Genomic DNA, 288,358 nt, shown 5'->3' on the forward strand with positions numbered 1-288,358 from the left:
TTCCCACTTGCATATCTTACTCTTATCTTCCACACATATGTGGTACTAAAATTTTCCAGGTGAACATCTGATTTCATGCAAGATACTTCATTCTTATGTGATCAGAAATTTAACCCAACAACTTCAAAAATAAGATTACAGTGGAAGGATATGTCAGAAACATCTTGATTCAGAGTTTTGACAGCTTCAGAAAGCTTCATATGATGGTCAACTATAGTCAAACCCCTGGACTCTCCCTTCAGGTCAACATGGGAGCGTCTTTAGCCAAATGGACACTATCCAAGATTTAGCATGTGAGTGTCCAGGGACAAGATCTCCCAGATCTATGACTGCGTCTAGAGCAGAAACCCTAATTTTTGTACGGGCTTTATATCTGAGACTCTATTGCAGATCAATAATGTCAAATGCACATAAATCATATTTCAACATTACATAATTCAAATAGTGGTATGAGAAGAGATTCTCCCTCTGATCGGGGATCTACTTCATTCATCTTCATTCATGTCATTAACTTGCCTCTACTAGAGTCATGTAACAACATATATGTTAGATCATAAACATATATCTATCATGGCTATTAGCATCATGAAATCAATATTTCATCAAAGGTTAGACTCCAAGAAGCATATAGACGCAACATCATATCTCAAATATTACAATAACACAATCTATTGGGTCACTCTATCAAGTTAGGGCATCCAGTTTAACCATATGCCATCAAGACAAGTCCACACGTAGTAAGAGATATAGAATATCAATCTCATATTTATACCTCTAACATCAAGGTTACCATGCTTATCATGATCAATAAGATCAAGTAAGGTCATTCAATAAAAAATTATCAAAACAGTGAGAGTGACAATCTCTCTTTCCATATGCTTTCATCATTCTTATCACAAGCATTTTCAGCAGACTCATGTATAGGAGTCAATGAGCTATCCTCCTATATGAAATCCATCATGATAAGAATCAAGAGCATCATTTACTAGAGTCAAGGTGCTATCCTTATCTATAGGATCAAGATGTCCAACATATGGATGTTAGCCAATCATCAAGTGTATCAATGAATCAACATTAAATAGCCTCATAGAATTCAAGAAGATCAAAAATTCAACACCAGGTGCATCATTTCATCATAGGAAACATAGATCCAAGTCACTTTCATATGCATGTATAGCCATCAAAGAAAGAGACATTCTCATCATGTCTTAGGGTTTACCTAACCATCAATGTTATAGCTGAAATACAACATACTATGCATACCTTGTGGTATTCAAATACCTGTGCACCTTCTCATTAGACATAGTTTGCTTGAAGCAATTTGTCATATTTTTATCAAGTTCCTCTTTATCTCTTTCCATATATGCATCTCAAAGTGATCCTCAAGAAGAATCTACTCATCACATCTCATCAAAGAGGTTAGAAACTCAAATAGATATGCCAGAAGTATAATCAATAAACATAATCATCAGATCCATAGGACTAAACAAAAAGTAAGAAGCATCATAAGTCAAGAAATACTTATCTTTAATGAGAGGTGATCCTCTCTCTCTTGAACCAATATTCAAGAGTCATCAATGTCCATGGTCCATATAGCAATGTTGCCTTCAATTATCCAACCAGGTATGCTCGGGATTATCCAATCTAGGGCTTAATCAAATATTTTTTGAGTGCTTGAGCATCTTCACATTGACTAGCTAGGTTCCATATCTCATACTGTTTCCATAAACCAGGGTTTTCTCTCCAACCCTAACCTTACAGAATCCATCAAACCATAGTAATCAAGTTTCCTAGGGTTTTATTCAAACCCTAGAATTCTTTTAGGTCTCCACCATCCTCTTCTTGCTTCCATTAAAGGTGTCATCATCGGGGTGATCTCCATGGATTTTCTTCAAACTGGCTCCGATACCAAGTTAATTTTTCATAGGGCTACATTGTTCTTCGCTTTGATAATTGCATTTAATAACTAATAAATTAAGTTCACCCCATATCATCATTACACTATTCAGATCTACACCATTATCCATCAACTTGTGCAATTATATAGAAAGAACAACATCATCATCATCAATGTTGCGGAAAATAAATGAACAATAGAAGAAAAGCATGCACACACATAGAGACACTAGGATTGGTCTGAGACCAGGGAAAAACCCACTACAGGGAAAACCATTGGAAATATTCTTCTTCTTAGATTGTCATCAAATGATTCAAAAAAAGAGAGTATAATAGTTTGTAACTTTATCTATGCAATAAAATAACTATGATATCCATGAAATAGATCTAATCATGCTTATAATAAAAACCCTAATTCTGATGGTTGTAATGTGTTGTCACAACCTAACGTCAATTACTGGATATTGTTATCATAGATATGAACACTCTTGAACACTGTTTTCATTGAGTGGAATCTTTAGAATACCGAAATCTCATCTATGAGTCTCAAACGTAGAGAGAGGAGCTGTGCGAGCATTTATCACATATCTAGATGCTCTCTGCATAACTGGATGACTGCGTCTGGAACATATCTGGATGCTTTTAGGTGAAATGGATGAGGTCGTCCAAGGTCAAAAATACCTATATTTGCCTCAATCCCTGGACGCTCTCATAAGGCTACTGTGCGAGTGTCTATGGTAGCCTAGACCCTCTCAGGACCACTCTGTGAGAGCGTTTGGGGACTAATACAACCAGATATATCTCTGGAGCCTTGGACGCTCCCATAAGACACTGTGCTAGCATCCAAGGCTCCCTGGACACTGTCAGGACCAGTGTGTGCCAGGGTGGAGGGACTAAAATGTCCAATTCTATGCCAACATCCGAGATGTAGAAAACCCTAGATTAGTGCGAGTTTCGACCCAGAGATTGTGGACCCTTGTGCGAACTTTCCTTCGACAGACCTATGCGAATGAAGACAATAAGAGAAGAGAAGATGGCTTGATCAATGTGTCCAAATGAGTTTGAGATATATTCTATTTATAGTCTTTCCTGAGGGCCCGCTTGGGGTTGAGGCCGACCTAAGCAGTTACACATGTGGTTAGGGCCGACCCATTCCATAATACATGTATGAATAAAATAATTCAAAACTCAACTTTCGCTTGTCCAAATAACATGATATTTAGGTCGATTTTGGTCCTCTCAAAAAAAGGAATATAATGAAATCATCATCTCGGTCATCTGATCTTTCCAAAGTATAATTTTACCGCAGTTGCAAAAATTAACAAAAAATGCCTTCAAATACTAGGACTCCCAACCACCATAGTTATAATATTTATAGCTTCTTCACTTATCATGTTACTATGATGTTCTCTACCAAAGACTGCAACAACCATAAGACCCCCCCTGCACATGACACACCATGCATCTTCCATCCTTTCCCATTTGACCTCAATGCCAACATTATGCTCAACAACTCCAACAATTGTCGCAACCTTTTCTTCACCTCATGTGCTTCTATTATAGATTGCCTGCACAACCTAATGTTCGGAAACAAAGAGTCTAGAAACAATTGGATCTTCTGCTCCACTTCCCTCTTAGGTGGTGTCCCTTTAGGGTCTAGGAACACTCCCTTGTATGACTCTATCAACTCTTCCTTATTGCACCCCTCTAGGGACACCCTTACTCTTATTGTCTCTTCTACATACTGTGTTTCTCTTAAAAACAATAAAATATACTTCTTGCTAAAATTGATCAATTTCTCGGTTTGGTTGGCACTTACGAACAAAATTTCAGACTTTCCCTTATGCACATTTATGGTGAAATATTTTCTATCCTTGATGAGGTAGTACTAGTTGGCTATTTTCATGAAAATTGCATCACACATGTACATATAGGGAATCCTAAACATCACTCCACATACATAAGTGGAACTACATCCAAATCTACTTCATTAATAAAAATCAACACTAATAGCAAATTTGATTTCACACTATTTTTTTATCTTGACTTTTACATCCATATTTACCCATCCCAATGGATATGGGCTAGGATGATATAAACCTCCAATCCCAATTTGTTGACTAGCTATACTTTAATGAGATTTATTTGTGATCCTAAGTCGAACAAAGCATCAATTTTTCTTCTTCTTAACTTGTATCTTTATATGGAAGATTTTGGTCATCTCTTTCTCATCCTATTGCAGCTGAAGTCTACTTAAATTCACCCCCTTCTACATTGATGTGCAAACAATATTCTCATCCCAATATGAGTTGATTTCCATCTGATTAATCGAATGTGTGTCTATTATATTTTTCTCTTCCCATCCTTCTTCTAGTTCTTTGGGTTGAGTTTTGGATGTAGTTTCTATTACTTCTACTCTGTGTGACCATCAATGTTATAGTGGTTGCAGTGGTAGTTGGGATATTTGAATTGGTGTGTTGTGGCCATTGTATTTTTTTTCACCCCTTCCATTTCTTCTTCCCTTCTTTGAAATCTTCTTGGCGTTCCTTCTTCTTTGAACCACTTGACTACCCTTTCTTCTAGCTTTTAGGGTATTACACCTATACACAAGCCTCATTCGTTGTGCTGGATTTGAAAAACATCACTTGCTTTCTTAGGTAGATTTTTAAACCTTAGAGATACTTAAGGAGCATGTATGGGTTCTTGGGAGAGACTCCCAACATTATTTCCATCTTCCTAAATACCGTGGGATACTCCTATACATTCTATCTTTGTCTCATCCTGAAATAATGCCACCAGATCCACTAGTCGTCTACATACTTGATATGATAGAATTGGAACTTTATGAGAGTTTTGAAATCCTCCCACTTAGTTATTAGGGGATCCCCCTCTAGTCTCAGGGTTTTATTATGGATTTCCCACCAAGTCATGGGATGGCCCTCTAGTTTCAAATAGGAAAAATAATTTTTCTATTCTTCCTCTATATGAGGAAAACTAAAATAAACCTCTAATTGCTACAACTAGTGATCTAATGTCAAAACGTCAATATCACCTTGATATGGATTGATGTATACCTTCACTTCCATCTTGAATAAGGACTATGAATGGTTCATGACACTAGAATTGGGTTTTTCTTTTTCAAGTTCTTTGTTAGACTCCTTCACTACTTCTTCTTGATACCTTATTTTTTCCTCTGATCTAGCCTCTAAGTTGGAACCTTTGTCTTCTCCAATTCCGATCTTATTTGATAGAGCCTCCATAAGAAGATTTATATTATGGATGATATATGCAACCTACTCTTCTAGTCTTGCGAATCTATCCTTTTCCATATCTCGATGGTTGTTAAAACTAGGTTCGATAGCCATGACTGGGGTTTTATGAATTATTTCTTAAACTTATCTAGTCCCTTGCAACTCCCCAAAATTTAACCAAAGAAACCTGCTCTCATATCAAAATGATCCTTAAATTCCATGTATATTCCACTGGATAGTTTGTCACAATAGATATGATAAACATATATTGAAATATGAAGTCTATACTATGAGAGTTAACATCCTTAGATTTTTGGATTTATGAAACTATTGTTTTCTACTTATATATGAATATATAAAATTTGGAAAATAGAGAATAGATAAAACAATTACTCACAAACCACAATAAAACCAAGACATGACTTGGGAAACCCTTTCGGGAGAAAACTTAGTTGGAAGGTGAGACTTCTTTTCTCTCTCTTTCTTTGAATGGAAATGGTGCATTTATAAATGAGTGAGATATGTGGCCTATGGGTTGCTACATAACACAACAAATCTATGTTTCTCCCTCTATTTATCCACTCTCATATACTCTTATCTATTATGGAACAAAATGCGCTAGAATAGAATTGAACCCCTTTTCCTCTTAGTGGCATGTTTCTAACACAACTCAGTGGCCAACTAAGGGTTAAATTTGATCTATTCAACCCTAAATATGAGTTACAAATCAACCCTTCTAGAGTGTTCTTCATAGTTTGCACATGGATAGACCATTTTTCATGAGTAAAGGGGGTTGAAATGGCATCCTCTTGAATTATGGTGGTCAATCATGATAGATTAACTTCCGCGAGGCATAAATTTTGCGTCTCAAATTTGATTGATGTGATTCTCTCATTGATGAAAATGTCTCAAAGTATAGAATAGATCCCAAGGGTGCTACACTTACACAACAAAGTTTTACCCCCAAAACATCATTTAAGGCCTGGAACTAGCCCCGCAAGGTTTCTAACCTGAATTCTCCAAATTGGGTTCCACTACTAAAATTGCTCATATAAGTTGATTGCTATGATTTTTACACCCAGAAAGGATCAAGATGAATGAAAAAACTATATAATGATTCAATCCATATTAATAAATAATTATGAGGAATTTATTCAAAGTTTTTTGGATATTGAATATTACTAGGAGAAGGCTCAATTATTGTCCTTTCAAAGTAAAAGGAAAAATTATGTTTCCGAGGAAGAGAAAAAAATAATGGGATTTGATAGTAGTTTGGATGAAAAATATACAAGTGAATCATAGGGTAAAGATGACACTATTGAAGATGTACAAAAGGATAGTCAAAGTAGAGAAAATCCAACTGAAGGAACATAGAATGTTGAACAAGAGAAATATTAACCAACCCAGACAATACAAGAAAAACAAATCATACAAGATGTATAAGGGGATGAGAAAGATATAGAAAAACTATGCAACCTAGATGTAAACCCTTCTGAAAAGGAAAGTAACATAAAGTTGAAGATCTTAGAGTTAAAATAAGTGATCATCACTGCAAAAAGTCCTCTTTAGACTCTAATAAAATATTTTCAAATTAATATTACAAAAACACTAATTCCAACTGCACCAGTAACAACTCTTGGTGAGGTAATGACGACTATAGTGCTTGTCTTAGATCATTTAGATATTGTAGAGGAAACTATATTCCCTTTGGGTGATTATTTCTTTAGTAGTTCTAAGAAAGGGATAGTCAAAGGAAGGCATAATAATAGAAAAACAAGAGTGCTAGAAGATGCTATTCCAAACATTTTTTAATTTAGAATGACGATAGACAAGAGCCACATAAAGATGCTCAAAAATAGCTTTGGCACTAGGAGAATTTATAAATGCAATGGATGGACTATAAATGAACTAGAAATGAGTTAGAAAAGCAAAAAACTCAGGTTTTTTTCTTGAAGAAAGATTGAAAAATTAAAGGTTCACCATAGAATAGGAGCAACAACAACAAGTCAATAAACTCAAAGATTAGCATGGAATATTGCTTACATTCATACATAATCAACACCAATAAGAGCTAGAAAAATTGAATCAATAAGATAAAAGAAATGGCATCCATAAAGGGAAAAAAGGAAATTGGAATTAAAGGAATTTCTCATTAGCATCAAGAACATGTCAGCCTATTGGAGATATAAGATGAAAAGTTAACAAGTGCATAGAATTATTGTGAAAATTTCAAAGAAGAAGCCATCTCAATAAATACCAAGTTGAAGGATATATTAGAAGATTTTATAAGAAATTGAGAAAAATGCAACATCATATTGTTTTCTCAAATTTTTTGATAGAATATAAATTCAGCTGGAAGGACAAAAGAATGCATAGAATGCATTTGATCATATCAAACTATGGGAAGGAAAAAGAAAAATTGTTTTTGATAGCATCACAAGGAGTAGTAAAAAGGAAACGTTTTAATGCCAAATATCATTAGATACATGGACCAACACTTGTACAAATATCAATGAGTCGATTGAAGAAGCAAGTCATCAATGCAAAAAACTTTAGGATGTTGCAGTGGATATACTTGAAGATTTCAACATGCCACATATTGAATATCAAGGACAAGCATCTCCAAGTTAGTTATGCATCATTGATTTAGAGCAACAAAGAGATGCTAGCAAAGAAAACATAGCTCAAATCACATCTTGGGACAATAATATGATCAATGTTTTCATAACAATATCTATAGAATGTTTGAATCCTATTTCAATTTTCTTTTCAAGGTTCAACAAAAGGAATATAGAAATTATTAGAAGAATTTATTTGCAAAGTTGAGTCTAGATAATCTAAATCCACCATTTGTTTAAAAAATGATGGATATCCAAATTCAATGGGAAATATATTTTAAGAAACAAGAAGAGTTGAAAAAAATAAAGTCTTCCTCCCGTATAACATAATAGAAATAAAATTCTTTCCTTGAGAAAATTAAGAGAAAAAAGAAGATTGAAGAAAATTTATAAGGAAAGGGGTTTAAAAGGGGAAATCTTCCAAGGAGGAAGGGGTTGTAAAACTTTGTATTGAAATCTATACACTAATATGAGTTTTAATAGAGATTGAAGGCTTTTAGCATTTTGAAGTAATCTATTAATTTGAATGTGTTGAATTGTATTTTTGCATTATTGTGAGCACTTGGTCTAACTAAATAGATGAAATGGATGGAATGGTCCTTTTGCGAGCACATTTTTTGGTCAATTTTGCCCAAAATCTAGTTGAGGTATTTAAGAATCATAAGCTTAAGTTGTTTAATTTGCAAAGTTTGATTGCTTCATGGTTTTTTAGGGTGCTAAATCCATTTATGTATTCAAAAGTGCATTTTAAACAAGAAGAAATCAAAATCTTGATCAAAATTGTATTGTTGATTCTGACGAAAAAAGTCATTCCATCTATTAGTTAGACTTATCATTATTGTGTGTTTATATGTGTGTAATTTGATATTCATATGTTTCATGTGAAATTATTTTTCATGATAAATTTAATATTCCATTTAATTTTAATACTAGAGTGTGTATTATATTTATTTATTTATTTGAAAAATAAGAATGTGTTTATATTTAATGTTTATTGCATGAATGAAATAGTTCTTGATCATTTAATCTTTTATTTGATTTATTTAATTTTTATTTGAGTTGAAATATAATTTATATATTTTAGTTAGATTGGTTTTAAATAGATTAGACTTAAATTATTTAAAATAAATTAATTCATTTTATCAATTTTAATTTATTTTCAAAACTCTTAAGTGATAACTTCACCCATGTACCCATGGAAATTACCATACTAAATGGGAGTACATCTAATTATGATTTGCTATGGGAAAATTTTATTTTTTATTTTTTATTGTTGATGGAAGAATTTCTTCAATCATCAAGTTCTTTACTTGAAATCACAAGTGTAGGATCATTAGTCACAAATGTCCACATAAGTGATTCAATTACCTACATAAGTTGGGTTAAATATGTGCACAAAAAACTTGAAATCACAAGTGTAGGATCATCAGTCACAAATGTCCACATAAGTTATTCAATTCACCTACATAAGTTGGGCTACATATGTCCAAATTGTGGACCAATCAGCTCTAATGGTACTTCTTTAATTAATCTCTTTCTTTGATCTACTCAAATGAATTTTCTTTCCTAATTTGACAATCCACTAATTTCAACAAATTAAATTTACCAACAACACAAAACTCTCCTTTTAAATACAATTTGAAAAATCAAATCAAATTACTTGAATATCACTATATAAATTCAATCAAATTACTTAAATATCACTATATAAATTCAATTAAATTACTTAAATATCACTATATAAATTCAATTCAATTAAATTACTTAAATATCACTATATAAATTCAATTGAATAAGCACTAATACAAAATAAAATAATTAGCATTTTCCAACAATAACTTCATTCAAACAAAATATTATAAAACCCATTAAGAAAAACCATAAAACATTCTTCTCTTAAAAAAAACAATTTCAACAATCTTTTTAAAAAATAATAAGATTTACATACCATAATTAGATGAAAATAATCTTAAAACTTAAACTCTCGAAACATCTTCCACTCATAATTTCCTATACATTAACTTATTCCCATAAAAACAACACCTAATAAGTTGATATGATGTCACCAAAACCATTTTTCCTTTTGACATAAACACTTTGAGGCTAATGCGAATCTTGTCAATCACGATTAAAATGTTAATATTGGTTCATATAAATCCTGTAAGTCATTATTAAAATGTATACACCATGTTACAATTAAAATGTAAACATATTGGTGGATGTAAATCTTGTTAAGTCATTATTAAAATATACACACCCAGTCACTTGAGAACTATGTTTAAACTTGGTATTAAAATGTACATAAGAGTCATTATTAAAATGTACACACAGTTGAGAATTATATTTAACCTTTGAATTTTTCCACATTCAACTATAAATAAAATAATCTTGAAATATGAATAAAATATTTGAAAATAAGGTTAATAACAAGCATGGTAAAAATTACCTTGCAGAGGAAGGAGTCGTATGTTCATGCAAACTAGAGACACTGTATTGCATGAAATCAATTAATGCCCAAAACCGACCGTACACAGTTAAATGAATAATTGGATTAAATATTGAAATTTTGTAAAACTTGTTGAGGAAACCATGTTGGTCAAAGAAAAATTCTATAAAATACATATTAGAAAGAATGCTGGATCAGTAATAAAAACAAATTCATTATACATTGTTAAGGATGTGACACATGAAGGTAGATACTGATGAACATGAAGGTATACAGTAATAAATTCTAATTTATTGATAATCAATAAATATTGATGCAAAATAAGCTTTTACAGAAGAGAAATAATGATGGCATCAGTATATAGCCAAATTCCATGCTGTTAAAGCAGCAGCAAAAGTTTGCCCAACAATTTTGTAATACTCTCTTCCACTAAATTAAACCCAACAGCAATAACCCAATAGCAATATAATATTAAATGGCAACTGGATTGAAGTTTCTCCAGTCTGATGAATCAAATTGTCCAACTAATCAAATTGTCCAACAGGAATCCATCCTGCTCTTACGCTCTTTCATAACTTTATATATAAAAATATGCATATTTAGAATATACTATCAAGCAGACAAACTGAACAGATTACATTCTGGCCCGGGCAACCACACCATGGTTAGTCAGATCTAGTGTTCTTCCATCACTACTCCATGCATCTACCTTGAATTGATCTTCAGTTACTCCTGCAAGGACAAAAACACAAGCATGGAGTTACATTCAAGACTCATGGAATTTCTGTTCTATAATGCGTTGTCATGCCTATAACATCAACAGATGCAATTCGTTTCTGTTCTATAATGCATTGTCATGCCTATAACATCAACAAATGCAATTCAACTCCGCAGTTAAAGATTGTTGCATAACAATGTAATCTCAAAACAGGGTGTGAAGAGCTTTTGGTTATTTGTTATCTACCATGCAAACTTCCCATATTCATAAACTATTCTATTCATGTTCTGTAAGTGTAATGTACAATCTTTTATCCTAAATTAAAAAATTTCAGGTAATAACCCCATTCAAATTTGAACTTCTTTTCTATTCTGCTTCTCTTAGTATTCTATGCTAATTTCAGTCATTTGTTGGAAAAATCACTGCTTTGAATGTGGTGGTCAAGGATCTACATGTAAACACACAAGCTATTAAGATCAAATACCTGGGGACTGAGTTTTCAAAATAAAAACTAATACAAACAAAATCACTTTCAAATGTTAAAAGAACAGGGAACTTGGAAACTGATATTGATAACAGGAATGCAATTTTACCTTTACCCATTGCAGCAGTGGCAGAGATCCCACCCTGCACAGTCTTGAGAAGAGTATCATAGTAATTAGCACCAGACCACTTCTGGTGGGCGAGAGTGTCAACCCCATTAGCCCTTTCTTGTCTTTGAATCTGCTGGACGTAAGCCAGCATGCCCTTCTTGGCATAGTCCCTTGCAAAGGTGTCGATGACTAATGCATCGGCATGGAATCCAGCCAGAGTGATGAACTGCCAGCAAAAGCCCAACTGTGCTATCTGAGGAATGAAGTTCATCATCTGTTCATCGCTCATGCGAGAAGCATCCCAATTGAAAGAAGGTGACAGATTGTAGGCCAACATCAGGTCTGGATGCTTTGATTTCACCCCTTCTGCAAACTCCTTACATTCTACCATGTCGGGGCTTGATGTCTCCATCCAAATTAGGTCTGCATGGGGGCCAAAAGCCCAACCCCTGAGAATAGCAGCCTTGGTGGAACCTTGGAACCTATAAAACCCTTCTCTGGTTCTAGGAAGATCCCAATCCCAAAACACATCAGAAACCCCCAATTTCTCGGCCAGTTCCCGGGCTTCAAAGTGGGGGAGCTGATCAATCTTGTTGAACCAGAGATTGATCCTATTAGCCTTCTCTTGCTGTGGGATAGCCAGGCTCCTAATAGCATCCCCTACAACGTCAGAAAACAACCTCAAATTGGCCATACCCATCCATTTATCCTCTACATCTTGCAACTCTGTGCCAGTTTTGCCATTAGCCATGGCTTCTGCCAGCACAGTAGCCAAAGGCCTTCCCTTAAGCTTGGGGTTGGTGACCCCAAGAATAAAAGGATGGTCTCTCCCATCAATATTGGTCTGAATCAAAGTTGCTGCCACTGCATCCGTTCTAGCTATGAGAACAGTCTCTACTCCCATGATATCAAATTGCAACCGGGCAGCCACAAGCCTATTGATATGTTCTGCAGTAGAAACCAAGACTTTGCCAGCCATGTGACCACACTTTTTTGTCACAGAGGCCTGATCCTCAATGTGCACCCCTGCTGCACCCCTTTCTACAAAGAGCTTACAGAGCTTAACTGTTGCAGTTGTCCCACCAAAACCAGTGTCTCCATCTGCGATGATGGGCCTGAGGTAGTCAATATGAGGTGTCCTAGCCCTCTCTTCTCTGCTCATACTCATTCTGGCCTCCCTCTGTTTTCTATCGTGATATTGCTGGGCAAAGAAGAGGTGCTCCACTTTGTTAGGGACAGTGTCATAGGGATAGTCCGCAAGATCAGGGCCTGGTTCATTTGTGGACGTGTGAGTGGAAGAACACTGCCACCCAGAGACATAGATTGTATCCAAGTACTTGGCCATCATGGCAACCTGCACTGGATCCAGAGCGCCAAATGTCCGAGAAGCTGTTTTATTTGCCTGGTGGGTTTTGAGTGTCCTCCATAGCTTTTTGGCCAGCTCATTTGACGCATAGCTCTGGCGCATGGTGCCTCTCAGACGAACTACATCCTTTGCAGTGTATGGCCTCTGTGTCAGGCGAAATCGCTCTGAGTTCCACCATGTTTGGACCTCTGCTACTTCTGCCTCAATTTTTGCTTCCTCGTCCATCATCTGCAGCACACTCATTCCACAATCTATATAAGTTTTACACTCTAACAGTGCAATGACGCAGTTTAGGCTTAGCTTCATATTTCAAATCAAATTTAGCCTCAAAATGGCTGAGATTTTACTCTGGAAGAACATGGTTATTAGATATAATCTATGCTATAATGAGCAAAGTTTTCAACCAAAATTCAGAAAAAGTTTTCAACAAAAATTCAGAGTTGGCCATGTAAAGACTTCTTGTAAAGAGCAAACTGAAACCAATTTTTTTATATTTCATATTGTTGTCTATAGTTTCACCTTTTCAATTCAAAATTCATTTTTGGTCATCTAAATAAGTCTTAATAAATAGCAACCAAGACCAGTTTTATCTATTTCATAATGTTTTGCCTATACTTTCAATTTTACTGTTGAAAAACTCATACACATTCTTCAAATTGCTCTCCTGACATAGATATAAACAAACTTCTGCCATCTTTATCAGAACCCGAACTTGACCAGAAACTCACAATCGATATACGAACTGCATGGAGGCTTTCACTGCATAAAGGATTTCAGATAAGTATTACCATTGATTTTTTCAGTCAGGTGACCATGTAGGCTGTGCTATGGAACTTGTTAGAAGATACTATCGAAATACATCAGGTGGATTTTGAATTAACGAATGGTTTCTAGGATAGCTAGCACTGGGAGCTCATGCATGTGATTTGTATTCTAAGCTACTGATAAACTGTCTAGATAATCGTAATGACACCTAACGGTGGCAGAGACCGAGATAAAATCACAATGACCATTTTGCAGGAAATGAAAACATTATCACCATGCAAGCTCTGTCCATAAAATAGGTGGAATCATGCCATAGCTAGATTGAAACTGTTGGTTTCAAATCGCTCTTTCATGATTTAGCCTATTTTCAAGCAATAACCATCAGAAATCTTGTGATTCTCAGACTGTAAACATAAGTAGAAAGGCTTTAGAGATATAATAAAGATATATTCATTATAAATTAAACTCAATATATCTCTTAGTAATTATTGAAATGGATGGTTTCAGATTGCTTTTTGGTGCCTATTTCCAATCAACCATTTATCACACTGAAAACATCAGTAAAAATTGGTTACAAGATTTAAACACATATTCATTATCAGCTCAGTACCCAATATACCACATGTATATATCACCGCTAATATACTTCTTAACATATGTCTTATATAATACACAATATATGACGTGTATATCACCGCTAATATACTTCTTAACATGTCTTATATAATTATTAATCCTATTCTTAGTATATTTCTTATATAATTATTGAAAGAGCTGGTGGAGATGGTTTCAAAGTGCTCTTTAGGGATTTAGCCTATTTTCAAGCAACAATCATTAAGAGTCCTCAGGATTGTCTTACAGTAAAAAGACTTTCAAATCACAAAGTTTGAAGCTATAACAAAAATATATTCATTATAAACTTAATATATTACATATAAAAATGCTACCTAATATATTTCTCATATAATTATTAATATTATATTGGTAAAAAATGTAGTAAAATCATTATAAGCTAGATGTAATACAATCATTATTGAAAAAATTTCCAAACTATTGCAAAAAAAAGAGAGTTCAGAAACAAGGAAAAATGAGTGCCAACTTTGACATTTTTATTATATATAAAACAGATCTCTCTATCACTGAATTGTGGAGAGTGACACCTCGCTTCTCTGTGCCACAACTAATACCATTTATAAAACACATCCATTAGAGATATAATTCAATACCCAACTACTATCTACTCTAACAGATACCAATCAAATAACGTGTTGCAGAAGCTATGACTGCAAAGCATATTCAAAGCCAACATATTAAATGTTTGGACTGAAAAATGTGTTAAAATCACTTACAATTCAATGCCAATCAACCCAATGATTTTCTTTAAATAAAAAAACCAAATTCAAATAAAAACTGAAACAAAACCACAAGCTCATTTACCATTGAAGCTCCTGGTACGTAGACAGCCATGAAGGTAAATATCGTAACACAATCCTCACGCAAGCAGAAAGAAAAAGAATACCAAAAATCTGGAACTCAGGCACTCCATGGAAGCAAGGACTGAGTCCTATTTATAACAGGAGAGGTGGGAGAAAAATGTGCACAAAAACCCAAAAAGCCTACATACCAGGGCCATCGACCCCACTTTAACAGCTTCAAATTAATAAGATAAAATATGACACGCAGGCCCAAAAAGATGATGACGCAGATTTCCAAGGTTTTCTGTCAATCCGAGGAAAAACGCATCTGCCTGTGATGCTATCCGAGAAAAACTGACGGAGACCTTGACGCGACGCTCCTACCTTATCAGTTATATCAAATCTTTATGTTTGGCGCTACGTCACTCAGTGGGCGTTACCACAATTAACTCAGTTGGATTCTCCACCTATAATGTTCGAGGAGGGATGCCCGCACCGAAAGCTTTGCTGTCGTTGAAGTTTAGCGGTTGTTATTGTTATGGTAAAGGTTTACAGTAGTAACTGTACATTTAATTTTGGGATATTCATCACGGTTTAAAAATGGGAAGTTTAATTTTTTTTTGTTATTGTGAATAATGTATTTATTTTAGGATTTTGCAGATATTATTTTTATCAAATATGGGTGGTGATGGAGTTAACAACACACTTTAATCATTTAAATATGGGTGGTGATGGAGTTAACAACACACTTTAATCATTTGATTTACTTTTTATCGCTGAAGTTTTATTTGTTTTTATCAATAAGACATTGATCTTGGACTGACCTAAATTATTTCAGAAGTTTTAGATCTAAATTATTTCAGAAGTTTTATTTGTTATTATCAATCAATATCCATCCATCTTTGTTACAAAATTTGTTATTATCAATACCACATTGATCTTGGACTAGTCTAAATTATTTTAGAAGTTTCGTTTGTTATTATCAACCAATATCCATCATTTTTACTACAAATTTAGCAAATCTAACGAGATCAAATCATTGAAATGAAAAATTCTTTTAAAGCTTCAAATTTAGCAAATCTAATGAGATCAAATCATTGAAATGAAAATTTCTTTTAGAGCTTCAAAATGAAAAATAATTATTTGGACACTTGGTTTGTATAAACTACACAATGTCAACTTGCAATTCCACAAATCTTAGTTGTATTTTATATAACATTGACTAAAAAATATACCTTAGGAAGAATCAAAATGTAAAATAGCAACACTATTAAAAATGTTTTTAACTATAACAATTTATTTTATCAATTGCTTTAAATAACACTAATGGTTTTTTTAACCATATATTAGCATAGTCATATAATTTAGATGGCTGATAAATGTCAATATGCTTCATGGTCTTTACTAAATTTCATATAACATTGACTAAAAAATATAGCTTACAAGGGTCAAAATGTAAAATAGTAAGACTATTTGAAATGTTTTAACTATAAGAATTTATTTTTTAGATTGCTTTATATAATATATATATGGTTTTTTTTAACCGTACCCATATAAATTAGATGGATGATAAATGCCAATAGGCCTCAATCCATGATAAGCATCAAAACAATTGCTTCATGGTTATTAAAAAAAACCATACAAATTAATTAAATTATTTAACTTTCTTTCAAATTATTATTATTCATTATAAAAGGAAAATATATCAATTGAACATATATATACATTCAAATAAACATGTAACAATATTCTTGACCATGGAGATTCATTTTCATTTCACTATGGACATTTTTACTATGTAAGTAGTACAACCACATTAAAAATATTAATGTGGCTGATATAGTTGAATGCTTCATTTGTATCTACTATTGATAAATATATAACAAAAAAAAATTGTTGCAACAAAAACATTATTATTAACTATTGCAACAAAGATATAATTATTAACTTTGATTTTACTTAACCCTTAAGAATCCCAAATTTTGATATACAACATAAGTGTTGAAGAGTTTTTATCCTTTACAACCAAGAAAGATATAAGACAAATTTTCTAAAATTAGGTATGCTTCGAAAATCCCTAGGAAATTGGTGGGTAGACATCAAATTTTTTAAATTTGTTGCACTGAGAGGCTCATTTTACAACCAAAGGGATGTGTAAGTTTGTTCGTCGGTCATTCAAGTTGACACATGCCCCTTTAAAAAAAACATACTCTAAATAGAAAAGTAATGTCTACTATGATTAAAAAAAATGAATATGTTGTAAAGTAATTAGAAGTAAAAAAAAAAATGTGTGAGTAAGATGTTTAAATCTTATACTTTTAAAAAATATTTCAATAAGAAATTTAAATAAACAATTTGAAAATTTATGTTAACTAATTTATATCTATATCAACTTCCAATATATTTATATAAAAATAAAAATTGTTAAAATAATTCTGTCATGTCAATTATGTATATTTTATATATCATTTAAAAAAAAATGTGTATATATCATGAAAAAGTTAAGTTTTTATGGTTAAAAATTTTATCTGGTTCTATATATACTTTATATAATATTCAAAAATACAATTTAAACAAGGAAAACTAACACATTGTATTTTGCACTCTAAACAAGTTTGCACATAAAGAAATTTGATCTCTCTCCATTCAGGTTAGATTCATACTTAAATGGATCTATTCAGGTTAAAAGTCAGTGTAACTTAAGAAACTCTCTAATGCACTACAATACTATTGATAAGGAATCACCATATGATTATCAATCTAGGTTGTCAATAAAAATAAATAAATAAAAGTCAATAGATACTCATCCACCTTAAGTTGAAATAGGAAGCCTTTGGCTAAATATGTGTGGTTGCAATAACATTAGCCAATACCATAGCTTATCAATAATACATGTCCAAATAACCATAACTCATTTCATATCTTACTTGCTCATATGACATTTGTTTAATTAATCAATTTAATTAAAAAGACAAAAAACTATAATTACTTTAGAGATAAATCTCAATCTTTAATTTGTAAATACTATTAAAAATATTTTATGTATTTTAAATCTTTCTTATTCACAATGAATAATTATTATTGATAAATAAATTAAATTTCAAAATAAACAAAGTCTATTATTGTCAATTTAAATAGATAAACCATTTTGAAAATAATAAAAGTAGATAAGCTACTTTGAAAATAGTGGATGTGTAATTATTATTTTTATATTATATTTTTAAAATATTAAAATTTCGTTTTTCTTGGGTCCTTATAAGCATTCAAAGGATATGGTCCGTAAGGTGGCATATGAATCCCGGACAGCTGAATTTCTAGAATGCAAAGGCGTCCAACGTTGAACTACCGGGCTGACTATATTTAGCCAAGTTACGACACCAGACACAACAGTTCTATCTTTGGGATTTACATGGATCTCCAAGAGAATCTCTGCTCGTTCTCATCCCAATTAAGCTGCCAGTTTCTTTCAACGTTATCCATTTATATGTACACGTGAATGCCGCCACATCAACCATTCAGATGACGTTGTTAGAATTCAATTTCCACGCAAGGGCACCGGATATTTTTGAAAATTGTAGATTCCAATCTCAATCGCATCCGGATGATGACGTGGCTTGCGAAACGCTGACACGCATTAAGTGAACTCAATATTCACAGCAGCCACTGACTGACTGGCCTTTTCGATAACGAGGGTGGTTGTTGGAAATTCGAAAAACTTTTCAGAAATCTCGCTGACAGCTATGCAATTTGCAAGCTTTTTGGAAGATATTTGACCTCATTGAGAGGTTGGAACGAAATCCCACGTAAGAGCCTTGCCACATACGGAGTCATCATGATAGCCATTTAACACGAAAATTTGTAATATAACGAAAATTTGTAATGTAAATCGAAATGATAGAATTAAAGTAAGGAGTTGTTTTTAAACAGATTTTTTGGAAGTTTTTTCGGTGGGTTTTTTGGTCAAAATTCGGCAGCAATTTATTGAAATCGCAAGCTTGATAGCTAATTTCTGCACAATCAAAGCGTCCCATGGGTTTTTCAGGGTGTTGAATCCAAATATGCAGTTAAAAAACCATTTTAAATAATACAAATCAAGATTTAACCTCAATTTTTTCTGCTGGATTCCGTCACCGGAATCTCCAAAAAGTCACACTAAAAACAACTCCTTAAAGTAATAAAAAGCGATAAAATTGGATGTTATTCGTGTGATTATGAAAAAAAAATAGGAATAAAGATTTAATGTATAAATAGTGATAGAATAAAGATTTAATGTATAAATAGTGATATAAATAGAGATTTAATGTATAAATAGTGATAAGTTCATGATATTATTATTATAATATGTATTAATATAATTATATTAATAAATATGGTTGATATATTAATATGTATATATTAATTATATGTATAATTATATTATTAATGTAGTTGATATATTAATAAGTGTATATCAATCATATGCATAATTATATTATCAAATGTGATTTATATACACATATAATGATTAAGGAATTTAATATTAATATTATTAAATATATAATAATAATAAATATTTATAAATATATAATAATAATAAATATTTTTATTATATTATAAATATGATAATAAATATAATGAAAATTTATAATAATAAATATTATATTATAATAATATGATAATATTTTTTGATCCCGGTCCATTAGTCAATATTAGCGGTTGGTCAAACTAGCCGTTGGACACTCTGCTCGGTCTATTTAACTTGCTAAGCTGGATCTGTTTCTTCAACTTGTCCTGACGATGAACCACACTGGTTGGTTCGAAACGCGTCGACAAATGATATTTCATGTGATTTTCGCCGAAAAATCTTTTGTAAACTTGATATGAATCACAGAAGCCTAAACTCTATAATATTATTGATATTATTAATACTATAATAATTATTGATATTATTAGTAAAATGGATTATTAATATTATAAAGTCAATGCATTATAAATGTTAGGAAATAATATTAAACATAAAGGATTAATGGTTAAGACCATTTGTTTCCTCCTAAGAGGTCATAGGTTCAATACCGGAGGGGTAGAGTATGTATGCCTTTGTAGACTTAACAGTCAAATCGCTGCATGGAGGTGGGTCCCTTGTCCCACAAACAAGGGGGTCTCATACACCAATTTGGTGCCTGGCTTAGCCATGGCCTTAAAATTGGATAATAATAATATAAACCCAAGGGATTAATACACTTGGCTGTGGAATGACTATACACTTGGGTCCTGAAGTTTACTTCAGATTTCACTGGTTCAATGGATCGGACACTAATACTCGGGCGGAACTCCTAGTTATTTAGGGAGTCCTACATTGTGCTATTTGGCTTGGAATTAGAACTTTTGTTGTTTTTGGAGACTCTAAATATATCATTGAATGGGCCAACAAAATTTGCAAATTAGACACCCCTTCACTCTCTAATTAGAAACTGAGAGTTCTTGACCTAATCCGAGTCTTCATTTCTCTGTCCATTTCCCACATCTACATGCCCTAGAATGGTGAGGCTGATGCTCTTTCCAAATCTGGTTGTGTGCTGCTCCTGGACAAATCCTTCTTCAGTCCTTTGTTAAAGGCGTTCCTACAGAATCTAAGCATGTCAACATTTGAATACTTCTTCTAGAGTTAAGCCTTCTTCTACAATTGAGTATTGACATTCGAGCTCTTCAGACTCTTCTCAGATTTTCCCTGTGCTCCTCATTGAATCACCTGTAACCGAAAATAATTTGATAGATGACAATCGAGGGAATCTTGATGTGTTGCAATGCAACTCTTTTTTATTAAACTAATATCTCTCTGTTTCCCTTTTGTTTTTGTTTCTACTTTGTAAAGACACAAGACATCTGAAGATGATCTTGAAATGACCTCTGTCCCTGTATTCCAATCAAGATAACCATCTCATGTTGGATATCTGTACTTTCTTAGTTCATCTTAATGAAACTATTTTTTTTTTTTTTTGTTTTTTGAAAAAACCTAAGAGATTAATATTAAAAACTCAAGAAATTAATATTGAGAACCCAAGAGAATAATATTATAAACCCTTGTGAGATCAATATTTTTTTGTGTAAGCTTGTCAGGACCTTTCTTTTCTATTAATCATATGTAAGGCAGGTTATTAAATATATGTCAAGTGGCCTCAACCTGCCCGAAGGAATCCAGGTCTGTTGGCCACTAATCAACATCATATGTCATCCAAAACATAAACAGTTTGAGCATGTCCATCTAGGCTATATAAGCTACTTTGCCTATTATATGTTTAAACTTACTACTGATAATGTAAATGATATCTGAACAAATCATTGTAACAAAAACATCAAAAAACTTTCAGGAGGTTCATAACTCTCAACAGTTAGTCATCTAACGATTCTATGGGAGTGGGGTCCTTTGCATTCGACCTTAGCATTTCATTCTACTACAGGCTTTGTAGCTATTTTTCCATGCGGCCAAGGCAAACATTTTGGTGGTACTGATGCACTTGTACTGCCTGGATCTCCCGCTGAATATATTTAGGCTAGGCCCCTCTTATTGGGTGTGTGACAACTCCTCCAAATTCCTGGTAGTTGTCTTTGCTTTTGCTAATAAATTCTCCATGACCCAGTAGAGTTGGACTGACTGCTTGAAGAGAGTCTGGCTACCTCAGGTGTGTCCAGGGTCCAAAAGTAAGGGTTCCCAATCCTCTTTGGGAGGCGACTCTGCCACAACCTTGGCATTAAATTCTTCCTCCCATGAAGAAATTAAAGACTTCACCTATGCTGGAGTTCCCCCACTGTAAGTATGCATGAGGTTTTGCATGTTATCCTCCCTTGTTTTCCTGCCTCTCTTTCGTCAGGTCTTGCTGGTTGAGGCCAAAAACGTTTTCCTTTTGTTGTTATTCTGTTTACAGTTGTAGCGACACCCTCTTTTCCTGGTCCCACCTCTGCCTTCACCATGCTTCTTTCAACCAGAATTTCCTTCGATCGTGAAACCTCCTGAGCGCTTGCCAGTGACCCTGTCTAGCCAAATCTCTGTTGGCGTCGTCCTGTTGATGGCGTCGGTCTCTACTCCTGTAGGCGAATTCCACCACCCTGCTGCCGATCTCTACGCCCGCATGTGAGCTCCGCAACATACCATGCATGCATACAATGACGACCCTCGCCACCTTTACCGCTTGTATTCCCTCCTTTTCCATTTGTCTTCCCAATGTGATTGCCACTTGTTGTCAGTCTCTCTAGGTCTTTATTGCCTTACACATGTGGGGATGTTGGGTGGGCCACCCACCTCCCCTGTTCCCCGTCCCTTTATGCATGGCGATGATCCACGCAGGGGTCTCGCATCCCATCGCACCTCAATCGGGGTCCTTGTGAGATTAATATTATAAAAATAAACAATTATTAATATTATAAACCCAAGGAATTTATATTATAAACCCGATGTATTATAAACCCAAGAGATTTATATTAAACCCTAGGATTAATATTATAAACCTTATCAATAATATTATACCCTAGGAATATGAACCCTTAGATTAATAAACCCAAGGAACTACTAAACTCAAGGGATTAATACTGAAAACTCAAGGGAATAATATTAAACCCAAGGGATTAATATTTTAAACCCAAGGTATATAAACCCTAAGATAAATATTTAAACCATAAAATAAACATGGTTGACCATGGTTGATTTTCATATTGAGACAATCTTTGTCACAATGCGACGTTGGACCATGGTTGATTTTCATATTGAGACAATTTTTGTCACAATGTGACATTGGACCATGGTTGACCATGATTGAACATGGTTGATAACGATTGACAATGATTTACCATTATTGACCATGGTTGATGATGGTGGACAATGGTTGACCATAATTGATTTTCATATTGAGACAATCTTTGTCATAATGTGACGTTGGACCATGGTTGGCCATGATTATAAACCTAAGGGATTTATATTAAATCCAAGGATTAGTATTATAAAACCTAGGAATATGAACCTTTAAATTTATAAACCCAAGAGATTGATATTATAAACCCAAGGGAATAATAAACCCAAGGGGTTAATACTAAAACCCCAAGGGATTAAAAATCCAAGAATTAATATTATAAACCGAAGGCTAAAAAACCCTAAGATAAATAGTATAAATCCTAAATAAACATTGTTGATCATAGTTGATTTTCATAATGAGACAATATTTGTCACAATGCGACGTTAGACCATGATTGACCATAGTTGATTTTCATATTGAGACAATCTTTGTCATAATGTGACATTGGGCCATGGTTAACCATGATTATAAACCCAAGGGATAATAAATCTTAGTATTCATATTATAAACCTTATGAATAATAATATACCCTAGGAATATGAACCTTTAGATTAATAAACCTAAGGGAATGATATTATAAACCCAAGTGAATAATAAACCCAAAGGGTTAATAATAAAACCCCAAGGGATTATAAACCCAAAGGAATAATATTAAACCAAAGGGATTAATATTATAAACCCTAGGATAAATATTATAAACCTTAAAATAAACATGGTTGAACATGATTTACCATGGTCCATTTTCATATTGAGACAATATTTGTCACAATGCAACATTGGACCATGGTTGACCATGGTTGATTTTCAAATTGAGACATTTTTGTCACAATGTGACATTGGACCATGGTTGACCATGATTGACCATTGTTGATGATGATTAAAAATGCTTTTCTGATGAGGCTCATCAATGGGTAAATTATATTGATCTTAATGCACCTCCATCTTACTAAAATCAACTTTTCTCATAATTCTTTACATGTTTTAATTATATTTTTCTTAATGAGGAGAGTAAAGATGAGATGTCATGTATAGTGGTCTAATGTGCATTGATTGTAGGTTTTGGAGCAAATTTTGGCTAATTAAAGTGCAGGAAGTCGAATGATACAAGCAAGAGGGATTCTAGGAGATATGATCTCCCTCCTTAACTCCTCACTCACTCGAAGGTTCCTCAATCAAATCTCATCAGCTCGGAGTTGCAAACAACCAAGTCATGAGGTTCATTGGTAGCCAAGTCAGTAACAGTTGAAGACCAGTTGATCTCAAGATTCGGAGCCAAGCCTCCCTAAAGTTAAGGAAGTTGCTGGTAACTTCAGTTGTATAAATCAAGAGGCCTAGAGCCTCATTAGGATTCAGATTTTTTGTTCAAGATAGTTAGGCAACATTTTTGAGTTAAAGTATTGTAACCAAGCACTCTTGTGTATTTTTGACATTTTAATGAAAATGAGATGCATTCCCTTGATCCAACACTGAGTTGACTCAGAGGGCTGAAGCTCTTGGGTTAGGGCCTAACCCTAGCAACAGAGGTTCCTCTTGTTGTATATGTATGCTTAGATTATGCTCATAGTTAGTTGTTGAACTACTTTTGGTGTTGTTAATTTGAAAATATTGGTAGGGTTAATTAGTTTTCTTCCATTTGTGGATAGTTCTAACAGTAGCATCATAGTGACAAGAAGATATTCCAAAAAGGCTGACAACAAGTGGTTTTTGCCTCATTTCTCCCTTTCAGGGATCATGGCTTGAGGAACACGTCCCATACAACCCAAAAACAAAATTCTTTCTTTTTGTCTAATCTAAGATTTCTTGCTATTTAGGTCATTATCTTTACATTTCATAGGATAAGCTACAATTAGAATTTCTGATCTCTTAGGTTTTGCATTGATTTCATATCACTTTTGTATTGGTTTCAAGCACTTCCATGCATTAAATTAGTAAATAAATGGTGACAACTCTGTTTTCTTCTATTTGAATAAACCCTTCTTGTTTTTAGATGAATTTATGTATAAATGCCAACAATGATGTGTGTTGTTGTAGGAGTTTCTACATTGCAGGGAGACCTCATCTCATCGGCCTCATCCAAGCCATATCCACCCATGATTGCCAAAATTTGCTAAGGTCTCAATTCAAATTCTTGTTTTATGAGAAAAAATTGTCATTTCCATTGAGCAAATCCAACCATCTTAAAGCTTTTGCTTGAGTTTTGAGTAGTGCCTACCACTTCCATGCCTTATTCCCTTCTTATCCACCTTTTCCAACCTCCATTCCACCTTCTAGACAACTCCCTAAGCTTTTGGCCTGTTCCTATAGTAAAACAGGGGATCCTGTAAGAGAACTAGTACATCCTGTAGGAAAACCTGTAGCAGCATGTTTTGAGTCCGAATTGAGAAAAATCATCACTGAAGCCAGGATTAGGCACCTACTTGCCATCCAAGCCATCAGAACCATATTACTTCTCTTCCTCCACACCTGTCTCCCCTTCTAAGAACAAAGAAATATTATCATTTACATTTTTCAAGAAAAAAGATAAAGGAAAGGAGTTCTTTTATATTTATTCATGCACACAGCAGTTAGTACTCTCTAGATCAGATTTCATGCTTAGATTAGTTAAAACCTCACATGTGTTAAAGTAGGGTTCTTTTGCAAGCAAGGTATGTTAGAAAGTAGATAGAGGATTTCATGTTATTTTGCAAGCATTTTTTCAGTCTTTCATTCTTGCAATATGCAACATTTATTTTTTCCCAATTAGGATAAATTTCCCCTCTCTAGTTGGTAATTAGACTTCTTCTAGTCAATAGAAGGCTAGTTTGAAAAACCCTAGTGGTTTATCACCCCAGTTCAGCAGTGACAAAGAGTATACCAATTACATATATTTGTGTATAAAACATTTTCACCTCCAATTTTGTATGAACCCTGGGTTGATGAAGTAAATTCGATAGCCCTAGGAGTTTCAACATCCTTGCTGTAATACTGGTGCTCATCACTTTTTGGTGCCATTGCCAGGGAGGTGTCTGAGTAGATGTGATTTCTTATTTCTTCCTTCCTTTTCTTATCTCTTTCATTCTGCAATTAGTTCGATTCAACAAATAGTTGCAATCTAGTTATGTTTTCTTTCGATTCTACAAGCAGTTTAAAAATCTAAAAAAAAAACTCCTTTCATGCCTCATAGGAATAGGGATAACTTAGGAAAATTTTGGCCAAATACGCCCACTACTTCAAACAACCAACCTTCCATCTTCTTTGGGGGCTGTGAGTTAGAGGACCCCTTAGGTGAACAACCAAAGATTTTTGAAGAGCCTATATGGGAAGAAGAAGAAATCATTCCACCAACTGACGCAATGGCTGAAATAGAAATGAAAGGGGAGACATGGAAAGAGTCGAGGGTGATTTTCCCATCAGAGAAACAAATGGGAATGCCAAGATGAAAAGCATAAGCCCCTCTTCTCTTCCTCACTTCCATGGCTTGACCTCAGAAGATCTAAATACTTTTTTGTTTGAATTTGTTGTCATATGCAGAACTTATGGTTACACCTCTGATGATCAGAAGTTGAAATTATTCCCATCCACTCTCAAGGATGTAGCCTTGCGCTGGTTCATGGGTTTACCTGGGGATAATATCACCACTTGGGCTCAGATGCAACAGGATTTCAACAAGAAGTATAGGGACTACTGCAGATCCAAAGATACCAAAGAGGAAATTTTTAGAATGACCTTGGGACATGATGAGTCCTTAGAGGATTATGAGGAAAGATTCCAACTTGGCTACAAAATGGCCAGGTGCACCCTTGATCCTGAATCACTTAAGTTAGTCCTTCTTAGAGGGATCAAGGAAGATTGCCTAGAAACCCTAAACATGTTGTCAAGAGGGGACATCTACCAGTTACCCTATGATGACATCAAGACAATTTTCAAGAATCTTTCTAGGGAAGCTAGAAATAAGGGTAGGGCTAGTCAAGCGGTGGCTAGTTCATCTTCTTACAATACATCCATAAAAAGTGAAATTGGGAACATGTTGAAAGATTTTAAGAGTGAAATGCTGCAAACCCTTGCTCAACAAATGGACACTATGCAGATCAAAAGGAAGTAGGAGGAAACAGAGAGAGCATTAGCCATCTTCTGCCCTAGATGCACAAGGAGCCCCCCTAGGAATGGATGTACATTGAACCTTATAGAAATCTACTCTGTTTATGAGGAAAACCACTCCATAGGCAAGTTCCCTTCTCTTCCTGGATTAAAAGTTGTGTATCAGGGAAACGAAGGGGTGACTGGTCAACTCTACTACATAAATCAAAGGAGGCCTCATGGACCTCGATGATACCAGTAGGCATGCAAGGGTCATCCTATTCATATTACAACCCTAATAAAAACACATCCATTCCCCCTTGGTTCCCCCTTGGATATCCTTCTTGGTCTACACCTTCTCCTTGGTATTTTCACCTCAATACCATTCCCAATCAGCCAACCAACCATTTAAGCCATATACTCCTCCAAAACCTTAGTGGAATGCACCACCCTAGGGGTGGAGGCCCCCATAAAACCAAGATCCATCTCTATTGCCGTCACCTTCATATCAATCACAACTCCTACACCTTGCTCCACCTAAACAACCTTAGATGCTTGCCCAACCAAACCCGAACCCAAACAACAGACAGGAAAAACATGTCTACAGTGGAGAAACATCCTACCCTGCCTATGTTGTGGAAATTCATGAAATGAACATTTGGTCTGGGAGAGTGCTCCCAGATAACAAACCTCCATCTCCACCTAGGGAGAGTGAGGAGGAAAGAGAGGAAAGCGTACCTAGAGTGAATCCACCCCCCTTTCTTGAAAGGTTAACCTATCTAGGCCAACACACCCGAGAAGAGACTAAACTTCTGGGTGAGTTGAAAAATCTGTGTGTCAAAATCACACTTCTCCAAGCTATCAAATATGTCCCCATATACAACAAGATGATTAAAGCAAAGTGTTTCAAACACCCAGGAAGGCGAAAGAAAGACTCCCCTACCATTAATGTCATTGGACAACTGTCTGAATTAATGTTGAGACGGGTAATTTTCCCAAAGTATCTAGATCCTGGGAGTCTTGTAGTAGATGTACATATCGATGGAACCATTGTTCCCCATACCTTGATTTATCTTGGGGTTGCCATCAATGTGATGAATAAGGACATTATGCTCAAGCTGAATCTCCAGTGATAAGTAAGGAAGACCACGACAGTCTTGCAACTTTAGACCGATCCAAAGTAGCTCTTAAGCGAATTGTTGAGGATGTGATGGTCTCCATTGATTCCTGGGAAAACCTTGCTGACTTCTTAGTTCTCTAGCCTAAGAAAAGATTCAATGGTTATCGTCTCATCCTTGGGAGGCCTTGGTTAGCCACTGCTGATGCCTACATAAGATGCAGGGCTAGAAATATGACCATAAAAAATGGGCATCTTTCCAAACAATTGGTCTTGTACCCTCCTTCTCAACCATCCCTAGAGCATGACTTACCTTTATGGCTAGAAGAGGAGGAAGAAGATGAAGTCTACTCCTCCCAAATCTATACCCTAGAAACTACCATAGGAGGAGGACAACCTGATGAAGATGACTTGATTGAACACATCCTCCAAAATCAAACTCCCAACATCATGTATCTGGAGGAAGTAGTGAAGGAAGCCAAAGAAAACCATCAGATTGATCTATGCTCAGCTGACTCAAACCCTACTCATGTCAAGACAATATAATTTATCCCTGAAAGAGCATTGAAAAGCAACCCCTCTTTCTCTGTACACCAAGAAGAGGAGTTACGTAACATGATAAGAGAGAATTTGGATGCCTTTGTTTGGAATTACAAGGAAATGAAGGGATTACACCCTTCAGTGTGTACTGACCACATTTACATCAAGGAAGGTTGCAAGCCAATCAGCCAAACCCAAAGGAGAATGAATCCAACCCTCAAGGATATAGTCAAAGAGGAACTGCAAAAGTTGTTGGATGCAAGATTCATTTACCCCATCTCGGACAGCGAGTGGGTGTATCCTCTGGTGTTGGTTCCAAAGAAAAATGGAAAGTGAAGGATCTGTGTGGATTACCGAGAGCTAAACAAATCCACAAATAAGGACCATTTCCCTCTACCTTTCATCGACCAAGTATTAGATTGTCTGGCAGGAAAGAAGTTCTTCTCTTTCCTGGATGGATTCAGCGGTTACAATCAAATCCAGATCAGCCCAGAGGACCAGGATAAAAGAACCTTCACTTGTCCTTGGGGTAATTTTTCTTATAGAGTCCTTCCTTTTGGTTTATGCAATTCCCCTGCCACTTTCCAGAGAGCAGTCCTAAGCATCTTTGCAGAGCTAGTCCATGATGTAGTAGAAATTTATATGGATGATTTCACCCCCTATGGGTGTGATTTCCAGGAGGATCTCTATAATCTGGGAAAGGTGTTAAACAAATTCATTGAAATGGACTTATCCCTTAGTCCTGAAAAATGTGAATTCTTAATAACTACAGGGACTGTTCTAGGTCACTCAATATCCCAGGAAGGACTGCAAGTAGACCCAAATAAGATAGCCATCATAAAAAGGGTCCCTACTCCACAGAAACAGAGGGATGCCAGAAGTTCTTAGGGTTATTTTGATATTATAGGAGATTTATAAAATATTTCATCAAGGTATCCTCTCCCTTGGATTATTGCCCAAAGATTCCAAATTTTTATGGTTAGAAAGCTGCAAAGAGGCCTTAAAAACCCTAAAGGACAAATTGATTACTGCACCTATTCTCTAAGGCCCAAATTGGGCTCTTCCTTTTCACATTCATGCTGATGCCTCACACGAAGCTATAGGAGCAACTCTAGGCTAGATAGATGAAAAGCTACCTTATGCCATATACTTCATCAACGAGAATATGTCGAAAGCCGAGTTAAACTACACAATAACTAAAAAAGAGATCCTAACTGTTTTCCATTCATAGAATAAATTTAGGCATTACATTACTAGTTACCAGGCATTTGTACATACCAACCATGCCAAAACTAAATATTTGATGAACAAACCTGATGTAAATTTCTAGATTATTAGATGGTTACTTTTATTGCAACAATTTGATCTAATTATTATCGATAAGCCTCACAAAGAGAATGTAGTTGCAGATTTTTTAATCTAGATAGAATTTTCCTGCAGGTGAGGAAGGAATGGTTGATGATCAGCTACTAGATGAACATTTATTCACCATTTCAATTCTCTCTCCATGGTTTTCTGACATAGCAAATTGCTTGGTATCTGCACATTTCCCTCCAAATTTGTCCTCCAAGGAAAAGAGAAGAATCATAAAAGGTAGGTCTCTATTCATTCTCTCCAATAGGGAAACCAGATTGGAAGGAAAGCTTTCATTCGTTCTCTGGAAGTAGCGTCCTATAGTAGGAGGGAAGGTTCTTCCTGCTAGTTAGGGAGTTAGGGATAAGCAGCAGATTAGGTCAATTAGGCCTCAGGGAGAGGCAGACTGACTAACATAGTATAATGTATAATATATATATCTATATATAGACACTACACTATAGTATAGTATATCTATATCTAGTATAAAGGATAGCCCTAACTCACTGAGGAGAGCTTAGCAAATGTGCCTTTGCCGCATATGCGGATAAGAGATCGGATATGCGGAACAGAGGGCCTTCTTACCCCATACCAACAAGCCCAACCAGCTATCTATCGGAACGATGTCATTATATATCTTGCCTAACTCTTGCCTAACCTATTTAGTCTATCTCTTGACCCAGACTTGAAATCTATTGGAACCTAACTCGGGAGGATAAAGCACCCCATTCACTTGGATTGGGGGCAATCTCTTCAAGATGGGTCCAAATCAAATTCTGAGAAGATGTGTTAGGGAGGAGGAGGTTTTTGACATCCTTTTGGCGTATCATGATAGGCCTTGTGGAGGTCACTTTGCAGCTAAAAGAACAAAATTCAAGGTACTACAAGCTAGCTATTACTGGCCCACTCTCCACTAAGCTGTAAAAAGGTATACCAACTAGTGTGATCAGTGCCAGAGGATGGGGAAGCCTACTCCTAGGGATGAAATGCCTCTGCAACCTCAAGTGACTTTCAAGTCATTTGACAAGTGGGGCATGGATTTCATCGGGCCCATTGACCCTCCATCCATAAAAAAGAAGTACATGATTGTGTGCACCGACTACTTAACAAAGTGGGTTGAATCCAAAGATATTAAGGTAGCCACAGAAGAAAAAGTGGTTGAATTCTTGAGGGAGAATGTGTTTTATAAGTTTGGATACCCTAGAGAGTTGGTAATTGATCAAAGTAGTCAATTTACATCCCACATGATTGAAAATCTGTTAAGCCAACATAAGATCAAGCACAAAAAGTCCACTCCTTACCACCCACAGGCTAATGGTCAAGTGGAAGTCACCAACCAAGCATTGGAAAGCATTCTAACCAAAGTAATTAGCACCAACAGAAAGGATTGGCTAAAAATATTGGTGGAGGCCACTTGGGCCTACAATACTACTTGGAATACCACCACTGGCTTCACTCCTTATGAGTTGGCATATGGGAAGAAAGCCTTGTTGTCCATTGAATTTGAATACAACACCTTAAGGATGGCAACATAACTGGATCTAGATGTCACAAGGGCACAACAAGAAAGATTGCTCCAACTGAATGGGTTAGATGAATTTAGGATGTAGGCCCTCCTGCACACAGAAGTGACTCAAGTACAAAGGAAAATATGGCATGACATAAATATCAAGGACAAACTGTTTCAAGAAGGTGACTGGGCCTTGCTGTATGACTCCCGGTACAAATATTTCAAAGGCAAGTTAATGACCAAATGGTTGGGACCCTATGTGATATAAAAGTTCCATGATAATGGCACTATTAAAATAAGAACAATTGATGCAGAACGTATCCCTTTTCTTGTCTATATTGGCTTTGCCTGCAGGTGAGGAAGGAATGATTGAGGATTAGCTACCAGATGAACATTTATTCGCCATTTCAGTTCTATCTCCATGGTTTTCTGACATAGAAAACTACTTGGTATCTACACATTTCCCTCCAAATTTGTCCTCCAAGGAAAACAAAAGAATAATAAGAAAAAGCACTCCATTCACTTGGATTGGGGGAAATCTCTTCAAGATGGGTTCGAATCAAATGCTAAGAAGATGTGTCAGGGAGGAGGAGGTTTTTGACATCCTTCTGGCCTGTCATGATGGGCCTTGTGGAGGTCACCTTGCAGCCAAAAGAACAAAATTCAAGGTACTACAAGCTAGCTATTACTCACCCACTCTCCACCAAAATGTAAAAAGGTATACCAGCCAGTGTGATTGGTGCCAAAGGATGGGGAAGCCTACCCCCAGGGATGAAATGCCTCTGCAACCTCAAGTGACTTTCGAGCCATTTGACAAATGGGGCATGGATTTCATCGGACCCATTGACCCTCCATCCATAAAGAAGAAGTACATCATTGTGTGCATCGACTACTTAACAAAGTGGGTTGAATCCAAAGCTATCAAGGTAGCCACAGAAGAAAAAGTGGCTAAATTCTTGTGGGAGAATGTGTTTTATAAGTTTGGATACCTTAGAGAGTTGGTCACTGATCAAGGTAGTAAATTTACATCCCACATGATTGAAAATATGTTAAGCCAACATAAGATCAAGCACAGAAAGTCCACTCCTTACCACCCATAGGTTAATGGGCAAGTGTAAGTCACCAACTGAGCATTGGAAAGAATTCTGACCAAAGTAATTAACACAAACAAAAAGGATTGGGCAGATAGATTGGTGGAGGCCACTTGGGCCTACAATACTACTTGGAAGACCACCACTGGCTTTAATCCTTATGAGTTGGCCTATGGGAAGAAAGCCCGGTTGTCCATTGAATTTGAATATAACACCTTAAGGATGGCAACACAACTAGATCTAGATTTCTCAAGGGCACAACAAGAAAGATTGCTCCAATTGAATGGGTTAGATGAATTTACGTTGTAGGCCTCCTGCACACAGAAGTGACTTAAGTACAAAGGAAAATTTGGCATGACATAAATATCAAGGACAAACTGTTTCAAGAAGGCGACTGGGCCCTCTTGTATGATTCCCAGTACAAATATTTCAAAGGCAAGTTAATGACTAGATGGTTGGGACCCTATGTGATAGAAAAGTGCCATGATAATGGTGTTTTTCAAATAAGAACCATTGATGCAAAAGGTATCCCTTTTCTTGTCAATGGGTATAGGTTAAAAGTCTACAAAAATCCCTTATCAAAGTAGGAATTCATCAGTAGCATCAGCAAGGCAGTGATTGTGATTGAAGAAGTCTCGACTTCGACCTCACTAAGTTCTTAGAGAAAAGAGAAAAAGAAAAAAAATAAAGAGAAAAAATAAAGAGACCCAGGTGAAAACCTCTTTTGAGGCACCCAGGGTAGGCAACAAGGGTTAAAACCTCCTTCGAGGTAGCCTAGTTGTCTTTCAAAAACAAAAAAGGAAAGAAAAAGAGAAAAAAACAATACAAAAATAGAAATTTTGTTTTTGCGTGGTTGCAAGAAGATGATGAGAACATGATACAGAGGACAACAAACCCTACAACAAACTATTTTTTCCTTCATCCATTTCATCTCCTCCATAATCCCCATGTTCTTCCATCCATACTCAACTCTAGATTCCAATTCCAAGCAATTATGTGTTTTCTACAAGATTCCTTGTAATTACTATAGGAGTTTCCTGTAGGTATTACAGGAGGTCTTGAAAAATCATAGGAAGGGCGATCCGTTGGAAAAATGGTGACACATTCCTATTTTGGAATATGAAAAGAGCCATTGACCTCACAACACCTCAGCCAACACCCTTCATGATCATGTCAACCTTGTGTCCTTAAGAAAAAATCAAGTTAGAAAATATTAAAAAAAGGGAGAAGAAAAAGAACATCAAAAAGGGGCATGCCAAAAAAAACCTACCTCACCTGCCACTCCATAATCACATCTTCCACTCATTCCAATACTTGTTCAACCTTAGAACAGAGAAAAGATGCGGAAGTTCAAGAAAAAGGTAGCTACAAGACATCCTATAGACATCTTGTAGGAAATCCTGTAGCAACCTATTCCACAAAAAAGGCCACAACAACTCCAACCCACCTTCAGTGCAAGGAATACAGGAATAAGGAATCTTGTCTAGAGCTCAGCTAAAAAAAGAAGCCCAACAACAACAAAATCCAACACCTGTACATCATCAAACGAACAAACCATCAAGAAAAGAAGAAAATAGAATAGTTGAGAATATGCAGTTAGGTCAAGAACAACAAATTGACATCACTCTCCAGCATGCATCAACAAGGAAAAGGACCAAAATGTATGTCATCTCACCAATACTCCCTTATAGGTACAAATATGATAAAACTATAGGAATATGCAGGAAGTTGATTTTATAAGCGAAGGTGGCCAGTTAACTTGGTCACCGTTAGTTAGATAACAAGAAGAAAAAGGGTTAGTCAACTTCACATGTGGCAAGGTCACATCAAAAAAAGAGGAATGAATTGAAAAAGTGGTTAAGTTACGGAGAATAAAAGTGGGAGATGGTTATGAGTAAGGTGGTATGATGAACTTGTAATGGGGCCAATGGTCCAAAAGGAGGTATTCGTACTCAGCCAGCCAACACATCACCCAACGAAATCATCGACAAATAGAAATAATCACTGACTCCCATGTGAAGTATTGGTTATTTCGAAAATATGAAGGCGGAGGTAACCTTGAGGAGTCAGCAAAGGAAGAAGTTACTCTCGGCCTTTGTGCAGTGAGAACCTATAGGAAACAGTTAGCACCTACAACAAACAAGAGCACCTACAGGAAACTACAACAAAGCTACAGGATATAGGGATAATTATCACATAGAGTTGTAAGTGGACACCGAGGGCCATCAATTCAAGAGTTCTCATCACCACAGCATAGTAAAGGGAGGTAGGTTCCATATCTTCTGTGTTTCTCATTTGTAGAAAAAAGGAAGAAATCCTCATTTCTTTTAAGTATTTGCAGTATGCATAAAGGTAGATAGATTTCTGTGAAGGTCAACTAAAGATAAACAAAAAAAACTCATCACCTACAAAAGTTCTTAAACTATAGCCACCCAAACCTCATTCCGACAAAAATTGCTAGAAAAATATGGCGGGAGGTTTCAACAAAAGAGAGCCCACCAGCACAACCAGAATATACTAGCATCCTCTCGTGGTAGAAATATTTACAAGGCATCAATGGATGGGGTTCTTTGAGCTACTGAAGGGATATGATGACGATGTGGCTAGAGAATTTGCAATGTCACTCATACCTCTCACTAGAGCCAATGCCACTACTGTAGTGAAGGTTTTGTTAGTAGCAATTACCCCTAGGAGTATTAGAAGGATAACTACACTCCCCCTAGGGCTGCAGTGGAGAAAAGAGGACAAGACTAATAACATTCTTACAGAGAAGGGTTTTTTCTTGGAAGGAGAAGAACCAGTTGATGACAAAAATGGGGTTAGAAGGGAAAGCATTCCATATCCTTGGAATGAAGTAAGTTATCACATCATCAAGTATATTTTCTGTGAAGGTAGATATAGTGTAGTGTATGGGTACCACTGTAGATTCCTCCATGAGCTAAGATTTGGAGGGGAGACACCTCCTCGTAACAAACTTAGTGTACCTTATTTTCTGTTACAATCAATAATAGACATGAGCATCAAGGTACAAGAAGGGAAACATCCGCAACTAGCACATCATGGGTTGATCAAGCTCATCATGGAAGATGCTCTAAACAATTTAAGAATTCCTATTGCATGGTCAACATTTGTGGACATGCAGGAAGAAGGTGCAATTCGAGCCATTGAGTATGATAGAAGCGCTACTCCTAGTGAGGGAGAAGAAGAAAGAGAGGATGAAAAAGAAGAAGAAAAAGAGGATGAAAAGGAAGAAGAAAGAGAGGATGAAGTACAAAAGGATGAAAAAAATTATGAAAAATAGAGTAGGGAAGAAGAAGAATCGCCAAGGGTGTCTCCGGATCCTATAGAGAAGGAGGCATCTGTAGAATTTTTCACTATAGATCAACAGATTATGCAATATACTAAAGAAAAATACAAGATCTACTTCTACAACAAACTTGTGGAAGCTTAATCGATTTTGAGCAAGATCAAATAGAACACATATAACTGAGAATGAGAAATCAATCACACATGAACACAAAAGAATACTCTGGGGAAAGCCTCAACTAAAAACCCCAATCTCTGTATTATCATACAAGTGGAAATATGTTCAGATTACATAAAGCATCAGCTCACAAGCTATCCTGCTCTCTATAAAATCAAACAATACCGCTCACAGACTGAATAGACATAACATATGCCTTCCCTCAGCCCTCCAAGCCTCTTATTTCCTTGCACAATTTTTCTGGGGGTCCAATGCTGCCACCTGTGTGAATTGGCCTCATCACATACTCATCAAACCCAAAAGTAAGTGCGCAATCTCGAAGGAATGAATTGCTTCTACATGCAAGAGATATCCTCCATGGAATATTCCTATAGCTGATAGTACACTGTCCCATCATCTAATCTCAACTGGGTCTCTGTCTGAACTGACATGCATGAGTTATTTATGAGAGAATATCCAGTTATCTGAAGTGCAGCAGTTACATGCATGCATGCATTAACTAACTGAACTCACAATTAGTTCAACAAACTATTTGAACTAATCTATCTGGACTTAACTCAGTTAACTGAGCTAACTAATTACAACTCAAAGTACAACTCATCCTAGTCTCCTTTAATTAAGGGATAACTTCCTCAATAAATGGAGAAACTGTTGCATGTCTTCACATAAGCTTCATGTTTGATTTTCTACAACTAATTAACTCAAGATGAATTAATTAATTATTTTACAAACAACTGCTAAGATCAAATTCGAATTTTAATTCTCAATTTTAGTTTAGGGACTAACTAAAATTGGAATGTATCCCGAAATGCTATTTTTAGCAGTGCTAATTTTAGCATTTCTTGTTGCTATTTTCAACAGCATCAACTGCTCTAACTGCCCTAAATACACCTGTCAAATCATAGGGGAAAATACATAGGCAAACTCCCCTTTATTCAGAACAAGGAAGAGCACCCAAATTAAATAAGGGAGACCTCAAACCCCTACCAAGATTCCAATTATTATAGAGGACTCACCAAAAGGACAAGAGAAAGTAGTCCCTCTAGAGAAGAAGGAAGAAGAAGAAACATCAAAACAAGCTTCTCCTAAGTCACTAATCACCTATGTTAGGAGGCCTGGCACTAGGTCGGCCTCAACAAAAAAAGTTAAAAAACCCTTGACCCCTTCACAAAAAGGGAAAGGTATCCTACAAGAAACACAAAAAGAACTACATGAAGAAAAAATGGTCCTATAGGAAACCCTATCAAAGCCACAGGAAACATAGAAAAGAGATCAGGAAAGTCTGCAAGGGAAAAGGGAAGGAAAAGAGGCAGATATTACTCAAGAACAAATAGAGGAAGATGCCCAGGAGCTGAAGGAGCCTAGCCCACAACCAAACCTCAACTCCTACTATAGATTCATTGAAGGAGGTAGGGCTATACCACAAAAATTTGCCATTCCTATATTCTTTGAACTTGAAAAAGAGAGAGCAAGGACACATCGGTGGATGCAAATTACTAAATCAAAAGGGGTGGAGGATGTAGGCCACATGGAAGAGAAGCTACAAGAAATGGACAGAGAATTAAGTAGCATAAGGGACAAGGAAAAAAAATGATGAAATCTCAATTAGAGGCTGAGAACACATGGCTAAGAAAGAAGCTACGGGAAAAGGGAGGCAAATTGGCAACTATGACAAGTTTATCCATGGAGGAAATTCAATGTAGGATGCCAGAAAAATCATATGCCTTATACCTCAAAGAACAATGGATGTAGTTTCAGATAAAAAACCTAGCAAAAAGAGGAACTATGCCTTTCCAAGACTACATGCAATTCATTGACCTCTGTGACCAAAGCACCTTGGAGGATAGAGCAAAGATATCCGAATTCTACCTACACAATTTAGCTTTGACAGATTTAAATGTGTGGGACCCCAATCCATAGCTAGGGGACTTACAACTAATGGCCTTGGCATCTTGGATGAGTCATGAGGAAGCCAAGGCTACATAAATGAAAATGGTATTGGTAAGATAAGAAGCATAACCCCTTTTCATTAGAGCGGAACAACCCAACTCAATGGCTATCATCATCACTCACAACCTCATTGCAAATGATCCCAAGCTTGCACCATGATACATTTCTGTACAAGAACAAGAAGTCACTCATTTTGAAGACATGCTAAGATTTCTAGGAGATGAGAGCCAGAAAGCCTGCCAAAGGAGATGGAAAACCTTACCCTACAACCTAAATATCAAATAATATCATTCCCCTGATAGAATTAGGGATGCACTAAAAAGAGTCCCAATGTATAAGCAAACATTACAAAGACTCAAAGTCAACTGGATTGGATTGAAACTTAGCCCACCATTACTTTTAGATATGTTAGATGGGAGAAAGGAAGAAGAAGAAAGAAAGCAGTGGGAGGAGATAGAGAGGAATCCAGGGTTTTATCCACAAGAGGAGGAGACTATATTAGAAGCCTGAAATGTCAGGGAGGCCACCAAAGCAATGAAAGACATGGACATAGATTGAGTTGCTCAGAGGATGAGAAACATTTTTAGTAGGGGGGTGATGATGAGGCTCATCAATGGGTAAATTATATGGACCTTAATGCACCTACAACTTACTAGAATCAACTTTTCTCATAATTATTTACATATTTTAATTATATTTTTCTTAATGAGGATAAAAAGATGAAATGTCATGTCTAGTGGTCTAATGTGCATTGATTGCAGGTTTTGGAGCAAATTTTGGCTAATTGAAGTGCATGAACTCAATTGAGACAAGCAAGAGGGATTCTAGGAGATATGATCTCCCTCCTCAACTCCTCACTCACTCGAAGATTTCTAAATCAAATCTCATCAGCGCAGAGTTGCAAGCATCTGAGTCATGAGGTCCATTGGAAACCAAGCCAGTGACAATTGAAGACCAGTTGATCTCGATATTGGGAGCCAAGCCTCCCTAAATTTAAGGAAGTTGTTGGTAACTTTAGTTGTATAAATCAAGAGACCTAGAGCCTCATTAGGATTTAGATTTTTTTGTAAAGATAACTAGGCAGCATTTTCGAGTTGAAGCATTGTAACCAAGAAATCTTGTGTATTTCCGATATTTTAATGAAAATGAGAAGCATTCCCTTGATCCAGCACTGAGTTGACTCAGAGGGCTGAAGCTCTTGGGTTAGGGCCCAACCCTAGCAACAGAGGTTCCTCTTGTTGTATATGTATGCTTAGATTATGCTCATAGTTAGTTTTTGAACTGATTTTTGTGTTGTTAATTTGCAAATATTGGTAGGGTTAATTAGTTTGCTTCCATTTGTGGATAGTTCTAATAGTAGCATCATAGTGACAAGAACATATTTAGAAAGGCTGAAAACAAGTGGTTTTCACCTCATTTCTCCCTTTCAGGAATCATGGCTTGAGGAACACTTCCCATACAGCCCAAAAACATAGTTCTTGCTTTTTGTGTAATCTAGGGTTTCTTGCTAATTAGGTCATTATCTTTCAGTTTCATAGGATAAGCTGCAATTGGCATTTCTAATCTCTTAGGTTTTGCACTGATTTCATATCACTTTTGTATTGGTTTCAAGCACTTCCATGCATGAACTTAGTAAATAAATGGTGACAACTCTATTTTCTTCTATTTGAATAAACCCTTCTTGTTTTTAGATGAATTTATGTATAAATGCCAACAATGATGTGTGTTTTTGTAGGAGTTTCTACATTGCAGGAAGACCTCATCTCATCAGCCTCATCCAATCCATATCCACCCATGATTTCCAAAAGTCACTAAGGTCTCAATTCAAATTCTTGTTTTATGAGGAAAAGTTGCCATTTCCATTGAGCAAATCCAACCATCTTAAGGCTTTTGCTTGAGTTCTGAGTAGTGCCTACCACTTCCATGCCTTATTCCCTCCTTATCCACATTTTTCAAGCTCCATTCCACCTTCTAGACCTTTCCCTATGCTTTTAGCCTGTTCCTGTAGTAAAACAGGGGATCTTGTAGGAGAACTAGTACAACCTGTAGACATCTTGTAGGAAAACCTGTAGCAACCTGTTTTGAGCCCGAATTGAGAAAAATCATCACTAAAGCCAGGATTAGGCCCCTACTTGACCTCCAAGCCATCAGAACCATTATACTTCTCTTCCTCCACACCTGTCTCCCTTGCCAAAGAACAAAGAAAGATTAACATTTACATTTTTCAAGCAAAAAGATAAAGAAAAGGAGTTCTTTTATATTTATTCATGCATACAATAGTTAGTAATCTCTAGATCAGATTTCATGCTTAGATTAGTTAAAACCTCACATGAGTAAAAGTAGGGTTCTTTTGCAAGCAAGATATGTTAACAAGTAGATAAAGGATTTCATGTTATTTTACAAGCATTTTTTTAGTCTTTCATTCTTGCAATAGGCAACATTTCTTTTCTCCTAATTAGGGTAAATTTCCCCTCTCTAGTTGGTAATCAAACATCTTCTAGTCAATAGAAGGTTGGTTAGAGAAACCCTAGTGGTCTATTGCCCCATCTCAACAATGAAAAAGAGTAGACCAATTACATCTATTTGTGTATACAACATTGTCACCTCCAAGTTTGTACGAACCTTGGGTTGATGAAGTAAAGTTGGTAGCCCCAGGAGTTGCAACATCCTTGCTGCAATACTGGTGCTCATTATTGACCATGGTTGATTTTGAAATTGAGATAATATTTGTCACAATGCGACATTGAACCATGGTTGACCATGATTGATTTTCATATCGAGACAATATTTGTCACAATGCGATGTCGAACCATGGTTGATTTTCATATTGAGAAAATATTTGTCACAATGTGACATTGGACCATGGTTGACCATGATTATAAACCCAAGGGAATTATGTTGAACTCAATGATTAATATTATAAACCTTATTAATAATATTATATCCTATGAATATAAACCCTTAAATTAATAAAACCCTAAGATATATATTAAAAACCCTAAAATAAACATAGTTGACCATGGTTTACCATTGTTGATTTTCATATTGAGGTAATCTTTGTCACAATATGACGTTGGACCATGGTTAACCATAATTATAAACCCAAGGGATTTATATTAAACCCAAGGAGTGATATTATAAACCATATGAATAATATTATACCTAGGAATATGAACCCTTAGATTAATAAACACAAGGGATTGATATTATAAATCTAAGTGAATAATAAACCCAACGGGCTAATACTAAAACCCCAAGGGATTATAAACCCAAGGTATGTAAACCCTAAGATAGATATTATTAACCCCAAAATAAACATGGTTAACCATGGTTGATTTTCATATTGAGACAATCTTTGTCATAATGTGACATTGGACAATGGCTGACCATGGTTGATTTTCATATTGAGACAAGCTTTTTCACAATGTGACATTGGACCATGGTTGACCATGATTGATGATGGTTGACAATGATTTACCCTTGTTCACAATGATTTACCATTATTGACCATGGTTGACAATTGTCGACAATGGTCGACCATGGTTGATTTTTATATTGAGACAATCTCTGTTACAATGTGACGTTGGACCAAGGTTTCCATGGTTGACCATGATTATAAACCCAAGGGATTTATATTAAACCAAATGATTAATAGTATAAACCCTATGAATAATATTATACCCTAGGAATCTGAGCCCTTAGATTAATAAACCCAAGGGATTGATATTATAAACCTAAGGGAATAATAGGCCCAATGGATTAATACTCAAAACCTAAGGGATTATAAATCCAAGAGAATATTATCAAACCCAAGGGATTGATATTATAAACCTAAGGGAATAATAAGCCTAAGGGATTAATACTAAAAGCCTAAGGGATTATAAACCCAAGGGAATATTATTAAACCCAAGGGATTAATATTATAAACCCAAGGTATATAAGCTCTAAGATAAATATTATAAACCCTCAATAAACATGGTTTCCCATGGTTTACCATAATTGATTTTCATATTGAGACAATCTTTGTCACAATGCGACTTTGGACCATGGTTGGTCATGGTTAAGCATGGTGTACCATGGTTGACTAAAACCCCAAGGGATTATAAACTCAAGGGAATAATATTAAACCTAAGGGATTAATATTATAAACCTGAGATATATAAACCCTAAGATAAATATTATAAACCCTAAAATAAACATGGTTTCCCTCGGTTTATTTTCATATTGATACAATCTTTGTCACAATGCGGCATTGGACCATAGTTGACCATGATTGATTTTCATATCATAGCAATCTTTAGAAAAATGTGATGTTGGACCATAGCTGATTTTCATATTGAGAAAATCTTTGTCACAATGTAATGTTGGATCATGGTTGACCATGATTATAAACTCAGAGAATTTATATTAAACTGAAAAATTATTATTATAAGCCCCATGAATAATATTTTACCCTAAGAACAACCGAAAAAATAAACACGAGAACACAACAAAATTAAAATTCAAATTGTCTCAGCGAAGGAGAAATGTTGTTAGCATGTGCGAATAAATTACGAACTTAAATACATTGTCAAATCGTTCACATAAACAAGGAAGATCATGCATATCATACTATACCATGAATATGTCATGTCGAATTGTTCACGTACAACAAAGAAGATCATGTATATGATACTATACCATGAATATGGCATGTAGATGTTTATTACATGTATCATCTGATTAGTGCATGGCCTTTAAGAATTACCATGCCTTAATTTGTGAATTTCAAAAAAATAGTGATGTAATAATTTTTTTAAATTTTTTATACAAGTCTATTTTTTAATGGTATATCAAAGATTTTTTTTATAGGGTGACAATTATATATTTAATTTTTTTTTTTTTTTCTTAAATGGAATTTCTTGTATTAAGATATATGTTTACAAATTTATTATAAAATAAATGTATAAAAATTTATTGTAATTATGTAGATAGTTATAATTAATATTAAACAAGTGCTATGTAGTAGTTAGTACATGTTGCCTAATTTAAATATGGTTAATTGGAGCCTGAATTGTTGAAAGGCTATGAGCTTATCAATTAAAGCCTTCATAAAAATATAGAAATGAAAGTGAAAATGTTGTGCTAAAATGGTGCTTTTTGGTGAGCACCCTACCTCATTGTCTGTAATGAAGTTTTATAACTTTATTTCTTTGGTAGTGTTTCGTTCAAATTGATATGGAAAAACTTAGATTCAATTGAATGAGATGTCACTTCCAAAAAACTTGTTTTGCACAACTATTTGTCTCCTACAAAGTTCATGGGAATTGTGCATGGTTGATATCGAGTTGAATGCAATTATATTTTTGGCCGTGAAGGCAGGGTAATATGGAAAACACATGGCCTTTAGAAAGCCTAATAACATCAAATTAACTAGAAACCTGGATTTAAAAAAAATGATTATAACATAACACTATTGCTTTCTTTTGCAAAGCAAGATGGAGTTGGGATGATCTATAATTTGTGATTTAGTATTAAATTAATTTCTAAATTAAATTATAAAAACAAGTTAATTAATATTTATGAATAATTCACACTAATAATTGTTTTACTATTAAATTAACAACTAAATTAATACTAGCACAATTATATAAATTAAATTACTAGTAACTACATATAGATATCCAAACACTTAGTTTCTAATGAAAATACTTAGTTTTTAAAACATTTCACAATGTAAAAAAAAATCAATAAAAAAATTAAATATTAAAATAAATAAAATATATCATTAGCACATATTATACGTTTGCCCATGATTTGAGATTTAAATTGGCTGAATTTGACACATTCACTTTGAATAAAACCAAGAATAAAGTTGCAGTGGATTAAACCACTTTAACAAAATTCACACATTAAATTTTTGCATGGTAACTGAGGCCAATCCTCTGTTTGGTTCAAGGGAAAAAAACAATTTTAACAAACCAATTGAAATAGATGAGAAATTGAAGACTAACCTCCCAATAAATGTACAACAATCTCTCATTTTATAGTGACTTGAAGTTGAATCTGGAACTTCAAAGTAGAATCCTTGTAATAGCCCCACTGCTGCACAATGATAGAATTAGTTTAGATCCCATACCCCAACTTCTCCACCATAGAATTTGAATCCCATAAAATGAAATGAATAGATCTAGTGCATCACATTAGATTAGCTGCCATCCAAGTGTCCACCTCAGTGGGAGTTTCAAATCCTTTGACCTGGGAGAACAAATACACGTAACATTAATCACACACAAAAGGAGGAAAAAAAAAGAACTCCTTGAATTCAATTTCATGTAATAAGATCAATTTCTTGAATTATTGATATACCTTGGAGGCATAATTATAAAAACTATGCGTAAATAAAATGAATTCAACAAAATTAGGAAATAAATGCTCACGAGATCCTAAAAATTAGTATTTATATATCAATAAAATTTTCTTAATAAGTTTTATTGTATAGTTGTTGCTTCCAAGGAAAGAAATATATAGTATGGGGAAGGGAAAAAAAAAAAAACAACAACAACAACAACAACAAACTATAATTAATGGAATTGGAATTGAAAATAGAGAAAAAAAAACCATAGAAAAAGTCAACAATTGTAAATCAAAATTAAAAAGTAACAAAACTAATAATAATAATAATAATAAATTCTTATATATATATATATATATATATATATATATATATATATATATATAATATGGAGGCAAAATTATAATTCATAAAAATAGAAATAATAGAAAAAAAAAATTAAATAAAAAAATATCAAACTAAAAACAAAAAAAATAGTAACTCATAGAAAAATGAAGTTACTAAACAACACTCACTTCAACCAATTACCTTACAAACAAATAAATTTAAATAATAACAAAAAATGATTTCCCAATGTTAAACTATGATAAGCCGTAGAATTTTCTGGTCAAAGACAAATTAATACGCAGTCAAAGGAAAATCTGAATACAATAAATGTGATAAAAAAGCTTTGCATCAAAATATTAGGAGACTCCAATTGAAGTTTATTTATTTATTCATTCATTCCCAACATTTGAGGTGATTTGGATTTGATTTATCTCGTGTTGAAAGCTAAAAAAGTTTCTTGGATTTTGACATTAATTTGGTTATCCGTTTTGTAACAAATATGACAAATTATTATCCATTTTAATAAAATGGAATTAAAATTTATTAAATTCAGTTCAGGATTACATTTCTAATTTTTTGTGAGGATAAAGGATTTGAAAGCGCTTTTATATGTAAACAAGCAAGGCTACGGGGCAGCAAGTCCTTGTTGCAAGATTTTAGAGAAAATGATGCAGCAAGTCCCTGCTGCGAGATTTTAGAAAACGATGCAATGATGAAATGTATTGAGAAGCTGATTCAAACCAGCCTATAACCAAGAATGAATAAGAAAAGAGAACGAAAGATATTTATCATCCATGAAATGATTAATTCATTAGCGAGTTGAAGAAAGAATCAGGCACAAAGTCACACCTGACAGAGGAAAGCACGTGGTCAAAGAAGGAAAATGAAACTTGCCAGAGGCATGGTCAGAGCAAATGAAACGTGGCATGCTCATAGAAAATGAAACCTATCTTCATGCGTATGAGGAAAATGAAACGTGTCTTCATGTCTCTGAGGAAGACAACCACATGGTAAGAGAAAATAAAAACCGTAACAACACCAGTTTATCAAAATCACAACAACAATGATTGTTTCAGCTTGCCTACCCTGGGATTTTTGTGTCTGGATATTTAGGATCTATGCTTGGAATTCGATCCAGGACTGGGAATAGGACCAGAAAAGAGTGGATCTGCCACCTTTGTTGTTTCAGCTTGCTTGCCCTGGCATTTTTGCATATGGATATTTAGGATCTGCGCTTGGAATTTGATCCGGGACTGGGAATAGGACCAAAAAATAGCGGATCTGCCACCTTTGTTTATGCCACTCCTGCTCTTGGGTAGGGTATTTTCAATTTGGTTGGTTATTTCCTTGCTTCTGAAAACACTCCTCATTTAGACAACCACTGGTGCAACCGCAGCAAAGGAAACATCAACAACAATAGAGACAACCTCACCAACAACAAAGACAGAGACAGAAACAGCAGGGTCAGAGGCCTACACAACAAGAACCCCCGAGGAATCGTGGCCAGTAGAGGCAAGATCACTGAGGCCGCTTGACCGAAGGGAGAGGTGGTTTGGTAGCCTTTTTCTTCTTGTGAGCACACAATTTTAGGACAATTTTTCAGTTACTAGATCTTAGTGTCTAGTTCACTAAGGTTGGTCTGTCAAAAATGTTGACAATAAATCATTCAGTGGTCTTCAAGATGTGAGGTATAGGAATGGTAGTATGCTTTCATCGACGCAGGGTGAAGATATCGAAAAAAAGTTTGTGTTCATACCTTCTTTTATTTTTGAAATGCTTCCCTACATGTAAAATTCAATTAACACATACTTATAGTGAAGTCATGGGTTCAAATTTAATTTTTGAATTTGAGTGTATTAATCTAAGATGCTGAGAGAGTCTATCTCCTAGCATAGTTTCTTTTTTGAAATGCGTCCCTGCATGTAAAATTAAATTAACAGATACTTACTGTGAGATCGCGGTTCAAATTTAATTGCTGAATTTAAGTGTATTAATCTAAGACACTGAGAGAGTCTATCTCCTAGCATAATTTCTTCATCTTCTGGGATATCTTCCTGTGTTGGAGACTTAGGAAAAATATCCTAATCATCCAATGAATTGAGAGAAATAGTCTTTTGAATGGATTCCTTCTTGAGTATATCTGCTACTCGACCCTTATTCTGTTACAAGTTTTCCTAACGCTTGATTGGATGCTCCTTGTCTTCAGATTCTATGGTGATTACAGGATTTGGTTTTTACTCATATATTGTTGAGACAGTGCTGAGACATGCTTATATTGAGGCTTCTTCTTTGGGGCCTTAAGTTCTGGGGATGAGTCATTCATTAATGCACTCTTCCATTTCTAACCAGACCTGGCGATCAACTCTAGGTACTGTGCCAAAGCTGTGAGTGTATGCTTATGTTTTAAAGGACTTTCGAGGATTAACAAATTGAATTGTATGTTGTCGTGCAAAATTTCAGAGATGCAGGAAGAGTTTTCGACTACAACGGACAAACTACTATCTGAGACCTGAAATAAAACATGGGAAATTTAGTCTCCAAGAGGAACAGACTATCATTCGACTTCACCAAATCCTTGGAGACCGGTAAATTGCTATATGAACTGTTCTTGTTCTTAGGTAGAGAGGGTAATTTGAATATTTGCATTTGAATCACATAAACCATAGAAAAATTGTTGTTTTATTCTTTGCTACTGATTCAAAGTGTCAAGGTCTAATACTATAAAAAAAAAAAAATAACAAGAATACAACATACTTTGGTTCCCTCTAAGTCTTCCTTTCACTTGCCTAGTTGCTTATATTTGTTTCATTTTTGCTCATTTGAAAGAGGTTATACACCTTGATTTTGGCTGACTCGTACAAAACAATCACCACTCCATATCTGGGTGCTCTACCAACAACACCGTAGCTCCCAGACAGAGTCCATGTACTAGTCTATAGTTGTAGTTCCTGAAAAACACAAAGCAAACAAAGACGAACATTAGGAAGCTGAAGGTAAACCTGCTCGCCATTTGCATCATATTATGGATCTGAACTCTTGCATAGCTTCTAGATTTTCCCTTCATGTTGCAGTTGCCCTAGCGGGAGGGAGGGGCCGATGTGAGTACATGAAGTCGATATTCGGTCAAACAGTTACAGCACATGTAGATAGACACAGTGAAGAAACCATGGGAGGACACTAGTTTTACATCTAGTCCATGCTTTTGGCATGGCATGGAGATAGAGGGCTCAAGGACACCAATGAAACAGTGATGGAAAGTATGACAACTATTACCATGTATGGCCCCTGTAAGCAGTGGCATGGGATATAAGACATTTGTTATAGGTAGACATAACAGTGTCAGGCATAAGCAATGGACAATGTTTTCAAACATTTTAGCAGGCATAAGCAGTGGAAAATGTTTCCAAACACTTTAGCATTTAATGTTCAAAATTAATGTTAACATTAGTTCGCGTAAACTTCGTGTGAATTTGAAAATTTAATCATTTGCCCATACTTGTCATAAATTTGGCTTCATACTTTTCATACTTACCTCAGGAAGAGGCCAAATAAGATGGTGAATTTTATAGACATCTTCAAACATTCGCTATATTAATAACATATCAATTACATAAAGTAACACTTATTTCAGACTTTGGCAAAACTTTGGAAAAATAGTGAAATAACCATGATATAGACATTGGTTTTCGTGCCATTTTAATTAAAAAAAGCATCGATTGATTACTATAGTCCTTGCCCGACCCTTTGAGCAGGGACTAATAATATAGATATCAATTGGAAAGCAGAGTAGCGTGAAAGGAATCCAAGAAAACCGAGTAAATTTTTTTTTTTTACAACTTATCTTTTAAATGCCATAATTATGTTTTGTTTAGTATAAAGTAGCACTATTAGTTTTTAAAAATGAAAAATAATTTTCTAAATATGGCTCCCAGCTTCGTGAAAATAGCTGCTGGCTCAGTTCCGTCCACTTCTAGAGGTCAAGCTCCTGCCCATATTGTAAGTGAAGCCCCAGCTCCCACTGTCCAGGTGGTCCAAGCCTCACTCGATGAGGCTTTAAAGTTTTTCGAAAGTGCCCTAATCTGCCGGTTCAATGGCTTTTGGCCGCGGTTGATAGCTCTACACAATTGGATCTCGGAGGTATGGAAGCCTGTCATTTCTGATGAAATTAATATCTACCCCTATGCTAGGGGTTTCTTTATAGTAGATTTTGAAAATCCTGAAAGCAGACAATGTATTCTAGATTCCGGCCCTTGGTTTTGGGAAAACTCAGGCTTATTCATGAAGCCATGGAACCCATCATTCGATCCCTCAACATTAGTCATAACCTCAGCAGCAGTTTGGGTGAGATTGCCAAGCTTACCCTTGCATCTCTGGAATCTCTCCTCGCTAAAAGCCGTTGGAAATGCTATTGGGAAATTTTACTGCAGGTGCCCAGAAACAGAGGAATATACTAGAACCACCTATGCACGCATTTGTGTGGAAATGGACTTCAGCGCCCAGCTCCAGATTCTCGGCTGAAATAAACCTAACAAGTAAAGACTATGTGTGGAACCAGAAACTCGATTATGAAAGTGTCCTCTTCAGATGTCGATCCTGCTTTGAGATGGGCCATCTAGCCAAAAATTGCCCAAAAGCCTCCCAGAAAAATTCTGCTAGAAAAAACCACCACAGATCTACATGGTGGGAAGGAGCACAAAAAGAACACTACACTGTCATCAAAGAAGAATACTCTAGAGAAAACTCTGAATCACAAGAAAGAAACAACTCTCAAGACAAGCAGGGAGAAAGCCTCGCCCAGCAACAAAAAAGTGAACTTGACAACCCCTCAAGCATCAACAGTTATGAGGATTCGAATACCGCACAAACCAAATATTCATTTAACAGTGAAGCAAATCTCCTAGACCAAACTTCTTCTCCGTCTATCTTCAAGAGGACGACCACGATAGATCGTGAAGTTAAGACACCAATGTCCCAAGAACCAGAAGAGATGAAGGAGATGCAAGATACAGGAAGTTGGAAGACCATAGAGTAAAAAAAGAAAGTTATAGCATCAATCTCGCCAAGAAAGACGAGGAGCCATACAATTAAAAACTAAGAAAATTATAGGTCCGATAGACCAATTTGGTCTCAGTGGACGTTAACCACCACCACCACCATCATCATCATCATATTAATCCTTATTAATTTGATTATACTAGTCACTATTATTTTATATCGTTGGATTTTGTTTTTTATTCTATTTATTATCATTCAATTAATTTTTAACTAAATTTTTTATTAATTTTTTATAAAAATATTTTATTTATACATTATTATTATTCATTTTTAATTAATTTATTTAATTTTTTCACTTTCAATAATAATAAATTATATATATATATATATATATATATATATATATATATATATATATATGGATTAATTAATGTCAACTTTTACCAGTACAACCAGTTGAGGATAGGCTTCATCAGGAAGCGACCCAAGATCAAACTTCATAAAGGGTGGTTGTGCCAAATGCTTGGGGAAAGAGGCATGCTAAAAAATCCTTTCAGCTAATTAGGGTTGGTGTGGCCTAAGCCGAGTGTAATCCCCTAGTGGCTTTGACGATTTAGATGTCTTTGGATTACGACTCCTCAAACTACAAATCAAGCCCAGAAGATCACAGACAACTTGACAAAAAAAAAATTAATTAATCATCAACTTTGTCTATGCCCTAGTTTATATACATATCAATTGGACACCACAAAGTAATTATGGTAGCTATGGAACAACCATTCTTCCATACAGGGTAGATTCTGAAATATTTTGAAAATGTGGAGAATATATGAGAAGTAAATTGTTTTAATTCATTCGTTCCATTTGAAATATTTAGGAATTTTCATATTTGTGAGAATGTTTCGACATTTGAAATCCATTACAGTCAATAAGATGAATGGATTGGAAAACAAATTAAATTTAGCGATGTTTGTTTGAAAGCAAGTTATGTTTTACTACTTAGTTCACTAATCAAGGTAAGTGGTTCTCTTTCTATATAGCACATTCTTTGTTTGTCTTCCCTTTTTTTAAGACATTATTGAGCTTTTATAGAAGAAATTGATTTTGGGATAACACATTATATCTATACAATAATGGGGCACATAGTACTTCTAGCCCGACTGCTTGTTATTAGTATCCTGCAATAGTTCGATACAGTGGATTTATTAGCTATTCTAACAACCACACATTTAGAACCAACCCCTAATGACATTAGTAGCGTAGTGGTGAGCAATCTAGGAATTGAGTATAAGTCAGGATCTGTAGCCAAATATCGATTCTTCAACACTATCCTCTATTTGACGCAACTCCAAACTACTTAGTCCCCCCTACCCGCAATATTAGACTACTCAACCCCTCTCATATTTGGTGTAATTCCCTCTGTCGTCTTCGGATCTCACTCAAAGTCTTCTCCCACCATTCATCAGTTATATGTGCCCTCCTCCGTGCTCTCAAAAATCAAGCTCTCCATGACTCATACACATCCATTGTAACAACGTCTTCATCTTTCGCAACCAGGGAACATTTCCCCCTAAATCCTACCCCTAGTAATTAAAGTTTTAAGCTACCATATTCTGTTCTTGAAACGACAATAAGTTCTCTTCCACCATCAAAACTTTAATCCAGAGAGGTATTTCCTTCAAAAACCTTCTCCACAACCCATGTTTGAACACAACACCAACTTTGGAGAAAGATAAGTGATCTTCTATAAAAAAATTCAACAATGTGACTTTCTAGAGTTGCTTATACCCAAAATCAACAACCCTTGTTAGCTCAGTGTGTAACTTAGACAACTAATCTAGATCAACATTAGTCTAGGTACGAGACCTAAGACGGTTCCCAACTCCTCCCTTAATCTGCAACCCAGTTGTGAAGTTCTTCAGGAAACTGCCACCAAAATATTGCATACTGGTCGCAGGAAGATTCTGTGTACACGACCTCTTCCCTTACCCACTCTAAATTCTTCTACCACAAATGAGCTTGTTGAAAAATAAAGTGGTCAATTTTCTCATGCCACCAGTCTTAAATATCTCCTCTAAGGATCCTCAATACCATGGTCCAGATCCCTTCAAAATACTATAGATCTAGACAATAGAACCATTTGTTGGATTAAATTTTTAACAAAAATAGACCCTAGGTTTGAACACAAGGTGTCAACAAAAGAGTTCGTGGTAGTCAAGTAATTTGTCAACATTTTCACCTCCCTTGATAAGATAGAGAGGCATCTCACCCGAGGCGTGGATTTAACAAAGAATAAGGGATCATTAAATCAACGAATGAATCAACAAATAATCCATCCATTACATATAGACAACATGTAAGTTCTTGCAATTACAGACCTGATGTAATCAGAAAAAAAAATAAAAAAAATTAGGAATGCAAGATAGCAGGAAATAGCATAAAGCATTATATGTTAAAATCTTAAAATTTTTAAGAGGCTAAACAATCCATCAACATTTGAACACATAAACATTTTCCTGCAAAACTTCTTTCATTAGCATCCAAACTAGATTGTTACATTATAAAGGATATTCATCAAAGGTAAGAGCTAGATCACTATCAGATCAGAATACAAAACAAAATTCAGAGATAGATCTGAAACGTTAAAAATTCATTCAACCATCACACCAAAAACATTTTGACATATACTCTGAATCTCTCTCTGCCATCTTTTCTCAGGCTTCTTATAGATTTCCTTTCCTTGATCTTTCTTGCTTGATTTGGTCTATTTCGAAAAAATATGGGTGTTTTGGTCCTTATCACCTTTGATTCTTTCAAAATCCAAAATGCCTATCCTTCTTTGGTGGCCTCTGCAAATTCCAACGTAACTGCTTTTTATTTTCCCCTGCCATTTCTTTCCAATCATTTTCACATCTGAATATTTTGACCATTCAATTAACTTTTTTCAGCGATCTCTTCCGCGACCATCTTCGAACTAAAACCTGATCAAATTTTTCCAAATTTACCATCAAAAAATGAAGGACCCAACATCCTAAAAAGCAAGCATTGATTAAAGTTTTTTGGAATGGCTTCTTTATTGATTCAAAAATATCACCAAATTGGAGAGAGTTCCAAAGACTAAATATCTAGAAAGTGATTATGTTCAAAGATATGGATGATAAAACCACTGAGTAGATTATGCCAAGGGCTAACGCACCCAATATCCCATATAGACAATGCGAAATTTAAATCCCCTCCAATAATGGAATTTAGATATGAAAGAGTTCCATAAAAGGTTAAAGCATGTAAATAATTAATTATATTTACATAGGGACTGTAGATGTTACAGACATTAATCATTAGTCTTGATTTTGTATCATAGTCCATACTGAAATGGCCAAAGGGAAAATAGACGAGGACAAACTTGTCACATACTAGTTGCGTAAATGACTTACAGAATTTAAATACTATTCCAACATTTTTTTTGTTTATTATATAGATATATAATTTGAAAAAAAAAATGGCCGAAGGGAAAATAGATGAGGACAAACTTGTCACATACTAGTTACGTGAAGGGAAAATAGATGAGGACAAACTTGTCACATACTAGTTGCGTAAATGACTTATAGAATTTAAATACTATTCTAATTTTTGTTTGTTTATTATATAGATATATAATTTTAAAAAATAAATAAGTATTAAGGTAAATAATAATAAAGTTACCCTGCTTAATGGTAAGGGATTTAGGTGAATAGTTATAAAATTACAATTTTCAATGATAAGGAGAGTGAATAATAAGAAATTAATAATATCTCTATAATATATAATTTAGTTTATGTAGTGACTAGTCAGTGGTTGAGATATCTCAATTATAACGTGGCATATAGAGGGCATGGAACAAATTCAAGTGTTGATTTTGCAATGGGATTTATGGAATGAACCGAACTTGCAATGGAGATAAGGCCAATATCAATGCTTTTTGATCTTATCTTTTACGCATATTTGTTAGTTTTTCATAATTATTTTTATAATATAATTTGGAAAACCATTCAATACTTTAAATTAAAATATATAATATATAATATGAAAACAAGAATTTCTTTCCCTTTTCTATTTTTCAATATTAATATTTTTTCATCAATTTTATATGTTTTTTTATTTTTCAATATTAATATTTTCTTTCACCAATTTCATATTTTCTGGATAATTTTGAGTTTAATGTATTGCATATTCTATATCAATGCATATTCATTATTTTATATATATATATAAATAGATAGATTTTTTATACAAAAAATGTAATTTACATTATTTATTTTGAAATTAGTTTATATTTTGTTATTGTTAAAGTTATTTTATTTTATCATTTGTATTTAATTCGTTTTATTTTATCATTAAAATCAATATATTAAATAAATTGTATATCTATTTTTAGTTAACAAAGTTAATGAATTTTAATTATTTTATTAAATTTTATTTTTATATTTTTTTTGCTAAGTAAGATTAATCTATTATTTACAAAAAGAGAATACTATTACATCATTTGGGTCCTGATAATCATCGTGCCTGAGAGATAGGCCGAATGAGCATGTCTAGTCCAAAACTGTAAGATGAGAGAAGATATCCCGCGCAGGGGAATCAGGAAGAAACATTTGGGACTTGACTATAGAATCGACACATGAACATACCACTGATACATGCACATATCACTGGAACATGAAACATGACAGTAGATCCGACACAAGAACAAACACATATAATCAGACAAACAGAGCCAAAACTGAATCTTGTCCAGATGACCAAAAAACTGAAGAGGATTTGAGACATGGGATTAAACATCAGGGGGCTCTTCAACAATCCTGCAGCCACCTTCGTCAATTTCCGTCCCTTCTGTTACACTAAAATTTGTCACCATGACTATTTGCAGTCAGTATGGCTCCATCAATAACCATACTGTCCTTCTTGGCAAGTCTTATACCTCTGCTCCTCATGTCAAACTCCAAAAAAGAGAGAAAGCCTTTAAAAAATCAATATAACTCTGGTTCCGCACTTTCTCTTACTCTTACCTGCGGGCCCGCACCTCAAGTACATAATACCTGCGTACTTGTACGCTCTGTCTGTAAAGGGGTGGGTGCGTACCCCTGTAAAAGTCAAAAGGCGCAAGTTTTACTTCAAAAAAATTACTTGCGGTCGATTCTAGAGCATTCTAGAAGATGGTTTGACGTGGATTGAGCGCCTCCAGATGGTTCATGCATCCCAATGAAAGAGGAACTTATCCCATGAAGAGGGGAGCTATCCCTTTGAAAGAGGGGCTTATCCCATTGATGGTGGACCTGTTTAACTTCCTCCAAAGCATTATAAATACAGGCATTGGGCCAGAGGCAAGGGAGGTTTGAAAGCTGAACATTCCTAAGGGTAGATGCTGCTGAAATTAGGACTCCCTTATAGAGCTTGAGAGGAGAGACCCCATTCCTTTCTTAGCTTCATTTGGAAGTGGGTGAGCTGATCAAAGTAGAGGAGAACTCTTGCTGGACCCTGGGAGGGACCTGCACAACACCAAGGCACTGGTTGTAAGGTTTCCTTTGTTTCCAATTAATACAATTAAGTTCATTTTTCTCAACAAGTTGTTATATATAATTTGTTTCATAAACTCCTTGGTCTTTATGATGAATATGTTTTATTATATGATTTATTCAAGTGCTATGTAATCGTTTGCTTGTTTGTGTATGCATGCTTCAAGAGAAGGAGCTCATCTGGATCGAAGAGGCTTAGCTGCTACAAACAGCGTTGGACTAAAGGTAAGCCTTAAACACCTGGTTGCTTTTATTTTAAATGCATATTTAGGGAAAGATAGTGCTTGATTGTTTTGTTTGTCACTAGAAAACGCCTTAGTTTCTAGGGAGGTCGGTTTTGTCCGCAAAATTGACTCTTTCCGCATAACAAAATGGCGACTCCGCTGGGGAGCTTGATTGTTTTCTTTGTCTATACTTGACCTGAGAAACTATTTTTCATGTTTCTATTTTTGACTTGATGATTGTGGGATTGGGTGAATTTAGTTAATTTTGAGTTATTTTTCATTTTTCATAGTTTTGGGAGAGGTACGCCCCCTCTGAGTTAAGCACAGTGTGTACCTGTACGCACTTTTTCTTTGTGCACAGAGCGTGACCGCACCTGTGTAAGCAGGCTGCCTGCGTACCCTGTCAAAATTTTGAGAAATTTTAAATTTTCCTCTTTTTTATCAGTTTAGAATTTGTTTATAGGTTTTAGCCATTGCCCAGACCTGCTTGTTCCTTGTCAAAAACTTTCCTTGGTTAATTTCATTGGCATTCCTGCTTTCAGCTTTTATCAATTAGGTGTTTTGAGTCTCTTTTTTGAGAAATTCTTAATCTGATTTCCTTTGGTCATTACTTGGAGGTTTGTCTCAGTCTTTTCACAATTTTGCATCATTTTGCTTTTGTTTTTGCAAAAAAATTTCCCCCTCATTCGCCAGGGGGGCTAAATTGTGTATGAGTGTTAATCGCCTTTGAGTGTTTTTATTTTTGACCTTTGGAACTCTCACCCAATTTTCTCAAATTGCACTTGATTGGTTCTTAGATTACATTAGAATCATCTTGTGTTTGAGAATTCTCTTGCATAGATCACATTTGCATAATTAGAATTCTCATTTTCAGAATATGAATGAAAAATGTGCATAGATTACATTTGCATACTATTCATGTGAACTGTGCAGAGATTACAATTGCATAGTTTACATTCTGAAAAATCAATCATAGATTTAGATCAGTTTCTTTGATTTGAATTTACATATTTTTATGCTTGTCTTTAACACATAAAAATAAAAATAAAAAAATGTTTTTAAATTGATTTTCATTAGTTTTTCTTGATGAAATTAGTGCATTAGAGAATTTGTTATATTTTCTCTTAGTGATCAATTTTTGCATTGTTGGAAGTAAATGGAAACTCTCTCCTTACTTTAGTTAGGATTCATCGAATTGAAAGGATTACATTATCATATTCGATTGCATTCAGTTTTGAGTCGGGTCATAACACCATTGGTTTCGTATCCATTTACCCCTTTGAGTAATAACAACCTAAATAACACAGCGCTTAATTAAAATTCATCTAGTAATTTTTACATTTCTAGGGCTCTGATACACCAACATAGCTTAGGCTAGTGTCTTGGAGTAGGAGAGTAATTAACTCTCCAAGACAGTAAAAACAAACAAGTAGCTGTATCTTGTGGTAGGAAGAAATCCAATTGTTGCATTTATGCTCTGGGAAAGCTCCTCTTAAAGGAGAAGCACGAGATCGTGTCCGAACCAGTGTGGGAATCAATCCTTCCTCATTGGGAACGACGCTAGATATTCACGTATTAAAAACGGTAAACCTCGGATTAACCATTGTCGAGGAGCCTGGGGTCACTTGTTGGTAGACCTTGGATTATGTCAAGGAGCCTTCAAGGGGATTGAGCTTGCTACTCTGCCCTTGCGTGCGTATCGGATCGTAGACTGTTCCCCCAGGTATATTTGTTTCAGTTGGTAACCTTAGTGGCCATATTCTTTAGGATTCTTCCTGAGGTGACAGTGGTGGGAAGATCCCACTGTACCTGGAGCAGACGTCGGCTAGACTCACTTGGATTTTCTGGGGGGTTCTCTTCACTCGAGACGGTTAAGTGGAGGAACTTGTGCCAGTCTATTCATTAAGCAGGTTGCCGGGGTAACTGTTCCAACCGCCATTTCTGTATTGAATTCTGCGAGGTTGGATTTCATCACCAACTAGTGTTTTCGGTACGGAAAGTTACTGTTTGTGTGTGGTTTGACTCCTAGATTTGATAGCGCGTGTTAATTTGTTGGTTTTTACTTTTAGAGACCATAGGTGTGAATTGTGAATTGTTAATTTTAGTTTTAAATTGTTAATAAAATTCACTGAAGTTGGATATAATGGCAAATGTTCCGGAATTTACCGACCAAGGAACCCCTCTTAATGAGGATCCTAGTACTTTTCCTTTCTTTGGAAATGTTGGTCCTCCTTATATGGCTACTTTATCATTACCTGGATTTACAATAGGTTTACCGATATGGTTATTTTCAACTTCGTTGGCCCCAAATACTCCAATTGTTCTACCTCAACCGAATGCTTCACCTCAACAGAGTTCACCATCTCAACATCACCAACCTTCTGTTGACCCTTTACCTTCTTCGCCTAATTTTTCTTCCTCCATTTCTTCCTCTTCGCTTGGTAAAAGCCTTGACGCTAGTAACCAGGTAGCTAAGAAGAAGAAGAAAGGGAAGAAGAAAAAGAAGAAGAAGAAGCAAGATGAGAAAGAAGTCAACCAAACAACCATGGCTGTAAATGTTAGTTGTGTTGAGGAAACCTCCAACATGCATCGTAAACCCAAATACCCTTGCAGGCTTTGTAAGGGTGACCACTTCCTTATCAATTGTCCTGGTATTCCAAAGGTCCTGGAAGTATGGTCAGAAAAATCTCATCAACTTTCCATTGATCCATCAACCAGTGATAGTCAGGTTCCTGGGAAAAATGGTAAAGTTAGGTTTCCTTGTAAGTTATGCAAAGGGAGTCATCAAACTCACATTTTCCCTCACATGGATGAAGCCTCAAAATTGTTGGAAAACCTTACTGTTCCACAGCAAGAATTTCCAACTGGTTACCGTAAGCTTTCTCCCAACCTACCGTCAACTAACAGAGTGATTGATCTAGTTTCAAGTACAGTCGATCACACTCTTCCATTGGAGAGTGAAACTCATGTCACTCAGGTTGATGATCCATTAGTTGATCAAGTGGTCGATTCAATTTCACATTCGGTCGATCCCACTTTCCCTTTAGAGAGTGAACTTCATACCGCTCAGGTTCTTCTTGTTACATCAGATTCTTCTATGCCGGGGGGCATTTCACCTGTTTCTACAGAACCCCCTCCAAGCACTGAGGTCTTTTCCTTTGATTGGAATAGACTGACAGAACCTCGTCTTCCTTCCTCCATCCCTTTCCAAATCATTGTCAAGGTTGGTGGTAGGGACATACGCCGCACACAGGTAGATGAAGGTGCTTCTGTTAGTATTTTATCCTCAACTGCTTGGAAAGCTTTGGGTTCCCCTCAGCTTGTGCCTATTATGCAGAATCTGAAAGCTTTTAACAGAACCATTAGTGAACCTTTAGGAATCCTTCCTAAGTTTTCTATTACCTTGGAAGGTAAAACTGTTTGTATTGATCTTATGGTAGTTCAAGGTCCCTTGGATTTCAATTTACTCCTTGGGCGAGACTATGTTTATGCAATGAAAGCTGTCGTATCGACACTCTTTCGCGTGATGTCTTTCCCTCACAATGGAAATATTGTGACTGTAGACCAGCTTTCATTCCCTAGTCTTGTTTCAACTACCAATAATATGACACCCCTAAATGTTCCTGACTCTAAAGTGGTATCTACCCCGCCACAGGTTAATTATGTGGCAACTGGTCCCATGTTTTCAGTTACCGATGTAAGTGAGCCTCTCACTGTTTGCTCATCTTCCTTTGATTTAGATCCGGTAATTGACATGGAAAACTCTATGGGATTATTTGAACGCGATGTTCTTATCCCTTTGGAGTCCCTTGACATGTGTTCCTTCCGGAGAACTATTCTTCCTTCTGATGAAGACCTCTTGGAAGCCATGATCAAGGTGTGTCCATTGACATGTCTTTCTTCCAGTTGGAAGCCATGATCAGTGAGAGCGAGGATAGTTTTGTTCCTGTGTCAACCTCGTTAAAAAATGAAACAAGATGTTGCGAGGATAGTTTTTTCCTGTATCAACCTCGTTAAAAAATGAAACAAGCTGTCATGAGGATAGTTCTTTTCCTAAGTCAACCTCGTTAAAAAATGAATAAGGTCAGAGGAAAGTTCCTGTTACTGAGTCAAACTCGTTAAAAAATGAATCAGGTATGAGGAAATTTCCTGTTACTGAGTCAACCTCGTTAAAAAATGAATCAGGTATGAGGATAGTTCTTTTCTTGTGTCAACCTCATTAAAAAATGAAACAACTCCCTTTTCGAGTTGAGTCTTGAAAGTAAACCTTCATTCCATCCACCTGGTTGAATGCAATGAAGCTTGGGGGCATGTACCTCGCTTTGCATCGTTATGCTAGGGGCATGCGAACTTCTAGGGCATAGTTCCTTGTCTTGTGTCAAGCTCGTTAAAAAATGAAACAAGGAGTTATGAGCATAGTTCCTTGTCTTGTGTCAAGCTCATTAAAAAATGAAACAAGGATAGGTTATATAGGTAGATCGTAGAGAGTAGTCAGCGAGGATAGTTTTGTTCCTATGACAACCTCATTAAAAAATGAAATAGGGTGTTTATGAGCATAGTTCCTTGTCTTGTGTCAAGCTCGTTAAAAAATGAAACAAGGAGTCATAGGTTATATAGGTAGATTGTAGAGAGTAGACTTGAGCATAGTTCCTTGTCTTGTGTCAAGCTCGTTAAAAAATGAATCAAGGACTTTAGAGCATAGTTCCTTGTCTTGTGTCAAGCTCGTTAAAAAATGAATCAAGGTTTTTAGAGTATAGTTCCTTGTTAGGTAGATTGTAGAGAGTAGTTATGAGCATAGTTCCTTATCTTGTGTCAAGCTCATTTAAAAAATGAAACAAGGGTTTTGAGGATAGTTCTTTTCCTGTGTCAACCTCACTAAAAAATGAAACAACTCCCACGAGTCTTTCCAAGATTTCGAAAGTAAAAGCTTCATTCCATCCACCTCATTGAATGCAATGAAGCTTTGGGGGCATGTACGTTGATTTGCGTCGTTATGCTGGGGGCATGCGAACTTATAACAAGCATAGTTCTTCGTTTCAAGCTTGCGTAAACAGGAAACCAAGTCCGAGCATAGTTCTTTTCCTGTGTCAAGCTCGTTAAAAAATGAAACAAATCCTCCTCTAATTGAGTCGAGAGTTTGACTAGATCTCATAAATGTTAAGTTGTATATTTAGGTTAGTTATTTCAGTTTTTTGCATAATTTTCTTACAGTTTTAGGTCGAGTCTTTCAAATGATCTCGTAAGTGAACCTTCATTCCATCCAGCTACTAATTACCAGCAGTGTACTTAGTTGAATGAAATGAAGATGGGGGGCATGCGCTCTAGCAGTTATGCTTAGGGGGCATCAAGCACAGTTTTCTCTCTGTTTCAAGCTTGTGTTAAAATGAAACTACTTAGAAGCATAGTTTTTCTCTGTTTCAAGCTTTTGTAAAAATGAAACCTATTTTGAGTCAATTTCAGTTATTTTCAAGACTCGTTAAACTCATGAAAATACCGAGATTATTTTGCTATTTTTCATTCTCGTAAAATAAATGAAAATGCCGAGTTCTTTCCGTCTTTTCCTGCTCGTAAATTAAATTGAAAGACGGCCATATGAGTACATTTTTATCATTTTTGCGAACTCATTAAAACTTACGAAAAAGTGAAAACCATGAGTACATTTTTGTCATTTTTTCGAACTCGTTAAAACTTACGAAAAAATGAAACCTTAGAGTCATCTTTAAGCTCTTTTCTGACTCCTAAAATGTGAAAAGATTGCCGAGTTTTATTTTTAGCTCGTTAAAACAGAATTAAAAAGACGGTCCTCTTACAGCCCTTTTCTGACCGTAAAAACATGAAAAGATTGCCGGATTTTTGTCGTTTCAAATTCGATATTGGAAATAAAACGACGTGTCCTCGATCGCTTTCTACTTTTCATATCAGAGACACTAATCATGAAAGTACTCCTTGGTCGTAAAAATCAAGCGGTTCTCTCAAGTATTATTTTATACTTTTTTCGGGCTTGGGAGACACAAATTTACGAAAAAGGTCAACCCTGGAGTCTTCTTAAGTTTTTCAGACTCTCTAAAATTGAAAAACGCCGAGTTTCTCCTATACTGGACTCGTTAAAATTTCACAGTAAAGGACCTGTTCGATTACAAACAGGAACAGACCACTCCTTCTTAGGGTTCGAATCTAAACTAAGTTGGACTCATCCGAAGGATGAGCTTATAATCAAGAAAATGTTATCCTCCTCAAGCTTGTAAAAAATAAAGAGGTACTTGCCAGAAATGGTGGGGGAAAAGAGAGGAAAATGAGCCTATTTGTTATACTTTGTCTCGGAGAAACCTTATCACCACTCTTGAACACGACACTTTTCATTCGCCTGGGTTGGGAAATCCTTTGCCTAACAGTTGATCAAACCACATTGAAAGTCTTCAGCCGGTTTCTGGGTATTAACTTTGGGTCAATTGTCACCAAGCCATCTGTTGTGTCGTTATGTGTTCAAGAGGTCACTGCAAATAAACCATTCATCTGCAAAATATCTGTCATCCATCTTGACCATCCCTGAGTCAGTCCTTACAGCTACATTTCTTCAACTTGATCTATGATTTCGTGTTGTGGGTTTTCCTGCAACGGATCGCTTTCTATCGACATCAGCACATTATCTAGAAAGATGATCTAGGAATCATCAGTACCTTGAAATCTGCATGCCTCAATGGCAGGTTTCTCGCCTTTGACGACAGGTTACATCAATGACCTTCGATCAAGGGATTCTGTGACATGTTCGACATCAACATATTCATTCACATCTCATGGATTGTACTGGGTACTTTGAGAACCATTGACATCACTGGTGGTTTCTCTCACACTTTTTAACAGTTTACATCATTGACTGGTAATCAAGTGGTTTCTACCATGTTCGACATCAACTCATTTATTCGCATGGATAGAATCGTACTATTTTGGGAAGTAGAAATGAAGACCCTGGATCTAGTTTCCGCCATCTAGGCTGCGAGGAGTTTTGTATTCATTATACAGTAGACTAATTATAAACAGATGGCTGCGTCCATACTGTGTCTACATGTGTCTATGATTATGATGTGTTGCGAAATCATTCCTATATCAGAGCAGTAGTTAGTTTGTTAGTTAAGTTTTTGATCTGAGTATGGGAATGCCTACCTCAGCGATGATATGATCTCATATATGTATTTTGTGTTGAATATTTGCAGGTTCCGACTGGGCCCTCCACAAGATAATCCTCGAAATGATAAAGTGCTTCACCCTTCCTAGATGATATAAAACCCTAATCTACTACAGACCTCGCACTTTAGGGGGCAATATGTTACACTAAAATTTGTCACCATGACTATTTGCAGTCAGTATGGCTCCATTAATAACCATACTGTCCTCCTTGGCAAGTCTTATACCTCTGCTCCTCATGTCAAACTCCAAAAAAGAGAGAATAAAAAATCAATATAACTTTGGTTCCGCACTTTCTCTTACTCTTACCTGCGGGCCCGCACCTCAAGTACATAATACTTGCGTACTTGTACACTCTGTCTATAAAGGGGTGGGTGCGTATCCCTGTAAAAGTCAAAAGGCACAAGTTTTACTTCAAAAAACTTACTTGCGGTCGATTCTAGAGCATTCTAGAATATGGTTTGACGTGGATTGAGCGCCTCTAGATGGTTCATGCATCCCAATGAAAGAGGAACTTATCCCATGAAGAGGGGAGCTATCCCTTTGAAAGAGGGGCTTATCCCATTGATGGTGGACCTGTTTAACTTCCTCCAAAGCATTATAAATATAGGCATTGGGCCAGAGGCAAGGGAGGTTGAAAGCTGAACATCCTAAGGGTAGATGCTGTTGAAATTATGACTCCCTTATACAGCTTGAGAGGAGAGATCCCATTCCTTTCTTAGCTTCATTTGGAAGTGGGTGAGCTGATCAAAGTAGAGGAGAACTCTTGTTGGACCCTGGGAGGGACCTGCACAACACCAAGGCACTGGTTGTAAGGTTTTCTTTGTTTCCAATTAATACAATTAAGTTCATTTTTCTCAACAAGTTGTTATATATAATTTGTTTCATAAACTCCTTGGTCTTTATGATGAATATGTTTTATTATATGAGTTATTCAGGTGCTATGTAATCGTTTTCTTGTTTGTGTATGCAGGCTTCAAGAGAAGGAGCTCATCTGGATCGAAGAGGTTTAGCTACTACAAATAGCGTTGGACTAAAGGTAAGCCTTAAACACCTGGTTGCTTTTATTTTAAATGCATATTTAGGGAAAGATAGTGCTTGATTGTTTTGTTTGTCACTAGAAAACGCCTTAGTTTCTAGGGAGGTCGGTTTTGTCCGCAAAATTGACTCTTTCCACATGACACCTTCCGTCTGAGCTGGATCAGTTGAAATAGTATTGACAGTGCTGGCAGGCTGTGATATCCTGTAGTGCATTGCAGGAGAAGGCCCAGGGGAGTGAGGCAGAGTGATACCAGGCTCGCCTTCATCTTGGGTATCTTCCAGGAAAAGCACAGAGACATGAGCAGTAATTCGGGGTCGACTGAGAGCACAATTAAAAGTAAAAGTAGCAGAGCCGAAGGACGGCGAGCCGGTAGAACCTGGAGAACTTGGATTGATAAATTGACCTGGTCTCATGACGTTTTCAGATCTCAGACGGTCTGGAACATGCTCCTTGGAACCTGAGAGTATTACATTGAGAGTATTACATGCAGCCGAAGGAAGATTAGGCGCAACAGTGGGGATTCCGCTACCATCAAAGAGCTGTCCGCTACCGCCCTGATTAACAGCCTGCGAACCCGGGTAACCTTTACTATCAGCCAGATTAAATCTGCATACACCACCGCGGCAGCCTCCTTCAGCTGCGAAAGAGTCCTTCTCCCCAACCATAATCCGAAAACAGCAGACAGAGCCAGACCCACCCAAGACCTTTGCAGAACCAAAACCCAGAATGATTCTGAATATCATGAGGCATAGTAGCATTTCGCTGCTGCCAGAATTCTTAAATAAACGGGCGCCTCTCCCTCGATCTTCACCCGCCATTACTGTGGCTATCAGGGTGGTTGCAGGCGGGTAATTCTCAGCGCGTGCGGAGCCAAACTTCTGTTTAATGCCGAGACCCTTCATTCTATCTGCCTTAACGCTTGCCTCGCTTAATGTCCCATCTTCCCACCCGGTATTCCGTCCGACGCGCATGCTGGACATGTGCCCTTCACACCTCGCCGTCCTCCATCCCATCGAATTAATGACTATGCAGAGCACCCGCATCCGGGGCTATTTTTATATTACTTAATGCCTATGTATTTAATTATTATTGAATCATTACAACTTTTTAATCACTGAAAAATGATTTTTTTTATAACACTATTGAAATCAATATACCTTATTGTTTTGTGCTATATCATTATGTAAATAAAAAAAGGTAATTAATGACTATTATTTCAGTTTTTTTTTAGTTATATCATTATAGAAATCAAGAAAAATACTTAGTGATTGATATTGCATCCTTTATTTTTTTATTTTGTTTATTTTTATGATTAAAACATTTCAATATCTTGGACCTTATTTTTTTTTCATTTTAGTAACTTATTAAAATATGTTTTTTGTCTTTTTCAGTTGAATTATTATCTCAATTATATATATATATATATATATATGATAACACGAGTCTTGAGATGAATGAGACATCTAACTTGAGGCTTGAGTAACTATAGTCTAGGGGCATTGAAGTCGTCAAAATCACTAGGGGATCACACTTGGCCTAGGCCACACCACTCCTTAGGATGACCATATTTTTGCCCATGGGCTTTAGAATTGGTGCCCCTTTCACCACATAGTGCCTTAACAAAACACCTATCACCATCTATTCTATGCCCCGTGGGCTATGTCTATAGTACATTTATTCCCAATATACTTTTTGTTTTTAACTTAAGAAAAATACTGTATGTTTTGAATATACATATTTCACACCGATTTGAACTTTTTTTACCCCTAGTCAAAACCCACAATTGATCCTCTTTCTTCCACAAGACAACTCCCTCCACCCCTTCCCCCAAAAAATAAAATAAAATAAAAATAAAAACCCATTTTTTTTATCACTTCATACATTATTATCACATACACTTTTCTTTCTAATAAACCTTTTTAATCGCACTTCAAAACATAATTCACAGATGAAATTCCATGTGCTTTATTTTAGCACCATCAAAAAATTCTAGACTGTGTTCCAACACTTCCTTGGACAATTTGTTAGCTTTTGTATCGAGTTCTCAAAGAATATGAGTGAAAGAAATCCATTGGAATGTTAGCAATGCCTCCTGAATATCCTACATAATGTGTTGGAGAAAGATGTTGGTTAGCCCACTCAATAACAAACTTGAAGTGTCCTAAAACCTATAGTTTGTTTACATTTTTCATAGAAGCTATGAATAAAAGCATGCTATTTTTTGAGGATTCAAATATTATGCGTGTATATAGAATTCTAGGTGATTATTCTAGTTTGAAAAATCTTGCTAGATGAATATTTTGTTGGTTACCCTACTAAATAATAAGCCTAAAGTCTTCTAAAACCTATAGTTTGTTTACATTTTTCATAAAAGCTATGAATATGAGCAGGTTATTTTTTAAGGGTTCAAATATCATGCCTATGTATGGTATTCTAGGCAACTATTCTAGTTTGAAAAATCATACATATAGAATGTAACTAGATATTCAATAAAAAATGTGATTTACTATAAACATAGTGAATTTTTAACAAATACTATCAATTTAATCATATTTATGTAAAAAATAATGGAATTTTTGGGTATTCAACATCGTAGCGAAAGAAGTTTTGATGTAGGTGATTGGGTATTCCTACGGCTACAACCATATAAGCAAATCCCTCAAGCAAGCTAAGAAGAATAATAAATTATCACCAAAGTATTATGGTCCATACAAGGTGTTGCAAAAGATTGGTACTATGGCATACAAATTGGAGCTTCTTGCAGCTTCTCAATTGCACCCAGTTTTCCATGTTTCATGTTTAAAGAAGGTTATAGGCATCAAGCTCCCAGTTCAAACAATATTGCCAGAACTTGACGAGGAAGGAAAAATTATATTGGAACCAGAAGGAGTCACAGAAACAAGAACTCGACAGCTATGAAATCGATCAATTTCAGAGTATATTATCAAGTGGAAGAACTTATCCACTGAAGATTCCACATGGGAGGATGAGAATTTTATACAGAAGCATCCAGAACTACTCAAGCATTGAGGACAACACTTTTTTGAAGGAGAGGGGCATGTTGGGTCCCTATAATACTAGTGATTACCCCATTACTATTGTAGTTGTATCCCTTATTAATATTGTTGTGCCCCTATTGTCCCCATATTGTTATTACTGTGCCCCATAGAATCCCTCTATTGTTATTTTTGTGGCTTTATATTATTATTGTTAGGTCGGCTGGGTTATATTGTACTTCTTAGACTCCTATATATAGAAAGGAGGTTTTGTCATTTGAATCATCCAAGAATTGTTCATTTATGTAATGTAAAGGAGGTTGCCCCCTTGAAGAGGCTGAATTCTAAGGCGTTGATCTATCTTTTCTATCTTTTTGTGAGCTGGTTTCATAACAAAGGATGATGTAATAATTACAACTTTCAGTCATGTATGAACATTTGGTATATCCCCACTTAGTTGGGTGATTGATGTATGTATGAGTCATTGGTGATAGGAAGTTCATACTCACATAGCTAAGTTGTATAGTCATGTTATTCTTTTGAAAAATATTTTTGCAGACTTTGCATGTGCTCATGGGGAGCATGGACAATATAGTGCATCTCAGCATGTACAAAGGGGGAAAATATCTTGGTCCACCATTTGCCCTTGATGTTAAAGGGGGAGAGTATCTTGGTGTTGCTTGATATATCTAACAGGTTCCACATCTTGAAGTGATCAACACCAATATGGTTTCCATCAAGTCCAAAGGGGTAGATTATCAGCATTATGATTCATGTGTTGACCTTGATGGCAACCCACTCACAAGTCAGTTCAAAATTGATAAAGGGAAACTCAAATTGTAACAGGTCAATTCAGAGGTAACAGAGTAATGGCACAAAAGAACAGGATGATGGAACAAAGGATTACAGATCAGAATCAAGCAAAAGAATGTTTTAAGTTGCATTAATTTGTATATGTTGGTTCACCTAGTCCAAGTAGTGTATACAAGTAGGTTCACAGAACAAAAGGAGCGTATACGTATGCATGCACTTCCATAAGTGGAAAAGCGCATATGGGATGGAAAATTAAGGTTAAAAAAATACCAAGGGTCCATATCATGGTATTAGCCCACAATATTGAGCAGAATTACGAATACTTGATCCCGTCTAGGAATACCGCAAGTTCTAAAAGTTGTTTTGGTCCGAGGTATTGAAAAAGGATCCAAGTATATAAGGAGGAGAAGATCAAAGGGATAAAGTGTGCAAGTGAAAGGAATTTTCACAAATACTTCTATTTGAACTATATTTTGTGTTGTGAGGGCTATGTTTATGATATAGATATGAAATATCTTGTGCACCATTGGATATAATGTTGGATTAGGATCATGAGACCTGAAATGACTTATCATTGTATGATCTGATAGTGGATAGTCTAGATCTTATTGTTAATTCATGTTTTTTCCTTTATATGCTATGATCTAGGTATATCTGAAGTCTGGAATAGTTATGAAGTTATAATTTATTATTTGTAGATCTATGCATTGGTTCATCTTGGTGAAGGCGCATATACACACTAGTTTGACACTTCCAAGTAGCGTATGCAGAAGAAAAGCTTGTTGTTCAGAGATGACTGATCTATCTAATCAGTGCTACTATTTTACTGTTGTTTGTCAATGATGTCTTCTTTGGATATGAAAGTAAAATTGATTGTATAAGGAGATTGAGTCTGGTTGATTGATTGATTGAGTTAGAAGGGTGATATTTGCTACTATCTATTTATAACTCTGTAATATGACAATATATCTTCATAATATCTTTGGGAAATACAATTTATGGTTTAGAAGTTTTATGATTCAGTATCTATAGAGGTATACGCAGGTTGGGTTATATTAAGTAGCGTAGACATGCAGGTTGGCTTCATTGAAGTAGCGTATGCATTCTGACATATGATTTTTGAGGTTGCAGTTGTTTTTTGGTTGCTGATGCAATGTTCTAGGTTCAGATCTATGTATTCGTTACAATGATCTGTCTGTTCTAGTTGATAGGTTGAATTTTGATTAAGTGTCGGTTGATTGAGTTTTCAATGATTGATTGATTCAGTTGTGGTTGATTCCAAGATTGATGATTGGTTGATGCAGATGTATTTGAAGGTTGTATTGCAGTGGTGATTGATTTTGAGCTTCAATGTTACTGATGGGTCCAGTATGAAAATTTGATGAAACGTGGCCTACATATTGTGTTGTTGTGTACTAGGAGTATCCATTCTGAAAATTTATGAAACGTGGTCCCTGGAGGAAGAGTGAAGGTAGTAGCCTTTTGTAGGGCGGCACCTACGTATTGGTAAACTTATTAGCAAATACAAGAGCTAGGTGTTTGACTCTCCCTTCCAGTAGAGGTTGGAAAACGAGTGAAGGTTTCAACAGGTAGATGCCTGCACACTAGAAAAAGTCTGCACCAATAAAAAACTTATAAACATATTTATAATAAGAAGATTGAAGACTGAGACGACAACAGCGGTAGTTTTTTCCCACATTTGGTTTCCACCTGAAAAATCCTGGTGTTCATGTGTGATTCTTATGTGTATTGATTTATTCTATTTTTACTGCATTTGTCTACTACTTAGTAAATGCATCACACCCTGATTTACGCTCAGAAGATAATGAATTAGTTGTTTTACAAGTTTATTATATATACGCTTGTTTCATTCATTATAGTCGTAGACATACACTGTTTGGTTTCTGTAAAATAACATATACAATTTGAAAGAAAAATTATTATTTTGAAAGTTTAAATACTGATTCACCCCCCCCTCTCAGTATTTTTCCCAACACTTTTGAATCCCAACTTCATTAAATAACTTTTAGTGCGTGCATACCAAGCTCAGGGAGCTTGCTTCAAACCATACAATGCATTATTTAGCCTACAAACATGTGTTCTTCGATCTTCCACTTCAAATCCCTATGGTTTTTCAACATATGCTTCTTCATGAAGGAATGCAATATTTACGTCCATCCGATGAAGAGTCCATCCTTGAACAGCAACAAAGGAAACTATCAAACGGATGGTTGTATATCAAGCCACAGGAGAAAATATGTCATCATAATGTTCTCCCTCTTTCTGATAGAATCCTCTAGCTACGAACCTTTCTTTTTATTTCTCAATGCTACCATCAATTCCATGTTTGATCTTGAAGAACCACTTTGAAGTCATGACAAACTTCCCATTCGGTCTTGGCACAACATCCCATACATCATTTTTCTCAATCGATTCATATTCCTCAGCCACAACATCCTTCTAAACTTATTATTTTACAGCTTCTTCGAATGAGGATGGTTCAACTTGAATCATAGTGCTCATGGCTGCAACATAGCCTTGATACCTGCATGGTTTCTTCCTTTCTCTAGCTAATCTACGAATGGGAACATTTCTTTCATAATTCTATAGAGTATCGTGGAGCCAAAGTGGTCTCTTCCTAGTAGGATGATCTAAAGGATCCATAGGCTCCATGGTATCATCAACAATATCAGACTTGGGCACAAAAGGACCATCTAGAATATCCCAGTCATCATTCTCTTCCTTGGGAGGAGGAGGTGGAGGAAGATATCTTGCTTTTCTAAGAGCTGCATCTTCATCTAATGTTACACCCCTACTAATTTCTACCTTCCTTTGACCAAGAATATATATTCTATATGATTTATAATTTTCACAATAACCCACAAACGTACCTTTAATTCATGTAGCTTCCAACTTGTTACTTTTGTCCTTCAGCAAATGAAAATATGTAGGGCATCAAAATACACAAATATGGCTAATATCAAGCTTGACCCCTATGAAAATTTCTTTGAGGGTCTTGTTTTCTAATGCTTGATGAGGTACCATGTTTTGAACATATACAACATGTGTGGCTTCTACCCAAAGTTATTTTGACACCTTTTTATCATGGAGCATGGCATGCGGAACTTTTAATATAGACCCATTCTTTCTTTCAGCTAAACCATTATGTTCAGGAGTATATGGCCCAATTTTTTCCTTCTTGATGCTTCATTTCTTGCAAAATTTTATGAATTCATTTGACGTGTATTCCCCTCCATTGTTGAACTTGAATAATTTAATTCTCTTTCCTATTTGATTTTCGATCAAGGATTTGAATTCCTTGAGCATTTCAAAGGCTTCATCCTTGTGCTTAAGGTAGTATATCCATGTATTTCTTTAGAATTCATCAATTGAGGTGTTGTAGTAGAGATGACCACCAATATATAATGCACAAGCACAATACCACATATATCAGAATGAATGAGATGGAGTATGTCATTTGTATTGTTCTCATTAGATGGGAATGGTCCTCTTGTTTTCTTTCCACTCACACAACTTGGGAAAAATCCATCATGATGGGATTGAACATCAGGAATACCTAAGACAAATTTCTTCAATTTCGGAAGAGCATCATAGTGAATATGAGCCAATCTATGGTGCCACAGATCACTAAGATTATTGGTATTATGAACCAATGCTAGAAGTGGACTTCAAGTGACTCTATAGAGTCCTTCAAATCTTTCTCCTAATGTGAATGCATCTCTCATAGGTGAATCAGTAGAACAAGTCAAAAATTTTCCTTTGATGAAGGAAACCTTCATCCGTTTATCTTTCAATGTGGATATAGATACCAAATTCTTCATTAATCCTAACACATACATAACATCATGCAGCAGAACTGATTCCCCAAAATTCAACTGAAATTTGATGGACCCAAAGCCTTTCATGGGACGAGTGGATTTGTCTCCAAGAATGATCTTTAGCTTAGCCTCCATCTCTATCATATTATAGAGGGCTTCCTTGTGTCCAAAGAAATGATGAGTGGCCCCACTATCAACCAGCGAACTATCCCACGAATTCGGTAGAGAAGAATTAGTGAGGGAAGAAATAAGAATATATTCAGATTTATTTACTACATTACTTTCATACCTAGTATCTCTTGACTTCTTTTGAGGAGGATGATATTCTTCACAACCGCTTGAGGAATCTCTTCTTCTTCTTTCATATCTTCTATCACGATTATTCCTTTGATTATATTTTCTTCATTTATTATTATTTTTTCTTCTCGTGTTGTAACGTGGCCTTTTTATTTTCTCGAGACAATCTCGAGCATAATGATCTTTCTTGTGGAAATTATAACATTCAATATGAGATAAAGATCGATGATTCCTTCCTTTTGTATTTTGAGAAGGATACCTCCATGATGGACCTCATTTTCCCTTCTTCTTTTTGTCATGAGTGATATATGTAGTGGGCTCTCCCTCTTCATGCTTTTGAATCCTTCCTCTAGTTATCATCCTTGATTATTATTGAGTGAGCTCCCCAACAATTTCATCAAATGACGGAAGGAAATTGTTGTTGCTTATTGTAGTAATGAAGGTTTCCTAAATAGGAGGGAGACCTATAAGAGTCACAACTACTAGTTCCCTATTAGGCACATTTTCTCCAACTCTTTGCAATTGATCTCTAAGGTGAGAAATCATCATAATGTAGGATTGAACAAATTCTCCTTTGTTCATCTTGGTTTCCTTGAGTTGATATTTCAAGGTGATAATCTCATTCAAATTATTGATTTCATACACTCCATATATCTTTTCATACTTGTCTTTAGACTTTCTTAAATTCCCAACATATGAAAGTAAATGATCTTGCAAACCATCAACTATGATTTTCTTTGCTTTGGACTCACCTTTCTTGTACCTGTTTTTGAGGGAAGCGAAAGAATTTTCTAGAAGCTTGGGCATCCTTCCTTGAATGTACTCCAGCGCATCATTGTTTTCAGCTATGATCACCAACTTGAATTTCCATGTAGCAAAGTTTGATGCGTCACCCAACTTTTCATGCTCCTTGAAGGTAGAGGAAGACATATTGACCTTGACTAGGCAATCTTCTTTCTAATAATGAGGGCTTCAATGCTTGTCTTCTTTTGGGCTTATCCTTCACCTCAGCTCTGATACCATGTTAATTTTTCTTTTTTCTTTTTTATACTGTATCAATTACTTTTTCCCAATCTACTTCTTCATTAACAATGCATCTAATTATTAGGAAGATCCTTGTTGGCTTATTTAGTCAGCAAATGGATTCTACAATGTTTTACTGTGACAATCAAAGTTGTATCAAACTCTATAAGAATCTAGTTTTTCGAGATCGGTCCAAGAATATCGACATCCGATATCACCATCTACGACATTGTGTGCAGAGGAGAATCATGTTGTTGGAGTACATTCCTATGGAGGAACATGATGCAAACATATTTACTGAAAAACTGTCAAGAGGAAAATTCGAGTTCCATAGGGGCAATATTGGGGTATATGATAATATTTTTCTTGTTGAGAGGGAGTGTTGAAAATGCAACAAGAAAATCCTGATTTAATTTTGTACTTGAATTAAATTAGAAATAAAATTGTAATTCCACATCACAAGACAACTTGTACGAGTTAACTAAGTTAATTTGACTTAGTTGGCTCAGTTAATTCGAGTTGAGTGTCTCCTACATTATAGGAGCCTTGGTTGAGTTTATTTTGAGTTGTAATTAATTAATTTAGTTTAACTGAGTTAAATTTAGTTAAACTAGTTCCAACTGATGGAGGAATTAGTAGGAGGTCAGAGAGTGGGGTTTTCCTTCATGTGTTCAACTAGTTAACTGGTGATTCACTCATAAATAACTCATGCATTTCAGATCTAAGAGTTACCCAATTGATATTGGAGTTCAAGGGAAGTGTACTATCAGTTGTATAATCATATAAATTGTACAGGTGGTGCATGCAGTAAGAGGAAGGCCTATGAGGATTGAAAAATTCATATTGAGGAATTTCCTTAATTAATAGGGGGCTCATTCCCAAGGAAACAATGCATGGAAATAAGGACTTTGGAAAGCCAAAATTTTGTTAAGCATTGGTATGAGATTATATAGGAAGCTGTGAAACAGATAGAGATAGTGCATAGGTTTCTCGGGCTTGATAAAAGCATTGCAATCTTCTCATATTTTCTGACTAATGCAATATACCGATAACAAAGGTTTTTATCTATGGCTTTCCCCAGCAAATCATTGTGTAATTAATTGATTGAATTCTTTCTCTTGTATGCTTCGTGATTTCGTGATCGTTTAATTGTTTTCGCTGATGAGTAGAGTAGATTCAAGTCTATTGTTTTAGGAAATTAAAATTAGTAGTTTGACTCTACAAGGAATTTCTAAAAATAATACAAGGCAAGTGAAAGCCTACTTCACTGAGAATGATCACATCCATGCAGGCAAAATGTAGTTGCCTAAAAGGCTTCCATTTATTTTCTATACAAATTTCCAGTGATGACAAAGTCAATAGCAGCACTGAGGAAGAGGAGAGTGAAACACTGAAAAGATACCCTGTGTTTTAGTAGTACATAGATTCATTTCTAGCAAATTTTCATTGATTACCTCCTCACAAAGAGGTTGATTTATCTATCGAGTTGATGCCTAGAGTAGCACCAACATCTAAGGCACCATATAGGATGACTACTCCTGAATTATTTGAGTTAAAATTATAGCTAAAAGAGATGCTTGATAAAGGCTATATACAACCAAGTGTGTCTCCATGGGGAGCACCAATATTGTGTGTGGATAAAATGGATGGTACACTCAGACTCTACATGGATTAGAGGAAACTAAATAAAGTGACCATAAAGAACATGTACCTATTTCCATAGGTTGATGATTTATTTGACCAATTGAGAGGAGAAGAAGTATTCTCTAAGATCAATTTGAGGTCAAGGTATCATCAAGTGTGCATCAAGGAAGAAGATATCCATAAGACTACATTCTGTGTTGAGAAATGTAACTAGTATAAGTCTTCATAATTGTACTTGAGTCATCATGTAATTATTATAAAAAGAAAAATTATTACTAAGCATGGGTTTCATGCTTTGTTTATTTTTGTTTCTAGGTCAAAAGCTCCCATTTGTTGGGTGTGGAGCTTGATTATCTTCTGTATTCAAAGGTATTGTCGCATTGGACCCCAGTTGCCGCCCGTAAAATATTCATTGCAGGGGGGGTCCAGGGGGGGCGGCTGTGACCTTTGGGAGCCCCCTCCTGGTGAGGGGATCGGGGGCAGCGCCCCCAAAGCTAAAAATAAATGTAAAATTGCCTTGTAAAATGTTGTAATTATGTAGTTAATTTGGGCCATTCATTAGGTGGAGATCTGATGATAGAAGTTATGTTTAATTTAGGGTTTTTCTCCCTAGAAGGCAACCCCTCACTATATATGAGGGAATTGTATTGCATCTATGTAGATCTATATTCTAAGCGAGAAGAGAGAGGAGATTGAGTGAGAGTGAAGAGGGAATTACAACGGATTTGTTGTAGGTTGTATCTCTTCAGTTTGCTGGATAATATAAAAGGAAGGACTGGTTGTTTCTCTGTGGACGTAGCCCAAACTGGGTGAACCATGTATATATGTGCCTCTCTTGTTTTATGCGTTTTATGTGTTCCATTGCTCTGTAATATATAATTTTCTAACAAATGGTATCAGAGCCGAAGGTCTATTTGGTTGATAAACTCGCAGGAGAGAAGGGTTCCTGGTTCGAGTGGGAGCAATGGCGGAACATGGTAGGTTTAGGGTTGAAAAATTTAAAGGCCAAAACTACCAGTTGTGGAAGATGCAGATGGAATATTGCATGTATCAGAGAGATCTGTAATAACCATTGAGTGAAAGGTAAAGAAGTCGACGAGCATGACAGACACAGAATGGGATATTCTCGATAAAAAGGCACTTGGAACAATACGGTTGTGCCTAGTGATGTCGGTAGTGTTTAATATTTCAAAGAAAATGACAACAGAGGATTTAATGTCGACATTGGCCAAACTATATGAAAAATCCTTGGCCTCAAATAAGTTATTTCTTATGAAGCGTTTATTTAATATGGATATGTCAGAAGGTGGATCTGTTGCTGATCATTTAAATGAATTTAATACAGTTACTAGTCAGTTAAGTTCTGTAGGGGTAACTTTTGATGATGAAGTTAGGGCTCTGTTATTTCCATGCTCATTGCCAGAAAGTTGGAATGGTTTAGTTATGACCATTAGTAACTCTGTCTCTGGTTCTAGTACTTTAAAGTTTGTTGATGTTGTCGATGCAATCCTTAGCGAGGAAATGCGACGAAAAAGCTTCGATGAGACATCAGGTAATGCTTTGACTGCAGAGACTACGGGAAGAAAAATGGAAAGAGGAAAGAGCCCTGGATATTGCAGTAAGTCAAGAAAAGGCAGATCCAAGTCCAAATCGGGGATAGTGTGCTGGAAATGTGGGAAGAAAGGACACCTAAAGAAAGACTGCAAGTCTTGAAAGGGAAAAGAAGGAGACGCACAACAAGAAAATAATCATGAAGCGAATGTAACAGGTGATGTGTTGCAAGATGCTTTAATTCTTTCTTTAGAAAATATTATTGATGCCTGGGTGGTAGATTCAGGGACCTCATTCCATGCCACACCTGATAGGAAACATTTTCCTGATTATGCTCAAGGAGATTTTGGATAGATTCGATTGGGTGATGATAAACCCTATAAAATCATTGGAATGGGTACAGTTTTCATAAAACAGCAGAATGGAAATCAATGGCTATTGAAGGAGGTAAAGCATGTTCTAGATCTGAAGAAAAATATTATTTCAATAGGGTAGTTGGGAGGTGAAGGCTTTGTGACTACTTTTACAGATAAAACTTGGAAGGTCACTAAAGGATCCCTAGTAATAGCAAAAGGAGAAAAGGTTGGTACATTGTTTTTATGCAATGGTATTTCTAATTCTGTTAATGCTTTAACCTCTACAGGAGAAGATATGGCTTTGTGGCATCATAGGCTCACGCACATGAGTGAGAAGGGTATGCAGATTCTTTACTCAAGAAATTTTTTCTCAGAAGAGAGTCAGATTCCTCAGAGTTGGGAAAGAAAAGAAGAGCGAAAAATTAGAGCTTGTGCATACAAATGTATGGGGACCTACTCAAGTATCATCTCTTGGTGGCTCTCATTATTATGTTACTTTTATTGATGATGCAACAAAAAAAAACTGGATTTATTGTATTTGAAATAAATCTAATGTATTTGATACTTTCAAGAAATGGAAATCTTTGTTTGAAAATGAGACAGGAAAAAGGTTGAAGTGTCTCAGATCAGACAATGGAGGTGAATATTGCAGCAAAGAGTTTGATAGGTACTTTTCAAAGAATGGAATTCACAGAGAGAAGATAGTTCCAGGAACACCACAAGAAAATGGTGTGTCAGAAAGGATGAATAGGACAATCATGGAGTGTGCAAGGTGCATGAGATTGCATGCAAGATTGCCTTTACAATTTTGGGCAGATGTTGTAGATACTGATGTTTATCTAATAAACAGAGGGCCTTCAAGTTCCTTGGATGGTGGTATTCTAGAGGAGGCATGGATAGGTAAAAAGGTAAACTACTCTTTTTTAAAGACTTTTCATTGTGAAGCCTTTGTCTACATTAATAAATAAAATATAACAAAGCTTGAGGAAAAATCAAAAAAATGTATCTTTATTGGATCTGGTGTTAACGATTTTGGTTATCGCTTTTATGATTATGAAAACACAAAATCATTAGGAGCAGAGATGTCATATTCAATGAAAAGGTTTTGTATAAGGATCATCTGCAAGAAAAGAAATAAGAAAAAGAAAATAGAGAATACACAGTGCTTGACGAGATCACAGAAAAAGTGATGGTGCCTGAAAATCATAATGATCAGCATCCAAAACAACAACCACAACAGCAACAAGCACCTCAAACACCTGAAAGTGGTGTTAGAAGATCTACCAGGATAAGCAAACCCCCTGAATGATACTCTCCTTCATTATATTATGTATTGTTGACTTATTTTGGTGAACCATAATGTTATGAAGAAGTAGTACAGGGAGAAACCAGGAAGAAGTGGGAGCAAGCCATGAAAGAAGAGATGGACTTCTTAGCACATAACCAAACTTGGGACTTATTCAGGCTGCCTACAAGTAAAATAACATTGCAGAATAAATGGGTTTACAAGTTGAAGGTAGAAAAAGTTATAAAGCTAGACTTGTGGTGAAAGGGTTTGCACAGAAAAAGGGTATAGACTTTGATGAGATATTTTATCCTATTGTTAAAATGACTTCAATCAGAACTATTTTTAGTCTAGTAGTAGCTGAAGCTTTGCATCTTGAGCAGTTAGATGTAAAGACAGTCTTTCTCCATGGGGATTTGGAGGAAGAGATATATATGCAACAACCACAAGGATATGAGGTAAAAGGCAAGGAGCAACTAGTGTGCAAGTTGAAGAAGAACTTGTATGGCTTAAAACAGGCTCCAAGGCAATGATATCTAAAATTTGACAGGCTTATGTTTGAACAAGATTATACTAGATGTCACTCTAATCATTGTGTTTATCTCAAAAGGCAAAATGATGGCAGCTATATTATATTTTTATTGTATGTAAATGACATGCGTGTTGCAGGTTCTAACATGCAGGAAATAAATGTGGTCAAAAGAAAATTGGCAAACTCATTTTCAATGAAGGATTTGAGTGCTGCAAAATAAATCCTTGGTATGAGAATAACTAGAGACAAGAAGAATCACAAATTAACATTGTCTCAAAGTGAGTACATAGAAAAGGTGTTGAAAAGGTTTAATATGCAGAATGCGAAACCAGTTAGTATACCTTTGGTTAGACATTTCAAATTAAGTAAGGAGGAGTGTCCCAAGACTTAGGAAGAAATGGCTCATATGTCTAAAGTTCCATATGAAACAACAGTTGGAAGCTTAATGTATGCAATGGTCTGCACAAGGCCTGATATTGCACATGCAGTGGGAGTTCTAAGCAGGTACATGAATAATCCAGGAAAAGAACATTGGATGGTGGTGAAGTGGATCCTCAAGTATTTGAGAGGTACCACAAATCAAGCATTATGCTATGGTGGTTCAAACGTTGCTCTATAGGGATATGTTGATGCAGATATGGCAGGTGATAAAGATAACAGGAGGAGCACAACAAGGTATGTGTTTACTGTAGGTGGAACAACTGTTAGTTGGGTCTCAAAACTGTAAAGTGTTGTTGCACTCTCAACAACAGAAGCAGAGTATGTTGCTGCTACAGAGGCTAGTAAAGAAATGATTTGGTTACAAAGGTCTCTAGATGAATTGGGTAAGAAGCAGGAGTTGGATAGGTTATACAGTGACAACAAGAGTGCCATACATCTTGCAAAGAACTCTGCATTTCATTCCAAGGCTAAACATATACAACTCAAGTACCATTTCATACGGTCAGCATTGGAAGATGGAAAGTTGAAGTTGGAAAAGATACACACTAGCTAGAATCCTACAGATATGTTAAAAAAAGTTGTAACCAGAGAGAAACTGAGAATCTGCTCAGTTACAATTGGTTTTCAAGTATGATGAAGAAAATGAGAAACAACCAGGTCCAAAGTGGAGTCATTATCCAACAAATGAAGCATTGGTGGAGTTGCTATAATTAGTCTCCAAGTGGGAGATTGTTGGGTGTGGAGACTGATTATCTTCTATATTCAAAGGTATCGCTGCATTGGACCCCAGTTGCCACCTAAAAAATATTCACTACAAGGGGGGTCTAGGGGGGCGGCTACAACCTTTAGGAGCCCCCCCGGCGGGGGAATCAGGGGTAGTGCCCCCGAAGCTAAAAATAGATGTAAAATTTCCTTGTAAAATGTTGTAATTTCATAGTCAATCTGGGCCATTCATTAGGTAGAGATCTGACAGTAGAAGTTATGTTTAATTTAGGGTTTTTTCCCTAGAAGGAAACCCCTCACTATATATGAGGGAATTGTATTGCGTCTATGTAGATCTGTATTCTGAGCGAGAAGAGAGAGGAGATCGAGTGAGAGCGAAGAGGGAATTACAATGGATCTATTGTAGGTTGTATCTCTTCATTTTTCTAGATAATATAAAAGGAAGGACTGGCTGTTTCTTCATGGACGTAGCCCAAACTGGGTGAACCATGTATATCTGTGTCTCTCTTGTTTATGCGTTTTCTGTGTTTATATTTCTACAATATTTTATGTGTTCCATTTCTCTGTAATATATAATTTTCTAACACCATTAAGTCCTCTAGGGAGTCATAGTCAAAATCCCTTCTTGGGTTCATTGTGTCAAAGAAAGAAAAATATGTCTATGTCAAATTTTGTGTCTTGTCCCTCCTCTACCATGTCAGCCTTGCCTCCTATCAATTCGGCCTTGATGAAGGAATGAAATCCCACTTGAAGACTATATATTAGCAAAAGTACTTGACCCATTGGGGAATCAATTGTACATGGATTGGATCTGGAATTCTTATTGATTGATAATATGTGAAGAGGCATTAAGAGGAAAATATGAAAATTATAAGAAACTTAAAGAAGCTTAGGTGAAAAGGACCAAATTTTTGTAAGTTGCAGGACCGAAGTTTGGTATATTGCAGGATGAAAGTTTTCTTTATTGTAGGACCTAAATTCGCTAGTTTATTGTAGGACGAAAGTGTACTAATATGTTGTAGAACAAAAACCTTCAGTCAATAAGAAGATCGAGATCCTGGTTTAATAAAGAAATCTGCTTTGTAGATTATTGACTTGAACATTTGTTGGAAGGATAACTTGATTGATGGAAGAGGACATAGTGTTGGTCTTGGTTGTATCATTTTGAATTAGTTCTAAAGGAAGAGAAGACATATTTCTATGTTTTCCCCTAGGAGAGGGTTTTTTCCCTGACTGAGTGCCTACATCTTGTGTTCCTTTTGCGTTTGTTGGGTGTTAAAAGGTATCTTTTAAAACTCCTAATTGCCTCACATTATTTATCAACTCGGGCAAGTCCTTTTATTCCAAGAGTGTACACAATATGTGCAAGCTATAAATCCACAGAGTAATGCTTTTTAAAATGAAGTATAGACCTTTAATACAAGAGTAAATGGATGCATTTATAAAACTCAAACTGCAACTGTTAAAGGAAATATTACATCTAAGCATTAAGACTTAATCCTCAACTGAAATTGTAATCAAATCTCAAACAAGCAATTCAATTGACAATAGCATCAACTGAGAGCGTAGTGGCATTAACCTATCTCTTCTAGTTGATTCTATCTAAATCACACTCAATCTCAATTAAGCAATTCAAATGGAAATAATGTCAACCGAGAGTTCAGTAGCATTAACCAATCTCTTTCAGCTGATTCTATAATAACCACACTCTTATCGTAATCCACAAGATTCAATGCCTTAACTTATAATCAATTTAATCTACAGTAAGCATAAATGGAATCAAATGACAAAGCTGCGAAGTACATAAGGTCAGAATAAAGGAAAGTAAACTAACTACAATATAGGAAATCAGAAAATAGCAAACAAGATAAACTAGCAGAGAATGGAAAAACATCAAACCAATTAAACCTGCGTGAATTAGAAAGATATAACACAAAGGATAGCAGTTTGATCCACCAAAGGTCGGGCCCTTAGCCACCAGCGAATACTGTTGAGATACTTCAAAGAATACGAATGAACAACAACGCAAATTATGTATTAACCATTTAACTCAATACTCATTACAACATGGTCATGTTCCTCAAAAACACGAGTCTGTAAGTTAAAATTACAATTTGAAAAATCAGAGATTGATTGATTGCTCCCCTTTTTCTTCTATAGTTTTTACTTTTATAGTAAAAAGGGTAAAAGATAAATGTGATCACTCAGGATTGGGAGATCCTGAGGGATTCACAACTAAATGATATCCTCTGACATTCTTCTTATTTAGCATTGATCCTCCTGATTCGTCCACCGGCTTGACCGCAACCGACGCGCATTATTCCCCCTTTATTAGTTTACGTTGTTCCATCTCTAGGGAATAGTAGCTATTCCTTTCGGCTTTTTTCTGCATAAAAAGGAATAAGAGTTAGTTATGGTGGCTAAATCTTAATCAAGAGTAGTTCATTCATTTCTTATCATAATCCATCAATATGTTAGCGTATCAAGGTACGAAAGAGATAAGAAAAGAGGAAAAAGGCAATGTAATTGAGAGTAAATACATACCCATTGCATAACTCAACATACTCCCCTGCTTACCATGTTTCATGTCCTCATGAAAAGTAAATAGTTCTTATGCAATGTAGTTAAAGAGTAGGCTGGAGAGAAAGCTTCAAAAATTGGCCTAAAGCCATGATGTTGAGCCAAAAGCACAAAGGTGGGCCTTTCTTTCCCTTCAGGAAACTCGTAGTCAACTTGATACCCTTCAGGAGGATACCAAATAATGGGACTCCAAAACTGGCATCCCAACCAATAAGGTCCTTCTCTCAAAATAAAATTGTTGTAGGTGATCATCCGGGCCGCAGTATAAAATTCCTATAATTAAATGGTTCCCTTTCTTTCACACTATTAGTGGAGATCGTCCATCTGAGCTTAGATGCAATCAGGGATCTTTCTTGAATGGAGAGGAAATATGTTATTCCTTTTTGCACAATCTCCTTATGTATGGGCCCTAAATTTTTAATCATGCCCTCTTGTGTCATCAGCTTTTTATGGTTGGCAAAAATTTGTAAAGGGTTTTTAGGTTCACTCCTCACCCAAAGATCCAATCCATGTTCTTGTTTTTGGAATGCATTATAAGATTTAAACCATTTGAGTTGGTTAACTGCAAAAGAGATAAAAGCCTGGAATTGAACGTCTCCAACAAAAGGATTAGGGTTCTTTTCCACCTCATTTTCTAATATGAAATTATGCAGATAGAATTCACAAAGAAGCCTCTGGACCTTTGCACCATGTTCCTTGCAGCAATTTATAAAATCTTCAATTGTCCCTAATTCAATTGGTTTACTAGCTCTTACGGCTTTGATTTTCAATAACAGATACCGTTATAATAAGAACAAGGCATAATTAGTTGTGGGAGACCTACATGTCATCACATCTGAATATAGCGAGCAAATTGTGTTTGTCTGACTTATGAATCTGTCCAGCTTAAGTTTCACCTTCTCCAGCTTTTCTTCCCCCTTTCTACACCTGTCAAAGGTTTCGTTCTCCGTTATAGTTAGTTCCCTAAGCTATTTCTGCAACTCTTGATATCTTTGTAGGGGAACTGTCTCTTGCTCATATCATTCTAAAGCAAGCCAGGCTTGTGTCAATTCCTCCTGAAGATTTAGTAAAATAGGGTCATGGTGCGTCAGGATGTCTTTGGCTTGTATGTCCGTCTGAGTGCCTATGATACAAGAGGGGATATCCTCTATCTGAGTGCCTATGCTACAAGAGGGGATATCCTCTGTCTGCACTTCTTTATTGTGGGAGGTCCAATCGTCTGTCTGAGCAGCTACATCTACTAGATTTGCATGCAATCCCGCTTGAGTGGCGATTGTTTGAGTAGGTATGAGCTCAGTTTGAGTCCTTGTAGCCCTACCTTCACAAAATTCTATTTGCACGGCCACATTGGCTACCTCAGGGGTATTGTTCGGAGTTTTTCCCATTGTAATTTCCTTTATTTTTCGTCGGAGCCTCATGACCATCTTACAAAGCTTTTGGTGTTCTTTTCTTAGCTTCCTCAATTTTGTTCTTGCTTCGTGCCTCTTCTGAGGAGTAACTGATTTGTTAATGGTCTTGTTAATAGCCTCTGTCTCTAAAGGGCCTGGTTGTTCACCCTGGATTTGCTCCAATAAGACTGTGTCTCCAAATTGATTATCGGACTCCCGAATAACCTCTGTGTCTGCTTCCTCTTCTTGGCTTGTGACCTCTATGTCTATACCTTCTTGTTGTTGATCATGACTGTTTTCCACTGGGAGCATTTCACCAGATTGGTTCTCTGATTCCTGAATAGTCTATGTATCTTCCTCTTCTTGGTTTGTACCTTTTGGGGAAGGCAGAATTTTGGTATAACCAGAATTCCCTTTGAGATTGGGCTTCTCCTAAGTTAGGATTAAGCGGTTCTTTAAGCTGTATGTAGACGTTCATATTGGCCAGGACCTGGGCCATCCCTGCCTCGAAATCCTACAAAAGATCATCTTGAGAACTCATATTTGGTGTTGGATGAGGCCCTACTTCGTTTTCTCATTCATCATCAGAATGCCTCGCTCCTTCCTGCACTGAGTCAGGTTTATCTCCTCCCTCAGGTTCTGATTCCAGATTATCTCATCCCTCTGACTCTGGTTGCAAGTCTTGTACCTTTACCGGGCTAGATGATTCTATTGGTTGACTAACATTGCCTTGAGGATTTTCAAACATTCCCTGGTCTGAATTCAACCTTGTAGATCGTCTATTCTTGTGAGGTCTGCTTCCTGAAGGGGTAGTCCTTTTTCTTTCTGGAACAGGGTTGGGTGCTGACAAGTTTTCACCTCTTTCGAGGGCCGATATGAGATCATCCCATGTTGATTGTTGTTGGGCAAGGTTGTGACTAACTATTAACCTGATCAGACAATGGTGGCTAACTACTGTCTCTGGGTGTTGAGCTTGTCTCATCCTCTCGACAGTGTCATGCAATAATGAATTCAACAATGTAGGCAAATTAACAGAGCATTTTTGTTTTAAGACTACTAAAAGTTTGAGTTGTCGCGGCCTTACCACATCTCGACGCCCATCGTAGGTAATATAGTTTTGTACAATTCATGCCAATTCTCCCCATGGCTCTCCGAGAGAAGATGGCTGAATACCTTTGCCCTTCTTGATTAGCTCTTGTCCTTCGTCCCTAAAAATCTCCATAGCATTGTGCAGCTTTAGTCGCTTGTCAGCCCATATTGGTCCTTTTGCCAGTAGCCCAGACACCTATGCTATCACAACATCTGATATGGTGATTTGTCTACCTCTCACCAAGGATTTCCCATTCTGTAGATGTTGTAGAAATTAAATGGTGATTTCCTCATCGTGGGGTTGAAATCTTGTAAAATATGTTGTCTATCCTACACGAGCTAGAATTTCCCTGGCTCCATCGGAGACAACCAATATTAAAGGTTCTCAGCGCACTGTTTTACCTCCCATGATGCTTGAGTTCTTCCTACTCCTGCAAACAATTAGTGTAGTGGAGAAAACACAGCAACGAGCAGCAGCCGAGAGATGGAACAATGAGCAGTTGTAACAACAATGTCAAGTGATGTTTTATGAAAATAAATACCATTAAATCAAGGACTGTTATAATGCCACATGCTCTGTGATTATGGGCTGTCGTATTATCCTAAAAAATCCAATAAAATGATGACAGTGCATGCATGAGTGTACTGGAGGTCCTCGCCCCCTCTCAAAATTAAAGGTCGCCTACGACCAAATGGAAGAAAGATGACGTTCTGGAGGAAAAGTACAGGGGTGATGGATTGGGTAGTAAAAGCGACAGAGTATGTATATTAATGAAAGGATCGTAAAAGGATATTGGAGTAATGAAAATGAGGTGTGTAACAAGAATTATTAATAAGTGATAAGATGTCATGAGGTGATGTGATAAGTTAAAAAAAAGGACAACATGCGTAATATATGATACCTTACCACCGTTATTCCACTTGAAAATGCTATGATTAATTTTAGAAAAAATTAACTCATGCTTAAAGGTTCAAGGTAAGGTAAGTTAGTGAAATAATCTCTTTGTAGAAAAAAAATAGAAAAATAAGAAGAGGGCATTGTAATAATTATTGATGTAGGAAATAAAACTTCAAATACCATAAGCAGAGCTTCTGCTGCCTGCAGGCATCCATAGCCTCGATAGAGTTGCTTTTTAACCATTAGGAGCCAGGATCCTCTATGTATAGTTGGGGAAGTGAATTATGATGTCCAGAGTAAAGAGAAATGTGCTGGCATGGTAACTAGATGAACACATTGTCATTCATTGGGAAGTAGTGAAAGTGGTCAGGCTAGCTTGTGATGAGACCTCTTGTTCCAAGGATTTTATTTCTTGAGGCATCCATTGGACCATATCCCTGGTGTGGTGGACATAGTGGGAATGCCACTTCATCACATCCCTATGAACATGGTAGGCTGGCTCATGATGAGACCCCCTATCCTCCATCTGTAGATCAAAAAAATAAAATTGTTAGTGAATTTTATTATATATATATATATTACACTCCCCATTTTATATATAGAGGGTGGCTCAATACTCCTTAAGAGTAGGGATGGTGGAAGAAGTTTGAACATATTAATAAAAAAAAAATTATACCCGTAATCTTATTGATAATAAGTAGAGAGAATTATATTAGAGGGAGTAGAACCTGCATGGTGAAGATAATCAATCAGTATCATTTATAGCATAAATGAGGACAGTAAAGTGATATAGATAATTGTGTCCTTTCTTTTTGATCATCACAAAGCAGTCTTGTTAGAGATAATAATATTAAGGGTATTCACCTGCTTCAATAGACTCCATACTTCTTGTCCTCATATATGTATTGTACTTTATGCCATAAAGAGGATTAAAAAAATGAGCTGGGATGGGTTAGAAATGATCATGCAAGGGGAAGAAAGGGTTGTTCTTGAAAATACTCCCAAATTGTTGTTCCCTTGAGGGAACAGCAAAAACACTCAAAAAAGTGTTGTTCCCTGGAGGAAAAACAAAAAACACTCGGAAAAAGTGTTGTTCCCTTTAGGGAACAGCAACTGTTCCTTGGAGGGAACAACAAAAAACACTCGGAAAAGTGTTGTTCCTTTTAGGGAACATCAGTTGTTCCCTTGAAGGAACAACAAAGAAAAATATACAAAAAAGTGATGTTTTCTTTAGGGAACAACAAAAAATACTCGCATAAAGTGTTGTTCATTGGAGGGAACAACAGTTGTTCCCTGGAGAGAACATCAGTTGTTCCCTATAGGGAACAACAAAAACACACAAAAAAAGTGTTGTTCCCTATAGGGAACAGCAAGTCAACACACACGAAAGAGTGATGTTCCCTTTAGGGAACAATAGTTGTTCCCTGTAGGGAAGAGAAAATAAACACACGGAAAAAGTGTTGTTCCCTTTAAGGAACAACAAATCAACACACACGAAAGAGTGTTGTTCCCTTTAGGGAACAACAACTATTCCCTGTAGGGAACAACAAATCAACACACAGAAAAAGTGTTGTTCCCTTTAGGGAACAACAAAATAAAATAAGGAGAGAAAAAACACAGACAAGAAATCATCCCTACTACTATAAACAATAGAAGGGAAATCATACAAAAGAAAGAAAAATAATAGAAAAAGAAGAAAAAAACAATTATATTTACAAGTCTCAAAAATAACTTTTTACAGAACTGGTGTTGCCGAAGAGTTGCCTTCTATAGCAAGAATTTGTATCGTGGAATCTTTGTGTATCTCTAAAAGAATTCCCTTGTAAGTGGTTTGTGGTAGAGGCATACCTGATGCCCATTTGCTTTAAAGGAGTAGCCAGACCCATCAATGGTGGCCAATGTAAGGGTGCCATTATCGTGCACTTCTTTTATCTCGTAGGGACCTAACCACCTAGTTTGGAGTTTGCCCGGGAAGTCTTGGAACTTGGAATTGTAAAGTGCCCAGTCACCCTTATGGAATGTCTTTTTCTTGATGAGGGTGTCATGCCATTTTGCTCTTTGTTGTTGAATAATTTCATATGCTGAAGAGCCAATAGCCGGATTTCATCTAATTCATTTATTTGTTATAGTCTGTTAATTTGTGCTTCATTCAAATCCAGCCCCACTTCTTAGGCTATCCTTAATGTTTGAATTTCAAATTCTATGGGGAAGATAGGTTCCTTACCAAACACCAGCTGATATGGGGAGTATCCTGTTGTATTCCTCCAAGTCATGCGATATGCCCACAGGGCTTTCGGCAATCGGGTAGTCCAGTCGCGTCTATGCGAGGCAACTGTCTTTGTTATAATGGCCTCGATTACCTTGTTGGTACTCTCTACCTAGCCGTTTTCCTGTGGGTGGTAGGGAGAGGTGATTCTGTGCAAAATGTGATGGTTTTTTAGTGTAGCAGCAACCTTATGGCCTACAAATTGTGGCCCTCAATCTGTAATTATTTCTCTGGGTAAACCATACTGCATGAAAATTTCAAAGAGAAAATTGATTATTGTTTCCTCTGTTTCTCTTGGTAACACTACTGCCTCCACCCATTTAGTCACGTATTCCGTTGCAACCAGTATATATGATTTTTATTAGATGATGGATTTATTGAGCTAACGAAATCTAGCGCCCATCGTTCAAAGGGTTCGATGACTAGATGTGGGTGTAGGGGCATCTTGTCAGACTAGCGAGGGCGGCCCATTCTTTGGCAGTTATCGCATGCCTAGAAAAATTTCTTGGCGTCCTTAAAAATCGTGGGCCAAAAATAACCCATCTGTAAAATTTTATGTCTAGTCCTGCGGTCTGCAAAATGTCCATCACGAGTTCCATTGTGGCAAACTTTTAGGATATCATAAATTCGGTCTTCCCTGACACACCTGTGGATATGCATATCGGCTCCTGTGTGAAAGACGTATCCTCCGATCCAAGAGAACCGAGCGCTGCATTGCACTATCAATTTCCTTTCTCTGGGTGTCAGGTGTTTGGGTAGTTTTCCCACTACCAAGTAATTCGCCACATCTGCGTACCATGATGTTTTCACGGTCACAGCAAACAGGTGCTCATAGGGGAACTGGTCTTCTACCGCCACTACGTCATCTGTTCTTGGCACTTGGGAGAGGAAATCTGCCACCATATTTTTCTTTCCTGATCGATCCTTAATAGTTATGTCAAATTCCTGCAAAAGGATCAACCATCCTGTCACTCTTCCATTCGTAATAGGTTTATTAGCTAAATATTTGATAGTAGAGTGATCAGTATACAGGACTACAGGGTATCCGGTTATATAGTGTCTGAATTTATTAATAGCATAGATTACAGCTAGTAACTCCTTCTCTTATTACTGTGTAATTCAACTCAGCAGGAGTTAAATTTTTGCTGATGTAGTATATCGCGTAGGGTTTCTTGTCTTCTTCTTGGCCAAGAACTGCTCCAATGGCTGTATCTGATGCGTCTAATGAAATCTGGAATGGTATATCCCAGTTCGGGCCTCGTAATACTGGTGTTGTTGATACTAGCCATTTTAATTCTACAAAGGCAATGTCACATTTGTCAGTCCATATAAAATCAATATTTCCTGTCAAAGCATATAATGGTGCAGCAATTTGTGAAAAGTTTTTTATAAATCTCTGATAATATCCAAAAAATCCCAAAAAACTACGTACCTCTGTTTGAGTGCATGGGGTAGCTAGCAAGAGGATTACCTATATTTTTGCTGGATCTACCTAAATTCTCGCTGTTGAGATGTAATGACCTAGGATCAGGCCCTCTGTCATCATCATATGGCATTTCTTGTGGCTCAAGCAGAGGCTAGTAGCAATGCATCTTTCTAGGACTTTCTCCAATGTCTGTAATGCCTGCTCGAAGTCATCTCCATAGGGTGTGAAATCGTCCATGTATACCTATAATCCCTAATTTATCAATTCTGCAAAAACACTGAGTGTGGCTCTCTGGAATGTAGCGGGTGGGTTGCACAATCCAAAATGCAATACCCTATCAGCAAACGTCCCCCAGGGGCAGGTGAAAGTAGTCTTATCTTGGTCTTCGAGGGCTATTTGGATTTAGTTGTAGCCACTAAAGCCATCCAGGAAAGAGAAGAATTTTTTTCCTGCCAATGTATCTAGAACCTGGTCGATAAACAGAAGGGTAAAGTGGTCTTTTTGCGTTGCTTTGTTGAGCTCTCTGTAATCAACGCATATATGTCATTTCCCATTCTTTTTGGGAACCACAACTAATGGAGAGACCCATTTACTATGAGATATAAGATAGATAAAATTCACATCTAACAGTTTCTGCAGTTCGTCTATAACAATATCCTTTATGTGAGGGTTTAATCTACGTTGAGGTTTTCGAATGGGTCTTGCATCTTTTTCAATGTAGATGTGGTTCATACATAGTTGAGGGTCAATCCCTTTCATATCTAGGTAATTCCAAATGAAAGCCCCTTTATATTTCCTAAGGACTTGAATAAGCTTCTGCTGCTGGTCATCACTCAAGTTTTTGTTAATGTTAAGGATTTTCCCTGGCTCAATTTCAATAGGTTTGCTATTATAGACAGTGGTCGTTGGTATTGTTTGGTCATTGATATCTCTTAAAGGATCTTCTTCAGTTTCATTATGAAGGACTGCTTCAATCATGTGACATTTTAGATTAGATACTGCAGCAGGGTGGTTAATGCAAGTGTTAATAATATCATCTTCTATTTGGTTTTTAAATTCAAGAGCATCTGCTATAGTTAATGGGGATCAAATATTTTCTGTTAAATATGTTACGGGATACTTCCTAGTTTTTATTATGGTTAGGATGGCTGAGCTGGAGGGTATAAAGCTAGGTTCTTCACATCATTCCCTCTAGTTATAGTCATACTGCCTGTTCAGCAGCCTATATAAGCATCTGTAGTCGCTAGCCAAGGTCTTCCTAATATTAAAGGATGTCCATCTAGCCAGTTTCTAGGATTAATAATCAAAAAATCTGTCAGGTATTCCCAAAAGTCTATAGACACTATCACATCCTGTAATGTCCCTTCTGGTTTAATAACTGAACTGTCGGCAAGTTCCAGCAAAGTCGTAGTTGGATCTAAGGTTGTGATGCCAATCCTCTTGCAGGTTGTTGTTGTGAGAATATTAAGGGCTGCCCCTAAATCGACTAACGCATTGGGAAAGGAGCATCCATTTATTTGTACTGTGACAATAGGGTTTCCTAGATCTTCATATTTCATTGGTTCCTCTTTGCCTAATAGTAGATCAGACAAAGTTCCGACTACATGGACAGTTGGTGTTAGCTTTATTTTCCTCATAGACTTTTTGGCACACAATTCCTTAATGGTTTTTTCATAGATTGGAATGTCTTGAATAGCCTAGTGGAGGGGTATTTTTATGCAAATTTTTTTAGTTCTCCCAAGAGATTGAAGTCGGGATATTCAATTGGGCGAGGTATAATCAATATTTCTGGGAATGGCGGAGAAGAGGTAATGATTTGTTCGTGACTTTTCTGCTTGACTGTATTTTCCCTTTGAGATGTTTGTTCTACAATCAATGGCTTATTTGGGTATGGTTCTTCAAGTTGCATATTTTTATCATCCTCTGGCATGATTATTCGTCCAGACCTCAATTTGAGTTCATTATATTCTCTCAACTCAATTTTTGGATCCAGACCTTCAATGATTTGTATCGAATGGACTAGTATGTTGTTAGGATTTGGGTTGGGCTGGGCTGGGAGTTGCGGTCGTAGATTGGATTGAGGATTCTGTGCAATGTATAAGGTGCTAGTAGGATAGGTTGAGGCAAGGGGACTGTCCCTACTGGCTGGTTCATGGGTCTTTGCCAGCTTGAGTGCCAGTTTTGGTTTTGTGAAGTAGAGGGGGACCATTGAGATGGATATGGGTTGTTCTACCATAATGATGGAAGGTAAGAGGGATTTGGCCAACTATTGTTCAGGTTTGACTGATTGGACCAAGGTGGCATGGAGAATGCTTGTGGTGGACAATTAGGAAAAGGTGGTTGGTTCTGCCATGTAGCTCCTGTATATTGCTGGGAATTATATTGTGAAGGCTGAAAGAATGAAGATGGGTCGGTAGGAATACTTGTTTGCCGTGCTTGCCATTAGCGATGCTGGTTTAACAGGTATACTGGTTTTGATTCTTCCTTTGCCTCCTTGAAGACCACTTTTAATCCTAGGAGCGATGGGAAACTTTCTGTGGCATGTTCCTTAGTGCATATGGCATAGGTCTGTACCATATCTAGTGGGCATTCTTTATGACTATGTTTCTTTCTGCATCGAGAGAAAAAAATAACCAGGTTCTTCTCTGCTTCGACCTGCTTCTACTTGGCTTACATGATGTCTAACTATGTTGTCAAGTTTCCCAGGATATCCATTTTGAAATCTTCCAACAGGTTTCCAATTTCAGCACGAGTAACGCTTCCTCCAGAGACTTTGTTGTCCCTGGTGATCACATCGCGTCCAGATGGTTTCAGTCTTGTACTGCCCTTCGAGCACCTGATGCACAAATCAATAATATTAGCATAGTCTTCTTGATAAATATCACCTTTACCCATGATATTTAGCGTTTCTATCCACTGGTATTTCATCCCTTTAATCATCGTGAGTTTAAGAACATTATCAGGCAGATTTGCATAAGGAGACCTTTGGAGGTTATATTGGAAACGCTCCACATATTCTTCCAAAGTTTCGCTAGGCTTTGCTACCATTTGGAATATCTCATCTTTTAGTTCTCTAGATCTGCAATAATCTTGAGATTTTTTAAGGAAGGAAGTTTTCATTTGGTCCCAACCATTGATGGTGCCTCCACCCAGTCCCATTAACCAATGCAAGGTTGCTCCCTTTAAAGTGGAGGGAAACAACTTCAGTTTCTTGGGGTCGGTGGTGTAATCATAACCCCTACATAGGACATCGAATTCAAATAGGAATGCATCCAGATCTTCTGAAGTGAGTCCATGAAAGGTGGGAATGTTTTGTAATGGGATAGCTTTCATGGGGGTGTTGACAACTGTGTCAACAATAGGATACTGTAGTGTAGAGGTCTGGGGTGGTTGCGGATTATTGGCCATTTGGTAAAAAATATGCCAGTATCCTTCTGGGATCTCTGGAGCTAGAGAGTTGTTCCTAGGATGTCTAGAAGAGGCGGGAATGATTTTAACAACACTCCCTTGATCTGGGACACTAGGTGTCCTCTGCTCAATTACTACCTCAGGAGATCTTGGTTTTACTGATTTAACCTCAGATTTACCTGTTTCTCCTTCTCCTTCATGGAGGTTGCAAGAATTCCCTTCTTGTGAGGGAATTGATCATGAATTTTCAATATCTTGAAAACTCTATTCAGTCCCTTCAGTTTTACTGTGAACCTCAGTGTAGGCTACAGATGGTGATCCTGTGGCCTGAAGGGAGACAGTAGGGTGTCTAGAAGCAACGGTTCGGGGTCCTACTGATGGCTGAGACTCAACTTTCCTTATGATTTCGTCGATAAAAGTTGATCGTCCAAGGGTCACCGATCCCTTAGATTTTTGAGGTTTGGGATGTTGGATTATATCGTTTTCTGGTCTTTTCTTCTTAGTCATTCATGCAAAAATTCAAACGTTTATTTCTACCTTAAATTCCTAGCAATTCTACTGGAAAGCAGGTGGGGGAGCAGGCATTTTACTTGCTCCTTACACAGGTTCTTACCTTCCGTTTTTAATACCTAGTTCTCCCTCAGCAGACAAACATCAAACACCTACTTCACTTCTATGCAATTGTGCTGAAAAGCGGGCGGAGGAGCAAACACTTTACTTGCTCGTTATGTAGGTTCTTACCTCCCATTTTCAAAACCCAATTCTTTCTCAACAGCAATTATCAAATAGACATCACACTATGTAAAATGGCAACACTCTCCCTAGAAACGATGCCAAAATGTTGGGTGCTAAAAGATGTCTTTTAAAACTCCTAATTGCCTCACATTAATTATCAACCCGGGCAAGTCCTTTTATTCCAAAAGTGTACACAATATGTGCAAGCTATAAATCCAGAGAGTAATGCTTTTTAAAATGAAGTATAAACCTTTGATACAAGAGTAAACGGATGCATTTATAAAACTCAAACTGCAACTGTTAAAGGAAATATTACATCTAAGCATTAAGACTTAATCCTCAACTGAAATCGTAATCAAATATCAAACAAGCAATTCAATTGACAATAGCATCAACCGAGAGCATAGTAGCATTAACCCATCTCTTCTAGCTGATTCTATCTAAATCACACTCAATCTCAATTAAGCAATTCGAATGGAAATGATGTCAACCGAGAGTTCAGTAGCATTAACCAATCTCTTTCAGTTGATTCTATGATAACCACTCCTATCATAATCCACAAGATTCAATGCCTTAAATGATAATCAATTTAATCTACAGTAAGCATAAATGGAATCAAATGGCAAAGCTGCGAAGTACATAAGGTCAGAATAAAGGAAAGTAAACTAACTGCAATACAGGAAATCAGAAAATAGCAAACAAGATAAACTAGTAGAGAATGGAAAAACATCAAACCAACTAAACTTGCATGAATTAGAAAGATATAACACAAAGGATAGCAGTTTGATCCACCAAAGGCTAGGCCCTTAGCCACCAGAAAATACTGCTGAGCTACTTTAGAGAATACAAATGAACAACAACATAAATTATGTATTAACCATTGAACTTAATCCTCATTACAATATGGCCGTGTTCCTCAAAAGCACGAGTCTGTAAGTTAAAATTACAAATTGAAAAATCAGAGATTGATTGATTGCTCCCCTTTTTCTTCTACAGTTTTCACTTTTATAGTAAAAAAGGGTAAAAGATAAATGTGATTCCTCGATCCTGAGGGATTCACAACTGAATTCTATCTTCTGACATTCTTCTTATTTAGCGTTGATCCTCCTGATTCGTCCACCGACCTGACCGCAACTGACGCACCTTATTCCTGTTTTGTTAGTTTATGTTGTTCCATCTCTAGGGAACAACAGTTGTTCCTTTTGTCGTTTTTTTGCATAAAAAAGGAATAAGTGTTAGTCATGGTGGCTAAATCTTAATCAAGAGTAGTTCATTCATTTCTTATCATAATCCATCAATATGTTAGCGTATCAAGGTACAAAAGAGATAAGAAAAGAGGAAAAAGGCAATGTAAGTGAGAGTAAATACATACCCATTGCATAACTCAACAACGTTTGTGATATTCATTGTTTCACATTTGTCTTGATGATAAGAATATAATAACTATAAAGAAGATTTGATAATAAAAATCACAATAAAGTGTCAAAGACAAGAGAAATCAATTTAAATATGCCCTAATTAAGTTCTCATAGATTTCTCAACATTTCGGACTAGATACAAGCATTATGAGTTTGTGGTGGTGCCCTTTGGGCTTACTAATGCCCCAACCACATTTATCTATTTAATGAAAAGTGTGTTGCATCCCTACTTGGACAAAAATTTCATTGTCTTTGTTGATGACTTATTAGTATATTCAAGGGCTAAAGAGGAACATGAAAATCACTTAGTTGCGGTAATACAATAGTTGAGGGAGCACAAGCCTCTAGCTTTATGCAAATATTAGTAAGTGTGAATTATTCCAGTCACAAATACATTATTTTGGGCCCATCATCTCCAAGGAAGGGATATCGGTTGATCCAAAAAAGATCAAGGTCATAATGGAATGGTCAACACTGGAAACTGTAAATGAGATAATATTATTCATGGGATTGGCAAACTACTACAGGAGGTTCATATGAAACATCTCCAAGATAGGCCACCCTATCACATCCTTGTAGAGGAAAGGAAATAAATTTGAGTGGACAGCTGAATGTGGAACAAGCTTTGAGCAGTTGAAGCAGTCGCTCACTAATGCACCAGTTTTGAGGATTACCGACCCAAATAAAGATTTTGTGGTTTACACATATGCCTGCAAGGAGGGGCTCGATGGAGTCTTGATGCGGGAAGGACTTGTATTTTTCTATGAGTCTCGGGAGCTAAATGAGAATGAGGAAAAATATGTAACACATGATTTGTAGTTAGCCACCATTATCCATGTATTTAAAGTGTGGAGGCATTACCTACTCGGCAGGAGATTCACACTTATGACATACCATGGAGGACTCAAATACCTATTTGATCAACCTAATTTGAACGCAAGATAGGCGAGTGGTTGGCCATATTTAGCAAGTTCAACTTCGAAATAGAGTACATAAAGTGAAAAGAAAATGGAGTTGTCAATGCACTCACTAGAAGGATTCAAATTAATAACTTAGAAGCCATAAGTTCTCATGGAATGGGCCTAGGAGTATGGGTCAAAAGTGCAAGGAAACATGATGAGAAATACCAGCTGATAAAAGAGAGGTTATGACAAGATGGTGAGGATGAGAAATATCATCTCACAGATGACATCTTGGTTAGATTCAAGAATAGAATATATGTGCCAAATGATGATGATTTGAAGAGACTCATATTGAGAGAGTTTCATGCTATGTTATATTCTGACCATCTAGGACACCTAAAGACTCTCATGGCCATGTTGTAGTGAAAACTCAACAGCCCCATTTTTTACTTATTTATTTCAAATAATGGGGACCCTTTCCATAAATTTTTGGATAAATCACCTTCTTTATATTTTATTTTGATTAAGTGTCTTAGAATTTTGCCAATTTTTCATTTCATAAGATTTCCATTTTGATTGCTTGATCGAATTTGACTTTTCACTAGCTTTCCATTGGTACTTGTTTCATCCCATTTGGTTACATGGTTTGCAAATGGTATTCATATGAAGTTCAATCATTTTTACCGCCCGGGTTAAAAAATAATGTACAAAATATATATTATTTTAATTTTTGTAAATAGATTAGTAATTCATTGTAAATATTAACTCCTAGTCAATTTTTACTAATTAATTCATTTTTCACTAACAGTCCTACAAAATCACTATAGCCAAATTGTAGAACAATTAAAATTGTGTTTTGTTAGATTTCAGAAATTAATTTAAGTTAATTTCAATTTCAATTTCAATAAAAGTTTCGAGATCCAAAATGCTAAAAATTTAAATTTCACTGTAATTTTTTTAATATTAATGTAACTTTTTAATTTAAATAATTGTAATTTATAATTGATAAAACCCACTCCATGTAAGCTCCACTTCACACTTCATATTGAAACCCGACCAATGTTACATATCAATTTAATTTAAATAATTGTAATTTATAATTGATAAAACCCACTCCACGTGATCTCCACTTCACACTTCATATCGAAACCCCGACACATGTTACATATCAATTTAATTTAAATAATTATAATTTATAATTAATAAAACCCACTCCACGTGAGCTCCACTTCACGCTTCATATCGGAGCCCCGACACATGTTACATATCAAATGTTGGTTTTTTAAAATCACTAATATCCCTTATCACTTTCTTTCGATTCGATGGCTCGATGCTATAACCTATTAACACCGCTCCCTCGTTTTTAATTCGATGGTCATTCAATGGTCTTCAATATATGGTTTTGGAATTTACTAAAACGAATCGTGATGAATAGTGTAATGTATTTTTAATATTATTAAAATATTAATAAATAAATTATATTTTATTTTATTTAATATAACTAAATTGGTTAATATGTAATATATTGTTAATATAATTTTATTAAATTTTAATTAGGCAAATTGATTAATCTGTAAATAGTTTAATTAATTAATTATTAATTTAATTTTAATTAATTGTATATATTTAACTGATTAATAATTAATTAGAATTAATGAAATTAATTTAAATTTTATTTTTTAATTATTTTTTTTTTATTTTTGGCCTGTGCAATAAATTTTCCAAAATTCAGACAATTTTGAAAGTTCATAAGTTGAGTTTTACATGGCCAAATGAGGCCCAGGATGGCTCGTTAGATAGATAAAATCATGCAGAATATTTATGAAGTGATTGAATGACCAGATTTGTTCATTTAAAGAGTATAAAATTTAGCATAAGATCAAGCTTCGAATTTGTAAACATGATTAATTTCCTGAGTTTAATTTTTTTGCATTTTCATTTGCTCATAGTCTCTACTGAGTGCAGATCCCTTTGACTATGTTCTCTTTGATCAATAAGATATTTTCAAAGATCAATAGAAATCTCATATTTTCTTTTATTTATTTATTTAATTAAAATTTGATTGGAGATGTTTCTTTTCTAGATTTGGTATTTTTATTATAATTTATATTTTAATTAAATTTTGATTGGTTTTGGCAAGAGAACAGTTGAAGAGTTGAGGAATAGAGGATTTCAATCAATGGTGTTTCTACAACAAGAGAAGAAAATGAATTTTGACCAATGAAGATTGTTAGAGTAGATTTATTCTTCAACCACTCTCGTATTTGGAATAGACTTTTGTAATTAGAAATAATAGTTTGTGGAATGAAGAAAGGGCTTCTCTTCTCTGCAATTCTCGAATTCTTAAAGAACTATTATAATAGGAGTGTCATTGTTGTAGGTAGAGAGGATCAATCTCAGATCTGAGGATTATTGGGATTTGTCTCTTTTCATTATGTACTATGTATGAAAGGCAGAGCTTGCACTATTGCAACTTTTTCTTTTAGCAGTAGAGTTTATGCTTTGGAGGAGATTGTAGGAGATCAAATTTAAAGAAACAGAGAAGGAGAACATGTTCAAAGTAATTTGTGTTAGAAATACTATTATTTTTAATATGAATTTCATTTTTTATGGCATAATTATGTTAATTGTATTTATATTATACACTATTATTGATATGAATTCATGTCTTATAGAATTAGCTATCTAATCTGTTTGTTTTATAAATCTGTTACCAATGGTGTCTTTTTGCTATGATGTATTAAGATCAGATTCATATGTAAGTATTTTCTCACTAATGTGATATCTAATTCTGATGTAATTTCCATTAGCATTATGTGAATTACTTCCTAATGTTTTTGATTTATTATTCGTGGTTAATAAATCTCTGAACAACATGTTTGATAATCATAATATTAGTTAATTGAGCTACTTCATTAGTTGCATATTCATATGAAGTCCGACATGCTTAAAATCTCAATAATTTAATTACTTTTCTCTCATTTGGGTTAGATATACATCTTCCTAATCGAGACAGGCTTAAGATTTATTTCCTTTTGCTCACATTCTACAATTAATATGCATGTAGATTTAATTATGCATTTCTAGACGTTCTCTTATCAAAGAGACAAACTTTAGTTGTGGCTTGGCTGAGCCCTGTATCAACTTAAGAATCACTTTCTTGCCTGGTCAACAAGAATATTCGATCTGATGTATCTTCTCTATTGGTAGGTGAAAGTCATATTTTAAGACAGTAAAGATATAGAGAAGGTAACTGGACATAATTTAACTAGTTGGAACCACCATCCCAAATGGAAAATGAGTTTCTTTAAGTTTCAAACCGGGTGATCTTCCTTATAATGTTGAGGCAGACGTTTCGAACTCTCAACATTTTTGGCATTAGAAGGAGGGCCTGAAGACTTGTTGCCTTTTATAGATTTTGTATTTTAAATTTTTTATTTAATCACAATGGCTCCTTCCAGACTTCTGATTTGGAGTTATATCTATGGAGGTGCATCTGCTAATACTCCACCTGAAATAATAAGACAGTTGTCTAAGGTGAAGTTTAATGCTAAGAAGAATGTTTCTACATTTTATCATGCATTACAGTTTATTTAAAAAAAAAATAAATCAAATTCTACTTTTCATGATATTGATGAAGGCATTTTATGCAGGTTTTTTACTCTTAATTTCTCAGGAAAATCCATAAGCCGGTTTCAATCTCTTTTGGTTGCCTCTATTCACAATTGGGATCAACTCATCACAAAATTGCTTTATAAATTTGATGGTTATGATTATCAACTAGTATGTGATGAATTTCAAGATTTACAAAGATTTGAAAATGGATCTTTCATGGACTTCACTGTTAGATTTCGACTAAATTGTTTAAGATTCAAAATTGAAGATAGACCTTCAGAAATTGAATTGATGGATTGGTTTGAGTATGTTGGTTCTCTTCCTTGCATTCCCATTTCATATCAAACAATTACAAGCTTTGATCAATATTCTTCAAACTTCATTAACATAATTAAGAATTCCAATATGGAGGTGCATACCAATCATGGTGAAGTTGCATCTACCATGTATAATAAATTCCTTGATTTAGTGCACATTTCCTACAATATTAATGATGATCAGGATAATCTCTCACATGTTAGTGAATCTCAATCACAAATCTTGAAAAAATTTGCTAATCAAATGCAATAAGATACCTGTTAGTGCCTGGATCTACCTCAGGCTGAAGGAAGGCAGGTCTAGGGTAACATCAAACCACACTTAACTTGGTAGCTAGCCCTACTAGGTCGGGAGAGGGCTCTCTCCTTGTCAATCTCAATTAGAATATTGGAAACTAGGGCTTGAGATGACTAATGTAGATTTTAGGCTAGGTATAGTAGCTCAAGGTTTTCTGGTTTGATTTTTAGGTTTTGGTTGCTGGATCAATTCGAGAAGGCAGATTGGGTTCGGGAAATCAACTCAGGGATACAGTCATATCCTGTGGGGCGAGGTAGACAAGGGTTTATGTACTAGAAATGGATTGAGATGGTAGTTTAAGACAGCTGAGGAGTTGAGGAGGGCATAAAGAAACTATGAATCCTCTTCAAACAGTTGAAAACATTGAAAACCAAATGCATTCCCAAGACAAAGCACTGTAAATTAGTGTATTTTTTCTATTCACCTTGATTCATTTAGTTTAGAAGAGGGAGAGAGATGTCGATACATATAAAACATCAGAAAAAAACTCATTACAAAGAAGAAACAATACATAAACTCACTATCACAAGAATCCCACAAAAATAGTTGTGAAACCTGGTTTTATTCCTTGCCAAACTGCTGATACAAATGTTCAATGAGTGCCAACACTTCTGCCAAAGTCCAACCTTTAAAAATGACTAAGAAAGTACATAATATAGGCAAGGAAACCACTCATGCTAACTATTAGAGTCGAATCCATGAGAAGATGGGTGGTTTCAACCATATCTAAACGAAGAATAGGAATATAGGTAGTGGAATAGCTTGCCTCTAAAACCGAGGAAACTAATTCATTACATCTCAAAACCACTTGGAACTTGATGTATCTACCCTATGAAGTGACTATCATCCATATTTATATTGAATTCATCATTTACCATGCTTACATTTACCAAGAAATGAGGAAAAAATGATCTCCCAAGAAAACTGGGAAAAATCTGAAAAATCATGCAAAATTGGCAAAATCAATTTAATGCGCAATACATTTTCTAGGCCAATTTTGGAAGCCTTCCTGGAGTCCAAATTAGGTGTAGGATAGCTCGTTGGAAAGATTTTCGAGTCTACTTTCTAGAACAACTTGAACTTATGAATTTGAAATTCATTTTCCCCTCCAAAAATTGATTCTCCTAAGACTGTTTCCTATGTGGCAAAAAGGTGGCAGAGAGGGCACTTTTTGGGTGTCTTTTGCCCTTTTGGAGACCTAGAACTTGTCCAAAATTCCTCACTATTTCTAAGCTTGTTTATTTTTATATGTTGATTCCAAATATATAAGCTGTTTTGCAAATGGATGCCCCCAACAAAAGCGCAGTGCCGGTGGCACTGTGCACCCACTGGAAAAACCTGTTTTTCCAATTCAAAAATTCAAAAATGACAAAATTTTCTCCAATTTTTTTGAAATTTGGCATGAATGATCCTTGTTAGGTTCTTTAATGGTCCAATGATGCTTCAACCAAGATCTTGAGTTTATCTTGCTCTTTTTTTCTCCTCAAAGTTCTTTTTAGCTTGGCTTTTAGCCTCTTTACCCTTGTTCTGCAAATCTTGTTTCGGGTTAGGTAGTGATAGGAGATATGGCACAACATTCTCTTCTCTTTGTTGGCTTTCTCAAACAACTTCTCAAGGTGAATGTTCACCCTTTCCAACCATGTCTCTCAGTCATTCTCAATTTCTTGCTCAAGGGAGGTCATCTCGATCTTTCTTTTCTTTGCCTCTTGCCTATCTTCCCTAATCATTTGCAACTCCATAATAGCTTGCTTATCTATCAATTTCTTGTTTTCCTACTCAAGAAAGTTGATGATCCATTTGGCCCTCACAAGGTTAAGTGATAAGGCTTGTATTTCAGCCTCCTTCTTTTTGATAATCATTTCCTTGAGTCTTGAGCTTTGAGAGCCAAAATCAGTGACATCCTCCTCAATCAAAATAAAATCCCTGTCTTGTCCTTCAAGAGGGCTCTTCTCATGCATCTTTTGCTTTCCTTTATCTCTGCCCTTTGACTGTTGGCCAACCTGTAAAGCTGGAATAGAAGGCAAAGCCCCTTTCACCCCCGGTGAAGATAGCATTTTCCTGTGGTCTGGTGAAGACAACAAGACCCCTTCCACCCCTTATGGAGATAGTACTCACTTGGAAGCTGCAAAGAGCATCCTATTACCTCTCTCATAGGTGACAAACATCGACACACCAGTAGTCTCGGTCTCATGAACACCTGGTTGTCCTGATGGCCCTCCTTCCTCCTGAGACAATGATGGAATCACCTGAGGGCCTTTGAAAATCTCATGGGCAATAAAGGTATCCCATGGTATGTTCAGAAAGCTTAGCTGATGCAAGACAATAATTTTGATCAGTGAGAAGTGGTAAATACTGCTGAGTTGTTGAGGAAAAGGTTTCCTTTGCACATAGTGAGCCATCTTCTCAATATTCCTGTATATAAAGTAAGGGAGGTTCATCATCCTTACTCTTGTGAAGTGCATCAACAACCTGATATGATATGCATATAGGCGGGAAAACCTTCCTTCATAGGTGAAATAGTTGATGATGAGTTTCATGAGAGGAGCATAAATGTTCTGCAAGTGTTTGAAAGGAAAAACCCTACTGATTTGATTGTGATATCCAGCCTTAATGTAAGGCTCATAATCTTCTCTGCCCACATATTGCCCCTTATTCCACTGCTCACCTACATTAGGGATGCCTGTTGCTGTTGAAATGGTGGCAGGTGTCAAGGCGAAAGAGACACCAGCAAGGTTCACCTGGCCATTATGGAGATGGATAACAAACAACCTAGCAAGCTCATGATGAAATTTTACCCTCTCTACCTTTTCATAAAACTGATAACAAGACTGGTGTTTAAAGCTAGCTACAGCAAGAGGGGAAGCAAGCAATATTGTAAGAGTAGTGGGCTCCTCCCGGATGATCTTTCCCCCTTTGTGTGGCTTTCTTGGCACATGAGCTTCTCTGGAAGAATCACTGAGAGTTTCCTCTTCCCTCTCATAATATGAATCTTTCTCCATGATTTTGATAACATGATGGGTGATGAAATTTGTAGTGAAAACAGATGAGTATGAAGAGATTTTGAAATAGAAAGTAAGTGAAATGTAAGGTGAGGGTGAATGTTTGAAGGAATTAGGGTAAAGGATTTATGAAGGAATGGGGGAAATAAGGGAGGGAGTAGGGTTTTCAAATGCGAGATTAGGGTTTGTTAATGAAGTAGGTGTAATGAGGATGTAGGATTTGGGAGTTTGGGAATGGGGAATTTGGGGCTAGGGTTTGATGTAGAAAATAGGGTTTAATGGAATAGAGCTTATTGAGTGATAAAAAGTGAAGATGAGTTGGTAAAATAAGTGTAAATGGAGGAGAATGGCCACAAATGATCCTTAATGGCTTATGAAAGGTAGATTAGCTTATATAGGGTTTATGAGAGAAATGTCAATGCTAAATAGGGTTTGAATGAATTGATGACAACCACACTCAAGAAATCAAGAAACAACTTTCTTTTAGCAAGGAGGATGGTGAACTTACTTGGCACAAGCATCAAGGTGTTTTTAAGGAGTTTGAGGGCAATTTGCAGTGTTTTGAGCTTCCCTAATAGGTGCGCAACATCTACTAACAGATGCGTAGTGCAAGTTTAATGTGCAGGGCCAGACCAAAAATACACTGCCCAACTACAACAGGTGCGCAACGCTGATTTAATGCGCAGCGCCAGGAAGATGCTACAAAATTTTCCTCTGTTTTCTCCCTTTGGCTCAAAATCGCATTTTGCAGGTCTCCTTAACTCTCAAATTCAACAATGAGACATTAGAACATATGAATTGGCCTTTTTATACTTTTCCCTCTTTTAATTTTTCATAAACAAAAACCCTCTTTCCTAATGTTTTTTCACTTTTGAACAATACTCTGTTTTTCTAAATTTTGGACATTTTGACTTCTTTCCAGGTGGACTTACTATCTTCATGGACCTTTTGCAGTGGCAGAAGCTGACATTGTTACCAGGTCACCAGGAGCACTTGCTACATATAGGAACAATAAAATTACATAATTTACATGAAATGAAACCATGAAGTACAAATGCTCTGTTTCACTTCAAAACAAAGTTTGGAGGTGAAAGAGCTTTATTTCAGCATATCAGAAGGAAACTCATGACTCTATGAACCTTTGTATTCTCCTCATGTGCATGCTGACCCCTTTATTCAATTATGAATGAGCATGATTGACAAACCCTAAGACCTAATGGAACTAAACCCTATGACTATTTTTTATACATGAAATGAAACAGGATGACTGTGAATGACTAAAAAAAATGTGTAAACAGGTCAACAGGTGAATGTCATGAGGGAAACTGACATGAAACCACTACCATCAGTTGATCCATGACCTAATGGAATGCAGCTGATTGAATGAGACACCTAATATGCATGCAAAAGAGCAATTTGATCACCGATGGAAGTGTGAAGACACCGACACTAACAATACCAACAACAATATTGGAGAAACAACTGTGTTGAAATCAGAAAATCAACCTGAAATTAATTCAAAAAATGAGTTATTAGATCAATAGGTACAAGCAGAAATTCAAGTTTTCAATAATCTGCACCCTACTGTAGAAATTTTTGAATTTTATCATGTTGATCAAATTCCAAATTCATGGCAACCAAACAATATTCTTCAAGAAAGAATTAGTAGACAGATGTTTGGTCATGAATCTGAAATTTATAATGAACAAAATGCACAAGAGTCTGTGAATAGAGATATTTTTAAATTCATTTCTTCACTCTAGCATTTCTCGTTTTATCATGATATTTTTCTGATTGCGATTTATCTCCTCTGTGCATTAATGTTATTCCCGAAAGCAAAGAGGTTGATATAAATAAATCTCATATTATTTTTTATCAAGATAAAGAGACAATTATTGATCATTATTCTAGTATTAATGAAAATGTGCTTATTATTCCATCTTGTTTTGATACATCATTTTGGAATGAAGAGAAAATTAGGGAAGGTTCTAAATTAATTTATAATGACTTCTTTAACATTGAGGATGTTGATTTTCTTTCTTCCTATTAGATTCTCATAATTGAGATCGAACTATACTTCAAAATGAAGAGAAATTCAATACAGAAATTGTTCCAATTGACTCTGATTTTCAAATAACTAATCATCTTTATGACTTAAACATTCAAGAACCCATCCCAACCTATGAATCTTATTATGATCAAGCTCTCATTCCTATTCATAGTCATGATATTCTCTCTAATTCACAAGTTGGTGTTGGCGATCATTTTAACTGCATTATTCTGGCCAATTCTTGTGAAGAGGAAATTACTTCAAGTTAGTCCCAATTGTGTTGTAACAATAATTGTAATACTACTGTAAATTATGATTTGATTTTGTTATTTTTCCTTCATTTATTTTGTTTGATTTCAGATTTGTTTTCAGTTTTTAGATATCTTATGCTCGCATATTGAGAAATTCAATATTGAACACTCAATTGATGCATTGCATGAATGGAAAAATGAAGTTTTAAATTGTAATCATAAACATCAAGAGCTATTACGCTTCCAATTGATGTTCATCTCTTATCACTTGCTTCTTTCTTCTCAAAAGCAGTGCCAACAAGAGAGTGTATCTTCACAATGTGACCAACAATCTAATTCAATTAATGATCTTTCGTTAAATCTATCATATTTCCATCCATTTTTCATAGACCCATTTGAAAGACATTGGAAAGTACTCATAAACTAAATGTTGTTAATAATTTAACTTATGTACATAAGACTTACATGCAGACCATTGTATCTAAAAGTTCATTTCCACAATCTAGCTTGTTATCCCCTCTTTTGAACCTCTCCCAATCATTAATGGAAATTCATTTAGAATTTTATGATCCAATTGAAATTCAACTGGAAAGGACATTTCAAGAGAAGTTGATTGTAAAAAAGTTGTTTCCTGTAAATATATTAGTAATTAGTGTACATACTATATTTAATTTTATTTTTGTTCATTTATCTATATTCTTGTTACTAATGTTTGACCTGTACATACATGCAGGAGTTCGAATGAGAGAATGGTTACATTGGAAGTATGACTATACGTAGTCATGTTTATTTTCATCAAGTTAACAATAGGAATATATTAATTTAGATTAGATTTTTTTTTGTTTGCATTTATTTCATTATTGCAGTTTTTTAATAAACAAGTAATGAATCCGAGTTTTTCTTGGCATCCCTTTTCATTTTCTGTCAAAATAGCTTAGAAAATATCAGAAGCTCTTATATAGTCAAATCATACGCACTTGTGAAGCTCTTGATTGTATTTTTTTTGCAAAATTTCATCACATTGTTAAAAATGTTATTGTGATAAAATAATATATGAAGAAATTCCAAGGAATTTCTATGGCTTGGCAATTTTTGATTCACAAGTATTTCTAAAGAAACTCATTTTCACCACTCTTGTCCTCTGATGTAAATTTGAAGTGGATGAAATTTAAAATTTCATTACTTATCATTTTAGATTGAATAAGTAGATGATGTTGAACATATGCGAATTTTGAGAAATACATGGGAGAACTTGAAGATTCATGAGGTAAACTTACATTCAATATTATTCCAGGTATGCATTAACAAGTTCATTTTCATATGTTGGTTTTTTTATTTTTATTTTTCTTCTTATGTTTATTTTGTTTATTTTACAGGTCTTCATTGACTTGATTTTGGAAACTTGAGATAAGCAAGCAGTCAATCCTTTATAATCTGCAACATATTCAGGGAAATAATTGTTGTTTCATCAGAATTTGGGTATTCTTTAGTTTTTCTTCTACTTATTAAAACCCCAACAAACATTTTTGTATTAAATTAATTCATTATCGGAAGACTCGAATTAGATCCTTATAATATCGTAACATTCCTCATAAGAAAGTTATGATAAAATCACTCTCTGACCATATATTCCCGATAGTTAATATAGTTATTAAAGGGATCTTTGTTAAAATGCGAAGTTGAGTTGGGTGCTTCCTTTGAAATTAAATATTTTAAGAGGTTTTGGCCCAACAACTGCCACTTGGTATATCATCCTTCGCAAATATCAGTGTCATGCTCAAAACTTTCGATATCTCAAAACTCATGATGTCTACTTCTTCTGATATCCAATATGCCTGTCTTCATCCTATATTGGGACTTTCATATCAGATGTTTTATTTTTAAATTCACGATATACTATCATCGATATAGAAGTTCTGATGTCACTTCTTACCTCCGCTTATTTTCCATTATTTCTTTAAATATGATTTATTGAAAGTTTCATATATCGTAACTTTCTAAAGTGTAGCCAAGTGATTTGTCCAATATATTTCTTCTGATACAGTGATGTGTGTAGACACACGTGAATTCACATTTTTATATTTAGCAATATGAGTCAATAATCATATTCTTCCTCTCATCAACGCAACTGAAATGAAATGCTTACACTCTTTGTTTCTCATATTTACTACAAACAAAGGAAAATTTGCACAAAACTCTAGCAACAAATAATCTTATCCATGATTGTATCTATACCTGTTCTGAATCTCACATTTGTTGGTTGAGTTAAAAAACTTTTTCATTGCACTCATACATTTTGCATCCCCTTGAGTCGCATTTCTTCTTCCAAATTGATTCAGGTCTTCTATTTGGTAATTATCAAAATCCTGATTTTCTATTGTTCACTTTCTGATATCGGATTCTTGGGTTTATGTTTTATTGGAACCATTTCAAAACACTTTATGAGGAATTTCTTTGAGATCTGCGAGTCCTATTTTTATCTACTCAAAATCCTTGGTCTCAGAATCTCATAGAAGTCATGTTGAACTATTCTGATATTATATTAATTGTGAGCTTCCTTTTATTGGAACTCTCATTTAAAAATCTCTACAATAAATATTTATTGAGACTTCTGATATCGGAAGTGAAAATCAATTAAACCTTCCAAAAAGAATTTCTGCCAAAAACATTCAAATAATAAAAGGCCCATACGATATCATAATGTGTAAATATCGTAAGTTTTATTTCATAAGTCCTCTGATATTTCTAGCTCTTCCGATGTACAATATGTTAATCCCTCCGATCACATAATCTTACTGAGCCGCAACATTCTTATCACCTCAGGGCTCCTTTGAAAATGTTACAATATCTTAATCTTTGATCTCTGATGGCATTAAAACCTCTGATATGCCATAATATATATGACGACATAAAAAGACCTCTGATCAAGCTTCGATGGTTTTCTTTAATAATATAAAGGAGATGCAATATGTAAACTTTGGTCTTGAATTTTGAATTTTATGAGAATCATGGAGTGAATATGAAATTTGAAATATTAAGAGAACAATCATTGCTGCAAAATCACATCATCATTCTCATTTTTGATGGATTTGGTTTACTTTCAATTCATTGAACATGAAACATTGAGTTCTTCTAGTTTACTTCTTGCCTTACTTCAAATTTAATAAATGATGATTTTGGGTTGATAAGATTTAAGAAAATTCAACAATTTATCTTTTGTTGGAGAAAATGATATCTCTCAGGGAAGATCAAATGGAATTTTTGAATGGTAAGTTTCATATGCCCACTTTCATTTATTTTCATTTCTTTACTTTTGGTTTCAGTTTTGTTTTAGTTTTTGCTGATATAAAACTTTGTTTTGCAAGTCTCCATGAGTTATTTTCACACCTCTACTAGATTAGATTTGGAGCTCATTCTCCTTGTTTGCTTGAGCTTTGGAGAAACAATAATGATTGATCATTAAATAATCTAAATTGGGGAGTCCATGAACTTTTTATCTGTTTCACAAGTATTTATTTTATTGGAAAATTTTCAAGATGTTTTTTTGCAGGTTTTGCTTTAAAACAAAAAATTTGCAGTAGACAAAGACTTTTCATTTGGGTTGAATTAATAAGTTCATGATAACATGGACACATCCCAGCTACATGGATGAACTTATGAGGTCATTCAAGAGGGAAATTTATCAACCAGGCCATCCTCGACCAGATCATGTTTCCATGGATTCTCCTCCACCTCCACCTCCACTTCATATGTTCACTAATGTGGAGGAGAGTCACTATGTACAACCACATGGACCAATAGTTGAGGTAAAAAAAATTATTCCTAATATTTCAACAATTTTTTAAGTTACACATATATGGTAATTAATTTGCATATTAATTATAATTTATCCTTTCCATTATGTACATAAGCCCATATGCAAAGTGTCATTGATGTCGCTATTATGTGGAAACATGAGTGGGATGTTGGGTTTATAGGCACTAATGATGTGGGTCCTTTGATGCAGGCCCCAATCATTGAGCCACAAGTAGGGGAGCACCAAATCCAAATTCATGATCAGACCCCCATCCTATCTGACTTGCATTTGGACTCGACTGAGGTTAGTAGATTAATGTATATGTAATTAAAAATGTGGCTCAAAATAATTTATTTCCATATTGTTTATTTTTTACAAATAATTATCTGATTAGTTTGAATTTGAATGTCTTATATTGCAGTACTAGCTTATCGAAACTTACTTTGCGCGAGGGAACTCACATAGGAGTTGTGATGATACTTAGAGTGTCACAGTTTGAATATTTTCAGGCTCATTTCGTAGGGCACATTCACCTGTGATACAAAATTTGTATATTTTCATACATGGACAATTTACAGATGTACATCATGGACATTAATTTTGTTTATGGATGCTTATTATTTCATTTGAGGGAAGTTCATGTGATATTTGTAATTTGTATATATTTTCATATGGATAGTTTACTGATACATGTATTCACTATTTCAGTTTATGGATTTGTATTAATCTTGTGAATGGATGCTCATTAATTTTTGAAGTTTATGGATTTGTTAAAATTATTTAGCGATTTTTTTTTTCATACTATAAATTTTATTAGTAAAATATAAGTTCAATTTTGATTTCCAGTTTCATAGACTAAGAAAATAGGTATACTATTAAGTTATGATGCAGGTAACTTTGAAACTTAAAATGACCTAAAATATATCATATGTATCAATTTAGTATTGAACATGGAAATAATTCCAATCATGCTTCATATTGATTTGTAGAAAGTGTCTTTTAGTGCAATCAACATGTATGTTATTACAATTCAATTTTGAAAATAAATTATTTGAATTATAAAGTCATCCATATTATAAAAAAAATTATTTATATGAATTTTTTTGTGACCCACCCATATACCATTGCATGGACAATTTTTTCAAGTATTTCAATCAATTTATTATTTCAAGGTTCAATTAAAAAACACAAATAGGATTGAAATAAGTTTTATTCAGTTTTAAAAGATGCCATGTAAACAAAAAATAGGCTTTATTGATCAACATTATTTATTTTTAGATTATCTACAGAGCTTAGTCATAACATGATATAAGTCAATTTTATTGAAATTTAATATATAGGTCAAAAAACAATATATGACAACATTTCTATAATTTTATATCAAGTTATCAATTTTCCTAAATTTACAAGTAGTTATCCAAGTATTTCAATCAATTCCTTAAGATGGAAATAAGTTTTATTCAATTTTTAAAAACTCAAATATGATTGAAATATGTTATATATTCAATTTTAAAAGACGTGGAGATGTAAAATTTACAAATACAAGTTTTATTTTATTTTATTTTGTTTGAATTTATCTACAAAATCTTAGTCATAATGCATGTCATCAATAATTTTTTGTGCTTACATTGAAATCAATGCACAATGTTAAACTAATTACCTTGAAATTAATGTACACCATATAACTAGTTACATCAAATCAGAAATCAACATCTTCACTAAAATGAATGCAAGCAATCAAATAGGATGATAAATCAACATCTATGCTAAAATAAATGCATTTAATGCAAACAATCATATAGGATTAGACATCAACATCTACCCTGAAATAAATGCATCTAATGCTACAAGTAATCAAATAAGATTATAAATCAACATCTACACTGAAATCAATGCATCTAATGTAAGCTCAATCAAACAAGATTAGAAATTAACATCGTTAATGAAATTACTACATCTAATGTAAGCAATGAAATAGAATTAGAAATTGATATCTACATGGAAATCAATGCATCTAATGCAAGAAATCAAATAGGATTAGAAATTAGCATCTGTCCATTGAAATCAAAGCATCTAGTGCAAGAAATTTTCTTCCCTTTCTCTCCCCTCCATCTATATCGATATTGTTGTAGTGTTTTCTTCTCAAAGATGTACGAAAAGAACCCACTTAAGATTGTGGATGACAAACAATTTCAACAATATAAATGGCTACTAAACATTGTAGATTTACAGAAATTGATAGAAACAAAACCTGCAAAAATTTTGATATATGCCACAATCATAGTTAAACAACAAAAATAAATAGTAATAACTCCAATCCTCCAATTGAAACCAGATACACAAAGAGTAGTTTTATTATAACACTTGTGAAGGGAATAAATAAATGTTACTGGTTCCCCTCTATGGGATGGATTCTTGGCTATCCTCAAACGTCTTCAGCTTGTGTAAAGTCCCTCTCCTCTATAATGTGTAAACCTAACAAAAATATGGTGTTCGACAATGAAAATAATCAGAGTTACAACAGTGAGTGCAACAATGAAAATAATCAAAAGTGAATAATGAATGGAAAACCCTCTTATTTATAACAAAATATTGAGTTATCCTCGAATAATGAGCAATAATAAAATATTATTAACCCCATTCTTGGAATAAACACTTGGAATATTTTATTATATTTGGTTAGGAGGGAAAGAGTATTTAAACTTTTATTTCGAAATAATAAATAAATAAATGATTTATTTATTGATTTGAGGCTTTTGCAATCTGTATTATGTGTAGTGTTGTCTTCCGGAGTCATCACATACAAATTATTGGAATCGACATTTCGAACCATAATGATGGATCTATTCTGATGATGAACCATGGAGGATGGTTCTAAATGTTGATTCCAATAATTTGTATGTGATGACTCCAGAAGACAACACTACAAATGATTTATTTATCATCTCAAGGAATTGGTTAAGGAATAATAAATAAATAATGATTTATTTAATTATTCCTAAGGGATTTAATCAAATTTGACAAAGAATAATAACTAATTAATTATTCTTAGAGAAAAATAAGATAATTAATGATTTATCTATTTATTTTTCATGATTGGATCAAATATGGAAAGGAATAATAATTGAACAATCATTTAATTAGTTATTCCTAGAAGAAAATTAAATAAATAGTGATCTATTTAAATATTCTTCATGGTTTTAACTATAAATTACTTAACAAAGGTGGTCTATTAAGCAGTTTCTCACAGTGAAAGCAATTTCACTATGGTAAAATTGGTTTTATATGGTGTACTTCGATCTATCTAGTAAATTAGGCTAGATGATAAATTTTTTGGTGATAACAGATTTCCCCCCAATGTACGAGTGTTAGGAGAAAAACATATGACCGAAGTACGTTGTAAAGGCACAATCACTAGACAACACAAGTGAGTCAGAGAGAGAGAGAGACCAATAAAGCTGAAGTGAAAGAGGATAGGGACAGAGGAGGAGAGACCAATGCAAGTCTCCTTTTATGTTGTGGTACCAGACCTCAATGAGGCAGGGGAGGCATACCCATACCCACCGAGATAAATTAGTACAAAAATAATGGTGTGCCTAGAAACATAAAATTGAGTAGTGAAGCACATGTTGCATGGTACATGACATGCTGTTATAACAGAGCCATAAAATAATACATTGTATCCCATATACATAATTCACTTGGAAAAACATGAGCCAGGAATGAATACAACAATATCTGAGTAAATGAGATATAAGGACCCTTCCCTCAAAAAATTGGTGGGAGGGAGGGTAGAACAACCAAAGAAGCCTTGTTGAACAGGTAAGGGCTCTGCAAAACTGAATGGATCATCTGAAGGAGACGTGCATGCTATGGACACTTCAACCGGTAGGAATCGACCCCATTAACATTTCGGAACTGCATCTGAGGCTGTAGCATAATAGGAATGAATATGGGGAAGTGGTGGGCTACCTGAAGGGCCACCCCCTCATGAGGTTTGAAACATCTCACACACACCCGGGAATCACTGGTACAATATGTTGTATCACTGGACCATCAAGTGTATAGATCACGAACATGAAACAAGCAAGTCAAAGGGAAACAATGATTCCTTATGCTCGATCCGAGGCACCAAACAAGAATGGAAGCTAGAACCAAGATACAACACCCTTTAGGCCGTTCTTCTAAAATAAATGAGCCGATGTCGACAGAATTGGGCCCGCGATAGGTGAGGCAATGAGGATCCTCAACTAAGGCACGAGGGAAAACAGTAATGTGACTAATGGAATGACACCAAGGATAATGGGGAAAGTGGTACTGAGGGACAACAAATGAATTCCGTTGTTAGAGCATAAAGTGCATGGCTGACCTGGCAGCAATTGACTCAACTCTGGAGGGGACGGGGATAATATGACTCGAGGCCAAAATGTGAAACACAGGATGAAAGGTATGCAAATATGGATGGAATACTATGACATCATATAATGGGACGTGAAACAAACTCCATGGATGTAATGGTGACTTATCGTGGATGCTCTGAACAAGGGTGACTTGATGACGTTGCCGCACAGAATAGGCCTGGTGGGGACCATAAAAACATGAGTAAATGGTGGTTAATCATGATAAAAATCGACACATGGTACAACAAGTATTAAGAGGAGGTGGTCCTCAAAGTACAAGTGTCGCTTTATGAAGAAATTTGATTTTGAGAGGCGACGAAGTGACCCTTCTTGGAAAAATGACTTCCTAGTGAAGTGTCAAATCATTGAAAACTAAGGAATACCCATTATAGTAATCAAGGAGAGATTTCCAATCATGCTAAAGGTTCGTCAAACAAAGCTACGGTCTGGCTACAATGTGCAATAGAAAAATTGTGGGGTTTCCTATAAAATGGTGCTTTCCCTCCAATTTGAGAGGAGGAGAAGGCCCTAAATCTTATGGAGATCATAGCAGATAAATCGACCATCAGAATTGGACTCTACGACTTTCAAGAAAGTGGCCTTACTTGTCTAAAGATTGCCTTAATTCTTTTTGGAATGATGGTTCCTGGTGAAGAATTAAGGGAAGAGGAAAATGAGAATGAACTACTGGAGGAGGTATAGAATCATCCTCATCCACGAAGTCAGACATCGGGAATATGTGGACATAGAGTAGAATATTTGAATATATGGTATCAAACATCTATGGTATATCATGTGCATATGGCTCGTTAGAGAGGTTGGTAGGACAAACTATCCAAGAAATGGGAGGATAAGCGACCATACCTAGATCCAGTGGGATCTATGCCAAGACTTATGTTAATAAATTGAGAAGATGGCCAGGAGAAAACCTTCATGCCCCAAAGCATGAGATACTGCCTGCAAACATATGTTATGGAGGGGATTGATCTGGTATGCAAAGGTGGGGATGATATCCCTTATCAGGAGGAGTTTGTGGAGTGCCATTATGATCCGAGTGCTCAAAAAAGGGATTCAAGCATTTCGGCCCAACTTGGCATGAGATCCTGGAAAGGATGATAAGGATATGTAGGGCCCTATGTGCCCCCCAGTATACTATGGGTGTACCATATGTATTTAGGGTGATGGACTCCAAACACTTATATGATACATAACCTGATTATACATATTTATATGACGATGATGGTTCTCCATGTGTTTTGTTTATGGATGTCTTCTGTGGTAGACATGTGATAAATTCCAATCTAGAATGTTTTTTGCAATGGTATCTACATAGTTATTTTGGGCTCTAGGAACATGACTAAAAGCAATGGTTTCAAATTCACATACCAACAGCTTAACTTGTACATATTTTCTAAATAGGACTTGGTTATGCACATGATACACATCATTTAGTTACAAGACAAGTAGTAAGGAATCTAAATGGACATGAAGACAAAGGATGCATTGAGCAAGGGCATCGACTAACAAACCTATCACCGCATCATTTTTGGCTTGATTATTGGTGGCAGATCTAATGCACATGCTGTTTGAAAGGACTAATGTATGCAAGGGGGTAAAAATGGCCCAAGCTGTCGAGGCTAGGTTCCTGGAGAAGAAACTCGCAATGTCAGCATGACCGATATACGGTGTGGATGATGAATCCATCTAAAAGGTGCAAAAGACAAAGGATGAGATGATGTAACCTACCTAACTTCATGATAGAAATAAAGACACGCAAATCAAAGGGATATGTTGTGAGCAAAATTTCTTGAGGTAGAGTGCACTGGGAGAATTAGGAAGGAAATGGCCTTCAAAATCCTCCAAAAATATTTCCCCTTACCTAAGTGCAAGGGTAATCAAGGGTAGAAATAGCTTCCATGATGTCATCATCATAATGGAAGATGGGCGGATGGGAGGAAGATTGACTGCATGATGCGACGACAGTACCTGGTGCATCAACTTGAGAAATAAGGTTCACATACGCATCATATGGAATGGTAGATGACGAGCTGGTATATGGAGGATCTACAGATGTTGAGACTTGGGATTTTGTCGAAATAAGTTCGATAGAAGCACACGCAAAAGCCTTAGAAAGGTTTTCCTGTGAGGGACTCAAGGATGCCGACAGTTAAAGGATATGGCCTGTGGTGTCTGTCATCTCGACATCAGGGGGAGAGATAACGATGGTGGGACTAGAGTCCCCCTGTTTTGGTTTACTAGGGATACCAGAATCCACCGGTAGAGGAGTAGGTTTTCCACTACAAGTGGCCTCATATTCTCGAAGTGCTTCAAGGCAATCGCGAAATTCATTGATACGAGGGAAACAATGGGAATAGTGACCATGATGATGGCAGAAGTCACAAGGGTGATTTATGCGTAACATTCTAAGTTTCTTGGGTGGACCTGGTAAGTTAACATGGACTTTAGGGATATTTGACTCAGGGAACATTTCGTGAACCAAAGGTTTGAGATGAGGAAGCTCGGGACAATTATCGGTGGCATGCCCAACAACTTTACACAAAGTGCACGGAGGTGACGCCTTTGGGGCTTTGGGAGTTGGAGGATCTTGAGTAACCTTATCCTTAAGTTCTTTCCTCTTAGATTTCCCTCCTATCCAGATGCTTTCGCAATAGGAGTGCGTTCCTGTTGAGGTTGTGATGGAACTGAAGCAATGACAGGGGTCGTAGGGACCAGCTGAATTGAGTTTAAAGCATGATAAGGTCTTAGCTGACCAGGCAGAATTCTTGTAGGGGAATCAATGTACCATACTGGGATCCCCAAAGTCATGTTAGGAAGGAACAACGAAGCCATGATTGGGACAGAAAATACTCTCGAAGGGGGAAATAAGAAAGGTATCTGGCCTGCAAGGTAATTTCCCAATGGAATAGCTCCTGATGGTGGAGACCTAGAGGAACATTTCCTGGTGGAAACATAGGAGAGTCACCCACAAATGGAGGAGGTTATGGGAGGTGGATCTAGAGGGCTCAGTTGGGATGGCAACAACATGGTGCTGAAGAGATGTTGTTGATCGGATGTACCAGACTTCTTAAGGGCAGCCCATGACTCTTGTAAGATGAAAACACTCAAAGAGTTAGGCTCTAAGATGAGAGGGAGAGGACTATGGAAAGAACCCAACAATGAGGAATATTTATAGACTCTGGGTGAAACACTGGTAAGAGGGGTAGGAGACTGCTTATCTGACACATACGAGATAATGGACTTGGGGGAGGTCACAGACATCACCTCGTTGTAAGTCAACTAATCGATGGTAACGATCTTCCTTTCATGAGGGAATCACATCTTGCAGAACATTGCAGACACAACGACTGACATGGCATATGTGTAGCTATGACCTAAGAGAATGTTATAATCCAAAGGGGCATTAATAACCGCAATGCTGACATGAACAGTCTTGCCCGCAAGGGTCACTGGAAAATTGTGGTACATGCCAAGGGTATGGGAAGAGTGTTCATCCCAAGCATGCAAAGTGATGGTGGAGGGGGACAACTCAGGTGACTTAAGTTTTTTCCAAACAGAAGCGAACATCACACAGGTAGATGCACCTTCGTCAATAATGCATTGGGATATGATGGCATTACGGACTCGAAGTGGTACCTGGAAAGCAATAGATGAAGGCAATGGGGGATGTTCTGATGTATAAACAGGGAAGAAAAAATATCTTCAGAAGGATCTACTTCACTCAAGGTACTTAGTAGAGCTTTCTTTTGAGATGGGCATGACTGGAGTACTTCCAACGTCGACATGGCATCAGGTGATTGTGCCAAGTCGTCTACTATATTATATGTATGGGACGCTTGGTTAGAAGTGGACTACAATATAATGGTCCCTTTGGGATCTTAGGAATGGCCTCAACTTTAGGTTGAGGGATCTGTAATGGACCATTTGGTGCCATAAAAGGCTCAGCAGATGCTTTTGTTTTGGACTCGGTGGCAGACGAAATCGATGGCTTGTCATATTGATGTGACTGAGTTTGTAGGTTGATATCGGAGGGGTTAACCTCATCATAAGGATCTAGTAGTCACTAGAACTAGAAGGTTAGGGGGGATGGGCTGCTTGACCTAGCTGAGGTTGAGCGGCGACAAATCCTTGTTGAGGGAAAGGATTTGTAAGAATTGCTAGCTGAGATGACGCAGGATTCTGAGACGATTATTGACCTCTAGAAGTTGCTTGAGCTTCTCACATTTGGCACATCTAGGGTAAGAGAGGACACTCATGTGTATAATGGCCATGTGCACTACAACATGCACAAGGCTTGTTCGTAAGAATAGCCTTGTGTTGCTTGTGCTGACTGCCCTGTTGTTGGTAGTTGGTGTTAGGATGGTTCCCCTAGAGTTCACTAGGTAGGTTACCTTGATTACCCTGGTTACCCTTGTTACCCTTCCCCTTATTCTTTTTCTTCTAATTTTGGGGATTGGTCGCACTCTTCTGCGTAAACACTTGACCTTGAGGGGGAGGTGGCTGCTGGGTCTGAGGATGCATGGGAGGCTACAACACTATTGCTTGAGGGGATGGAGTGCTCGGTTGTGCATAAGGAGGAGAAACCGTTTGGTAGACAAGTTGGGGTCCTGAAAACATGTTGCTAGTAGATCGAGCATGAGTGTCAGAGGAACTGGTGCCCCCCTGCAAATAGCCATAAATTTCTTGAGTATATGGCAAAGGATGTGAAAGGGTTCCAATGATACCGCCAGTGACATGAGATGCCTCCAATACATTGACACCTCTAGGATGGGGAAGGTCTGGAATGACGGTATAGACATAACCAAATTGCGTATAAATCAGGTAATATATTAGAGCGGTTTGGAGAGCTTCTTCCTTGGTTTGAGGAAAATGGGACGTGATATCTTTTTCAATGGGTGCTAAAATTCACCTAAGAAACCAATGTAGATAGACACGATCTTCAAAGGGTGGGGCACAACACGTGTTCCTCCTTCTATGCCACTCTTGAACATGGTATGAAAGGCGAGTGGTGGAGAATTGACAGAATGAGGTCAATAACTCCATACAGTGTCATACCGAAGAGGTAACTAGGAACGCTTTAGCAAGCGTTGTGAAAATGGAATGAGATATGGCGGGTTGGTCTACATACCATTTTGCAGCGTCTCCAATGAGCGTGCATTGGAAGAGCTGAAGACAAATGGAGTCATCGGTAAAGGAGTTGGATGAACACCACATGTGGAAGGAGTGGACGTGGTTGGTAGGATCCTCTCTAGCATTACCCTCAAACTTTGGGATGTCTAAGGGAAGCTTAGTTAGCATAACAGGCCAACCAACATCATGGTGTATGGGTTCATTTATCAACTAGCTAAAATCCAATAAACTTAACCAAACCATAAAAGGGAGCATGGGGTTGTCGGAACTGTTCCTAAGACTATTCCGCTTGATGTGACCACTGCGATAGAACCGGAGACAACACCAGGTTGGGTCCCTGCACCAACTGTGGATCCAGACATGGTGATGATATGTGGTAAAGGAGTCTCATAATCAGATGAGGAATCAGATGAACCTGGAGAAGAGTTGATATGGGGACTCGGAGGCTATGAACTCAAACTCGACAGGGAGGGGGGGTAATATGCCCAAGTGGAAACTAGGGGTGAAGGCCTAATATTCTCTATGACAAACACCTTGGTGGTGTAATGGTGGTAAGACACACGTGACAAGTAAATGGTGAAGGGACATCAATAATATGACTTTGTCTTAATGAGGGGAGGTAAATTTATTATGTTAAGGCTTGGCTTGGCGGTGAAAAAAAAGCGTGCTTCTCTTAAGGTGTGTTTGTGTGTGCGAGTGTATTTATTGATTAAGCCTAGATCATGCTTGTAAAAAAGAAAAAATCTTGCTGAAAATAAATTGAAATTAACAACAAAAAATGAACAGCAAAACAATTAACTAAACTCCACCCAAACTGGGTTTGCAAACATTATGTTGGTTGGTGGCTAAATTGACGGAAAACACACTAAAAAGGTCAAGAGATCTAATTTTCAGTGTGACTGGGATCAAGTGACACTAGGTTACTGGAAAGTGGTGCAGCAACAACAAAAAACCAGAGAGGCAGATTCCTGTAAAAAGATAGGGAGATGGGTGAAACACCTATGGAAATCGATGGGATCCTAAGGCCAATGTCCAAACAAGTTTTAATATGAAACTATGGATGGTGACAACCTATCTTTATAGATATTAAATAGAAGGGTACATATCTAGAAAATGTGGCCGAAAGTGATGTAGAAACTCAGACTACTCACTCAACTAAACTCCTCCTATAAAGTTGGAAGTGTACTAGAAGCCCTAAAGGGCGAACTTTCACTTCAACAAGTAAATCAGAGTAGATGAAGGCCTAAGCGGGATGAGATAGAGGTCAACAACCCAGTAGATAGCTCTTGGCAAAACCCATAAATAGATCTGACAAAATCCTGAAAACCCTAAAATCGCAGGTACTGACCTATTTTTAGGTGAGATCACACTTTTTGGGCTGAAAGGTGTGCTATGGCCTCTAGATTGCACTTTTTGGGCTAAAAAGTGAAATTTTTGCTCCTTGATTCCCAGTTGGAAAATCTCAGAAAAAACTTCCGCCTTTGTCGTGGTTGGTTCCTGTGACCTACAAAAAAGACTAGAAAGCTTGCAGAAGTCAGAAATTTAATAGATCTAGGGTTAAAAAGTTAGGAAACTTTAAAAGACTTGAAAAAAGAAGAAACAATAAGCTAAAAATAGAAGGTCACCCAGGTTTCTAGATCTGAAGAAAAAAAATAAGCGGAGTCACTAATTTTGTGATTGGAAACAATCAGAAAATCCCCAGCGGAGTCGCCAATTTTGTTGTAGTGTTTACTTCTCAAAGATGTACGAAAAGAACCCACTTAAGATTGTGGATGACAAACAATCTCAACAATATAAATGGCTTCTAAACATTGTAGATCTGCAGCAACTAATAGAAACAAAACCCGTCAAAATTTTGATCTATGCCACAATCATAGTTAAACAACAAAAAGAAATAGTTATACTCCAATCATCCAATGGAAACCACATATACAAAGAATAGTTTTATCATAACACCTATGAAGGGACCAATTAAATGTTACCAGTCCCCCTCTATGGGATTGGTTCTTGGCTATCCTCAAACTTCTTCAGCTTGTGTAGAGTCTCTCTCCTCTATAATGTGTAAACCCAACAAAAATATGGTGTTCGACAATGAAAATAATCAGAGTTACAACAGTGAGTGCAATAATGAAAATAATCAAAAGTGAATAATGAATGGAAACCTCTCCTATTTATAACAAAATATTGAGTTATCCTCGAATAATGAGCAATAATAAAATATTATTAACCCCCTTCTTGGAATAAACAACTGGAATATTTTATTATATTTGGGTAGGAGGGAAAGAGTATTTAAACTTTTATTTAGAAATAATAAATAAATAAATGATTTATTTATCATCTCAAGGAATTGGTTAAGGAATAATAAATAAATAATGATTTATTTAATTATTCATAAGGGATTTAGTCAAATTTGACAAAGAATAATAATTAATTAGTGATTAATTAATTATTCTTAGAGAAAAATAAGATAATTAATGATTTATTTGTTTATTTTTCATGATTGGGTCAAATATGGCAAGGAATAATAATTGAACAATGGTGTAATTAATTATTCCTAGAAGAAAATCAAATAAATAGTGATTTATTTAATTATTCTTCGCGCATTTAACTATAAATTACTTAACAAAGGTGGTTTATTAAGTAATTTTCTCACAATGAAAGCAATTTTACTATGGTAAAATTGGCTTTACATGGTGTACTTCGATCTATCAATTTTTTGGTGATAACAGATGTTGGAATTATGACACATATTTGACACAGGTGTTGTCCTTGATGGAAACTCACTCAGATGACAGATCACAGTTCAGAAGGTTAACAACACAGAGTTACAGATCAGACTTCACAGAATGAGGAAAGAGAGGTATACGTAGGTTCACCTTGAAAAAGTAGTGTATACATGCGGGTTAACAGACCAAAAGGAGCGTATACGTACACAAACACTTTCACAGAATGATAGGCGCATATATCTTGGAAAACTAAGTTTTGGTCCAAGGTATTTGATCCATGGTATTTTGGTCCATGGTATTTTGATCCATGGTATTGGTCCAAGATATATGGTCTGAGGTATTTTGTCCAAGGTATTGGTCCTAAGTGGTTTTGGTCCATGGTATTGAGTAAAGCCTAAGACTATAAAAGGAGGAGAAGGTTAGTAGGAAAATGAACTCAAGTATTGAATATCTAATGAAGAGCAATATCTAGTATACAGGTTATTGGGTTATTGTGCATAGTTGGATCTGCACCAAGGATGAACCTTAGTGCTTGATGAAGGATGTAGAAATTTTGAATAATTTAACACATATTCAATGGAAATTATCCTGATCATGTACTATTGTGGAATACATACACAATACATAAGCTCCTCAACGTTGATCATCAATTTAGCAGCATCAATAACAATAAAACATCAAGAGCATTCACACATTAACACAGTATGTAACTCGGGGAAAGCATCTCGCTAAAAACCCCAACTATCTGTATATTAATGATTGAGACCATGTAACATTACAAAGTACAATGTTTATCACAAGAAATCCAGTACCAGCTCCACCTGTTACACACAATACAGCTAAGATCTGATCTCCAAATCTATTCCACTGTTTGTCATCCTCCATTGCTCAATACCTGCTCAAGAATGAATGAGAATGGTTTACCAAACTGTGTTAGACGTGAGCAGAGGCTATAATACTGGGCAAATACACGAGCAAACTCATTGGCATACTCAATCCCTTGATTGTGCAAGATATGATGCACAACTATAGTCACAACTGATAGCAATCTGATTCTCTAACACCTGTCCCTGCTGAACTGAACATGCATTGACATGCAAATGAGTTAACTGATGTATTCTATAGTTGTATTATGAGTTAATAATTAGTTTAACAACTCATCATTAGTCTATTTGCAGTTAGACTAACTACAACTAGTTTAACCAAGTCAAACTGAACAAAACTCCATCAACTCCACAATCAACTCCACCAAACTCAACTGATTGAGTTCTAACTGAAGTCATGCATGCAACAACTCAAATGACTCATAAGAAAAGCGTACTTCCTTTTGATAGCTGCATGGGCCACATCTGTAGCTCAAACTGAAGTGCTCCAAGAGAATAAGATCAAGTTTATAGTCCAAATATTATTATGAGACAATAATATTTGACTTTTCTATTTTGGACAGCCAGTCTAAAAATAGACTTTGATCACTCCTGCTATGGTCACTCATACTGTGATCACTCCTGCTGTGGTCACTCCTGCTGTGATCATCCTGTTGTGGTCACTCCTGCTGTGATCATCCCTGCTGTGGTCACTCCTGCTGTGATCATCCCTGCTGGGATCCAAAAATAGAACTTGCACCATAATTTGCTTGCGGGCCCACTTAGTGAAGGCGACTCTTTTCACTAAGCTCCATCATCTTGTTGCAATCTCAACACTCCCTCTCGACAAGATATGGATTATCATCAACCCCTATCCTGCCTCGGTGGTACTCAAATTTGCTCCTGGTGAGAGCCTTCGTCAGAATATCAGCATCCTGATCCTCCGTTGGAATGTATGAAAGTAACATGATCCTCTGCTGCACACAATATCTGATATGATGGTATCTGATGTCCTTGCTGCCATATACTTGGCCTCTTGAGCTCCCTGCCCAATCTGCATCCTCCTGTTTGTACCAAGATCCATATCCCGATGTGCCTCTCAAGTAGCGCAATACATGCTTGCCCGCCTTCCAGAAGAGCTTGGTAGGCTTAACCATAGCTTGTGAAAGCTGGTTAACTGCATAGCATATATCAGGTCGTGTATTGACCAAATACATCAGCGACCCCACCAACTATCGATAAACAGTGGCATCCACTTCTTCTCCCGAAGTGGCATCCTCCTTCCTCCAACCTCCAGGAAGAGGAGTATCAACAGGCTTGCAGCCATGCATGTTGAACTTCTCCAGTATCTCCTGAGCATACTTGCCCTGAGAAACAAACAGTCCACCACTGCGCTGCCATATTTCCAATCCTAGGAAATAGTGAAGGAGGCCCAAATCCTTCATCTCAAACTCTGTAGCAAGATCCTTCTTGCATGACAATATCAACAGCTCATCACCCGTTAGAATGAAATCATCAATATACAGTACAATGATAAGCAACTTACCCTCCACCACAATCTGGTATAGGTTCGGATCCACCTCGCTCTTGGAGAATCCAAGTCCCGTGAAATAGTTGTCTATCCGTGTGTACCAAGCACGTGGTGCTTGCTTCAACCCATACAACGCTCTCTTGAGCCTGCACACATGCGACTCGCTGCTGAAGACCCCAAAGCCTTCGGTTTGCTCAATGTACACCTCCTCCTCAATGACTTCGTTGAGGAACGCAGTCTTCACATCCATCTGATGAATGTGCCATCCCATCTGCGCTGAGAGAGCAAGAATCGTCTGTATGGAAGAATACCTTGCGACAGGTGCAAAGGTCTCCTCATAATCAATCCCCTCTATTTTTGAAAAGACTCGGGTAACAAATCTTGCCTTGTACTTCTCCACACTCCCGTCAGCTGCCTGCTTAACTTTGTAGATCCATCTCGAACCCACCACTGATTTCCCTTCTGGTCTAGGAACAATCTCCCATGCACTGTTTCTGACAATAGAATCATACTCTTCCACCATGGCATCTACCCATGCGGGATCCTCCACAGCTTCCTCAAAAGAGGATGGCTCAGTCACAACACACTTGCTCATAAGAGCCATGTATCCAGTGTACCGATCATGTGACTGTCTCTGCCTGCGTTCAGTTGTAGGCGGTCCTACAACTTTCTCTGCATCTTGAGCCAATCGCTCAACTTCTGTCAAGCGCTTTCGCCCTCTGATGGTTGGCGCTGCATGAGTGGTCTCTTCCACTCCATGAACCTCGTCCTGTGGCTGATCCACGTCCTGAAGCTCATCCTTAGGAACTAATAGCTCCTCATCTGCATGCAAGTGTAGCTCCCTCTCAAGCGAACACTTCATGGCTTTCTCCTCCTGAAATTTTATATCCCGTCACACGACAGTTTTACCACTGTCTGGCAAATACACACGATAGTTGTGGGGCGTATCAGTGTACCCCAAAAATATCCCAATCTCTGCGGTCGGCTCCAACTTATTCTTGGCATCCTTCGTCACATGCATGTAAACGTTAGCACCAAAAATCCTCAAATGAGAAAGATCAGGCTTCTTACCAGAATAAGCCTCCTTGGGTGTACTCATGTCAAGTATCCTATGAGGACAACAGTTCTGCACTTAAACTGTTGTATTGCATGCTTCCGCCCACAAGTGAAGGGGTAGGCCCTGATCATGCAACATTGCACGTGCAGCACCCACAATTGTTCTGTTCTTCCGCTCAGCTACCCCGTTCTGCTGTGGGTTATGGGGAGCTATGAGCTCTCTTCGAATCCCTTCTGCCTTGCAGAAATCCTTGAACTCGTCCGAGATGTATTCACCACCATTATTGCTCCTAAGAGCCTTCACCTTCTTCCCCGACTCCTTCTCGACCAGTGCTTTGAATTCACAGAACTTTGAATATGTCTCGCTCTTCTTCTGCATGAAGAAGATCCAACACTTACGAGAGAAATCATCAACAAAAATCACATAATACCTGTGTTTTGCTGTCGAAGCAACTGAGGAAGGTCCACACACGTCTGTGTGAATTCTCTCAAGGATCGTTGTGGTGCGACTATCCTTCTCGTGAAAGGTGGCTTTCACAAACTTCCCCAAAGTACACCCCTTGCACTGATCTGACTGCGCAAGTGTGCCTTTAGGAAGCCCTGTAGTGATCTGCTGCAGTATCTTCAAGGCTCCATGGTGAAGGTGACCCAATCTCCTGTGCCACAACTCGCCATCATCCCGGCTCATCAATCCTTCTGCCTTGCCCGCCATTGCTGCGCATCCATCTACATGCAACTGATAAAGGTTCCTCAATTGAACCCCTATCTTCCGGGTCTCACTAGTTGTCTTGCTGCGCAGAAGGCCTTTCCATCGCTGAAAACAACATCATACCCCTTGTCTTCTAACATCGCCACTCAGATAAGATTCTTCTTCAATCCTGGAACATGCATGACTTCGTTCAATACGAAGGGTTTACCAGACTCCCTCTCAAAGGAACTGGTACCGATACCGGTCGCATTGTATCTACCATCATCGCCCATCTCGATGTGCACTCCAAGATCTTTGTCCTCCAGATCAGAGAAAAAATCTCTATCTCCCGTCATGTGAAAAGATGCACCACTGTCCAAGAACCACACTGATCCCATCACACTTGAAACCAAGCATGCGATCAATGAAAATCAAGCTCAAACTGTGAGGCTAGAGCCTCTCCTGCTGAAGATCCAGAAGCCTGCTTGTTCTTCTTCTTCTGCGGACAATTAGTGGCATAGTGTCCATGCTAGTGACAGTGAAAACACTTCACCTTGGACATATCTTGCTTCTTGCCTTTCGCACCAGACTGAGAAGCTTTCTTGCTCTTCCCTTTCTTTGCTTTGGCAGCCAAAGCGCAATTCTCTTCGTCGGATACCTTTGATGAAGATCCATTCTCACCTTTATTGTTTCTAAGTGTATCCTTGAGCACCAGGTCGCTCTTGCTTTGGAATAACATTTGCAATCTGTTGAAAGACATTTCAACAACACTGCTGCAAATTCGATTTCCACCAGCAACCAACTCAACCGCTTCCGATCTAAGATTTGTGAGAACACAATATTTCTCGTACAGAGATTGACTGTATGGGAATTCACCGGATATCTCACCTTCCAAAGGAAGGATGAATCCAGAGGCTACCTGGTCCGATTACAGACTCTGCCTGAAGAAATAGAATGTAAACACTTCCTGAATAGTAGATCTGATGATCAACAACTCTGATACCATGTAGAAATTTTGAATAATTTAACACATATTCAATGGAGATTATCCTGATCATGTACTATTGTGGAATACATACACAATACATAAGCTCCTCTACGTTGATCATCAATTTAGCAGCATCAATAACAATAAAACATCAAGAGCATTCACACATTAACACAGTATGTAACCCGGGGAAAGCATCTTGCTAAAAACCCCAACTATCTGTATATTAATGATTGAGACCATGTAACATTACAAAGTACAATGCTTATCACAAGCAATCTAGTACCAGCTCCACCTGTTACACACAATACAGCTAAGATTTGATCTCCAAATCTATTCCACTGTTTGCCTGCCTCCACTGCTCAATACCTGCTCAAGAATGAATGAGAATGGTTTACCAAACTCATAATTCACCTCCAAAGAATCACTCACACTGTGTTAGACGTGAGAAAAGGCTATAATACTGGGCAAATACATGAGCAAACTCATTGGCATGCTCAATCCCTTGATTGTGCAAGATCTGATGCACAACTATAGTCACAACTGATAGCAATCTGATTCTCTAACACCTGTCCCTGCTGAACTAAACATGCACTGACATGCAACTGAGTTAACTGATGTATTCTATAGTTGTATTATGAGTTAATAATTAGTTTAACAACTCATCATTAGTCTATTTGCAGTTAGACTAACTACAACTAGTTTAACCAAGTCAAACTGAACACAACTCCATCAACTCCACAATCAACTCCACCAAACTCAACTGATTGAGTTCTAACTGAAGTCATGCATGCAACAACTCAACTGAATCATAAGAAAAGCGTACTTCCTTCTGACAGCTGCATGGGCCACATCTGTAGCTCAAACTGAAGTGCTCCAAGAGAATAAGATCAAGTTTATAGTCCAAATACTATTATGAGACAATAATATTTGACTTTTCTATTTTGGACAGCCAGTCTAAAAATAGACTTTGATCACTCCTGCTGTGATCACTCCTGCTATGGTCACTCATACTGTGATCACTCCTGCTGTGATCATCCTGTTGTGGTCACTCCTGCTATGATCATCTTTGCTGTGATCACTCCTGCTGTGATCAACCCTGCTGGGATCCAAAAATAGAACTTGCGCCATAATTTTCCTGCGGGCCCACATAGTGAAGGTGACTCTTTTCACTAAGCTCCATCATCTTGTTGCAATCTCAACAAAGGATAAGATCTAATTATTGGCCAAGATCTTAAGGCTTGAAGTGAAGTAACTTTATGTGGTTTGATCATTTCTCTGAATAACTAGCGCATGTTGTAGTCTGTAAATACGATGATCTGGGTATAACTGAAGTCTGGAATTGTTGTAATGTTTAAGTCATCATTTGTAGATCTGTACGTAGGTTCACTTTAGAAAAGGTGCTATACACGCTAGTTCTGCATATCAAAATAACGTATACATCTTAAATTTGATTTGCAGATCTGTACGCAGGTTCGCCTTGAGAAAAGAGCGTATGCACGTAGGTTCAACATAAGGAAGTAGCGTATACCTCATAAAATATGTTTTAGTTGCTTCTATTTGCTGTTGCAGTGTTTTGGGTTCTGGTTACTGTATTCTGGTTACAGCATTCTGAAAGATTAGATTGAAGGGTTGTCAAAGTGTTTGATTGATTCAGTTGTGGTTGGTACAAAGGAGGTTGGTTGATGCGGATATATTTGATGATTGAATGATGTTATTGATGGATCCATTCTGAAAATTTATGAAACATGGTCCCTAGAAGAAAAGAGAAGGTTGTAACCTTCTGTAGGCCGGCACCTATGTACTATTAAACATATCAACTAGTACAAGAGCTAGGGGGTTGTAGATCCCTTCCAGGAGAAGCTAGAGAACGAGAGAAGGTTGTAGCCTTCTGCAGGTAGAAGCCTGCGTATTGGTATAAGACTACACCAGTACAAAAATTGTAAAAATAAGTTTATTATTAAAAGAAGATAGAGATGATTGCAACAGGTGGTTTTCACCCACATTGGGTTTCCACCTTATATCTTGTGTTCATGTGTCTGATTGTCTGTTTTTTTTTTACTACACCTGGTTACTGTTTATATGGTTTTGATGCACTGATTAAAGATCAACATATGATGAATTAACTGAATCATAAGTTTGCAAGATATACACTAGTTTCCTTAAACACAGTTGCGTATACACGCAAGTTTCATTAACTAAAGTAGTGTATATGAATCTGATTATGGAAATGAAAAATTATTGACTTGCTAATACTGATTCACCCCCCACCCCCACCCCCTCTCAGTATTATTTCCAACAATTGGTATCAGAGCAGGTCCTTCAGAAGAAGCTTAACTGCTTGAAGAAAGATCCATCATCATGAGTAATCACGAAAGAGAGGGATCCATCCGACCACCAATCTTTGATGGGAGAAACTTCGTCTATTGGAAGGTAAGAACCACAACCTATCTTCACTCACTTGGAATAGATGTCTAGGAAATCATGGAAGGAGGATATACATTTCCATTAGCAATTCCTATAGATGCGGCAAGTAAAAAGCAATATGAAACCAATGCCAAGGCTGTCAATACATTATTGGGGAGTCTGTCACAATTAGAATTTGTCAAAGTTATGCAACTCAAATCTGCCAAAGAAATATGGGACAAGATCGCTCTAAGCTATGAAGGAGATGCTCAGGTAAAACGTGCAAAACTGCAAACTCTCAAAATATAATATGAAATTCTCAAAATGCATAATGATGAAAATATAGCTAGTTACTTCTTACATATAGATAAGATTGTTAATTGCATGAAGAATTTGGGTGAAGAGATAAAAGAAGTTACTTTGTTTGAAAAGGGTTTAAGATCCTTATCTACTAAGTTTGAATCAAAAGTATCTGCGATAGAAGAAAAGCAGGATCTTCAGACTATTACTATGACACAGTTGCACGAAATCTTAACTGCTTTCGAAATGAGAAAAGGAGGTCCATCAGATATGAGAGAAGCCGCATTTAAAGCTTTAGGAAGAGAAGAAATCAATGAATCATGACATATTTCAAAAGGAGAGGAAGAAACAAACTTTATCAAGAACCTTCAATGGGGTTCCGGAAGATTCAGAGGTAAACTACCTTTCAAATGTTTTGCTTGTGGAAGAGTCGGTCATTATGTTGCCAAATGTCCTCATAACGATAAGCTTGATAAAGGTAAGGAATCAACAAAATGGAATAGAAAACAAAGTGTAAGTAAAAAAAGCTACTATACGCATGAAGATAGCGATGGTTTATCAATTAGTGATGAAGATGAAAATAGTAATGACTATAGACTTTTGATGGCTTTTGAAGATGATGATTTCTTGGATGCTTTAGATGAAGATGACCTTTATGAAGAAATCTCTAAACTCAAAATTTGTTTAGAAGAAAATAATATGATTATAAATACTTTGACATTCCAACTTGCTGAAAGAGAAAAACACAATGAAAAACTAGAATGTGAAATTGTGGGTCTAAGAAAGGATATTGAGAAAACAAAAGCTCTCAATCTTAGATTTGCTAAAGGATCAGAAACCTTAAATGAAATTATCAAAGTGCAGCGTTCTCCTCTGATAAAGATGGGCCTTGGATATACTGGAGAATCATCTCAAGCACAAAAGCCGTCAACCTCCACTAAAAGCTATCTTGATGCAGCAAAGAGTAGTGAACAGTTTGACAATTATCAGCAAAGGCATAAAGCAGATCACCAGGTAAATCAGGCTCAATTTACTTCAAGGATGAATAGAAGCTACAACCAACCTCAGGTAAATCATATTCAATCTATTTCGAGAATGAATATCAATAGAAACTACAATCACCAGGTCAATAGATTCGATAATCACAGGAACTTCTTTAATGGCCAATGTTTTTCATGTCATAACTTTCGACACAAAGCTGCTCAATGTGTTGCTTACAAGACCATCATGACTAGAGAAGCACGAAATCAAAGTATGTGACAAGGATCATGAAACAGACCTACAATAACTTTTCTCTTCTTGAAAATGAAATAGAATGCTCTATATGCAACAATTTCAGTCATGAAGAATCTGAATGTAGGAGTAAATTTCGGCAAACATCTCAGAAGGAGCAAACTTCATTAAGTCCCAAAATATGGAGAAAGAAAGAACCACAAACAGAAAGATGTGGTATAGCCTTGTATGCAGAAGGATAAGAAAATCAATGGTACATCGACAGTGGATGCTCAAAACACATGACAGGGGACAAAGAAAAATTTCAGTCATATAATGCCTTAGAAAAAGAAAAGAAGGTCTCATTTGGAAATGAAACTCCTGCTGTCATAAAAGGTAAAAGCTTTGTTCTCTTAAAAGAAAAAGTTAAATCTAGGAATGTTATGTATTTTGATGATCTAAAGCGTAACCTGTTGAGTGTCAGTCAAATGTGTGATCAAGGAAATGAAGTAGTATTTCGATCAAATGGATGTGTTGTTCGTGAGCTTGATACAGGAGAAACCATGATCAAAGGTATAAGAACTCCAAACAACTTATAAATACTCAAGGAAGGACAACAAGAGTGCTATCTAAGCAAAAATGATGAACACTGGCTATGGCACAGAAGATTGGGGCATCTAAGCTTCTCTCAAATAAGAAAAGCATGTAGACTCCAGGTTGTTCATGATCTTCCTAATATCAGCATCCCAGAAAATACAATATGCAAATCATGTCAATTTGGTAAGCAACCAGGTCGCACTTCCCTGAAAAGGAAGGATCAGCTAGTAAGCCTCTTGAACTTGTTCATAATGATTTATGTGGACCGTCAAGGAAAAAGTCACCTCGTGGAGAAGAATATTTTATATTGTTCATTGATGATTTTTCCAGAATGTGTTGGATAGGACTTATAAAGCATAAAGATGAAGCATTTGAAAAATTCAAAGCCTTCAAAGCTTTGGTTGAAAATGAATGAGATCGCAAAATCAAATGCCTCAGATCTGATCGAGGAGGGGAATTTACCTAAGATGAATTCTTTGACTTTTGTGAAGAACGTGGAATAAAAAGGAAATTCTTCACTGCAAGGACTCCTCAACAAAATGAAGTGGTAGAAAGGATGAACATAACTGTTCAACAAATGGCTCGTGTTGTGCTAGATGAGTTTTGAACTCCAACAACCTTCTGGGGTGAAGCTACATTCACTACCGTCACTATTCTCAACCAAGAAAATGTTCGAGTAAACAACTCTCAAACTCCACATGAACTTTGGTATGGTAAGACTCCTACTGTAAAATACTTCAAAGCTTTTGGAAGCAAATGTTACATCAAAAGGACTAATGAAAAACTTGGTAAGTTTGAAACCAGAGCAGATGAAGACATTCTCCTTGGTTACTCTTCCCGAAGTAAAGGATATAAATGTTATAATAAAAGACTTGGGAAAATTATTGAAATTATTGATGTTGTGGTTGATGAAGCATGAAAAAATCCAAAGCAAATAAAAACCGGAGATTGTGAAGAAGATGAGCATTATCCTCCCACATCAAATCAGACTAATTCTGAAGAAGAAACCAATGAGGCACCAAAAGAACAGATAATGGTAGAAGAAAAAACTCCATCTAGGTATGTTCAGAAAAATCATCCAGATATTCAAATTTTGGGATAGAAAGAGGCAGGTGTGCAGAAAAGAAGAACTATTACAGAAGCTTCAAGCTATCTGGCATTGCTATCCTCCACAAAACCTCAAAATGTAAATGAATCATGCAAAAGATGAATGTTTGGTCAAGGCCATGAATGAAGAAATTGAGCAAATTTAAAAGAATAATACTTGGGAATTAGTTCCTAGACCTCATGATAAGAATATCATAGGAACTAAATGGATATTCAAAAACAAGCTAAATGAAAATGGAGAAGTTATTAGAAACAAGGCCAGACTTGTTTGTAAAGGATATGCTCAACAAGAAGGTATAGATTTTGAAGAAACTTTTGCACCTGTTGCTAGACTTGAAGCCATAAGAATGTTCCTTTCTCTTTCTAGTTTTTAGAAATTCAAAGTATACTAGATGGATGTAAAATATGTCTTTCTTAATGGAGACTTAGAAGAAGTCTATATTGAGCAACCAGACGGATTCATTCTTGGAAATGATGCAAAACTTGTATGCAAACTCAGAAAGGCACTCTATGGTCTAAAACAAGATCCAAGGGCTTGGTATTACGATCTTGACAAATATCTCCATCAACAAGGTTTTTCAAAAGGATCAGCTGATAGCAATCTATATACAAAAATTGACAATAATAAATTGCTAATACTTGTTGTGTATGTTGATGATATCATTTTTGGTAGTAATGAAGAAGACATGAGTCGGAATTTTGCTTCGCTAATGCAACAAGAATTTGAAATGTCCTTGCTTGGTGAGCTTACATATTTTCTTGGTCTACAAGTTCAACAAAATAAAGATGGTATTTTTCTGTCACAAGCCAAATATCTCAAACAGATCTTGAAAAAATATGGGATGGAAGATTCGAAACCAGTATGTACACCAATGGTAACAGGATGTAGTCTCAGCTCAAATGATGAATCAGTAACAGTACATCAACAAACTTACAGATCCATGATTGGCAGTCTACTTCATCTAATAGGTACCCAACCAGACATCATGCATGCAGTAGGAATAGTTGGAAGATTCCAAGAAAATCCAAAGGAATCACACCTTCAGACAGTCAAAAGGATTTTCAAATATCTTCAAGGAACATAGAATTTTGGTTTATGGTATCCTAGAAATACAAATCTTACACTTCATGCATATACAGATGCAGATTGGGCAGGAAGCGTTGACGATAGAAAAAGCACTAGTGGTGGTCCATTCTATATGGGTTCCAGTTTGGTGTCTTGGTTCAACAAGAAACAAAGCTCAATTGCATTATCTACAGCTAAAGCAGAATATGTGGCTGATGCATATTGCTACACACAACTCCTTTGGATGATGCAAACATGGCAAGACATTCAGATCACATGTACTCCACCCATCTCCATTCTATTTGATAATACAAGTGCCATCAGTATTTCAAAGAATCTGGTCATGCATTCCAAGACCAACCACATACCCATCAAATATCATTTTCTACGTGAACAAGTGCTTGAACAAAAGGTCAAATTGGAGTATGTTCCCTCCAAAGAACAGGTTGCTAATATATTCACCAAACCACTGCCCAGAGAGACATTTGAATATCTCAGACAAAAGCTAGGAGTAGTTGATGCATCATCCTGCTGTTAAAACTTATATGTTTCAAAGAAAGGTTATTATACACGAGTTTCATGAAGCGTAGTTGTGTACATACATTGGTTTCTGTGGATACAGTCACGTATATGTTGTTTTGAGGAAAAGCAACGGGCTAAACACAGGATGAAAGGGGTTTGATATGGTTAAGTGAATTATCTACTCTGCTTGATGATGGTTACAGTCTGTGGATGACATGTGGAAATATGTTGGCTCTCATAAGTTGTTGATAACTTGATGTATATCTGATTGATGATGATGCCTTGATAACTCTTCTACTATATGAAATGATCAGATCTGACAGTGATCGTCTGGCACAGGTTCATGGGGAGCATATACTTCTAATAATGCATTGTTGGCATTATCTTAGAAGATCTTGGTACATATTCACATAGATTCAGGTGGAATAGGTCCAGGAAGAGAACATGGTTGTTGGTCTGGATGCTAATTGACAAATGCTGCTGATGATAGTTGTTGATGACTATCATGATCTTGTTTCATATATTTGGTCTCTGTTATATATATCTTTTAATGTAAAGGTCATGAAACGACCCATTTTTTTGCCCCACTATGCATGGGATGGATGATGTAATGTTCTTGTTTGACATGTATAAACAATTGGTATATCCCCACTTTGTTGGGTGGATGAGTCAAACTTGGTATATCCCACTCGGTTGGGATATGAATGCATGTATGAGTCATTGGTGATAGGAAGGTTATTTATGATGTATGTATAGAGTCATGTTCTTCTTTTAGAACATATTTTTGCAAACCTTGCCTATATTTAGGGGGAGCATGGACTTGATCATGGAGCTCAATCAGCACACCTCAACATATCAGAGAATTCAACGTGTACGCAGGGGAGCATAACCCTTTTCCCTTGATGACAAAGGGGGAGAGTGACTTGGGGTTGCCATCAAGTCCAAAGGGGGAGATTGTTGGAATTATGACACAGATTTGGCACATGTGTTCTCCTTGATGGAAACTCACTCAGATGACAAATCACAGTTCAGAAGGTTAACAACATAGAGTTACAGATCAGACTTCACAAAATGAGGAAAGAGAGGTATACGCAAGTTCACCTTGACAAAGTAGTGTATACACACGGGTTAACAGACCAAAAAGAGTGTATACATACACACGCCCTTTCACAGAATGAAAGGCATATATATCTTGGAAAACTAAGTTTTGGTCCAAGGTATTTGGTCCATGGTATTTTGGTCCATGGTATTTTGATCCATGGTATTGGTCCAAGATATATGGTCCGAGGTATTTTGTCCAAGGTATTGGTCCTAAGTGGGTTTGGTCCATGGTATTGAGTAAGGCCTAAGAGTATAAAAGGAGGATAAGATCATTAAGCAAATGAACTCAAGTATTGAATATCTAATGAAGAGCAAGATCTAGTATACAGGTTATTGGGTTATGATGCATAACTGGATTTGAACCAAGGATGAACCTTAGCGCTTGATGAAGGATAAGATCTAATGATTGGTCAAGATCTTAAGGCTTGAAGTGAAGTATCTTTATGTTGTATGATCATTTATCTGAATAACTGGCACATGTTGTAGTCTGTAAATATGATGGTCTGGGTATAACTGAAGTCTGGAATTGTTGTAATGTTTAAGTCATCATTTATAGATCTGTACGCCGGTTCACTTTAGAAAAGGCATGTATACACGCTAGTTCTGCATGTCAAAACAACATATACATCTTAAATTTGATTTGCAGATCTGTACGCAGGTTCGCCTTGAGAAAAGAGAGCATGCATAGAAGTTCGACACAGGGAAGTAGCGTATACCTCATAAAATATGTTTTAGCTGCTTCTTTTTACTGTTGCAGTGTTCTGGGTTCTGGCTTGGGTTCTGGTTATTATATTATGGTTATATCATTGTGAAAGATCAGATTGAAGGGTTGTCAAAGTGTTTGACTGATTTAGTTGTGGTTGGTGCAAAGGAGATTGGTTGATGCAGATATATTTGATGATTGAATGATGTTATTGATGGATCCAGTCTGAAAATTTATAAAACATGGTCCCTGGAAGAAAAGAGAAGGTTGTAGCTTTCTGTAGGTTGGCACCTATGTACTAGTAAACATATCAGCTAGTACAAGAGCTATGGGGTTGTAGCTCCCTTCCAGGAGAAGCTAGAGAACGAGAGAAGGTTGTAGCCTTCTGCCGGTAAAAGCATGTGAACTGGTATAAGACTGCACCAGTACAAAAATTGTAAAAAGAAGTTTCTTATTAAAAGAAGATAGAGACAATTGCAGCAGGTGGTTTTCACCCACATTGGGTTTCCACCTTATATCTTGTGTTCATGTGTCTGATTGTCTGTTCTGTTTTTACTACACCTGGTTATTGTTTATATGGTTCTGATGCACTGATTAAAGATCAACATATGATGAATTAACTGAATCATAAGTTTGCAAGATATATGCTAGTTTCCATAAACACAGTTATGTATGCACGTGAGTTTCATTAACTGAAGTAGTGCATATGAATCTGATTATGGAAATGAAAAATTATTGACTTTCTAATACTGATTCACCCCCCCTCAGTATTATTTCCAACAACAAATATCTCCCTCCATCTCTCCTTCTTTGTCTCTTTATCTCACCTCCCCAGACACAAACACTCCCTCTTCATATTTATCTATCTATCTCTCCCTCCCTGCCTCTATCTCTCTCTTTTTCCCTCTCTCCCCCTTCCATCTATATCTCTATCTCCCTTTACCTCTCCTTCTTCATCTATCCATATCACCCCGCAAATATACACATTTTTGCTCCATATCTCTCTATATCTCCTTCTCTCTCTCCCTATCCTTCTCCCTCTCTTTCTCTCTCTTTCTCCCCTTCTATCTATCTTTCCTCCTACTCTCATTTTTATATCTCTATCCATCTACCTTGTCACTCATTCTCTCTCTATCCATCTCCCTTGTCACTGCCTCTCTCTATCTCCACCTTTATCTCTCTATATGTCTTTCTCCTTACCTCCCTCTCTCTCCCCCTCCAACTCCATCTCTCTCTCTCTCCCTCCCTCTCAAGTCCTCTCTCTCTTCCTTTCTCTCCCACCTCCCCCTGTCTCCCTCTCTCTCAAGCTTCGTCCTATAGCTCTATTAACTATATCCCTCCCTCTCTCATTCTCTCTCCCCTTCTCTCCACATCTTCTTCTTTGTCTTTCTATCTCACCCCAAAACATACACACTCTCTCTCCATCTCTCCCTTTTCATTCCTTCCCTCTCTCCACCTCTCTCTATATATGTCTTGAACTTCTTCCTTCCATATCTTTTCCTCCATCTCCATCTCTCGAGCTCCCTCTCTTTCTTGGAGACTCTCCCCTTCTCTCCCTCTCTCCATCTTTGTGTCCCCCTCTCTCTCACCCTTCTCTCCCACTCTCTCTCCTCTATATTTCAAAAATTTTAAAATACTTTGAAAATTAAAATATTATGTTTATATATATATATATATTTGATGTCGTACAACATTTTTTTTTATATAATACATATTTAACATGCAAGATTTCAAATGTGTGTTGAAAATTCACTTAGAGGGAAAATGATAATTTTCCATGGAAATATCATCTAAAATTTTCCAAAATATTAATACCTCCATTAAAGATACATAGATCGCTTCATGTCTTCCAATTGAAATTGTTTAGGTTTTATTTTTGTAAAGGTAGATTTAGGTTATGATTACTTTAGGATTTTAAAAATATTATATATTTTATTATGTTAGATTTATAAAAAAATAGGTTAAATAAAATTAACATATTGAGTCAGCTTGTATGACTCTTTTTGTGTTAATGACTCTTTTGTTGATGCATATTGGCCACGTTTATTGATATGGTTGTGCTAGTATATATTATAATATAACAGATTTTATATTATATTAAAGTTAATAATATTATATTAATCCAAAATTAATAAATTTAATATTAACATTAAAATATATTAATATTAAATTTTTTATATTAATATCAGATTTCATAATTTAATTTAATAATAATAATTTTTTAATATTAATATTAAATTTAATATGGTTTCTACATGACATGATAATAAAAAATATAATAAAATTTGGAATTTTAAAATGTGGTAAAAACTTGAAGTTTAGATCATTCAATTTTTTTTATAAAGACTTGATCGAGCCCCTATCAACCATGTATATGGCTTGATCGAGAGTTTATGAAACCCTCGATCAAGATATTTAAATTTGAAATTTAAATGCTCGATCGAGCCTCTGAAGTCCTAAAATCCACAATTTTAGCACCCCTTCTGCAAAATTTCCTGCAACACCATTTTGTACCCTAGCGGACTTAGGGAAAAATTTGTCCTTAGGTGGTGGAGTTGATCATGTTGGATTCATGAAGGAATCCTATATCCAATGGCATATGAGTTTGACATTTTCGAATTCATATGATATTTTTCATCTAATTTCTTTTTAAACTTAATTCTTTAATTTTTTTTGAACAATTTTAAAGAGGTTGAATGAAAAATCAATATCATAAAATATACACAAAGAAAAAAATTCAAAAAATGCAAAATACAATTGAAATATTTTTTCACCAACTTCGAATAATAATAATAAAATATAATTTTGTATAAAAAAAAAATGTGAAAAACTTACCTCTCTCCGTTAGATCATGCTTATATATATATATATATATCACAATTTAGGCTAAATTATGTTACATGAACACACACATACCTCTTAAGATGTATGAAAATTTTCAAGGACAAGCATTTCATTTAATGGAAAATTGACATATTATACGACACTAAATGCATTTGTAAAAAATATCATTAGGACAAAACATAATTCTCCACAATTTGTCTCTTTACTCTTAATAAAAATTCACAGTGCTTATATGAATTTCAAGCGATTCAATTCGATAAAAGAGGAAAACTTAAAATTTCATCACCACATTTGGCCCAAAAGTGTAACCCATCTTCATGCATTCACCCCCAATTCAAAATGAAATAGTGTCATCATGGTGGTAGTTGATAAACTTACCAAGTATGCACACTTTTGTGCACTATCTCATGCATTTAAATCTAGTATAATTACTATTGTATTTGTGGAAATAGTTTAAAAGCTACATGGAAACCCAAAGATTATTGTAAGTGAAAGAGATCTCATTTTCACTAGAAAAGTTTGGATAGAATTATTTTCTTGCCTTTGGTACTCAATTAGCTCATAGTTAATCTTATCATCCTCATTTTGATGGGAAAATTGAGATAGTGAACAAGTGTTTGGAAGGATATATTCGTTGCTTTATGTCTAATAAAAAAACACAATGGGTCAAGTGGTTATCTAGCAGAATGGTGGTATAACACTTCCTTCCATACCACAAAAAAAATGACCCCATCTATGGTGATTTATGGATATCATCACCATCCATCACATCATCTTTAAGAGAAAATTCTAAGGTTCAAGCAGTGGAAGATCACGTCGAGCATCAACAACAAGTTTTCCAATTCTTAAAGGATAACCTGAATTCAATGTAGATCGAATGAAACAACAAGAATATCGACATCGCAATGAAATAACTTTTGATATGGTAAATTGGGTATTTTTATGGCTACAAAGTTATGCAACCAACTCACAAAATTGAAGAAAACATACATCGACGACTTAAAAATTAGCCTCTTTGAGGGGGAAATCCCCTTTACATTACATAAATGAACAATTCTTAGATGATACAAATGATAAGACCTCCTTGATATATATAGGAGTCTAAGGGGTCACAATATAATCATAGCCTACATAACAATAATAATGTAAGGGCACAATAATAACAATAATGGGTTTCTATGGGGCAGAACAATAACAACATGGAGGATACATGGGATAAAAATAGGGGCTACACTAAGAATAACAATAAGGGGAATACACTAGTATTATAGGTACCTAACATGCCCCTCTCCTTCAAAAATTGTTGTCCTCAACGCTTGAGTAGATCCAGACGCTTTTGTATAAAATTTGCATCCTCCCACGTGGAATCTTCAACGGGTAAGTTCTTCTACTTAATGAGATACTCTGAAATTAATCGATTCCATAACTGTCAGATTCTTGTTTTCGTGACTACTTCAAGTGTTGGGTTGCATTATATTCTTTCCACGACTAGGTCCCCTAGCTGAATCAGGGAGTTAGAGGGGGGGCAAACCCCCCCCCCCCTCCCCCCCCTTAATTGTGTCGATGTGTAGCGAGGGGGTCATAGGGGGTTTGAGGAGGGTGGTTAGACCCCTCTATAGGTTCCGAGACAGCGCCTTGGGGAAATTTTTTTTGGACCCTATATTAGGTGGGCGAACCTACCTATGGTTTTGTGCATGGTTTTCGCACATGGTTTTGGGTGCGATGTTTTTCGGTCAATGGTATTGGGTGCTTCAACATGTATATATATGTATTGTAAAATTGAAAGAAAAATAATTAAAAATCAAGACGGTAGTCCCGATTTTTGGATCCAGGGGAAAATCTCTGTGTATATGTGTTTTATGTGTTATGCTCTCACATTGTTTATTTTTTGTTCATATAATTTGTATGCAGGTAGTTTCTGTACGGGGTTAAAACCTACATCAAGCTCAAATATGAATTTTCCTTCTTTGTCCAATTTTGACAACACTGTTTGAATTGGGAGCTTGTCACCGATAACCTTCTTTAAGCATGAAACATGTAAAATTGGGTGTACTCGGGAAGATGCAGGAAGCTCCAATGTGTATGCCATAGTACCAATCTTTTGCAACACCTTGTAAGGACCATAGTACTTGGGTGATAATTTATTATCCTTCTTAGCCTTCTTGAGGGACATTTGTTTGTATGGTTGTAGCCATAAAAATACCCAGGCCTACATCAAAAAAATTTCACTATGATGTTGATCTACTTGTTGTTTCATTTTATTTTGCGCTAGAGTGAGGTTATCCTTTAAGAGTTGGATAACTTGTTGTTGATGCTTGGTGTGATATTACACTACTTGAACCTTAGAATTTTCTCTTAAATATGATGTGATGGATGGTGGATGATATCTATAAAGTGTCATAAATGGGGTCATTTTTGCTGTAGCATGGAAGGAAGTGTTATACCACCATTCAGCTAGAGGTAACCACTGGACCCATTGTGTTTGTTTATTAGATACAAAGCAATGAAGGTATCCTTCCAAACATTTTTTCACTATCTCAATTTGTCTGTTAGATTGAGGATGATAAGATGAGCTATGAGCTAATTTAGTACCAAGACAAGAAGATAATTTCGTCCAAATATTTCTAGTGAAAATGGAATCTCTATCATTTACAATAATTCTTGGGTTTCCATGTAGCTTTTGAATTGTTTCCATAAATGAAGTAGCAATTATACTCACTTTAAAAGGATGAGATAATGCACAAAAGTGTGCATACCTGGCAAGTCTATTAAATACCACCATGATGACACTCTTTCCTTCAGACTTGGGTAAACCTATGATAAAATCCATTGAGACCTCCTCCCAACACTGACTTCGAATGGATAAAGTTTGTAATAGACTCGACGTCTTAATTGTCTCAACTTTATTTTGTTGGAAAACCAAACATTCTGCCACACACTTCTGAATATCATATTTAAGGCCATTCCCAAAAAGTTCCTTCTTAAACCTATGGTAAGTTTTTAAAAGTCCTGAGTTCCCTCTTAAGGGGGAGGTGTGCAATTCCAAAAGAATCATTTTATTGAGTTGGGAATTCTTACAAAGATATAAGTGATCTTTATACCATAATGAATCATTTTTCCAGATAAATGTATCAGATGTACTAGGATCTTACTGCAACTTTTGAATGAGTGTCCACACCTCTTCTTCATTCTTCCATTCATTGCTTTCTTTGGTTATCCAATCATGTTGGATAATAGAAATGGAACAAGGCAATGCTTCCACATCCCCATCCTTTCTTGAGAGTGCATCTGCAACAATATTTTGCTTCCCTTTTTTGTAGATGATTTCAAAGTCATAAACCAACATCTTTGTGACCCATTTTTGCGTCTCTTGTGAAGATAATCTTTGTTCCAAAAAGTATTTAAGGCTATCATGATCCATTTTTATCTTGAAGTGTCTTTCCATTAGGTAAGTTTTCCATTGCTTTAGTGCATGTAGTATTGCCAACATTTCCTTCTCTTAAATAGGTTTGTGTAAATACTTTACTTTGATTGGACGATTTTCAAAAGAAACAAGGCTTCTTTATTGCATTAAAAAAACTCCAATTCGATTTTCCAAGGCATCACATTTCACAATAAAGGTTTTTGTGAATTTTGGTGTAGACAAGACTAGTACTTGGCACATTTCCTCTTTAAGATGTTTAAAGACCTTAGTTGCTTATGGAGTCCAATAAAATGCATCTTTATTCAATAATGTTGTTAGAGGTGTTGCTATTCTCCCATAATTCTTAACAAACCTTCGATAATACCCTATCAACCCGAGAAATCCTCGAAGATGCTTTATGGTTGTGGGGATTTTTCATTCCTTAATGGATTTAATTTTGTTATGGTCTACCTTAAAACCCTCATGAGATACAATATGAAACATTTGGAGGTTTTACATATAATTGTTTCTCCTCCAATAGTTTGAGTACCCTGTCAACACGTTGAACATGATCCTTCCAAGACTTGTTGTAGATTAGTATATCATCAAAAAATACTAACACAACTTTTCTAAGGAAGGGTTTGAAAATGGAATTCATCAAACCTTGAAATGTGGAAGGTGCATTAGTAAGGCCAAAATGCATGACCAAAAATTCATAACGACCCTCATGAGTTATAAATGTTGTTTTCAGAACGTCTTCAGGCTACATTCTAATTTGATGATATCCTGAACGAAGATCTAACTTGGTGAAGTAAATTTCTCCATGTAATTCATCCAAAAATTCATCAATGACAGGAATGGGAAATTTATCTTTAATAGTGAAATTGTTTATCTCCTTAAAATCTGGACACATGTCTTGATCCATCCTTATTGTGCACCAATACTACTGGAGTAGAGCAAGAACTTTGACTAGGTTGAATTATACTAGCCTCTAGCATTTCTGCAGCCATATGTTCAATTTCACTCATTTGGGCATAGGTATATCTGCAAGGTCTGATGTTTGGAGGACCTCTTCCTAGAAACAAATGAATATCATGATCATGATCACGAATAGGTGGGAGGCCTATGGGAGTCTCAAATACCTTGGAATGATTGTGCAAGAATTTTTGGAGAACTGGAGAAATAGATGTTTTCAATGCTTGAACCTCTAGTGAGCATAATTGTGCATTATGCCTCATTGTTCTCTTTTTAGAAGCTTTTTCATGCCATTAGAGCTTATTATCTTTCCTAGTTTGCCTGTGATACCCCTTAATTCAACTTCCTTTCATTCCCAAAAAAAATTCAAGAAAAGTTCTTGAAAATTAAAATCTATCGTCCCTAAAATTTGTAACCATTGGACTCCTAGTACAACATCAACACCACCCATTGGAATGTAAATCATTATACTATTCAATACATATTCCCCCATGGTTAGCTTGATATTATGGTACTTTCAAGAGTAATTTATAGTTCCTCAATTTGCAACCATCACTTGACACTCTAGTGCTAGATATAGGAAGCAATTAAATTCCTTGGATATCTTACAATGAATAAAATTATGGGTACTAATTGAATCAATTAGCAATATTGCATTTTTCTTCTTCATATATCCTTCTATCTCGAGAGTTTAAGGAGCGGTAATTCCTGCCAATGCATTACAAGATATGGTCAAATTTATTTCTTCTTTCTCTAGGGTTGGTTCTTGGTGTATATCCCCCTCTTTTGATGTTTCTTGTTCCTTTTCTTTCTCCTCTTCACAATCTATGTAGAATAATTTATTCTCAGCACACTTATGACCTTTAGTATATTTGTTATCACAGTTGTAACAAAGCCCTTTTTCTCCTTTTTCCTACAATTTTTTTGGCATCAACCCTGTAGGTTGTAGAAGGCTAGGATCAAGAACACTTCCATATTTATAGTTGTGAGTGGTAGACTTCCTTTTCTCCATAATTTTGCATTCAAATTTTCTTTCCACCCTGAATTCCCTACTCCAATGAAGCAAGTTCCCAAAGACGGACCTTATATTGGATGTTATCCTTCATAGTCCTTATGAACACATCAATCATATGATCCTATAGAATATCAGTTACCCTGATATTCAATTTTTGGAAGTCCTCAATGTGCTTCGCCATTGAACCCATTTTTTAGATTTATCAATTGGATAAACAAGGTGTTTCTCATTGTATCCTCATAATGGGCTACCATTTCCTCCGTAAAAATTGACCAAGCCTACAAGTGGGTTACGAGAACAAAGCCATAAATATCATAAAAACTAATTGGGCTCTAAATTAAAGATGCAATGCGTACCTTTTGTCTGTGTTTCACATCATGGAGATCAAAATATTGCTCCATCTGTAGTATCCATGTTACAGGATCCTTGCCATCAAAATTCCTCATATCAATATTTAGAATGTGGTGGACCTTAAACCCAACATTGGAGTCTGTAAAATCATAATTCATATTCATTTTGTTCTCCTCATGAGTTTCATGGAATACCTTTTTACCTTTAGGAAGCATTTCTTGTAGTAATTTTGTCAAATCCTCCTTCAAACCTTCCATGTGTGCTTTTATTTCTATTTTTAAACCATTCATGTTGCCTCTTATTTATGCTTTTAAACCATCCATGTCACCTTTTAAGCCATATGTATCCCCTTTTAAGCCATCCATGCCCCCATTTTAGTTTTTCTTTAGTTGCTCTTTGTGAGAAGGAAATTTGTTGTAGTTGGTCCCATAATTTTGATATATCATGTTGCAATTATTCCTCGTCATGAGTCATAGTAGATATTTATAAGGGCTTAATGGGTGTATAATTATTTTGTTTGGGAGAAATTTTAGAACCAAATACTGATATCTATTCTTCAATATGCCCTTTGGATCACTTCAAACTGATTTTTCAAACAAAGGTTATGCAAAATTTAAAAAAATACACACCTTTTTCTTGCTTTTTAGGATCTCGATATTGAAGTTGTTGTATCTATGTAATTTCAGATCTCTATAGTCTGATATTTCATCCTATGGTATCCATATTATTCTTCTTTACAACCCCCATGAGTCAAACCAATATTGGATTATTCAAGAAAGGGTTATGCCCACTCTCCCACGATGTCCTGATTATACACTAGTTCAATAGAGTGAACTTGTACGACATGCCATGTGTCACTGTATCGACCTTTGACCCTGCAAATGATACAAAACCAAATACAATCTATTCACTTTTAGTCACTTCTTACGAAATTCGAATCCAATGCTCAGAGAGAAATTTATTACGATTTTCCCTAGGTCACCTTTTTAGATTGAATTCGAGAGCCTGCAAAAAGCCTAACTTCCTCAGATCATATCTCTGAAAATATAGAGAACCAAGCGCTGAAATCCATATGGATTTCACCAATATTTTTGTTTCACGTGGTTGCAATTTCAACGTCTGAAGCCTCGTAGAAACAAAGTTATAGTGAAAATCAAGGAAAATTTTAAGGATGATAATTTATCTTAAAGTTTAGAAACTTTGGTGAATCTTACTAGTATCTAGTAGACAAATAATAAAATATTTGATGATATTTTCTAAAATTATTTATATTTCTAATGTTTTATACCAGTCTATATAATATCTTGGAAATTTTGAAGGTAGAATAATTTATACTATAAAAATTGGGCAAATCTTTTTTAGAAAAGATGGAAATTGATGAATATTGTTTTTGGAAAAAGTATGGAAAATTAGCCCACCTGCGAATATTAGCCCCTGAAATTTTCCATGGTGAAAATTCCAAGATGACCTTTTTGAAGAAGAAAAGCCCTAGAATCCAAAGTTTTGATACCAAAATTTATGCAACTAACTCACAAAATAGAAGAAAATATAGACTAATGACTTAAAAATTAGCCTCTTTGAGGGGGTGACCTTCTTTACATTACATAAATGAATTGTTCTTAGAAGATACAAATGATAAGACCTCTCTAACACCCTTCGGGGTAAATTTTCATATAAACAACATAATAGGAACATAAATACAATAAACATATCAGCCATCAAATCCATAAATACATCAATACATTTACACATGCAAATCAAGGGAATGGATTTCTCATTAATTAATGAAATGAACCAACTGGAGATGGGACTACCACGTTCCACCCGAACATAGATTGGTTGAGCCAAGTCTCTCTTCAGTCAATCACCTCCGTACCATATTCCAAGTATGAATGTGGGATCTTAGAGAAAACATCAATCAAAACTCATCAAGGGCTTCCAGAGGCCACCCACCTCAACCCATCAAACAATGATCCCAACTCACAGTCGGACATCACCAAAAACCATCATCAGATTGGTCTCCATCCAAGCCTTCCAGGGCTTCTAGAGGGTTTTTCCAACCAAGTCTTCCAGAACTAGTAACTCAACCCAAAAATTATAGAGGGCTTCCAGAGAGTTTGTCCAACTAAGGCTTCCAGGACTAGTAACTCAACCCACCAAGGGCTTCCAGAGCATTTTTCCAACTAGGGCTTCTAGGACTAGTAACTCAACCCAAGCTGTTATAGGGCTTCTAGAGCATTTGTTCAACTAGGGCTTCGAGGAATAATAACTCAACCCAAGCTAAGGAAACATGGGAACCAACCAAAAAAAGCAATGAAAGTAAATCCACAATCACCATGGCTATCCAGGAACTGGCAAGGCTAGGAAATCCAGTGTCAATCTCAGCCATCCTCCATGCCAATGACATATCATAACTAAGAAACCACATGCATGTGCCATGCATGCCAAAACTAGTGAAGAAATCATACATGCAACTCGATACCTACAAGCAATATGATGTAGTTGTTTATGCCAGTGCCCTATTGTGCTTTCCTACTCTTCCTTTGCCTTCTTGCTTCAATAATCCAAGTATGCCACACCCTCCAAGAGTGCTCCAAGAAAACTCTTAGTATCCAAGAGTATGTGAGAGAGAGAGAATAATGAGAGAGCTCCAAAACTGAACTGACCAAGTCTTCCCCACTGGTCCTCAGAAGCCTTTTTATTAATGAGGCCTCTATTTTCTTCATTTTCCATTATTTTCCTTCAATTTCCTCCTCACATGCAACCTGTGACATTTCACCTTCCTTTTCTCCTAATTTCCATTATTTTCGTAAATAAAATGCCAAAATACATTTTTGCCTCTTTAATCCCTTAGCCATTTCCTTTGCCAATTTCCTTAGCCATAAACAACCAAATGAACACCCACTGGGATGTCCTGCCCACCATTCAGCTTGGAATACGTGTCCCATCATCTGTGGTATTTTTATATTTTTTACATGGAAATTTCACCAGGGCTATTACAGAACCCTCCCCCTTGGGGGAAAACTGTCCTCTATGTTCAATGACACCTATAACCAACATGACTGCTAAAAACAACAATACTGCCCATGGATCTTTATAACACAACTCGTTGCAGTATTTACAATGAATGACCCTCTCAAAAGAAAAACATCATGACAAAATGACCAGATAAAAACCATACCACATATTGGAGCTGTATAACACAACTCATTACAATATTTACAATGATATACACATATATACATATACGCATTTTCTTAACCAACAAATAAAGGATACGATTCCCATATCAATCAACAAGGGAATACAGAGGCTCACACCCCCACCCTCAAAGTAATACTACGATTCACCACCTTCCCAGGAATTCCAGAATCCACTGTAAAGTCAAATTTGCACCCAATGTCCAACGCTATAATCTTGTGCCACTTGTCCTCTCAGCGAACAGTTCTCAGCTCATTTTTCTAGGGCGCACTCCTAATGTGCATCTGATTTCATCTAGCAATCTTAATGACTGAAACAAATCCATCCGTGACCTTCCCTTCTCTACTACACAGTCCCTCAGGAATCCGGTCACCCCTTCCTTACAGTCACTCACCTTCCAAGTTCTGTTGGTACCCCCATCCTGGGCAGTCCATCCCTTGGAAAGGCTTCTTTGCATCGGAAGATACAACAACCAAGTCATATCCCTGCCTTAAAACCGGCATACCGGTTATAACATGCTCATGGAAATCAATGGGCACTATTGGGTACCAGTGTCCCACAATGGCCCTGCTCCTGAATACTTTACCAGCATCTTGCTGCATGTTCCAATTTATTTTCGTTAATAAGGTACATTTGCAATTATGTTCGCTTCTTGTCACAACAAGTCAAACTAGAATATTTGACCAAATCAACATGTATAAAAATATCACATCAGGTTAGCTCAAAACATAACCATCAAAATCATAAATGACAGGTAACCATCATAAATCAAAATCATAGATCACATGTAATCATCATAGACCATAATCATAAATCACATGCATACTAAAACCGAAATACAATACAAATACTTATCCTTCATCAATCCTTACTTCTACCTTTGTTATTTCTATACACACCGGATTGATTGCCACACCCAGAAAACACCTAGTGCCTTCTCCTCCATCAGGTGCACATACGCATAGTGTGCATCACACACATATAACCACACACACCATACAACATCATGCAATGCATGCACCTATACTTAACATACAACACATACACCTACACCCAATGTACATACGTATACATGCACAATGTACATCATAAGACATACATCCACACACAATGCATGCACAACATCACATGTACACAACGTCACCTGCACACAACACCACATGTACACTAAACCACTATACAACCTGTACACAACACCACATGTACACTAAACCACTATACAACGTGTACACAATACAACATGAACATAGTGCCACATGCATGACATCTACGCGACACCACATGTACAAAATGCCACATGCATGGCATGTACATAGAAATACATGGACACAACGCCACTTGTACAACATGTACATAGAACCATACGCACACAGAACCACTTGTATAATGATGTACACCACACCATATGTACATAGTACCAGTGTACCACATGCACGCAACACCACTTGTACATAGAACTACATATTCAACACATACATAGCATCATCTATACACAACATTGCATATCCAACATGCGCATAGCACCATATGCATACAATACCGTGTATCCATCATGCACAAATTACAATATGTACACAATACCGCATATCCAACATGTACATAGCACCATCTATACCCAGTATTGAATATGTAACATTTATAAAACACTATCTATACCATTCTGTACATAGCACTTCATAAACAACATGTACATAGTCTATATATACGAAACACTGCATGTGCACACATCATATATGAAACATGTACAAAATATATAGTATATGCACAATAGTTGTACCACACATCTAAAACCACATTTTCCTTACCAAGGAACCTTACTTTTTGTGCCTTATCCATGCTTTTCTTAGCATATTGTGGACCACGCTGCTTTCATTTCGTTGGTGTATCCTTCAGCGTTACCTATCATAACATAAAGATAGGCATAATACAATCATATAAATTCATATTCACATGACACTGACCTCATATATTTGTCATGACTAATCTTCCAGTTGATTCCTCGTGAGACCAGGAACCTCCTCATGCCATTCGCCTACATAAGCAAGCATTCCTCCATAAGAATGATTCCTGATGACCCTATCAGATAGTGACATAGATACATGTACACATACATACACCATAAAATAATAATGATCTCATCAGTCAACAACATACATAGATATATATGTACATATAAACATTAACATAAAATAATCATGAGTCATGATCACCCTATCAAATATGACATATATATATACATGTATACATATATAAACAACAACATAATCATGATCATAAAATAATTACTAGATATCAAGGTCAAGGTTAAGATAACTTCCTTTATTCATGCACAACATGCATGATATTGAGAAAAATAATTCCCAACATAGCCAAGGCATCTGATGCCTCAGATCCATTTACTTTACCTTTTAGGGTTACCTTTCACATGACTATACTACCACTGTCCATTTACACCAATGGACCAAACCAATCTAACCAAATTTCATAGCCTTACCTTCCGTTGTGCTTACGCGTGCACCTAGCTTCATCTGAATCTCACATTACCTTCCGGTACCAAACAACTCTCCCCGAGCTCCATCAAATTTCCTCTTTCCAACTAATTACCAAGACTCAAAACAATAAAAGATAAGACAATAAAAAACCAAGAAGAAGACCATGAAAACCCATAACGATATGACACTACAACAAAGTGGAAAGGCCTTGCACCAGACATAAATAAAACTGCAAATCAAGCTCAAAATACCAAAAGCACAAGACTGACACCATGACTCAATCCCCATGGATGCCAAGGAAGGCTCAACCTGAGCCATCTTCAAGATTTCATAGCAACCTGTCTTGCCATGTAACTCCGTACATCATGCTTCCATAAACACATAACTGTCTATGTATAATTAAGAATAATAATACACCAGTTACCTCCTCTAATTGTGCCAAGCACGTCACTTGCAACTGAACACATCCACACCATCTCTCGAGGGACTCCAATCCTTTAACAGATCCACCTGTAGCTAAAGACTAGCTAATATACCTGTCAAGTGCATGTTCATGAATATAGCACATATCCACATAATGTCAAACAAAATCAAGGTTAAGAAGATTTTCTATTTGCAAAGCACTCATTTATTCGAAATTAGGGTTTCCAAACATAGCCAAAGGAATTCTTGCCCAATTCCTTTCTTTTACCTTTTTACCTTGTTGGAATCAAGGCTTACTATATGTTTTCACACCACTCAACTATTAGTTATATTTACACATAAACTATTACCTTGTCATGCTAATACCAAGCATGTTACCCTGAAACTGCTCACACATGTCAACCACATGTTCCAAATATCAAGACAATCATATCTATTAATTTGAAATCAATTGTTACCAAGACTAACAATCATGTCATAATCCATAGTCAACTCATAGTCATCAGTCATAATACTACAACTATCACCTACTATACTCAAGTACATATCAACTGTCTCAACACATATATTTTAGTACAATCATCTTAAAACAAGATCATTTGAACACATACTCATATTATGAAATTCATCAAACATTCATACCATGTTAAATAAATCAACTAGATGACATAATCAATAGTCAAGCACTAAATATATGACATAAGCAATTGATAACTTAATGTATCTCAGGGGAGGTGATCTTGTCTACACAATCAATCTAGTTAGAACGATATAACTTTACAATACATCAACTCAAGCACTCATAAGATCATTGATATCCATAACAATATCTAACTAACATGTTCACATCGTAAACACATACGCATATGAAAAGTCAATCTAGATTAGTATGACACCATCTCAAAGATATGTCAGTTCATACCTGAGTATCGTAACCATAACCATCTACATAGGTCAAACCATGTTAACGCAATACATATAACATCAAAATCTCAAGGCAATGAACATAACCATCACACATGTGACCAATCCAAATTATAACATCAATATCTCAATGAAATGACCCTAATCATCAAGTTAATAGCATATAATAACAATAAGCTATATATCATGCTCATCAACAACATACAACATAATCATCAGGTTATCTAATATAAAACAACGATAGAAATGCATACAATTACATGTTACTATCATTCTTGAATATCTGACACATGTGCATATAACCACACTAATTATCTAACATCTATCATGAATGTAACCATAACATAAAATACATGTTCACAAACCTAATGTATATAACCCTAATGCATATAATAATCCTTAACTTACATACCTGAATGCCAAACATACACTACCTGTATGACGATCTGCTCTTATCCCAAATTTGAATGCTGCAACCTCATTATGATGATCTACATCCATTTCTCTATCTCAACTAGCTCATTAGCATCATAACAACCAATAGCATCATGATGACCTAAATTGCATACAGTGACTTCACAAGGCATGTTTGACCTACTATACATGCATAATCATAGCCACGACCATACATGCATAACAACTACATATACACACATAACAAATGAGTACAAAACCATACAAGCATCATTCTAGCTTGAGTCCAGTCATCAATGCATGACCATATCAAGTACACAACCCATGACCTCATGCATGAAAACAACCATTACTCCATTGTACACATTGTCACATGCGACCAACAATATGCATAAGCAATGCCAAATCAAATATACCTACGCATAAACGCATGTAGTCAAACATAAGCAATCAATTCTTGTAATCAACTTACAAGACTGATATATGTAATCAAAATATTAAAAAATGTAACCTAACATACAAGGATGTAAGTAGGTATCATGAAATCAACATGCATGCGACATATAATTCATACACAGTCAATCACATGTTCCAAAAATAAAGACACTGTGTCTATTAATTTGAAATTAGCTTTCACCAATACTAACAACCTATAAGCATACCCCCTTACTATCCATGGTCCACACTAAGGTAGAAGGAGGAAGCTACTATAACGGCCTGATCTCCAATTTCCAATTATGGAAATAAAATAGGATCTCCAAATCTCTACTAAATTTTACCACACATGAAAAGAAATTGATTTTCAATTCTCATACGTTTTGTATGAGATTAAGTCAAAACATTGCACTTATTCCACTTGTAACATAATAAATAAAAACATGCCACTTTTCCATTTCCTTGCATGCAACTTTTCAAATTCCTTGCATGCAACCTTTCAAATTCCTTAATGCAACTCTTTAAATTCTTTGCATGCAAATAGGCATAGATCAGCTATATCCATAGTATCATACTACAATACTATCCCATAAAAAAAAATAAAAAAAATAATAACATTTTCTTCAAATAATTACCATACTTTTACATTTTCTTCAAACAACTACTATACTATTACATTTGCATGTAAGCATTTCTTCAAACACTTTACATGCAAACTAATATAGCAAACTATTTGCATATAAGCATATATCAACTACAGAAATACTATTACACATCAATACTATCCCCAATCACAAACAACATACTGCATTTTATCAAACAATTTTTATACAATTAATCATTGAACCGTTTAAGCATTTCATCAAACACTTTGCATGCAAACTAATAGAGCAAATGCTTCAATGCATATATCCTAAACTGTAGTAGTACAAGTTAAGAAAACTGAACCATATGATCAGTGGTATTTTTCCTCACTATGATTCAAGTTTCAACTTCTGAGATTTCATAGATGAAAAGTTATAACAAAATACCAACACAATCCTATTTGGTGCACAATTCTAGGAGTATCCAGAAAGCTTGACTTTCACTGGTCATATCTCCTAACATATAGCGAATAAATGTCTAAATTTTTTATCACAACATCAATGGGATTTCCCCTTATTGTGGAAAATGTTTTAGCTCCTGAGAGTGCCTAGAAGAAAAGTTATAACAAAAATGTAGCGTGACATGTTTGAGGCCTGATTTTAGGAGCATTCAGAAGGCTCGACTCCCTCTACTCATATCTCCTAAAATATTCTGACCAAATATATGAAATTTCTACCAAAAAATTAGTGGTATGTCCCCTCAATGTGGAAAATTTTTCAGCTTCTAAAAACCTATAGAAGATGAGTTATTGCAGAAATTCCAACATTACCTGTTTAAAGGTGCATTCAGGAAGGTCATCTTCCTTAAATCATAATTCCTAAAGTATTGTGAACCAATATCTAAAAATTTTACCACATTATCAGTGGGATTTACCTTCAATATGGACAAATTTTAAACTTCTAATATGCCACAGAAGAAAATTTATAACAGATATGAAAGAAAGGTCTAAAATTTAACCTTTGTTCTTCATTTCACCTATGATAGAGCCCATCCAGTCCAAGTGTTTGAACCATGCTCTGATACCACTCTGTAACACCGTCCGGGGTAAATGTGCACATAAATAGCATAATAGGAACATAAATACAATAAACATATTGGTCATCAAATCCATAAATACATTAGTACATTTACGCATGAAAATCAAGGGAATGGATTTCTCATTAATGAATGCAATGAACCAATTAGAGATGGGACTACCACATTCCACCCAACCATAGATTAGTTGAGCCAAGTCTCTCTTCAGCCAATAACCCCCATTCCATATTGCAAGCATGAATGTGGGATCTTAGAGAAAACATCAATCAAAACTCATCCAGGGCTTCCAAACGCCACCCACCTCAACCCATTAAACATTGATTCCACCTCATGGTCTGACATCACCAAAAACCATCATCAGATTGGTCTCCATCCAAGCTTCCAGGGCTTCCAGAGCATTTTTCCAACCAAGGCTTCCAGAACTAGTAACTCAACCCATAACTTATATAGGGATTCCAAAGCGTTTTTCCAACCAAGGCTTCCAGGACTAGTAGATCAACCCATCAAGGGCTTCCAGAGCATTTGTCTAACCAGGGCTTTCAGGACTAGTAACTCAACCCAAGATGTTACAAAGGTTCTAGAGTGTTTGTTCAACCAGGGCTTCCAGGACTAATAACTCAACCCAAGCTAAGGAAACATTAGAACCAACCAAAACAAAGAAATGAAAGTAAACCCACAATCACCATGGCTATCCAGCAAATGGCAAGGCTAGGAAATCCATTGTCAGTCCCAACCATACTCCATGCCAATGATATATCATAACCACGAAACCACATGCATGTGCCATGCATGCCAAAACTAGTGAAGAAATCATACATGCAACTCACTACCTGCAAGCAATCTAGTGTAGCTGTTGATGTTGATGCCCTGCAATGCTTTCATGCCCTTCCTTTGCCTTCTTACTCCAAGAATCCAATTATGCCACACCCTCCAAGAGTGCTCCAAGAAAACTCTAAGTATCCAAGAGTATGAGAGAGAGAGAATAATGAGAGAGTTCCAAAACTAAACTGACCAAGTCTTATCCACTAGCCCTCAGAAGCCTTTTTATTAATGGGGCCTCTATTTTCTTCATTTTCCATTATTTTCCTTCAATTTCCTCCTCACATGCAACTTGTGACTTTTCACCTTCCTTTTCTCCTAATTTCCATTATTTTCATAAATAAAATGCCAAAATACCTTTTTGCCTCTTTAATGTCTTAGTGATTGCCTTTGCCAATTTCCTTAGCCATAAACAACCAAATGAACACGCACTAAGATGTCCTACCCACCATTCAACTTGGAAGACGTGTTCCATCATCTATGGTATTTATATATTTTTACATGGAATTTTCACCAGTGTTGTTACAACCTCCTTGGTATATATAGGAGTCCAAGGGGTCACAATATAATGAGAGCCTACATAACAATAATAATGTAAGGGCCCAACAATAACAATAGTGGGCTTCTATGGGGAAAAAAAATAACAACATGGGGGATACATGGGCACAACGATAACAATAGGGGGCTACACTAACAATTAAAATAAGGGGAATAGTATTATAGGAAAATAATTTTTGATATAGATAATTAGGTATTTTTACGGCTACAACCATACAAAAAATGTCCCTCAAGAAAGTTAAGAAGGATAATAAATTATCACCCAAGTACTATAGCCCTTACAAGGTCTTGTGAAATATTGGTATTATAGCAAAGAAATTGGAGTTGCCTGCATTGTCTTGAGTACACCTAGTTTTCCATGTTTCATGCTTAAAGAAGGTTATAGGTGAAAAGATCTCAATTAAAACTATGATTCCAGAACTTGATGAGGAAGGAAATCATATTGGATCCCAAATCAATCATGGAAACAAGAATCTGATAGCTACGAAATTGATCAATTTCAGATTATCTCATTAAGTGGACAAACTCACCTATTGAATATTCCACATGGGAGGATGAAAATTTCACACAGAAGCATCCATAATTACTCAAGTGTTGAGGGAAACACTTTTTTGAAGGAGAGGGGCATGTTAGGTCCCTATATTACTAATGTATCCCACATATTACTATTGTTTTCCCAATAGAAGCCCATTATGGTTATTTTGTGCCCTTACATTATTATTGTTATGTAGGTCCTATTTATATTTTGACCCTTTAGACTCATTTACAATTATTGTTACATTGAATTTTGTTCCCATTAGGTAAGGGCACCAATGTTCCACAACAATGCCATGTTGTATTTCCATCATTTCCTTCTCATAACTAGGTTTGTGTAAATAGTTTGTGTTATTATTCTGCCCCATGGAATCCCACTATTGTTATTGTTGTACCCTTACATTATTATTGTTATGTAGGACCTAATTATATTTTAACCCTAATTAGATTCCATTTCATGAGGCATCACATTCCATAATAAAGGTTTTTGCGAAGTTTGGTGTAGCTGAGATAAGAGCTTGGCATGTTTCCTCTTTAAGATGTTCAAAGGTCTTAGTTGCTTCTAGAGTCCAAGAAAATGCATCTTTCTTCAGTAATGTTGTAAGAAAGAAAATTGATAAATCTGAAACAAAACGGTTCAGTTGTAGAGCACACTGAGAAGTTCCAAAGATTGAATGTCAAGGTAACTTATTTTCTAGATGAGCATATGATTAATGTATTTGTAGGGACTTTAAAAGGATAAAATCCAACATGAAATTCACCTTTTAGAACCTAAGTAATTGGAGAATGCATTCAGGGTGGAAAAAAAAGTTGAAAGTAAAAATATGGCAACAGGGAGAGTTACCACTCACAACTATAAATATGGTAGTGTTTCCTCTCCTACTCTCCCACAACCTACAAGGTTGACACCACAACAACTAGAGGAAAAAAAATCAAAAGGGATTTGTTATCGTTGTGATAGAAAATACATTAAAGGCCATAAGTGTGCTGAGAATAAATTATTTTACATAGATTGTGAAGAGGAGGGAAATAATGAACAAGAAACATCAAAAGAAGAAGACATACACTAGGAACCAACCCCACAGGTTGAAAAAGAAGAAATGAATATATCGATATCTTGTAATGCATTGCTAAGAATTACCACTCCATAGATTCTCAAGATAGAAGGATATCTCAAGAAGAAAAAGGTAATGGTGATGATTGATTCAAGTAGTACCCATAATTTTATTCATTGTAAGATAGCCAAGGATTGGAATTTATTTCTATATCCAACACTAGAGTGTCAGGTGATGGTTGCATATGGAGGAACTATAAATTGCTCAAGGAAGTTCCATAATGATGGGGGAATATGTACTAAATAATCCAATTATTTCCATTCCATTGGGTGGTGTTGATGTTGTATTAGGAGTCCAATGGTTACAATCATTGGGGATGATAACTTTTAACTTTCAAGAACTTTTCTTGAAATTTTTTTGGGAAGGAAAGGAAATTGAATTAAGGGGTATCACGGGGAAACCTGTGAAGATAATCATCTCTAATGGCATGACAAATATTTTGGGGAAGGAACAATGAGGGGTAATTGTATCATTATGCTCATTAAATGTTCAAAAATCTAAGTCATCCATTTCTCCAGATCTTAAAAGAGTCCTTGACAATCATTCAAAGGTATTTGAGACTCCCAAAGGTCTCCCAACTATTCATGATAATGATCATGCTATTCACTCGATTCTAGGAAGTGTTCTTCCAAACATTAGACCTTACATATTCCCTATGCCCAGAAGAGTGAAATTGAATGTATGGTTGCAAAAATGTTAGAGGTAGGTATAATTGAACATAGCCAAAGTTCTTTCTTTTCTTCTGTAGTATTGGTGCACAAGAAGGATGGATCATGGTCTATGTGTCTAGATTATAGAGAGCTCATTGAACTCACTCTTCAAGATAAATTTCCCATTCCCATCAATGATGAATTGATGGATGAACTACATGGATAAATTTACTTCACCAAGTTGAATCTTCATTTAGGATATCATCAAATTAGAATGAAGATAGAAGACATTCCGAAAACAACATTTAGAATTCATGAAGGTTATTATGAATTTTTCGTCATGTCATTTGGCCTTACTAATGCACCTTCCACATTTCAAGGTTTGATGAATACCACTTTCAAACCCTTCTGCAGAAAATTTGTGTTATTATTTTTTGATGATGTACTAATCTATAGCAAGTCTTGGAAATATCATGTTCAACATGTTCACAATGTTCTCAAACTATTGGAGGAGAAACAATTGTATGCAAAAACCTCCAAATATTTCTTTGGAGTACAAGAAATGGAACATTTGGGTCATACTGTATTTCATGAGGGTGTTAAGGTAGACCCTAAAAGAATTAAAGCCATAAAGGAATGAAAAATCCCCACAACCTTAAGGCATCTTCGAATATTTCTCAGTTTGGAAGGGTATTATAACAAGTTTGTTAAGAATTATGGGGACATGACAATACCTCTAACAACATTATTGAAGAAAGATGCATTTTCTTGGACTTTAGAAGCAATTAAGGTCTTTGAACATCTTAAATAGGCAATGTGCCAAGCTTCCATCCTAGCTACACTAGACTTCACAAAAACATTTTTTTTTGGAATTTGATGTCTCAAGAAATGAAATTGGTGTTGTTTTAATGCAATAAGGAAGACCCAGTGCTTTTGAAATTCATCAAATCAAGGGAAAGTATTGACACAAACCTATTTATGAGAAGGAAATGTTGGAAATAATACATGCCTTTAAGCAATGGCACCCTTACCTAATGGAAAGAAACTTCAAGGTAAAAACATATCATGATAGTCTTAAATACTTCTTGGAATAAATATTATCTTAAAAATAGTAGCAAAAATGGGTCACAATATGTTGGGTTATGAATTTGCAATCACATACAAAAAAGGGAAGAAAAATGTTGTTGCAGATGCACTCTCAAAGATGGAAGAGGATGTGGAAGCATTGTCTTGTGCCATTTATATTATCTAACGTGGTTAGATAACTAAAACAATGGATGAATTGAAGAATGACGAAGAGGTGTGGACACTCATTCAAAAGTTGAAGCAAGATCCCAGTGCATCTGCATTAGAGAAATTTTGAGGTAAACAATGGACCTAAAAATAGAAATGTATAACAAAAGCCAACTTTATAAGGAGCAATAGGATTAAATATGATGATGTCAACCATGGGGGATGATTCAACATTTTTGGAGTAAAAAGGTAAAAAGATAAAAAATAAATAAAATAAAGAAACTATTTTTCAACTCGTATTTTCAACTTATCTCCCTACGATTTTACTCAAATTTCAAGCGGGAGCACTCATTGGATGCATAATTTAATTTTTCATCCAAGGAGTACCCATGATCCATACTTTAAATGGACCCAACTACATGAAAAATGTGAAATACATTAAAAAATGTGATTACAATCATGTTTTTTCATCTATTACACATTTTTTCTGTAGTAGGGCACATCGAAAGTATGTAGCATGGGTACTCCTTGGATGTAAAATTACATTATACATCCAATGAGTGCTCCCACTTGAAATTTGAGTAAAATAGTAAGGTGATAAGTTGAAAATACGAGTTGAAAAGTAGTTTTTTATTTTTTCCCTCCAAAACTTGATGCGGTAATCTAATATTATTTTATTTTTTCCACTATTAATTTATAATATTACTTAGGAAGCCCCTTTTAGACTTCAAAATTTCTCTAATGGATATATTTATCTAGAAAAATTATTCACTATGATACAAAGACCACTTATATCTATGTAAGAATTATCAACTCAAAATAAACTTTCTTTTGGAATTGCACACCTCTACTATAGGAGGGCACTTAGGATTTTTAAAACCTTACCACAGTGTCAAGAAGGATTTTTTTTGGGATGGCCTTAGATCTTATATTCATAAGTTTGTGGCAGAATGTTTGGTTTGCCAAAAAAATAAAATTTAGACAATTAAGATCCCAAGTATTTTATAACCATTATCCATTCCAACTCAGTGTTGGCAGGAGGTCTCAATGGATTTTATCACTTGTTTACCCATGTCTGAATGAAAGAGTGTCATCATGGTGGTAGTTGATAGACTTGCCAAGTATGCATGCTTTTTTTCTCTATATCATTCTTTCAAAGGCGGTACAGTAATGTTGTAGCTGCTACAACCCCCCTCCAAAATTTTGCCTATGCTTTGATTTTGGAGCCTACCTTATGTTGGTAAGAACCTAATTTTCTATTGTTGTCAAGTATTCCTTTGGTTATGAAGACTTATTTTTGCATGCAGGTCTTATGATGACTTGATTAACTTGTCTTGGTCATGACTAAGTCTTATCAATGATAATTGAGTATTTTGTAACACAAGCCACCTCATACCCTAATCTTGCACCTACTGTTGGTATTCCCTCTTGGAACTGCATAATCTACTATCTTTAGAAAATGTGTTAGGCCTTCAAAATCATAAATGCACAATATTTGAAGTCAGATAGTAACTGAGCAAAAAAATTGTGTAAGCCCTCTCTTTTAGTTAAAAACTGTGCAATTCACTGAGGCAGTGAACTGCACAATCCCTTGTTGTTGGGAATTGTGCAGCCCCTTCTGCTAGTGTGAATGTAAATTTTCTCGGAAAAAAGTAAATTGATCATCCCTAGAAAATAGGGAGTGCATAATTAATGTCTAACAAGTGGCACAATGTTGTTTTTTTAAATCTTAAGACAAGTGTCGTTTATTCCTTGATTTTAGGTATGCACATCATAAACCCTAACCCGATAATATCTATATAATAAACACTTGTAGAGATCATGTGCACATTTGAATTTGGAGCTTTAGCCTTCCCAACAAGATCAAGGAGCTTTCAAATTAATTTGCGATGCTTTTGTGGGAAAGTTTTGCATGTGTTGCTTTTTGTCGCTTTTATCACTTTTGCTTTTGTGAGTGTAATTTTTCTTGTTTGTTTTCATAATAATTGTCATTTTAACTGTTATTAGCTTGTATAAATGATCTAGGAGGATCCTAAGAGGCCAAATTTTCAAAGTTCTCGAAACATAGTGAAACCTATCTCAAATCAAATAGCTCATCATTATGAATCCAACAGCGTGAACAACACTTCAATTCGACATCGTATGAGAAAATTATGGCCCACTAAAGTTTTTGTGAAACAACTAAAGTTTTTTACAGGCATGACCCACAAGAGGACATGTGGCGTTGATGTTAGCAGTATGGATATTGATGTCATCCATACGAATGTTGATGTCAGCATGATAACGTGACGATATGGTCGACAGAGGGCCAATCAAGAGGTGACACATGGCAGGTGACATCAACAACCCTGTTGGTATTACAAATGAATAAGAATGCACCATGTGGCGCCAAGTCAGCAGTTGACCGATTTTATTAATGAGGAGACATTTTGCACCTTTACGATGGTCAACAGTGATAAAATTGTCGCTTAGTTACAGGTGACCCAAAAAAAACGGTAGGAGAAATGTATTGTTTGGTTTATTTTAAATAATAATACTAATAAAAAAATGACCAACGACTAACAAGTGGTCAAGCCCCACCGACCGGTTGGTCGTTAGTTACAACAATATATATATATATATATATATATATATATATATATATATATATATATATATATATATATATATATATATATATATATATATGGTGGGAGTTGAACCCGCTCGCCAGTGTCGATCCAAACATAAAATCCTACCAAAAACAAATGTTAATCATAGTGCGCAAGTGGGGTTCGACCTCGGGTCTCCTGAGACCTAATTCGAGTGGCCATTAATGCGCCACCCAACAAGATTTTGTTGGTCCACCTGACCACCATTATTTAAAGACCCTAAAATCAAGTGTCGGGTAGATGAGGAAGTGTGGAGCAACACAAAGGCCTAATACAATAGCGTGCAAGAACCCAAAGCCAGAACTGTATCTTTCCTATCACGATTTTTGAGAAATAATCCTAGGAATATTGGGGGAATATTCCTATAGGGAATCTAAAATATTTCTTAGAACCCCATAGGTCAGCAGCACATAACAGGATTGACTTTATCGTCATTTTTCATGATTTTTTACTAGGAATTCAATGGTGCAATTTGTTTCTTTAGCAAAGGTCTACATTTTCAGGCCATGCCCTAAAGTGGAGGTATAGGGTGACATTTTGAAATTGCATGTAATTTTATTTTGCTGCCAATTAATGAAAGAGGTCTCCCCACTTTGAGTAAGGCCCGAAGACATAGCCCACAGTAGGTGAACTATGTTATCAACTTGTTTGCGTGCCTTATTCTCATGGTTCCTTTTGATTTCCAATTCTTTTATGTGTATGCTTAATATGGTTACATGCTCTTTTAAATGAAATTATGTATGCATACTTGAAGTAAAATATCTGGATCAAGCTTGGTATCAAAGAAGGTTTTCTTGATGTGGGTTGCATGAGTGAATGCTAACCAAGAACAAGATCCAAAGAGGTGAAGGAAATCTCAAATCCTTTGATCTTGAAGCAAGGTGTGCAACACAAAGACAAAAGATGGAAGATGAGGAAGCTCTATTGGAGGAAGAGCGAAATTATTGCAATATCTTCTTCACCATGGCATAAAAGGTGAACAAATTGTTTGCAGAATATAACAAAATAATGATGGAGCAAGGCAATAAAGAGCCAGATGGTGATTGTAGTGGCCAATCTAGGGTGCTAGATTAGACTAGATTTATTATCAACCAGGGTCAGTAAACTTCGAGGCATGCGTCTACAGTCTATAGACATAAAGGATTCCTAACTAAGTGTTTATTGTGATAGGTTGCAGTACTTCTTTACAGAAGGTTAAGATATGTTTCCTCTCACCTTAACACTCAGATCACCTAACTTATCTAACTGTCCTAAGGATACAACGTATTACTAGACTGAGATTTTGATCCCCTTACAAGGATGTTATGCACAAAAGCTCTGTCTAGTTAAGACTTGAGCATTCATGGAAAATCAAAAGCAATAAAAGCCACACTTAAAATTTAAATGCATGAAAAACAGAGTCTATGGATATGCTTCAAAATATAACGATAGATCAAATCTCTTACAAGATATGCTCAATGATCTTAACGATGAAATCTTCAAGCTATCACCATAAATACCATTTGTGAGAATTTCAAATCAAATCGACAAAATCATAAGCATGAAAATAACGTTAAACACTATGCGTTCTATTCAAATTCAAAAACTACTAAGGAAATGAAAATAACAGTATACCAATCCACGCAGGGCCCGTCCACGTTTCAATGGTACACTGAAGTAAACTCAAGCAATGAGAGATCTAACGCATAAACACTGCTGGAGTAAAACCGTGACTACAAGTACTGTAGATTGCAATTACATACAAAAGTTCTGTTTTCAAACGATGTACAGAGATAATAATCGTAACTTTCCCATTAACAAAAATAATACATAGTCTTATCTGCCTATCCCTATCGGGATCGAATGTACATTCATTGAGCAGTTGTTTCCGCTTTTACAAAGGAATGATTTTTGGTCATTTCTAATCTAAACCGATTTCCAAAAAGAAAACAAAACGAAACTGGTTTGGGAAACTATGGCTTTTACTGCCTTTGTAACCAAAACGTTGAGGTTTGACCAGCGTGGACCGCATAACTAGGAGCTTTTGATTTGCTGTAGAATCGAGTTTTCACCATGCTTGTACATTCAAGTTTTCGTTCCTATCCATTGCTTTGGCTTGCCTGTCATGCCACGTGTCAGATGATAAACCATTTACAGGATGTTGTGACTTCCTGTAATCTTTTTATTGAAAATTCCTAATTTCTAACATAAAAACTCATAAATTAACTTTAATGCAAACTAACAACTATAATGCTATTAATTAATCAATTTCAAGGAATATAAGGGATCTATGGAGGAAAAGGTAGACAAATGATGGTGTTTTTAGAAGAAAAAGATGGTAATGGAATGGTACCAACATCTCCCCCAAGCTTAATGAATTAGCATGTCCTCATGCTAATCCTGATGTGTTGCCTCTAAACTCTGTCCCTGCCTATACCTCTGCTGCTTTCAACAATGCATCTATGTTCTTCTTAGCTTGGGCATCTTTCTGAATGTGGAGCTCATGTTTCAAACTCTTGTATTTCTCCTTGAGGGCTTTCTTTTGGGTATACCATTTGGTTGCCCACTTGCAAATGTCAGTTTGTTCAGCCTCGAGTTCCTTGATTTGCTCCCTCAACTTCTCATTTTTCTGTTGAGTCTCTTTACTCTATGCTCTTAGCATTTCATTCTCTTTCTTGATGACTTTCTCCAGCATGTTGGCCTCCATCAGTTCTTCTTTTAACTTTTCAATTTTCTTTTCCAGCCTCCTTTGTTTCTTAATTGTGGGTGGTGACTCTTTTCCTTGCCTATTGTTGCTTTCAACCTCCATTTCAACTTCTGGCCCAGGTTGTGAGTGAGCACTGCTCTTGATGTCCATCGGTACATGTGCATTTGATTCTGGTTGGTCTTCTTGTGGATGGGTATTTTGTGCTCTCCTGGATCTTCTTGTATATGTAGTTAAAATTTTATCTTTCTCCGTTTTCTGGGCATCCTCTTGTCTCATTTTTCTTGTCCTCACACTACTAATGGGTGGAGGGATATTACTTGATTTGCACACAAGAATCTCTTCATCAATGTCATGCATAAATCCTGAGTGCTCTTGCTGTTCTTGCTCATCCTCTTCATCTTTGATTTGGTTGGCAGCCAAAAATTCCTTCCACGTTTTTCCCCTTCTCTGTAATTCAAATTCAATGAGGATTTTAATTAACCCAAAATGACATAAGCTTTTGTCTTCATTACCCTTTCTCTTTTGGATAGTTTTTGACATCTTGGTCAAGCTCTGCAAGAGGAAATATGGTAAACTAATGGTGCACTGTCCTTTTAGATGTAACAGGAGTTTGATATGGTATAAAAAGACTATGTTGTAGCGACCCTCACACGTAACAAATTTTTGGATGATATACACCATTTCGTCCCATGGATGCATCAGCCAGCTCCTAGGGACACCCTTCTTCCAGTTAACAGATGAAACCCTCGACCTGGACATGAATTGGGTCCATGATTTTTCTTTGAATTGTTTTGTTTTGGAGTATTTTTCTCCTTCCGGGCTGATCCCCAAGGATTGTACTATGGTGTCTTCTGAGATCCTGAATGAGAAATTTCCTATCAATGATTTCTCCCCATTAAATGTAAAGGAAAACTATTTGGTTACTTCCTCATTGCTCCCATTAAACTTCTCCAAGAAGGGTAGCCATTGTTTTTCTTTTAAAATTGCAATGCAGTCATCGTTGTAGAAATTTTGAATAATATGACACATATTCACAGAGATTATCCTGATTATACACTTATAAGTGGAACATGCATAATACATAACCTCCTCTACGTTGATCATCAATTTACAGAAGCAGAAACATTCACAAGCGTACATAGAAGCATCAATCACACATATCAACACAGTATTTTCCCGGGGAAAGCATCTCGCTAAAAACCCCAACTATCTGTATATTATAGTGATTGAATCATGCAACAATACATAGTACAATACTCCTCACAAGTACTCAGTACTATCTCCACATGCTACACACAATACAACTCAGATCTGATCTCCAAATCTCCCCTGCTGCTTGCCTACCTCCACAGCTCAATACTTGCTCAAGAATGATTGAGAATGGTTTACCAAACTCGTATTTAACCTCCAAAGAATCACTCACACTGGGAAAGACGTGACCAGAGGCTATAATAATTGGTATTGACCAATTCATTGGCATACTCAATCCCTTTTATTGTGCAAATCCTCATGCACAACTATAGTCACAACTGATAGCAATCTGATCCTCTAACACCTGTCCCTGTTGAACTGAACATGAACTGACATGCAACTGAGTTAACTGATGTATTCTATAGTTGCATTATGAGTAAATAATTAGTTTAAAAACTCATCATTATTCTATTTTCAGTTACACTAATTACAACTAGTTTAACCAAGTCAAACTGAACACAACTCCATTAACTCCACAATCAACTCCACCAAACTCAACTGATTGAGTTCTAACTGAATTCATGCATGCAACAACTTAACTGACCCACCAAGAAAGCGTACTTCCTTCTGACAGTTGCATGTGCCACCTCTGTATCTCAAATTGAAGTGCTCTAAGAGAATAAGATCAAGTTTATAGTCCAAATATTATTATGAGACAATAATATTTGACTTTTCTATTTTTGACAGCCAGTCTAAAAATAGACTTTGATCACTCCTGCTGTGATCACTCCTACTGTGATCATCCCTGCTGTGGTCACTCCTGTTGGGATCCAAAAATAGAACTTGCGCCATAATTTGCCTGCGGGCCCACTTAGTGAAGGTGACTCTTTTCACTAAGCTCCATCATCTTGTTGCATTCTCAACAAGCATTTCTTGTTGCACACTTTTCAACACTCCCTCTCAATAAGAAAGGCTTCCTCTCAAACCTGATCCTGTAACTCTGGAATGTCCTCCATGCAACACATCTGGTCGGTCCACTTGCTCTGTCATCAAGTCTCTGACTGCTATTGCCTCTGTTGACTGAAGACTCTGCATCTCCGTGCTCTTCAGTATCTAACTGCTCTAGCCTCTGTCACTTTGATCTCTCACTGCATCCGTGTTGTTGCTGGTTCTATCTCCCAGCATTGCATCCGCACTACACCTCCCAACTGACCTCCCTGTTGGGCTAGAAACACCCTCTGATGCTGAAGCTCTACCTGCTGCTAACAAATGCTCCCTCTCTGACATCTGCGCTACTGCAACATCTCCATGCATCTTGCACCATTTCACACCTCTCTGTGCCACCTAGCACCATGCAAAACACTTGTGCCTCTCGCATTGCTGCAACCTGCTAGCTATGCGCTGTCCTAGGATTCCCTGCACTATCGCTCTCTCTATCGCTCCATCCACATCTGTCTCTACCCAATCAGTCAGTTCCTACTACTCCACATCAGGGCTCCCGTAGCAAGGTCTCATCCAAGAGGTTGGGTACCTCAAGGATCCTGCCCCTCCTCCTTGGGACGATAACTCTATATCGCCCCACCTCCTACCTGGAGGTATGGCTGCATGTGATCCCTCGGCCCACGTGGCTCAAAGTTTCCCCCTACTGGAGGTCTCTGCATGAGTAGATGTCTCTACTCGATCTCCTCTCAGCTTCCCTTGTTGTGGCTCCTCCAAAACCTCCTGAAGATGCTGCACTAATCGTGGCTCCTCCACAATCGTGTGAGACTTCTTCTGGCTCTGCATGTTGAAAGTTAACATACCTTCCCTCTCAACCACCAAGTCTCCATCAATTGCCTCACTGCCCAAGGCTTTGCATGCATCTTGAACCTCAAGAGCAGACAGGTTCTTGACCCGTGAACCCTCCTCATGACAACGAAAGCATCGCACTTTCGATTTGTCAACCTTTTTCCCACCACTGGAAGAATTGGATTCTGAAAGAGAACCCTTCTCCTTCCCCTTCTTCACCTTACTCGCTAAGGCACAGTTCTCCTCATCCTGCATGGATGAAGAACCGTCTCTGGTGCTCCGTCTAATCTCCTCCTACACAAGATCCGACCAAAGTCTCTCCCATCCTGGCAGTTTCTCCCTTCCATTCATTGAGTCCTGGTAGCTATGCCAACTCTTAGGAAGGTCAAGGAGTGCTAGACTCACCATCCTCATCCGATAGTCACCCCCACACTTCCCAGCTCATCCCGGCATTAGGTGAACTTCGTGAGATACTGGGGCATACTGTCTCCATTCCCACACTAAATGTTTTTGAGTTTTATCTCTTGCTTTGGAGTTAAATTCGAATTCCACTAGCTCAAAAACTCAACCACTTCCGATCTAGAATTCGTGACAACAAAGTATTTCTTGTACAGAGATTGACTGTCTGGGCATTCACCAGATATCTCACCTTCCAAAAGAAGGATGAATCAAGAGGCTACTTGGCCCGATTATAGACTCTGCCTGAAGAAATAAAATGCAAACACTTTCTGAATAATAGATCCGATGATCAATCCTCGCTTGATACCCTGTAAAAATCTCTTCTACAAATCAAGCAGCTCTGATACCATGTAGAAATTTTGAATAATATGACACATATTCACAGAGATTATCCTGATTATACACTTATAAGCAGAACATGCATAATACATAACCTCCTCTACGTTGATCATCAATTTACAGAAGCAGAAACATTCACAGGCATACATAGAAGCATCAATCACACATATCAAAACACAGTGTTTTCCCGGGGAAAGCATCTCGCTAAAAACCCCAACTATTTGTATATTATAGTGATTGAATCATGTAACAATACATAGTACAATACTCCTCACAAGTACTCAATACTATCTCCACATGCTAAACACAATACAACTCAGATCTGATCTCCAAATCTCCCCCACTGCTTGCCTGCCACCACAGCTCAATACCTGCTCAAGAATGATTGAGAATGGTTTACCAAACTCATATTTAACCTCCAAAGAATCACTCACACTGGGAAAGACGTGAGCAGAGGCTATAATACTTGGTATTGGCCAATTCATTGGCATACTCAATCCTTTTTATTGTGCAAATCCTCATGCACAACTATAGTCACAACTGATAGCAATCTGATCCTCTAACACCTATCCCTGTTGAACTGAACATGCACTGACATGCAACTAAGTTAACTGATGTATTCTATAGTTGCATTATGAGTTAATAATTATTTTAACAACTCATCATTAGCCTATTTGCAGTTAGACTAATTACAACTAGTTTAACCAAGTCAAACTGAACACAACTCCATTAACTCCACAATCAACTCCACCAAACTCAACTGATTGAGTTCTAACTGAAGTCATGCATGCAACAACTCAACTAACCCACCAAGAAAGTGTACTTCCTTCTGACAGCTGCATGTGCCACCTCTGTAGCTCAAACTGAAGTGCTATAAGAGAATAAGATCAAGTTTATAGTCCAAATATTATTATGAGACAATAATATTTGACTTTTCTATTTTTGACAACCAGTCTAAAAATAGACTTTGATCACTCCTGCTATGATCACTCCTGCTGTGATCACTCCTGCTATGATCACTCCTGCTGTGGTCACTCCTACTGTGATCATCCCTGTTGTGGTCACTCCTATTGTGATCATCCCTGCTGGGATCCAAAAATAGAACTTGCGCCATAATTTGCCTGCGGGCCCACTTAGTGAAGGCGACTCTTTTCACTAAGCTCCATCATCTTGTTGCATTCTCAACAAGCATTTCTTGTTGCAAACTTTTCAACAATTGTGGTACTGAGAACTGTCAAATGTGCTTGGCTCTACCCTATTAGTCATTTTGACAAAGAAACCCCTGCTCTAACCCTCTTCGTTTATGCTTACTAATTTAACAAGGATATTTTGGTGTGTTACCTCTGCTTTTTGCCCTACACAATTGACCTAGTGGCGCCCTATGTTCTTCGAGATCAGCTCCTTCAATGGCTTAAGCAGTGACCGGGTGACTGTCCTTGAATTATGGCGGAGGTGGAAACTTGTGAGCCCAGTTACTGTGTTTTCCTTTCGTAGCACTTGCTGTTCTCGGCCTTTGTTTTTAAAATCACAGTACTTGAATTGCTTAGTGTGGAACACCTTTTTTTACAACTGAAAATGAAATAGAATTTTAACAACAGACTTGACCCATTTCGCTATAATGATAACAGAGCGTACTCATATTTCTATGACAGAGGAGTGACTATACTAGGTTGTATGAATATTATCATGAGAACGCCGCAAGCATGTATGGAGTACTGGAGTATAACAACGGATAATTGTTTGCATAAGTCAACTTGGTCGAACAATCATGTTATAACTCAACCAATTCAAAAAAAACAATGAATGAAACCATGTAACATTTTTCTTTGTAATAGGTCACCACCTGTCCCTTTCTCATTGGTATTTGGCCGAATAAGGAGATGTTGGACCGATAGTAAAGTTTGATGGCCGATAAGGAGTTAATAACAAGGCTGGGAGGGTGGTATAATAGAGGATTTAAAAATCATAGGAGGAGGAGTATGGGGATAGGCTAGAGTGTTGGGAAATGATAGGAATTAGGAATATGACGAGGGTGATGGATATGTGGGTGGTTTTGAAATTGATCATAAGCAGTCATAGTCATCACATTTAACACTAAAGTAATCTAAGAATTTAAATGTTAAAAATAAAAATTACAATAATACATTACACTTTTATTGGTTGATCAAGAGTTGAGTTGGCATGCATAGATAGGACTAGTCTTTCTTGTTCAGATATGACTAATCTTTGTTGTCCATAACAGGTCCCTCTGAGATAAATTTGGATGCAACAGGTCCCTCTGAGATCTGGAGAATATGTGTGCAGCTTCTTTGAAATCTGGAAAAGAACTATATATGTGCAGGTTCCTTGATCTTTGGTGTTTGATGGAGCCTCGGTGACAAGCAACCTTTGAATCTCTGTTGAAACTTTGTTGAAGCTTTGTTGAAGTAGCTTGAGATATCAGTCTCTAACAGGTCCCTTTTATGTTTGTTGAACAGGTCCCTCTAATGTTGATGCTGGTAACATGGTCTTCCGAACAGAACAGGTCCCACTGCATAGTGCTTTTAAACAGGTCCCTCTGATTAGAACAAAGACAAAAACAACTTCTTTATTGAAATCTGAAGTGTTGAAACAAACTCTTTAAGAATTTACAATGAGGAGATGAGATAAGAACAAAATGTTGATGCTTCTCCCCCACTAAAGCTTTGACTTGTCCTCAAGTCATTATTCAATCGATGAATCAAATAGGAAACAAAAAGAAAAGGAATTCTTACCAACCAAAAAATTGGTTTTCAAGTAAGAATTCGGTGTTAGAGTGTGCGAGAGTCTGGTTTTCACATCTAACCCATTATTATTATTTGTTTTTTTTTGCTTTTTAATTTTTTTTTTTTTTAATTTTCTTTTGAATTTCTAAATTGAGATGAAATGAACTAAGGCAGAGATACTACAGCTGAAGGCTGCAATATCTCAACCTCTCTTTGTTGAGATGCAGTTTGAAGAAAATTTTTCTTGCTGATGGGCCTATTGTAAAGTTTCAAGCGATGGCCATTGACAGTAAAGGGGTGGACTTCTCCATTAATGGTAATGAGCTTGATTGATCCATTGTCATAAACTTGAACGATTTCATATGGGCCCATCCAATGTGTGGTAAATTTGGCTTTATGATCTCTGAATTTAGAATCAAAGAGTAAAGCCCAGTCTCCTGCTTTGAACTGCTTCTTCTTGATATGTGCATCATGCCACTGCTTCCTTTGCTTTTGCATGAGGAGTGTTGTCTCCTCTGCTTGCTGCCTCATTTCATCCAGCTGGTTCAACCGCTAAATTCTTTCTTGTTGTGCTTCATTAAGATCAATTCCCAAATCTGCAGCCATCTTAAAAGTATGTATTTGAAACTCAATAGGAAGCATTACCTCTTTGCCATACACCAACTGATATGGTGTAAATCCTATAGTATTATTCCACGTGATTCTATAAGCCCAGAGTGCATATTTGAGCTTATCTTCCCAATTCTTTCTGTTCATTGCCACAGTCTTAGTGATAATTCCTTCCAAAGTTTTATTTGTAGATTCCACTTGGCCATTGGCCTGTGGATGGTAAGGTGTACTTCTTCTGTGCTTGATTTGATATTTTTCTGTGATGTACTTAACTAACTTTGAAGCAAAACTGAGTACCTTGATCAGTCACTATCTCTCTTGGTACTCCATACCTTACAAAAATCTCTTCAAAAAGTAAATTTATCATTGTTTGTTCAATTGCTCGGACTAGTGCTTTAGCTTCAGCCCATTTTGTTACGTAATCAGTACATGCTAAGATGTACTTCTTACCATTGGAAGTTGGACTAATGGGTCCTATGAAATCTAGAGCTCATTTTTCAAATGGCTCTAGGTGTACTTGAGGCTGAAGTGGCATCTCATCTGTAGCTGTTGGCCTACCCATTCTTTGACAGCTATCACAACTCTTCACGTACTTCTTGGAATCCTTAAAAATAGATGGCCAGTAGTACCCAAGACTAAGAATCTTGAATGCTATTCGTTTAGTTGCAAAATGCCCACCGCACGGTTCATCATGGCAAGATTTTAAAATATCAATTATCTCATCATCTCTTACACATCATCTAATAATCATATCATAACCAGTGTAAAATAAATCGCCATTAATCCATGAGTATCGAGCACTTTGTTTGACTAGCCTCTTCTTTTCATTTGGAGTAAAGTATGGAGGTGTTCTTCCTATGGAAAAATAATAGGCCAAGTCAGCATACCAAGGATTCACTATTAAGATTGCAAATAGATTTTCATCTAGAAAAGAATCTTCAACCGGAACAACCTCACCTTGATTTTGCAGTCTAGAAAGAAAATCTGCCACCTGATTCTCCTTACCTGGTCTATCTAACACTGTGATGTTAAATTCTTGTAACAATAATAGCCATCTGGTAACTCTGCCACTAGTTACTGGTTTATTCATTAAATTCTTAATGGCAGAATGGTCAGTATGTACATATAATGTCGGAATTTATTCACAGCATGTATGATGGCAAGCATTTCTTTTTCTGTGACTATGTAGTGTAATTCTGCAGGTGTTAGATTTTTGTTAATGAAATAGATGGCATAATGACAAGACTCCTCTTTTTGGCCTAATGAGGCACCTACTGCAGTATCAGATGCATCTGTAAAGATGTGAAATGGTAGGTTCCAGTTAGGTCCTTTTAAGACTGGTGTGGTTGACAACTTTTCTTTGAGTGTTTCAAATGCTTGCTGACAATTCTCATTCCAGTTGAAAGGTGTATCTTTTGCTAGAAGTATAAACAGAGGTGAAGCTATTTTACTAAAATGTTCAATAAACCTTCTGTAATAGCATGCATACCCAAGGAAACTTCTTACCTCTTTTTGAGTCTTGGGAATTGGCAAATTGACAATGATCTGGATTTTCGATGGATCAACTTTAATGCCTTGAAAAGAAATATAGTGGCCTAATACTATCCCCTCATTTAACATCATAAAACATTTTTCATTGCTCAGGGACAGATTAGCTTCAATACATCTCTTCAAAACTTTTTCAAGATTCTCTAATGCATGCTCAAATGAATCACCATACACTGAAAAATCATCCATGTAAACTTCAACACAATCATGAACTAAATCAGCAAAAATAGCTAATACAACTCTCTGAAATGTAGCTGGAGCATTGCAAAGTCCAAATGGCAAAAAATTATAAGCATAAGTGCCCCAGAGACAAGTAAAAGTGGTTTTGTCCTGGTCCTCTAAGGCTATCCTAATCTGGTTGTAGCCACTAAAACCATCAAGAAAAGAAAATGATGATTTCCCAGCTAATGTGTCTATCACTTGGTCAATAAATGGTAGTTGGAAATAATATTTGAGCATTGCTTTGTTCAATTATCGGTAATCAACACAAATCCGCCACTTACCATTTTTCTTGGGCACTACTACCAATGGGGATACCCACTGACTGTCAGAGATAGGATAGATAAAATTGACTTTCAACAGTTTTTGTAATTCCTCCCTAACAATATCCTGGAGCATGGGGTTCATTCGTCTCTGTGGTTGCCTCACTGGTTTGATATTACTATCGGTATAAATATGGTGAGTGCATGTTTCAGGGTGAATCTCGTGCATATCGGTGTAGTCCCAAGCAAATGCTTTCTGGTATTTTCTCAATAATTGAATCAATTTTTCCTCCTGAGATGAGTCTAGGTGAGTGCCAATATTCAAAGTTTTTCCTGGACTAATCTCTATGGTCTTGCTCTGTGTGTTTGTGATAGATTGAATGGGAAAGATGTCCTGAAATGTTGTTTGCAAAGATTGAATGGTGCATGTTTCCTGAAAATTTTGTGCCAAAAGTTCATCTGCAGCATGGTATTGGTCATTTCTCAAATTTTCGGAAACATCAGGCTGAGAAAGGAACAACTCTACCAAATCATCATTATTATGTTCTTGAAAATCATAGATTTGGTTGATGCTAAAAACAGATTGAACTTCTTCTTTGTCATTGTATTTATCGTCAAGCCATAAATTGTGTGCTACTGCTGGTGATTGTGCTGATGGGTAAAGAGTGAGTTGTTTTCTTTCAGTTCCTCGTGAAATAATCATATTACCCGATCGACATCCTATGAATGCATCAACAGTTGCTAACCATGGTCTACCAAGAATGATAGGGTGTCCTCCTAAATTGGATTTTGGTTGAAGAACTAAAAAGTCCACTGGATACTCCCAAGAGTCCAGTGAAACAATTATGTCCTCCAAAATCCCTTCAGGAATCACTTTATACCTATCAGCGAGTTCTAGAACAATTGTTGTGTGTTGCAAATTTGTGAGCTGGACTGTTTTCATGGTTTCAAGAGTCATGACATTTATTGCGGCTCCAAGGTCAATTAAGGTGTTTGGAATATGTATGTTGTTAATGATTGTAGTGACTCTGGGAATACCAAGATCAACATACTTTTCCATTGAGATGGTGTTTGTCATAAGGCTAGCTAAATGTCCAATAACATGAATGGTGTGTGGATCAACTCTTTTCCTAGTAGGCTTTTTAAGGCACAGCTCTTTGATGGCTTTAGTATATATGGGAATGTCTTTTATGGCTTGCAGTAGTGGAATTTTTATATAGACATTCTTTATCTCATCTAAAACATCAAACTATGGTATAGACATTGGAAGTTTTGTTTGGACCAATCGGTCTGGAAAAGGTGGTGGATGCAACGGTTGCATTTGTTTATTTTTGATATCATCATTTTGTTTCTTTTGAATTGAAGTTTCATTTTCATTTTCTTCGTTTTCTTCTTGTTTATCAGTTGTTGGAGATTCTTTGTGAAGTACCTTACCAGACCTCAAATTAATATTTTTCAAGGGTAATGTGGGATATGAGGTTCCGTCATCTACATTGTAGGCTGGTCTCGCTGCTCTGTTATTTGGATTTGGTACAGGTTGAGCAGGGATTTGAGTAGGTCTGGGAGGTTGTGAGTTAGATGGAATTTATAATTGTGGTGGATTTATTGGTGGAGGAGCAGGCAATGCTTGTTGAGTGGGTTGAGGTTGATGTGGGTAAACAACTTGCTGCTGAGGATATTGCTGATATGGTTGAGGATATGGCGAGTATGGCTGATGATATTGTTGATATGGTTGTGAATATGGTTGGTATGGTTGAGGATAGGAATGATATTGTTGAGAGTATTGCTGAGATGGTCTCCATTGTTGTTGTGGGTAATTTTGGTGCTGCCATGGCATGGGTACATTCCACGAATTCTGAGCATACATCTGATCATGTACAGGAAATTGCAAATTCTGGTTTGGGCACATACCTTGAGGTGCTGGTTTTGGCTTCCATGGTCTTTTTGCGCCCATGTAATACACATTTTCCATATCTGTGTTCGCTGCCACATTACAATTCTGCAAAACCTTGACTTTAGAGCAATGAAATATATCATGATTTTCAGTACAAAAGGCACAAACTTGAATGTTTTCTAATGGGCAGTCTCTTAAGGCATGTTTCTTCTGGCATTTTGGGCAAAAGATAGCCATCATTTGATCTTCCTCTTCTGGTCTCTTTTTAGCTTTTAGAGTGTCAATTTGGGTTCCTAAGGTACTTAATAGATCTGTTTTGAATTCCTCTAACAGGTTCCCTATTTCAGCCCTTGTGACACTTGCTGAAGCAGATTTTGTGGCTTTGGATGATATGGTTCTTTTTCCAATTTTGGCTTTGCTCCTAGAATACTTTTCACATAACTCAGCAATTTCTTCAAAAGGCAAAGTGGAAATATCACCTTTGCCCATCAAATTAAGATCATCTAAGTATTCCTCTCGAATACCTTTCAAAAATATTGTTCGAATCAGATCAAGAGGCATGGTTCTGTGTTTTGATTTTTGTAAATTGTAAACAAACCGCTCTAAGTACTCCTCTAAATTTTCATCCTCTTGTTGGTTCATCCTAAAGATATCATCTTTGGAATCTTTCGATCTACAATAAGGTTGGTATTTCTTTAGGAATATTCTTCTCATGCCATCCCAATCAGTTATCGCATGTTCACCAAGCCCCATGAACCATCTTAATGCTGATGCTTTTAATGTTGCTGGGAAGAGTCTAAGCCTATGGGCATCATTCGTGTAACCATATGTTCGACATACAATGTCAAACTCGAACAAGAATAAATCTGGGTCTTCTGAAGCCATGCCATGAAACTTTGGTAGCACAGATGGTGGTATGTTTTTCATTTTTATTTCATCATCCTCCTCTGGTTCTTGGATAGGAAATTTAAAAGTTGACTCTTCCTCTTGACCTTGATTTGGTGGTCCTCTTTCTGATCCATGTCCTTCTTCAACCATTTTGATAGGTTCCTCTATTGATTTAATTTCTTGTTCAGTGTCACTTGTTTCAAAGAGAAGTTCAAGGAAATATTGTTGAGTTACTGTGCTACTTTCTCCTTTTATAGAGGATTCAGGGGAATGTTTCTTCTGTGATTTGTGTGCTAATAGAATTTGCCTCTCGATTAGTGTGAGTCTTTGCCCTGATTTTTGTTTATCCTCTAACTTTTGTATGGTGACTTCCTCAGCTGATGTTGTGTGTTCAACGTTTCCTAAAGGGTCTGCTCCTGATGGTAGGTTAGTTTTTGGATGGGGGGTTTTTATGAATCTACCTTTATTATCTCTAGATCTAGGCATAAGTAAACATGACTTCTAAATCTATGTTTTTGCTTGTTTTTGTTTATTTAATTTTTTTTATATTTTAATTTTTTTCGAAACCCTCTAACTACGCCTCCCCGGCAACGACACCAAAATGTAGTGGCCAATCTAGGGTGCTAGATTAGACTAGATTTATTATCAACCAGGGTCAGTAAACTTCGAGGCATGCGTCTACAGTCTATAGACATAAAGGATTCCTAACTAAGTGTTTATTGTGATAGGTTGCAGTACTTCTTTACAGAAGGTTAAGATATGTTTCCTCCCACCTTAACACTCAGATCACCTAACTTATCTAACTGCCCTAAGGATACAGTGTATTACTAGACTGAGATTTTGATCCCCTTACAAGGATGCTATGCACAAAACCTCTGTCTATTTAACACTTGAGCATTCATGGAAAATCAAAAGCAATAAAAGCCACACTTAAAATTTAAATGCATGAAAAACAGAGTCTATGGAGATGCTTCAAAATATAACGATAGATCAAATCTCTTACAAGATATGTTTCAATGATCTTAATGATGAAATCTTCAAGCTATCACCATAAATACCATTTGTGAGAATTTCAAATCAAATCGACAAAATCATAAGCATGAAAATAACATTAAACACTATGTGTTCTATTCAAATTCAAAAACTACTAAGGAAATGAAAATAACAGTATACCAATCCACGCAGGGCCCGTCCACGTTTCAATGGTACACTAAAGTAAACTCAAGCAATGAGAGATCTAATGCATAAACACTACTGGAGTAAAACCATGACTATATTCAAGTATTGTAGATTGCAATTACATATAAAAGTTCTGTTTTCAAACGATGTAAAGAGATAATAATCGTAACTGTCTCGTTAACAAAAATAATACACAGTCTTATCTGCCTGTCCCTATCGGGATCGAATGTACATTCATTGAGCAGTTGTTTCCGCTTTTACAAAGGAATGATTTTTGGTCATTTCTAATCTAAACCAATTTCCAAAAAGAAAACAAAATGAAACCGGTTTGGGAAACTATGGCTTTTACTGCCTTTGTAACCAAAACGTTGAGGTTTGACCAGCGTGGACCGCATAACTAGGAGCTTTTGATTTGCTGTAGAATCGATTTTTCACCATGCTTGTACATTCCAGTTTTCGTTCCTATCCATTGCTTTGGCTTGCCTGTCATGCCACGTGTCAGATGATAAACCATTTACAGGATGTTGTGACTTCCTATAACCTTTTTATTGAAAATTCCTAATTTCTAACATAAAAACTCATAAATTAACTTTAATGCAAACTAACAACTATAATGCTATTAATTAATCAATTTCAAGGAATATAAGGGATCTATGGAGGAAAAGGTAGACAAATGATGGTGTTTTTAGAAGAAAAAGATGGTAATGGAATGGTACCAACAGTGTTGCCTCGATAAATCATGAAGGATGAGAAGAAGATTCCCCTCCCTCTACATCCTTCGGCGAAAATTCTTCTTCCTCCTATTTTCATCATTCTAATAGGCATCATAGGAATGCATATAAAAAGCCATTTTTTAAGATAGATGTAAAGTTTGATTTACCCACATATAATGGAGAATGTAATGCAGAAAATTTAAACAATTGGATTAGACAGAACAAGGTCTATTTCCGGATTCAACAGATCAATTAAGATGAGGCCAAGATTCAATTAGAATATCTTCCACTGAGTGACAATGCTCTTGTCTGGTGGGAGAGAAAGTTGCAAAAAGTTAGCAAAATTTTGGGTAATCTCCTTTCTTCTTGCTCATTTTTTGTTTTTTGCATTAAAATATCAATTCTATCCTTTAGGTTATCAACAAAAGGCTTTAATGGAATGGAAATATTTAAGACAAGGGAAGGGTCAAAATGTGAAAATATTCACAGAAGAGTCTAGAAAAGAAGCTTTAATTTTTGGCATTCCACTTGATTCACCAGAAACTATAACAAAGTATTTTGGTGCTTTACATAGTTACATCAGGTATTTGTTGTTTTTATTTGATCCTACTACTATTGATGCGACCAGTGTGAAGGCCATTCATGTTGAAATCAGGGTCAAGAATGACAAAGAGGATCATCCCAAGAAATCATATTTCAAACCTCATAATGGAAAGTTCAAAGGAAAAGGATAAGAAGGCAGCTACAACCAAGAAAGAAGAAGGAGAAAATCCATCTTGCACACATTGAAAGAAGGAAGGCCATGATGATGAACATTGTTAGAAGTTGAATTCACAACTGAAACCAAAGAGATTTGGTGGAAAGGGAAAGAAAAATATGGTGGAAACCGTGCAACAAGACCTTGGATTTGACTCCATGACAAGACATAGATCACAACAGTGGGAATACAAGGTAACCTTTCTCTTCATGCTAATGAAAATTTTGAAATGCATTCAAGTACAAGTTATTAAAATGAGTCTCTTGTTAATGAAAGAAAGAGGACTGAATTGTTCCATATTAGAGTTATGATGAAACATACTAAAGTGGAAACCTTGTTTGATATGGGCTTCAAAGTAAATTTGATTCAGAATATTTGGTTAAGAAATAAGGGTTCGAGACCAAGCCTCATCCAAAAACCTACCCTCTTGGTTGGTTGTGTGACAAAGCAAAATTACATGTAACTAAAGAGTGTAGGGATCGATTTATGAAAACATCCAAACCTGTAGATGAGTTTGATCTTGATGTTTTACCTTTGTATATATATGGCATTATATTGGGGAGTCTACATTTGTATGACATGAAGGAAAATTTATTTTGCCATGAAAACAAGTACCATCTCAAAAAATATGAGGTGGAATACATTGTTAGGGTTCATCGTGCCAATATCAGTGAAAGTCTTATAGTGTAGGTCAGATGAAGATATTGATCAATTCTAGTAAAGGGTGCATGCTCATGGTTGTGAGAACAAAATATGTGGAGGCATCTGAAGCTTTCCAAGGTTGTTACCCCACTGATAAAAAATAATTGTATGAAATTGTTTCTAACAATAATGGGGTTTTTCAGGAACCAAGTGGGTTGCCTCCAAAGCATGATATCCAACATGAAATTCAATTGTAGTAGGATGCTCCTTTACCAAATATTGGTATTTATAAGTTATCAGGAATTGAGATGGAGGAGATAAAGAAACAAGTGCAGGACTTGCTGAACCAAGGGGTTATAAGGCCAAGTTCTCCTCCATGTAGCTCACCCATCGTGTTGGTGCCAAAGAAGGATGACACATGGAGAATGTGCATGGACTACAGGGAACTCAAAAAATAAAGGTGAATAATCGATACCCTCTCCCTTGTATTGATGATTTATTATATCAATTGAGAAATTTTGTCTATTTCACAAAACCAGACTTGCACAGTGGCTACCATCAAGTTAGGATTGCAAAACATGATGTATGGAAGACTGCATTCAAGAAAAAGTAGGGGTTGTTTGAATGGTTGGTGATGCCATTAAGACTGTGCAATGCTCTAGCCACATTCATGAGGGTGATGAATGACATTTTATACCTTTTCTTGATCATTTTGTACTTATGTGTCTTGATGAAATTATTGATTTCAATAAAATTTGGGAAGATCATGCGAGTCATGTTAAAAGGGTGCTTGATTTTTTGCAAAAAGAAAAATTGTGTGTCAAAATGTCTAAGTGTGAATTTGGTAAGAACTCTTTGGTTTACTTGGGTCACATTGTTAGAGGTGGATGGTTAAAAATAGATCCTTCTAAAGTTGATGTGATTGTAAAGTGGCCTAAGCCCACCAATGTTACAAAGGTTCATATATTTTTGAGTCTAGTACAATACTAGAGAAGATTCATTGCCAAATTCTCCGTCATTGCATCCCCCTTGTATGCTTTGACAAGTGTGAAGCAAACCTTTCAGTGGGGAGGAAAGAAACATAAAGCCTTTGATACACTAAAAGAGAAGATCGGTGCCACACCAGTTTTGGCCTTACCTGACCTCCAACAGTGTTTTGAGATTGAGAAAGATGCCAGTGGGTACACCATGGGAGTTGTGTTTATGCAACAGAGGAAACATGTATGTTACCATTCAAAGACATTCTCCCAAGCTGTTGTGAACTATCCCACATATGACAAGGATTTGTATGCCTTGGTCCAAAGCGTGAAAAAGTGGAAGCGCTATTTTATTGGCAAGGAGACCATCATTTATATAGATCATCAGTACCTCCAACCACATACCAAGCTTCAACAAGAACATCATTTCATATGGATGGGGTTTCTTCAACAGTTTCATCTGGTAATAAAGTACAAGAAGGGCACTAGCAACAAAGTGGCAGATATTCTCTCTCACCCTCCTATTTCTGCATCTATTGTTTTTCAAAATGCTTCTTTATATTTTGAAAGTTATGTTGAACAATATGTTGTTGATGAATATTTTAAGGGGAATTTATGAAAATTTGGCTCATGGATTGCAGGTAGACAATTACCATTTGCAGGGAAAATTGTTGTACACCTTGGAAAATTTTGTAGCCCCATCGATGAAAGAATACATGTAATCAGAGAGGCACATACCTCTCTTGTGTCGGGTCATTTCGATGTAGGGAAAACTTTGTGTCATTTGTAGAGGTTTTTTATTGGCCTCGCATGAAAAACATTGTAACAATATATGTAAAGTGATATGTGTTGTGTTCATTTTGCAAGTCCACTAATAGAAAAGTGGAGCTCTACACACCACTCCTTGTTCCGAGTCGTCTATGGGAAAGTGTGTCAATGAATTTTGTTGGTGGTTTTCCTTTGTCTAGGAGAGGTCATGACTATTTATATGTCGTTGTGGATCAATTTAGTAAAATGTGAGTCTTAATGCCTTGTAAAAAGTAGAGCATACTTCTCATCTATTCTTCCAATTTGTATGGGTCTGCTTTGGGTTGACCGGATCCATTATGTTTGATCGGGACTCTTGTTTTGTTGGAGAGTTTTGGACGAGTTTGTGGAGAATGATGGATGCCAAGCTGAAGAGGAGTACAACATTTCATCCGCACACCAATAGGAAAACAGAGGTTGTCAACTGAATAGTGATACATTTACTCTGAGGCTATTGTGACAAGCATCACAAGTTACGGGACGAGAAACTTCCTTATGTAAAACATGCATACAATAGGTTGTGCATTCATCCACTCAAAGCTCACCATTCGAGACATGATTTGGATATTTTCCAAAGGATACCTTAGACATGGTATTTAGGAGAGATGAAGATTCAAGTAATAAAAATGACAGGGATAAGGCACGAAAGTTGATTCAACAGATTCAAATTATTCACCAGACAATGCTGGAGAAATTGGAGAAAAGTCAAGCTCAATACAAGGCTTGACATGACAAGCACCAGGTTGATCACCAATTTCAGGTTGGAGATAGGATGTAGCTCCACATCAAAAAAGATAGAATGAAAGTGGAAGGAAAGAAGTTGAGACCAATCCGATATGGTTCTTTCACCATATTAGAGAATATTGGAGACAATGCTTTTCATCTTGATTTGCCAGCCTACATGCAGATGTACTTAGTGGTGAACATTGAAAACTCGAAGATTTATGAGCATATTTTGATCATGGACACCAAAGAGGTTGGATATGTTCCTACAGTGGACAATTTTTCACTTGAATACTTGGACAAGCTACCCAAAGATATCATTCTTGACAGGAGAACTAGGACTTCACAACTGGGAGACATGGAGTACCTTCGTATTGCTTTCAAAGGAATGCATCTAAGTAAGGCCTGTTGTATTGAAAAGGAGAAAGTGAGGGAGAAATGCCCGCTCTTTACAATTGACTAATAAGGCTTTTGGAGGCCCAAAAGCTCAATAGTGGGGAGGAATGATCCTAGAGGATCCTAAAAGGCCAAATTTTTAAATTCCTCAAAATGCATTGAAACCAATCTCAAATTTAAGAGCTCCTCATTCTAAATCCAATGGTATGAATGACACCTCAATCTAACATTGTATGAGAAAGTTATGGCCCGCTGAAGGTTTTGTGAAACAACTAAAATTTTTCATAAGGGAGACCCATAGGAGGACATGTGGCATTAATTCAGTAGTATGGATGATGACATCATCTGTACGGATGTTGACATCAACATGATGATGTGGTGGTATGCTCAATAGAGGGCCAATTAGGAGGCAACGCGTGGCAGGTGATGTCAACAACCAAGTCAGTAACCTAGTTGGTGGTATGGATAAATTAGAATGCAGCACGTGGCACCCAGTTAGCAGTCGATTGGTTTTCTTAAGGAAGTGACATTTTTCACCTTTGCGACATTCGGGGACGATGAAATTTTCGCCTGGTTAATTTGACTGGTAACCCAAAAAAAACAACAGGAGAAATGTACTGTTGGTTTCGGTCAAGCCCCGTTGATCGACCAACTATCGGTTACAACAATATATATATATATATATATATATATATATATATATATATATATATACATATATATATATATATATATATATATATATATATATATATAGATATATATATACACCGATGACGGGAGTTGAACTTGCTCAGCGGGTCCACCAATGGCGGTGAAAACATAAACTCTAACAAAAAACAAACGTTAATCACAGAGCGCAAGTGAGGTTCAACCGTGGGTCTCCCAGGACCTAGTATGAGTGGACACCAATGCGCCACCTGGTGAGCTTTGGTTGGTACACTCAACCACCATTATTTAAAGACCCTCAAATCAAACGTTGGGGAGAGGAGGATGGGTGGAGCAACATTGAGGCCTAATACAACAATGCACGAGAAACTAGAGTTGGAACTGCATCTTGCCTAGGTGCAATTTTCGAGAAATATTCCTAGGAATCTTAAGGGAATATTCCTACAAGGAATCTAAAATATTTCGTAAAGCCCCAGAGGTCACCAACACAGAACAGGGTCGAATTTATAGTCATTTTTCATGAGGAATTCAATGGTGCAGTTTGTTTCTTCAGCAAAGTTCTACATTTTCAGGACATCCCTGGAAGTGGAGGTATAAGGTGACATTTTGAAATTGCATGTAATTTTATTTTGCTACCAATTAATGAAAGATGACTCCCCACATTGAGTAGGGCCCAGAGATGTAGCCCACACTAGGTGAACTCCGTTATCAACTTGTTTATGTGCCTTTGTTCTCATGGTTTCTTTTGATTTCCGCTTCTTTTATGTGTATTCTTCATATCGTTACACTCTCTTTCAAATGAAATTTATATGCATCCTTGAAGTAAAAGATCTGGATCAATAAGTGTTGTTTTAGTCTGTCGTTCACTTATTACAACTGTTGCATCAACTTCTTGTTTTTTTCCTACCAGCAGTTCCTGCTGCTGGGTCATTTTGTGCATGTATGTTTTCCCTTTTTCATGATGGCTTCTAGCCCATGTAATTCATTAATCTAACTTACCTTTAGGCTCATATACATTCCTTCCTTCCCCAACACTCAAATTTGAAGTTTTTCCCTATATTTCCTGGGCATATCTATGCAAACTTGATCAACTGTTACCCCTTCCAACTATGCAATTCGCAAGCTCAAGGCTCAAGCCTCACCCTTGGCCTCTAAGACTATTCAATGTGCAGTCACTAGCTTGCCCAACTCTGCATTGCGTAATGTCAGGGCTGAAGCCTCAATGTTGGCCATTGAGACTGCACAATGCAAAGTCTTTTCCCTCAGTCTGCCAAGATGAGACTATGCAATGCACAATCTCAAGCCTTGACGCTCCTCCATTTCCTGTTGAGATTGTGCAGTTAACAATTTATGATCCTAGTCTACCTCCCTAAGCCCAGAAATTGCGCAATCCGTCTCTCCAGTGAGTGAGTTGCTGCTTTAATCTTGATGAATGAACTGATTTTCTTGATCTAATTTGTCTTTTCCATGAGTGTATCTTGTGATATAGGTATTGCAGGATTTTGAGCTCATCTCTCTTTTATCAGTCGTTGTCATCATGCCTCCAAAGAGATTAGCCTCAAAAGACGCCACCGAGATCATCGTCGACGAAGTAGTTGAGAGTAATCCAATCACCATGCCTCTTCTAGCTGACACTCAAGTATTCATATAAAAGGATTCATATATTACATGGAATACAATTAAGGATGCATTTGTTGATTTTGGGTAGCATCGGATGTACTCTAGCCTTGAAATTTGGTGGAGAGGCTAAGGTACATGAGATCTCCAAGACCTAGAGATCGTTTGGAGAAATTCCACCTGGATAAAGAGTTATTAAAATAATTAATATTTTTAATGGGTTCCTAAGTCTAAACTTAGGGAAATTAAAATATTAGTCGGTATTAATAAAGATAAGGGTGAGAAGCTTCTAAGAAATGAGGATCAATTCTGTTTTAATATTAGCCATTGATTAGAGACTTAATCTCATTCGTTGATTCATCAACAGGAAAAGTATAAGAGAAGACTTGAGGATCATTTGGAGATACACTAGCAGATACTCAGTATCTCAAGGAAAATCAATTCTCAAAGAGAAGGAGATCGATTTCAGAGGGAGAGTTGTAGGGTGGAGGAAGAGGAGGGAATTAGCAGCAGTCAGTGCCTAGGGAGGAGGTGACACAGGGTTGTTGAGAGACAATGCAGAGGGAGATGTATTCCAAGGGAGACATAGTACTCACGCAAGCTGACACAGAGGGACGCAAAGCCACGTTGAGCCACGCAAAGTGACACAGAGGTGATGCAGAAATGGGAGAAGGGTATCCAAGGTGTCAAAAAGTTTCCAAGGAAAAGTATCAAGTGTTTTCGCTTAGTTTCTCTATAAAATCATTCCTTGTAAAAGTGATTGTTGTTGAACATTAATAAAACCCTCATCCGCTGCACCGATTTTCACACATTGGGTTTTTCCAGGGACAATTGTCCAAAACCAACTGTGTTGATGTGATTGTGTCTTGTATATGTATTTTCTATGTGTAATTATTTGGTAACTGTAGTAGAATTTATTTTAATATTTGCTGAAGGGATTTTGTAAATAACTTATTGCGAAGAATAAATAGGTGAAATAAATCAGTTGATGCAGTATAATTTCAGATTAAAAATTTCCACATGGTATCATAGCAGAGATTCGGCAATAGGAGAGAAGAATCGGATATGGGTCAAGAGCATGATTTAGAGGCATCAACTCAAAGGGACTCATGCAGATTTCCAGAAGAAAGTATAAGGGACATGGATCACGATTATTCTATGTTAGCTTTTAGATTGGAAGAAGAAGTTGCTTTCCTAGCAAGATCTGCCCCCTCTGAGGTTTGATATATAGATAGTGGAGCTTCCTGGCATATGACAGGAATTCGATAATGTTTTTCATATTATCAGGAAGAAAAAATGAATTTTTAGATCACCGTGGGAAATAAGGCAAAGTGTACCACAGTATTTCAAACCGAAGCAGGAGAACAACCTTGAGCAACCAATGTGTTGCATGTGCCAAGTTTGGGGATGAAATTACTCTCTGTATCTCAACTTCAAAACAAGGGCTATGACATTTTCTTCATTAAGGAGAAAGTATATGTCAAACACCCTAGTTGGAAAAGGAAGGCCTAGATTGGAATCAAAAGTAACTGGTTGTAGATATTACAGCTAGAATCTCCAATGGCTCTGATATGCCGCAATGGAGATAAATATTTAAATGATCTATGGCATAGGAGGATGGGACACTTACACCATGGGGCCCTAAGAATTCTCAGGAAAACAGTATCAGGAGTTCCAGAACAAAGAATTGAACGAGATGATGTACGCAGAGGGTACGCTCTAGGCAAGTATGTCAAAGCAGCGTTTTCCAAAAGTAACAATAGAGCTAAGAGTGTTCTAGGATTGATATACTCAGACATTTGTGGACCGATGCCCACAAAATATCTTAGTGGTGCCAAATACTTCATCACCTTCATCAATGACCCTTCCAAGAAGACTTGGATCTTCTTTCTGAAAAACAAGGATGAAGTTTTTGGTCAATTCAAAGAGTTCAATGCTCTAGTGGAGAATCTGACAAGAAATAAGAGAAAAGTGTTGCGCTCAGACAATGGTGGAGAGTATGTTGACAAGGAATTCACCGATTTTTGTGCCAGGGAAGGCATCAGAAGAGAGTGGAAAACTACCTACAATCCGTAGCATAATGGACTAGCAGAAATGAAAAACAGTGCAATTGTGGAAGCAACTAAGGCAATGTAGTACGATCAGGATATGCCTAAATTCCTGTGGGAAAAAGAATGCATCACTATAATTTATGTCCAGAATAAGACTCCACACAGGGCATTGGGAAAAATCACTCTAGAAAGGGTCTTCACTGGGAAGACACCTGAAGCCACTCATTTTAGGATATTTGGGAGTTTGGTGTATTATTGTGTACCCAAAGAAAAGAGAAAGAAATTATATCAGACTGTTGAGAAAGGATATCTTGTGGGATATAGCGAGAATGCTAAGGCATATAGAGTCTATCTTCAATGGAGTAGGAAGGTAGTAGTTCGAAGGGATGTAAATTTCATGGAGGACAAAGCTTTCAGGAAATCCTTAGAAACGCCTTCTGAGGAGCAGTCAAAAGACGATCCGTTGGTCCAACCATTTCGACTAGCAAAATCTAGTATCAGAAGTTCTCCCAAAGGCAAAGCTGCAGAACAGGAGGAATTTCAGGAAGAGGAAGAGCTAATAGATGTACCCACTACTAGTGGAAGAACAAGTTGGGCACTCCGACAGATTCTATGGTATGTAGAGGACTTCATTGGTGCACCCAGTAATAACAAAAGGGAGTGAACACAACCAAACGGATACCGGTCTCTAGTAGCTCAAGTTGGGTAACCTTCTATTTTTCAGGAGGCCGTTCAGGATCAAGTATGGGTAGATGCTATGGTGGAGGAAAACAATTCTATAATGGCTAATGATTTCTGGGAAGTGGTACCTAGGCCTCAGGATAACTAAGTGGTAGGTTCGAGATGGATCTACAAAGTCAAATATGCTGCAGACAGAAGTGTGGAGACATACAAAGCCAGGTTTGTGGCTAAGGGGTATGCTCATAATGAAGGGATAGACTATGAAGAAACCTTTTCCCTAGTAGCCGGGTATACTTTTATTATAACCGTGATATCCCTTGCAGCACATATGGGGTGGGAGATTCACTAGATGGATGTCAAGACAATATTCTTAAATGGGGTGATAGAAGAGGAAGTATACATTGAACAACCAGAGGGTTTTGAGACACATGAGAAGAAATCTCACGTATGCAGATTAAAGAAAGCCTTGTATTGGCTTAAATAAGCACCTAGAGCATGGTACAGTTGAATTGATGGCTACTTGCAGAAGATGGGGTTCGTCAAGAGTGATGCAAATCCTAATCTCTACTAGGCCTAACCTTGTACAGCCAGCTTATAAGGTCCCTGATGTATCTGGTCAATACTAGGCCGGACATTTGTTACATTGTCAACACTCTTAGCTAGTTCATGGTGGAACCCAAGAGGGCGCATTGGGCAGTAGTAAAACATGTTCTCAGGTACATATGAGGAACAATCGAGCATGGACTATTTTACACCCAAGGCAATGACATAAGGCTGAGTGGGTTCACTGACGCATATTGGGGTGGAAGCTCAATAGATCAGAAAAGTACAACTTGGTACTATTTTAACATTGGATCAGGAATGACCTCCTAGTGTAGTAGAAAACAGAAATTTGTGGCTCTGAGCTCAGTTGAAGCATAATATATGGCAGCTAGCACAGCTTCGTGTGAAGCCATATGGCTTAGGAAATTTCTTGTGAATCTATTCAGGAGAAGGATGGAAGCAACCATGATTTTTTGTGATAATCAAAGTTGCATCAAGCTCTCTGAAAATCCAGTATTTCATGATTGGTCGAAGCACATTGATATTAGGTGTCACTTTGTCAGAGTATGTGTCCAACAAGGGGCAGTACAGTTGAGGTACACTCCTACAGGAGCAGAGGTGGCATACATCCTCACCAAGGCTCTAGGAAGAACAAAGTTCGTTTATTTCAGGGAGAAGATGGGGATGGTGAAGAATCCATTTCAATAGCATAAATGGATAGGTATCAAGAGTTGCAGTGCAACAGTTAGCAGTGGGAGTGCTATGGGAAACATGAGGCACCGTTTTGAGAGGGAGCTTGAATACAAATATAGCAGTGGCAGTGGCAGTGTCATGGGCAGCAATACAGGAAGCAACAGTGCAGTGGATGTGAGGCAACAGGCCTAGCATCAGCACAAAGGAACGATACGAAGGATTAGTGTGATGCTTCTAGGGTAAAGCATTGCTAGAGCACATTCCTTGCTAAGAGGGGGTGTTGATTATGGGTAGCATCAGATGTACTCTAGCCTTGAAATTTGGTGGAGAGGCTAAGGCACATGAGATATCCAAGACCCAGATATCGTTTGGAGAAATTCCATCTGGATAAAGAGTTATTAAAATAATTAATATTTTTAATGGGTTCCTATGTCTAAACTTAAAAAAATTAAAATATTAATGGGTATTAATAAAGATAAGGGTGAGAATCTTCTAAGAAATGAGGACCAAGTCTATTTTAATCTTAGCCATTGATTAGAGACTTAATCTCGGTTGTTGGTTCATAAACATGAAAAGTATAAGAGAAGACTTGAGGATCATTTGGAGATACACCGGCAGATACTGAGTATCTCAAGGAAAATCGATTCTCAAAGAAAAGGAGATCGATTTTAGAGGGAGAGTTGTAGGGTGGAGGAAGAGGAGGGCATCAACAACAGTAAGTGACTGAGGAGGAGGTGATGCAGGGTCGTTGAGAGACAACGTAGAGGGAAACATAGTCTTCACACAGGCTGACATAGAGGGATGTAGAGCCACCCTGAGCCATGCAAAGTGACACAAAGGTGACACAGAAGTGGGAGAAGGATATCCAAGGTGTTAGAAACTTTCCAAGGAAATTTTTTAGGTGTTTTCTCTCAGTTTCTCTGTAAAATCATTCCTTGTAAAAGTGATTGTTGTTGAAGATTAATAAAACCCTCATCTGTTGCACCAGTTTTCCCAGATTGGGTTTTTCCGAAGACAATTGTCTAAAAACAACTGCATTGATGTGATTGTTTATTGTGTATGTATTTTCTCTTTGTAATTATGTGATAACTGCAGTAGAATTTATTTTAATATTTCCTAAAGGTATTTCGTAAATAACTTATTGGGAAGAATAAGTAAGTGAAATAAATCAGTTGCTGCAGTAGAATTTCAGATTAGAAATTTCCATAGAATTCACAACTACCAATTATAAAACAGATATGGAGGACACACTGGTATACATATATGTCTAGAAGTTAGGCTTTCATAAAGTTGCATGCAGGTACCCAGTCTTCCCTTCTGCAGATATCATAAAGTGGATCCTTCTACACATATATACAAAGCTCATGATCCTCAGTAGTGTTAGTGGACAATGAATTTCCTCATACATGACTCATGATTTTCAACTCATGTATCATTTTCCCTTGCCATAAGCATACATGGATTCTCATTTTTATGTAGTCACCAGTTATTTGAGCACCAAGGATGTCATCAAAACTTGGGTGAAAGAGCCATCCATGTTCCACCAGACACCTAATAACACATACAAGACCAAATCCATTAGAAAGGTGTTCCAGTACCTTATTGTTTTATGTTGTTGGATATATGGTTAGATGAGTACTGAAAACTTCCCTAAAAGTTGGTTTTATTTATTGCATCAAATTGTCAATCAGGAGGCGATGTTCAACTGGTCAGATTTATTAGCTCAATAGATTAAGATCCATGTGACTAACATAAATAATCCTCCCAAGGGAAAACAAGCTAGATTATATATGTCTGCATACCTGTTGGATGGGATATGTGCTCATAATTTTTTACCTAGCATGAGCTTGACTTGGACACTGAAAGAACTTGTTGTTCATATTTATTGCAAGTTTATTTCTGACTATAGTTATAAAGGAGTCATCGAGAAGTTGAATCATCACTTCCTCATAGTATGGTACCAGATGATCTTCGAGGAAGAGCCACTTTGCATGTCTCGTGAGGCTATGTATGTAGTAGCAAAACATGCTGATTGGTTTTCCTCACCTAGTGGAACTTACCTTAGGGTGTTCAGTTGGAAGAATTCATCACATCTATTACCGAGGTATGCCACTAATAAATTGGTCATGTTTGATATTGCTTACCATATTTCCACATACTTATCAACAATATTGAAAATGAAGAATAAAGCACCTTTCTCCACTCTTCCTTTAAAGGTGGGATCATATGAAATTAAGAATATGAAGGTTGTCAAAAATGAAGGTACTGAGTTGGCGAATTCAAATTTGGCCTTATGGAGTACCACTCATATGATCCAAGAATTGTGTGCAAGAAACACTGTGCAAAGATACATTCCAATTGGCCAAGTAGGACCTATTCTAAACCAGTAGAGGAAAATATTAAGAATTTTTATAATGCCTATAGGACCCATGCACTGGTCAACCTTGCAGTTCCATCGCATGTGACTCCAGAACAAGAATTTACTCTGAAAGCAAGGCCATCTGAAAATCGCAAAATAGTAAGCATAAAATATAAAAGGAAGGTTGCACGTAGTCCATTAGAGGAGAAAAACGACAAATACAAAACATATCAAACTATACTAAAAGCGGCTATGGTAGCAGAGAGAAAGAGGAAGTAGAAATGTCAAGAAGAGGAAGAGAAAAGGTAGAAGGAAGAACAAGAGAAGAAAGAACAAGAGGAAAGGCAAATGCAAGAAGAATAAATGAGGAGAAAAGAAGAAGAAGAAACAATGTTGAAGTAAGCTGAAGAAGAAGAACAAAATTGACTACTAGAAGAAGAAAGAAAGCAACAGTAGGATAAAGAACTTGCTCAGGAGATTGAAGACTTGGTAGTGATTCAAGACATGGAGGAAGAAACTAAGTAGCGAAATCAAGATGTTGATCTCATGGCTTGTACGTAATATATCATCACTGAGTCTCCCCCTCCTCCCGTAGAAGGGAAAGCTCCAAATGATGAAGAGGAAATTGCTCCTATTGATGAAGGTCAGGTCATGGATATTTGCAACTTAACTTTTGATGAGCTTTAGAAGAAAAATTTGAGAGAAAGAAAGAAGCACTTTTCGAATGACCTCACACATCCTGATTTCATTAAGGAGAAGGTGATTGTAATGGATACCAAGAAGAATCCCAAAGCTATTACCACAATCAACTTGGCCTTTACAAAAGCTTCTAAGTCAAGCACAAAATATTTGATGGTCGAGAATAGAACAATGGCGAAGAATTTGGAAGCTGAAAGGAAAAATATTGAACAACTCAAGGTAGAGGTTCAAAAGGCAACACCCGCATAGGTGTACTTAGAATAGCTTCAGGAAGATATACTTGGTGAAGTATTAACATTGGGAGAAACTATGAGGAACCTCTATGAGGATTTATTCATTATGCACAAAGTAGTTTTACCCTTGCATGACATGCAAAAGAAATCAAGAGAGAATGCAAAAACTTTCAAAGTTGTTCACGCAACTATTGCCGCAATGCATGAATGGGAAATGAAGAATAAAGGTGCGCCACCTAAGTTGGTTAAGAAAACAAGACAAAAATTGGAGTTGGAAAAAGTTGAGGTCCGAATGCTTATACAAAACAACAAGAAACTCAACATTTTAATAGCCAACTTCTTGTCCTCTTATGCATGGTTGTACAACAGTGTGGATTCTATTGTGAAATATCATAAGATCCCTTCAGTCAGCACACTCACAGAAGAAAAAGGAAAAAATGTGGCCAGACAAGAAGTTGAAGAATACTTGGACCATTTCAAGAAGATTTATACAAAAAGGGACCTAAAAGTCAACATACATGACATGCATAAGTATATTGGTGGCCCTGCGAAGATCAACACCATGTTGTTCTTGTTAAAGAAGGAAACAAAACTGGCTCCAAGACTATATAACTAGATGCAATGGAGGCTAGAGTCCACTTTCAGCCTAATTCCATCGCAATGTTTGAGGGAATCAATTGTAAATGTATGTCTATAACTTTCACTTTTAATAAAATCTCAATCGGACCATCTTCATGTATATTTCATGGATGTAGTAAGACTATTCTTGTTATGTTTGCGATATGTGTTATTTTATTTACGTTATTCTTATGAACTAATTCATTTTCTTTTGTATGAATCTTGTTGTATGTGTGTTGTTATGTTATTTAATCATGGTTATCTTGTGAACTATTTTGCAGGTTAACTTATGATTCTTCTTACTGCTCGTGCATCCCTTTTAAACTAAGTACTATTACATGCTTCTAATGGACTCACTTTCTTTCCATTTGATGTGATGGAATTTCTCATGCATTTCCCTCGACACTTCACAAAGCTCATACACTTGTTTCTGCCAAAGTCATGTATACATCATTCTATGTGTTTACTGCAACCAAGGAAAACTATTAAAACCCACCACTTTGGAAACCAACCATATTTCAGTTGGGCCTCCTACTCCAAACAATGTGGGGTCTAATTGTGACTTCACATCAGGGAGACCCCCTATCCTGTTGGTGGCTTCCAACACTCTCAACAGGATTTTGGCGCTAGAAGGAGGGCTAGATGAAAAGTTGAGCCCATGAAGTTTGTTTGAACCTTTCTTATCTTTGAATGACTTATTCCCAAATCTTAACCCCAACATGTTTTTCTAGAGTTTCAAATTTGAAAGTGCCCTCGGGGATAATTCAAGACTTGTTGAATTTGAAATTTGATGGCGAGGGTGGAACAACCATTCTTGAGCACACAATTTATTTTATGGAATTTTACACCTATTATGAAATTGATTGTGAGGATACTACTTGAAGTTTATTCATCCTTACAATCAAAGTGAGTGTTAAACAATGGTGTTACACATTGCCAACTACCTCCATTCACTCTTTTGAACATCTTGACAGGTATGACTATGAAACTGTTTATAAGAAAATCATTCGCCTCAGAAAATAACCTGGTGAACCTCTTGAATATTTTCACGATTGTTTCATTAGTTTTTTTTTTTATGGATTTTTGGAGGATGATATTACTTGGAATTTATGAAAGAGAAGTTTGAGTATCTTGTTCAATTTTTTTAAATCCATCTGAATACAAATATTTTGAAAGAATCCCAACATTTCTTCGTCATGGAGCCCTTAATTTTCGAGAGGAGAAGTTGTTGTTCTGGGTGAATATTCATCTTCTCCTCATCAAACAACTCCATGTACACAAGTTTAGATTGGAGAACATGAAACTAAATCTATTGATCTGCCGCCATCTTCTCCCACCCACATGTTCAAAATTTGAACGCAAGTTTCGATTGTGAATCTAATTTGATCAATGATATTCTTTCCTCTCATTCTCCATTGGTTAGTACCTTTGATCCAACTGATTTTGAGTTGTCACATAAACTTGTTATAGTTTCTTCTTCTCATTCTCAAAAGGATCAATTCTCCGATGGAGTCAATGATAACCAAGAAACTTATGATATCTTTCATAATGACGATGTGTGAATTTCTAACTTTGAACAAGTTCTTGCGATCAAGCATGATTTTTCTTCTAATCTCTCAAATTTTCCCTCACCTCTCACTCACTATCCTAACATTTTCCATGAGCCTGTCACAACCATCACATCTTTTGATGAGTTAGTATTTGAGAATGCCAATTCTGATTGCAGTGAGGAGTGGTGGAGTGTTAGTTTTACATCAAAGAAGGGTGAGGAAATATATTCTCTTTGTGATCCATTTCATCCGTCATTCTATCAATCTGAAGAAACAAAGAATGAAATTTCTTGTTTTCAATCAACCCATCTCTTTGATTCATCGGACCATGAGGATTCCTTTATTTCTGAGAAATCAAATTGTCATCATGGTTGTCTTGATATAGTCATTGATTCATCTAGTAATTGTTATGTATCTTCCACTGTCGATTATTCTCAGGCTCCGATATTTGATGATCTATCTTCAGATATCTTGGAACTACCTCAACTCATGAAATCACTTTAGCCTAAGATAATGGTTATGTTAGGTTCTCGTAGTCTTGATGTTTATCCCAAGTATGATCAGGTTGACACTCTTTCTCTGAATAATTCTCATCACGTGATCACAAAAGTTGAGATTGAACCTATCTCTCAACTTCTAGATCCTTTACCTGTTTTCCATGATCCTATTGCTCAATGGTTAGAGGAATCATACCTGGAAATCCCATTTGAAAAATGAAAGTTCATTTCTTTCTTTATGTTTTCCATGTTTGAAAGGTCGAATGAATGTTTGCATATGACCGTGTGTTGCGATGTGTACAAACACCATGATGCTCAGCGGAATGCTTAGCATATGCTTTGTTATTATATTTTCTGCATGCAATTTTTGTCTTCGAATTCTGGAGCATGTTAAATTTCATATTTTTGTTCTTGATGTTCTTTCTTGTTGTAGATTCCCTTATTGATATAGGTCGGAAAATGTTTCATGGTTACATTGGGAGTTTAAATTATGTAAAACTATCCTATCCCTTGTTCGTTTAGTTGTGGGTTAGTTTAGTTTAGTTTGTTTTTCTTTTGTTTTACTCTTTCCCTACCCTTTTCTTTCCTTTTTCATTGTAATAAGCTTTTCATGAGACTGTGCTTCACTTCTGAAATGAGCATGGCTAGTTTTAAGAGGACATTGTACGATTTTCAATTCTTGACTTTATGTTTATTCCTTCTCTTTACATGGGCCTTGTATCATTTATTCGATGATGCCCAAATGGAAAATATGTTCTTCCTCAAAGAAAGCCTTAGTGGAGTTATGATGCTTGAATCTATAACTAACACCCTCTTCTCTAATCAGTTTCACGTATTTTTTTGGTTCTATCTTGTCAACTGAGTCAATTAGAGTAAGGAGAGGAGGAAACTTACACAAGTGGACTATATTTCAGAGGTGTAAAATATCCTTCTCTGAAAGGAAAACTTCTTATACACTCAATAAGTCAGGATATCTCTTCTGCCCCATGAAATAAATAAGTGTCGACACACAGCTATATAAAATAATTAAAAAATGAATAAAGGGTGAAAGAAGAGAAAGGCTTCTTGCACAGGGAGGTGAAATAAGCAACTTCGCTTGGGTATTGTCCAGGCTCGCTAGCAACGAAGCAATGTTTGTGTCCCTGAAGTGACTCCGTCGAGTTAATTTCTAGGCCTAATGGCAGTGGAGCAACACCAGAGATGAAAACCAAGACTTTGATAATCCTTTCCCACTTGCATAACTATACACTCGTCATCCCCAATTGAAACAACTAAGTTTGACTTGCTTTTTCTAGTGTGTCATCAATGAAAAGAACAAAGGTATTATGTCTTTAGCTCAAGAAAAGTAAAGCTATGGTAATCAATGAAATGAATAATACTTCCTAAAGAGCTAAACCTGGTTTATAGAGTTAGACCTATACAATGAGTTGAAGTTCTACCAGTGTGTTACCAAGTGTTCTAGCCGCTACAACCCCCCTCCTGCCTATGCCTTGATTTTGGAGCCTACCTTCTATTCATAAGAACCTATTTTTCTACTGTCGTCAAGTATTCCTTTGATTATAAAGACTTATTTTTGCATGTAGTGCTTCTGATGAATTGATTAACTTGTCTTGATCATGACTAAGTCTTATCGAAGATAACTGAGTATTTTCTAACACAAGTCACCTCCTTCCCTAATGTTGCACCTACTAATGGTCTTCCCTCTTGGAACTACGTAATCTATTATCTCTAGAAACTGTGCTGGGCCCTGAGAATCATAATTGCACAATATTTGAAGTCACGCAGCTACTGAGAAAATAAATTGCAATATCTCTCTCTTTCAGTCAAAAACTACGCAATTCACTAAGGGAGTGAACTACACAATCCCTTGTTGTTGGGAATTGCATTGTCCCTTCTGCCAGTGTAAATGTGAATTTTCCTAAAAAAAACTAAGTGCTCATCCCTAGAAAATTGGAAGTGCATAAATAATGTTTGATAGGTGCCACAAAGTTGTCTTTTTAATCTTGTAGTATACCTAGGGGGGATAGTATGGGGTACAAAGGGAGGTACCCAATGGAATAATGTAATAATGGGATAGGCCATAGTAATAAATAAAGTGGTTAACTCGTATCATGTAAGGGACCACAAGTAGTTAGCAATAATGTAATAAGTCAATGGTATTAGATAGATGGTATTGAGGGAACCATGGTAATGACCCATGGTATTGTATGTATGAGGCCTATATAAAGACTAGAGACTCCCCATTGAGAGAGGTCAAAGAATATTGTATGAACATGCATATGACTTGTGGAGTGTTCTCCTTCCTTAAGAAGTGAATGTATGGTGTTGTCCTACCTTAAGGGTTTGATCAATAAAGAAGCATTTCTATCTATTTCTATCTTATTATTTCTGGGTATATTTGTATTCTCATATATTTTCAGATCAGATCTATAACAATGGTATCAGAGCACTTTCTTGGGCAAAGTGGATAATTTTTATTTTTATTTTTGCAAGAACTTTTTGGGGGGGCGAGTTTGCAGATCATATGTGTACATTTTGGCGGAAAATTTGTAGAATCTAATTGCAGATCTGGGTTTTTTCGAAAAAATACCCAATTTGAAAAAAAATCATCTAAATCGGAGTCTGAATGAGGGAGATATAGCTGATTTAAAAATCAGCTGTGTTGCAGACATTTTTCGGGGCGACGAGTTTTCAAATCAGATCTATACGTTTTTTGGCAACATTTACAAAATCTAATTGTAGATCTGGGTTATTTGCAAAAAAATACCCAATTTCAAAGAAAAAAATCAGTCGAATCAGAGTCTAGATGAGGGAGATATCGTTGATTTAAAAACAACACTTTTTTCAGAAAATTTTGTGACGGCAGGACAGTTACAGGCGAATTTGGAATGCCATTGCCTAAATCGGGATTTCTATCACATGGGAAGATGCAGAATGGTTGTAACATTTCCAAAAACAGGTCATAATAAAGATTCTAAACAATATTGACTGAACTGTGACCACTTTAATTGTTCGTCAAGTAAGTGATTTTTTTTCGTGCCATCTAGCAAGATGTTTTTTACGGGAAAAGATGATAGCCCTACCATCGAAGAATTCATACAGAGTCAAAAGTTCACATATGGGAAACATTGGAAAATTTTATTATCCCTTGGTTTCCAAGATGAAGTTGCCAGATGGTGGAACTCACTTTACAACAAATAGTTGTTCGAACTTTCGGATAAATAATTTGAAAAACTCCTTTTGGAAAGTTGTCTCATGCTAGAAAATATGGGAATGAGACATGTAAGGGGTTATTTTCTACTGGTATCTCCTTATTGCAAGTTCATGGATGTATTCAGAAGGAGAAAATCATTATGTCTATAAATCATAGTTTCAAGCATAATTTTATCAATGTTAATTTGGCAAAAGAATTGCAAGTTCCAGCGAAACACATTGAAAACACACAGATTGATAATGAGGATGTTCAAGTTTATAAAGATTTGAAGCTTTCTATGGATAAGTATGAGTTGTATTGTGATTTTCATGCTTCATATATGGCTACTGTGGATGTGGTTTTGGGATGCCCTTGGATGGAATCTGTGGGTACTATCAATATTAATGTGTAGAAGAAATTCCTAAAACTCTGGTATAAAAAGAAGAAAATCACATTACAAGATATTTCCATCAATAAGTAGGTAGAGTCCACGGAGGCTGAAGCAGAAGATGTTCCACGGACTGACACATCAGATGATGAGCCCTTGATGGTCGAAAACCAAACACAAACATCAAACTAGGTACAAGAAAAACAGGTAGAGTCCAAGGAGGCTGAAGCAAAAAATGTTACTAGTATAGATACATCAGATGAGGAATTCGTGGTTGAAGTAATATTGGAAGATAAGCAACAACAACAGACACCACAACATGTACTAGATACCAATAAGGCTTCTTTAGGTGGTGAATTAAAGAAAGATACAAGGTGGCTAAAACTTCAGCATATCACCACCTACATCACCCCGCAAGAAAACAACCAACATGATGGCAACAAATTAGCCACAAGGAAAACAACCCCCACATGACAAATAGAGAGGGGCAACGATCCACCTGCTACACATCAACACAGAAGAGCCACGACGATCAACTTTCATCTCAAGTGAGCAAGGCACCAGCTAAATCGAGGGTTCACCTTTCTCTTGGATGGCTAAATGCACGTGCATGATACCAGTGGACTACTTTTTTTAGTAGATCTTATTATTTGTGTTCTTCTTATGTTTCGAGGATGAAACATGTTTAAGGGGGGTGGAATGTAGTATACATAGGGGGGATATTATGGGGTACAGAGGGAGGTACCCAAGGGAATAATGTAATAATGGGATGGGCCATAGTAATAAATAAAGTGGTTAACTTGTATCATGTAAGGGACCACAAGTAGTTAGCAATAATGTAATAAGCCCATGGTATTAGATAGATGGTATTGAGGGAACCATGGTAATGACCCATGGTATTGTATGTATGAGGCCTATATAGAGGCTAGAGACTCCCCATTGAGAGACGTCAAAGAATATTGTATGAACAAGCATATGGCTTGTGGAGTGTTCTCCTTCCTTAAGGAGTGAATATATGGTGTTTCCCTACCTTAAGGGTTTGATCAATAAAGAAGCATTTCTATCTATTTTTATCTTATTATTTCTAGTTATATTTGTATTTTCATATATTTTCAGGTCAGATCTATAACAAATCTTAAGACAAGTGTCACTTTTTCCTTGATTTTAGGCATGCGCATCATAAGCTATAAACTGACCAGATCTATATAATAGATACTCTTAGATCTCATTTTCACATTCGAATTTGGAGCTCTAGCCTTCCCAACAAGGTCAAGGAGATTTTGACTTAGTTTGCGTTGCTTTTTTGGATAAGTTTTGCGTGTCACTTTTTATTTATTTTGCTTTTATCAGTGTTATTTTTCCTATTTCTTGTCATAGTAGCTAGTGTTTTGAATGTTATTAGCTTGTACACATGTTTTTTTTCAGTTCGTTATTCACCTATTACAATTGTCGCATCAACTTCTTGTTTTTCCTACCAACAGTTGCCGATGTTGGGTCATTTTGTTCATGTATGTTTTTCCTTTTTCATGATTGTTTTTGGCCCATGTAATTGTAGAGATTCTGCAAATTCTCTACAAATCTACCTCTAAAATATATGTAGAAAATACGACTATATATTCAATTTTGTTTGATAAATAACAAATGACTCAGATCCACTTCTTGCTAATAAATTTGTAAGAGTATTATTTCGATTGATAACTCTTCGATAAAGTTCATTTAGATCTGACGAGGTAATAAGTCCACCTTCACCTAATTGAACGATTGGCCTCGGTTCGGGAGGAAGAACTGGTAATAGGCATAAGACCATCCATTTTGGTTCTATATTTGTTCGGAGAAAATGTTTAGCCAATTTCATGCGTCCAACCAGAAAATCCTTTCTTCTTCTAATTTTTTCATCCTCCCATCTATCCACAGTAGATTCTTGGTTCTCTTCCAATCTATTCCATTTCAATTCCACCAAGTTCTTCCATTCCATATGTGAACGATCTATAATCATTTGCAGATCCAGACCCATTAGTTGTTTCCCGATAGCATCTCCCCCAGTAGCTATTTCTCTCTCTTTAAATGTTCCAGAACCCCGAGGAAAGAGGTAATAAGGACGAGCAGAGAGGTAATGAGGAATAATCTCTCTCCAGGATTGAATCTCATAATCGAATGTACCCCGTGATCTCAATAAAGTTGGTTTGTTAGCTATGGGCCTAGCAAGAAAAAGGTTTGGATAGGTTATTCTAAGATTTCCCCCCCTTCAGGATCGGACGTGAAAGTTTCCTCTCATCCGGCTCAAGTAACTAAAAAAAAAGATGCAAAAACTCTTTTTCGCTCTGAAGAGAGATCGCTACTCTCTGCTCAAGTTCCAAGTGAAATTGAGTATTCCTTTATGTTATGATTCTACAACATAGATATGGAATTATTGAGCAGTCTCCTCCCTTTCGAACAATCCTTTTCTTCTTGAAAGACCTTCAATTAGGGATTTACTTGTCTTTATCTCGTTCCATTTGATCCTTTAGGTTCCTGCTTGCTTTGCTTTACTTCAATGGTTACAATACTATTGATCGAAGCATATGTGCGATGAATAGACTCCTATAGCCATATCTTCGGTCCGGAATACCTCTATTCAGGGCTAACCCAAATAAAAGAGAATGAATTTCAAATTCCATTATCTGAAAGAAGTGTTTTCACGAAGTTCAATTAGCAATTTGATACATAATATCTAAACCCTGGACTAATTCCTCTTTCTCAGCATCTTGAAAAGATGCTTATAATTCTGAGCTTCATGCTACTCCTCTGGAGGGTCATGTCAGAGCTAAAGGCATCCCAATGAGATTTAATAGGATGACAGTTCCTGATTACGGATCTGTATGATCGGAACTTGTGATCAAGTCACACATCGCAGTATACTGGACCTTCTAATTCTTTCCGAGTTTTAGCTAATAGATTCGCAATATAACTGGGAAGGCGTTTCAAATACCATACGTGAACCACCGGACATGCCAGTTTAATGTATCCCATTTGATATCTTCGAATTCGAGAATCAACGAATTCAACTCCACATTGTGTGCAAAATTTTGCATCTATCTTCTCATTTCCAATCCCTGGAGAATTTCCACAAGAACAAACTCTACTTTTGATAGGTCCAAAGATTCTTTCACAAAACGATCCATCTCTTTCTGGTTTATTAGTTTCATAATGTAGAGTATGAGGTTTAGTCACCTGTCCAACTATCTCACCATTAGGTAAAAAATTTTCGGACCAAGCACAAATATGTTCGGGAGAAGCTAATCCAATTCGAAGTTGTTGATGTTTATTCTGGTCAATCATAAAAGATAATTCGATAATGCAATATACCAAAGCAAAATACTAGAATCTACTTCTACGATCAAACTTGCAGAAGCTTAAAGATCGAGCTAAATCAGAGTTGAACACATATAACCATAAGAAGAAGAATCAATGCACATGAAACACAGAAAATACTCAGGGGAAAGCCTCAGCTAAAAACCCCACTATCTGTATTATCATACAAGATGGAAATACATTAGAATTACACAAAGCTTTAGCTCTCATAGCTATCCAATTCTCAGTACAATCCTCCTGGATGCTCACAGGAAAGAAAGGCTTCTCACAAACCTTCTCCTCTACCCTTCAAGCCTCCTATTTCCTTGCACAGTTACCTCTGGGATGATCTCCTTCACCCAGTGTAACACTGCTCTCACACACCACTCTAACACACTGTCAGAACTACGCAATCCTCAAGGAAACTTATTCTTTCTTCATGGATGAGTTTTCTTTATAGGAAAACTCATACAACTGATAGTAACCTGTCCCTGTCTTTAATCTCAATTGTGTCTTTGTCTGAATATACATGCATGAGTTATTTATGATAGAATCTTTAGTTATCTGGAGTACACTAGTTTGAAGCATGCATGCATTAACTGACTAAACTTACAATTAGTTCCTCAAAGTGTTTGGAAGTAATTTAACTGGACATAACTAAGTTAACTGAGCTAACTAATTACAACTCAAATACAACTCATCCTTATTTCCTTAATTAAAGGATAATATCCTTAATTTAAGGGACAATTGTTACATGACTTCACAAAGATGTCTAACTTGAATTTCTCCAACTAATTAATCCATAATGAATTAATTAATTAATTTTCAAGTAGCTGGTGAGACTAAATTCGAATTTAATTCACAATTTTAATTCAAGGACAAATTGAAATTGGAATATTCTAAATGCTATTTTTAGCATTTCTTGTTGCTATTCTCAACACTCTCTCTCAAAAAGAAAGGAATTCAACTCGATCCCGATCCTGAACCTCTGGAATGTTCTACATGCAACACTCTCTCTAGTGTTGTTGCTCCAGCAACTCCAGAAACAAGAAAACATCTAACCTGAATCAATGATGCATCTGTCATCAAAGTCTTTGACTACTATTGCCTCTGTCAACTGAACACTTTGATCTCTGACTACATCAATCCCACTGATTCCTGTTGCTACTATGTACTTTGGGCTCCTGTAGCAAGGTATGATCCATGAGATAAAACCTCTCAATGGACCCTGCCCGATTTCAGCCTTTTTGAGACTATCACTTCACATCACCCCACCTCACACCTGGAGGCATGGATACATGTTATCCCTCTGCTGACTTGGCTCGAAATTCCCCCCTACTGGAGGTCTTTGCATAAGTGGATGCCTCCACTCAGTCTCCTCTCAACATCTCCAATTGTGGCTCCTCCACAATTGCCTGAGACTTCTTCTGGGACTGCAAGTTGAGAGGTAATGTACTCTCCCTCTCAACCACCAAGTATCTAACATTTTCCTTGCTCAAGGCTTTGCATGCATCTTGAACCTCAAGAGCATACAGGTTCTATATCCGTGAACCGATCTGTTTCACCTGTCCTATGGTGACGTGTCTAAGGAAAACCTTTCCCTTATTGAAGACAACATCGTAGCCTTTGTCCTCCAACATCGCGATCGATACCAAATTCTTCTTCAGTCCAAGCACATACTTCACATCAGTTAAGGTGATAAGATCTCCGTGCTCCCTCTGAAAAACAATCGTGCGCACTCCTGAAACACTATACCTTTCATTGTCACCCATATCTATAAGTATCTTGAGGTCTTTCTCCTCCAAGTTACTGAATAAACTTTTATCATAGGTCATGTGGAATGAGGCTCCACTGTCAAGAAACCAGCCACAACCCATCATCAAAGGTACCATGCATGCAATGAGGGTGAAATCCAATTCAAACTAAGAGGCTAATGCCTCACCTTTCGATCCATCCATTCTTGGACTTCTTCGATGGGAAATTAGTCGCATAATGACCCATCTCGTGACAATTAAAGCATCTCACTTTAGATTTGTCACCCTTCTTCCCTCCACGAGAAGAATTTGATTTGGGATGAGAATCCTTCTCCTTCCCTTTCCTTGCCTTACTCGCTAAGGCCAGATTTTATTCATCCTCCTTGGATGAAGAACCATCTCGTGTGCTCCTCTTGATCTCCTCCTGCATGAGATCTGACCATAGTCATTCCCAATCCGGCAGTTTCTCCCTTTCATTCACAGAGTCCTAGTAGCTATGCCAGCTCTTTGGAAGACTGAGGAGAGCAAGGCTCACCATATCATCATCAGTAGTAGTTATTCTCACACTTCCAAGCTCATCTCTACAGGTGGTGAGGTTGTTTAGATATGTGGAAATAGTATCACCGTTCTCCATCTTGATTCTCCGAAGCTTATCCTTGAGCGCCAGTTTCCTTTAGTCGCTATTGTTCTGATATAGGTCCTTCAATGTCTTCCACATTGAAAACAGAGTCTCCTTCCCATGGAAACTCGAGAAAATACAGTCTCGAACTCCCTCAAGGATGATCTGTCTCACCCTCGCCACATACTTCTTCCATTCAGCCATCTCTTATGCATTAGCTGCAGCTGGCTTGGGGATTTCTTGATCAATGAAATACTTCAAACCATTGTCTTCTAATACCGCTTCCATGCGATCTTTCCGTGCTATGTAATTCAAGCTGCCATCCAAGGCATACTCGAGTCTCAAGCCATAGAACGCCATTGACCAACCTGAAGTATGACATGAATTTGATTTGTACCTACAACCAAGAACTTCAAACTTCGAATTTCCTTCTTTGTATACTTTTCACAGCTTTGATAACCTTTGCTCTGATACCATGTAGAAATTTTTCAAATTCTCTACAAATCTACCTCTGAGATCTATGTAGAAAATATGACTATAGATTAACTCGATAATGCAATATACCAAAGAAAAATACTATAATCTACTTCTACTATCAAACTTGCAGAAGCTTAAAGATCGAGTTGAATCAGAGCTGAACACATATAACCATAATAATAAGAATCAATGCACTTGAAACATAGAAAATACTTAGGGGAAAGCCTCAGCTAAAAACCCCACTATCTATATTATCATATAAGGTGGAAATACATCAGAATTACACAAAGCTTTAGCTCTCACAGCTATCTAGCTCTCAGTACAATCCTCCTGGATGCTCATAGGCAAACAATGCTTCTCATAAACCTTCTCCTCTGCTCTCCAAGCCTCCTATTTCCTTGCGCATTTACCTCTGGGATGATCTCCTTCACCCAGTGTAACATTGCTCTCACACACTACTCTAACACACTGTCAGAACTACGCAATCCTCAAGGAACCTTATTCCTTCTACATGGATGAGTTTCCTTTATAGGAAAACTCATGCATCTAATAGTAACCTGTCCCTGTCTTTAATCTCAACTGGGCCTTTGTCTGAATAGACATGCATGAGTTATTTCTGAGAGAATCTTCAGTTATCTGGAGTACACTAGTTTGTTGCATGCATGCATTAACTGGCTAAACTCACAATTAGTTCCTCAAACTATTTGGAACTAATTTAACTGGACATAATTCAGTTAACTGAGCTAACTAAGTACAACTCAAATACAACTCATCCTTATCTCCTTAATTAAGGGATAATCTACTTAATTTAATGGATAACTGTTGCATGACTTCACAAATACTTCTAACTTGAATTTCTCCAACTAATTAATCCATAATTAATTAATTAATTAGTTTTCAAGCAACTGCTGAGACTAAATTCGAATTTAATTCACAATTTTAATTCAAGGACAAATTGAAAGTGGAATATTTTGAATGCTATTTTTAGAATTTCTTGTTGCTATTCTCAACAATAATTCACTGATCTAACTTACCTTGAGGCCTATCTACATTCATTTCTGCCCCAACACTCAAATAAGAAGTTTTCCCCTCTCTTTCACAAGCAGATCGACACAATATTGATCAACTACTACCCCTTTCAACTGCGCAATTCACAAGCTCAAGGATCAATCCTCACCCTTGGCTTCTAATACTACACAATGCGCAGTGCTAGGCCTCAATCCTCAACCTTTGCCACTGAGACTACGCAATGTGCAATCTCTTCCCTCAGTCTGCCCAACTAAAACTAAGAATTGCACAATCTCAAGCCTCAAGCTCCTCCCTTGCCTACTGAGACTACTCAGTGCACATTTCATGAGCCCAACCTACCTCCCTGAGCCCAAAAATTGCGAAATCCTTCTCCCCAGTGAGTGTGTTGATACCTTAATCTTGATGAATGAATTTATTTTCTTGATCTGATTTGTCTTTGCCACGAGTGCATATTGTGATATAGAGACTGTAGGTTTTTGAGCTCATATCGCTTTTATTATTTGTTGTCATCATGCCTCCAAATAGATCAGCCTCAAAAGACACCACAGAGAGCATCATCGGTGAAGTAGTTGAGAGTACTCCAGTCACCATGCCTATTCGAGCTAACACACAACTCTTCATAGAAAAGGATTTAGATGTTACATGGCATACAATTAAGGATACATTCACAACTACCAATTACAAAGTAGATATGGAGGACAAACATGTATACATAAATGTCTAGAAGTCAGGCTTTCATAAAGTTGCATGTAGGTACCCAGTCTTCCCTTATGCATATATCATCAAGTGGATCCTACTGCACATATATATAAAGAGCATGATCCTCAGCGATGCCATTGGACAATGACTTTCCTCATACATGTCTCATGATTTTCAACTTATGTATCATTTTCCCTTTCCATAAGCGTACATGGATTCTCATTTGGTGGCATTATGACTAATGTGTTGCACTTGATGGCAACCTACTTGATGAGTTGTCTTTTGATGGAAGCCTACTTGATGAAGATGACAACAATGTGTGTATACATGTGACAGAGAGATTGGTCAAAGGCATAGCAGTTCATAGACAGAGGAATGATAAAGATGAAGTTCCACAACAAGATGTGTCTACATGTGACAAAGAGATTGGTCAAAGGCATAGCAATTCAGAGACAGAGGAATGATAAAGATGAAGTTCCAAGAAGTATATGCATGTTCTATGAAGCAAATCCATGTACACACGTGGGTATTAAGAAGAAAATGTGCATACATTTTTTGCACTATGGTATTCTAAATACCAAGGGTTTTCACCATGGTATTGACCCATAGTATTGAGCCCAGTAACAAATATTTGATCTCGTCAAAGAATACCATCGACATTAGTGTGGTGTTGACCTATGGTATTGGATAAGGGCTAAGCTATATAAGGAGATGATTATCAAAGTACTTGGGTGTGCAAGTAATGAAGATTTCATAGTTAGATCTAAAGCAAGTGTGCATGTAATGGGTTATTAATGAATAGTTTTATCTGAAACTAAATATGCACCCAGGAATTTGATGAAAAATCAGATACAATAGACCTGAAATGACTATATTGATAGTAGATTGGTTTGATCTGTGATATTTATATATGACGTGTGTTTTATTATGTATGTCGAGAGATGGATTTTTTTTCTAAAGATCTAATGAGAAACAAAGCTTTAAGTCATTATTTGTAGATATATATGCGGGTTTTATAACTTGAAAAGCATGTACATACGCTGGTTTGATGTTGGTAAGTCACGTACCTATTCAGATCTATACGTGGGTTTCATTCCTAAAAGATGCGTACACATGGGGAAACGATTTGTGGAAAGCACATATATAATTTAGGGTTTTCTGAATTAAATGTCCGATCAGTCTAATTAATCTTGTTGTGTTTCTAATATCTGTCTATGAAGTCTTACTTCATGACCATAGTTTAATAGTGATGTTTGAAATTGAATTGATTGATTGAAGAGTGATGATGTTGCTAGTTATATGTGATTGAAGATTTGTGACGGTTTTGTGATAGTTTTAGAATGATTCAGTTGTCCAGGGCTTAACACAGTGTGTGTTTCAGAATAGCAATGATTCAGTTTCAGGGTTCAGTGTTTTAAGATCTGTATGTAGGTATGCCTCATGGAAAGTGCGTATATACGTAGTTATGCTAAAGTAAAGTAGCATATAAATTCTAATATTTTATTGATCAGGGTTTTTAGTTGAATCAGTGAGTTGATGCAGTGTTTGGGTTTAGTATTGGTATTTTGTTTACAATAATTTGAATGCTTTGATTGTTTGAGAATAAGGTGATTGATTTGGGTCTTAGTTGGTTCAGTAATTGGTTGAATGAGTTGGTTCAATGATTGAGTGATTTGTTGCAGTAATCAATTTTAGTTTTGATATTTGGTATTAGGCTTAAATGATGGCAGTGGGTCAAGTCTGAAATTTTGATGAAAAGTGGACAACAAGTTGTGATGTTTTGTATCAAGTGGATCCAATATGAAAATTTATGAAACAAGGTCCACAAAAGTGTTGAGGGTTGGAGCCTTCAGTAAAGGATTCGAAGCTTCCTTCCAGTGGTAGCTAGTAAATCAGATCAGGGGGTAGGAGCTCCCTTCCAATGGGTGTCAATAAATGAGATCACGAGATTGCATCTCCCATCCAGTAAGTGCTAGAGAATGAGAGAAGGTTGTAGCCTTATGTAGGTGGGTGCTTGCGTGCTGGTATAAGTATGCATCAGTACAAGATTGTAAGAAGTTTTTCTTAATAATAAAAGAAGACAGAGACAACATCAGCGGTGGTTTTCTCCCACATTGGGTTTCCACCTAAAAATCATGGTGTTCATATGTGTTGCTTATGTGTGATGCTTTATTATGTTCTTATTGCACATTATTACTATATATCTAATGCTGATGAAGTACTAACATACCGGTTCAAGATAAATCTATGGAAAAACTAAGTTGACTGGATATACGCTAGTTGTCTTCATTAAAGTCACATATATACACACATTTCTTTCAGTAAAGTCGTGTATAGAAATAAGAGTAAGAAAAGAAAAAATTTAAGTGACTTTAAAACACTGATTCAACCCCCCCTCCCCCCCTCTCAGTGTTTTTCCAAACATCATTTTTATGCAGTCACCAGTTATTTGAGCACCAAGGATGTCATTAAAACTTGGGGAAATATCCATCCAAATTCTGTAATATCCCTTCCCTTAATAATACATAATAAATAATAATATAATAATATAATAATAAATAATAAATAATAATAAATAATAATAAAAAAAAAATACAAATAAATAATAATAATAAATAATAAATCACTTAATAATAAATAATAAAAATAATAAATCATAAATAATAAATGAATTTAAAAATATACAAGAAAATAAATAAAAATAATAAAAATAAAAATAGTAATAACTATACTAAAACTCTAAATAAGAATAAATAGAAATAAAACAAGAAAACTATCAAAAAGAAAGAAATAAAACAAGAAAGCTAAAAATCAAAAGAAAAGTAAAGAAATAAAACAAGAAAGCTAAAAATCAAAAGAAAGTTGCATGTAGACACATGGAGTGTGTGCATGTGGTTCCCCTTCCAATGTTGTTCTATTTAATAGATGGTGAGGAAGATGGGAGGCATTCCTGCATTCTATCATTCCGAGATTCTATCTTTCATTCTCTTGGGAGAATGGTATACTAAGACCTAGGAGTCACTGGCAGTAGTATGTTGATTGAGGGCTCGAGGGTGGCCAGTTGTAGCAAGATGTTGCACAATTGAGCCTATGGTTGGGTGGAGAGTCGTCCCCAAAACCTTGTTGCAGATAGCAGACTTCAACCGAAATCACAGATAAGTGCTCTACTCATAATTTTGAACTTGAAGTTAATTAGTTGAATTACATGTTGAATATAAATTACTTGAATAATTACATGTTTATTTTGAGCTGTTACAAATTCCTTTTAACACCTAGCAACAAATACAAGACCAAATCCCTTAGAAAGGTGTTCCAGTACCTTATTGCTTTATGCTATCAGATATATGGTCAGAAGAGTACTAAAACCTTCCCTGAAGGTTGGGTTTATTTGTTGCATTAGATTGTCAATGAGGGGAAAGTGTTCAATTGGTTGTATTTTTTGGCTCAACTTCTTAAGATCCATGTGACTAATGAAAAGAATCCTCCCAAAGGAAAACAAGCCAGATTCTATATGTTTGGATACCTGTTGGGTGGGATATGTGCTCATAATTATTTCCCTGGTATGAGTTGGTCTTGGACACCAAAATAACATGTTGTTCACATTTATTGCAAGTTTATTTCCGACAGTAGTTATAAAGGAGTCAAGGAGAAGTTGATTGATCATTTCCTCATAGTATTGTACTAGCCGATCTTTGAGGAAGAGTCACCTTGCATGTCTAATGAGGGATGAATGAAGTAGCAGAACTAGCCAACTGGTTTGCCTCACCTGATGGCACTTACCTCACGGTGTTCGGTTGTTAGAAGTCATCACATCTTTTATCGAGGTGTGCCACTGATAAATTGGTCATGCAGGAGATCGCTTACCATATTTCCATAGGCTTATCAACAATATTACAAAGGAAGAAGAAAACACCTTGGCCCACTCTTCCTTTGTATGTGGGATCATATGAAATTAAGAATATGAAGGTTGTAGAAAATGAAGGTACTAAGTTGGAGAAATTCATATTTGGCCTTATGGAGTACCACCCGTATGATCACAAAAGTGTTTGCAAGCAACATTGTGCAAAGATACATTTCAATTGGCCAAGCATGACCTATTCTATATTAGAGGAGGAAAATATTAAGAACTATTATAATGCCTCTAGTCCCCATGCACCAATTAGCCTTACAGGTCCATCGCATGTGAATCCAGAACATGAAGCTACTTTGGAAGTAGGGCCATCAATAAAGCGCAACCCAGTAAGCATAAAGTATAAAAGGAATGTTTCACATATTCCAACAGAGGAGAAAAACCGCAAATACAAAGTATATCTAGCTATCCTAAAAGTGGCTATGGCATTAGAGGGAAAGAGGAAACAGAAATGGAAAGAAGAGGAAGAGCAAAGATAGAAGGAAAAATAGAAGAAGAAAGAACAAGAGGAAAGGCAGATGAAAGAAGAATAAACGAGGAGAAAAGAAGAAGAATAAAAAATGTTGAAGTAAGATCAAGAAGAAGAGAAAAAATTACTATTATAAGAAGAAATCAAGCATCAACATGATAAAGAGCTTTCCTAAGAGATTGAAGACATGATAGTTATTCAGGACACAGAGGAAGAACCAGAGCAACAAAATCAGGATGTTGATCTTGTGCCTTGTACAAAACAAATCATCACTCAATCTCCCCCTCATCCCGCAGAAGGGAAAGCTTTGAATGATGAAGAGGAAATTGATCCTATTGATGAAGGTCCAATCATGGATATTTGCATCTTAACTTTCGATGAGCTTCAGAAGAAAATTGTGAAAGAAAAAAATAATCACTTTCCGGGTGACCTTACACATCTTGCTTTCATCAAGGAGAAGGTGATTGTAATGGACACTAAGAAGAATATTGAAGCTATTAGCGAAACCAACTTGGCCTTTGTAAGAGCTTCTAAGTCAACAAAAAAATATTTGATGGCCAAGAATAGACAAATGACAAATAAATTGGAAGTTGCAAGGCAATAGATTGAACAACTCCAAGTAGAGGTTAAGAAGGCAACTCCCACACATGTGTACTTAGAAGAGCTTCGAGAAGCTATACTTGATGAAGTATTAGCATTAGGAGAAACTATGACGAATATCTATGAGGATTTACTCACCATGCACAAAGCAGTTATCCCCTTGCATGACATGCATAAGAAATCAAGGGAGAATACAAAATCTCTGAGATTTTTTCACGTAGCTATCACCACAATGCATGAATGGGGAATGAAGCATAGAGGTGTGTCACCTAAGTTGGTTAAGAAAACAAGACAACAAGCTGAGTTGGAAAAGGCTAAGGACCGGATGCTTATACCAACATTTTCATAGCCAACATCTTGTCCTCTTATGCATGGTTGTACAATAGTGTGGATTCTTTGGTGAATTCTCATAAGATCCCTTCAATCGACACACTAACAGAAGAAAAAGGTAGAAATGTGGTTAGACATAATGTTGAAGAATAATTGGACCAGTTCAAGCATATTTCTACCAAAGGGGACCTGGGAGTCAATAGACCTGACATGCAGAAGTATATTAGCAACCCTACGAAGATCAACACCATGTTGTTCTTGTTAAAGAAGGAAACAAAAATTGGTTCCAAGAATGTATACCCAAATGTAATGGAGGCTAGAATCTACTTTCAACCTAATCCCATCGCAAAGTTTGAGGGAATCATCGCACAATACAAAGCTTGTCATCGCTATGTGACCAAAGATATACAAGTTGAAGCTGTTGAGCTAGAGTTTCCTCAAACTCAAGCTTGATATGTTGTTTTGTCTTATTAGGCTTGTTTTATTAGACTCTACCCAATTTTGTCTTATATGGGTATTTGTAATATTGTATTTGAAATAAATTTGTAAGTGGAAGTCCAAGTGTCAATTGTGGAATATGAAAGGTCATTAGTTAGAAAAAAGACAAAAGAAGTCAAAGAGTCATGAGGGAAGTCCAAAGGTCACAAAGGGAGATGGATAGTCATCTCATATGTTATAAATATACCCTCATAACTCATGTAAATGGATTTTGGCTTGGAATCGAGAGCTTGGGAGCATTTTTTAAAGCCTTGGCTTCTCTTGTGTAGCATAGAAGGATTATATTTCTTTTGATACAAAAGTGCTGGCTTCATGTTCCATTATTTTCGCTAGTGTCTCTTCAATTGTAAGTGTATGTGTGGAACTTTCACTTTTAGTAAAAGCTAGAAGAAGCACATCTTCATGCATATATCATGGATGCAGTGAGACTATTCTTGCTATGTTTGCAATATGTGTTATTTTATTTACACTAATGCTTATGAACTAATTTTTTTGCTTTAGTATGAATATTGTTGAATGCATGTTGTTATGTTATTTAGATCATGGTTATCTTGTGAACTAATTTGCAGGTTAACTTATGATTCTTCTTACAGCATGTGAGTCCCCTTTAAGCTAAGTACTATTACATGCTTCTAAGGGGCTCACTTTCTTTCCCTTTGATGTGATGGAACCCCTCATGCATTGCACTTGATAATTCATAAATTTCATACACTTGTTTCCGCCAAAGTCATGTACACATCATTCTATGTGTTTACTACATCCGAGGAAAACTATTAAAACCCACCACTTCGACAAGCAACCATATTCCGGTTGGGGATCCTACTTTGAACAGTGTGGGGTCTAATTGGGACTTCACATCGGGGAGAACCCCTATCTTGTTGGCAGCTTCTAGCACTGTCAACAAGTCGCCACTGCATTTGTGGAAAAAATTCAAAAGCTACATGGAAACCTAAAGATTATTGTAAGTGACAAAGATCCCATTTTCATTGAAATTTTTTGGAAAAAATTATTTTCTTTCCTTGGTACTCAATTAACTCGTAGCTCATCTTATCATCCTCAATCTAATGGGAAAACTAAGATAGTGAAAAAAAATTCGAAAGGATATCTCTGTTTCATTGTATTTGATAAACAAACTCACTGGGTTAAGCGGTTACCTCTAGTAGAATGGTGGTATAACACTTCCTTCCATTCAACAACAAAAATGACCCCATTTATGGCTCTTTATAGATATTATTCATCGTTCATCACATCCTCTTTGAGACACAATTCTAAGGTTCAAGCAATGGAAAATCACATCAAGAATCAAGAACACGTTCTCCAACTCTTAATGGAGAACTTGACTCTGGCGCAGAATCGAATGAAACAACAAGCATATCAACATTGTAGTGAAAGAATATTTGATGTGGGTGATTGGGTATTTTTACAGCTACGACCATACAAACAAATTTCCCCCAAGCAAGCTATGAAGACCAATAAATTATCACCCAAGTACTATGTCCCTTACAAGGTGTTGTAAAAGATTGGTACTATGGCTTACAAATTGGAGTTGTCTGCATCGCCCTGAGTACACCCAGTTTTCCATGTTTCATGCTTAAATAAGGTTATAGGAGACAAACTCCTAGTTCAAACTATGTTTCCAGAACTTGACAAGGAAGGAAAAATCATATTAGAGCCTGAATCAATCATAGAAACAAGAATCTAATAGCTATGGAATCGATCAATTTCAAAGTATCTCATTAAGTGGAAGAACTTAGCTATTGAAGATTCCAAATGGGAGGTGGAACATCTCATATAAAAGCATAAAGAACTACTCAAGCATCGAGGACAACACTATTCTGAAGGAGATCAACATGTTAGATTCCTATAATACTAACGTAGCCCCCATATTGTTCTTGTTGTGCCCCATAAAAGCCCACTATTTTTATTGTTGTGCCCTTATTTTATTATTTTTGTGTAGGTCCTAATTATATTTTAACCCTTTAGACTCCTATATATACCAAGGAGGCCTTTTCATTTGAATCATCCAAGAAATTTTCATTTATTTGGTGTAAAGGGAGGTTGCCCCCTTGATGTGGCTTATTATCTAGCCATTGAACTATCTTTTCTTATGTTTTTGTGTTATTTTGATTTAAACTGATAACACATACCAATAATTTACCATCACTGTGTATGATCTCAGGTAAATTGTCATTTGAAAGGTTAAGTTCACACCCAGGTATTTAATATAACTAATTTTTAAAATCAAACTACACCCTAATCTCCTTCTTGTGTAATATATTTTAATCAACAATGTGGTGAAGCCTCCTTCACATTATAATTCCTTACCTTTAATTGATTGGAATACTACAGGTATTCGATTAGTGCATCAATGAGGTAACATTCGTTGTCCACTTGAAGAGGCAATGTTCATTATCCACAAAAGAATCGTTGTAAGAAACAAATAACATGTTCACTATTAAATTATTGCTGAAGTGGGTCAATTTAATAGGTTAGAACTAGCCCTTGACTAATTAGATGAGGAAGCTAGCTTAAGCCTATTATAGATGCCTGGTTGGAATGTATACATAACCTTAGCCTTCGATAACCTCTGTTGAATCACATGATTATATGGTAGCAGCTAGTAACTATACATAATAGTATCAAATGAATAATACAATGTCATGTTATTATTAATGTAAGGGTTGTGAATAATTGATTGTTAACATAATGACATGTCATTGTTAATGGATTTAGATACTCATGGTGATCTATTGTATCTACTTAGAACATATTAGTAGAAACATTATATGTTAATCATTTTACGTAAAGGAGTAATGGTTAGGTTGATATATTTAGAGAAGTATGAGTGTATCACTATCCTTCTACCTGAATCTTTCCATTATTGAATTATATATTGTGCCAGAATAGCTATATACGAAAAGGATATATAATATGAGTTGCAATGGCAACCTCATACAAACCATTTTTATAGTATGTTCGAGTACCAAAGCCTGAGGATTGATTATCAGTGTCAAAGAAAAAAAGGTTAAATAACATGAGATATCAATTAATAAATTAGTATTTATATATAATATGAACATAAACAATTCATAATGTTAGATAATTAATTATATCCAACCATGGTAATAGCAAAGATAATGGTTATAAGTGACATGATGGAAATGATGGTAGAAATTGTTAATGGGTGAGTAAAAGGGGTGTACTATAGATTGTTACGGTATATACTTCTTAGTTTGGCATAGGTAATGGTTATAAGTGTCATGATGGAAATAATGGTAGAAATTGTTAATTGGTGGTAAAAGGGGTGCACTGTAGATTTTTATGATATATACTTATTGTGAAAATTGAGATAGATGTGTAGTTATGAGAACCCAAATTGTAGATGGCTACAAGTGGCACGATGGAAACAATGGTAGAAATTGTTAATTGGCGAGTAAAAAAGGGTGCATTGCAGATTGTTATGGTATATATTTCTTGTGAAAACATAGATAGATGTGTAGTTATGAGAACCCGAATTGTAGCGAACCAATTTTGTATACCTCTGTATAAGGTAGAATAAATGAAAAAGCATATATATATATTTCATGTGTTACAAAACTACATATCCTCTTCATGGGAAACCTCTAAAAAAATTGATCTACTTGAAGATGACATTACCATCATAGATTTCGTGTAGAAGTTTAGGGGTCAAGTATACGAATATGTCAAGCATTCTCATAGGGAAAGGTGATAGGATTTATTATTTAAACAAGCTTGTAAAGTATTTCTTAATGAAATTATATTATCATTAGTTGACTTCACATAAAGCCATACATTCACTACAAATAGGAATATATTCAATGGATACTATCATTCTAGCCAAGTTACTATATTTGTGTGCATTATGTATAGACAAGAACAAGAGAAAAGTAATGATAGTCTTACTTTTACCAATCATTCTCATGTTATCAAAGAGAATATTTATATGTATTTGATGAGCATGAACATAACACTTTGTTTGTTTAATATTCTATGATATAATTTACAATTATTTCAGAAAATGTGGGATCAACTTCATATTACTTTGGGCTTGTTGTAATGGATATGGTAGGTAGTTTAAATTAGCGTGATATTTTTTTGGGTTTATTTCATTTCACAAAAAATAGGAATTATACATATTTGGAGTTACTTGAATAGGATACTAAAACGGAGAGCATGGTGGATAGCTGATTGTATAAAATGAGAATTCAAGAGGCTCTAAGTGAAGTACTCAAAAAAATATATTTTTACATCATTCTCTAGCGTTGTGGAATGTATCCAGTCAAATTTAATCCATGCCAATAATGAGAGGCTAAGTACAATGCTCAAGTAATATAGAAGGTTCTATTAAAATGATATAAGACATATCATTTTATGGTATTAATGTTTATAAGTTGTACTTATTCATGTGTGTCCTTTGAGTGTAGGTAAATTTGCAATGTTAAAAATAATGTTTTCAATTAAACATTACAATATCATTGTGGCAAAGTTGTTGGTACATGAAATTCACTCTCTATCAAAACTCAATTTATGCATAATGTATATGCAATTAATACTAAAATGTATGCTTATTTTTGTAGTGTTTGCATTGATCAAGTAGAATGTCATGATCAATATGAAAATATTGACATTGGATATGTGAAAGCATGGAAATATGTATAGTTGGATACAAAGTTGTAATGCAATAGACATGTAATTGAGGATGAGTGGAACATAGAGGAATACATGATTTCAAAGGAGTATGAACGAGTTTTGGATATTCGTCAAAGAAGGCATGTATAAAATATTCCTAAAATTAAAGGCCTAGATATGTACAAAATTAATTGTGTATCGGCCTTGTTAAATTGAATATATAGGCTATAATTGAAATTTCTTGCATAGTTGATGTGTTTGTTGTTACTACACTAAAAAGGAATCCAGAAAATTATACTACTATCTAATGCATTGCACATGGATTAAAAGTAAATTCTTGGAACTATACATAGATAATGGTTTTAAATATCAAACTAGGGACATGGTTATAATGAGCCATTTCTTTCAACAAATGAACACACATAAACATCATGTTACTTTATAAGGATTACATGCCATTTTCTCAATCTTATTAATTTAGTCATTTGATCATAGTAGCTTGAATACAATTGACACAAATGATTCAAAGGAAAAGGGCCAAATATATGGAAGATATAAATCACTAACCATCAAAACATTAATGATACATGCAATCCAATCACCCATTTATTAAGAAGTTGACTATGACCTCCAGTTTAGTCCTATTTTTGATCCATTATATTTTACCATTTCACAATTGTTGGTTAAACATACAATACTATACTTAAGCAATGGACATTATCATTTTCATTCTCTTCTTGATCATTGTTCAATATTTGAATTATTTCATCTTGTATGAAATAAATGTATTCATTCCATGAATTTGATGTATTGCAACTGTCAACTTGAGATGCTAAGCTAAGCTCAATAACCATTGATTTGACATGTCAACTGTTATTTAGCATGGATTTTTCTACAAATCCATATCTTGCATAAACAACTTTTGCAATACTTGTTTTTCATTTAAGTTAAAGGATGTCTTTCTTTAGCGAAGTTGATTCTTTTTCTTTTTTAATGTTTCATTCAATTGAAATTAGACAAATGTAAAATGTTTTTTTCTACTTCCTAAAAAGATATTTCTACACTATCAATTATAGACATGCTATGTGCTTTTCAAAATGCTCATTAATTTTTAGTTCAAACACTACAATTTATGATCCAATCTTCTATACATAACATTTTATAATATTTGTATGTATTACGACTTAGTTCAAAATAATCATAAAAGTTTAAGAAGATATATCTTAGCTAAAGTGAGACAATGTAATTGCTTTTATGGATAGACTAGTTTGTTGTATTTCATAATTGATAGATACATCATATACATCTTGGGATTGGATTGCTTAATTTTTCGAACGTTAATAAGAATATGTGCACTTTTTATGCTTTTTCTTAAATAATAGTCATTTTTCCAAGATGATATCTCTAAGTGATGTAGTTCTTATCAATACATTTATTGTAGCACTTGTGAGTTCAACAATCTTTGAATCCTTTTTCTTCATTATAGTGTTATGAGTTGAGATACAACTTTCAAATTTTTTATTTTTATTTTTGTTTGTGGTATCAATGAGTTAAGTAGTTATGTAATTCTTTCCACTACTACCCTTCATTGTTCCATTTGTGAATTAAGCAACAACATAATTAGTTTAAAATCAACCTTTGAATTATTTTTAAATCTTATATCACTAGTGAGTTAAAAAACAATCCTTGAACCTTTTTCTTCTTGCGTTTACAATCAAAATTTATAATAGATAGTTGATTGCAAAATTTATTTTATTCCATTTGCAATCAAGTATTCCTAGTAGGTAAGCACTTCTTGAAAATACAAGTTGAGTGATAACATATATCATATCCTACAATATAATTGAGTGAGACATTAGGGTAGGCAATCATGAGCAATAACGAGTGACTCGGCAAGATGATGTTGGAAGTTGAAGTGATGCAGAGGAAACTTGTTAGCTTTTTCACCGACTTGGGTTGGGTGTTTGAAATTCACGAAGGCATGCAGAGGGCACGAGGGATTGACATAAGGCCTTCTCCATGCAATTCCACGGTCACAATATTAACGTTTGAGTACCTCCATGGGGCAGAGCGCTGCGGGCCATTAGATCAACGAGAACTCTTGCCATCGGATCTGGGCAGCGTGTAACTCCATCAACGCCCCCCACATGGTCTAGTATGATGTGCATACTGGCACCTGACACACGTATCTATGTGTCTGGGGCAACGAGTTGTACTGATGCTGGTCGAGAGCGGGGCTACGGAACACTACCAGTGCCCGTCAAAAACATAGCTTGACCAAGTGCCCCCCTGGCCATAAATTTTGTAGGGGTGTCACGTTTTGATGCCAATATGCATCTTGCCTTTTTGGCACTATAGCCAAGGGTGCCTAGTTCGTGGAAAATGGTGCTTCTCGTCACATGATAGAATCATGAGAGTTTCTCACCAATATTTTAAAGGGAGATTCAAATCTACATATGGAGCTTGGAAATAATTCCAAGTGTGTAGTAGAGGGTGTTGGAATTATTTAGTTTTATCTAGAGTCAAGAGGACCTTTGGAGGTGAATATGTGCTTTATATTCCAACGCTAACAAATAACCTTCTAGTAGTCTTAGCCATGGAGGACAAGGGATACAAGGTGTATTTTTGAGATGCGAACGCACTTGTTAGGTCGAGAACTTCTAGTCTAGGTGTAGGGCATGTTATTTGAAGGGGAGATGGTAACTTATACATGTCACGGGCTCAACCTTCATAACGTTGACAACTTGTGTGAGTTAGTAGATCTTGTGCCATAATTCACACAAGTCATCAATGTTATGGAGGCTGAGCCCATGACTTCTGAGTCAAAGTTAGTAGATCCCATGTTGTATAGCTAATTGATTGGTTTGATGTAACTAGTCAACACTAGGCCAAATATATGCATTGTTATGTATACCCTGAGACAATTTATGGTGGAGAAAAGGAGGGTGCATTAGGTTGCAGTGAAGTATGTGCTTAGTTATCTATGAGGTACAATGTAATATGGAATAAGGTATGTTAGGAGTGGCGGAGTGTAGTTACAAGGCTACAAAAACTCAAATTCGGTTAGGAGTGTAGTGGAAAAGAAGAGCACCTCAGGGTGTTGCTTAAGCTTTGGATTAGCATTGATCTCGTGGTCTAGCAAGAATTAGTCTTCCATAGCACTTAGTTCAACAAAGGTCGAGCACATGGTAGTTATTTTGGTGGGTTGTGAGGCCATTGGGTTTTGTAAAGTGCTCACAGGGATATTTGGTTTTGAGCTAGATCCCATTGTGAGTAACTGCAATAATTAGAGTTGCATCAAAATCTCAGAGAATCTAGTGTTTCGTGACAAGTCCAAGCATATAGATATCATATTTTACTTCATCATAGATAGGGTACATATGGTAGTTGTGAAGCTTCAATATATCTCCACATATGAGAAAGTTGTAGGCATTCTCACCAAGGGAATTTTGTCTTCTACAGGGATAAGTTGGGGGTGGTGCAAGATACCTTCCTCGCTAGGAGAGAGTGTTGATGATATAACAATAGTACTTCTACATAAGTTAGGTTTTAATCATATAGCAGTGGTCTAAGACTCTCTAGATATTTACATAATTGATTAAGTGACTTTTATTATTTCTTTCCTAAGTCTAACTTAAGAAAAAACACATTAATTAATTAATTAATATTGGCTATTGGTTTTCTATTATTAAGCAGTAGTTCTGAATACAACTCTAGATGCCCTCTCGACTCTCCAGTTGCAAAGATAAAAATGTACTGGAAGAAACCTAAGTGAGATTACCTCACTTCACCCAATAAAAATCTCTTTGTTCTGGCAACTGGACTGATCGTCCCTGGCTACAACTGTGCTTCCCCTTCGTAGTAGTTGCGTGGACCTGCATGGAGCACACTAGGACACTGCGTCAGCACTGCGCTACCTCCTCTGCCTCTCGAAGCTCTGACATCAGCCTTCCTAACTGATTTTGTTGCTCCCTGACTGAATTTGGATTTCTACTGGAGGGTGGCTCTTCCCCTTCGCTGGAAATTTGTGGGCCCTTCCTGGCCCAGTGTTAGCCTCTCAAGGTCTATGCTGACTCCTCTGTTGTCTTTCTATTGTGTATTCGAGGTCCTGGAGAAGATCCTCCAACCTCAACTATCCCTGCACCTTTACTGCAACAAATCACTTGTTCGATTTTCTCACCAAACCTCACCCCAGAAAAATCGAACTAATTGATCTCTCAAGTGTCTCTCCAACTGACCCTCAAGCCTCCTCTTATACTTTTCCTATTAATGAATCAACGACCGATATTAAGTCCCTAACCAACAGCTAAGATTAAAACAGACTTGATCCTCTTCACTCAGAAGTTTCTCACGCATATTCTTATTAATACCCATTAATATTTTTATTTTCCTAAGTTTAGACTTAGGAACCCACTAAAAATATTAATTATTTTAATAACTCCTCATCTAGGTGGAATTTCTCCAAACTATTTTTGAGTTCTGGAGATCTCATGTATTCTAGCCCCTCCACAAAATTTCGAAGCTAGAGCACATCTGATTCTACCCGAAATCAACACAAACCTCCTAAGACAAATTGGTAAAAGTCATACCCATTGAAGATGAAGCTAGCACATATTCACTGCAATTGCTTGGTACAAGGGTTTGGGATGGAGGAGAGTCAAATATTGCTACAGGACACTTATCGTGATTTAGTGAGATTGTTGATTTGGATAATGAGTACAAGGAAAATCATTAGGCCACTTTTATCTTGACAACAACTGATGATGATTCCTTGTCTAGAATTAATGTTGCCCCAGTTCCTAATTAAGAGGTGCACAAACATGATAACCCATAGGTAGTAAGAAGTGTGAACCCAAACCCATCAACTAAATTGTTTTATGAAGAAAATGTTGTTCATAAGTCTATTTGTAGCCATAGTTTGAAAAAAATTGAAGGTAAGTGTCGACAAGATTATGGCAACCATGAGGCATTATGATGCTACACAGGCATTAGTGGAAAATTATCGTTAGAAAAATGCAATAACACATGTTAATTTTTCTTAGGGCTATATTGTTTTTTGCTTTGATAATTTCATTTCTTCATTTACACATTAAATTAACACCATAACATCATAACATTATTCATATTATGAAAATAATGGTGGATATTAGTTCAAGTGTTTTCTCTGTTTGCGGTAAGGCTGGGCGCGCGGGCTAGGGTTTCGCCGTTTCGGCTCTGGTTGCTGGTTGCGCCTGCGGCGGCTGGGCTACCTTGGGTTTCAGGCCGCCCCCTACCGTATTCGCTTGGTGCTCCGACGGGTTCGCTGCTCCTGGTGGGGTCTCGAAGTTTCTGCGGCTCCTGAATATTGTGACGAGGCTTCAACTTCGGCCACTACCCTTTTTCCTGCGGATCTTCCTCAGCGAATATTGTGACGAGGTTTTGCCTTGCGCACTGCATTTGGGCGGCGGCGGAGTGAGCCCAATCTCGGCGGCTTCCGGCTCATCTTCTGCGAATCTGCTTTAGAGCAGAGTTCCGGTTCTCCGCTCTGTTTTTGGGCGGTGGCGTAGCTGCCTTCATTCTGTACTGATCTTCGGGGGTTTTCGGCCCTCTTCGGACCCTCTATTTTGCGGGTTCCTCCGACCAGTGCTGATCCTTGGAGCGGGAGCGGGGGCTTGTTTGGCCTATGGGGGCGAGGTGGCTGCCCCAGCCGCCTCTGCCCCCGGACCCGAACACCATAGCTCCTGATGGGCCCTGATGGGTTCACTTGCTGAGCTATGGGTACTATTTTTGGTTTTTCGCTGGCTTATCTGGACAGTTATTGGAAGCATTGAGGGATTGTGGTGTGGATCTGCTACACCGATTTGTGTCGTCTCTCCAATGGCTTGCTCTGGATTGGCCATGTCTTATGGCTTCTTTGGACATGGGCGGATATCTTCCTCTGGCTTCCTCTCAGCAGGAGAGTTGAGGGGGTGGGGGGTGTGGCTATCCTGGCTACCCTCTTTCCATTTCGTGCCTCTCCTCTTTGTATTGGCGGTCATTCGAATTTGCTGCTCTATCTACAGGAGCCTTTGTTTATTTTTCTGTTTTTAGAATGTGATGGGTTGTGGTATCCTCCTGTTGAGGTTTACTGATCCATTCTTCTTGCTGCCCTGTTTTGAGGGTTTTTGAGTTATCGTTTATTTACTGTTATTACTAGGTATTAGCTTGTTGGGTAGGCGTATACTCCTGTTGGGGTTTACATACCCTGTTTCTAGATGCCCTGTCCGAGGGCTTTATCTGCATACTTCTCTGAAGTATTGGTTATTGTAAGTGATTTACCCCACACTACAGCATATGCGTTTCTGCATCTACAACATGTAATTTTATGAAATTAATGGAAATTACGCGCTCTTTTCTTCGGAAAAAAAAAAAACATTATTCATATTACATCATTATTCAACAACATATGCAACTATGTCGAAAGAATAATACTGTCATCAATGCAACGGAACATAAAGGAACAATAGAAGAAAAACATTCACAAATAGAGACACAAGGATTGATCGGAGACAAGGGCAAAACCCACTATGGGGAAAACCATTTCAAATTCTTCTTATTAGATTGTCATTGTAAGATTAAACAAAAGAGAGTACAATGATCCATGTCTTCATCCATACAACTATCTAGAAAAAACAACTACAACATCCATGAAATGAACCCAACAATGCTTATACTCAAAACCTTGATTCAGAAGCCTATAATGAATTATCACTGTCTGCGGTCAACTATTGAACCATGTGGTCAACGAGCAAAAAATTCAAACAACTGAAAAACCAAACCCTAGATGTCGGTCACATGGAGGATATGTTGTGTGTGTGATTGAAAGGTTGCAATCACATGGATGAGTTGGTCAGCGATCGACTATAGTTGATATCTCTTTGCAGCATGCCTATGAATGAGGCCCAAAACCCTAAAACAAAGATGCAAGCTTCAAACCCTGCAATTTCACCTTCATGCGAACCCATTCCTCTAGAGACTTGCCTCAGGCCTGTGCGAACCAACAAAAAGAAATGTAAAATGATCCCAGATGTTTGTCCAAATGAGGTAGAGGTCACTTGTATTTATAGCCTTCCACGGGTGTCCAATTTGCTTTAGGGTAGACCTGATCAAATATGATTATGTGGGCTTATAATTCAAAAATAATCTTTCCCTTGTCCAAATTTGATGATTTTTAGGTCAATTTTGGTCCTCTCAAAAAGAGGAATTCAATGAAATCATCATCTCCATCAGCTGTCCAAAGTCGAATTTGGACCTAGTTGCCAATGTTAACACTACCTCTCAACTAGGGAGAATTCCACCTACAACATGTCATGTGAAACTTGTCATCAAATCATATCCAATCTCAAGAATCTCATCATCACGTGTCGTCATTGTTCATCTCAATTCATCTCTTTCTTATTCCTACTTATCTCTTAATTGTCCTTGCTCATATGTTGATCATTCTCGAATCTAAAATAAGAAGAATTTGTCTTGGAGGGGAGCTCAATCTACCACCCTCTATCCATCGGGGATCCACTGCTTCCACTTGGAATCTTTGCCAGTGGGGAGCCTAATGCTACTTCCCAAGAAATATCACTGGGGAGCCAAATCTACAACCCATATCAACATCAGAGAGCTTATCTAAATCTGGAAGAACATCGGGGAGCCTAATCTTAACCCAAAATCTCATGGGGGATCTAAACATCTATAACCCCATATCGAGCAATAGGTGATATGGGGGATCACATTTGAAACCATCATATTTCCTATCAGTATTCCTAGCAATGGCCCTCAAGAGTCATGTGGTAGAACATCTACATCATAATATGAGCTTGGGATAGATACCTGACTTACCAAAAGGTAAGGATCACATGCCCTAAGCCTCCTCAACCCATTGGCTAGATGGGGAGGGACAATCCCAATAAGCCTAACTTGTGGATATGATGCCAACTAGGGTATACTCTACAAAAACCAAGATAGGGGAGAAACATCTCCAACTCTATGGGTAACAGATAGGGGTCATACCCTATTGTCTAAAGATCCCTCAACCCCAGGAACCCCCCATCTCAATTCCACACCCTGGGAGCTCAGATAGAGGGGAAGAGTTGGCTCAGTGTCCTCGATCAGTGATGCTATCTGTAAATCAAAAACATATCATCATGCTCACATCTTTATCAACTTAATCATCATGTCGCAATGGCAGTAGTCTCTTATTCATCCTCCCTCTAATCACAAAATGAGACCTTATGCATCCTCCCTCTAACGGAGGTACCAACCACAAGCCTAAGCTTGTCTTGTATAGAAGCACTATCTCAATATATGAAGGTATCTCAGTCCCAACTATATATGGGATTCTTTGCCAATCAGGTCCCACTCTTTGTCATCACAATGTATCCATGCCATATTCAGAACCTGCTCGAACATCTCTCCAAAGAGCTTCTTCATCCTACCTCATAGCTAGTCATGCTAGCAACTCCGTACTCAACCTTGGTCATGCTTGAAGTTATGATCTTCTCATCAAAATATCATGGAAGATCTCATGCTAAGGAAACACTTAGATGTACTCATATTGTTAATAATGATCCCAATCATCATCAATACATCCATGCAATCACATATCATAGGAATAATATCTTAGACCAAAAATTGATCTTCCCATGCAAATATCTCGAAGGGTGCTCGGTGGCAACTCAATGTGTATGAAGTGGCTCAATCATGAATACATTTACATTGTTCTATGCAAAACATACATACATACATACATACATACATACATACATACATATATATATATATATATATATATACAGACGAGTTTCCAAATGGAACATCATTGCTTCAATCAACTATCGGTTGCCATGTCAGGTTCAACAATGTCTCTTTATAACTTCCTGAAATTCAATCGGAGTGTCCAAGGACTTGCATTTCCACTTTCCAAAAATTCTCTAATAGCTTCACGATATACATTTTCTATTCCAAACTTCAGAAATCGATTCAACATGCCATGATTCATTATTTCGAGCTTCAAAAGCCAATTCCCTCTTATTTTGATCATCAGAGGTTCATTTCCTGTCAAGAGTAGACCATCAATATATAAAACCAGAATCAAAGTCATACCTTGGACCACTTTTGAAGTAGAGGTTTGGATTGACACATCACTAGAAAACCGTCAATGTAGACATATCAGGTTCAGGGAGCTTGCTTCATACAATGCTTTATGCAAACATAATACTTTACCAAACCAATATGGTTAGCCTTACATAAATCAATATTGTGCAATAAAATCAACTAAATCAACTTATCAAAGTTTAGATGTCAGATCAAAACTAATATCAAAACATTGATATCGTTGTATCAAATTCTTTAGACAAAGTGACAGATAGACCTCTCATCCAAATATCAAGTTATGACTTTATCTATTACCATGCCATGAAGTTGTCAATTACCAAACAATATCAAACCAATCTTCATCAAGTCATCTTCATGATCATAATATAAGTCACTAGATGCAAATGCATACACCACAAATAAGTCATGCAACATTTATTGTGAGATTATTTCATACTGAATCACAATTGTTTATACCTCAAAAAATGTGTCAAAGCTAATGATGTCAACACAAAATATCAATATAAGTCACTAAAAGTCACTATGCCCATATAGCATTGTTATCAAGGCAAATCATCAATCGTCAAAACAAATCATTAGTCATTAGTTCAAATCCCAAATTTGTTATCACAATGAGATCTACAGCCTAAAACATATCTCGATCATGAAGTCAAAGTTATAAATCATTATCAAGCATCATGTCAAAACTTCAAACACTACTTATCTATATCAATCAACCAAGTCTAGTCAAACCCTTGCAATTGTTATCAAATATTGTCATACACAAGCCTTAATGGTTAAATTATAATGACATATTGATATGCATATCTCAGTCACCTACGAACATAAGTTTAGTCGACATATTCACATTATCGTAGGTCAAACATTCAAACTTCCTTGCTCATAGAACGTTTTGTTGTCTGCTCCATGTTTGTAGGACTGACATCCTTCAGGTGAACTTTTGATTTCATGCACAAAAATTAATTTTTGTGTCCTCCAGGCATAACCACACCCATAGGCCTTCTTCCATGTGGTTGAGAGGCTACAGTCACACCCTTAAGCTTGCTTTAGTGTTGTTGAGACTTAGAGTAAGGAAAAGTCTTTCTTCTTAGACCAAAAAATTGTTGCAGACCAACAATATCATATATTTGTATATTCATGTCCATAAATCTTACTTCAACAATAAAGAATCTTCTATACATATAATGAAAATGATAATAGGAGTAGGGATATTATGGATAGATTCTCCCTCTGAATGGGAAGCCACTTTAGTCATCTTCATTCAATTAATCAACATATCTATAATATTATCATGCATCAACAGATATGTTAGATCATAAAGTCAAACTATATCACATATTTATCATGGTCATATCATGTTATCTTCAACTACTTCACCATTGTATCATGACATCAATCTTTCATCAATAGTTAGTGCCAAATAGATAATAGGAGTATACTTCAAGAATCATGATCACAACATTACTTTTTTGTCACATAACCCAATCCATCAAGTCGAGGCATTCAATTTTACCATATGCCATAATTACTAAGCATGTCAAAACATAACCATGGTCAACAAACGATCCTGAACATCAATCTCATTATGACACTTCTATCATCATGGCTACCATACGTTTCACAAACATTATCAATAGTATCAAGTTACCATATATTAGAATGAAGGTGCTAGCCTTCTTTATATGATCAAGATATCCAAAATGATAGATGTTAAACAAGCATCAAGTATATCAATATATCAAAGACCAAAAATGAGTAGCTTCATAGAATTAAGAAGTTCATCATGTCTAAAAGGTAAGGTACTTTTTCACTACCAAGGGCATCTTTTCATCATAGGTATCATGAATCAAACTTCCTTTCATATGCATACATGAGCCATTTGTGAAGGTGATATACTCATCATGTCTTAGGGCTTACCTTGCCATCAATATTGTGACTGAAACATAATATTGAAACAACACCATACATACCTTTCAGTGTTTATATACCTGTGCAATTTCTTAATTTACATCGGCAGTTGTAGCACTTTGTCACCTTTTCATCAAGTGCCTCCTTACCTTTTCGAACGCTAGTTATTCTCTTCCTACACTAGCCATCTGTCCTGCATCTCAGATGATCCTCAAGCAGGATCCACTTATCATATCTCATCAAGAAGTTAGAGGTATACATATACTCACATATACATGTAGGAAGTATATGTAATAATCAAAACAATGATCAGATCAATAAGTCTAAACAAAAGTAAAGACATAAAGGAGCACCAAAAATTGAAAAATGTTTATCTTTAATGAGAGGTTATCATCTCCCTCTTGAACCAACCTTCAAGAGCCATCAATGCCCATTGTCCACTTGTTGCCTTCAATATATTGTTGGAAGTTTGACAACTAATTATGTAAATTTGGGTAAAATGTAACAAGTTAGGTTTATATCGAATCATCGGTTATGTAATTGAGGAGGGACATATAAAACAAAATGAATGCCCGAACTATTGTATGAAGAATCATTATTGATTGAATAGAGATTCCAATCCCTTGCCCCGTGGATGTTTCCTTGACACCCTGTCAAGGTTTTACCATGTAAATCTTGTGTTGCTACTTGTGTGTTTGAATTCAGTTTTCAAATCAGTTATATTCTTTTCTTGGTCAATGTATAACTAAATGTTTTCCTTCTTTACTCATTTCCCCTATTCGAACTACAAATGGTACCAGAGAAAATGCGTTGAGTTGAGTCTTGCGTGATCATTTTTTTTTTGGAGGCGTTTGAGCGTTTGCAGTTTATAATTATTTTTTGAAGGATGTGTCATTGCTGACAGAGCTTGCCTGCATGTGAAGGCAACACGGAGGCTCATTCTTCTGTGTTGACTGTGTGGTGAGGAGGCAGAGCATGAATCGAGTGCTACGTGTCCTGCGTGAAGGAGAGGTTCATTGCCTGCATGAAGAAGAGGTTCAGAAATCTGCCTGTGCATGAGGGAGAACTCATTGCGTGAGAAATCCTTCTGCGTCTGTGTGAAAAGTGACCAGTTTGCACTGCCCTGCGCCATTGCTGCGTGGAGAAGCCCATTTGCCTGCGTGAAGGAGAGGAGGATGAGCCTGCTTGCAGACATCATTGCTGGAAGACCAGAGCTGACCATTGTTACATGTTATATATATAAAAAAAAGTGACCAGTCTGCGTGCAAGAAAAAAAAATCTCAAGGACTCTGCCTGTGCTGGAGAGCGTGCGAGAGTCTGTTGCTGGCTTGGAGGTGTTGGAGAGCGTGCAAGAGAAATCCGTTGAAGTTGATCTCTGCATATGCATGGAGCAGTCTCTGCATGCATAGAGTCTGGAACAGTGAAGGAGGTGTCTGGAACAAACCCTCTGCGTGTCTGTTGAAGGGCTACGTTGACTGCGTGCTACCAGAGGCTTGGCTTGTGGATCCGGGTAATTTTTTGTTAAATTTTGAGAGAAATTTTTTCCAGAAGTTTTCTAGAAATTTGTGAAAAACAAAAGGGTGGATTTGTTTAAATTGAAGGAAAGATTTCATTTAAATTGAAGAAAAAATAAATCAAAGGGTTTCTTCCATTAAATTGATGAAAAGAAAACAAAGGATTTGAAATAAAAATCTGTTGAATTGGGGAATTATTTTTTTTCATCAATTTTTTTTTTTTAGGAAAGGGAAACAAATATATATATAAACCTTAGTTGAAAGATTGAAACTCAAGGAAGAAAAAATGGCCAAGATGTCAAATGCAAAATTCAAGGTGGAGAAATTCATTGGCAAGAGCAACTTTGCTGTTTGGAAACTGAAAGTTAAGGATTTGCTTGTGCAACAAGGGTTGCACAAGGCATTGGATGGGGCAACTAAGAAATCTGCAACCATGACTGATTTGGATTGGGAGGAATTGGATGCCCGAGCTCTCAGTACCATCAGGTTATGCCTGGCAGATGAGGTTCTCTGCAACATTGTTGAAGAGAGTACAGCTTTAGAATTATGGGAAAAACTGGAAAAACTCTATATGACAAAGTCATTAACCAATAGAATTTATCTGAAAAGACAGTTGTACAGTCTTCGAATGAAAGAGGGTTCAAAATTTGTAGAACATTTGAATGTTTTTAATAAACTTATATACCAATTAACAAATATGGAAGTTAAAATTCAGGAAGAAGATAAAGCCATAACCTCATTGTGTTCTCTGCCCGAATCATGGGATCACTTCGTAACTTCAATCAGCTTGAGCATTGTCGATTCTTTGAAGTTTGAATCAGTGGTGGGAGCTCTCTTGTCTGAAGAAGTACGAAGGAAATCCAGTACTAAAACAACTACATCAGAAGCCATGATAGCCAAAGGACGGTCAAAGGAAAGAGAAGAAAATACAAGGGGGTCTTCCAGATCTAAATCGAAGGGAAAGAAGTGTAAGGAAAAATGTTGGCACTGCAATAAAATTAGACACCCGAAGAAAGACTGTTGGAAATGAAAAGAATCTGATAACCCAAAGAAGGAAGTGAATCAGGTCAATTCAGGTATGATAGACGAAGTTTCATCTGCTGAAGAGTTATGTATGATAGATGAAACTTCACCTGAACGTAATGTCTCTCAAGGTTTAGAAAGCTGGTTGTTAGACTCTGGTGCTTCTCATCACATGTGTCCACACAGAAATTGGTTTACTTCATATAAAAATGTAAATGGTAGTTCTGTGTTTATGGGTAATAATGTGTCATGTCAGATTGTTGGGATGGGAAATATTAGGATTAAGATATATGATAACACAGCTAGAACATTAACTAGTGTTAGACATGTACCTGATTTGAAGAAAAATTTGATTTCTTTGGGAGTGTTGGATTCAGATGGTTATAAGTTTACAGGTCAGAATGGTGTGTTGAAAGTCTTTAAAGGAGCCCTAGTGGTTATGAAAGCAGAAAAGGTTGGAAATCTTTATAGGTTAAAAGGAATTACTCAGGTCAGTGAAGCAGCGGTTGCGTCGGAAAAGGAAGAAGCAGGTACTCGTCTTTAGCATCAACGATTGGGTCACATGAGCGAGAAAGGTCTTCAGATACTGATGAAACGTAGGTCTCTTCCTGATCTGAAACCTTTGAAGTTAGATTTCTGTAAACATTTTGTGTATGGAAAATAGTGTAAACAGAGTTTTAAAACTGTAAATCATAATAGTAAAGATATTTTAGACTATATTCATTCTGATCTATGGGGACCATCCCCTGTTGTATCATATGGAGGTGCTCTATATTTTTTAACGTTTATTGATGATTTCTCCTGTAAAGTTTGGGTATTTATGCTAAAAAAGAAAGCTGATGTATTCAATGTCTTTAAACAATTCAAAGAAATGGTAGAGAAAATAACAAGCAAATCTATTAAATGTTTAAGAATTGACAATGGTGGTGAGTTCACTTCAAGTGAATTTGAACAATACTGTAAGAATGAAGGAATCATTAGACACAAAACTGTTGTTTATACTCCTCAGCAAAATGGTGTCGTTGAACGTATGAATCAGACTCTTATGGAAAGAGCCAGAAGCATGATCAGAAATGCTAACTTGCAAAAGGAGTTGTGGGCAGAAGCAGTATCCACTGCTTGTTATTTAGTTAATAGATCACCTTCAATGGCAATTAATTGTAAAATTCCTGAAGAAGTTTGGACAGGTCAGTCTTGTGATTATTCACATTTGAGGATATTTGGTTGTGATGCTTATTCTCTTATTCCTAAAAATCAGTGTTCATAATTAGATCCAAAATCGAAATATTATGTCTTTGTTGGGTATGACTATGCAGTGAAAGGATACAGGTTGTGGGATCCTACATTACGGAAGATAATCATTAGTAGAGATGTAACATTTGATGAATCTTCTCTTTTAAAATCAAATGTTGAAAGAATTGAACAAGAACAGGTATTGCCAAATCAACGAGTTCAGTTGGAGGCTAGACCTTTTGGTGACAGTCAAAAGGAAGGAGAGACTTCTGAAGAAAAAGGTGTTGAAGATACAAAGGAAGCTATTGAAGTTTCTGAACTAATTCAAGAACCAGTCACTCTAAGAAGGTCTACAAGGGAAGGAAAAACTCCTAAAATGTATGAAGATTCTACTTCATCTTTTGCTTTGATTACTGAAGATGGGGAACCTTCTTGTTATCAGGAAGCAGTAGATGATACAGATAGCGAAAAATGGAAAACGGCTATGAAAGAAGAAATGGATTCCTTAGCCAAGAACAATACCTAAGATCCTGTAGAACTTCCTGAAGGGAGACGTGTTTTTGGATGCAAGTGGGTCTTCAAACTGAAACGGAAAGTTGATGGAAGTATCGAAAGGTATAAGGCGAGATGGGTAGCAAAAGGGTATTCTCAGGTTGAAGGTATAGACTTCCATGAGATTTTCCTCCAGTTGTAAAACTTGTTTCTATTCGTACTGTGTTGGCACTAACTGCATTACTTAATCTTGAGTTAGAACAGTTAGATGTTAAAACATCTTTTCTACATGGTGATTTGAATGAAGAGATATATATGGAACAACCAGAAGGTTTTGTACAAGGTCGCAGCAGAAGATTAGTTTGAAAGCTTAGGAAATCATTGTATGGTCTGAGGCAGTCTCCCAAACAATGGTACAAGAAGTTTGATTCCTTCATGGTGAGCCAGAACTTTTTAAGAAGTGAGTATGATCATTGTGTATACTTCAAAAGTTTCAATGGCATATTCATTATCTTAGCTTTGTATGTTGATGATATGCTTATTGTAAGAAAAAGCATGGAAGAGATCAACAGGTTAAAGGCTCAGCTCTCTAGGACATTTGATATGAAGGATCTTGGAGCAGCAAAACATATCTTAGGCATGGAGATACATAGAGACAGGAAAAATGGTAAGCTTTGGTTATCACAGCAGAAGTATGTGGATAAAGTACTTGAAAAGTTCTGTATAAACAATGTGAAACCTGTTAATGTTCCATTAGCTTCCCATTTTAAGCTTTCTTTGGTTTTGAGTCCTAAAATTGATGAAGAAAAGTAGTATATGTCTCATGTACCATATGCAAATGTTGTAGGCAACTTAATGTATGAGATGGTATCTACAAGACCTGACATTTCACATGCAGTTGGAGTTGTCAGCAAGTTCATGGAAAATCCAGGTGAAGAACATTGGTGAGTAGTGAAATGGGTGCTTCGATACCTAAGGGGCACAAGTGACCATTACATCATCTTTAGTGGCAGTGAAGGATCTGTCTACGGATATGTAGATGTTGATTATGTAGGTGATTTGGATAAAAGAAGATCTACTACAGGTTATGTCTTTACTCTTGCAGGTGGAGCAATTAGTTGGATTTCAAAGCTTTAAGAAACAGTTGCTTTGTCCATTACTGAAGTTGAATATATAGCTGCTTCATATGCTAGTAAAGAAGCAATCTGGTTAAAGGGTCTGCATGATGAAATTGGAAGGACGCAGGAGAAAGTGAATGTACTTTGTGACGGTCAAAGTGCTATTCATTTGGCCACAAATCCTGCTTATCATAGCAGAACCAAGCACATTGATGTAAGGTATCATTTTCTGAGACATGTGATCGATGGCGGAAAAGTAGCTCTTCAAAAGGTCCATACGCGAGAGAATTGTGCAGACATATTCATAAATCCAGTTACAGTAGAGAAGTTGCGATGGTGTTTAGCTTCTCTTGGCTTGCAGAAAAGATGATGAATGGGCATGGGCAAGGGATTAGGAAAATTGTTGTCAAGGTGGAGTTTGTTGGAAGTTTGACAACTAATTATGTAAATTTGGGTAAAATGTAACAAGTTAGGTTTATACCGAATCATCGGTTATGTAACTGAGGAGGCACATATAAAACCAAATGAATGCTCGAACTATTGTATGGAGAATCGTTATTGATTGAATAGAGATTCCAATCCCTTGCCCCGTGGATGTTTCCTTGACAACCTATCAAGGTTTTACCACGTAAATCTTGTGTTGCTACTTGTGTGTTTGAATTCAGTTTTCAAATCAGTTATATGCTTTTCTTGGTCAATGTATAACTAAATGTTTTCCTTCTTTACTCATTTTCCTTATTCGAACTACATATATATTCATCAACTTCACCAACAACTAGACCTAATAAAAACTATCCCATTTAGGGCTTCATCAAATTTGTCACAAGTGCTTGAGCATATTCACATGGACCATGCTAGGGGTTCTAAATTTCATATCTCAAATCTTTTTCATATGCCAAGGTTTCTTTCAAACCCTAATCTCATAATATCCATCAAACCCTAATAACCAAATTGCCTAAGGTTACCTTCAAACCCTAGTATTATTTTAGGTCTCCACGATCTTCTCCGGCTTCCATCAATGGTGTCATCATAAGGGTGATCTTCACGACCTTTCTTCAACCCAGTTCTGATACCATGTTAATTTTTCTTAGGGCTATATTGTTCTTTGCTTTGATGATTGCATTTCTTCAATTACACATTAAATTCACTCCATAACATCATAACATTATTCAAATTTACATCATTATTCAGCAACATATGCAACTATGTAGAAAGAACAATATCATCATCAATGCAATGGAACATAGACATAATAGAAGAAAAACATTCACACATAGAGACACCAGGATTGGTCGGAGACCAGGGTTACACCCACTATGGTGAAAACACTTTCAAATTCTTATTTTTATTAGATTTCCATTGAATGGTTAAGCGAAAGAGAGTACAATAAAACATATCTTCATCCATACCACTATCCAATGAAAACAACTACAACATCCATGAAATGAACCCAACAATGCTTATACTCAAAATCCTGATTCAGAAGCATGTAATGAACTGTCATTGTTTACGGTTAATTATTGAAACCTACAATCAATGAGTGAAAACTTCAGACAATTCAAAAACCAAACCGTAGATGCCAGTCACATGGAGGACAAGTTTTGCATGCAACTAAAAGGCTTCAGTCACATGGATGAGTTGGTCAGTGAGCGAATGTAGTCGAGATATCTTTGTGGCATGCCTGGGACTAAAGCCCAAAACCCTAAAACAAATATGCGAGCTTTGGACCATGCAATTTCACTTGTGAACCCATTCCTCCATGAACCTACCTCAAACTTGTGCGAGCCAAAAATAACAGAAAATGATCCAAGATGTTTGTCCAAATGAGGTAGAGGTCACTTTTATTTATAGCCTTCCAAGGGTGTCCAATTTGCTTTAGGGCCAACCTAACAAAATGTGCACATGAGGGCTTATAATTCAAAAATATACTTTCCCTTGTCCAAACTTGACAATCTTTAAGTCGATTTCGATCCTCTCAAAAAGTGGAATTTGGCCCTAGTTTCCAATTTTAACAATGCATGACAATCTAGGAGGGGAGTCGGCATTTGCAAATTTTCAGACACTCAAAGAGGCATTGATAGAGATGAAATATAACTGCTTACACCTTATTTCCGATAGAGATCACCTACTCATGCTTAATGATATGTACCATGACATGTTGGAAGGAAAATAAGAGGAAGTCGACAGACTTACCCATCAGTTGGAGATTATCCAAGAGTCCTTTATGAGCACTTAGATGACCCTTTAAGAATCTGAGTTGTAGGTTGAGCAACTTTCTATGGGGTTGAGTTGTGTATGTTCTTCATCCTCCATAACAGACTGTCAATTAACTATGGAAACCATCACAGAAGAGGATGTTAGGGGCACTCATGTTTTTCCTCCTGCGATATTTGAGCATGAGGAACACCCAGATGAATCGACACTTGTAGAGAGGTATGTCCCAGATGTTTTTGATTATGCATCCATGGGATGTGGAGATATGTATATTTTATATGAGGATATGTCCATTTGGGATCCAAGCGGAGCTTTCCATCACATACCAAAGAGTAGGATGACTATGGCATTGACGGGGTGGTTGACCTAGTAGTTGAGCACACACATTCCTTCAACTTTCCATAATAGTTCTGATAATCACTAGTGGTGAATTGGGTTGTCAAGCGAGTGTGCAGACTTGAAGAGATGTCCTGGCATGTCATCCAAGTATGGGGTTGCAGGGTGGTCATCATTTCCTGGTAGGAGTTATTTGGATGGGATGACAATGGTATGCTACTAGGTAGGTTGTTCTAGGGAGACGATATTCTTCCATTGATTTATTGGGCACAAGGGCCACTGAGGATCATCATAGCAGTGACACCCCCATTAGAATGTGAGGAGTTATGTCACTCATATTTTTCAAGTCAGGTTAGGAGGGATGATTCACATCACAGTTGATTATAACTAGCATAGGGACAAATACATTGGTATATGTGGGATACCATACGATATAGGGTGGTACATTAGTAGGTAGTGATATATAATGGTGTACAGAGATATGCCATGGTGTACATGGAGGAGTACAGGGATACATGGTTGTATGTAGTGGTGCATGGTGTTGCACTACGAGATATTGGAGCATTGACTCTAAGGAGACCTTTTGATAGGGATGTTAGGGATATCATTAGGTTTGGCTTACCCAATATCGGTGAGGGGATAGATGAGCATCTAGGAGCATCATGTTCATTAAAGAGTGGCCTTTAATTGAGATATTAACATATCAAAGGTGGAGAGAGGGACATTCAATGGAATACCCTTGGGGATCCACTAACTTATCGCTCTCTAGTATTGCTTACGATCCCATAGGGATTGGTTGTTCCCCCTTGATTCTCTCATCACGAGTAATAGGACATGGGAGTCTCACCCAAGTTAGTTTGATGAGACACAACACATCATGGATAATAGAGAGACTTCTCAGTTGAGGCTTATGGTTAGTGCACGAGTTGAAAAATATAGGCATAAGGATGGCATGATATACTACATAGATAACATATGTTTACCCCTGAGTTCATATTTAGGGAAGTGATCATGAGGGGGTTGCATGATACACCTTTAGCCAGACATTCTGAGGAATTATATGAGCATGAGATATAGTGGATGGTACACCTCTTTTATAGGAGGGTGCATAGGCTCCATGCAATATTTAGCTACATCATTGGGAGACGAGATAATAGGTTTTATTGTGTTATCTAGTTGGAGAAGAGCAGTTTAACATGCACCAGGTTTATTCTTGACACTTGGTGTCCATTTGTTAATTGCATAAAAGGATCAAAGATGAGACACAAATGGGTTCCAACAATTAGAAGTACTTCAAAATAGCAGTCAGTAGGGATTGGGAGTTGTGAGATTTTGATTTGGCTATGGGATCCAGGGATCTAAATGATTGATACATCACTACACTTCTTGATAAGTATGGTTATGACAGGAAGTGATCTAGTTCCTTTTTGGGTTAACAACATATAACAAGGCAAATTTTCCTTCTTGTTGTTCAGATCGATTCTATCCATGTATTGGTAGGCTCTGGCATCGTGAAGATGCTTTGATAGGATGGAATCCATGGGCATATCTTCGACCCTTACCAATATTGTGGCTGAGAGTTATATGAGAGGTTGATTCAATATGGGCATAGTAAACAAACAGTCATTATCAGAGAAACATAGTGTCGACATGGTGGTTTCTCTTAGAGACTTTGGGGGGCACCCTGGGGTTACAGGGCCTAGTAGTTCAACTACCATTAGGGATGAGTTGCCCTTTATAGGGGAATATCACTCATGTCTTCCATTAGACTTCAGTTCTACCGAGATCATTTCACTCCCTAGTGATTCATTGAGGATATGGGATGCCTCACTAGTATGGCAATATGATCAACAGGAGGAGACTAAGGTTAGCTCATGCGGCTGAGGACCTTTTCTATGTAGGGTTTGGACTATACCTTCAAGAGTTCACTCTTAAGGTACACAAGATTGGTTTCCTAGTAGGGCATCTTCTAGAGAAGTTGAGTTTTCCATTATCAAGATGCATTACTTACAGCAGTGTGCAAAGGACCTCTAGTGCATATACCTTGTCAAACAAAGAGTGGAGTGAGGGATGCTTCACATTGATGAGGATGGTCTGGGACCTTGGTATTGATGGATTCATTTATGTTGGGGTATTATAGTGACATGGACTGAATCAGTGGCATATTTTGAATTTTGGTATTAGTTCAGTACTATGTCAACTTGTGATGGCATTGCTTGAGGAAAAGACATTTTGGGGAGGGAGGAATGTAATGTCTCCAATTTTTAGACTGCCTTGTGATGTGGTTAGAGGGGATTCCCACAATTTGTGTCGGCTAGGTTATAGGAGCAAGATTACACCGCTAGTAGATGTAGAGGGTTTTGGAGGAGTTTTATGGGTTTAACTAGGATCACTCGCCATATTTCATCATTGGGATTAGTTTTGCACAATTTAATCTTGGTTCCTTTGCATTCCAACCATTTCCATAAAACATAATTATTATTAGGCATATTTAAATTATTTACACTTAAGGTGAGATTTTAGGTTGATTATATGAAAGGACATTTTAGTGTAATAGCTTATTTGAAATAGAACAAAAAAATATATGATAGAAGATGATAAAAATGGGCTTTTGTGGTTGGTGTGATCATGGTGGCGAATTACACATTTTTTGAAAGTTAAAAGTGACTTTAATTAGTTAATCAAAATTCACTTTATTAAATAAAAGAAGTGAAAAGTGTTTTTCATTATTTAATTGGAGAAAAAGGTAAAAATGTGGCAAAAGGGTCAAGTGAGTTATAAAAAAGGGAAATGAGGAGTCTCTCCTCATTCTTGCATTCACTCACTTGGAAAATAGAATTTTGGAGAGCTCTTGAGGAAGAGTCTAGGGTTTTTGGAAACCCTCATTTTGGTTGTTGGTTTCAGTGTTGAGACTATACACCCTAGCTAGTGTTGGAGCAGGATCACTTAGATTTTGACATTAAGATTCAATGTAGAAGAAGATATTGGTAGAATGGAGTAAGATTCTATGGTGTTATCAGTTGATTTTATATCCTAATATTGGGTTTTCTATATTCTTCATACATGTCGATTTTTAAGTTCCATTTGAGGGTCGAGTTTTTCGAAAGTCAATCGGGTCGAGTTCATGGAAGAAGAGCCAAGTTTTTTCTACCTTTAGTTGGTCAGTTCCAAGGATAAATTAACATCTTCCTTGGATGAGTTTTCACTATTAAAAGAAGTTGAACTCATTTCTTATTCTAGATTGATAGTTCATTCAAAGAGGTTAGGCATCTCTCTTCTTTGTTCACCGAGTTACCATCAATATTTGTAGGCTAAGTGATATCATTTTTTTTGGATGAGTTTATTTCTTTTTGGGGGTTGAGCTACAACCATATGGTAGAGTCTGAGTAGTTGTTCTTAAGAGCGTTGAGTCTCTTTAGTGTGTCCATTCGAGTTGCCTCTTGGGTCTCTATTTAAACGATTGGGACTAGCTAATATTTTTGTTGTGTATTGGGGTGATCTTTGGGTTGTTATCTATCGTTTGGGGAAGCTGATACTCACTAGCATGAAAGCTAGTGTTTATATTGTAATGCTGGTGCATTTTTGGTATTCTTATTAGCCACCTATAACCATACATATACTTCACATATATGTCGATATTTATCATTTAGTTCTTTTATATATTGTTGGAGAACTCTCTATTAGTCGTATATACTCTTTCAAAGTCTAATATAAAGTATAAGTTGTTGTGTTGAAGCATTGTCATGATGTATATATGGTTTTGTGCTTACCTTTATTGAAATAACCTATAAAGAGTGCACCTAAAACCATATGTACACAAATTGTTTGACAAAATATCACAAAGACAAACTCAAACAAAACTCAGATTCAGAAATTTGGTGGGGTTTTTGAGTTATTCCTAGGGGGTATCTCACGTGATGATATGTGTGACCTCTATTGACAACATAAAACTTAGATGGCAAACAAGTGCTACCATGATTTTGATCCACGCGAAAATATTCCAAACTGGACAACAAATTCCAATGCCTTTTTTGGAATTACATCAATGCCAATCAAGAAAGTCCATCCTGTCAATGGGTGTAATTTGTAGGGTTTAATTTCCTTCAATTTGAAAATGTAAAATAAAATTAAAGACAAGCAAACACAACCCAACCAAAGCATCACTTTTAAATACATATTTCGAATTTAAAGAAAATATATCTAGATAGATTTAGTGAAATTACTTGGTGAATTGTGAATGCTTCCATAAAAGCCCTTTCCATGCTGAACAACACCTAAAAAATCCAAATTAAATAAAAATATTCTATATCGAAAAACTTTGCATACCTATTTAAAATAAATAAAAAGTTATTCTCAAAATTTTCAAGACTATTGATAAACAACCAATGAAATAATATCTTACTATCCGTAAAACTAAATTTACTACAATAAATAATTATAACTCTAATGTCCCATCTACTCCCACTGAATGCTTAATACTTATAGGAAACATCTTCTCCTCTATTTAAAACTATTTTAAAAAACATATAATAAATATATAATTTCCATATATATATATATAATTTTTTTTTAATATAGCTTTTATCTTTACAAAAAAATATAACTATTACCATATTCTTATTTAACTCATTTATAATAAATAACAAATAATATCTTAAATCAAAAACTAAAATTATAAATAAATAAAATAAAAACATATATATAGAAATAAAACAATATCCATATCCTAAATGCTAAGCAAAAACTATATTTTAGAAGTATTTATAACGCTACAGCCATAGACTGCATCTCAATAAAGTTAAATAATAATGATAACAATTGTCACATCATTCAACGATATAATATAATTTGTATGTCTGTGGCACTTTAATTGTTAACTCCTTTCAAATTCAAGCTAGTGATGAACCGTCATTGACAGTAACAGCTCAAGTTAGCCTTCCATATGCTACAAAGTACAACCTTGAAAACTCGTTCAATAACTTGAATGTGTTATTAGAGAGACTTTACCTATGTTAAGTGCTCATTGTTTTGGTTGCACGGACCTAATATAACACACATGAACATTGACAGGATCTTCGTGTTTTTGGTTTGCCGAAGGAAATGAATATGAAGAAAGAAAGAAATAAATTATTTTAATATTTACGAAATTAAATATAGCTTATGTGCTTTTTCATTTGCTTAATGTATTCAGTCTTTTTTTGTGAAACTTCACAATAAATGCTCCTAGCTTCTCGACAAACCCCTCGCTAAATAAATTATCCCAAGAGCTCGCTGCTAGCATATCTGCATAACTTTCCCTGTTGTCTTTGAAGACCTCACATTCTAAAATGAAATGTTTTTCTGTTTCCACTTTTTCGAAAGAACAAAAAATGCATACCCTTTTCTCCCACACTTCCTTTGGTTTTTCCCAGTGCCTTGTTTCACAACAGAGTTGATGAGAATTATTCCTTAACTGAGCAATAAGAATTTTGGCTCTCCAAGAGATATTGGCCTCTATGTATGCTTTTGGTTGATGATTATGAGTGGGATTAAACACTTCAATATAGTAAATTTTCTTTCTTCCTAGCTCCTTATCCCAAATACATTTGTGTAACTTTTCCATAACAAAAGCTTTTATCTCTTTGTTGTTTATGGGACACACGTTCAAATACCCCATTTATTAAACCATTTGTTATTTTGCTGCATCCAAGGTTTTTTGCTCTTGCACAATCTATCATTAAAGACAACCTTAGGCCATCTACCATCTTCCATTTGCTCAATTTTTTTTAAATATCTTATGACTCGTACCATAGCAATTGCTTCAATAGGAGCAGTCCCTATTTCACTTAACAAGATATCATAAGGAACTGCACTTTTCATCTTAAATTTGTTTGTAATCAAATGCTTCTGAATTTTCTCAATTTGTCTCCACTGCATGTCGTAGGTACTGCTAGCCAACAGTTCACAACCATAGAGAATCACCGGAATTACTAGAAGCCCAAAAAGAGTTTGAGTGGTCTTCCAGTCCCGTAACTCTACTTCTCGACACCTATTTTGAAAAGCATAAAATGCTTTCCAATCTCCCAAAGTTCTTTTCTTTCTACAACCATTCCAACTTAGATTTTTGTTGAAGTCAATCCCAAAGTATTTGTATTTCGCAACTTCTTCTAGCATGTTTCCTTCAAAGTAGAACTGATGCTGGTTATATTTTCTTTTCTTAAAGAAGACCACTACTTTCGTTTTGCTGATATTGACTTGCATCCCCACACTTCTACAAAAATGCTCAAGGGATAGTAAGTGCTCTTGCAAACCAAGAACCGATTTAGCAATCAGATTAAGGTCATTTGCATACAAAAGAAGCCTTATAACAAACTTGAACAAATAGATATCATCACTCCCTTGCGAATTTAACCACTCCTCAAGCTTTTCGATATATAAACCAAAAAGGGTAGGAAACAGTGGGCAACCTTGCTTGACCCCGATATCGCTTCTAAAACTTTCAAAAATGCTTGCTGAAGTTCTAATTTTGACTTTCACATTTTCATACAACCTATGCACAACTGCTCTCAAATGTTTAGGAACCCCAAGTTCCTCCATTCTCTGCCAAAGTTTATCCCAAGGAACCGAGTCAAACTCTTTTCTGAAATCAACAAAGCAACAAAAGACTTCTTCCTTTTTCTCCCAAACTTTTTCAATGATGTGCCTTAAAGTCATGCAATTATCAACTGTGGAATGTTTAAGTCTAAAACCTGCTTGCCCTTTAGCATTCTTATCTCTTTCTTCTGCCCACTTGCTATTTTTGTTTTCCAGCATGCTTCCAAATAGCTTTGCAAACAAAGGATTTATCATGATGGTCCTATAGTTGAAGGGATTATTGATGTCACCGCTCTTGAAAAGAGGTATTGCTAGACTAGTTGACCAATCTGTTGGGAGCCCTTGTTGTATGATGTTGTTGAAGATTTTTGTAATGTGAGGTGCAAGAATCTTTGAGCGCCACTTTAGATATTCTGCTTGGAGTTCAGGTAAGTCTTTTGCTTTTCCAACGCCTAACTTCTTGATACCCATCTCTACCTCTTGTACCGTGAAGAGTTCAGTATCAGTGTTGACCAAGGGGGGAGGGTCAACCTTGGGAACCTGCTCATAGAGTTGTCTTGCATAATCAAACCATTTAGAAGTTGTAATATTATTTCTAATTTGTATCTTTTTCGGTTGGAGTTCCTTCCAAAATAATTTGGGTTTATTTTTCTCAAGGAAGATTAGTTCTTCCCTCCTTGAAACCATGAAATCAACCTTTTTCTTACTTAATCACTGCTTGTATGAATTGAGCTTTATGTTATCCTTGTTTGACTCTTTCCACATTTTCCTTGCCTTTTTGCATTCCTCGTCAAACCAAGCATTAACCAGAAAGCAATTTGTTTTAGACTTCTTAATTTTTGTTCTTTTGCACTTTGCAAGTGCGCATTGAATTAAATGTTGTAATTCATGACTATGAAAGTTGTGAATTGTAATTTTCTCATTCTCAAAGAGCCTCTCTAACATCATTTTGAAGGTATTACAATTTTCTGGCGTCAAAAGAATTCTGCCCCGCGGGAGATTTTATTGGACATGCTGAATTTTTTAGTCTAATTGTTTTTTTCCAATCCAAAAGAAACATAAATAAATTGGCTTGTGATCTGATTTCAAATCCCACAGCTGATCTCCAACCAAAACTTCTTCCATTTTTTCACACAAACCATGCGAACAAATTACATAATCTACCACACTTGCGCCATTGTAAGTATTGCAAGTGAAATTACCAGACTTTACCCATCTAGTCAAACCATTACAAATGACTAAATCAAAGGTCCCACATAGAGTACGCAATTTTTCACCACAGAGATTGCAGCCCATGTTTTCTGAAATTCTTTCCACTGATGATTACTTTCTTCTGTAAGCCAAATAGGGTCACAATCATCTTTACAACAAAGAATGCTAGCTTGCTCACTTGCAGTCCTAGCATTGAAATCACCCACTATAAAGACTTCACCTAGCTGTAAATATGTTGCAATATCCTCTTTTAAAGCTGCAAATGGATCTTTGTGGTCAAGCCCTCTACCTTTGTATATTTTTGAAACCTGTGGCGCAAAATAGCATGGTGCAATTTTGATGTGGTTTCCATTTTTTTATATTTTAAACCAAATGAATTGCTTATTTGAGTCTTCTTTTTCTAATTGAATAAGACGACATTCTTTCTCCCTTACTAAAACCATGATACCCCTATGCCCTTTACCATTCCTTATTGCCTTGTTCCACACTGCCATATTCCAATATCCTTCAAACAAAGGTGTCTTGCATCCTTCATGCTCATGTGTTTCTATGAGGCAAATTATGTCTCTATTTTCCACAACAGGCCCTAACCCAGGTCCTCATCTCCATGGGTAACCTCTGCAGTTCCAACAAACTAATCTTAAGGAAACCTGGGTATGACTTGATTGCTATTTGTTTTGACATGCAAGACTCACATTTGAGTCTTTGTCCCTGTTTTCCCATACCGACCTTGCTTTCTGATTTCCTGTTAAAGAGTTTGTTGCCTCTTCTTTATTGCCATCTTGCTGCTATGTTCTGGAAGGAGGTCCAAATTGTGCTACGATAGCTTTGCCTTTATAAATCCATGCTCTCTTTCCTTCATCTCTTGCTGCCCTAACCTTTAAAATTTCCTCCCTTCTTTCTTCCTGTTGTTTTACAGTTAAATCTTCTTCTAGAAAAAAACAAGAACCCCTCAAGAGATGTTTCTTGCTTAGAATAATATATTTATCACGCAAGCTAGGTATAATGACTTTTATGCACCTGGTTCTCTCCCTGTTAAACTTACCCACCATCCATGCTTGACATATTTGTCCTTGCCATAGCAACTTGTCTTTCAAGAAGTCTCTTGCAAGGTCAAGAGTACATTCATTTTTCCTAGTCTTTCACCCCTTTAATAATTATGTCTTTCCTTGCCTTCACTATCTTGCATGTGGTCAACCTGAATATTTGTTTCTCCTCCCTTATTAGCAGAATTGCTAATAACTTGAGCCTAAGTTTTGGAAACTTTGGTCGAATCTCCTTTCATTTCTTCTCTTGTGTTCTCTTCATGGTTGTTTATTTGGGCAATCATTTTCCCGTTACCTTGGGATGATTTCACATTCACCACCTCTGTATTTTCCACTACAAATTTCTTTATGTTTTGCACATCCGCCTTCATGCGTTGCCATTCTGTCTTCCCTAACAAGAGAGCTTCCTGTAGCAATGCCACCTGTTCTTTAAAAAAATTATTGCTCTCTGCTAACGCATTGTTTTCTGTCGTTATTATATGAATTTTATGATCTCTTTCCTGCCTTTTAACTTCTGAAACCTCCAACCTTTGTTTTGCATTTAACAATTCTTTCACATAAAGATCAGATGACTAGGGGAGAGGTGTGGACGTGGGACTATATAAGACAAAATCATTAATGACTTTTCCTTTGGACTTCTTGTTGCCACATGCTTGTGGAAGAAACTTGTTTGAGTGCTTTTTGCGAAGGGCTCGATTACTTTTCTTTTGAGACTGTTTCTTCCTTGCTTGCTCCCATTTTAGATGGGCTATTCTTCGTTTTAAAATGCCCTGATATTGTTTGGCATTGACCCAAACCCACTTCCGAGCTTTGGCAGATGAGGCGATTTTCGCTTGTCCTAAATCATTTGTCTCCACATGTTCTGAAATTTCTAGTTCTTTTGTCATGTTTGAGTGCATTTGTTGGTGCTTGCTCGCTGCTCGATACTTCTGCTGCATAAAAACTCCCTACTCTCACACTGCTCACTGTTCACTGCGCTCACTGCTGCCCACACTGCTCACATGCTCTGCTCTACTCATACTGCTGACCACACTGCTCACATGCTCTGCTCTACTCATACCGCTGACCCCAATGCGCACCACGCTGCTAAATGATTGGACAAAAATCTCCAGCCAATTCAACCCCAACCGCTCAATAATTCTTCCATTGTTTTCTTGGAATTTTTTATGGTTTAATGATGTCTTGTGCACTGCTTGCGAGTAGTTAATTCCGTTGTCATTTCTGTGCACAGTGTGTATGTAAGAGTAACGCTATTCACCGTGTTATATGACTTTCGATGTCAAAACTGGGTAAGTAAAAACAAAGTCGTTTACAAAGTTTCAGCGAGGCGCGGCGCAAAGTAGCCGTGTCAAACTGTCCAGCGAAAATCAACGGTGTTGCAATGATCCACAAAACAAAACCCCGTTACTTTACCCATCTTACAGCCACCGTTTCCTCTTGGGGCTCGATGGCAGTGATCAGATCAAAATTCACGAAGTGCTAAATATTCATGCGATTTGTAACTGAAGCCTCTGATTTGCAGACCTAGCTTTGCCTGTTAATATTCACAACGAAACTTCTTCGCATCGTTCACGTATGCAATTTTTGGATCAAGTAAATCATCGTGTACATAAATTCTTTATGTCGATGTTAACTTAGCCAAAATGATCGAGTAACTTATCAAAAGACACGTGTGGATCACAAGCCTCTAAGCATGGGGATTCTTAAGCCCATATGCTATTACAACATTGTGGACTCTCAAAGAACTCTTTTTCACAAAACTTCCCGCAGTCCATTGAGAACATAGTACGCAATTATCAGAATACCCCATTGTCAATTGAAAAAAAAATTAGTGCGCAATGCCATGTCAGGCTACTTTGTGCAGATCTGTCTCCTCCTTGAGGGAGATGTGGAAATATCCCGCACTAATTTGTTGAGTTTTTAATGCCACAAGAGGGGAATTATAATAATAAAATGTTATTGGTTTATTTTAGGGAATTTTAATTTAATTATTAATAATTATTAAGTGGTTATAGTATTTATATGATAAAGATTGAGATTTATCTCAAATATAATATTTTTTTTTAATTAAATTGATTAATTAAAAAAAATCATACAAACAAGTTTTATATGAAATGAATTACAAGTTATACGGTTTAACTAATATATTAATTATTTCTACAGCTAATGAAAGTTTATAAATTAAATGGCAGTCATCATAACACTTATATATATCTCACATTCCTCACATGAAAAAAATAACTAAATTATCACTTTATTTTAACTTATTATTATTTTTAAAGAAACAAATATTCTTTGCATTGTATAAACCTAGTTAATGGAAGTTTATAAATTAAATAGCAGTCATCATAACACTTATATATATCTCACATTCCTCACATGAAAAAAATAACTAAATTATCACTTTATTTTAACTTATTATTATTTATAAAGAAACAAATATTCTTTGCATTATATAAACCTAGTTTGAAGGCCAAAACCTTATACAAAATATTCCAAGCAGATTGCTACATCTTTCCATAGGCTCCATATCATACAATCAAAATTAATCCTTGGACTACAGAGTACATTTTGGAACTAGATCCTCCCATATATTCTCAAAAAAACACCAAAAAAAAATGCATATCTACATAACATAATTAAAAACTAGTAGTTTGAAAAGACTATATTTCTTCCAAAACATAAATGACCTGGACTTCCTTTGCTACCGCTTCAAGTTGGTCTGGAATGATTACCTGTTTGTCGATGGCATCTTTGTTGTCTTCATCCATCTGTTCTTCCTGCACAAGCTGCAGTTGTTGGTCGGTAACCACTTGAATATGATCATTGACACCATGCCTTTATATGTTCCTTGCCAAATTTTCCACATGAACTTCAAGCGTCTCATTTGCAAGTTGTAGGCTATCCATCTTAACCTCTAGCAAACCCAAACACACAAAGAAATCCATTTTGAGCCCTAGATTCCGCCAAAATCATCTCAGAATGGCATGTAATCAAGGATATTAGAAACTCCAGGGTCCCAACCATCCTTGCAAGCAGTAATCAAACTCCTCCTTTGCATTCCCTAAATTATGCTCCATGATTTTGAGATTATCTCAGAAGTGACTGCAAATTTGACAAATTACATCTCTTATGGAAAATTATCTACCTCCATGCTTGCCCCGACAATGGATAAATATATTCGAGTTGTCCCTCCTTGCAACATTCTCGCACCATGGACCATTAATGTTGGATCTAACTATCGTTGCCAAATGTGAATACTTCATTATGGAAAGATTACAAATGAAACAAGTTTCAATGCTATGAACACCGATAAACTAAGGATCAGATGTAAAGAATGGAGCTTCCCACATTCGAATTGCTTTGAATATTAAATAAGTCTTGCTCCATTTATCTTGTGCCCATCTCAATATGATGTCTATGATCCAAGTGGCCTAAAAATCATGACTCTCCATATCGATCACACGCCACCACAATCCCATAATTAATGAGGATCCATTGCAATGCGCTGCTTGATTAGGATAAATGACTCGTCTCGAAATCATATACTTGTTTCTCCCTGAAAACCTATTCATATTCATTTGGATGCTAAGCATTACGGAATTTCTTTAATTATAACATCATCACTATCAATCCTTAATGCTCCTTGTTCCAGTTGCACACCTTAATTAGCCAAGGTGTCAACTTCCATATTAAGATTCCTCTTAATATGATAGAATTCAATCAAATCAAATTTGTCCATAGCCAACTCGATTCGATGCAGGATAGAAGGAAGGAATTGCACATTGTTTACTCGGAATTTAATAATATGTTGAATCACTATCATAGAATCTCTGAAAACTAACAATTGGCAAGACCTCCGGAATAGGGCAATTCCAAACCCTACAATATCGCTAGAAATTTGGCCTACTTATTTGTTGAAATTCTGAGACTCCAAGAAAATTAGATCACTTTTTCTTCATCAGGGCAAAAAAATCCTTCCCTCTCCAGCGTCCCCATTAATTTTAAAGGGGAACTAGCAACCTCCTCAGATATATGCAACAACCCGCAAGCCACATATATCAAAAACTTATAGTTCAGCCTAGAACCAAGACATCCAGAGACCACCGGAACTAGAGTCAGAATCCTAGACTCCAACGTGATGCCTATCTTTCCATCCTTACTATGATGGGCCATGTCTTCGAGGACTTCAACCCGGGGTGGATGAGATGGCAAATCACCATCCCTACCACTCTAGCTAAGCACCCATTGACTATTTTAACTTCATATTATTAGTAATAATTATAAAAAGAATTAATTTCATGGGGGTAATTCAATTAGCAATCATCGCACTATGAAGTATTAAGTGATCGTCATGCTATGAAGTATCAAGTAAAGCAAGAGATAAGGTTCAAATCTCCTGTGAGTCAAACCAACAATTTTTTTATTATAAAAAGAGTCATATATATTTAAAAAAACATGTAACAACATTCTAAACCATGGATATTCTCCACTTTATTTATGGAATTTTTAAACTTGTAAATGGACTTTGTTATAATACCATGACATACTAATACCACATGCCCAAAAACCTTAACTTATGTTGAGCTAAATTTTGGAATATCCACAGTAGTGATCATGTTTTGTCGACGTTTTGAATCCCAAAAAAGATCCATCATCAAGACTTCATAAAATAATGTCAGAAAAGCTATAGCGAAAGGGGAATAAATAGTTAAAAGACCAAAGAACAAAAGAATACATGTTTACAAGATCAACTAACAAATAAATTCATAAAAGATAAAATAAAATAAAAAAACCTAAATTAATAATTACTTATTATTAATTAATTAATAAATAATAATAATAATTACTTATTTATAATAATTTTAATAATTATCATAAACAAATAATTAACTGTTTAATTATTATTATAAATAAAATAATAATAATTTTTTATTATTATTATAAATAGGTTAATAAATTAATAATAAAAATCCTAGAATGCATAAATTATTATTCTTATCACCGATAAAAAAATTAATTAAATGAGAAAATAATATGTATAATAATCATTAATAGTAATTATGTATTTATAGTAATTTAATAGTTATTACAAACAATTAATAAATAATATTATAAACAAATAAATTATTATATTATAAACAAATAAATAATTTAATAATTTCTTGCATATAATATATAGATATAAATAAAGGTTAGAAGCGAAAAACTTAATAATTATTAATAAATATGAAATAATAAATAAATAATAATTTAATAATTAATATAAATGAATAAATTATTATTATTATTATTATTAATTTATTTATGATAATTATTAATAATCATGGTTTATTTATTTATAATAATAGACTTAAATTAATATTATTTTATTAACTTATGTTTTTATGATTTTTTTGGTAATTAATTAATTTGATTAAAAAAGAAAAAAGGGAATAACTATTTTTTAATAAATCTGAACTTTGTATTTATTATTAAGAATATTCCATGAATGTTAAATCTCTACCATTCATCTAATAATTAATGATAATTAAATTAAAATTTTGAAACCCTATTCCAAAATAGAAATGCCCATCAATGTAATTGCTAATAATATAATATTTTAAAATTAAATTGTAATTTAATGAATTTCTATAATTATTTTAATCTTAGCAATGTGAGATGTATCATGAAATAAATGTTTTGATGTATATAATGGATTGCTGCCTATCCCCCTTACTAGTCATTTAATTTATCTAATTGTACTATTTTAACTTTTTACATAGATACAATTGACCATGTGAATGTGAATGTTTGTTGCCGCTCATTGATAACTATATTTCTTACTAAATTTACTCTCATTTTATATAAAGATTAAATTTCCAAAAAGCATTAGTAGTTGAGTTGGTTCAAGTGGTCCAATGTAAGATGACTTACATAGAGGTTATTGTTCAAGTCTAAGCAAACATTGGTAGCTTACATATTTGTGTTAACTTTAAGTCTTCCAATAAGGTGGCCTTTTTGGATATTTGGTAGCATAATAGGAGGTTATCTATCAATGATAGGTGAAAGTCAAGAGTTGTATACTAAATTGGAAAAAAGGGAAAATTAAAACACAATTTTTAACATGTGAAATCACATAATAGTAATGATGGCTAAATCATTGGAGAATTAAAGAAAAAGATTATTTAACATAATAACAATCATATTAAAAATATTATTACATTTTAATTTAAGGAGAACTAGTAGTGTCATTAAAAAATGATAAAAAGGAAAAATAAAATTAAAATATTATAAGGAGGCGAACAAGCGTAATCTAGAATATATAAACTCTCTCTTTTATTATGATTAGTATAAAGAAGAAAAATCCACATTTCTAAAATAAAAATAAACATTTATGAGCTCCATAGTGAAACATGATGATGAGCAATTCCTTAAGCATCTTGGATTGAATCACTAAAAGGGTAGAAGATGATAAAAATTGATCCACCTTACATTACAATTTCAAAATATTTGTTACAATATCGATATTCTTAATGTTTTAACTAGTCAAAACTATAATGATTTAGTAATATGTTTTTTTAAACCTTTTGAGTATCATAATAAAATTTGAAAACAACCTAAGTAATTTCTTACATTTCTTAATGTTCAGCAAACAAAAACTGATCTCAATAGAAATTTAAATGAAATCACTCCATGGAAGTCTCTAATCTGACCTCATACTATAAATAACTTTAAATCCAACTTCAATGTGAAAGGGACAAGAAGTTGGGTATCTTTATTTACAAGTAGAGATTTTGTTGAAGTATCATTAATTTTTGGTTACCATATTTAAAGTAACCAACAAGGAAAGTGTTCACTTACCCTCCACTTGACATGCCAAGGAGATGTCCTTATGTACAAAATAGCCCCAAAATATGGGAGGTGTGACGAATTCCTTGAAATATGTAAAGAGTCTCAAATAAAATGGGGAAACATGAAAGTAACCAAAATTTAGAATGAAACCAGATCATAGAGGTTTTTGAAGAATCTAGGGCAATTAGGTGCAGTGTGATTCTTCACTGCTTAATAACAATTTGTGAAGCACTTTTTACAATTATCTTAGCTTGATCTTTTTCTTATTATTAGTGTGTGTGTTTCATCAAACTGCTACCAAAACCATAAAGACAAGAACACAGATATTGGCTCTCTGTCAGGGCCAAAACCTCTCTTATCTTGAGAGGAAAACCCTTTCGTAAGTTTATCTTATTGAAGCTTCTTATTGATCAATGCCAAACCCTAGACCCTTGACTAGGATATCCTCCAAGCACAAGTCAAGCCCTTCCTCTATTATGCACTCTGATCCCATCACATTGACTTCCTCCTTCTGGCACTTTTCTTCCCAGCACGTCGTCCTCCTTTTGCAATCTTTGTCTAGAGATAGTTCTTGCTTATGTGAGCTTCTTGATGTGATATGCTTCCTCTTTACTTGGAAATGATCTTCACTTATGAAGACACCCTTCCTTTGATCCAATGAGGTTCTTATTCAGATAGGTCTTCAAATTGGTGTAACTGAACATCAGCCCTAGTTTTGCTACGTTTGGTACGAACCCTGGAGAATTAGGGCACTTTTCCTTTGCTAGAGAGAGAGACTCCTCCGCTAGACTTGGAAGGTCTTGTAGACTTGATTTCTCACCCAAACAATGATAATTCATGAATTGTTCTCTAGTTGTTGTTATGTCGCAAATTTTCCTTACTTTTCTTCACATGTGTGGTTATTTCTAGCCCTAGAAACAATCCCCTACACTTTAGTCTTCTTCCTCCTTTCTCTGCTTGTCATGGAGACCCTTAGACTCGCCTTTTACCTTCACTCTCCTCGACTTCTACCTTCGCTGATTTCAAATCTAGATTGATGGGCATTGAGAGGGAGTGGACAACTTCTATATACAGAGGACCATCCCTCCTTTAGGTCGACTTGAGGCCGACTTACTTTCCTTAGGCCAACTTGACTATTTCTTCATTATTTTGTTGCTTGAAGGCTTTGGTTGCAAGGAGATGACTTTGACTTTGCTTGGAGGTATTCCTTTGACCTTTATATCATTTTATACATAGTGTAACATGCTCTCAAAGGGTCTTACATAAATACATTGACTCTTTGACTTCGTAGAAGCACTTAAACATGTGCTTAACCTACTTCAATGAGCAAGAAACTCATTGACAAATATTATAAAAATAATTTCTCTTTTCTTGAATAAATACAAATATCAAAGATACATTTATGAAGACCAAACCTAGTTACATTTCCTTCAACACTCCCTCTTAACTAGGGATATGTTCATACAACATTACAAGGTGTTTGGTTATGTTACAATCTTTGAGAATTCACATATGAGAAACCGGATTTGCAATCCATCTGTTATACCATCATATCAATCAACATTGTCATAGTGAAAGGCCTTGACTAACAACTCCATCTCTTCAGGAGACCATGAACTACAATGCTGACGAGACCAATGATTTATAGACACCTTCATCATTGTCTCTCAAGGTACATACCCACCCGGGCGTTCACTGAGTATGACCTTCTAGGACTATTCCTATCTTGGGTTCCCGACCCTCAAAGAATATTGGTCCTCTTGCCTACTCTTATCTTGGATGCCCTACACATCCTCAAAGAGTATCGGATGCCAGATGATTACCTAATCCTCCCATTATTTCTTCCCAAGTGAGGACAAGAATGTTGTTTCTATCACATCCTCTCAATTGAGGAAGACATGCCCAAGTATCCTCTAACAAGGTACTTTTCTAAGTTCCTTTGTAATTGGGAACTTGTTATAACTCCCTCTTAGCTAGGGACTTTTCCATTCATCAACAACTTCTTCTTCGTGGGTCCTTTAGCTGCTTGATCTTCTTCTTTCCTCCGATGTCATGAAGTCTTGGTTCAAACTTCCTTTTAGTAGGGCACTATCCATCGATCACTTTCCTTCCTGGTTTGTCATGTCATTGCTTCCTTTGTGAAAATAGGTCTTCTTGTCATATATCAAGATCTCTTTTCATCTAGCTACTCCTTTTTCATCTTGTCCATGCTTTGGAATACTCTTCTCATGGATTCTTCGTTGACCTTTATTGTTCCCATGCTTTAGTCTAGTAGCCCTTCATGACTTCATCCTGATATTTCTTCAACATTGCTTTACTTTCGTTGGATGGCTTCTTCATCACAACATCTTTTGTAGAGTAGAATCAGTTATCTGCACTTTTCATATCTCTAATGCCTTCATAGGTGTCAAGGGTCGGTCCTTCCTTTTTCATAGTTTCCCTGCCTTCTTTCGCGAGATATCTTCAAAGTATCTTGTCAAATATTGATTCTCGGTGATCATGGTGTTCTTCACATGCTTGATCTATTTCTTCATTTGCTTCTTCTTGGATAGATTGGTCAACCACCTTATGCTCCTTGTGAGAGCACTTCTTCATTTCTTGCTTCCTGGGCTAGTCATCATTTTTTCTTGCTTCTTAGTTAGCGATCTCATACTCCTTATGTGAGCATATCCTTTTTTTGACCTTTCATTGCATTGTAGTACATGCCTTTGAGCATGTCATTGGTGAAAGAGATTATTTCCTACTTGACCATGTTATAGAACTATTCCCATGACTCAATAATATACAAATGATAACATGACTAAACTTTGACGCATACATACCTCATCTTGAATCTTCTTTGATCATCTTAGCTTCATTTGGTTGTCCTTGGTGCGACCCTTCTTGCTTCATCTTAGCTTGCCTGCATATCATCCTTTTCTTGAATCTCATGAATGGGATTCCCAATGAGACATTGTGTAATATTCCTAATTAGCTATGGCTAATTGGAATATTCGATTTTGTTCAATTTTTGCCTTCTATAGTTATTTGTAAATAAAAAGTGAGGAAGGGGGGGACATAGCTCACTTTAGAATAAAAAGTCACTTCCTAGGTAGCACAACATTGTGACTTAAAGGGGAGCCAAGGGGGCCAAAGGGAGACGCAGAAATGGAACCCACGCAGACACATGGAGAGACTGCGCAGGAGGGAAGAACACGTAGCAAGAGGAGAAGCACGCAGGAGGAGGTGAGCCTAGGGATTATGAGAGGCAAAGGCTATAAAATAGAGAGGAGCCCCCTCATTTTGGATCATTTAGTTATGTGAATTTGGAGCTAGTCGTTTCGACTTCTAAGCACGCTAGCTGTTTAGCTAATTTGCAGCACTGTTTAGTGCATCGAGTGTCTCCGTTCGGAGATCTCACCCTTAGCCCCCGGGGACTTCGAGTGCCTGCTCGAGCAAGGTATTTCCTTTAGTGTTTCAACAAGAGTTTCATCAGCATTCCAACAGTAGTTTTAGCAGCATTTTGGAGGATTGCGTAGCACTGGGAGAGGGATGCATTTCTTTTTGCTTGTAGCGCTGGATTGGGGTTTTGCAGGTGGATTTATGCTGGGATATTGAGCAGGGGTCCAGCTCTTGTCTCATTGGAGGATTTTTGGTATGGTTTCAGGCAGTGTTTTAGGCAGAGTTTAGAGGGGTTTTCTTTAGTGGTAGTGCAGGGCATTAAGGAACTGCGCAGAACCCCCAAGAGGGTGTTTTTCGGGGGTAGGCCATTCCAGGAAAGCTTTCTGGGTTTTTCTGGGTTTCTTGAGTAGAGCCCGAATCCAGAGTTTCAGCTTTTTCCAAGGAGGGGAGTAGCCCCAAATCATCATTTGTTTCCTAGCAGTAGCAGCAGCAGCAGCACAGTAGCGACAACCACGCAGAGAGGCCATTCTTGTCATTATGAGAGTATTTCTTCACTTGCCTTGTGCAAGTCGAGGTGCCATCTGTCTAATCACCTATTGTACTCATTTTATTGCTCAGTATAATAAAATGGATTAGCATTTCTCGCTGCATTTCTTGTGTATCTACTTATATTTCCGGTTTTCATTATTATATGTTGTACCACTGTTATTTTATCAGTTTTGGGTTATTATATCATTTGCACATATTTGGTTGGAGTTTTTTCTAGGGTTTGAGGAATATTCTGGGTTAGGAATATTACAGTGGTATCAGAGCGTAGATCTGGCTCAGCCTGTGGAGCTAGCAATCTATGACACCAGGGGGAAAACCCTACATTTGTTACAGAGGTAGGAGGTACAGAGACACTGGACGTAGGTTGGAGAATACCTACGGGGAGGGAGACTATGTTCCTGTGGTGGACGCAGAAAAGGAGGAGCCTGTGGTAGACGCAAAACAGAGAGAGCCAGTAGTGGACGCAGAACAGATGGCCGACGAGGACGAGAAGAGATTTGCGGATATGCTCCTCAAATCAGTGCAGGATCTGTCGAGGCAGATTGAGGTGATGGGGCAGAGATTCACGGTAGTAGAGGCCAGAAAGCGTGAGAGCCCACGAGTTTTTCAGATTGGTGAGGGATCAGGTGCATCCCATCATTTGCCAGAGTAGCGTGATACTGCGCAGTAGGTGGCCTCGCATGCCCCTACACGCTCTACCATGCCCACCTTCTTAGGAGCAGATACGGGGGCTGGAGCCCAGCAGGAGGCAGAGCCTGGACATATGGGCGATTATTTTGCAGAGTACTAGGCCTATGGGCAGGAGTTCAGGGAAGCCCTCTCATTCAGAGATTTTGTTCAGCTCCAGCGGGATAGTAGACCCCGTAACCATCATAGAAGGTACCGACATTACCATGATGGTGACACCCACCGCGCAGCGAGTAGATTCCACTTGCCCACGTTTGATGGTTCATCAAACAGTTTAGCAAAGTCTTGGGTGGAGAAGCTGGACATTTATTTCCAGCTTAACCAGATGTCGAAGACAGAGGCCATCAAGGTGGCAACATTGCATTTGGATGGTGAGGCCCAGGATTGGTGGTTTCATGGGATGGTTACACTAGGGCACTCCACAGTGACGACATATGCCGAGTTTACCAGGAGACTGATGGAGCGATTTGATCGGAGGGATCCAGAGCAGCATTTTGTTGAGCTGACAAGGCTCAAACAGACAGGGAGCCCAGAGACCTACATTGCAGATTTCTTGAGGGTCTCTGTGATGGTGCCAGACCTATCCATGGCACGGAGGGTCTATATGTATGTTGAGGGGTTAGCAGAGCCACTTTGGGGTTTAGTCCGATCCACTAAACCGGCCACACTCCAGGACGCTATCAGCAGGACCCGGGACTTACAGGATGTCTTACCCAGGACCTGGACACCTTACCCCCAGAGACAGACTTTTCAGTCTAAGGGGAAGGATGTGAGAATTCCTCCTCCAACGGGGAATCCAGGACGAGTACAACTTGATGACGATGCCAGGAGGGAGCTGAAGAAGAAGCGGTTGTGCTTCACATGTTAGGCGCCGTGGGCACGGGGACATAAATGTGCTGATGGCAAAGCACATTTTATTGAGGTCTTCTCCGAGAGCAGTGGAGAAGTGGATGACGAGGATGATGTGGAGGCAAGAGATAGCCATGCCATACAGGGACCTTTGCCACCTCCACCGGCAGCAGCAGGTGGTGCATCTTTTGCACCTACCGGAGGGGCCCTTGCAACATTGCAAGGAGTTCTCAAGTATCTGACGCTACGCGTACGAGGGACAGTACGTGGCCAACGAGTATCAGTTTTGGTGGACAGTGGGGTGACCCACAACTTCATTGATGCCTAGATGGTTGAGCGGAGAGGTATATAGACAGAGAGCTTCGATGGGTTTTCAGTCTTGATCCCAGTAGATCAGACCATGATGTGTGCTCGTTATGTTCCAGAGCTTTCAGCACTTTTTCGTGGTCGATATTCCCGACACCAACATGATACTGGGTGTTCAGTGGCTCATCACTTTAGGGAAGGTCACGACAGATTAGAAGACCCTAGAGATGGAGTGGGATGATGAGAATACAGGGAGGCATGAGAAGATACAGGGATAACACACATATTTGCCTCAGACTGTCTCGGCTCATCGGATGGAGGCAGTCTTCTGGAAGGGAGACATAGAGTGAGCAGTGGAACTGCGTGCATCAGAGGCAGGGACTACAAGGAAGAAGGTACATCCAGAGATACAGTCCATCCTTGATTGGTATGCTATAGTGTTTGGGGAGATTCCACCAGGACAGCCACCGGATTGGGGGTTTGAGCACACCATCGAGCTTGAGCAGGGCATACAGGTCGTGATCACCACCCCCTATAGGCACCCCAAGGCCTATCGGGATGAGATTGAGTGGGCTATCCAGGAGTTGCTATCTCTTGGGCATATCTGACTGAGCACGAGTCCTTTTGCTTCTTTTGTGGTGTTGGTGAAGAAGAAGGATGGTACATTGAGGATGTGCATTAACTACAGGGCCCTGAACAAGAAGACCTTGAAGAACAGGTACCCCATACCCAGGATCGATGAGTTGATGGACGAGTTGAGAGGGGCATGTTTCTTCTCAAAGATTGATTTGAGATCTGGGTACCATCAGATTCGCATGAGGGAGCAGGACATTCCCAAGACCGCCTTCAGGTGTCACTGTGGGCACTTTGAGTTCTTGGCGATGCCTTTTGGGCTAACCAACACCCCAGCTACATTTCAGTCCTGTATGAATCACATTTTCCGTAGTCACTTGAGGAAGTTTGTGTTGGTATTCTTTGATAACATTCTCATTTACAGCAGGACTTGGGAGGAGCATCTCCAGCACATTGAGACAGTATTGCGTATCTTACAGGAGCAACAGTTCTATGCCAAACTCTCCAAGTGCAAGTTTGGGTTGACGGAGATGTTGTATCTGGGACACATCATAGGGGTGGATGGAGTGAGGGTGCATGAGGAGAAGATCAGGGCCATCAAAGAATGGCCGGAGCCGAGAAATGTGACAGAACTTCGAGGATTCATTGGCATTTGTACTTACTACTAGAAGTTCGTCAAAGGTTTCTCGCAGCTTGCTGCACCCTTGACATATTTGACGAGGAAGGGGGCATTCAGTTGGTCAGATACGGCGCAGTAAGCCTTTGACAGGCTCAAGGAGGTTATGAGCAGCTGCCCAGTGCTTGCGTTGCCAGATTTTACGCAACCATTTGTTTTGGATCGGCGTAGTGTTGATGCAAGGAGGTCACCCTATAGCCTTTGAGAGCCGGAAGCTCCTTCCGCACGAGAGGTTGTATTCTATATACGACAAGGAGATGCTAGCCATCATGCATGCATTGGCTAAGTACCGACAGTACTTGGTGGGTAACAGGTTCAGGATAAGGACTGATCACAATAACCTCAAGTTCTTTTTGGAGCATAAGCAGCTACAGGAGAGGCAACAGAAGTGGATTAACAAGATCCAAGCATATGACTTTGACATTGAGTATGTCAAGGGTAAGAACAACATGGTAGTAGATGCCCTTTCACATAGACCAGCCACATTGTCTCTTATGAGCTTGGATACAGACTGGAGGGCTCGACTCTTAGTAGAGTACTCCAAGGACAAGTTTGCATGTGAGGTTCTGGATGGGCAGGTGGCAGATGACAGGTACAGGGTGGTCGATGAGATTATCTATTACAGGGACCGGATCGTCTTGACTGAGGGGTCTCAACTCAAGAAGAAGATTCTCCAGGCATCACATGATTCACCATTGGCAGGACATCAAGGGTTTACCAGAACCTACAGGGCCATTAGGGAGAGGTTCTCGTGGAAGGGCCTCAAGGAGGACGTACTCCAGCGCATCCGGGAGTGCGATGTTTGCCAGAGGAACAAGGGAGAGATGAGCCATCCCGCGGGATTATTACAGCCTCTTCTCATTCTGGAGGGGAAATGGGAGAGTATTTCGATGGACTTCATCATAAGGTTGCCCATGGTACAGGGCAAGGATTGCATCTTTGTCGTCGTTGATCGACTGATGAAGTACGCAATTTTTTTTGCCATATACGCACACTATACAGTAGCACAGGTGGCCGAGTTGTTCTTTAGAGAGATCTTCAGGCTACATGGTCTTCCTAAGACCATCGTCAGCGATAGGGACAGCCGTTTCATGGGCGGATTTTGGCAGGAGCTTTTCCGGTTGGTGGGGACGAAGTTGACACTGAGTACCAGTTATCACCCATAGACGGATGGGCAGACAGAAATAGTTAACAAGTGGCTAGAGGGCTACTTGTGTAACTATGTCAGTGGCAGTAGCGAGCATGGTTGAGCTGGCTACATCTAGGGGAGTACTGCTACAATACTTCACATCACATGTCCATTGGTATGTCACCATTCTATGCCTTATATGGGTATCATCCTTTATCCTTTGCTGACGTGATGTTTGGTGACAACAAGGCTCCTAGAGCCAAGATTTGGATCCAAGAGAGTCAGGATATTCTCCGAGCTCTCAAGGATAACATGGCTACAGCACAGAACCAACAGAAGCTATATGCCGACAGGGGTCGGGTGGAGAGAGTTCGAGGTAGGGGGCATGGTTTACCTACGATTACAGCCATACCGAGAGTCATCACTAAAGCAAAAGGGGGTTGAGAAGCTCAAGCCCCACTTTTATGGGTCGTACAGGGTGATACACAAGGTTGGACAGGTTGCATATGAGTTGGAGCTGCCCCAAGGCAGCAAGATTCATAACGTTTTTCATGTATCATGCTTGAAAAAGGCATTGGGGCAGCAGGTGACAGTGACAGATGAGCTACCACCCATGGATGACGAGGGGCATTTGGTATTGTAGCTGGAGGCTATCATTGATACCAGGGAGAGGCAGCTGCGGAGCAGGATGGTCCAAGAATTCTTGGTGAGGTGGAAGAGTTTGCCAGATGAGGATGTCACTTGGGAGAGTGAGAGGATCTTGCAACATCTATCACTTCAGTTGCTTAAAGACAAGCAACATTTTGCCGGGGGAAACTGTAATATTCCTAATTAGCTATGGCTAATTGGAATATTCGATTTTGTTCAATTTTTGCCTTCTATAGTTATTTGTAAATAAAAAGTGAGGAAGGGGGACATAACTCACTTTAGAATAAAAAGTCACTTCCTAGGTAGCACAACGTTGTGACTTAAAGGGGAGCCAAGGGGGCCAAAGGGGGACGCAGAAATGGAACCCACGCAGACACATGGAGAGACTGCGTAGGAGGGAAGAACACGTGGCAAGAGGAGAAGCACACAGGAGGAGGTGAGCCTAGGGATTATGAGAGGCAGAGGCTATAAAATAGAGAGGAGCCCCCTCATTTTGGATCATTCAGTTATGTGCATTTGGAGCTAGTTGTTTCGACTTCTGAGCACGCTGGCTATTTAGCTAGTTTGTAGCACTATTTAGTGCATCGAGTGTCTCCGTTCAGAGATCTCACCCTTAGCCCCGGGGGACTTCGAGTGCCTGATTGGGCAAGGTATTCCCTTTAGTGTTTCAGTAGGAGTTTCATCAGCATTCCAGTAGCAGTTTTAGCGGCGTTTTGGAGGATTGCGCAACACTAGGAGAGGGATGCAATTCTTTTTGGTTTTAGTGCTGGATTGGGGTTTTGCAAGTGGATTTATGTTGGGAGATTGAGCAAGGGTCCAACTCTTGTCTCATTGGAGGATTTTTGGCAGGGTTTCAGGTAGAGTTTATAGGGGTTTTCTTCATTGGCAGCGCAAGGCATTGAGGAACTGCGCAGAACCCCCAAGAGGGTTTTTTCGGGGGTAGGCCATTCTAGGAAAGCTTTCTGGGTTTCTTGAGTAGAGCCCGAATCCAGAGTTTCAGCTTCTTCTAAGGAGGGGAGCAGCCCCAAATCATCATTTGTTTCCTAGCAGCAGTAGTAGCACAGCAGCAACATCCACGCAGAGAGGCCATTCTTGTCATTCTGAGAGTATTTCTTCACTTGCCTTGTGCAAGTCGAGGTGCCATCTGTCTAATCACCTCTTGTACTCATTTTATTGCTCAGTATAATAAAATGGCTTAGCATTTCTTGCTGCATTTCTTGTGTATCTGCTTATGTTTCCGGTTTTCATTATTATATGATGTACCACTGTTATTTTATCACTTCTAGGTTATTATATCATTTGCACATATTTGGTTGGAGTTTTTGCTGGGGTTTGAGGAATATTCTGGGTTAGGAATATTGCACATTGTCTTTAGTTCATGAACCTTCTGTTGAAGATTCCATGATAGGATCTTAAAGACCCTTTCCTTGCAAATGTTTCTTTTCTTTTGATGATGGAGGTCTTCTAAGATTCTTAATCATGATCAATTTTCTTTCATCGTGGATGAGGTCCTATACTAGGTATGCTCCTTCTACATGAATATATAGAGCTATATCTACCATACTCCTATATTCTAGAAGATATTTCTAACCATGCATTTTGTTCTCATTATAAATGTTACTTCTACATGAGTATCTAGAACTTTATGTACTTCATGCTTCTAGATTCTAGAAGATGTTTTTAGCCATGCAATTTTTATCCTATTCCTACATGCTCCTATCCTACTCAAAACCTTGAAACAAGACTTTAAGTAAAGAGTTTGGCTTAGTCATAGTAGAGATTCAGAGGATCTTCCTTCTTTTGCATCTTGTCTTCTTCTTTCACCTCTTGAGTCATGTGAGCTCCTTCCCTCTTTCTTTTGTTGTTGTTGTCCTTCTTAAGCTTAAGACAATTCCTTTTGTAGTGTCTATATTCTTGGCATCCATACTATTGGATTTTGGTCATATCTTTGTTGTTTGTTCTTTGTGGACCAAATTTGCCAAATTTTCCCTTTCTCTTGGCCATGGTAGCAAATGCTTTCTCCTTTGATCCCACATATTCCTTTGATTTAAGTATGGCTTCCTCTGTCTTGCATAGAGACCACATTTCACTGAGTGTGGTTGCTTGCTTCTTGGCATGTATGCTCGATGTGAATTTGCCCCAATCCTCAAGTAGAGCATTGTGTACTACAGTTGTCATTTCTTTGTCAGACATGACTTCCCCAAGCTCTTGAAGTTGATCCCTCGTCTCAGAGATCTTCATGAAGTAGGGAGCTATTCCTTCCTTTGATATCTTCATCTTGTACAATTCATTTCTTAGAGATATCACTTCTCAGGCTATGGATATCGAGAATAGATCTACTAGCTTATCTAAAATTTATTTTGATGTTTCAAATTTAGAGACACAAGGAATGAGAGAGTCCTTGATAGATTCTATTAGAATCCTTTGAGCTCTTGTCACATCCTTATTGTACTTGGTTAAGGCTTGGGTTTGTTCCTTAGCAGGAATGGTGATATCCCCTTTGACATGTTCTAGAAGTTCATTCTCTTTGAGAAGTAAATCAGTCCTCTTCTTCCATGCAATCAAGTTATTGGTACCTACCAATTTGTTGCTTTCCTTTCAAAAAGACATTGATGTATATTCAAAAGGGGACATGCACTTACTTGATAGATTTTGATATGTAGTTGACTTCTTTTCTCCTTGAAGTCTTGATGGCTTGCCTTTCTTGAACCTTGATGTTCCTCAAGATGTTTTCTCCAAGTGGGCTTGCTTGATGACTTGTAGCTTGATGTACATCCTGCTTTGACTTGCTCTTCTTGTAGGTGCCTTTGTGGAAGGCTCTTCTTCTTGCTTTGTAGTCTTCCTTGATGATTGCTAGATGGTAGACCTTCTTGTCCTTTGATGTGATTGAGACTTCTTGGCTTGATGTTTCAGATTTCGTAGATGCCCTTCCATGATGAGTGTTCTTGAGATTCCCTTTCCTTGATGAGTCACCTTAGCTCTGATTCCATGTTGAAGAATCTAGGGCAATTAGGTCTAGTGTGACTCTTCACTGCTTGATAACAATTTGTGAATCACTTTTACAATTATCTTAGTTTGATCTTCTTCTTATTATTAGTGTGTGTGTTTCATCAAACTACTATCAAAAACATAAAGACAAGAACACAGATGTTGGATCTCTGCCAGGGCCAAAACCTCTCTTCTCTTGAGTGGAAAACCCTTTGGTAAGTTTCTCTTATTGAAGCTTCTTATTGATCAATGCCAAACCCTAGACCCTTAACTAGGATATCCTCCAAGCACAAGTCAAGTCCTTCCTCTATTCTGCACTATGTTCCCGGCGCATTGACTTCCTCCTTTAGACACTTTGCTTCCCAGCTCGTCGTACTCCTTCTTCAATCTTTGTCTAGAGATACTTCTTGCTTATGTGATATGCTTCCTCTTTACTTAGAGATTCTTCACTTATGAAGACACCCTTCCCTTGATCCAACGAGGTTCTTTTTGAGATAGGTTTGCAAACTGGTGTAACTGAACATCAGCCCTAGTTTTGCTATGTGTGGTAGGAACCCTAGAGAATTAAGGCTATTTTCCTTTGCTAGAGAGAGACTCCTTCGCTAGACTTGGGAGGCCTTGTAGACTTAATTTCTCCCCCAAATAATGATAATTCATGAACTGTTCTCTAGTTGTTGTTATGCCGCATATTTGCCTTACTTTTCTTTGCATGTGTGACTACTTCTAGCCCTAGAAACAACCCCCTACACTTCGATCTTCTTCCTCCTTTCTTCGCTTGTCTTGGAGACCCTTAGACTTTCCTTTTACTTTCACTCTCCTCAACTTCTACCTACACTGATTTCAGAGCTTGATTGATGGACGTTGAGAGGGAGTGGACAACCTCTATATATAGAGGATTGTCCCTCCTTTAGGCCGACTTGAGGCCAACTTACTGTCCTTAGGCCAACTTGACTATTTCTTCATTATTTTGCTGCTTGAAGGCTTTTGTTGCAAGGAGATGACTTTGAATTTGCTTGGAGGTATTCCTTTGACCTTTATATCATTTTATACATAGTGTAACATACCCTCAAAGGGTCTTACATAAATACATTGTCTCTTTGACTTCCTAGAAGCACTTAAACATGTGCTTGACCTACTTCAATGAGCAAGAAACTCATTGACAAATATTATAAAAATAATTTCTCTTTCTTGAATAAATACAAATATCAAAGATACATTTATGAAGACCGAACCTAGTTACATTTCCTTCAACAGAGGTTGTGCCATGCCATAAATTGTTTTTCTCGCCAAAAAGTTTACTAGGGGCACCCTTTCCCAAAAGAGGGGTAACATGATCTATGTATTGCAATGGGATACATGTCACTACCTTAGGATACATGATAGTGCATCCAACAATGACAGGAATGTCATGTCATCACATTTGCCCCATTGACAACCCTAGGAAGGTGCCCCTACTTAGCTCGATCATAATGCCCACACATGTACTTCATTCTTTCTCATGTACCACATTTGGGAGGTTTGTGAGGAATTTGAGCATGTGGTTATAGGTTGATATCGACTTAGACTAGGTGGTAAAAAACTAAGTCACTATGTTTGCTAGATTTCAAGGATGGAATTGAAAAATTGGTAATAAGTTGTTATAGACTTAGACTAGGTCGTAAAAAACTAAGTCACCATGTTTGCTAGATTTCAGAGATGAAATTCAAAATTAAAAATATTCGATAAGCAGGAGGATAATTTTGATAAATTTCGGCTTATTATCTTCTGAACCTCATTTCTATTTGATAATTAATCTCAAGTGTTTATAGAAGGTTTTCAAACGAAATTTCATGGAATGTGCTCTATGTTTAAATTTGAGGTCTCTACATTTTCACATGTAGCAGTGGAATGTGCTCTTGGTTTTCATATGCAACGATCCAATATAGATGCAACATACCTTCCACCTATAGTAAAGATACAACTATGTATGTGACCTCCATCCAGATGCCACCTATCTATTGTGCGGAAGTCGTGTATCTAGCATATGGATGTGCCCTCCAAATATTATGAGCATAGTCTAAAGAACCCAAAAATTAGCCCCGAAAATAATGGAAATTCTAGCAAGATTATGACAAATTCGGCAATTTTTTTTTTTTTTTTTTTTTTTTTTTTTTATCTAGGTTATAGTTGTTGAAATTCAAGATTTTGGGTACCCCAAGGGTTCTTGATGGTGCTGAATCAATTTCCACCATCAAAAAAACAATTCAAACACTCCAGCATTCTTACCAAATTCCAATAAGAAATCTGTTGTCCAGAGAAATTTATGGTCTCAGTGGACAAAATCTATATTATATGGATGTAGATATTAAAAAATATCGTAAGTCTGCCATTTCATACTTTTCAGTCAACTTGTTTTATATATATAAACTAAATAGTTGTATTTATTTATAAATAGAAATTTTATTATAGTAATATTACATTAATTTAAAGATAAGTGTAAACTAAATAATTTAATGATAAATTCATTAAACCTATATAACTAACGATTACAATTTTAGATTTCAGTCAACTTGTTTTATATATATAAACTAAATAGTTGTATTTATTTATAAATAGAAATTTTATTATAGTAATATTACATTAATTTAAAGATAAGTGTAAACTAAATAATTTAATGATAAATTCATTAAACCTATATAACTAACGATTACAATTTTAGATTTTCTAATCGAAGGCTTAGTTGCAAAATATTGTTTATATTAGATATCATTTATACTAACCCCTTTATTTCAATGCTTTATTTTTTGTAGAGTTTGAATAAGTAAACCGATTAGCCTAGCTTAATTTGTTGGTTGAGATCTCAAATCTTTCCGGTAATGTTAATTGATCTATAATCTGTTTACAGACATAAAACTCTAATCTGTCGAGACTTACATCCCTTTACAAGCTTCTTGGGTTAATGATGGAAACATATTGCCTAATGCCATTTAAACTTTTTTTTCATGAACCAGGGTTACATAATTTTATAGCAATGGTTCACCTTCATAATTCTAGATTCAAATTAACCTATTCCTATTAAATACAATATCTTGATCACTGTGTGAAACAATTTGGTTCTTGGCTTATAATTGGTCATTCACTTCTCTATTTACTATTGGATGATCTCCCTGCACCTCACTCAAACATATCAATACATCATCTATTAAGTTAGCGGACATGTTCTTGCCCCTCCTTGTGTCATGCATTTCATGTGTTAGACCCAACATGTGTCATTGACACAAGTTCTACCGGTGTCCTAAAATTCGAACACATGTTCGGTGAAAAAGTGGCGGACTTCTTAAAATCAGTTTTTGTTCTCAACCTCATGAAATTTAATGACATGTTTGGAGTTCTTAAAGGTTATGGAGTGCAGCTCAGAGTGATTAAGTAGTGTTATAAGGGATTTCGAGTACTTTCAAATATTGGGAAGTGGATCTGTTTAGGCTTTATTGCATAATGCAATGTAATTAATAATAATGTTAGAGACATTCTCTTTTATCATTTAGTTCTATTATTTTGCTTAAGTTTTAACATTATCATTAATAGTTTAAAATGTTGGAGTGTTTCCAATCTCAATAGATTTCATAGAGAATGTAAGATTCTATATTCCACTTAAAATTCAATTGATTTAATGGCTTTTAAAATTTCAAGATTTGGGGATTGCAATGTTTCCATTTGATTGTGTCATGTATCAGAATATGAAACTAACATTTAATCAATAACATCAAACCTTCTATATATATTTCAATGTTGCTAGTAGTGATGGTTGAACTTCTCTATCATGACCATAGTAAAAATGTACCATCACTCAAAGAAAATCTAGATTTTACCTGTTAAGCTTTGTCTATCTTATTGAGCCTAGAGGCTCATTCTACAACCCAGCTTGAGAGAGGTGTAATTCCATCCGTGCTCAATCTCAAGTTGACACATGTCCCTTTAAAACAAATCTTCAGATAAAAAAATGTCAGCGATAATAAAAACAAAAATGAAAATACATGTTTTACTCTCACTCTCAACCATAAATATTTCCATATGAAATATCATGATCTTATATCAACTTTATAGAGAAATAAAATAACCAAAAGAAAGTTGTATAAAAAATATTCCTTTTAAAGACATTTCAATACACCGCCACTTAAATAAAAAAATTTAACATGCAAGTTGACTAATTTATTTCAATCTCAAATTCATGCATATGTATATTGAGAGAATGTAAATGAAAAATTATTTCAGTGTTGATCATAATAAAATATTTCAATGAGAGAGAGCACTTAAAAGTAAAACATTTCAACTAGAATGAGATATGTTATTCATTTATCTTTTAATATCAAATTAATATGTGACATTTAAAAAATATCATTAGTAATAAAAATTCAATATTCAATGAAAACCATAAATAAAATATGTTATTATGGGGTTAATTAATATTGAATTATACTTAAAAATATTTTAATAAAGAAAATCATTTTTGGGGGACAACATAGTTCATAAATTAAAAAATAAAAATAAAAATATTTAAATGAGTATATATTATGTATGATTAAAGAAACTATATATGCAATTGAAGAAAATGTTTTTTTTATTGTTAAAACATTTTAAGTAATTTCACTATTTTACATTGCAGCTATTTTTTATGATAGATTTTTAGTGGTTTTGTTTGAAATTAAAAAAAAAAAGGATGTGTTTGAATTGCAAGTTTAAGATATGTACTGTACACAACCCAAGTTTCCAAGTAAATTTTGAAGACATTGAATCTATTTTATAAATTCAAAAGTACAATTTAAACCATGATATATATATATATATATATATATATATATATATATATATCTTAACTACAGATCTAGTCGACTTCTGGATGCACCTCAAGCGATTTGATCCCTCTTGGCTCTTGCTAGATCCGCAGTTAAGATGGATCTATACTGACTTTAATTCTTAAAGGGTGATGTTAATGATGAGGATCCTGACATAGGCAATGATTTTGACAATATGTAGTATTAGTTGTTGTAGCATGATTTGTTTCGGATTCTAGAGGCCATTTAGAGCCTTTTTGTTGATGTATTTTTGGTTCAAAGATGGATTGCATGCACACACACACACATATATATATTAGCCCAAAGAGATAGCTCAATTGGTCGAGTTCTCGTTGCTAAGTACCTTGCCAATTGGGAGGTCACAGGGTCAAATCTCCTCGACGTCCTTGGGGTTAGACCCGACCAGATAAGTCGGCGAGTAGATCTCTTCAAGTGGATCTGTCCAGATTATTACCCGTGGATGTAGCAACCACTCAATGACTATGAACCATAGTTGACTATATATATATATATATATATATATATATATATATATTACACAAACATTTTATTCAAAATTTTCACTCCAAAAGAGGTTTGCACCTCAAGGGATTTGATTCCTCTCGGCTCTTGCTAGATCTGTGGTTAAGATGGATCTATACTGGTTTTAATTCTTAGATGGTGATATTGATGATGAAAATCCTGACAAGCAATGATTTTGACGATATGTAGTATTAGTTATTTGTTGTAGCATGATTTGTTTTGGACTCGAGAGGCCATTTAGAGGCTCTTTGTTGACATATTTTTGCTTCATAGATGCATTGCACTTATTGATATTTTAGTTATATGCCCTATTTGTATGATTGAATTTGTATCATCATCACGTAAAATCGTAAATGTTTTAGTTTTTAAATTCTAAAAAGATTTGAATCTTTTTATGTATTTCATATTGTTTGTGTGATAATTCACTATTTTTTTATATAGATGAAATGTGTCCTTGACATTTGGTTTCCAGGATTTTCATATCTTTGTCTTCCATGTCTTGTTCCATGTCCCGTGTCAAGTGACTTAGGTCATCTAATAGAATCATTTCAAATGATGGATCTACACGTTGCTAAGTACCTTGCCAATTCTAAGGTCACGGGATCAGATCTCCTCGATGCCCTTAGGGTTAGACCCAACCAGATAAGCCGGCGGGTAGATCCCTTCGGATGGATTTGTCCAAATTATTACCCATGGATGTAGTGACTATGAACCAAGTTGAAATATATATATCTATATATATATTACAAATCTAGTCAACGTCTAGAGGGATCAAATGTATTGTGCACAAACATTTTATTCAAGTTTTCCACTCTAAAAGAGGTTTGCACCTAAAGGGATTTGATTCCTCTCAGCTCTTGCTAGATCCGTGGTTAAGATGGATCTATACTGGTTTTAATTCTTAGAGAGTGATATTGACGATGAAAATCCCGACTTAAGCAATGATTTTGACGATACATTGTATTAGTTATTTGTTGTAACATGATTTGTTTTGGACTCTAGAAGCCTCTTTGTTGATGTATTTTTGGTTCAGAGATGAATTGCTCTTATTGCTATTTTAATTATATGCCCTATTTGTATGATTGAATTTGTATTATTTGTATGATTGAATTTGTATCATCGTCATGTAAAATTGTAAATATTTTAGTTTTTAAATACTATATGTGATAATTCACTAATTTGTTATATATCTAAAATGTGTGCTTGGCATTTGGTTTCAGGATTGTCGTGTCTTCTGCCAAAGACTCGTATATATTTGTCTTCCATGTCCCGTCTCAAGTGACTTACGTCATCTAACAGAATCATTTCAAACGATTGGATGTCTCCTCAACTATTACATATTTTATAACAGTGATCAGGGCCTATCTTTGGTGCTCAATGATTGGAAATAAGCTTTCTTTCTTTGCAGACGTTTTGACATTTTTACATACATGTAATCTTAAGCCATTCATTTGACAAAGATATGCAAAACAGGTTTGAATTCTCTGACCAGCAATTAAAACAACCTACACGTTTTTACATACATGTAATCTTAAGCCATTCATTTGACAAAGAGATGCTAAACAGGTTTAATTCTTTAACCAGCAATTAAAACAACCTACGCGATCTCATGTATAGGCGTTTATTTATTAACTTTTTTCACAACACTTGAGCAATGAATTGTATGGTTTGATATGAACGCTCAAATAAATATTTGTATACCTTATGCTTCTTTGAGCAGGACAACTTGCTCCATGAGCTTGACACCTCTCCTCAAAGTGGTAGACAACAAATCTTCTGCGATAATTTCACTCCTAGGAACAAATTTTACCTCTGCATATATAATTCTTGACGTACACTATGTTATACTTACAAAATCTTGTTTTATCTCTTGTTTAAACACCACCAAGAACTACATTGTCTTGAATGCTCTGCAGTAAAAAGATAACACTTTTGAATAATTTGCTTCTTGGTTTGGGAAGCTTTTCATTAAGCCAGTTCTAAGCCATCACACGGATCAAAAACCTTCTCTATATCACTGATTCTGTTCACTTGAAATGGATTTGGCGTAATTGCTGCTTTCTATTTCTTTTCATTAACAACTATAGCGTGACAGTTTGCAGACCTAACACTTCAACAGTTTGCATAAAGCGACAACCACACATTGATGAGTTTCTCAAGTCCTTGGCATTGGTATCATAAACACATATTTACTTTAATTGAACAAATTGCTCCCAAGGGCCCACATTTCACCATTTTATGGACGGTTACAAAGATTTAGTTACTGCAAAATGTGTGCATAGTGATTTTTTTACTGTTTCTTTTCTTTTTTTTTCCATAAGAAATATCTTTATATTCCATACTAAAAATATACATGTTTTAGTTATTGAAGAACTGCTCAAACTCATGACATAGCTCATCATGTTATTTGTGGAAAATAAAATTGTGAAAGATAAATCTAAGTGGGAAAAATAACCAATATTCCTCCCAACCGCCCAAAATAAACTCAATTGATGTATTTGAATAGTAGATATTTTTTAACACATGAACCACGTCCAATACACTTCAATATTGGTTCATAAATGCTTGATAACCATTGTAATATTTGATTGCAGTCACAATATTTCCCGGTACAGTGACAAACTTACCTTTTTCCTTTCTCCTCTTTCAATTTTAAATCGTTGTTCTAATGATAAAATACAGTTCACTGGTTATGATTATAAACTTTGGGATTTTCTAAGTGCTTTAATCAAGGCCACAAAATTTCCCAGGTTAATATATATATGCATTTACATGCTGCCAAGGATAAAACTCGTAAACATCTGATTGACATTGTAATGATATAATTCGGCAAACCTAATGCTATATATCTGATGTCCTCTCTGTCTTAAATAACGGCTAGTATAATTTCTTGGTCAGTTAGTGCAAACAAATAATCCCCCTGCTGTTCTAAACAAACTTGATATCATTAGCTTATGGACGGCATTTTGATAATGACAACATGGATTTTCAATCTGTAATGATAAATTATTGATCCAATTGGGTTACTTGTCATTCTGTAATTGGATATATGCTTGCCACTTTTATGGCATATTATGGTTCTATGGTCCATTGAACAAGATGTACTTTTTTAGTTGTCAAGCACAAATTTGTCATATGAATGAGCACATTGCTCTAAAATAAACACATTTAAAGCTTGTTCCATATTGATTATTTGATTTACCTGTTCACGAGTTCAAAACTTGCTTTATATACTTCAGAATGGATAATATCAAGTTCTTTCAGTAAAACCAAGTTAGAGAGCTTCCCCTTCAACACTGAATGACCTGATGTAGTTTGACCTCTAGGGAATCCCCCTTAAGTTAGGAAGTTTTTCCTTAGCCTTCGGAGGCAAGGCCATTGAGGTGAGAATGAGAAATTTGTTTGCTATGTCATCCGGTTTGGGTTCGAATTTGGTTCAACAACAATTAGGTTTAGGTTTAAATTCAGTTCAACAATAATTAGGTCCAGATCAAATTTGAAGTTATTGATAAGGTTTGGACCAGGTTTGTGTAGTGCCCCACTCTGATTCACTGACCATGATATGACATTAGCCTTGATATAACTGTAAGGATAATACATTCTTATTTGAGGACCTTAGGATGAAGATCCAAATATTTGTAGTGCCCCACTCTGATTCACTGACCATGATATGAAATTAGCCTTGATATAACCGTAAGGATAATACATTCTTCTTTGAGGACCTTAGGATGAAGATCCAAATATTGACTCTTACTATGAGTGAATGTGATAATTATTTTTTCTTAGTTTGATGTCATGATGATAATAGTTGTGATAGATGTGTTTTATGACTATGTCTAATTATGTGATGGATTCATTACGTTGTCTATTTGCATTAATTCTTGCTCACGGTTATAAAGATGTTGATGATTATGTCATGATGATGATTTAACATACAAAATTATATTGGTGACTAATATTGTGAACAAATATTACTGGTGTTTATTGAATATCGCAGGAGACGACCCAAATGGCCTTGCATGTGATGAGTTGGAAACCTCTGGTAACAATGCCATATTGCAACAACTCATAAGCCATCATAAGCCAATACTTCTTCTAAGTAGTATCTAAGCATCAACATACTGTAACCAACCAATGTCAGAACCAGAAAGTCAAATAATAACTAATTGAAGCATATCATAACTTCTCCCTAAGTCAGTCCCACACTTTCTTCATCTCAAATAAGCATACACCACTGTCTAGAATAAAACTCGCATATATACGTGAATGTCCTTTATGAGATCTATGTACAGAAACTAAAACGCTGAACTCTCATATCCACAACTCCCCCTGAGCCTATACTTTATGTTCTTGTTTCACTGTTACTACATCAGACACAGTGTCAGTAATATACATAACATGAATATCAAATCAACATAGGAATCATCATCAAGATATACATATATATAGTTCCCCCTGAGATTATACATCACTGATGCTGAGGACATGATAATCATCTCCTGCTATTCATGAGGTCATGTACTTTTCATCACATCTGCATTCACTATGAGAAGTATTTTTTAAGAACAATGTACTGCAGTAGAGATCATCTTCTTTTACTCTGAGTTCGAATCCTTATTTCTAAAAGAATTTAGTTCTTTAAACAAGTATAATTTTTTTGGACTTTTGTATCCTCTTGCTATGACTTTTCCAGTTTCTTCATCCATAACCTTGAATTTGGTTGATGTGTGAAAATTCCTAAGCTGGAATCCCTACTATAGCAAATGGATGTTACTTCTCATACTTGATTAAAACATACAAGTTATTTACTGCCTTCTACGGTAAATTTCGAAGTAAATACATCTGCAAGCTTCACTTATTTTACATATATGCGGAAACAAAATACTGAGCAAGAAAGAACAATGCAACACATAGGACACAATTATTTTTGGACAAATAGTCCCTGGAAAAACCCAAGGTGGGAAAACCGGTGTAGCAACTTTGAGGGTTCTATATTATTAAGCAGTAGTTCTAAATATAATCTTTGGATGCCCTTTTGGCAATCCAGTTACAGAGAAAAATACACTAGCAGAAAACTTAGTGAGATTACCTCACTTCACTCGACAAATCTTCACTGATCCAGTAGCTAAACTGACTAACCCCGACTACAATTGTGCTGCCTCTTCGCAGTAATTGCATGGTCCTGTGTGGAGCTCTCTGAGGCTCTACGACAGCTCTGCACTTGGTCTCATTGCCTCCTAGAGCTCTGACGTCAACCTTCCCGGCTAATCCGGCTACTCCCCAACAAGTTTTAGATTTTTGCAAGAGGAGAGCTCTTCCTCTGTGCTGACCGTTCTGGCACTGCATGGGCCCTCCTGGCCCAGTGTTAGTCCTCCCTGAGTCTGCGATGTCTCCACTGGTGTATCTATGCCTCTCTGCTGAGTATTCGGGGTTCCGGAGAAGATCCTCCAACCCAACTATTCCTGCGCCTCTGCTGCAAGAGATCTACTCAATTGATTTTTCCTCCTAACAGCTTCTCACTTCAGAAAATCGATTTCTTGACCTCTCTCTGTGTATTTTCCAAATGACCCTCAATCCCCTTTTAGTCCCTGGAAAAACCCAAGGTGGGAAAACCGGTGTAGCAACTTTGAGGGTTCTATATTATTAAGCAGTAGTTCTAAATATAATCTTTGGATGCCCTTTTGGCAATCCAGTTACAGAGAAAAATACACTAGTAGAAAACTTAGTGAGATTACCTCACTTCACTCGACAAATATTCACTGATCCAGTAGCTAAACTGACTAACCCCGACTACAATTGTGCTGCCTCTTCGCAGTAATTGCATGGTCCTGTGTGGAGCTCTCTGAGGCTCTACGACAGCTCTGCACTTGGTCTCATTGCCTCCTAGAGCTCTGACGTCAACCTTCCCGGCTAATCCGGCTACTCCCCAACAAGTTTTAGATTTTTGCAAGAGGAGAGCTCTTCCTCTGTGCTGACCCTTCTAGCACTGCATGGGCCCTCCTGACCCAGTGTTAGTCCTCCCTGAGTCTGCGATGTCTCCACTGGTGTATCTATGCCTCTTTGTTGAGTATTCGGGGTTCCGGAGAAGATCCTCCAACCCAACTATTCCTGCGCCTCTGCTGCAAGAGATCTACTCAATTGATTTTTCCTCCTAACAACTTCTCACTTCAGAAAATCGATTTCTTGACCTCTCTCTGTGTATTTTCCAAATGACCCTCAATCCCCTTCTTATATCTTCCTATTGGACAACCAATGGCCTAGATTAAAACATAATCAAAGGATCAAATCGTTTTCGCTTGATCTATGGCTTTTTCTAGAAGTTTCACCCCTGATTAGATTAATACCCATTAATAGTTTAATTTTCCTATGTTTAGACTTAGGAACCCCATTAAAATATTAATTATTTTAATAAAATCACTTCTGGTGGAATTTCCCAAAACACTTTCTGGGTTCTTTGGAATACCTGTGCCCAAGCCTCCCTGCAAAATTTGAGGCTTAGAGCACATATGATGCTACCCCAAATCAACATGATGCAAGCGCAATTATATTTCCTTTATCCGCCATTTGACCTACACTTAGAATATTCTGCTTTAGCCCTTGAACTAATAAAGTATCAACTGCTTCTCTATGTTTATTAATTTTGGCTCTACCTTTTCCAAAAACTTTTGTTGGAGCACTATTTCCAAGAATAACATTACCATCTTGGTTTTTCTTGAGAGACTCCATCTTACTCTTATCTCCAGTCATGTGATGAGACCATTTGTTGTCTATGTACCATTTATCTTTTTCTTCAAATGAGCAGAGAACAAGAACACACCTTATTTGATCTTCTTTTTGCTTATTATGAGAAATGTTGGTGGATCCATCTTTTTCAAGTATTTTGACATCAATATTCTTATCTGATTGCCTACCATGTTGTCTGAGGCGATCCATAGATTTGTTCCTGCATTCTTTTGTGAAATGCCCAAACTTGTTACAAGCATAACATCTTATATGTGCATAGGAATCATAATATATCTATTTCATATTCCTTCTATTGCAATCAATAACTTTGTGACCAAATATGTTGCAAGTAAAACAATATCCCTTAAAGAAACCTGAGTACCTGGAAGTTGATGATCTTTTTGTGAAGCGGTTATTTTCTTGAGATCAAAATAACTTGTTTCTGCAATTCGCTGCAACGTGTCCATAATTATGACAAATAAAACATTCAACATTATTGATCAGAGGAGAGAATCAATTAACGTCTCTATTATTGGGAGCAAATGATTTCTTTTGAGAATTCATCTTCTTTGGATGTTGATCTGGTTGACTTCTAATTTCTTTGATAGGAATTTTGGATTTCATAATGTTATCTTTCTCCTTTTATAGTTCCATGAAAACCAAGACCAGATTTAATGGAAGGAGAGCTTTGACTACTAAGAATGTTATCCAAAATCTAGTACTGTCTCAATCTCATATGTTTATCCTTTTCTTCTAATTTACCTTTTAGAATGTTTACCTCAACCTCCATTCTTTTTTATTGCTTTTCCTATTCAAGATACTTCTTTCTCATTCCTTCTTCAACCTTTCTTCCTTCTTCCATTTGCTCCTTTAATTTGATAATTTCTTCCTTCAGCCCATTCTCTTGTTCTTCAAATGCTTGAAGTAGTTCTTCATTTCGCTTGTTTGACTTTTCAAGATCTGCTTTTAGAGAGAATCTTTGCTTCAAGGCCTTCACAATATTGTTTAGATCTTACTACAACATTTACTGATTTAATATTGTTTGAGATCTTCCATTGTATTTGTACATTATGAATACCTCCCTAGTTAAGAGGAAGAGTTGGAAATTGTAACTATGTTCAGTCTTCATTAATGTACTTGAGTCATCAAGTGTACTTGTCAAAAGAATAAAGAAAAAAAGAACATTATTGAAGACCGAACATGGTTACATTTTCATGTCCTTCAGCATCTTCTAGTGTAGCTTTCAACCAATTTGGCTTCTTACTTGTGGTTGGGATAACCACTGATTGAATAGGATAACATTTTTTAAGACTCCCTCTTAACTAGGGAGGTATTCATAATGTACATATACAATGGAAGATATCAAACTATATGAAAGCATGGAGAATTTTACGCACCGCAATGCCATGGACTAGATTCTTGACCAGGGAAATCTATCCAACCAGTCACTCAACAATTTAGGCACCACAATTCCATGGACTAGATTCTTGACTAGGGAAATCTATCCAAGTGAAACTAAGGTGGACTCAAGCTTTCAACCCCTCTAGGTACCATCAGGCTTACTTGCTAACCACCAACCCAAACATACAGGTGTGTATCAAAACAAAGCTCAATAAACAACACCACCTTTTCAATTCCGAGATCCAGACATCAATACAAAATGTTGGCCTAATGTCTCCCCAGGCAATGCTTCACTCGTAAAGCGTCAACAAATCTCTTACATTTTCTTATCATCGATGCAATCACCAATATCTACCAAACCTAGCAGGTTTCTTAGATATTTGAATTTCTTATTAGGAAGAGCCTTTGTCAGTATGTATGCTACATGTTCATTTGACGGAACATACTCTAACATCACGATCCCATCCTACACCAGGTTCCTAATAAAGTGGAACTTATTGTTGATATGTTTCGTCCTTGAATGAAACACATGATCTCTAGACATCTTGATACAACTTTGATTGTCATAGTTAATCATGGTAGGACCCAGAGACTTCTCGAACAAATCTGTCAGACGCTTCCTTAACCAAACAACCTCTTTTCCTACTTCACATGCAACCACATATTCTACCTCGACACTACTCAATGCAACGGGATCTTGCTTCCTACTCATCCATGAGATCATAGTAACTCCCAGACTAAAGTATCCTCCAGTAGTGCTCCTTCCATCGGTTTCACTGCCACCCCAATCAAAGTCTGTGAAGCCAATTAGCTTGACTTCCTTACTATCATACTTTAGGCACTGATGTATAGTGCCATGAAGATACCTCAATATATGTTTGGCAGCTATCCAGTGATCATGATGAAGCTCCAACTGAAACTGACTAAGAATGTTCACTACAAAACATAAATCTTGCCTAGTATTTACCAGATACATTAGGGAACCCACCAACTGTTGATATGAGGTAGGATCCACGAAACTAGAATTGGAGCTCCTCAGCTTCTTGAGGTTGGTGATCATAGGAGTAATCATCAGCTTGGAGTCCATCATCCCAAATTTCTACAATAACTTGATGATGTACTTTCCTTGCCCCAAGTATATTTCCCCGGGTTTCTATCATACTTCTAGACCTAGGTAGTAATGCATCAGTCCTACATTAGGGAACCCACCAACTGTTGATATGAGGTAGGATCCACGAAACTAGAATTGGAGCTCCTCAGCTTCTTGAGGTTGGTGATCATAGGAGTAATCATCAGCTTGGAGTCCATCATCCCAAATTTCTACAATAACTTGATGATGTACTTTCCTTGCCCCAAGTATATTTCCCCGGGTTTCTATCATACTTCTAGACCTAGGTAGTAATGCATCAGTCCTAGATCCTTCATTTCAAATTCAACTGCCAACATCTTCTTGCATTCTTGAATTCTTCTTTATACACCAGTGATGACTAGATCATCCACATATAGCAGAATAATGACGGGCTCATTATTCACATCCCTGATATATAGATTCAGATGAGCAATACTCTTCACAAACCCAATTTTGAGAAGATATGCATCCATTCTTGCATACCATGCCCTCAGTGCTTGTTTCAAGCCATACAGAGCCTTCTTGAGTCTGCAAACATGAGTCCTTGCTATTCACTCCAAATCCTTCAAGTTGTTCAATGTACACTTCCTCATCAATGGTTCCATTTAGAAATGCAGTCTTAACATCCATTTGGTGGATATTCCACCCCATTGTAGCAACCAATGAAACCAATGATCTAATGGTAGTGTACCTTGTTGTAGGTGCAAAGGTTTATTCATATTAAATGCCTTCCTTTTGAGAGAAACCCCTTGCGACAAACCTTGCTTTATACTTGTCTATACTTCCATCAACAACACATTTGATCAGTGTTGCGGGGGAGCGCCCCCCCCCTTCGAACCCGCTCCCGAAGCGCGCTCCGGGCCGGAGCGGCTCGGGAGCGCGCTCCCAAAATCGCTCCTGGACGGGAGCGATTTTCGGGAGCGCGCTCCCGTAAAAAATTTTACGCTCCCTGGTCTGTTAGGGAGCGACTCAGGGAGCGAGCGCTCCCGGAGCGTTTTTTAATGCCCGGGAGCGATCGGGGGGCGATCGCTCCCTAATCGCTCCCGGGCATTTAAAAACGCTCCGGGAGCGAATCAGGCCGGGCCGAGAGCGGTTCGGCGGAAAAAAAATCCGTCGGACCCGAAAAAATTAAAAATTTTAGAATTTTTTTTTGTTTTATAAGGCCAATGGGCCAAAAAAACATTCATTATCACTTCATTGAGCAAGTTTGGAGCTGGAGCAAGAGCATTGGAGCGAAGAGCAAGTGCTGAGGAGCGAGGAGCAACTGCCAAGGAGCGAGGAGCAAGCCTGCAGAGGTAAGTAACTTAGTAATCTAGTTAGTTTAGTTGGTTAGGTAGTTAATTTAGTTGATTTAATTTAGTTGTTTGAGTTTAACTGTTTAAAAATCATGTATTTAAATTAAATTAATAAATTAAATGAATTAATCCCAATCAATTAAATTAATTTGCAGATTCAAGACTCAAAACCCTACAAACATCAAACACCATGGACCTGGGGATATTTATTGGCATTTTCCTCTTCCTGGTCCCTTTTATGGTTATTATGGTGGTGGAGAGTAGGAAACGGAAGGGGCCTCAAATTGAAGAGGTGGATGAATAAGCCGGAGGAAGTCAAATGGGTGAAAACCCCAGTGAGGAGGAGGTGGAGGAGGGTGAACATGACCCTCAAAAAACTAAACAAGACCAAACTCCATTGTGGAAATATGTTCACAGGGCTGAAACAGGGAGAGGGGGTGGAACCACTAAATTTCATTGCCCCCATTGCAACACTGATTACACAGGTTCATACACCCGTGCTAGAAGACACCTCTGCGGGAAAATGCCATGGGATGGAGAGAAACAAATAGGAATCAAAACTTGTGCAGTGGTGTCAACAACAGATAGAGCCAAATACATAAAGGAAGAGGAGGACGCCCAATACAGAACAAAAAGATCAAGGGGTTTCTTTGAACCAAGCTCACAATCACAAAGAACTCCTTCAGCATCCTCCCAAGGCAGTGGATATGGACATGGAGGCACAGGGTCATCATCTTTAAGGCGTAGAACCATATCAAATTTCCTTGATGAGGGGTGTAGGAATGATGTGGATTCAAAAGTTTACAGGTTCCTCTATGCATGTGGGATACCATTCAATGTTCTACGCTCACCTTATTGGCATGAAATGGTTTCTGCCATAAATGATGCCCCTAAAGGATACAAGAGCCCTGGGTATGACAAGGCAAGAACTGTTGGCCTTGATCATGAAAAAGCAAAAATATCACATTCTTTGAATAAAATGACAAGTTCTTGGACTGACAATGGGGTGTCCATTGTATCTGATGGATGGACAAATGTAAAAGGCAAGCCATTGATAAGTGTTCTTGTTGTGTCTGTTAGTGGTCCCATCTTTCTAGCTGCACATGATTACTCAGACAAGTTCAAGACCGCTATCAACATTGCAGAAGCATTACTTGAAACAATTGAGCGTATTGGCCCATACAATGTCATCCAAGTCATCACTGATAATGCTCCTAATTGTAAGGCAGCGGGAGCAATTATTGAGGATAAATACCCGAACATATTTTGGTCTGGATGTTTGGTTCACACATTGAACCTTCTGTTGCATGATATTGTCAAAAACAAAAATGAACAATACCAATGGATTGGTGATTTGTACAAGAAAGGAAAACAAATGATAAAATTTATTACAAATCATAGCAATACCCATGGCCTTTTCCGCAGTCACTCGAGATTGGAGTTGCTGAAGATTGCGAGGACTAGATTTGGTAGCTATTACCTCACCTTCAGGCGCCTTTTGAAGGTAAGAGAGGCATTAGCTAGCATGGTATCAAGTCCACATTGGCAGGTGTTAAAGGAAAGGGCTACAAATGTAGCTGACATGGCAGGTTTTGAAACGGTGGAGGAGGCCGCTCTTGATGGGCAGTTTTGGACAACTGTGAGGCAGGTATTGGATTTCACCAAGCCAATTTATCACATGATTCGGTTTGCAGATACAGACAAACCAGTGATTGGCGAGGTGTATGAGCAAATGGATACCATGTTGGGGGAAATAAAAGACATTGTTCATAATAAAGATCCCAACTTGTACAAACTGATTCATGATTGTGTGTGTGAACGGTGGAATAGGCTTAACCTTCCACTACATTGCTTGGCGTATATCCTTACGCCAAAATACTACTCTACATCTTGGTTGGGCCAACCTGCAGCAGGGGGTGGGGTTAGGACCAAACCCCATTTAGATCAAGAGGTAACTAAAGGATATCTGGAAGCATTAGAAAAGTTGGTGCCTGACAGGGAGGAATGTGCAGCTGTGCGCCTTGAAATAGGCAGATACTTCAGTGGCACTGGTTTGTATGGTAACTTCCATGCAATGGACGACAAAGATAAATTTGATTCTCTCACATGGTGGGAAACATATGGCGGCCACGGACTTTTGCCAAAATTGGCAAAAAAAGTTCTTTCACAGGTTGTAAATTCTTCTTTTGCAGAGAGGTGTTGGAGCACCTACAGTTATATACATAATGTGAAAAGAAACAGACTCAACGAAAATCGAGCAGAAAGCTTGGTTTATGTGCACTACAACTTGAGGTTGTTGAGCCATTACTGTGATCGGGCTAATGAAGATCCCACATATAAAATTTGGGACAATCACCCTGAGGACGACAATTTGGAGGATGGCATTGTACATATTGAAGAACTAGAAGAGGAGCTTGTAAGGGATGAAAATGAAGCAGCTGCAGCAGCCATGCCACCTCCACCTCCACCATCCAGTAGCAGTGCTCGAGGCCCGAGTCTTGTTCCATTGCTGTCGCCACCTCCATCGACACCCTCGCGTGGAGGTTCTAGTTCTGGTCGTCGGTCTGTGCGGGAGACTCCTAGAAGACCACCACGACCTGCTTATACTCCTGGAGACTCTCGTGGCAAGGGCCACTTGTAGATTTACAGTTTACTTGTCTTTTTTAGTTTCTATTAGACTTTAGTTTTCATAACTGTTGAGTTTTGAGTCCTTGACTCTTGACTCTTGACTCTTTCATATCATTATGATATTTTTTGTAAACATTATATCACTGTGACAATGAAAATTTGAAGTTTGAAGTTGGGCCTTGGCAATTATAACTCATTGGTAATGATTGTGAATTATGAATATGATGCTTTGTGAAAGACTAAAGTTGTTTCATTTCATCTCATTATTCATGTTTCATTTTATAAATTTTTAACATTTCATATCATGTTAACAGTTAGAAGTTAGGACTTAGAAATATCTTCGATATTACTTCTTGTAATGGTTAAACTTGGCTTACAAGTACAACTTTGGTGATCAATGATGATAAATGTTATTGAATTTTCAATTCTGAAAGCTTGAAGTTGAAACTTTAATATTGAATTTGATGAATCATGATTTATAAGACTCAATATGTTGCAGTTGTAATATGTATTTTACTAATTTGTGGACATGGTTGATGACGATTATAATTTCTAGCTGATTGATGTAATATGGTTCAATGATCAATTTATGTTTTTTTATGTTTTTTATGTCTATTTCATCATTCTACATGTTTTTGTTGACATATATGTATCAAAAATTAAAAAATATAAAAAATATATATATTTTTAAAAAATCGCTCCCGAATTCGCTCCCAAACCGGGAGCTTCTGAAAATGGTCGCTCCCGCTCCCGTTTTCGCTCCCGCTCCCGCTCCCGCTCCCAAGTAACATTGCATTTGATCTTATAGATTCACTTCGATGTGACAACTAATTTGTCAGTAGGTCTAGGAACGATTTTCCAAACCCCATTCTTCATGATGGATTGATATTATTCCTGCATAGCCTTCTTCCAAACCTCCTCATGCTTAGCTTCTCGGAATGTAGATTGTTTAGCTTCAATCAACTTTGTTATATATGTAACATAACCAGAATACCTTTTCAGTTTCTTACTTTCCCTGGAGGACCATTTCGCAGCTTCATGTCCTTCAGCATCTTCTAGTGTAGCTTTCAACCAATTTGGCCTCTTACTTGTGGTTGGGATAACCACTGATTGAATAGGCTCACTTGGTCCTGCTTCTTCATCATTTGTAGTAGAATTCTCATGATGAACTTCTTCTTCTTAAAATATGGGAACTTCTTCCTCATTAGAATCAATAGGGGTATCTTTCGATTTCTTATAAGCTTGATTTTCATCAAAGATGACATCCTTGCTTACTTCAATGTGCCTTCCTTACTTTATGTAGATTCTATATGCATTTGAGGAAAGACTATAACCAACGAATATTCCCTTGATACTTTTCGAGTCCAACTTCTTTCGCTTGTCTTTTAGAACATGAATATATGTTGGACTTCCAAATATTCAGAGATGATCCACATTTGGCTTCTTTCCTATGAATATTTCCTCAAGTGTAGTATTATCAAGGCTCTTATGAGGACTTCTATTTTGAATGTACACGACAGTCATCACTGCTTCACCCCATAATAATTTCAATAGATCTTGATCAAGGAGCATAGTTCAAATGCCTTGTTCAATTGACCTATTCTTCCTTTCAGCCAATCCATTTTGTTGGGAATAGTAGGTAACAATGAGATCCCTCTTAACAACTGCATCCTTACAATATGCTATTAATTCTTTAGAAATGTATTCCCCACCATTGTCAGACCTTAGAGTCTTTATCTTCCTTTCAGTTAGGGTCTCCACTTTAGCCCTGAACTCCTTGAACTTATCAAATACTTCATCTTTAGTTTTGAGTAGGTAGAGCCATGTCTTCCTCGAATGATCATCCATGAATGTAAGTAGTAGATATGACCTCCAAGTGATTTGTCAGACATGGGCCCACATTCATCGGAATGGATGAGGTCTAATATTTCTTTAGACCTAGATTCACTATTATGAAATGGCTTTCTACTATGTTTACCCAAAGAGCATCCCTTGCACACACCTTCATGATTGAACTTCATATCAGGAATGCCTTGAACCAATTGACTAAGAGTAGGGATGACCCTATAATGGAGATGATCATAACTTCAATGCCATAGTTCAATGGGAATTATTTTCATATGAACCAAAGCTTGAGGAGATGGAGTGATAACCCAGTAAAGACTTCCTTCATGAACTTCAATAACCCTATATTTTTCAATACTTTTCCATCAACAAAAGCAATCCTTTCCCCTTTATCTTCTAAACAAGAAATAGAAAGTAGATTCTTTTTCAAACCTGGAACATAGAGAATGTTGCTGAGATGCAACTTTGATCCATTACCCAGCTTCAATGATGTAGATCCCATGAATCTAACAACATAGCTTTTGTTGTCACCCAATTCCACTGCATGAGAGGATGACTCCTTTGATAGTGTGTGAAGTTGCTTGCTTTCACCTGTCATGTGTCTTGATACTCCACTATCAATGACCCATGCATTGTCATTGGTAAGAGAACCTGTAAGGGCAGCCAAGAATCCTTGACTCTTGACCTTGTTGAATAAGTAATAGATGATGTTCTTGATCCATCTTCTAGAAATGTTGTAACCCAATCTTATGTAGTTCACCATAGAGGAAGAATCCATGCCAATGAAGTGATCTTGGACTTCTGTTGACCTTAGCTCCAAAACCATATTGGAAAATCAAAGATATTATATTAGGGTTTGATTCTCCTTTCATGATAATTACTTGTGAGTGTGTTGGCTTCTTTTAATTCTTTATTATCTTATCCCCAAACTAAAAATTTTCCATCAACAAAAGCAATCCTTTCCCCTTTCTCTTCTAAACAAGAAATAGAAAGTAAATTCGTTTTCAAACCTGGAACATAGAGAATGTTGTTGAGATGCAAACTATGTAGACCGCTTTCTTCGCTAAGGATCTTGGGGCTCGCCGGTCTGCGGTTGCAGGGAAAGCCAATCATTTCAATAATTCATCCACTCCACATTCACAACTTCTCTTGATGCTAGATGCCTGTACATCTATCTATCTCAATCTTAGCATCCCACTATTGAGTTCGAACGAGTGGCACTGGGGAAGGTTACCGATTCCCAACTCGTGCATCCATTACAATACAATAAAGAATCCATTAGTTCAATCCGTCCCACATACTTGTTCAAGGTATGTCGAACAGTAGTTGAAGTTTAAGGTTGCGAGCTTTGCCTTACTCCCATTCAATCCAGGGTTCAACGATGTAGATTCCATGACTCTAACAACATAGCTTTTGTTGTCACCCGATTCCACTGCATGAGAGGATGACTCCTTTGATAGTGTGTGAAGTTGCTTGCTTTCACCTGTCATGTGTCTTGATGCTCCACTATCAATGATCCATGCATTGTCATCGGTAAGAGAACCTGTAAGGGCAACCAAGAATCCTTAACCGTTGACCTTGTTGAATAAGTAATAGATGATGTTCTTGATCCATCTTCAAGAATTGTTGTAACCCAATCTTATGTAGTTCACCATAGAGGGAGAATCCATGCCAATGGAGGGAGAATCCATGCCAATGAAGTGATCTTCAACTTTTGTTGACCTTAGCTCCAAAATCATATTGGAAAATCAAAGATATTATATTAGGGTTTGATTCTCCTTTCTCGATAATTACTTGTGAGTGTGTTGGCTTCTTTTAATTCTTTATTATCTTATCCCCAAACCAAAACTTTTCCATCAACAAAAGAAATCCTTTCCCCTTTCTCTTCTAAACAAGAAATAGAAAGTAAATTCTTTTTCAAACCTGGAACATAGAGAATGTTGCTGAGATGCAACTTTGATCCATTATCCAACTTCAATGATGTAGATCCCATGACTCTAACAACATAGCTTTTGTTGTCACCCAATTCCACTGCATGAGAGGATGACTCCTTTGATACTGTGTGAAGTTTCTTGCTTTCACCTGTCATGTGTCTTGATGCTCCACTATCAATGATCCATGCATTGTCATTGGTAAGAGAACCTGTAAGGGCAGCCAAGAATCCTTGACTCTTGACCTTGTTGAATAAGTAATAGATGATGTTCTTGATCCATCTTCCAGAATTGTTGTAACCCAATCTTATGTAGTTCACCATAGAGGGAGAATCCATGCCAATGAAGTGATCTTCGACTTCTGTTGACCTCAGCTCCAAAACCATATTGGAAAATCAAAGATATTATATTAGGGTTTGGTTCTCCTTTCTTGATAATTACTTGTGAGTGTTTTGGCTTCTTTTAATTCTTTATTATCTTATCTTTCATCAAGAAATTATACGTGTATGAAGATCACAAAACAAGAGACGCAAGATATAGGCACATGCTAGGGAAAAACCCCCCTCGAGGGGAAAACATAGTCAAAACACTTCTTCCTTTCAATAGTATTCTTTGAGACTCTTTTACCCTAGACCAAGACCAAACTTTCCCTCCACACCATGTCAACCTCCCAAATCTTCGACCCCTTTCAGCAACTTCAACTAGGTAGCAACTTCTAGCAACATGCAACTTCCGACAACAGCGAAATCTTAGGAGACTTCGATCTCTCAACCCAGACCACGAAACAGAGAGAGAGAGGCACCAAAAGTTCGATTTTATTCTTCTCTAAAGACTTCCCCAAACTTGTACTTCTTTTGTCCTCCCAGAAACAGACTTCGCACTTCTCCATCTCTTCTTGAGATATCAAACTTGCTTGAGAATGAGATGCCCAAATGACTTTGACCTCCTCCAATATATAGCATTCTAGTGGGTCGAATGTGGTTCCTTAGGTCGACTTAATCTCCCTTAGGCCAACATGATGTGGAGGGTACATAATTCATATTTGACTTGATACAAAAACTTTTTACATGGTTCGAAAGCCCCAGAAAGGTTCCTTCGAATATACAATGACTCTATAAACTCAATATTAATCTTAGGAGTCCAAAATGGAGACTTTGAATAATATAATGATGACCCAAGCATGAAACCCATGCTTTAATAAGTCATTGTTACAATAATAAAAATTATTTCTTTTGACAAGTACATTATTGAAGACCAAGCATAGTTATATTTTCTAACAGCACCAACCTGCAAAAGGATACAACCTTCACTTGTTCTCCAGCACCCCCTAGAAGGGAGCTCCAACCCCCTAATCTTGTTTACCAGCACCCACCAAAAGGGATCTCCAAGCCCCTGATCAGATTCACCAGCTACCATTGGATAGAAGCTTTGATTTCCACACTGAAGGCTCCAACCCTCAACACCTTTGTGGATCATGTTTCATAATATTTCATACCGGATCCACCTGACTTAAAACATCAAACCTGTAGGCCACTTTTCATCACATTTTCAAGTTGGACCCACTACCATCATTTAAACCCAATACCAAATAACAATTTTGAAACCAATCATTGTATCAAATTGCTTAATCACTAAACCAATCAGATCACTGAATATCTACCATTTCCTACAACTAAATCAAACCAAACCATAACAAATATAAACCATTAAATACATCAATATACCAAGCCAAGCACTGTTACCCATTATGTACGCGAATTCTCAGTGTCAAACCTGCATAGGGATTTGTAATCACTGAGGACATACCTTCGCTATAACACATCTATCAAATCCAAATATCAGCATGCAAATTGTTACAAACACACATCATAATGTTGAAAATAGCAACAAGAAAAGTTAAAGTAACATCTAGAAATTCCAATTTAATTTGTCCTTGAATTAAATTGTAATTTTTTCTCATAGAAACTTGTAATAGTTAATTAAGTTTAATTAACTTAATTAGCTTAGGAATTTCGAGTTGCAAGTCTTTTAGAAGTCATGTAAGTGTTCTCCCTAAACTTTAGGGGTCCAGTATGAGTTTAGATTGAGTTGTAATTAGATAACTTAGTTTGACTGCGTTATAGTCAGTTAAACTAGTTATAAATGTTGGAGGAACTAGTAGAGGTCTAGTAGTGAGTCGGTGCATTGGTGCATCCTCAGTGCTACTCCAGCTCACTGAAGATTCCTTCATGAGAAACTCATGAATGTCAGTTCAAAAAAAACCCGGTTGAGACTAGAGTGCACGGACAGTGGACTATCAGTTGTATAATTTTTCTGAATTGTACACATGGTGCATGGAATCAAAGAAGGACCTAAGTTTGTATTACACAGTTATGGAAGAAGGATTTCCTCATTAAATAGAGGCTAATTCCTCTAGGAATTGTGCAAGGAAGTAGGGGCTTGGAGAGCAGCAGAATAGGCTAAGGTTTGGCTTGAGCTAGCTTGTGAGCAGAGAGTTGATCATACTTGGGCAGGAATTGTTCTAGTGAGAACAAGCTTTGTATTTTCTTCTCAGATCTTCTGATTAATGCAATATAGATAGTTGGGGTTTTGAGCAGTGGCTTTTCCCAGAGAAATATTGTGTTATGTGCCATTGATTTTTTTTCTCATTATTCATATTGTTTTCATCGATCTATTGGCTTTCGCTGGTTGAAAATAGAAGTAGATTCTTGTCTCTTGTTTTAGTAGATTACATGAGCTTGTGAATCTACAGGAAAATCTACATGGTATCAGAGCTAGATTTGTAGAAATTTTCTACATGGTATCAGAGCTGAAGACAATATAGAAGAGAAGAATTCGAATTTGTCCTTGCAGATTGATGGAGCTCTAGTTCAAGGCAGATCCAGAAGACCCTATGTGCAGACTTCTTAATGGAGCTAGAAGGCTGCTAGTGGGCAGATTGAGGAGAATGAATTTTTTTTTGGGTGGTGAGTTTGCAGAGCAGATCTAAAATATTTTGTTGAAAATTTTCAAAAACAAATAGCAGATCTGGATGCCTTGGAAAAAAATATCCAAGTTCAAAAGAAAAATCGTTCGAATCAGAGTTTGAATGAGGGAGATATTGCCAATTTAAAATTATCTCTTTTTCTAGAATATTTTGTGACGGCGGGACAGATGAAACATATTGGTGTGCGAGCCAAGAACCTGTATGCTCTTGAGGTACAAGATGCATGCAAAGCCTTGAGGAGCAAGGCAAAGGTTAGATACTTGGTGGTTGAGAGAGAGAATAAATTACCTCTCAACATGTAGCCTCAGAAGCAGCCTCAAAAAGTTGTGGAACAACCACAATTGGAGAAATAGAGAGGAGACCGAGTGGAGGCATCCACTCATGCAGAGACCTCTAGTAGGAGGAAATTTCGAGCCAAGTGGATAGAGGGAGCACATGTAACCATACCTCCAACTGAGAGGTGGGGCGATGTGAAGTGATAGTTCCAAGAGGGAAGAAATTGGGCAAGGGCCATTGAGAGGTTTTATCTCTTGGACCATACCTTGCTACGCGAGCCCAAAGTACATAGTAGCAGGATGGATCAGTGGCGGTTGATGCAGTTAGAGATCATAATGATAGAGGCTAGAGAAGTCAGATACTAAAGAACGAAGAGCAAAGTTGAAAATAGTGCAGAAAGGCAAAGTCAACAAAAGCGCAGAGTTCTCAGTCGACAGAGGCAGAGCTAGTAGCAGTCAAAGACTATGATGACAAATGCATTATATTGATTCAGGTTGGATGCTTTTTCAGTTTCAAAAGTTGTAACAAACAACACTAGAGAGAAGTGTTGCATGTAGAACATTCCAAAGGTTTAGGATCGGGATAGAGTTGAATTCTTTCTTGTTGAGAGGGAGTATTGAAAATAGCAACAAGAAATGTTAAAAATAACATCTAGAAATTCCAATTTAATTTGTCCTTGAAT

At 36.7% G+C, this 288,358-nt stretch overlaps 1 protein-coding gene across 1 annotated transcript; it reads right to left on the bottom strand.

Moving 5' to 3' along the window:
• Positions 1–10,776: 10,776 nt before the first annotated feature.
• On the bottom strand, positions 10,777–15,247 carry LOC149236541 (isocitrate lyase-like). Its single transcript, XM_089372427.1, has 3 exons — positions 15,091–15,247; positions 11,523–13,116; positions 10,777–10,943 (listed from the first exon to the last, which is right to left on the bottom strand). The coding sequence occupies exons 1-3, from the start codon at positions 15,118–15,120 to the stop codon at positions 10,846–10,848; spliced, it is 1,722 nt and encodes a 573-aa protein (XP_089228553.1). The 5' UTR covers positions 15,121–15,247; the 3' UTR covers positions 10,777–10,845.
• Positions 15,248–288,358: the final 273,111 nt, after the last annotated feature.

The sequence above is a fragment of the Pinus tabuliformis genome, chromosome 8, assembly GCF_031772625.1.
Source record: "Pinus tabuliformis cultivar Carrire ecotype Pingquan chromosome 8, CPIR1, whole genome shotgun sequence".
Lineage (NCBI taxonomy): Eukaryota > Viridiplantae > Streptophyta > Pinopsida > Pinales > Pinaceae > Pinus > Pinus tabuliformis.

What these genes read in the sequence shown, in the direction of transcription:
- LOC149236541 (XM_089372427.1), bottom strand. Translation starts at nt 15,120, where the DNA reads ATGGCTGTCTACGTACCAGGAGCTTCAATG. An exon ending in ACGTACCAGGAGCTTCAATG is followed by an intron (nt 13,117 to 15,090) that starts GTAAATGAGCTT and finishes AGTGTGCTGCAG; the next exon opens with ATGATGGACGAGGAAGCAAA. An exon ending in CACTGCTGCAATGGGTAAAG is followed by an intron (nt 10,944 to 11,522) that starts GTAAAATTGCAT and finishes TTGTCCTTGCAG; the next exon opens with GAGTAACTGAAGATCAATTC.